The sequence below is a fragment of the Calypte anna genome, chromosome 1 (assembly GCF_003957555.1).
Source record: "Calypte anna isolate BGI_N300 chromosome 1, bCalAnn1_v1.p, whole genome shotgun sequence".
Classification (NCBI taxonomy): Eukaryota; Metazoa; Chordata; class Aves; order Apodiformes; family Trochilidae; genus Calypte; species Calypte anna.
Window position 1 is genome coordinate 120,525,917 of NC_044244.1, and position 288,358 is coordinate 120,814,274.

The 288,358-nt window shown below is 39.1% G+C and overlaps 2 protein-coding genes across 5 annotated transcripts; one reads left to right on the top strand and one right to left on the bottom strand.

The window, feature by feature from the left end:
* Positions 1-17,573: 17,573 nt before the first annotated feature.
* KLHL34 (kelch like family member 34) lies at positions 17,574-21,059 on the top strand. Its single transcript, XM_008505950.2, has 2 exons — positions 17,574-18,186; positions 18,336-21,059. Exon 2 carries the CDS (start codon positions 18,447-18,449, stop codon positions 20,232-20,234), a length of 1,788 nt encoding a protein of 595 aa, XP_008504172.1. The 5' UTR covers positions 17,574-18,186; positions 18,336-18,446; the 3' UTR covers positions 20,235-21,059.
* Positions 21,060-22,516: 1,457 nt separating this feature from the next.
* On the bottom strand, positions 22,517-240,644 carry CNKSR2 (connector enhancer of kinase suppressor of Ras 2). Of its 4 annotated transcripts, XM_030448654.1 has the most exons (22): positions 240,534-240,644; positions 202,330-202,493; positions 190,502-190,704; positions 179,145-179,232; positions 162,517-162,558; positions 153,969-154,088; positions 147,230-147,289; positions 142,439-142,507; positions 123,609-123,755; positions 113,766-113,899; positions 109,960-110,171; positions 106,680-106,769; positions 104,926-105,140; positions 83,558-83,606; positions 82,617-82,789; positions 80,352-80,425; positions 75,655-75,726; positions 69,752-69,819; positions 64,916-65,016; positions 63,170-63,713; positions 27,386-27,582; positions 22,517-24,310 (listed from the first exon to the last, which is right to left on the bottom strand). In XM_030448654.1, exons 1-22 carry the CDS (start codon positions 240,595-240,597, stop codon positions 24,095-24,097), a joined length of 3,102 nt encoding a protein of 1,033 aa, XP_030304514.1. In that variant the 5' UTR covers positions 240,598-240,644; the 3' UTR covers positions 22,517-24,094. The 4 variants fall into 4 exon arrangements, with proteins under 4 accessions (XP_030304514.1, XP_030304531.1, XP_030304523.1 ...); XM_030448671.1 differs by lacking the exon at positions 123,609-123,755; XM_030448663.1 differs by lacking the exon at positions 106,680-106,769.
* Between the last annotated feature and the right edge of the window lie 47,714 nt (positions 240,645-288,358).

Sequence of the window (288,358 nt, forward strand, 5' to 3'; positions counted from 1 at the left end):
TTTTATTTTACTCACTTCAAAAATACTCAGTTCAGAGAACTGTGGAAAGTTAAAGTCACATTTTATTCCTCTCCTCTCACGGTTAGGAAAGTTCACACTGGAAATTCTAGGGGATGGGGAGAACTGAGACCAGAGCCCAATCATCATGTCTGAATGTGAACTCGAAGGAAAAAAACCAAAACAAACCAACATTCCTGGCACAGAAGAACACTGCTTTTGTCAGTTTTCAGCTCCTTGCTCCCAAATGGACTGGTACCACCAGTAGCCACTGAAGCATCTTCATGGTTGTGAGGGACTCAACAGGGGCAAAGAATATGTTCACTCAGCTTCATTTTTATTTCAAATGACATTTCAAGATACATATAATTCCAAGGCTGCCAGCTATGGGGCATGGGCATCATGGCCCCGAGTTAGCACATAGCACTGCAAAGAATCTTTTCTAAAGCATAAAATTAAAAACTGTATGCTAGAAAAAAAGGAGGCTGTGAAGTGTCTCTATGTCTCAGGAGGAAACTGTAAACAACTGGTCTGAACCAGCATGTGGGAGTGATGCTACTTTTCATTCCAGTCTTATGAAAGTATCTGACTGTGGGGCATACACAGACCAGTGAGAGATGTCCCAAGCACCTCTGAAGTCTATTACTTGTGGGGTGGAAAATTTTGTTCTCTAAATATGACATTTTGGCACAAATTTAGGGAAAGACTGAGGTCTCACAATGAAAGATGAACACAGACATACTGTATATATATTTTATCATGCTAAAATCATGCCTATTTCATGTGGTTAAAAGCTAGCCTCTGTCAGTAGGAGACAAACTTACTAATTGCTGTATATTGACACCTCACTAATGATATGATACATGGATACTTGGCAGTGAAGCCAAAGGAGAAAACCAGAAATAGGTATTGCGCTGTGCCCACAGCAAAGGTTTTAGTCTAAAGAAACACCAAGACCCTGCACATCTGCAGAGAGACTTTTTATCATTCACCACTGAACAAAAACATGCTCTAATGATTTCTCTGGTCATCTTCACAGAAAAATGAAAACACATTTAACTTGAAGGTAAAGATAAAGGTAAAGATAAAATGGTAATTAGTGGAAAACTTCTGTTGAATTTGAATGTATTTCAGTTGATGACTCTGGTTTAAAAATTTTGATTTAAAAGATTATAATGCTTCTGCATTTCTAAGACAAATAGTGCCACATGTCTTAAAACCCTGTAGGCTAGGCTTTATGCATAACTCAAATTATAGAATTAAACTGGCAGTTTTGCATTTTACACAATCTAATTGTGTAAGTTATTATCTTTTTATATTAGGCCCCACTGTACTAGTTGGCCTACCAAACCAGCAAAAAAGATCTGTTCATGGATGTGAACTCCCAAAATCAAAGTCTTGAGGTGCAGTTCATTGAGGTCAGTGGCACCTTACAAGGGCTGTGCTCAGTGCAGTCACAAGGGTGATAAAAATGGCCCTTTTATTTATCTCTTGCTCCATGCTGTCTGTAAATTATTTATGGGAAGATGTAATAAAAATCCGACACTTGTGCCATTTTGTATTATAAAAAATTTATGTAGAGAGAAGAGAATTGGAGAAGGCTATCTAAGGAAAGCAGTTGTGTTTTTTGTGGTAATAGCTTCAGGGCCAAAATGTTGAAACAATTTTCTTTTGCTATTGTGACTAAGTCCTGGTTTCCCTAATATGTACACATTTAATTTGAACAAGTTTTTGCTTTATAAATCAAGCAGATTAAGTAGTGTGCTTGGCAAAAAAAAAAATAAAAATTACAGCTTTGGCACATGAGCTGCCTGGTACTACTGGTGCCTGAATAATTACAAAATAACTCCCTCTAATGACAGTTTTTCAGCCTTTAAATGTACTGCAGCTTTGCTATTTGCTTTATACCCCTAGATAAAACAATGCTCTGGAGACAAAAAATTCAGGGTTGGATATAAGATCAGTCAGACCTGGTAAAATCCAGTTTTCCTGAGTCTTTGGAAGCAGTCTGAAGCCACTTATAAAATAAACATGGCTTTTTATATGTTATACTCCCCACTACTTTGCTTTCCAGTAACTGTGAAGTACATGTTTTCAAAGATAACCTACAGAAAGCTGGTGGCTGACTGCAAGTGCAAGAGCAAAGTGCAATAAAAAAGTAAAAGTGTTCTGGCCCTGATACCAACCTTAGGTTTCATATGCAACAGTGGCTGAAAAATCTTGCCTTTTAAAATTAAATCTGATTTTGTCTGGATGCCATACTGTGAAAAGTGACCCAATCCTTTGCTGTATTTTCAGTGAAACTGGAATTTAATTTGTCTTTATCACTCTTAGTAAATGTTTTTATAGGTACTGCATTAGTTTCTGTTGAGAATATGCTTCATCTAATGCAGTGGTTGTTCATCTAATACTTATGGCTTCCCTCGCTGATCATTTACAGGGTCAGAATAGGACTTAACAGATTTCCCTTGTATCAGGATATTGATAGTGAAAGCACTGACCTGACCAGAAACTCAGAAATCAACATATGGCTGAACTTGACTTTGTAATGATGCAACACACCATATTTTCTCTCCACTGTGGGTGGAAATTATTCACTTTCTCTTTGCACCTAGGTGTTGATTGTGCTGTTCCTCCATGCTCAGCCCTGGTGAGCCCACAGCTCGAGTCCTGTCTTCAGTTTTGGGCTCCTTATTACAAGAAGGACACTATGATGCTGGAGCAAGACCAAAGAGGGGCAGCAAAGTTGGCAAAGAGTATGGAGAACACATCTGCTGAGTGGCTGAGGAAGCTGGGGTTGTTTAGCCTGGAGAAAAGGAGGCTGAGGGAGACCTTGTCACTCTCTACAACTGCCTGGAAGGAGGGTGTAGTGAAGTGCGCATTGGTCTCTTCTCCCAAGTAACAAGCAACAGGACAAGAGTAATTGGTCACAAGTTGTGCCAGGGAAGGTTTACATTTGATATTAGGAAAAATTTCTTCACTGAAAGGTTTGTCAGGCACTGGAATAGACTGCCCAGGAAAGTGGTAGAAGTAACCACCCCTGGAGGTATTTGAAAGATGTGTAGATGTAGTACTTCAGGACATAGCAGTGTTAGGTTAATGGTTGGACTTGATCTTAAAGGTCTTTTGCAACCTAAATGATTCTTTGATTAAGTTCAGACACAAGGGGAAGTATTCACACTCCTGTTTGGGTGCCAAGAGGATCCATAGGAGTATATGGACTCATCCAGAGCAGTGGGAGAACACAAAAGGTGTCAAATCATAGAGAGTGAGAAAGGGAAGGAAAGAGTGAGAGGCAGAATATGGCATAAACATAGGTTTCTGTTTTGAGAAACAATCCAGGGAGCAAGAGTGACTCACATTTTTTATCATGAAGCCCAGAAGTCACACAGGAGCAGGTCCAGAAGGCTGGAAAATGGTGTGTGCTGGACTGACACATGACAGGTGAATGTTTAGAGGAAGGTCAAAGACTTGCAGAGACATCTCAGTGTCCTTTGGTTCCTTACTGTTTCTGACCTCAAGAAATCTACCTTGACCCTCACCAACAGTCCTGTTGTGTGCTGAGGTGCTCTTTTTGAGATGCAGTGTGAGTGATGGAAGAAGCTCATGGGGCTGAAAAATTAGGGCTTCGTGTTGCTGGTTGTCCTCACAGCTGTTGCCAATGATGGCCCTGGGCTGGAGGCCATATCCAGAATTGGGAAGGTCAGGGGACTAAGCAGATGTATGCTTTTCTACAGAAACCAGGAAAAGAGCACAAATTCTTAACTTTTGCTGCACAGTCAAGAAGCAAACGCACACAGACAATCTAACAAAGCACTCTGCACTGTGAACATATGGTGTTCTTCTCCTTCTCCTCCCTTTTTCCATGACAGCCACATGTCACAGGAGACAGGGTATCGTTTGCCAGCCCTCCGGCTTTCAAAATGTTCTCAGCACTTCTCACATACTTCCTGCGTGGACATCCATGCACTCATCCTCCATTTTTATTGCTCAAGGTTAGTGAGGATAAATGAAAGTCTCCAACACCACTTTCTATGGCCAGTTAAGTTCTCTCAGATAATCTCCCATGAGGTCACCCAGCTCTCTGAAATGTCATGCACGCATGTGATCTGAAAGCCTTCACAGGCTGTCCTCATGCCTGAATGACATCCCGGTGACTCAGGCACCAATGCCTCTGAATAAGGCCACCTCTTAATTCTCTGCTCTGACTTTTTCTCCTGTAAAACACCGTTGACCATCCTCATGCTGAGAGCTATCAAGTTGCTCAGGGCAAGGGGGGAGAGCTTTGTGGAGAAGGGGAAAGTTACACTGGACTGTGATGCACGGTTGGGCAAATTCAGTCAAGACCAAATTTGTATAGTTGTTGTGACACAAATAGGACATTTGGGCTCCATCCTGGCCCTTAGAAGAGAAGAACGTGCTCTGCCTACACTGCCTGTCTGGCAAGGCAAGCAAAAGCTGAGCTGTGCTGCAGTCATGTCTTTGACCTAAAACCAAGGGCCAGGTCATCTGCTGGTGCAGTGTGACACTGGGCCACCCATGTCACTGAAGTTCTGACCGGCAGTCGTTTTTGCTTGCAGCCTCAGAGTTTTAGGGAGAGAAAGAGACACTCAGAAGACTGTAGCCTGAAAGGATGGAAAAAAAGATGAACAGCATCCTTCACCCAGTGGGAGGATGAACTTAATTTCCTGGGTTGCTATTTCATGTATGATGCCTGTGGCTCACCAGCACAGAGCTGGAAAAGGGCCTCAGCAGATCATGGGCTCCAGAGGAGCCTGGGGAAGAGCACGATTCAGAAAGGTGGGACCACTGCCTCCCAAATTCCATCCCACTAGGGTGCTGGCAAGCCCAGGTGGCAGGAAGGGAGGACCTACAGCCTCCCCTTCCATCTCCTTCCCTCCAGTGATCTTCAGGTCCTGCCATCCTGGCCTCTCCCATGGTTGGTCCCATCCAAGCTGCTCAGTTTGGGCTTCCTGCCCTGCTCTCCTGCAGGGAGCTCCTCACATCCTTTAGTTTTCCATTGCAAAGTCATTCTGATCTGCTTGAGCAAGACATGAACCTGCACTTTGGGATGTGGTTTTCCATGACAGGTGGGCAGGATTATGTCAGGAAATGCACATATATGTCAATGAAGAGTCATTCTTCTTCCAAAATTTGTCTGGCATCCCAGAATTCACATTGGTGTTGCATTGCCCATGAAATCTCTCCTAAGTGCAGCTTCCAACTCTGCAAGGGGGTCTTTCTTCTGCACCTGCATCAACTTGGTGCAGGACAGGATGAAGCCAACAGAAGAATGTGGCAATTGTTACAGTCTCTCTTCTTGATTTTCTTGGCTAAGTGATATTTCATATGTTTTGTTTCTTCTCTTCAAGAAAAAACAACATAAGAAAGGCATATCCAGAAATTCAAATTCCTAGTACCCAGAATAAGAGCTTTTCTACTCTTCAATTTTCAAATAGATAGAAAACTACCCACGTTATTTATCTTAATGTGAGGTAGGGGAGAAAAAGAAAAAACAACTCTGACATCAGTAGTGGTGGCGGAGCTCATTTTGGTACTACTCCAGTCAGTTGTCTGAAATAGTTTCTCTACAGATTGATCTCAGCAGAAGAGCTCAAGTCGAGACATCCCCAGGAAGCAGCTTTTTAACCAGCAGTGATGTTGGACAATGACTTTCTAATGGATCCTCCTATGAAGAGAGGCAGCACTTTTAGGCAGGCACTTTGCAGCCCTTTGTCCTATACACTTCCAGCTTACTGACATGCTCAGTATATTTTCCAAACAGGGCAATTATGGTGTCTCTAGACCATCACACTGCAGCATGCATCCCAAGTTTATTCCTTTTTAAGGCTTTTGTTTTTCAGCAAAGCTTCTCTATTTAAAAAATGGCTTGTATGAATCACCAAGGCCTGATAAGACACAGACCTCATAGTTAAGAGGATTTGGTGACAGGAAGCTTATCATGAACAGAAGATCTAAGAGTAGAGTCCTCAGAAGAATTCAAAAGACCACCTAATCCATCTCCTTGCTTCCCATGTGGAGCATCTACACCTGCCTGATTCCATGCAGATCTGTAGGGACTATATTCTTTAAAGGGCACTTTAAAAATCCATCCATGATAGCAACTCTACTACCTCCCTAGGAAACCTACCCTACCATTTTGTTATCCTTACTCTTAGAAAGTGTTTCCTAATTTAAACCTTATATTATTGACCTGCATAAAAGCAACATTTACGGGTGATATTTAAATGTGATGCTTGTGCAGGAAACATACAACACTGAGTAGAGCAAACTACAAAATTATGTCAGTCCTATAAGTTTATATCCAAAGGGTTGGTAGAAACCTTTCATTTCCCAAGGCATCATTAACCTGCATGCAGGGGGCTCTTAAGTGGGAAACTTATTTTCTTGTGATTCTTCTAAATCAGATGACAAAAATAATGAGTTTTTTAAAAAAAATTGAGCTGGTTCTAGCTGAACCCAAGAAACAGCTAGAAGATCACAGTCTGAAGAAGAGTAGTTATGAGAAGCTTCACCTTCTCTAATGCCCATACAGACCAAAAGCAAAACAAGGCAGAAAAGGGGGAGAAGAAATGACTGAATATCTAAAAATCAAACCACAAACCACTGCACCAGACAGACAGTGTAGCTCTGCACACAGTTTATTGCCCTCATAGGAAAATAGCTCAGATGAGTATGCAGATGATTGACATTAACAGAAATTAAGTAATTCAAATGAAAAGAGTCAGAATGAAAAGAGTCAGCATGAAAAGATTCAGGGCACAAAATGTGCTAAAAGCTTCCCCAGCAATTCTCCTGGTTGGGAATATTGGTCATGATGAAATGAAAGGTAGGTATAAGAAATAACTGTGAGAAAACATTTCTTGCCTGAATAGCCTTAGGAAGTTCAGATGAGGCCAATAGCTAAGATGAGATGAAGCTTTTCTGGAGCTGCAGGCTACTACCTAGAGTGATGTAAGGGACACTGAAGGGTTAAAAGAATTCACCACTCACAACAATCTCAAGAAAATCCTTTTCTTTCCCTCCATCCAGATTTATTATATGAGAAAGTAATTCTAACTTCCCAGCAGGCCATTATCATCCAACACATTAACCCCATCTAAAAGCTCAAGAATAACAAAGGTGACCATTTCCATCACTAAATGCATGAGCTTTTAAAAATAACATTCTGAAACAGACCAAGAGGAGAACTTCACTCCTCCATCCTTACACCCATCTCATAGTGATGTCTGCTTTCATGGCAGTGCAGGATTGCATGGCAAGGCAATATTAAATAGTTTGAGGCTGAATAGCTTGGCTCCCCTTGCAGCTAGCATCTGTGACCTTTAGAAGACTGTAAACCAGAAGCTGGTAAATATTTGTTTCTCAGGGAAACCCAAACAATTAAGAGCAACATGACTTATTGACAGCAGTGACTTAAAGCAGTTGCCAGCACTTGACTGTTTTTATGATGCCCATCACACACAACAGTGCCCTGAACTGACTTAGACAGTTTGGTGTCACCTTGATAACAGAATCACTGCATTTTAGTAAGTAGGAAGGACATTGTCACAAGTGGCCATAACCATTAGGATTTCTGCCTTTGAAAGGGCCCTGAACACTTGCTCCTGATATCTGAGCAATGCCTATTTATTGTCTTACTTGTTCATCTTTTTAGTTGAGAATGTAGGGAAAACCCCAAACGGCCTACAGGAAGTCTTGTTCTCTGCAGTACCTCTTTTTCTGGAGTTTGTGGCAATGTGTTGTAATTCTGAAGGCTGTGGAAATGGAAGAAATTTTTTTGAAAATATGAGGAAGATAAGGCAGGCCCTACCTTCCTAGCTGAAACAAACAAAAAAAACCCAACAAAAAACCCCTCAAAACAACCAATCAAACCAAAAACCCACACAAAACCAAACAAAAAACCCCACCCAAACCAAACAAAAAAACTCCAACAGACAAAGAAAAAAAATCAACCTTTTAATCATTTAATGAAAACATTTCCAGAAATGAAAACATTGCACAGAGGGTGAGGCAGTAAGAAAGAAGCCAACGTGCTTTTGAAGGAACTGAAGTGAGTTCATCCAGGAGAGATGTGCAGGGCTGGTGGCTGGAGACTGTTCCCTAATGCATCAGGGAAGGCTGCAGCATGGGAGCCTCTGAGCAAATCTTGCTGCACTATTTCTCTAGCCTTGCCCATACAGACTGCTGAGGTGATGTGTACACAGCAAGAGCTAACACATTAAAAATAACATGATGTCTGTAGAAACTCATCAGGCTCTCTTCCATAGGAGCTGAGGGGCTCACTGGTAAAGGGTCTGATCTTTAGTACAGCCCTTATTCCAATAGAATCATTGGGAGCTGAATATACCCTACATACCAGTAAGAAAGCTAGTGTATAAAGCTGAAGAAATAAGCCAAGACAGATGCTTTGACTCCCCAAACCTTCCCTATGCTAAGAACATTGCACTTCTGCTGGTACCTGAGCTGATGGCAGAATTCTTATTGAATGCAAAGGAATCAAAACCAGGCCCTATGTTCGTACAGCTCTGTAAATTTTGAACTGGAAAATACTTATTAGATCACAAAACTCATTTGAAAAGCTTACAAAATATAACCCCCTACAGAAGATCTGTCAGGCTTTTAATAGCTGTTTTGTTTTGTCAAAGTCAAATAAACATGCTTGGGGAAAAATGGACAGGTGTTTTGTATGGTGATTGCTTTAATTTTCTTTTTATTATTGCTGCTTACAGCCTCTTAACCATAGTCAGTAATGCTGTGAAATATCAGGGTGTGCAGTTTGTTTGCACAGATTACTTGTTATTTTACACATAGAGCTGGTGGGTGTCAGAAGTTAGTGGATATGGCTATTTCAAAGCATCTCCTGAACATGAGTGTTTTCAAGGGACTGTAATCATCCAGCCCTAGAAATGATGTTAAGGGGCTAATGTAGGGAAGCATGGGAGACTAGACTTAATGGGATCTATCTTTTTAAAAGCTTTGGCTTTGTTAATGTAATGGAAGTGCTGTACTAGCAGTGCACAATAGCTGCCTGCATAGAAATGGACTGGAAGTCTGCTTTCAGACTAGTTTGTGAAGTTAATATATTAAATTATTTTTTTTTTACCAAGGCCATAGGCACATTAATATATTACTGTCAGCTAACTGAAGGTATAGGCAAAGACATTATCTACTTCTCAACATAGATATGTCTACTTACCTTTATTAATCAGGTTTTGTCTGACCGTATTTGGCATTTCCATAGTACAAATGAAGGAAATTTCTTTGCTTGTTGTACCATAGTTCAGTGATGAGGAAGAGTAGATGAAGCCAAAAGGCAGGAAAGCTATGGCTGTAACCTGTCCAGATGGCCAATGTTGGCCTAAACTACTGTAGTGCTGTTATTGCATGACCTCCAAAAAGTAGTCGTAATATCACTACTTGTAATTTTAAAGAATTTGAAGCATGTACATTTCTTTTTATCTCCTTCCTTTCAATAGTAAGACATGAAATTTACACTATTATATGGTGGCTCCATTTAAAGACATTTTTCACTTCACTCCAGCTCTCATTTGCATCCTCCTCTTTGACATTACCACTGTGAGGATCAGAGGATGTTGCTAGACACCAGTGTTACCTCCACGAAAAGGGAGGAGGATGCAACTGGACTAGTTTTGCCTGTGTGACGAGTCTGGATTTTCTGTGAGGAGCATTTGGCTCTACTGAAGAATATCCCCCATCCTCACCCCCCAAAAAAGCACTGTCTCTTTGCTGCAGGAGTTTTGCCAGTCCACATAAGAGGGCATCTCAGGTTGACCAGCAGCCCTCAGGAGGATGTGTGCTTACCCCAGGTGCATGGCTTGGTACCTCAACAAGGCTGTAGTGGTCCATCCGAGGTCTGCTGACTTCTAATGTCAGATAAGCTCCATGGTTCTGCTGAGAGACACAGAGTGCCCTTGGGAGATGTGCCACACCTGAGACCCATGGACAGATGTCTTTGCAGTATTGAGAAGGTGGTTTGCTCTCAGGCATTTCAAACCTTGCTTCCCTCCAAAGATTGTCACAGGTGTCAGGTCCATCTGTCCTATGCTTTTCTCTTTATCTGCCTTCAAATTCATTTATTTGGTATGACAGAGGAGCTAATGTACAGCCTTGACTTTTCTACTTCAGGTAAAATGCAAAGGTCCCCTGAAAACTCTGCCACTGTACCAAGAAAAGAATGCTGCACTGTCATTCCAAGTGCATGCTTCTGGGGCTCAGAGAATGGACTATCTGTGTTCAGTCCCTTCAAGAATCACTTTTGTCAGATAAGACCAAAATATTTCTTTTTCCTTCTAAGAAAAAGCTGGTTTAAGTAGAATACGTGATTTTTTTCTGGGCAGGCAAGCTCTTGCACTTCCACAGGGAAGTCAATATTTGCATTGCTGCTGGCACAAGAACTCTAAAGCAAAAAATAATATAAGTGAGTTTATAGGACATTAGTTATTGGAGAGTGCTTTGGGGATGAAGGGTTTGGCACACAGCTATCCACAGTTAGTATGCTTGCCCAGCATGGATCCAGCTTGTATCAGGGTAACAGAGGGATGACTGAAGCCATGGCCTGCTAGGACTCTGGCCTGGAGAAGAAAACTTGACATAAGCAGCCCAATTCCTGTGACTACTCTGGAAATGTCTTCCAGGAGTGGAATTTAGAGACTGTGTCTACTGTGGAAGGAGATGTCTGTCTACAGTACTGGTGGTACTTTGTGCCACTATGGACTGTCTCTGAGCTCAGCTGGACAAATGACTGGTGAGGCTTGGTGTCACACACCATTCAGTAACCAACGCAGATTAGGAGGGTGAATAAAATACATCCCATCAATGCCTTTGCCACAGTCCAGGGTGGCATTATGTAGTTAGAGGTCATTAAGACAAAAAGACTGCTATAAACTGGTTGGTTTGCCATCCACACTCCACCCCTCAGCACATGCAATTCATTTCAGATGCACTTCACCTGGTGAGAGGGCTTGGATGCTCTCCCTTAGCTGTCTCTCCCACTCTCAAACCTGGGTGCTTGTGGAAAAAATGAAATAAGAGTATCAAGTGCAGGTGCAATGTCTCAGTCCCAAGGCTGATGATGGAGGGACTGAGTTCAAGTTAGTAGGTAACATCCTGCTACTGATAACAATGATGGTAGAGATGATGCCATAGTTTAGAGATTCTAGGAACACTTTGAGTGATCAGTTGAGTGTGAACATCAGACTCATTATCATGAGTGTGCTGATTATAAGAGCAGCTGATTACATTATAACATTTACTTTGCTAAGCAACAGCCTGTATCTTACAGAGCATTTGCTTGAACGTGAATTAGGGCATGGGAGAGGGTGGAAGGAATGTATCCTAACCCTCTTATGTGAAAAGCACCTTGGTTTCAGAGACATTTCTGCAGTTTTCTCCTCTGCGGTCCCAGGGCACTGGTTGTTCCTTACATTTAAGTCCCTGTGAAAATGAATCCTAATTCTAACTAAAAGTAAATCCATTAAGAGACCACTGCAACATGGGGAGCCAGTTCCCACTTCATTTTCATTTTCTTAGACTTGAGGTGTGGATCCCACTGGTTTTGTTCTTGGACCATGTATCAGTAAGGCCATGGAAACCATGTCTGGGTACAGCAGGGGCAGAGCTGGGAGCAGCTGGGTGTATCCAACCACAGACTGAAGGGAAAGACCAAGCTCTCCTGCCATGAGTGTTTGTATAGCCCAAATCTGCAGTTTTTTTCATTTAGATGTACCCAGGAATATGAAGTTTGGGAACCCAGTTTAACCAGCCATGAGGTCTTGGGGGAGGCAGGAATGTTTCATGGGCATCAGAGATGTCCCTTATACAGCAAGAGGGCCTCCACATATTCAGAAGTGACTGATGAGCAGAGCAGCTTCAGCTAGGGCTGTACATGTCCTCGCTGTGAAAAGTCAGCAGCTACCACAGTTTCTGAGCAGCCCTGAGCTCGGAGCAGAGTGAAGGCTGCCCTGGGCAGCTGCAGCATGGGCAGCGCATCTCCAGTGCCATCAGACCAGAAAAGGAGCAAACAGACCCCAGTCAGCCCTCTGTCCTCCACTGTGAAGACCATTAATACCTCTGCTCTGAAATGATCTCATTAAAATTCACATTCACCTTTGTTAATCTGTAGCTGCATTGCCTGACTCATCCCACTGCAGTCACTCTGAAATGGGAATCCAAGTACAAAAATTTCCCAACTTGTTTTTTATTCACTAGGGATGCTCACATCTAACCCACTGAGACAGCAATAGAAGCCATAATACCTGTCATTATGGGAGCTGAATGAAAGCGAACCTGAAAAAGGGAAAGGAAACAAATGAGGCACTGGATGATTTGAAGCTCTGTTATTCAATGTTGCCTTCCACAGTATGACACAGGATTCTTTCTTGCATCCTTGTAGTTAGTTCTTATGTTGTCTTGGGATAGTGCACTGGTGTTTTGGAAACAGGGGGGCCACAGAGGTGGCTCCTCTGAGAATGTTCTGGAAGCTCCTCCAGTTCCAATACTGGTTCTGCCTCTGGCAAAAGTCTGAGCAGATATGGGAAGCTAGATGTGCCTCTGTGAGTAACATATTCAAGAAAGGGAAAATGAAACTGCAAAAAATAATAAAGAAAGACCAGCAGAGCAGAGGAGAGAACGTGGTGAGAGCAATGCCAGAGCACAGACCCCAAGGTCAGTGAGGAAGGAGGGGGAGGAGAGATTTCCCTGCAGTCCAAGGTGAGGTGGCAGCTGTGCCCTTGCAACCTATGGAGGAACATGGTGGAGCAGTCCCTGATGGTCCCATGGTGGATCAGCCCCTGGAGGATCACGGAGGGCAGATATGGGGCTACTGCCAGGGCACGTCACAGGTGAACAGATGTGCAGCTGCAGTCTGTTGCAGGAGCATGGAGAGGGGCAGACATGGCAGCAGACGATGGTGTTGATCCATCAACTGATGGGCGATGGGCCCAGGATAGTATTACAGGCAGTGGCATGAGGCACTGGCTATGTTTCCAGCCACCCGGTGCTTGCTTCTAACATCGTAAACACATAGCATGTACCCCGGTGAGTTTGAGGGAGGGTGATAAAATAAATCTGCCAGGCTTCTCCGAATTTGTGTTTAAGACAGTGTTCCTCATATCACAAATGTTTTAATCGTCTAGCCTGCTTAACAGCAGCACAAATATTAACACTTGTGGATAACCTGAGTGATAACATCCATTGTGAAATCTGTAGCCCCTGAAGGATCATGGTGGGGAAACGTGGAACTGGTGCTGGGGAGTGTCACGGGTGGGCAGACATGGAGCTGCAGCCGTGTAGGAGCCCGTGTGTGAGAGAGGAGGTGACTGCTCCCGCAGCAGCCGTGACTCTGTGTGCAGCCCAGGCGGGAGCAGTCTGTGCCTGAGGGACTGCACCTGTGGGAGGGACTCGTGTCCCAGGGGTTCCTGAAGGACTCTCCCGGGAGTGGGACCCCGCCTTGGAGCGGGGGAAGAAAGAATGTGAGGAGGAAGGAGCGGCAGAAACAGCGTTTGGGGAACTGACACTAAAACCCCCCTGCCCCTCCCTGTGCCCTGAGGGGGAGGCAGCAGGGAAGGGATCCGGGAGCGGGGAGAAGGGAGGGATGGGGGGGGGGGAAGGTATTCAGATCTGGACGTGTTTTATCTTTTCCCTGGTAGATTAAATTAATTTCTTCTTCTTCCCAAATTGAACCTTTCTAGGTCTTGCCCGTTACTGTAACTGTGGAATGCAAATCTCCCTGTCCTTGTGTGGATTACTGAGCCTTTGGGTTCCTGTCACAGCCTAAGTCCACCTCATCCAAGCTGGTAACTTTCTCCTTTGATTTTATACACAGACGTGATCTCACCAGACATTGCTTTTAGCTTTAAAAAAATTTCTCTCTCTTACTGTTTTGTTCTTCAGGACTGCTTTCCTGGGCTAAACTTCCTCTGCTTTAGATAGATGAGTTGACCCAAATACTATTGTGAATGATTACTCAAGGATGAAGTACAGACACTAGCCCAATGTTTTTTAGCAGACAACTGAAATACATATGATATTTCTCATTAGTAGTTTCTAGAAAAGCTGTATACTACAGCATCACTATCATATTCATCATTTGGATCACTTTGCTGTTTTTGCTATATTTATGTGCTACACTGTCAAACATCTGAAGCCTTTGCTCTGTTGTCCTCTGGACTGCACAGATTTCTGCTGGAACAAAGTGAAGCTTAAAAATCTTCTGCTCTGGATTTCTGTAATGAATATTTTTCAGCAAGCCACTTGTTACTAATGAGCCTAACTTTACTTGTGGAACTCTTTTTATAACCTTTACTCTTAAAAAATAATTGGGAAAATTTACAATCGTAATTGATGCATTTATTAACTGGTGGCCTGGTTGCAAGATTAGGCTGAATATGACATTGGAATTCAGGCCATTTTTTCAGCTTTATACAGGAAAGAAAAATAACTGCTAATGTGGATGCCAACTTTTTCCTCAGCACACCTCTGAACATTCTCCTTTATTGCAGATTTTTTACCGTAGTACAGCAATAAATTAAACAGAAAAAATACTAAAAGTGTAAACTCTACATCTAATTTAAAGTCTAAATTATGCACATTATTAAAAATACACTATTTACTCTCAGCAAATCATATATCCTTGAAACACTAACGTTTCCCTAATTTTAAGTACCATCTAGTGAGTCAAACATTAGATCTGACTTACAAATTACAGCTGAGAAAAATAAGATCATGGTTTGACTGCATCCCACCTAATGCTAGGTCTGTTTCTGAAGTTCATAAGTTTGCTGTTTAGTCACTGTCTGCTCTTATGCTAATGGACATTAAATATTCTTCCAAAGGTGCCAAAGACCAGAGCTGCTGACTGGAGATAATTTGTCTGTTGACAAAGCAGGGTACTGGCTGAGAGGACTCCCTAGTTAGACGATGTTAACTGCTTAAAAATGGAGCAGAGAGGAACCTCATTTCAATAATATTTTTTTTTTTTCTGTCACTCCAGAGCAAGGGACTGGAAAGCGTTTGGCTTTATTTCAATTTTAAGTGAAAGAGAAATAAAATCTCTTGGAAATAAACAGCTTTATAAGGGCAGTGATTCTTGCTATTTTTATTAGTCAGCTTGCCATGAAAATGAAATAGGTGTGAGAGGGAATCACACAGCAAATCTGCATACAATTATAGTACTTGCTTATCTGGCACTGGCATTAAATCAGTTCAGTTAAATCAGCACTGGCTTCTGTGGCAACTCACTGCAATCAGCTGGCAAGGAGCTATATAAACTGCAGCTCATGCACAGAATTTGTTTGGAGAGCAAGTGATGCACAGCCCGTCTGGTTAACATGTCACCACTCCGGGCACAGGTTGAGCCTGAGACTCATTTGGCCTCTCTGAAGTTACAAGGTTTGCAGTCCATGCTCTGCTTGTACTTTACAAGGCAAAACTTGTGCAAGCCTGGGCAGTGTCTGGCTTGGGAAGGATAGGAAAAGGCAAGCTGCCTTTACCTGTGAGTGCATCACTTTGTGGGGGGAGCAAGCATATTTTGGCTGCTGCTGGCAATACACACAGTTGCCCAAGCCACACCTCTGGCCCCTTTCTGGTACCTCTGGATCCAGAAGAAGTAGGATTTAATTAAGTATCTTCAGGACAAGCTTCTGCGACTTACCATCATGCTATGGCTTACCTGATGGAACAGGCTGCCTAAGGGAAACTGTGGCTGCTCCTTCCCTGGAAATGTTCAAGGCAAGGTTGGACTTTGAGCGACCTGGTCTAGTGGGAGGTGTCCCTGCCCATGCAGGGGGCTGGTGATCTTTAGAGTTTCTTCCAGCCCAAACCATTCTAGTATTCTATGCACGAAGCACTTCACCAGTGCTGGGAGATGTTGGCCACGGCTTAATGGCAGAAAACCAGTCCAGTTTCTGTGCACTGGGTGGGTTCACATGGCAAGTTTGTCTGCTGGTGGTGGGTCCCCAGATGCCTGCTCAGCTGTGCTCTGGGTTGGGACACTACATCTGCCTGGGAGGCCACACAGTGAAGGAGACTGAGGACCTGATCTGGGCTGAAGAGTTTACTTTGCTAGAGTATTTTTGGGCAGTCTCCCACTCCTCTTGAAGCATCATTTCTTAGTTGTGTCACCTCCCAGCCTACTGCCTCAGAGCCATCATGTCAAAACAGGTGAAGGGCTGATGGAAGACAAGGACTGTTGGTGTCAGGACTTTCTTATGACACAACAGCTGCAGAAATGTTCCTCCAATTCAATCCTGTGCTGAAGGCATATTCCACCTGCTCCCCTGTGCTCACCCCTCACTCTCCTAGGGAAAGTGTGACAGTGCAGTGCCAGCTTGCTGCTTTGAAAGAGTGGAGCTTCACATGCACCTCATGTTAGTGAAGTCTGGTGCCTTATGGGGCAGAGCTGGCGAAAGCAGTATCTGTGGGAATGAGAGCATTTGAGGCCTGATCTCCCATCACCAGCATGCATGACTACTGTGGAGCAACAGAGGTACCTGCTTTATCCAAAAAAGTAAAAGCACCAACCTAGAAGCTTGGACTCAACTGCACAGCTTTGTTAACAGCCTCTGAAATACTTTAAAGTTGCCTCAACATAGACATAGGCAACTCCACTGGGTAAGAAGAACAAGGCAACCCTTCTTCATCCCCACTGCCTGTAGGTGTAATTTTGCTAACAAGGGGGAAGATCTTTTGGCTGGATCCAAATTTATGGACTATAATGTCATGTTTTCCATACAGAAATGAAGAAGGATGTTTTGGGAGTCCTTCTACACAAACAGGGCAGAGCATGCATAGGTGTCAGTGTGCTTAGCAAGACAGCTGAGGGTCTTGTGCCTGGAACAGGCGCATGGCATGCATGATCCACATTAGAATCCAGGCAGATCCCAAACACCCCTCTATTACAGGGGTGAGCCAGAATTTCATGATAACACATATGTAAATATAAACAAAAACAGTAAAAAAGCTTTACCTCTGGCTTCAGCAGAAGGTGAAATTTTTCAGTCCTGTGGGATCCTCCTCTGCCTCCAAGTCTGCTGGCTCATGGTGCAGAAAAATGGTCTGGCATTTATCAACCCTGTCAACGTCTGCAAGTCCTGAGTGTGTTTAACTTAGAAAGAAAGGTGTCAGGAGGAGATTCCTGAACACCCCAACCCACAGTGGGGAAAAAACAAAAAACAAAAAAACAGGTTTTAAGAGGTTACAACGTGTAGCCCACCCAGAACTACTATTTCTGGTAGAAACAAGACCCTGAAGAGCCCAGGTGAAAATCAGTGATAATCCTCATATATGTGCTTCTAATTGGGTCACACTGAAAGTGAGAAAGCTGAGAAAGTCAGCCCTGGCCCATCCCTGGAGGCTCTGTGTTTGCTCCCAGCTGGTAACCGAGAGCACAATTATGCAAAGCCTCCTCTATAAAACAGAGTCAGTCCCAACTGGTGGTGTCTATTTTTGTCACCACTTTGTGTGAATGTGTTACCCTTGTGATTTCCAGCCAGGTTATTCCAAGTCAGCTGCTTTAGCTGCGGCTGTCGGTGGAAGGGTGTCCGTCCGCACGGTCCCTTGGCCCCCCTGTGCACCCAACCAGGGTCGGGTCCTGGGCAGGGTGGATGAGGGGATGTGCCCGTGGCTATTCTGGTAGCTGTGAGTTATGGCAGCGTCATGTGAAGAAAAGAGCCCAGAAATGCATGTCAAATCGAACCAGTGACTAATCATGATATTTTGGTTGTCTTAATGCCTGCTGGGCAAAGATTACGGGCTTAGAAAATCTTCATGTTATAATCCCCGGGTGCTGGTTTGATCTTCAGCAGAGGCTTCGTAAGAGAGTGTGAAAAGAGGATGAAAAGGGGGCTGCTGCCCCAGAGGCAACAAGGTCTAACCTTATCCGAGCTTGCAATACAAACAAGAGAGGAGAAAATCCAGTGCTTCCTTCTCATCTGTGCCTGCTCAGAGCTATGCACTGGCAGCCAGAGAGGATCTATTTGATCTGCCTGCAGAGCAAGAAGGATCGAGGGCGGCGGCTGAGCAGACACAAAGTTTCCCTTGTTGGGATTGTCATCTAGCTCCCTCATCTGTCACCTGATGGCCAGCCAAGCAAGTGCTCAGCACAACCAGGGACCATTCATCCTTGCACAAGCAACCGAGACGAGAAAAGTAAGCATCCTACAGCTGTTATGCCATTCAGCTGTTTTTTCTATAAAGGAATGCGTTGAACTCACTACCAATCTACTAACTCTTCCTTCATGCCAAGCCAGAGACTGATTTTTGTTTTGTTTTGGTTTTGTTGGGCTTCTCTCTAACAGTTGGAGATCTGCTGGGCATTCAAGCAATGACCATTGAGGAAGGCAGGTGTTTCAATATCTAATTGCATTTTAGCTTTAATAACTCAAGGGGAAAACGTTGCATTGCCTACCATGAGCTATTTCCTCTCCTACTGCAAAGCACACTGCACTGCTGTTCTCGCCCAATACCAGAGCCTGAGATCTGAGGGCTTTCTGTGTGATATTTTGCTGAAAGTGAAGGAAAACGAGTTTCCTGCACACAAGTCCTTGTTGGCATGCTCCAGTGACTATTTCCGAGCCATGTTCAAAAATTATACACAAGAATCTAAAGCCAGTGTAATTCACCTGCAAGTTGTGTCACCCACCGGTCTCCAGCACATCCTGGATTTCATTTACACATCTTTGTTGCCCCTTTCCTTTGAAAGCCTGGAAGATACCTTGGAAGCTGCAAGCTACTTGCAAGTGACTGATGCCATTGGCTTGTGCGATCAGTATTTAGTTAACAATCTTGCTCTGGAAAACTGCTGCTTCTCTGCTAACGTGTCCAGGAAGTTCTACCTGCCAGACACCTTAGCAGCAACAGAAAAATACATTGTCAATAATCTCTGGAAGCTGCTGGACTTGGATTTGTCAGGACTGCTCGATCTGAATTTCAGTTCTTTGCTAGAAGTTGTTAAATCACCAGATCTCCCTATGGTGAAAGAACCTTGCCTGCTGAATCTTGTGTTGCTGTGGCTGAAGCAGGATAAATCCAGGCTGGCTCACACAAGCAGCCTTTTAGAGCACATAAGGTACGGCCTCATCCCAGTGGAAGATCTGAGAAAAACCTACACACAGTCAGAAGTGCCCCTCTCAGCAAGTATTAAGTGCTTGATCATTAAAGCAATTAATTACCATACATCTCTTTTCAAACAGCCCGTCCTGCAGGATAAATCCACCACTCTGAGGAACCAGAAAACCCGGATCATTCTGCTTGGGGGAGGGACAGCAAGTGAGGGGCTTACTACTGATGTGGTGGCCTTTGATGTTTACAATCACAAGTGGCGAGCTCTCACGCAGATGCAGGACAGGGTGCAGAACCACAGTGTGTGCGTGGTGGGGAATTTCCTCTATGTCTTGGGGGGGGAAATAGAAAGCAGTGCCCTGGGTGACACTAAAACCAGGAAGATCTTATCGGTTACGAACAAGGTCCATCGGTATGACCCACGATTTAACACGTGGACCCAGATCACGGGCATGCTGGAAAAGAGATGCCAGTTTTCCTGCTGTGTCCTGGGCAAGGATATCTTTGCCATTGGTGGAAAGGGTGAGGATGGGTTGCTGCATTCGTCTGTGGAAGTCTACAACATCAGCAGAGACAGATGGACGAAGGCTAGGGAATTGCCATGCAAGATACATGGGCATGCCAGTGCCATTTGCAAGAATACTATATACATCTCGGGTGGGAAGTACTCAGACCCAGCCAACACGAGCAAGGACTTATATTCTCTGAGCTCACCTGAAGGGCAGTGGAAGGAACAAGCCCCCATGAGCATTGCTCGGTTTGGGCATCAGATGGCAACTATCAGAGATGCCATATTCACCTTTTTAGGATTATATGAACCGTTCTCTGAAATAGAAAGATATGACCCTGATCAAAACCAATGGACTCGGCTGAGGCCATTGATCTATGATCGATTTTGCTATGGCCTGGCAGTGATAGAGGAAACAGCTCTTCTGATCGGAGGAAAGAAATGGCAAAACTCACAGGAAGTCCCCACACAAGATGTGGTTGGCTATGACATTGACAACGATGGCTGGGAACAGATCTGCAAAGCCCCCTTGCCTTGGTGTGGGCTGCAGTGTGCAGTGCTGGAGCTCTCTGAACTGGCTGATGAGCAGGATGGCGACAGTCAGCAGAAAAGACCCCCAAACTGCTGAGCTCACACGCCATGGAATCAGCATCCCAGGAGATGAGCCAGCCAGGGTGCTTCTGGAGAAGAAGAAGAAAATTGCAATGGCACTGAACGTGACAGGGTGGAGGCTTTGCTTCGATGGGCCACATGCTTGGGAGAAACAAGCAAGAAAGTCTGTCGCCAGCATGGGAAAAGGTGCTGGGATCTATAAAGCTGGAAGCTGATCTCACCAAGGGAAGATCTAGCAAGCAAGCACCACGTTTAGAGGTGACAAGCAAGAGTCATAATCCCTGACTTTTGAAGAATAACACCTGGATAGCAATTAAGAGGTGTTGCAAGCCAAATTTTTCAAAGGTTAAAAAATATAAACCATCTTTTCTGTTTCCTTAATCAGAAGTAATTTTCCCAGCTGTTAAGTGCTATTGAATTTTTACGCTATGGCTTAGAAAAATGAAAGTGACCTGTATAAAGACTAGAAAATTGATGCCTATGAGAACTAATAACAAGTACTGCCAAGGAAAAGGTATTATTTGATATCCTGCATACTGGGCAGGAATGCCTTAGCTAACCAGCATGAAATTACTGGACAGAAAGCATGGATTTTTTTGATATGAAGACTCAGTCATGGCCAGAAATTAAAACAGTGACTGTTTGATAGGAGCCATTTCTCTCTGAGAGACCTTTGTTGTAGCATGCCTTTCAAAAGCTTGTTTTGCATTATTTTAAATGCACACACTAAGGTACAGTACGTTTCTTCTTCATCCAAACCTTGTGTTAGTTTAGACATCCAGAGCTGAAGGGGTATATTTCTTATTTGATTCTAGGAAATAAATTACAGGAGTTATTGTAACTAATGCCTTGGTATTTACCTCGGTAGCATATGCTGCTTTATTGTACCTGCTCCTAATGGTAAAATTGTTCACTGCTGTTGAACTCCTACATGACAGAATCCTGCAGGCAAAAAAGGTTTACTTTCATTAAAAAGTATGAAGGGGAGAGAGGGATCTGAAGGTTTTCAGAAGTCTTTATTCAGTGTCTGCCTACATCAGAAGCAGCAAATGTCATCATTCTTTTTGGCCATGTTTTTGGCTGTGTTCAAAGGCAGAGATGATGGGGCTACTTTAAGGTATGTGAATCTGTGAAATGCAGGCAGAATGGTCAGATGCTGCAGAATCCCTTTGGTATGGAGCAATTGAATCTCGAGACAGAAATGTTCATTTAAAAGCTCAATTTATTGTACTTCATTTTACAGTGTTCCCTTTCTAGGCTGAGAGTTAATACAATAAAAATATATATATAGAAGAACATTTAATAGTCTTAAAAGAAGGCAGCACAATGGAGAGGACACATGTTCTTTGTCACTAGACTAGCTTAAAAAACCGTAATGTTTAATTTTCACCTTTAAAGCAATCAAGCTGACTTTACTAATGTAAAGTGCAGGCAGAATAGCTGTTGCATAGCAACAGATCTAAGTCTTCTGAACTGCCTTGGCTTTGACAAGGAATCAACTACACAATGTGCATATACATCCATCAGATATAAAGAGTTTCTTATATGGATATATTTCCTTTTGGTCCAGTAAAACAGTAGCAAGAGAACCTAAATGCTTGGAACAATAGCACAATCCATTTCCAGTCAAGCATTTTTTAAGAGAAATTTACAAAAAACCTCACAAATTTAATATACAAGTCAGTACCCATGCAGTAAATAAATGTCCAGTTTATACAAACAATATTCTAATGGTACAAATATTACACTGGATCCAGAATTCTATACAAACATTAGTACATGATTTGTCATCCACATTGACTTGAATATAGGATTACTGAAAATGGGCTACAGAAAGGCCACTCTTCTGTACAATTGTGCAAAATCTGCAAAACATTTGCAATCCAAATGCAATAAGAAAGAGAGGGAGAAAGAAAGAGGGGGAGAAGGAGAGAAAGGAGAGAAAAGGGAAGGGAAGGGAAGGGAAGGGAAGGGAAGGGAAGGGAAGGGAAGGGAAGGGAAGGGAAGGGAAGGGAAGGGAAGGGAAGGGAAGGGAAGGGAAGGGAAGGGAAGGGAAGGGAAGGGAAGGGAAGGGAAGGGAAGGGAAGGGAAGGGAAGGGAAGGGAAGGGAAGGGAAGGGAAGGGAAGGGAAGGAAAGGAAAGGAAAGGAAAGGAAAGGAAAAGAAAGGAAAGGAAAGGAAAGGAAAGGAAAGGAAAGGAAAGGAAAGGAAAGGAAAGGAAAGGAAAGGAAAGGAAAGGAAAGGAAAGGAAAGGAAAGGAAAGGAGAGGAAAGGAAAGGAAAGGGAGAAGGGAGAAGGGAGAAGAAGGGAGAAGAAGGGAGAAGAAGGGAGAAGAAGGGAGAAGAAGGGAGAAGAAGGGAGAAGAGAAAATTAATCTGTCCTTCTATCCTTTATTCCCTCATGGATATAACTGCCAGGAAATATCAGAGTTCATAAAGTTTAAAGTACATTCAGTGAGCTGTACAGGCAACGGTCTAAAGTTGGTTAAGAGTACAACTCTCTGTAAAAACTATAAAGGAGGCTTTTTCCTTTCACATGAGCATTATTAAATCACATTGTGAGTCCTAACTTATGCAGCAAATACTGGAAAGCAGCAGAAATATTTTGTCAAGCTCTGATCACTTTTTGAAAACAAGTCCATAAAAAGTAAATATGTGATTTAAGATTTCCCTCCCACTTTCCTACTCTAGGCATATGCCTAACTCTTAGAGAGCTATTTCTACTGGGTTTTCTCCAGCACATTTCAAATCTTGGGGAAGCTTAAAACATTTTAATAGGCTTGTGAACTCAGCTGGACCCAGAAACATCCTCTCCTCTTCAAAAGCAACTCAGAGGCTTCCTTACTCCTCAATTATTTTTCAGGTTCTGTTCTCAGCTCTACTCCCATCACACATTATCCCTGCATACGATACAGGCAAATATCACAGCTCAGGAAATACATGGGAGATTCCTTGAAAAATCACATTCATTCCTTTTCTGTTGTGGAAATTTTCAAAGGCTCTCAGGTTTGACACATTTTTGTTGGGAACCTTTTCCCTGCTGCTTTGCTGGGCAAAAGGAATGATGATATCAAGAATGTTCAAAGTCTATATCTTCTCTTTTGCAAAAGCTCTACAATATAGTGATACCTTCAGTAAAAAAGCAGCATAAATTACAGTACCATGACTAATTTGTTAAAAAATCAACCAAATGTGATTCAGAGACAAATAACACATAATTTGGTCTTAATTAGAATATAAACCAGCATTCCTTTGCACTGACAGTAAACCTTAGCAACGAGCTTTAAAAAAGCACAAGGAAATAAGACCAAACATTTGGATACTTGAATTCACATTGGTCATTTCTGTCTGCTGACCTTCACCCTTTTGTGTGTTTGACAACACTGAAACACAACCATGGCATTATACTTTTCCCCTGTTATTTAAGAAATCTTCTTGAGTTTCTCATGAAATACAAAAATTAGTTTTCTTCCACCACCAAAATAGTACCTGCACTCCAAAAATGCAATGCAATACTGGAACTATAGAATACAAAATATTATTGTAAAAGTGACCTTCAATAGCAAAACCTTTATTTTGTGGAACTTCCTCCATGAAGGCCACAGTCTCCCAAAAATGTTTTAAAATAATTTTCTTTAATATAAGCTAAAGATTTTGTTCATTATTTCACAGGAGGTAAACACAAGCGGAGCATGGGCAGCATATAAAATATACAAATCCTCGTTAGAGATGCGGTATCATTGACCATTGAAGGTTTACTTCACACAGCTGAGTAACAATAAAATAGAATTTATTACAGCTCCCACATATTGATATAAAAACTACTTTATGCTCTTAAGTAAAGGGCTAGAGTACAGCAAATGGACAAAAAGAGACCTTTATACATGTGTTTCAATGTAAGAGTGAGTGTGCGCTAAGGAGCCTATAAGTGCATCAACCTCAGATGAACCATTAACAGAATCCCTTGGGGTGCTGCTTTGATAGGTGTCCACGAAGAGATCAAGGTACATTTGTTTCCATTCTTGAAAGTCTCTAGATGTCAAAGTTGTATTATCCAGAACTTTATCTATAGTGGCTACTTCTCCTTCCCTGGCCTGTGAGAGAAAAGGAACAAGCAAAGAGTCAACGTGAGTGATGAGCTACTGGCAAAATCGCATGGGTGAAAGGAGAGAACAGGGGGAGCAACCACAATCTACAGAGCCCCCAAAAGCAGGGTAACTATCTGACTGCCATACAACCACTCTCAGACAGGAACCCTTCCTACAGAGCATCACACATCACCCTCCAGAGCTAAGGCTTCCCTCACCTTGTCCAGCATCCTTAGAAATAGACCCTATTCCTCCTCCTCACCCCTTGCTCAGCTTAAGAAAAAGCCATCCCTCTACTGTTTACTATTGTCTGCTTGCAGTTCTTAAGATGGGTTTCACCTGACAAAGTGCCATCTGTTTGCTCTCCTTGATCAGCATAAGAAACACTGGGTGTGTGGGATGCAGAAGGATGGCCTCACCTGCCAGCAGAACCAAGCCTTTCTCACCAGCCTTGTCATGGGGACATCTGAGTGTTACATTGGAAAGGCGTGGGCAAGGACCTCCATGTTAATGATAGGTCACCATCATTAAAGATCCAGTGTGTAAGATGGGCTGGTTGGCTGCAACATCCTCCAGCCACTTCTGTGGCAAGGAGAAGGCAGAAATGGTAAAATCTAACACAGCTGCTGGTACCTCCTTATTGAGGCAGGAGGTGTGGCTGTATCATAATCACTGGCCAGTAATTAATTTATTAAGAGGTGACAGGCAGCTGCTATGGGTCAGAGTAAGCCTCGGGAATACTCACAGCCACTCATGGTTGCTCCAAGCAGTGGAAGCTGTATGTAACAGATTTAAGCCTTAGAAACACAACTAAGATGGAGGTTTCCAGCACTGCTCCTGTGGGTCGGTATCATATGGCCACCAGTAACCTCCCCTCTATTCTCCTGGCCAGACAGGTTTCATGCTTCTCATTGCTAACTCACATTTTCCATGTCCATACTATGAATATGTTAAATCTTTCTGGGGAAAATGTTAAAAAGAAATACTAATCTGTGTCAGCTCAGATTGCTGGGAGATCAGAAGGGTCAGAGTTGTCCCCAGGAAGCAGTAGGCTGAAAAGTATTTCTCAGGGTTTGCAAACAGCAGCTAATGAGTGCTATCTGCTAGATTACTCCTTTTCAGAAATGGAAGTGCAAGCTGAGAATCACCAATGGGAATGAAATCATAGGAACTCCTGATAAACATATCTCTGCATGAGCTACCATAACCTGCTTCTTGCAGACTGTGGCTGGTACCCACACCTTGGCCATACCAGGCAGGTAGCTCACAAAACCAGGAGAATGGTTTTGTGGTTGTATCACAGGAAAGAGAGCAAAAGGGTTTTTCATTAAGGACTTAGATGATGGGACTGAGAGGTCTCTGGACAACAAGAACTAGAAGCAATTTGGAGTGCTATCTCAGACTCCTAATAATTTGGATAAGTGAAAGAAGAGTTCAGAACACCAACTTCAACCGGCCAGCAAAAATGGCTGCATTCAGGAAGGAGAAATCAGAGGCGCTGATAAAAGCAAAAATAACTGATTAAGTGAGAGCAGCAGCTACTGGTACTTACAATTACCAGTGGTATGGCAGAAGTGGAGCTTTAGGACAGAAAGTAGCCAGAAACTCATCAGTGATGCCATTGTGAAACAGGCACGTGCTGCACTAGACTGTTGCCCTGCACATGAAATGGCAGCTACCTGCCCTTGACACGTGCTGCCATTATGTTTTCACTTACTGGTGTCATGTACTTTAAAAATTACATGTCAGGGTTCAAGCAAGAATGATGAAAGGTTTAGAAAGTATGGCTCATGGACAGAGAATAAATTGTGTTTTCTTCAGCCAAAAGAAAGAGGTCCCAGAGAACCAAGATCAAGGGGATGTACTGTTTTGGAATTCCCTGGAGGAAAGCAATTCCATTTGTAGGAAGCCATTGGCATAATGTAGCCCAGGTATCAATAAATGACAACAAGAAAGGAAGCTAAGCAAGGCAGAAAGCTGCTGATATTGAAGCACTGTTTTGGTTCAAGTGACACTTCTGTAGTGCAAAAGCTCAGATACAGTGTGGATCTCCTGCTGCCCAAACATGTCTGAGTACTGTGATTTTTTTTCAGTTTCTCAAGCTTGTAGGAGTCACGTGGAAAGCCTGTGTATCTTGACTTTTTCTGCCAGCCTCCAATTCTGTAAAGACTCCCATAGCAGAAAATGCTACAAGGAGTAGTTTCCTTCATTGAGAGGATACATTGCAGAGAGTTAAGCATGAGTAAGATTTTTTTCAGGATGGGAGCCCCAGAGCATGAAAATAATATTGCTTAAATTCTTCTCTAGGTGATGGGAAACTAAATTAATTAATGTTGATAAAGCCCTCTTTGATGAAAGCTGTTACAAAATCCACCGAACAATTACCTAGTGACTTAAAATGTAGTAATTTAATACAGTTAACAGGGTGCTTGGGGAAATCCAGCATATTGTTTGCTGAAATCTCTATCAGAAAGAATTGAAACTGCTGTAACAAACAAAGAAACTGATGGGGAGACTAAATGAGCTGTGGTACACTTACAACAACCATTAAAATCTTAAAATCTATGACTACCACTATCTCTTCATTTAATCAATCCTACTGATTAAACACAATAATCTGCTTATGCAGAGAGCAAGCACACAGTTTCTTCCTGGACAAGTTCAGCAAACAGCAAGTAATCAAGTGTTGTGAAAGGTCCAGGTCCTTTCCAAAAGGCAGCCTTTGCTTAACTTTAGACTTCAGCAATTACAGAGGGAATGCATTTTGGTAAATGAAAATGTTCAGGGACAAAAAAAGGGATTAAAGTCTCCCCTGGTAATTTGGTGTCAAGTTCTGTTAAACTGGCTGGAGGAGCAGCTGACTGATATCTTATCAGTGAAGAAATGAAAACTGATCCCCTCACTTCAACTGCTCTCCCAAGGGACATTTTTCTTCTGCTTTGCAAACTGTTTCCCCAAGTCTCCCTTGCTTGTTTGCACACTAGGTTCAGCCTGGACTCCAGCTGCACACAATTAATCTCCAAACACAATACAGCCTGATCCAACCCTGGGGCAGGATTTTTCCTCCCTCTTTTATCTCACCTTTAAAGTGCTTTTCAGAATTCGCAGCTGGTGGAGTTTTTCATTGACTTCTGGATTGCTACATCTCTTTATAAAAGATTTCTTATACTCCAGCTTAGTGGAAATCCGATGTTCTCCTAAAGGAGACAGGCTGGCCTGCTCCAAGGCTCTGTACAAATCTTGCAAGGAGTCTGCTGTTTTTTCCTCTATAGTTTCAACTGTAATGAGAACAAGGAAAAAAAAAATAAAAAAAAAAAAAAAAAAAAAAGAGAAGTGGAAAAAGCAGAAAAAGGAACAATGTATCATTAATATGATTTTAGGAAGATCTATCAACAACTTTTGCAAAATATTTAACAGGTTTAAATAGACCCTAAGGAGAACATTTCACACCTGCTTAGTTCCAGGAAAAAAAAAAAAAAAAAAAAAAAGTGATGCAGTGTAACTGCTCCTCCTTACTATTGTCAATTGCCTTTCAGAGAAAGGGAGAGAAACTTTCAAGAATGTAAAATCTTAGCCACAAAGAAAGAAGTTAAAAAGGAGAAATAGAGCGAGGTGCAATTTTTCAGTGACATACTGTCAGAAATCACACCTCTAGTACTGCAGTTAAATATGCTTCTTTATTAAATATGGCTTCTTTATTACAAGGAAAGGAAGCCCTGGAAGCATCCTGCTGAGCAAGGTGATAAGGGATCAAGCATTCAAGACTATGTTTATGATGGTAGCCTTGGACTGACATGTTTCTCCACTTCCTTTTTGTCTCTTATCTTTGATACTCAAGAGTGTTGTTCAGTAGTCAGTAACACCCCAATTAGGGGTGTTTTTTTACTCTAATAGTATCTGAAGATTCAGCAGCAGACTACAGACTGGACATAAGAGCACATTCATGACATCCTACCCAGCAATGTGGCAAACCAAAGTAGAGCTGTTTGCTTTATAGGTTTGTTTGTTTATTTGTTTATTTGTTTATGGTAGGTTTTAAAACAACTTAGTTCCAACTAGTGCCAGGAACATTTAAAATAGTAAAAAAGAAAGATTTAGCTTTTCTAAAAACAAAATCAAGCAAAGGCTGGATACGAAGTGTTACTGTGATACAAGCATTTGAAATGCTTCATTTAGAAATCATCAAAACACTTTAACTTCTCGCACACTGTTTCCCCCAGAAGAAACTGTGTGATGACTCTGTACAAATTTGGGAAGGGCCAGTGAAGTGCCAGGACTAGCTGAGTGGTGACCAAGAGAAGCCACGGCAGCCCCTGGGGAGCAGCCACAGCTCCATCCCCACTGCCCCTCACACACCAACCCAACGGTACAGACAGCAGCTTGCAGCCCCCCACTTCTCTCCAGAGACCTCAGGACACTCCATCCACTCTTGGTTTTCCCAGCAGTGCATGTTTTCCTGGCCCAATGTGCCTGTGTCTTCAGGATGCTTTCATGAAAACTCTTGTAGGAATGCTACAGCTGTTTGGTTTCAAGCATTACTTTTATCCCTGCACCAAGACATGGTTATCTCCACTGGCTGAAAGTTCAACACATGGTGAAGTACCCATAAACAGTGGACTTCACCCTCAGGGTTTTAGAGGGGTTTTTATTGAGCACCAACAGTAAGGACAGATAGTGTTTAGAAGTGGCATTCCTAGCCCACCAGGAGCTACCCCAGCCAACCTCCCATTCAAGCCATACCAAGCAGCAGGCAAATACTCATCTCAGGCTCAAGCAAGAACTCCAGAGACCAAAATCTCCACAGGCCATCACAAAATGTGATTGCATTCAGCAACTCATTAGTATGACTATTAGATACAATAGGGTTGGACTCGATGATCTCTGAGGTCCCTTCCAACCCAGCCAATTCTATGATTCTATGATATGTAGTTATATGTGATATATAACTATTGGTATAACATATTAACTATTCTCATATCTCTCATTAGTTTATTCCTTCGCCCTTTTCATGAGGTGGCTGTTTTTAAAGAGCTCATTTAAAAAAAAAAAAAAAAAAAGAGATATGGAAGTGAAGACTATTTTTATAGTCTTTTTCTTGATGGAGGTGGGTCTGTACAGAGCTCCCAGAATCCTCCCATGATGTGCTAGCCTACTTGGAGATGTGAATTCATCACTGTATGGGCAGCCAGGAATTGAAGAAAAATAGAAATGGGATGCTCTTCTGTTTCCTGTTGAATTCTTTCTTATTAAAACATCTAATGTGTTAAAGAGAAAAACATTCAGTAGCTGAATACTTATAGATTGATTAAAACACCCTGTGGTCTTGGCTTTTACACTTTCTTAAAAAGTCCATGTGGCAACAAGATCAGACATTTGGGATCTCTCTCTGAGTTAATATCACTGAACACTGAAGCCCACCAGCCTGACAGCTGGGAAATGGGAGTGATTTGCTAAAGGACAAAAGGAAAAAAAAAAACACTTCATCTGACAAGGGGGTATGTTACACCTCTCTCTTTCTCTTATTCCTTGTTATGCAAAGGAAAAAAAAAGATCTTTCCTCAGGTCTCTTCTCCACAGCAGCATTGCCATGTTGTACCCTCTTGGGATTAGTTCAGGCAGAGTCTGTTGAAGAAGGGACCCAGTTCTTTGACTCCATGCCAGCTGAATTTATGCTGCTGAGGTGATCTAGAGTCTGGACCAGAAACCAGCCACCACCTGGTGACTGAAAACTCATGGCTACCAGAAACACCAAAAGTTCCCACCATGGAGAACAACAACATTTTGGTTCAATCCCAAGCTTCTGACCTGAATAACAAGTTCCTTTAATGAGCCTGGAAGGCAGCACAGTTCATATGGGTTCAAACATTGGAATGGTGGCTTCTGCTGCCCCCCCCCTCAGGCTGTCAGCAGAGGCTCCTCAGGGCTCACCCCATCATAGGGACTGCAGGAAGGGGATTTTTGCCCTTACCCCAAGTCAGAACAGCTCTGAGGCTGTATGGGAAGAGGTGTGGGATTGCAGGGGGCACGATGCAGGCAGGGTTGGCAGCAGAACGCTGACAGCAAATCTTGGAAATGCATCAGCACATCACCTCCAGCCAGCTGGGGCTGCCTCCCCCAGGCTCTGTCACCACCTTGGTGCTGTAGCGGTGAGTGGCATGGAGAAAAAGGGATGGGTTTTGCTATAAAGAAAAAAACAGGGAAGAAAACCAGCAGGTACCTTCCCTTAAACAGCTTGTTGCTGCTGAGGCTGGGGAAGAACAAAGAGGGCAAAATGCCTGCTGCCTTGTTCCACCCACAGTAGGGGAGAGGATGGTGGGCGTCACGCTAGCACATCCCAAGCCCTTAATATTTTCCAGAGGAACGCTGAAGGTGGTGGTACTGTTGCTCTCAGTGGCTCTCAGGAGGCGGGAATGAGATTATAAACGAATCTCCCCTCCCTCGTCCTTCTGCTGAAGGCTTTGATTGATGCTCTGTAGGTGTTGGTGAAAACCTTGGCACCAAAAAGCATCTGAGGCACTTGATTAGATACACAGCTGAGCTTAAAACATATTTTCTTATTTAAAACTGGTGGATCTGAATGCAATCCATGCTGCTACTTAGGCTACTTAGGGCTGTCTCCTTAAGGGAGAATAAGGTCTCCGGTATTTAAGAAAATGTGGCCTAATGGGATTTGCAGGTGACCTCAGAAGAGCAGCCAGTGCAGCAGGTTGTTTATCTTTCTCACTGGACTGTAAGGGGTTGTATTTCCCCTGTTTCTCTGAACACACTCTTAGGTAATTGTTTGCACATACTGCTAAAAAGGAGGGTCTCTTCTATGAAACAATAATTTTGTCCCCTGTTCCACTCAAGCCTGAGCAAGTCAGTAACTTTGGAGCAGGAATAAAGCTGCATAAACTCTGCATTAACTGGATAGAAATTCATAAACATATCTTCCAAATACAAGAATACACAGCTACTAAATTTTGAAACAGGAAAGCTCCAAGTAAAAGCAAATACATTTGCATTAAATTCAGAAGGTAAAGAATATATCAGTCTAGTAAATGGCATATCATTTTTCATTATTCTGCTTTCCACACAGAAGAGTTTTTGAACTTCACCCTCGCTTCTGAAAATGCAGTAAATGCTTGCATCTACTTTTATATCTTCTCTGAATAGAGAGAGATGGAGATTGTGGCTGGGTGGGTGAAAGGCTGAGAGGCCAGGAATAGTTTTGGTTGTTGGTATTCAGGAAAAACACTGAATGTGCAGTCATTTGCTGTTGCAAAGTGCATACCGTGAGCTTCACAATGTACAAAGTGCAACCACTATGCTCTTCATCTTTCCATTATTTCCTCCTTATAAACTAAGATCCTAAGAGCCATAACAACATCAGGCACTTGAGAGAAAAATGACTAGAGAGAAACAGCTAACACTATTTACATGGACCAAGAGCTGATTGTTCCCTGCAAACTGATGATTCAGGAAGATGGTACTGAATTAGGGCCATGAAGAAGGTTGCATCCCAGCTGACTAACACATTGCTCTCTGCAGAATCTCTAGACACCCATTTCTTGCAAATCTGCTCTAAATATATGGTACAGCCTCTAGGAATTTTCAGTGGAGGTTTTTGTGCTTCTGTTACTCACTTTCCCTGTAAAAGTTCAAGTCTTCAGAAGCTTGCACTGTTTCCCCCTTTCAGTGAGATACCAGAGGATGCAATGATTGCACCCTGTGCTGTGAGTGCACAGAACAGTCTATGCAAACATAGCACAACAGCCAACCATAAATTCTGTCACCTGCTGTGCTGACACCCTTTTTGAGGGCTGAAGGTCTCCTTTGAGGCCCCTTTTGGACTTTGTCAGTGCCTCCTAATGCCACACAGGCTTATCCCATTTTCTCCAGACTCCTCACCCTGATTGCTGGACACTGTTGCCACCCTGACAGCATTCTCTGATTTTCCACCGTCCTTTTTGCTGCTTGAAGCTTTGCAGCTTAGTGACGCACTTTCCTTTGCTGTGCAACTCTTCTCATGCACACCCACTCCCCTGTTTGCAATGAGCTCTGCATTTGAACCAAATTGCTGCCTTCTGCAAATCCTGAGAAAGCTGAGCTGCTGCAAAGTCTGTGACAGGGAGCAAACAAGGCACAGTCAGACTGAAATCCTCTGGCTTCACTGAAATTTAAACTCCCATTTTCATTCCTGTTGGTGAGCTTGCTTTCTCTGGCGGAGGAACCAGCTCAGCTCAGCTTCCTTAGAATCTTAAGGAGGCGATTTTGTGGGAATACATCACTAATTATGTTACTAAGCAGCTGCTATATATTATTTCTCTCCCTACAAGTCCCAGAGATTTGCTTCCAATTTGAGAGTTACACCTTTCTGCTTCACCTTTTGTACAGGTGAGGCATCTGCCTGAAGCCTGCCAGAGACTTTCTGGGTGTGCCAGTAAATGTTCCACCAAAACAGAGAGTATCCCTGGCTTCTGGGAAATGGTTTCAAGCTAGATAAAATAGACCAGATGCATAAATCTCTGGGTTTGTTTGTTTTGGTTTTTCTTTTTTTTTTTTTTTCCTCTGTGTTTCATAATCTTCTATGCCACTGCATGTTGGCTCTGCCATCTCTTAACAAGCAGGTCTACCAAAACCCTCCTAGTCCTGCAATGGTTTCACTGGTTTGCAACACAGCAGAGAGATGCTTTCTGATCCCCTGGCAACATTCTGAGGCCTCTGGCAACAAGCTCAGGCTATCCAGTGGCCCAAGTGTGCTAATGGGCAGGAGATGTCAGTAGCCACAGGGTACAACAGCCTGGCTGGCTTGTAAACCCTGGGGAGCAGTTAGGAGAAAGGCAGAAGGAATCTTATATTTAAAGTGAGAAAGTGAAAGGATGGAAGGAGAGTGGATCTGGGTTATAGCTGAGTTAGAAGGGAGAGGACAGAAGAAATCCTTCAAAGAGGTAGTTGTTCTTGGTGTAAGATTTAAATCCATCTTTGCTGCTGTTCAGGGTTAATTATTAGGGTCCAAACTGCATAAGATGCATACACAAATGCTTATGATGCAAAAGAACAGGAATTACAGTAATTTTTTAATGCTATTTAGGTGGATGGTGGGCAAACCAAGCTTGGTATTTCCTGTCTTCCCCAGACTATAAGCTAAAAGGAATGAAGTGGTGAAACCAATGGAAAGGTTTTACTATGAGATGGTGTCTGCTGTGTATGAGGTCACCCCTGCACAGGTATGAGGGGAGTGATGTGAAAAATCAACTCCCAGCAGGAGAACACTCCAAGTCTCATCTCTAATTACTGAGAAAAGGAAGAAGCAACACAATGTTTACATCTGGCATGGTACAGGGGGTGCAGTAAGATACAGCTCCCGTCTACATGAAAGCTCTGGGCCATAAAAAGTAGCTCTCCTTGTTAAACCACAAATAGAAACCTGTGTCATCTCCTACTACATGTTATGACAAAATCAAGATCTGACTGGGCATGCAAGTATGCCTGTGCAGCTATATCAAGAATCATGGAAAGTTAGAGGTTGGAAGGGACCTTGAAATATCATCTGGCCCAATCCCCTTTGCCAGAGCAGGGCCACTTAGAGCGGGCAATACATATATATATACACATACACAAATACTTAGTAATGAGAAGTTTCCATGGGTGAAGGAAAGCTTAGGAAAAGATGAGGGAATTCCTGTGCAGCTCCTGGCGTTTGCAACCCTTCTCTCTGTTATTCATTCCCTTTGCCTAACCTTTTCTGATTTGTGTAATCCTCCATCCTCTCTGGCCCCATGTTCCTAAAAGTGCAGGATTTCCCCTGGGGTTTTGAGTCAAGGAAGGGAAGAGCAGTACTTAAAAGCAACCTTTGGTACATTTGTTTAATGAAACATTAGTGGCTGGAGGATCAGAGAGCAAGTATTAAATCTGCATTTTATACCATTCTTTCCTCTAAGGAGGAAGTATTTTTGAGTTACCAGGATAATGTGTACATGGTTTATATTCTCTCCGATGATGTAAACCTGCTGGCAAAAATGATATTCCCTAGAAAGTGCATTCACTGAAAGCACCAATGCAAAGGAGTTCTGCAATGCACTGGAGTTTTCTGCCTGATGGTACGAGGCTGCCTCTCCTTTCATGTGTATGGGCATAAATCGGTTTCTAGAAATAAACTGAACTGTGCAGGCAAGTGGAGAACTCATCTCCCATGGGACAGATTTCTAAAGGTATTTCAGGCATTTTCCACTACAACCAAGTTCAAACAGAAGCAGCTGGTTACCATAACTGCTTTTCAAAGCTCTGATCCCAGCCTTTGCAAGGCCTGAGAAATGCTAAACCTTTGCTGTGGCACCAGAGGTCTAATTATTTTTTGTGAACTACTTGTGGCACGAGTGGTTTTCTAGCTGGATCAGTAGATGCCTGCGAATCTCTTTTCCTCTGAGCTCACCTTTCTGGAGATATAAACTGCCTATAAACTGCCTGTACCTTGTCAGGGCCTTGTGAGCCAGCACTGCCCTGCAGACTGCAGTTTGTGAGCTGGCAGGCTGAAGGAGTTTCCACCTCCAAGGGACACTTGAGCTGGTCCTACTAGAAGGCTCACATCCACATTGATCACCTCTCTGCAGCTTTCCACATAACTGGAATTTCTTATTAAAACCAGCTGACACTCAACTTAACATTAGGAAAAAAAACAAAACCAAAAAAACATCCTCAAGGTTTCTCCTTGGAGGTTTGCATTGTGCTGGCAGAAACATTTAGGCATTTTCAACATCCACTTAGCAATGCAGTACAGGTGCCAGCAAAAGGGTTAATATGTTAGTGAGAAGGGAAGACCCAGACAGAGGGAATAAATAGCTGCCTGTTGACAACTCTTGCACACCTTGAATGAGCATATGGAGATGCTCCCCATTTGCTCCCAGCCCTGCTGTTTCATGAGGTTACATCAGTGGGCTGTGATTTCAGGGAGGTTATAAAAAAGAAGATAAAATAACTTCAAAGCTTCTCAAAGTAATTGGGAATTCTGGTCAGTGGCAAAACTTTTTGGCAGCAGTGTTATAACTGCATCCTTTGGTATTTGGACACAGTGCTCTACTTATTAAGTTGCCTATGGAGAGATCAGTTTAACCTTCATCTGCTGAGCAGATTTTAGTGGGAGAATTTTACCAGGATGAAATAAGATATCCTGACATTTTTCTGTGCCATACATTGAAAATTGTTTAATTTTACCACAAGCTACCAATGTTGGAGTGAAGTAAACAGTGCAATTACAGTTTGATGGTACACTTCCCCTCAGTTCCTGCAGCTCAGAAACAATGGAAAACTTCTTGTATTTATGAGGCAAGTCAGCAGCTGAAACAAACTGAGTAAGCTGCTATTTGTCTGGGGATGCTGTGACTTTTAAAAACAGGTTGAGGAGATCCCTACAGATACATCTCACAAGCAATATGTGAAAGCAATTACTCCTGCAGGAAAATATTTTTTCACAAACCTAAGCTGTTGCAGCACATGAAGTTGCGAAAGGTTAAGTGACAAATGATATGGACTCAGTGACATTACTCACCAGTCAGAATCAAGCCACAGTCACGCCTGCCCAACAGCTAAGCCTGTTAAGGTTGAAGGGCTTGATACCCAACAGGAAGCCTGAAGCGAAGGGGTATGTGTTCCTGGTGAGCAACACCCACTGAGAAAATGAACTCTACTTCAGGCTACGTCCCAGGTTTCCTTTTTATATGAAAAGGCAGCACCGAGAGTGAAAGTTTCAAAAGCACTTGAATCACTTGGGAACTGCAGTCATACTTGAAAGTATGTCTACATGAAAGACACATGGCAAGTAAGTGTGGGCAGGGGCCAGATTAATTTAATAGCCATCTCAGTTACCTCTAGTAATGCACTGTGGGCTGCTGGGGAAGTGTCTGCCAAGGCATTTATGACGGGGGCCTGAAATGCTTCTGAAAACGTTATCCCAGAAGATATCACATTTATTCAGATTTATTATTTGATTTATAGCTGTACATGTTATGATAGCTGCACTGATTAGATTCCAAACTAATTAGTATGCACATGGATTTGCATGCTACTTACGGAGGGCACAACACTGCCAAGTATCAGAAGCCCCCCTCTCAGCTGCTGAATGCCCATCCCACCACCATCAGCAACACACAGAGTTCAAAGTACCTTTGAGAGTAAAAGCTATTACTGTGATGAGAGAAATGCAATACCACAGAGTTTTTCTAGGCATTACTCAAGCCATCAGATGTCATAATGAACTGTAGATCACATATGCAGCTCAACATTAAGCTCCCTCTCAAAAGAGCCATGAGAGTTGTCACAGAAGAAAGATGCATTCCCCGTCCTCTGGGCAGAGTGTGTTTGCACACAAAAAGCAAGAAGAGCCATGAAAGAAACAAGAAACATCAGCTCTGACAGAGAGTGGTTACGCAAAGGCAAAACTGAAAAATTGCTGGCTTATTTCCTTTATTAAGCCGAAAATAACACCTTCAAAAAATCCTGACTTCATGAATAAATCAAATGCCTTAATTGAAGAAACATTTACTGCCATTTTCTATACTTTATTTTAAGGCATACAGAAAAATATTTAACAAATGTGTATGCAATTAAATGCTGGGGACTGCTAATTACAGCCCTTCTGAATGCCTCTGCAAAACAAAGATACTCAGTACAACATGTTAGAAAGGGTGGGGAAAAGAAAGAGAGGAAGCTGAAGACAATCTAATTCATTGTAGCCCAGATATATGCTGGCCCTGGGCTATGAGCAGCAAATAAGCCATCAGCATTACCCCAAATGGCAGCCAAAGGACATTTTACAGTCACATCTTTGCTTCTGCTTCTCCAATTCATTTCCAAAACATTTCACCTCCAACTAATTATGGAATTTAATGACAGAATGTAACGGACTGTCTGGGGTTGCAGGCCATTCCAACAAGGCTTTAATGACATATAATCCTTCAGGTTGCAGAATCTTTATGTATTTAGCAGTGATTCATCAGCCCTGGCAGAGGCAGGCACTTCAAAGGCAACCTTATATAAAAAATAAATCCTGCCTTTGCCAAGTGTTGGAAAGAGCACTAAATTAAATTTAAAAATCAATTCTTACAGACAAGAGAGTCATAAAACTCAGTGGGTTTGTCTATTTGGCCAACAGGCAAAAATTTATGACAGTACAGTTTTGTAATCAATAATAGCAATAGAGTGTATGTTTTTGATTGGAAAAAACTAAAGATGCCAAAACAACATCGCTAAATATTTAGGCTGATTTGTGACAGACCCATTGAGCAGAAACACAAAACATGCATATTGATGAATTTCCAACTAGTTTATGTCATACTCTACTTTTTATTTTTCAAAAAGAATATTAAAACTATTATAAGCTTTGTCACCTGCTGTAAGGCAGAATGATGCAATTTTATTCACTGAACATTTCCTGTTTGTGAGGCAAAAAAGCATAATTTACTTCTTTATAAAAGGGAAGTATATATATCTATATATATATAATTTTATTGGTATTAACATAATGCAATACCATACATTGAGCAAACAGAAAGAAAACATTTCAAAATACATTTTTTAAAAGTATCTCCCCGTAAGATAGTATGAAATATCAAGGAATTAGCATTAACATTATTACAATACACCCTTAGCCAAATATATTAAGGAAAATCCACAATCTAACCACAGAGATAGAGGCAAACATCAACCCGTAGGGGACCCAGAATATAATGGTAAATACAATATCTGAATCTGCTTTGAGTGACATCCAGACAAATACTGGCCCCAAAACAGCCCTCTGGAGTCTGGGTGTTAATACAGAGAATACTTCATGCCTGCTTGGCCAGGCAGCATCACTCACATGTTTAAGTCCTAGAAGATAAAGATGAACTGAAGAGTTTATCTGCAGAGTCTAATAAATCTCAGCGTGAGGTATCTTCTCCGTCATCATCCAAACCAGTGTCAGTGTACCCTCTGGTAATTCATTACAAAGCATTAGATAAATGGAAGTCTCCAGAAGGTCTGTACGTACCTCCACTCGACAGAACACACTGAGTTTAGCGTGACACAGTAAGGTGACTTCCTTCACTATTGTGAAGTGTGTTTAAATGACACAACACTGTCTGGTTGGCCTGAACAAGTTCGCTCAAGTTCAGTGAAAGCAACAGGATTTTACAGTTACCATGGCTGAATACCTCTTTAATTCCTTGAGGTCTGCAGAACACAACTGAGTGACATCAAAGCCCTTCCCCTGCCAAGACCCTCTTCCCCTTCCGTTCTCCCGGGCGGGGGGCAGTATTTTCTGCAAATGTGCTCCATGTAGGCTGGATCTGACTTTGTGCCTAGTCCCATTGTGGAAAGGGTGCATTCTTCAAAAGACTGGCCATGCCCTTTTGACACCTTCCTGGAGGCCTCATATGCAGGCATGTGGTTGTCTATGCTTTAAAACGTCTGTTCTCTGTTATAAACATCAAAGTTATTCAAGAAGAACTGACTTTCTGAACGGAGGCCATTAGGTTGCTTGCAAGAGGCTGAAGTTGAGTCTCCGCCGGGCCAATTCTCTAATGATAAGTTTATCAACCTTTGAGTCCAATCGGTTCAGTGCCAAGAGAAGTGGATCCCATTTGACATGGAGAGGTGCTATCAACTCTCGCAGTGTATTAGCCTAATACGATAAAGCAGTGATACAATATGTTGAAAGAACTGTGATGTGCCATAATTTCCATATCATATTAGTATATTAGAAATACTATCATGCAAACAAGAGCAAATAGCGAATCTGGCAGACAGTAGCAGCACTACAGAGCTTGTCTAATCTGCATGCAGCTATGCTCATGAGGACAGAGACATGGTGCTGTTCTGCTGTTACACCTTGCTCCATTAGAATATCCATCCCTGATGCAAAAGATGTAATTAGGACAGAAAGCTAAATATCCTCCCTTTGTGGGTATGCTTTAAAAAAAAAAAAAAAAAAAAAAGAAAAAAGAGAATAACAGAACAAATTCCAGTTACAAAACAAAACAAAACAAACAAAACAAACCCAACCACTATAAAAATAAAACAAGAGAACAATACACATCCTACCAAACTTTGGTTGGTCTCCTCTATGCTTAAAAGACGTTAGCTCATTTGGAAGCATTGGAAAAGGGTCACATGGATGAGGAGAAAGGAAGCAAAGAATGTGCCCTAAATCCACCAAACGTGCTACAAACACAGAAAAATATCCTGCTGGCAACTTCTGCATGAACTAGAAAAAGAGGTGGCACAACACAATCTGACTTCTTTTGTTATCCTAGCTGGCAATCCAGCATTGTGCAATGCTGGGCGAAAGATACAATACGGAGCTAGGAAATCATGTGATTTTGAAACACACTGACATTACATACATCCAAAAGCTAGGGCTTGAGAACTCAAAAATCTTTGTGGACCTGTGTTAGCAAAGAAAAGAGAAAGAGAGAGAATAAACAGCATATAGCTAAGTTGCTTTCTTAGAATTTCTGTGTGGAGATGCAGTCCCTGCACACAGGGCAGTTTCAAAAGCCTGGATGCTCTCATTGCACACTCTTCTCTGTTGTCTACTACACTTAGTTGTAATAAAAAATGAAACTTTGCATGGATCTTGAAATCCATTGTGGTTTTAGATCCACGATATGAAAAGCTGGGGGATATCTTGTTGTTAAAAAACCCCAATACTTTGGGAAAGACTTAACTGTGCAGAGAGATTTAACTGTGCAGAGTATAAAATCCAAAGAGTACAAATTCAATCCAATTTAATTGGTGAGACTTGTTTATTTCTCATTAAAGAGAATTGTTGGGGGTTGCTTGTTTGGTTTTTTCCAAAAGACAGAATGAAAAGGGGAGGAAAATATCAAGCACTGCCATTTTTACTTTCGAGCATATCACAAAAGGCCTGGGAATCAGAAAAGAAATGTTGTCTCAGTGACAGAAGGCACAAGGTGGAAAGAATCCCAGATGGAAACATTGGTGCCATTTACTCCACCCACAGAAGCAATTGGAAAATGGGTTTCCAGAGAGGCGGAGGGCAAGCGATGTTATATGCAACTTAAACAGAGTTCAGCATCTCCTCCACTGCTGAGATTTCCTGGAGACCCTATGCATCAGCAGGGAGAGGAGGAAGAAGAAGGGGAAAGCAGTTTATATAACTATGTCCTAAGTATAGCAGTTGAGAGAGATTTTTACATAACTTATTGTTTAATTTAAGGAACGTTTGATTCTACAACCAAAATGAAATAACCAAACCAATCCCCAAACCCCAAGCTCCTGACAAACAAAAGGCCAAATCAGCCCATGTCAGGACTCATGGGATTGAGGGCAGGGAGACTTTTGCAAAAGGGAAATGTTTTTCACATTTCATAATGTCTTATACTGTAAACAGACTCAGCACTAAAAGAATCCTGTGTTTGTTTGGAAAAAGGCACTAAGGGAAAGAGGTATTGCCACTGCCTCTTAAATATCACTTTTGCAGCTTCAGCAGACCCTGTCATCTCACAGAAGTTCATATAACTTTGTCTTTAAGAATGCAGGAAGTTTTGTTTCAAAGGTCAGGTACTGATGACAGAAACTTTCCTTTTCAGAAAAAAAAGGTGGGTATGAAATTGGGGATGTTTACTGAAGTTACCTAGTGGGTGTCCATACCCTACTCGTCCACACTCCCTGCTCAGCCTGGCTGGGACACGTCCTCTCTGTTGTGCTGCCTTCAATAGCTGACGGGACAGGGCTAAACTCCTAAAATCCAACTCAATTTTGCATTATAAGATAACTGTTTCTGAAAAAAACCCCCTGCTTATAAGACCCACTTTGGAAAGGGTTATTCAGTCATATTGCCAAGACCATTATTAGCCTGTCATCAAACACTGGTAATTCTTTGCTGTCTCAACTGGTAATTCTCCAATGTCCCAGTCTGAATCAGTCACAATGTACATAAACAGCCTTTCATTAGGATCTCTTAATGTTAACTCTGTGCATACACTGCCCTATTTACTTACAGGTATACATAATTAACTGGTATACTTGAGGGGCTTTTCGAAATAGATTTTCTAGTTATTTTACTGTATTGCTCCTACTGATGGTACCCAACGGTAAAATATTTCTTATTCCTTTCAGAGGCACATTAAAAGTATAAAACCTCTGCTTTTTGGTAGTAAAATTGTTTTTCCTTATTTTAAAAACTACATTTTTCTTTCTGTATCACTAGCATTAGCAAAATGATTCATGTAAAAAATCTCCACCATATTGTTCCCTTTCTAGATAATGGATTTTAAAATTTGCTTTAAAGGATAACAAATACAAATAACAAAGAACAAGCAACATGCTTTTAGATGGATATTTATTGACACAACAACTTACAAAACTCATAAGACTTGCAAACATTTTGGTAAAGAAACCAACTGCCATTCACATACAAAAATGAATGCAACCCTATGAAAATAATTAAGTGAACCTACTCCATCTATTAATCAAATTATGTTTGCATTATGAGAAGTGCTTTATGGCAAACAGCTCCCCCAGACAGGTTACAGAAACAAAACTTCTTACTGTAAATCTTATTTCTTAATAATTTCTTATTTCTTTCTTTATTTTCCACTTATTTCTTCACCTTATGCGGTCATATAAGATGTGAGGAACCTTATGTCCAAGCAAACCTGTAGCAGTGGGAGGTACTTTGCTCATCTAATGTGGAAGTGACAGAAGGCATCAGAACAGGGACCAACCCACAGCAAAGGGATGTTCTTCAGGCCTTTCTGAACACAACAACACATCTCAAAAAAAAACCCAATAAAGGGGAGGACAAAGTTCTCACCTGAGATAAATGTTTGAGAGTCACGATCAATAAGGTCTCAAAATGGCTCTAACCCAAGAAGTCTTATGTAAGGAAATGAGCATGGAAGGTGAATCAATTATTTCTTTTTCTCTTTCTCTTTGAGACCTATTTATAAATAATGAAGGCACACCAGCAGACACTAATGAGAGGTTCTTTAAGTTAAGGTTTTTACTTTGATGTGTTTTTCAATAAAATGCATAACATTTTACTGCTGCCACTTGAGAGTACACTTTCTTATGAGTGTTCACTTTATATATTTTGCCTAAACAGACTACAAGATGCCTAATTACTTAATGGTATGTTTATGGCAAATTTGCTTTTTAGAGAAGGGGTAGGATGAATAATAGCAGGTTAACAAGCTTCCTTTTGGAATAAGTACTTAAGTTTTTGAGAAAGAAATTTCAGACTTGCCATCTATTATAATAATGAGAAATGTAACCATGTTTTGAACCTATCCTTTCCTTCATTTGTATGCTACTTCTTGTACAAATTCTGTCTATAAGAGATACAGGAGGACTTTGACTAGAAGCTCTTACCTATTATGTCATCCAATAACAAATCATGTCTAGTTATGTATATTCCTCTGAAGGTAAGTACTACGGGTGAGGAATCAGGCTCTGAGTAAGACTGAATCCAAACACTAGGAAAAAGTAATCCCTCCTCCTGTACCACAAATTGCTGCTGGGCAATTTGGAAGGAATGCATCTTCCTTCCTTGTTAGGGAAATAGCTCTCAGCATTATTTAACACAGTCTCCTTGTGAAGAATTCTGGCAGATCTACAAACCATCCCCTGCTCAACTGTGAGTAGCTCCTATCACCTGCAGCACTGCTGAGGCCTAAGACAGGTGCCCTGCAGAGATGAAAAGGAGCTGGTACAGGGGCTGGGAATGAGAGTGCCTGAGGAAAGAGGGTTTCAATGACACATCCAGTGCAGCCCCCTGACACTCCACTCCACAGCAGTGTCTCTGTAAGTGACCTTGTAAGAAGCCAGTGAGGTGCGGAAGCAGTAGCAGGAGTCACTCAGCACTCCTCTGGAGACTGAGTTACTACAGCAAAGGGTGCTAATTCAAATAATGATGACACAGGAATATGCTATCTACAAATATCAAGTTTTTCCAACATTACAGTGTATGCTTTAGTGTCCTTTGTGTCCTCACTGAGCTGAAAGTGACAACAAAGGAACACAAAGAGCACAAATGTTATATAAGAAAGCACCATAATGAAGAAAGGGGGCAGGAAGACAGGTGGTGGTCTCAGACCGTGTATAAACTCCAGTATCTGCTCCTGCACAAGAGCTGCACTTGGCTCTGTGAGAAAAATGAGGCATGGGGAAATTACAGGGCTCTGTTCTGCAGGGATTTTCCCTCCCACTTACCACAGTACTTCTAAATGCACAAATGTATCCAGGCTCTCCTAGTATGCCCTTTACATCCTGCAGTTATTACTAAATAACCCTCTATCAACTTGGTACTAAAAAACTAAATAAATAAACTTGCTCAAACACACAAGTAAGCAAGAAACTCACTGGAGTTACTAGAAGAAGTGCATCTGGACAACTGAAAATTACCAGTTCAGGTTGGCTTATATCCTTTGGTATCACAGCACTGACATAGTTATTTAGTACACTGAATAACTTTATTCTGTGTGACTCTGTATTAAGCTGTGCACGTGTATGCTGAATGGTATCTCTAGCTCACCTCATGTGCAGGGAATACTCATAAGCCCCATAAACTCTTCTGCTTTTCCCCAGACTCTTGCTTAGCCCTGCAGAGGCAGTGCCTGACACTGCTCTCCGCCTGGGTGCAAAGGCAGACATCCCTCTGGCAGTGTGTGCTGCAACAACCTTCATTCAAAGCCCTCTCACCTCTCCATCAAAGCCCCAGGACAGAAACAGCCACGGACTTGGAAGTTTGTGAGGACAGACAGACGTTGCAAGTATTTCTGACCCTTCCTTCTGCACTACCTTCTGCTAAAGTAATACTTCAGACAGAGATGTCAAGGAAAAAGTTTACATAGAGAACATGCATTTGCTTCACCAAAACTGTTCCTCTAAATGACAAGAAGCTTTTTGACAATAGAGCTTCTGTATTATTTGCTGTTGTTTCTGGAAGTTTTATTAAGTGATGAACTTCCAGCCTGCTCAAGAAATAAGGATGATCCTGGCAGTAATAATTAAACATCTAATGAAGGAGGACCACCCACCCTTAAGGACCCCATTTTTACCTCCTCTCTGGTACATAATTTTTTTTTAAAAAGCAGCACATTCCATTGTCAAATTATATATTACTATTTGATATTCTTCCTAATTCTTACTGGTTCTGTCTATATTACATCCCCCCATATTAGTCATATCTCATGAATATTCTTGTGCTGTACAAGTCTCTCTCCAATATCTGTGAAACTCTCCCCTGCAGCTTGTTACTGGGGTCTTGCTGGTGGGATGGTTCATAACTACAAGATGGAACAGTTTGAATTGTGGTTCTGTCAGAAATGTGCAGTTATTTTACCAGTTTGTTTTGTAACTATTGTGAACTAGTACAAAGAGTTGCTCCCAGACAGAGGAGGCTCTCTAATTTGGGACAGAGAGCGAGACAGTTGAATAACCATGGTCAATTAAAAAAAAAGCAAACAGAGGGTGCAAGATGTAATAAAGACTTTAGTGTCCCACTGGGCAGTTAATGAATTCTGAGAATGTTACTCAAATTTCTGCCTATTGGCACTCTAATTGCTGGATTACATTGAAACTAAGTTACACAGACCTATGGGACAAGCCTCATGCAGAAGTCCATGTTACATTTGAAAGACAAGGGCATGAGGCATACATCTAATGGAAGATTCCTTACAGTCCAATTTTTAGTCTTGTTGCAAACTTAAGTTAGCAAAGTTATGATTGTAATGGCATCTAAATCTCAATTTAATCTACCAAATGTCCTTCCTGGTTCATACCGAAATATGTATGAAAAGACTTGTCTTTATTTCCTGGTCACAAAGTAGGAACTGTAGTTTCAGTTTGTTGCTCCATGAAACAGCTACTATACAGCAATATAATGGGAGTTGTGTTTACTTTGGACTTCATCTCTGAAAAAAAAAAAAAGGTATTGCACTAATTTTTTGCACTTCTATCACCAAACTATTTCCTAAGGAATATTTAAGGACAGTTGGCCCTATTATCATAACAGACTATCCTCTCTTTCACTTTCAGAAGCAGCATATTCCTGCAAATTTTTATAAATTAACTCACTTAGTACTTTAAAAACAAACAGAAAGGTATGGAATTGATTATGAAGTGCTAAATTTAAAATGACACAAACGAGTTTTTAACTTCAACTAGTAGAAACCACTTGAGATACAAAGGACTTTACTAGCCCATCAGCAAGTAACATAATTGCCTTTCCCCACGGTGCCTTCCAAAATACCAATACACTGACAACATCACTCCAGTGACTCAAGAATGCACGGTCAGACTTTCATCTCCTGGCTGCCTACACCCAAGGACAAAGAGCTCAGATGCTTCTCCTGCCACAGCTGTTGGCAGCTGCAGCAACTTTCCGTTCTGGCTGAGGATCCCTTCTCCAACTGTGGGTCAATGAGACAGCTCACATAAACATGAAGTTATTAACTCAGACTGCACTTTAAAATAAAATGAGCAGACTGAGAAAAAAAATGTCATATTCTTCCTCATGTCCATTTCTGCTGAGGCTCTTGAGCAGCTTTTGCTAAAATACCCAATGTGAATGTGTGAAAATGCACCCAGTTAGGGAAAGGTGGGAGGGCGTATTATAATTATGATAATTATTATTATTACTACTACTATTATTATTATTTTGATGCTCATGCTGAGATATTTTAATGGAATCTGGAGTTCATTGGAGAAGCACACACACAAAACGTGGGCTATGCTATTGCTCATCTGGGAAGACCATCAAGTCAAATGCTGACAACTTCTCTAGCTGGCTGTGCTTCCATAGAGCAAAGGTATCCCCTTCTCTCTCCTCATGTACTAGCACTTGTTCGATCTGTTAATCCAACTTGCCCTGGCTGTTAACAGATAAATTATATCATTCTGCTCTACTGTATCTTTGATTTACTTAGATCTCTTCCAGGCTTGAGGAGAACCATATTTAGGAATACACATTCTATCAGATCTGAAATCCCTCCTTCGGATCATCGGACTGGAATACACACATATGCACAAAGCATATAAAGAAACTAGTTTTAGAAACCTTGTTTCTAATTAGTTTTATTTCCATAAAAACAAGGTATAAATAGCCTTTCCCATTTCAAATCAATGATTCAGCTACTTTCTCAGGTGTCTACATTGTCCTGAAAGCTGATCAGACAAATACAGCAGTGAGTTCCCTGTTTTGCTGCAGCGAATTCATTACCTACTTGGGAATACAAAATGAAGAATTAATGATAAAATGTTCTACATCTGGTAGATAGTGAAAGCATATTTTTTCATCTGGTGAATTTAACTTTTATTTATTTATGAAAATAATTATCTCTACATAAAAAGCTAGCTCAAGAAAAGTTTTATGTAAGGTATCCTTCTGGCAAGCCAAACATCGCTACATTTTTGCTTATAATTGCTTGTATATTTTTAACATGCAATAGCTTTTTTCAGAGGTGCTCCAGATTTTCCACAAAAGGTATATCCTAAACAATACCGTGACCACTGAAAAAGGAGAAAATTGGTTGGACTGGGATTTCATTAGGCTAAAGGCTCCCGCTTACAGGAGTCAAATGCTGAAAATGTCAGAAGTTCCCCAGTGTGTTTCAACTAAAGGCAGCAACAAACAGCAAATAATTTTCAATTATTTCAAATCCCTGAACATGCTAGACTGAATATGATCTCTTTAATTGGATAGCATCTCCTTAACCCTGCTAAGAAAGTACTTCTGTACACATTTTAGGCAGGGAAAACCCAGCAAACTAATCAAAGGAACATTTTGTCTTATCCCCCTATGTATTCAAGTTCCTGGTTAAATAACCAGGAAAACCACAAGTCAGCTGTCTGTGGGATGGGAAGGTACTTCTCAAAACCTTCTGAGATGTCAAAAATGTTCTTTTTTTCAGAATAAACATAAGAACTCGGTGGCTTTCAACTGGAAATGAGAGAGCATGTCTGGCTTTGTTATCTCTTGCTATCTTATCTGGGGTTTCAGATCATAAAAAGGAAAAAGTCTTACTAGTTTCTTAAAAGTTACCAAGGAAATACCATAGGAAGGAAAACAGAAGACAGAGGAAAGCAAAAGGAGCCCCAGCTCTGGGAGCAGAACTACTGCTGGCATGAGATGGCAGCTGGGCAGTCTGAGCCCAGGCCTTCAGTGAGGAAGAGGAGTGGGAAGAAGTCCAGCACTAGGTGGGAGGGAGCTGAGTCTAGCAGGAAAAGCAGAGCTCTAACAGCAGCTCCACCACTGCCCCTTTCCTCAGCCTTTCCATAGCAGCCTGCTGGGGACTGAGGGGCCCCTTCCAGGCACAATTGTTATTAAAAGACTCCTTTGATCCAGGTATTGCTCTTGGGGCTCAGTCTGCCCCTCCAGCAGCCTCCAGGCAAGCTGGTAGTGCTGCCAGGCTTTTGGCCCTTGGTCCTGCCAAGGGTTGTGGAAGGGTATCCAGAGGTTCAAAAAGGGTGTCCTATAATGTCACCAAAACTGGTGCAGGGAATCCTGCTCAACTCAATCCTCCCCCAGCTGGAGAGAATGGACTGAAACACCCTCTGATACTGGAGGAATTTTACCTATAAAAGCAGACACCCTTGGAAAATGCCAGGTAAGAGTGTTCTCTGCTCCCCAAGAGGATGGTCAGCCAAACGAGGTTTGTCTTGAGGGGTTTCTGCTGTCCGAGTGTCTTCTGCCTGACCAGTTAATGTGCACAGCCACTCCTCCCCTGGGCAAACTCTAGCATGACCCAGAGCTGCTCTGCAGTGGAAATATTTGCAGCCATTTGCTATTCCCTCTCACTTCAGTTTGCATTTCATTAAAATATCATAACTAAACAAAGAAAATATTAGTAACTCCAATGCCTGAAAAAAAAAAGTGTGATGCAACTGGGCACTGTCCTCAACCATCACATCAATCTGCCTCCTTCTTAAGTGACACCTTCAGCTGCTCAGTTAGCTGTGTCCTCCACTGATTCCTTTGGGTAAGTAAATAATCTTTTTTAGCTTCCTTCTCTGCATGTGAACAAGCATTACACACTCTTTTCATGCATCACTGACATCAAAACTATGCCTTTCTTTTTTTTTTTTTCCTGTAAGGCAGAATCATTTTACACAAACAGTCCCCATTACTTCTCTTTTTTGGATTGCAAAGCCATGATTGCAAAGCATTTGCTGAAAAAAAATAGAAAAATAAAGCAAATCTTCTCCCAAAAAACCAGAAGTCTTAGGAGGTTTGGCTTCTACTTTTGAATAAATAAAGAAGATAAAGCAGAAAAAATTAGTGTCAATAGCTGCAGTGTCACATACTGAAAGCTGTATACTGCTTGGACATTCTAGCCTCAAAAAGCACTAGTGGAAAAGGAAGAGATATGAGTAGCTAGGATTTCTGGTGGTGTGAAAGATTTTTCTTGCAAGTCCTAACTGTATGGTTTAGGATCATTTGAGACTTAATCACCCCTATAAACAAGGGAGATGTAACAGAGTATAACTGTATAACTAGGAGCACATATATGCACTAATAAAGAGAGAAGAGATGGATCATTGCCTTTTCCAGTAACAGGAACATCTGAAAGTTTGGGTGGCAGGTTCAAAACTAACAACAACTAAAAAAAAGCTTTCCTGAAGTTAAAAAGCGAAACTACTCATTGCCATATGATTCACCTAAAAGAATATCTGAGTTCAAAAGCAATAAAACTATTTTGTGGAAGAATGATCCATCAAGAGCTACAGGGAAGACACCTTTAACTATTCCCTAGAAATGTTTTTAGGCACTGTTCAAGGCAAGCCTACTGAATTAGAGGAAGGGGGGCTCGAAGCACTTCAGTACAATCTATTGTGCTTTCAGGGTTTTTTGTTTTTTTTGTTTTTTGTTTGTTTTAATGCAAATAGCTCAAGGTCTAAGATTTGATATAGATTTACACAAACTAATGTTTTGGCCAATTTTATCAAGCCTACATCTGCTGTGCAGAATGCAAGAGTTAGATTGCAAGATGAAGTAGCAAAACCTACAAGCTTAGGGAGTTTTTAATTTTGGAAGGATTTATTTTTTCAGAAGAAAGTAAACAACTGTCTTAAAGAAACTGTGTATGTCATTGCAGTAAGCTCACTAATTTTCTTGTATAACATTGGGTCATGCTAACCTGTACAACTGGATATTCCAGAGAGGTTTTACAACAGAGTTGTCACTGATGCTTTCGTAATTTGCAGTGACTTGACTTTATGTTCACCTGCCTAACAGTTTTTTATTCCAGAAATACAGGCAGAGAGGTTTTGGAGAAATTATCCTGGTGCAATAACATGGAATTAGGAAAAATGTATCTTTGATTTATACCATATCTTTCATAACTAGGGTAAAAGAAGCACAGAAAACAAGATTGCTTCTGGAAAAGAGACCCTGGAAAAATAATTTTGAAATACACAGAGGCCATACTGCCTTTTATAGTGCCCTTGCTTTTATCTGATATATTAAAGATTTTATTGTGGTTACAGCATGACCACGAAGTTCGTTGTATATTATAACGTACATCTGTGAAACAAGCTGTATCTTATAATATACACTGATGATACAATTCTGTGGAAAAATAAGAGTTTTCTTGGTATAAGTTTCTATGAGAAAGTGCACAAGAAGACAGGAACAGGCAAGAATTTATCTGTTCTTCTTACATTATGGTGCAATAGGCACCTTATCAGTAAAACAACTGGTGATGAAAAAGATGCTGGTAACTGTATTTTACACACTTCTCTGTGAACTATGAAATAAGCAAGTATAAGGTCTGCTTAATAGGAAGGTGTTTAAAACAAACCCTTAACAGGTGTGTGCATAAACCTTGGCAGGATTCCAGAAGGGGAAATCAAGTTACACACTTAAGTGCAGATGATAAACTCCTCCTGGAACTACTACAACAACTGTATTTCCCTTGAAAAGAGAAGACAGACTTTAACGAAACTGAGAAGGAACAAGGATGAAGATCTGGCTATGTACTTCTGATGATTAATAACAGTATGAGCTATGGAAATGCTAAAGACAGGCAACAGCAGACTGAAGAGGTGCAAAACATGTAAGGGTAAAGTAGAGAAACAGGCTTATGACTTTGTCCTTTAAAACACCTTCTTGTTTTCAATCAGGTACAAACAAGGAAGTTATCTGAAGAAAAAGTCTCACTAGGGGTCTCTATTAACACTTTTGGAAACTGGCAGGTAAGAGTGATAGATAATCAGCCAAGGGGATACTATGAGAAGATTTGTTTTGTCCTAAGCTGCCATCCAAGCTAATTATGGACAGAAATATTACAGGGTTTCCAACATAATCATGAGGATATGCCAGATTCTCTTCCCTGGAGGACAACTTGGGCTGAGGAAACACTTCCGTGCACTGGCACGGTCTACCAGAATGTGGCTCCAGTATAAAATATATCTACCTGGCTCACCTGTGTTCATGCTAAATTATTTAAGCCTGTGAAACAAAGGCAAAGGTAGCATGGGCCATTTTTAAGACAAAGTGCTTTTAAAAGAGTTTTTCCAACTGAAGGAAAGATTTATAACACCATCATGCATGTGGCACAGAGCACTATGGCTGATGGGATTTTCATTTGAAAAACCAATCACAACACAAGGAAACTTATTCTATAGCTTATCCTCACCATTACAGATTTATGTCCTATTTCTAGTCATCTACCTTTTCTTCCATCTCATCCCACTAGATTTTCCCATGTCTTCTCTGATGTTTTCTGTTCCCTAAAGGATGATAGATCATGGCTTGTAGAAAACCATGCTTGTTTCTTTATATGCAGGTAAATTAAGCCTCCACCACCTTGGTAGGATCTGCTTTCCTTTTTTTATTGAGTTACTCTCAAAGATCAGGAATAATGAAATCCATCAAGTACACAAGTGCTATTTTAAAAACTGATTGAAGAGCCTAATTTTTTACTTCCAGTGACTTTTGTACTCTTGCTATACATCTGATAATCTTGTCTATCCACAACATGTACAAGCTTATGAAACTGGCCTTTTGGGAAGGAGAGCAAGAAGAAGGTGGCTGACATTTTTGAGTTTCATTAACTGTAAAAGTCATTTCCAAACTGTGAGTCTCCAAGGCAATAATTTTTTCACATCATGAAAACCTGAAACTTCCTTCTACCAATAGTTCAAAATTAATTGAACCAAAAACTTTAGCCATCCTTTAAACAGATATTCCTGGGAAAGCTGACACACATCCTCTTTTCCTTTTCTTTTACTATGGAGACATTTTACACATGTGAAATCTGAACCAGATTTTGCTATTTTTACTACAGGAAGATACTCCTTTAATTCTCTAGGTTACATGTTCATTGTTCTCAAGTATTCTATAATGACTGCTTGGCATGTATAGGAAACACAGTATTAGCTGCAAGGAGACCCATGAATCTGGCATCACTTAGCCCAGTGATTCCAGGAGCCACACCAGGAAGAGCCTCCCAAGCCATCTCACCATACTCAAAAACTGAGTTTCGTTTAATCAAGAACTAAATACACAATGATCCCCAGTTACATCTTATTATTTATTTTCATTAGTCTTGCTGTGTAAAGTGATCAAGGTAAACTTCTTCCCCATTCATACCCTACACTTGGGCTCTGTTTTGTCCCTGTCTGGTATCGGTCTATCCCTGAATTTACAACCAGGAGAAATCTCCCAAGTGAAGTTTACTTAATTTCACCATTTCCTTGATGCCTGTAAATTTTCACATGATCAAATCAACATTGCAAAAACTGGCTGAAAAGTGGTTTAAAATTGAAGCTTTTTGGCAGCCTCTTTCCTCACTCTCTAACAGTGATAACAGCTCAAATGTTTTTAAACAAATCAGTGGTGTTATTTTATAGTCCTGAAGGCCAAAGCTGATCCCTTTGGAACCAAGAGGAGAAGAAATAATTAGCTGCTGCTATTTCATGCCAGCAGTACTCAAAAACCAAAGCCAGAAAACAACCATCCTACTGAAAATGCAGCCATTTTCTTCATGTAAATACAATAAAATCCCACAGAGAACTTGTTTCACTCTTTGTCCATGAAATCGTGCAATTTAATTGCACCACACTAGGTACAACAATGTGGGAGTGCTAACTATCACCAACACACAAATTCGAGCCACACAAGGAGACAAAAAATACTTATCTTCAAGCTTTTTAATTATGATTTTCAAAAACAAAGCTTGAAGCATATTTTTTAATTTTTAGTGAGAACTCAGAACCTTACAAAACTGCCTGATTACAAAATTTACTTAAAATATATTTTAAATAAAGCCCCACATTTGCTTGATATTGAAATCAGCAGTAGAGCTTACAAATAAAACTCATGTGGTTCGTATAAGGCCTGAGCATTAAGACCTTTTGAGAGACAATAAAATCCCAAAAGACAAAAGGATCATCCTTCAGTTCCCCAGCTATTTTAAGGTAAAACCTTCCCTGGCTCTTTAGATGCAGAATGGATCTAAGACAGGGCACAATCATTTTCTTCTTGAAGCTCAGCTCCCAGGAGTGATATTCCCACCTCTGATATCCAAGGTGTTCCCTGATAGCAAAAGCCAATCATAGGTGGAGGAGACACCAGAGGTTTGCTGCTAACAGGGAAGGCTGCACTATGTGGGGTACCTTTGAGGTTGCCCCGTGTCCAGAAACAACCCCAGACTGCACTAATAAGCTGGCTGATGGAAAAAAAAACACATAGCAATTATTAAAATCCACAAGCACAAAAGCAGGAGGAAACAACTCCTAGACTGCTGGAGGATGTTCTCAGAAATTGGAATAATTTTGGGAGATTAAATCCCTTGCCAAGTTTGACAGAACAATATGGAAAACACTACTCAAACAGTCACAGAGTTGGCAAACACCAGGTTAGACTGCAAGGTGGTGGTTTTTTTTTTTTTTGTTTTTTCTTTTTTTTTTTTTTTTTTTTGTCCAGTCAGGCTGTTAGTTTCACAAAATATCCTATGTCTTTCTTGGTTGGTTGGTTTCAGCCCAATAATTAGACCTTTTAAATCACCCAGAGTTTTATTAACACAAGCTACTTAACATGGGTATGTGAGAGGTGCAGGAGTGATCAGCTGAAGGTTATTAGAGAAAGAACCATAAAGCAGAAAAATGTCTGGGATCCTGTACAGCATGAAGTGAAATGTGAACTACAGGATGGTTGCAAACCATGTACTTATCATGGTGCAGTGTATAAAATGCAGAGCAAAGCCATCTTCCTGGCCTCAGCCAGGTGTGTTGCACCCAGCCTGGATGCTGCCATCCTAGATCAGGTGGGAGGCTGCTAGATAACCCAGAAAACTCAGCAAGAGGGGTCAGAAGCTTAGGTGTGAGAAAAAACTAAATCAACCTTTGTAACAACCTTTCATCTTGAAAAAGAGCTGCTGTAATGGTGCAGTTTTGTTTTCTGTGCCATAATGGAAAGGAAATGCTAGGCTTAAATTGCAGAGGGAACCATTCAATATCCATTAGGAGGGAGAAAAAAAAATTCCTTTCAATATAGAAAAGAGGAAAAGCACTGTCTGGAGGCAATGAGGAATGACCACTGCAGGGGGTGTTTAAGGACAGATTCAACAGGTATAGTGGCTTCAGATTTAGAGGGCAGAGCTACACTGGATAAACTTTAAATCCACTTCCAGCTCACTGACTCCAAGACATGCACAACACACAGCTTCATGAGACCCTTTGAAGGAGCCAAGATTTTAGCCTACATATGCTGCCTTCCTGCAATGGAAAGGTTTAGGAAACAAGTAAGAAGATTAAGCTGCCAAAACATAAGCATCTAGTGGCATCTTAGTTGTCAAAGAGTATCCAAACAAACTGCATCGGGCTGGCAGGTTATGTAAAAGATTTATGTGAGATTTGTGACCCTCTGGAGAAGCAGCTAGTAGCTAGAAATGAGCCAAAGGCCAGGCTGGTATGACAGGAAAATTCACAAAAAATTGTTCTGCAACATTTATTTCATAGGTGTCCATGACCTGTGCCTTCCATCTGGAATTCTGCAAGGGCTTTGACATGGTCCCTCACAACATCCTTCTCTCTAAGTTGGGAAGCTACAGATCTGACAGGTGGACTGCTCAGTGGATAAGAAATCAGCTGGTTGGCCACAACCAGAGGGTAGTTGTGAATGGCTTGATGTCCAGATGAATAAGGGTGACAACTGGTGCCCCTCACGTGTCATTACTGGAACCAGTGCAGTTTAATATCTTCATCAATGCTATAGACAGTGGAACCAAGGCAGCAAGTCTGCAGATGACACCAAGCTGACTGGTGCAGTCAGCATGCCAGAGGGATGGGATGTCATCCAGAGGGACTAGAAGAAGCTGGAAAACTGGGCCCATGTAAACCTCATGAGGTCTGACAAGTCTAAGAGCAAGGTTCTGCACTTGGAGAGGGGCAATCCCCATTATCAGTACAGGCTGGAGGATGATGTGATGGAGAGCAGCCCTGGAGAAAGGGACTTCAGGGTAGGTACTGCTGGATGAAAAGCTGGACATGAGCCAACTGTGTGCGCTTGCAGCCCAGAAGGCCAAGGACATTTTGGGCTGCATCAAAGAAGTGTGGTCAGCAGATCAAGACAGGAGAGTCTTCCCCTCACCTCTGTTCTGGTGAGACCTCACCTGAGGTACTGTGTCCAGGTCTGGGGCCCTCGACACAAGAAGGACATGGAGCTGCTGGAGAGAGTGCAGAGGAAGGCTACAAAAATGGTCAGAGGGCTGAAGCACCTCTCCTGCAAAGATAGGCTGAGAGGGTTGGGGTTGTTCAGCCTGAAGAGAAGGTTCCAGGGACACCTTATAGCAGCCTTCCTGTACCTGAAGAGGGACTACAAGAAAGCTGGAGAGGGAATTCTTTCAGGGTTATGTAGTGATAGGGGCAATGGTCTTAAACTAGAGCAAGGGAGATTTAGATCAGACATAAGGAAGAAGTTCTTCACTATGAGGGTGGTGAAATAACTGGAATAGGTTGCCCAGAGAGATGGAGACTCCATTGCTAGAAGTGTTTAGGACCAGGCTGGGTGGGGCTTTGAGCAACCTGGTCTAATGAGAGGTGTTCCTGCCAAGTCAGGAGGGTTGGAACTAGATGATCTTTAAGGTTCCTTCCAAACCATTCTGTGATTCTATGATTCTGTTACAATCTCAATCTTAAATCTGAGAACTCTGATGATTTTTTTTTTTAAAAAAACAAAACAGTTACACAGCAAAATTGCTTGGTAACAAATTTTGCTTTTCTAGAGTCTCCTGTCCAACAAGAACAATAAAAATCTAGCAGGCCACTGTTCACACTAAAGTCTTTCATATCTCATCCTGCTTCTAATGATGAACAGGAATTAAACAACAATGCATGTTCACACAGAGACATGTATTTCAGCATGGTAGTAGTTTAATAAAACTACATCCCTCCCATGTCCTTCTAAGCACTTCTGACTCATGTTCATCCCAACTTATGTTTTAACAGTTGCCATCAAAGAACCTGAGGGCCACAGACAGCAGGCAGTACCACCTGGAGATGTAACAAATATAACTTGAAAAGATTTTAGTCATCCTCTATTGTCCTAGTCCTACTGGTTCTGTGTCAGGTTTTTCTGATTTCATGATAATGGATAATAAAAAGGGTTGAGGTTTTTTAGCTTTGAAAAAAGCTGAAAATGTTCAAAATTATACTTTTTAAAAGAACATTGTCATGCACACAATAGCTGGTTAATGTTTTCTTATTGCAGGTGCCTATCTCCTTTCCACTTAGATACTTTCAGATTAGGCTAAAACCCTGGCACATTTCAAAGAGGAATTACCCCAGTTCTGCAAATATCTCCGTGAAAAATGTTTTCCTCATGTATTGTGCCGTGGCAAAATCTCAGTGTCTTTAAGACAATTGTGAGTTTCAGTGGGAGGATTTATGTTAATTATTAGAAACAATCGAAGTTTTTCAGGTTTAAAATCAAAATGAATATGAGTATAAGTTTTGTGACAGGAAAAAAATGTTATTAGTGGAAAACTAAATGCTAATAATAATAAAAAAAGTCTGACTTTCCTTTCTGTATCCAAAATAACTTAAAATAAACCACAGAACCTCATTTAAGAATAGTGCCTTCAGAATGAAAATACATTTGGAATCGAGGGGGTGGAATCTGCAAGTACAAAAAAGGCTTTCTAATATTGCTGTTGAGAGATATCAGGGCAAAAACCAGGGAAGCAATGACATAGCCTCCAGTAAGGTAAACAGGGAGCCTTAGAGAGCTTGGAACATCTCTGAATGGCTTGTGGTCAGCATCTCTGCAGCCAGACTCAAACAGGGCAGAGGTAAGGGCAGACTTGGCTTAGACCAAGAAATGGAAGACCTAAAGGCTACCCAGATTTTCTACCTAACACCTAGCAAGAAAATTACAGCAGAACATAGAAAATAACAGAAATATATACTCACATCCATAGATTCCTTGCTCCCCCAGCCTAACCCAAAGGTGTCTCTGGTAGGAGAGCTCCACTGATAGCTACCAGCTTAGTAACAGAGTTGAAGAAACTTTGGAAGAAAAATAATTCTATAAGAATGGCCATGTAAGAAATTCTCTTGTGTGGTTCTTATGCTTTTAAAAAGACCATTCAATACATATATTTCAGGCAAAAGCAGATGACCTTTATGGCAATGACACCCAAAGATATTAAAACCAAAATAAGAGTAGGAATTCACCACGCCTTTGCATTTTTAGCAGCATGGGCAATGGAAAACTATTAAAATTTAAAATGTGGCAACAAACAAGCATATTTATGGGTAAGATGTACATGTAAAAACACTAACAGGCATAAAAACAAACTACTTTTTTTATTGCTTTCTGAATTTCCACTCAGTAAGTGATTAAATATTTGGCTTTCAAACATTGCAGGTAATTTTTTCCCCTCAAACTGAAATTTAAAAATCAGAATACAGAGGTTTTGTAGCCCTTTGTTTTTTTTAGACTGCAAACCCACTTGTGTAATGGAGTTTCTTTTGCATATGAGAACTGGAAAAGCTTTGTAAAATAAAGTTTAAACTTTGATTTAAAGAACATGCTCAGGAAGAAATAAACCTACTCCCAGTACTTGTTTATCCAAGTTAGCCTCCATATCAGTATTTAAAAAAAATGTAATAAACAGTCTAAATGACATTAGACTGCATACTGGCAGCTGAATATACACATGTGGCAGCTAGAAGATAATTAGGCAGCTTTTATTTGGGATGACAATTTTCCCAAATATGAAGTTGCTTCTGGAAGCTGATAGAAACTTCTATTCAGATAAACATGTATCTTAAAATTTCACAAGGATAAGAAAAGTTTAGCCTGACATATAACTTAGATTATCAGTGATGCCATCCTCCTACCCGTTAATTTTCAAACATAATGGCTCTCACAGGATCTGACTGGATCTTCTGACAAATTAAATACTAAATAGTTTATTAAAAAAAAAAAAAAAAAAAAAGACTATGTGAAGATGTGCCATTCCATTAGATATTTTGAATACAAAACATTTGTACTGACAAGCAGGCAGGTGATACAGCAGCCAATGTCTTGTCTGGCTTTTGCATAGTTCCTTTCTCCCTGAAACTGTGACTCACTGATGACAACTTTCTTTTATATACGTAAGCTGTCCATCCCAAAAGCAGTGTGGGTGAATCATTTACCCTATAAACCAACAAGCTTAAGATCACACTTTTGAATGAACATGACTAGGCAGTTTTTTGGGGCAAGTCTATTCTGAATTAATGGCAAAGCCAAAGCCCCCGAGGCACTGGGGAGGAGGCCTCTGCCTAGCAGACAAGACAAGAAACTCTGATGGTCCTCAGCCCACAGGAATGCAAATGCTTGGTCAGTTGCCACATGGAGGCTTAAATGGAAATTAGGAGTAAAAAATCAGATCAGAAAAAAGGAAGCTGGGAAAAAGCAGCCATGTCATTAGTCTTGCATCAGCACCTAAGCAGGCATGGGAATAACATCCTCTGCAGTGCCCCAGAGGGTGCTGCACTTCATGATATTTGCCAGGCTCACAAGGAATATTTCTAATGTGGAACACTACCTGCCATTCCTCATAGCTCTGCTTATTTAAAGCACTACCAGGCACGCACATCTTTACTAACCTGAAAAATTCCAGAGGGGAAGATATTCTCTCTTAATGGTCTTTCCTTCACCTCATGGTTTGGATAAAACTAACTAGATGGTCAGATGACAGGACACCACTAATGGTATTCTGTCTAAAATGGAAAGAGGCTGTCACTTCTCTTAGTTTCTCTTATTATTCTCCTTCCAGTTCCCAATTTTTTTATTGGGAAAAACAAAAAACAAACAAACACAAAAAACCCAAACAAAAAATGCCACCAAAACCCAAACCAAACAAACAAAAAAATCCCAACAGAAAAAAAGTCTCAGGCTTGGTACCTCAACACAAGCAGATATTTGATGTATCTTTTAGTGAACAGCTCTCACTGACATTAGAAGGAGTTTCCTAAAATCCTTTGAAGGCACTAGACATCTACTTGAACTGCAAAACACCAGCTTCTGCTCCAGCCTTCTGTAAGTACCTACAGTGGTTTAAGGTAAAAGGCCAAGTTTCACAGACTGGAGCATGAGGCTATGATGCTCCTCTGGGACAGTCCTCACTTGACTGTGAGGGACTAAGCATAGGATGCAGGGGGATATTGCCAGCCCTGAACAGGGCTTACAGTGATGGAGCAAAATGCCAAGGTATACATATAAGTGTGGCCAGGCTTAGGAAACATTGCAAAATCTTTTCAAGTCAATGCAAATCACAAACAGAAGATGGTTGTATCTTATAAACACTTGGGCAGGAAGGAACCCAATCCCATGAAAAAAAATAGCTCACACCCCTGAATTGCCATGAAAGGACAGCCACTGATCTATGGAAATCTACTTAAGACTTTGCTATAGTTGTCTAGTATAGACACTCAGAAAAAATTATGATGATGTAAAAACATTTCAGCAGAAATTACAGTACTTAGAGTACAGGAAAAGAACAGAAAACCTGAAGAAGCAGAAGAAGGAAGAGGGGAGGAATGATGAAGAAGGAAATAGGGGTGAAGAATGGGGAGTCAGTCTAAGTGATTTCTTCCTGCTCGGAATACCTTTCCAAACTTTAACACAGACATCAGTGGTTTTTTATCCATATTCAAGAAGAAAATTTATGGAGCCTGTACAGTGCAAAAGCAACCTTGCACACTGCTGAAGGTCCCAGGTCTGAGTTCCCTGGAAGGGGTGTCAGTACCACACTGGGCAGGCCCTCAGCACATAGAACCAGCAGCAGAGCTCCTGCCCCAACACTGTCTGGGCAGGTGACAGCACCAGAGACTCCTCTGGATGCTACTGCTATCCAAAGATTTTCTCAGGGAATCTGGAAAAAAGGTGCAGGGTCTTTTTGTGGCTAAATCAGGGGAATCTATAGCCAGTTACACTCTGTAGAGAGCTAGTGTCATCTTCTCTTAAATGCTCAACCCTTAGTAATTCCTGTTAATTTCCCACAAATCAAAGTCTTTGAAAATGAAAGAACCATCATCAAAAAGACTTTCAAATGTAAAAGTGAAAAATGAAGGAAGCTTTCCTGGGACAAACTCTTGAAAGAGTCTCCTAAGAAGATTCTAGAAGTGTTCTTCATCAATCTCTTGAAAACACTGAAAGCGCAGACAGCGGTGGGGCCGGAGGGGGCGGGGGTGACTGTGCAAAGTTGCACGGCTCTCTCCTTCTATCACCTCTTACTAGCAGAAGACAAACCTGAGAAGGCCCAACTTGTCCTTCACAACTGAGTCACAGAAACACAACACCCTGTGCCACAGGCAGTGACCTGCTCTCCGTGTGCAGGCAGCCTCTGAACAGCACAGCAAGAGAGGTTTGGTGCCACAGGTCTGAACGTCTGCCATTTTCATAGCCTCAGGAGCAAACACACAGACAAACATAAATCCTACAAGAGAATCCGCTTCAATTACAAAGCTAGAGACCATTACATGATGGTTTAATATGGAACATCTAAATGAATTACATTTTAATTAGGGAAGTAAAACAATCCATTAAAGAGTAGCAGCGCAATGTTAATGTGATATAATGAGACAAAAAGAAGCAACAAAACACGCAACAAAGTTAGGTCCTAGAGGATAAACATAGGCAAGGACAACCCATATTTTAATTTACCATGACATGCTAGGCATTACAGCAGAGTTGATACACAGAACTATATGCAGTGTCAGTAAAATCTTGCAGCATCTATTGAAGGCATAAAGGCGTGATTAACAAAGAGCTGATTCTGAATTGTTGTAAATAAGTGTTTCAGTTGAAAGGCAACAGCACTATGTTAAATTGTAGCAGCTGAGGACAGCCTCTGAAAAAAAACATGGAGCTCTTAATTGTGGTGTGGTTATTTAAAAACAAGTCTGCAAAAGAAGTTGGAAGAAACAGGACTGCATTTTATGATTTGATTGAAACTCAAGAGGTTTTAGAAGTGGGAATGTAAAAACAAAACGCTGAGAAAAACTTTTGACAATGACACTTGTACAGCAACAGCTTCATAGGAACTGCATTCCTTGTCCCCCACAAAAAGCAATAGGAATGATTAAGCTTTAAAACACATACACATACACACAAGAACACATATAATCATCCAAGAGCTCAGACCTATGTCAGGATCACGATTGTGTAAGGCAAATAAACACATTTAAAAGGTAGATCTGATACCACATCAGGGAAGGTTCAAGGTAAGGTTAAAACATTTATGAAAGGGAGACATTTCGCCTTCTCCATCCAGTTGTGATGTTTTGCTTTCCCACAGCAACAGAAGTGAGGGGGGTAACGATGTAGCATACACAAAGGCACCCATCCTGCTAGCAGACTTAACATTTATGAGCAAGTCTCTTGGCTCAGAAACTGGGATTTTGTACTTAAGAACACCACTTGCATGAAATCCCTCCTGCCTATAGCTGGTAAGGGCACTGGAAAAAGCCAGCACTGCAAACAACACGGCAGCCATAGCAACAAGCAATTCAACATTTAAACTCTTCAACAGACTAAACAGTGTTTTCTTTCTGGTTTTATAATTTCATGGTCAATAATTCACTATGAGTACTTTACTAGTCTAGCTGGTTGTTAATGTCTCAAAACCAATCTCCTGTCAAAGCTTCAAGCAAGAAAACCTCCTCACCCAAAGAAAAATAAAAGTATGTGTATATAGAGAGACTGTTTCAGAAATTTTTTCTCCCTGTTTGGAAAATGGTATAAAAAGGTGGAGAAAAGCCCAAGTTCTGGCCTGTCAAATCAAGCACTAGACCTTTATTAGTACTGTATGCTACAAATGTTACCACCAGGAACCCAAAACCCTTAAAACTGAGATCTAAACCAGAACAACTTAGGCCATCCAACAGTATCTGAATAATGCCCACACAGCACAGGCACTCCAGTGGGAAGTCTCCTTGAGCCTTTTTGTTGACTGTGAGGAGTTTTTTAAACAATATTTTTTTTACTGGTATCAGTAAAAACCCATTTGAAAACCAAAATTGAAGGCTAGAAGTAGGATAAAAGATTCTGCATGGTCGATGAAATTTAACCCTGTTATTAAGACAGCTTCATTTCACAGTCAGTAAGAGTCTAATATCCTAATAATTGCATGGGTTTTTTGGAAAGTGTCATGCATGAAATGCAACTAAAATCACAACCTCTTAACTTTTATTGGCATCAAATTTAGTATCTGCAAAAGAAATCACTTTTCTCAAAGGCAGGAATTTGAGATGTTTAGAACCTATTGATTAAAACATCAGGCCAATGGAAAACTGTCAGTCTCTCCCAAGTAGACTAAATAATGTCTGCATGAATATTAATGCTCAACAAAGGTGCTAATCTTAATGAATTAACTTAGGTAGGTAGTTAATTATCCAAAGCTTTCACTATCCTTTCCTTTCCTTCTAATACTTCATTACCACAGTTCAAAAAAAAAAGGAATTTGAAGAAAGGAGATAGCACAGACCCTTTGAAAGCTTCAGGGGTCATCCTGGCTTACTCGACAGGTACCATAACCCCACAATTTATGGATGCAGGCTTTGTTGACTGACTCTAGGACTTGGTTGTGAACAGACATTTGCTAGCAACACATGCTAAGAAGCTCCGTAAATGACAGTGAAAGACAAAGCATGAAACAAACATGGAAATGGGTTTACATGTTCAGGAAGAGCAGGGACCTTCTCCAATCCCTGTCTATTTGGACTCTTTTTGACAAGTTGCACTAATAACTATGAAGTTAATGTACCATGTAAGAGACAGCTACTCAGTGTTATGGTTTTTATTAAGCCCCGCTGGTCACATACTGCTCTCTATTAAATCTTTTGTTGGTTTCAAATGTTTGTTTTGTTTTTTTAAAAAATTTCTGTCTCTACAGATCACAAGGTGAGGAACTGGGGAAAATGCACTTTTTTTCCAACTCCTTACAGCTTTTGGGCTATCTTGTGACTGCCCACCTATATACTACACAATTATAGCCTGACCTTGCACTCCAGGGCTCATTGAATGTTTTTTACAATCCAGAGGGGTTTGGCTATAAATCTTCCTCAGTTTGTTCAGAGACATACATGTCTTCTCTGGGGAAGAATACCATGCCAGTGGAAGTGTGAAGAAAGCATGGAAGTAAAATTAATTTATAACTAAGAATTACTAGTAGTAGGTGATTGGTGACCAGCCTATGGGGAAGTGTTCGGTGATTGTGAGAGGTCATGCAGCGTTCTCACTGATCAAAGAGGTATGTGACAAGGGGGACCTGGTAAAACACAGGGGATGTCGAAAGACTGTCGGGGTATTTTGACAGGAAAAGGAAAAAAACAACCTTTACATTAGACAAACAGGACTCTTGAAAAGCCACAGAAATATCCCATACTTACTTTTATCTTCCTGGTTTTCTTCTGCCGCTTTGCTTTCCTCCTCCTCCTCCTCCTCTTCTTCCACCTCCTTCTGTTGCGCTTCTTCACGGTGATCGGCTGCGCCGACGGAAAGGCTCTGGCAGCAGTGGTTGAAGCCGCTATCCCGAGGCAGGGTGAAACTCCGGGGCTTTCCCCCATTCCCATTCAACACTTGCATCCGTTCACCCTCCACCAGGGGGAAGGGGCCGTAGTGGTCTTGCAGGTGGCACTTCTGGGTGGGCAAGGTCGATTGCCGCCGGTGCTCGGGGGAGACCACGGCCGCCTCGGAGAACACGGAGTCCTCCAGGGGCAGCGTCTGCAGGTAGTGGAGTCCCGAGCTGGTCAGGGGTGTCTCTATCAGGTCCTGCCAGGAGCGCCGCTGGCTCGCGGGCTTGCGCACCGGAGAGTCGCCGGCACTCCCCGCAACCTCCGGGCGAAATTCCTCGTGTGACGACTGGGACTGGGAGGTCTCCGTGGATGAGAGCCGGCTGTGTTTCGGCTCCACGTAAGGGCTCGTGCAGCTCATCTGCAACATCAGAAACAGAGCTATGTTCAGACAAACCTAGACCGACACCAACCTAGACCGAGACCTCCTTCTACTAGCAATAATCATGGACTTGGCAGTGTCACTGGTGGCACTCAGTTCACTAATAAAGGCACACACTTAGCTGATTAACCTGCCCTGATCTTGTCCTTAAGGCACGCACACATCTACAGATGCCACACCTGTAGGTCAAGCACTGGTACTTATTCTTAGTGTCTTTATTATGTCCCTCAGTCTGTAAAATGAGCCAACACAATTATCTGCAGAAAACTTTGAACTATGTAACACATAGAAAAGATCTGCCTGGTCCATTAAAAATCTTGAAAATGACATCTAAATGTCTTTTGTCAACCTATCTTGCTAAAAATTTATTTGGAACCCTGTTCGTAGTGCCTCAGTGCAGTTCAAAGACTATGATTTCAGAAGATGAAGTATTGTACTCATATTAAATATTAGCATTCTTTTTCTCAGACTTTCTCAATTTTTCAGTTCAAATTTTTGCATTTTAATAACTATATGGAATTAGCATGAATTAGGTAACACCCCCTGGGTATAGAGACATGAAAATTAAATTTACCAGCACAGAATACGTTAGATGTCCAGTCATAGCAGCAACTGCTTCAAGAAGCAAATAAAAAACAAATTGCCCTTTGTTCTACTTTATAGGGAAATCTACTTCTTTCATAAAAACAGAACAACTGATATCACTGTTTGGGATATACAAGAGAACATTTTTATGTTAGTGTTTCTGTGGAAAGTTAAGTGTAACTTGTTACTGCAAAGCTTCACAGCACAATTAGTGTGCCTTAGAGAAGAGTCTGTGTAGTCACTGAGATAATGAGATTTTATCAGAAAAGAGAAGGGGGTGGTGAGGGATTACATGGGTTGAGTAGGGGTCCATCATGAACAAAGGTGAGGAAGAAAGAATTCTAGAACGTAATCCATTTTGTCCAGCAATTGGGATTTTAAATCCATGTTCTCTATGTGCCAGTGGAATTAGCAACGATTGCTGTTGAAGTTATCAATCTATATAAATGCCTTAATAAATGCCTTAAGTCAAGTACTGACCCCAAAAATATACTGGAGACTGACCTAAAGTTAGCATGCACACACTCTTAAGTGGGAGAGTAGGTAGAAGTGACACTTTATGGGGCCATTCCTGCAGACAGTGACAGGTGACTTACTGAAGGAGGCCGTGGGTAGGTGTCGTAGGGGGGTGGTGGGCTGTCTTGTTTGGGTGTCGATGGAGTGTCCGCTTCCTCCTTATCACTCTCACTCCAGTAATCTAGAAGTTACAGACAGGACAGATGAAAAACTACCAACAGATTATGATTCTCATGGACTCGCTTTCACAAAAGCAACTGGAAACTCCAACCTTAGTATTACTGAGAGTTAAATACCAGTCAGTGCTGACTATAAAAGTCAGCTGCTGCATTACTTTCATCTAAAAAGTAAAAATTCAAAAAGCCTGGGAGTATACTGTCTAATGCCTCAAGGCAGATATACTAAGCAACAACCTGCAAAAAAGCCACAAATTTGACTCTTGTACACACTTTACAGATACAACACACATACAGAATACTCCTAATACATCTATCAGATTTTCAGTATTTATAGAATCAAAATAATTATGACTGGAGATATGTTGATTGGAAAGTACTGAGAGCATTTTTTAAATAGAAAGGATGGAAAATGTAACTTGTGAAAGGTTTGTTAACTGCAAATAACATTAAAAATGAAATTACCACCAACTGGCAAATCAATCAAGTGGTGCTTATTGTACACATGATTAATAAATGATATTTCTCTACCCATTTTTCTTATGTATACTACATGAGTAAAATGTATACTATGTTACCCAAGCTTTTAAGTTCATTTTCTACTAAAAAACAGCACAATTTAAATAACACAGAAAAACTTTATATCAGATATCTCTTTCATAAAACAGCTGCAGCCTTGTTACCCATGCAAGAACATAAAGGTGATATGGTAAGGAAAAATATGACAATGATAATTAAGCAGAGTTCCAAAAGATGAATGAGAAAATAAAAAGGTCTTATGGGCTAAATTTCATAGGAAATGAGGTTTCATTTTGTCAGGAAATTAAGTCTTGGTCAAGCACATTTTGTATCTTTGGTAGCAAAGGGAAAAACACCTGTGAGAATGTACCATGTGGGAATTATTATTTATTCTCTTGCAACTATTTTTGAAACAAAAGAGCATCTAAATAAATGGATACCTGACCTTAATATTCCTTACAAAATAAAACTACTTAGAGCTGACTCAGCTCAAGATGGGTAGCCTTAACATTTCTACATATTGTAAGACATTTCTGTTGTCACTTTTTTTCTGACTGTATTGCTTTCTATTATTTGTACAACATTGTACAACAGGACATTTTAACTCAGACTATCCATAGATTAATCACAGGCAATTTTCACTTTGCCCAGTAAGTGTGTGAACTATGTGACTTACTACTTTCTCTTGAATGGATGAGAAGAAAAAGATTGATTGCTATTTCATGAATGATCTAAACCAAAAATCCAAGTTGGCACAACATGCAGTTCAGGCTTTAATGATTTTTTTGTCCCCATGACAATTATTGTACTGTATGATTAATAATCTACTGTACCTAACATTATTCAAGATTTAAAACAAAAACTTATCTTAAAATGCTACCATCTTGGTTGTCCCTAAAATTCTGTATATTTTTAGATCGTAGTAATGGTGGTGGCATTATTTATCTATTTTTCTTATTCAGTGACAACCCTGTTATAACTCAGCACCTCTTGATTAGATTCCTGCAAGCTTATAGAAGATTCTCTTCAAATGGTATAATAAATATAAGAAATAGTTTTCATGACTATGAAATATAAAATTCCCCATAATTATGTTTCTAGAAATCTGAAAATAATTTTTGATGCATGAAAGACTAAATCAGAGAAAACTCTTTGTTAAGTCACTCCTAGTTTTAAGAAAATTTGTTTCCAGTAACCCAGAACACCTAAAAATATTGTCACACAAGCATGTCTGTTCCTATTACAGCAAAGCCTAATGGCGTGATACATGGTGAGAGGACTGTCAGGACTGCATTACTCAGTTGAGATTTCTGCAGACTTGGAGTTCACCTGTTTATTATAAAAGTAAAATTTAGCAGTCTCTGCAGGTTCCAATTTTGGCTAAAAATATAGAGGTGTTCTTCCTGTCAAACACACACAAAACCTGATTGTATGATCACACTTTTGCACACCTTACCTTAGACAGCAAATTCTGTTGGCAACCTACAAGCTATCTACAAAAATTCTGCAGTCTAAAGGGTCTACATCCAGATGAAATATATGAAAATAGTTTTCCACCAATTTCTAAAAATGTTCTGCTTTTGGCAACTGACTCATTAGAGCCTATCTGAAACGTGTTTAATGCTATTGAACAGTTGCTGTATTTCTCTGCAGTAAAATCTCGGCAGGTTTTGTCCAACTCAGTGATGGACAAGCTCAGTGTATCAGGCTTATCTTGAAAGCTTTGAATGAGCAACAGACTGCATATGTTATACATAAACTAACACTGACCCACCATTTTCTGATTAAATATTTTCTATTTATATAAGCTAGTAAGTTTTTCTCCTATTTCATAGGACTGTAAAGTATATAATTTCTCCCTCCAAGACATTCAAGGAAGTCTCTTGCCATATTGCCAACATTCAATGTATTTAGAATGGAAAGTTGATGGTATTTTTATAAAACTGTTCTGTACAGAATGTGACATTTTATTCAGCAGTACACCCACAATTTGGTGATTCGTGCATCTCTGGAGCACTTGAATTACATTTATGCACTTCAGATTCAGAACCACCCAGCTCTTCACTGAAACAGGTTTGACAACTACTGCTGAATTGTTTCAGAGGCATTATAAAGCTTTGCTGCAAGGGGCTGAACAGAAATAAAAGACCTTTTGTAAAACGAAACATGTAGGTGACAATTGCTACAGTAATTGAGCATAGAAAATTCCAGTTTCACAGTTTTTATAATTGCAAAAATGCTTCAAGTGATAGAGAAGTTTTAGTCCTCTTACCTGATGCCTCTAGCTAACTAGGGACATTATTGGGCTGTTTAATACCCCTTATGCTGGGCATCAGAGGCATAAAACCACTGTACAGCAGAAAGGGGGGATATAATACTGATTACCCCCCTAAACATAACTACACAACACAAAGAGGATATAGTTTTACCTGCCTGGATATGATAAAGCAACTGCAGTGAATGTCATTAGAGCAGTAGTAGAGCTCTGTCAGTGACTGAGATATAACTTCAACAGTAAGTGGGGTCTCACTGCCCATCTTCAATAGGTAGACAACAGGCAATGTGCGACATGAATGCACAGGACCTCATGTCTAGGAGCTTCATCATCTGCTATTTTACTACTCAGCAACTGCTTGGTAGAAAAATATTTCTCCAAATTCATCTGGATTTTGAAAGGAGTCTCATTTCTGCAATTGTGCACTTGGACAGTGTTACCATAACTGTTCATGCACTTTTACTGTCCCGTGTTAGTGTAATTCTAGTGCCAATCTGCTGTCAAGAAAGGTCTGAATTTGAATTTGAATGCTAACATGGAGGACTTCCTAGAAGACTCCAAGATTCAGAGTTTGTTTATGGCTGCTTCAAGCAATGACAGAGGGCAAACAGGTATCTCAAAACCAGCTAGTGTAGTACTGCCTGGGGAGTATTCAGATTGCTAAACTGATTTTGAAGTTCTGCAAGTCACTGAGAACATGACTGGAGGAACAGTGAGCATGGTGCTGCTGTCCTGGGCTTGGTGAACACAGAGAACCTAGTGGTATGAATGATACAGAATCATAGAATGCCAGGTTGGAAGGGACCTCAAGGATCAGCTAGTCAGGGAGGCAAGCAGGACATCAAGTGGCAAATTCTGAAGCCCAGTGATAGCCTTTTCAGCAAAACTCTCCCTGAAAAATGGTTAGAAATATAGTTAAAAAAAATATTTGTTAAAAAAAAAATAAAAAATTACTAGATTAAGTACATTGCTACTGCAGCTCTGAGCTATAAGCTCTTGGGGCCAAAAGGCTGCAGAGTCACAGAATTAAAAAGTGAGGTCTTGACTCAGCGAGCATCAGGCAGACCGGCACCTGGGTAAACTCTGGATCATTGTGACCACTGACAGTTTCTGGTGCCTGCTGCCAGGTACATCTGTGAAAAAGTGGATGGATTCAAAAGCCAGCTGCTTGACAAAACTGCTAGATAGACAGGAACAATTACATGGATCCATGTCACTGGCAAAAAAGCCAGAAGTCAAAAGCCTCCCCAGCACAACTGAGGACTGACTCCTGTCTGCAAACAGATTTTCTATTGCAGAAAACTAAAACAAATTGATTTGTTATTTTATATTTGCTGCTTTTTTTTTTTTTTTTTTAACCCAAGGAATATCAGACATTAAGAATAAACAAATGTAAAATGCTGTAATCCTGCAGCTCCAAATGAAATGCCAATGCATTGAGGCATGCACCTCAACACAGCAAAACCAATGGAATTCACAAAAAATTAAATGGCCTTAAAATAAAAATCTTTAGGGGAAACCCAATTATGTCAGCAGGTTTTAGAAGAACAGTTTTGTTTCCGAGATTTATTTAATGCATTCACACCCCCTGTGAATTCAAACACCAAATTCAATATTTATTTATTTATTTATATTTGCAGTTTCTTAATTTTTTTCTGATAGGGGACCCAGTCTCTTTGGTACCATACATCAGAGCAGTACATGTGCTGCTTTTAGCTACCTTCTGTGGCCTTCTCAGAAGTAGTCCAAGTGTCTGTGGACCAGAATCTGAAGGAGATAATCAAAACCCCTGAGAGAGAAGGAGTTCTCTAAAGCAACAACAGAGATAGCCATATGTGAATTGCTCTCAGATGAAAAGAATGAGGCCTGATACACAGCAGGGAAAAAAGGAACAGATGAGCTTGTGGTAAGAGCTGACAGAAGAAACCAAAATAACAACACCTTACCTTGCTCTTGTTTGATCCTCTCTCTTTCTGCATAGCCAGCAGCAAGCATGTTAATTCTGTTTAGCCATCTGAAATAATATTTTAAAAAGCAGTGATACCAAAACAGCCTCTTAATTTTTTTGTGCATTTCTACAAAAAACAAACATAGGCACATCTGAAGGAGATCTGGGACAATGTTATTTTTCATATTAGACAGCTGCTTTCTTTGATAGTTTTACTCAGGGAGTCTTCAAAGATCTATGGTTTTGCTGTTGAGCAAACTGTTTTCACAGCAGAGATTTTATTTCAAATGGAAAACCATGGATGATGTCAAATACCTGTAAAATAAAGGACTTGTGGATAAATCAAAGAGCTATTAAGTCTGCTGCTCACAGATATGCCATCACACCAGTACTCATGCTGTTCTGACTTCTTAAGAATAAATACCCCTTTTCAGAGATTTAAGCAATATTTTACAGCCTGAATTGGCAACTTAGCAGAGGAACAGAGCAGAAACCAGCAGTCAAAGAACAGGTTCACTCAAACAGACAGTGAGGTTTAATTATGCCATTATGTGGTTTAGAGCTTACCTACAGTGCCAAGTACAAAGAGAAGGAGGCATATCAGAACTCACTTTTGTGTTCATGTCAGAGAAGCAGGGGGAGAAATACAGCTGCCTCAATGCAATTCACATCTAACACTTTAACCCCACCTTAGACTTGAAAAAAATGCTTCCATAAGCTGCACAAATGAAAAAACCCAACAATCTATTTCTATTCTCTTCCAGCAGGGCTGTCATTGCCAAACATACACATAGCAGACTGTTTCAACCTGCCTCTTCCCCCATGGGGCTCTCAGTGTATTCATTATCCAAATGCTTACACTAAATGAGATCCTCCATCAAAAAGGCTTTCAACCAGAATGGCAAGCTCCTGTGGTTGTCCTTTCCATGGTCAATCTGGAATTACTTGCTCCAACCATCCCTCAGTCAGGATGTGATGGGCCTGGTTTGCCAAGCTACTAGCTTGTCATTTTTCTTGCCACAAAAAGGACAGCTGAAGTCAGGCTTGCATTTTTTTCAGGACTGTGAGACTCCTGTTTCAGAAAACTGTGCCTGATGGGTTTAATTTGATTACTGTTTGCATGGAAACAGGATATAGTATCGTCTCAGCAAGGAGATGGACACCTTTGTAATCACTTCTGTAGGCCAAACTTCAAGATATTTCAATGCAGGGTAAGGAGGCATCAGATCATAAAATACAGTTACTCTCCTCAAAACTAACTCTGGTTACTTCCACAAATGCTGACCACATGTATGATCTGTAAATCATGTTAATGGGACATAAATCATTCCACACTGGAATGAAAGCTAGATATTTACTCTTGAAATGATTACAGAATACTTCATATCAGCCAGAAGGACATGGAAGTTGTAGAAGAAGCTCAGAATTTCAGTCATAATTGCTAGGAAATGCCACACACTTTAAAAAATAACTGGCACATGGGAACAGAAACCAAATAAACTGTGTCTCAAACAGCAATTTCACATCTTCCCAGCACAAAGTTGATCTACTATGAAGTTACTTTTTAGGCTCACGTGCCTTATATGTGAAGTCTTTTGGGGAATAAAACTCAGTTATTTTGACAGCTCTGCCAGCTTCAAATCAGATGCACTGTAGCAGGAAACACCCAAACACCCAAACACTCCATCCCCATGCTGCCCAGGGACCAGCAAAGGCCACAGTCCAAGGGGCAAGGAAGCATAAGAAGAAAAGCACCTGCTCTGTCTAATTTCATAGCAGACAGTGGAGCTGGTCCTGCCCTTTGTTTGCCTCTTTCCTAATTTGGATTTCATGCTCCAAATTCAGCTCATGTCTTATCACCAACACAACCAGCAGGGAACAGCCATCTACTGAACCCCTTTGGGTAGAGCTGCTGACCACGAGGTATTATTAGATGATACCTCTTTAAAGGTTCTCCTGTTGGAAAACTGCATTCTGTCCTAAACATGAGACAGCATTTCATGATAAGGGTGCATGAGAGTAAGATAACTCATTAAATTAACAAACACTTGATTGACAGTCAATTGATACTCTTACAGCTATGGTAAATGATTGTTTGGAGAATAATGTGATTTCCTAAAAAGTGTGAGAACCCGGGAAATGTGTATCAGTCGGAGAAAGAGACAATAGATTGACTTCACATTTAATTATTTTCTGTAGGTCATGATTTGTGTCATGTTTTGAACATCACTTAAATGCCTGTGGAGTGAATGAGAAGGTAGTGATGTGGTTGAAAACCCTTTTTGAGCAGCTTGCTATGTTAGAAACTGGAAGTATTGTATTGATTTCTTCTGCACATTTTCTGATATGTGGCTGCTAAAGCTTCTTCAGATATGGTTAGAATGGGTATTGTAAGAGAACTGATATTATTTTGATGAAGATTCAGTATTTACTGAAGCTAGAATGGTAAAAGAAATGCAAGGCATGGGGCTCGTATCACTGGGAAACATAAAGATCTCCTGCAGAATGAAAGAGGATTAAAACAAGTCTGCTTTACAATGCACTGGGGAAAAAGTTCCAAGATACAGTCACATAAATATTCCTTACCATTAATATTAAAATATTAAAAGACATAAAGCCCTAGGACATGGGACAATTTAAATCCTTCTTTCCTGCAGAGCACTGTGTCCTGGTAGCCATTGTAACTTTTAGGGGGCAAGAGGCCAAGAAAATATATATTCCTTCCTTACTGCAAATTCAGCTTTAATTTTCTTGTGACAATTATGAAATGAATTTATTAGGTGTTATGATAAATACAGTAGCACTGGTAGTTACAGCAGTCATCTAGGTTTTCTTTTTCTTTTTTTTTCTTCTTAAGAATAGCACATACATTTCTTGTCAGTATTTAAAAATAAAAAAGACACATGGAACAGAATGAAAAAAAAAAAACCCCGAACAATCTTTTTGTAGACCTGTAGCTTCCATAAAGAAGAATGCAGAGTACTGGCACTCCCACAGAATAGAAGGAAACATTTTTCTATTTTATCTCATGCTCCAGGTAGCTGCAATACCTTTGGTTAAAGCAGGGTGTCAAATTGTCCTTAATCATAAAGCTCGAGGCTATATGATGAACTTGCTATATGGTAATATGGAAACCTTACAGTGTCTCTAAGTATCCAGCTGCAGTTTAACCTGAATAAAAAGACCTGCAAATGATGCAGGGATATTTTTAGAGTCCTTCTTCACTGAAATCTTCCAGAGACATTCTTATGTGCTAATACTATGAGCTGACTTGTCGTCTTCCCTTTTGATCATAAAGCTATACTAAAGAAGAAAACTCATAAAAGTCAATACTCAATGTAACAGAAAGAGAAAGAGATCAGCAGGTCAAGGAACTTCTCAGACAAATATTCCACATGAAGTTACTGACTCCCTGCCAAGAAGATATAATTTTGGCAGCCATATATGTCTATCACTTAAAAAATGGGATATTTTGGAATAAAAAGGACAAATTAAGAGTACGGTGAGTATTTAAACCAGCCAATTCTGAAAAGGATGATTTTGCCTCTGAGCTGATCAAGATTTTTGAGTAAAGAACAAATAGTTAGTCAATAAAGCAACAGGCACAGCTACCACAGAAAAATCCAAGTGATATATAGTATCATCAAATAGAAATATAGATACTGGCTTCAACAGCAGAATATTTTCTTGGAATGGGAGAAATTTCCAAGGAAGATGTTGCTATGGCTATATTTTTACACTCACAACACATTACTTTGCATTAGTAGAGTATATTCTGTCCTTCCTTTCACCAAAACTAAGCAGGTTATGCAGGTAGAAAAAACACTTTTGGTGATCTAACCATGCAGGACCTTCAGATGCCATAAAAATAAAGCTTAGTAATCATAGTTCTCCAGACTCCTGACAAGTATAATGGTGTGGCATAGTCATAAAAGTAGTAAGAAAATTTGAAATGTGACAGTTACCTGAGATTAAAATACCCATTTTAAGTGAGGAAACACACACAAGCAAAAACTTCATATCCTGAATACATTTTAAAAACAAAACAAGTAAATAATTTGATAGAATGAAAGAACTGTACAACTTTGAACTTTTGGTTAGACTGTGTAACAGTGGTTTCCTACTTTGGTTTCTTCTGCTTCAAGTATAAACAGTACTGAAATGACTGCATGACAGATAATTAAAAAGTATGTCAGAAAACCAACGAAAAAAAGAGCAGAACTTGATCAAAACAGCCTTAATTTAATTTAGTCACTTGACTCTGTGTATTACTTCAGCTAGGCAACAAGATGCTTTTATAGACAGCAGTATTATAGATTTATTTACTATTTAGAAATATTTTATAATTTCTGCATTTGAAAGGCTATTGCTCAGTAACCCACTTTTTTCAATAAATTGAGTTAATTCAATATTTGTGGAAATACATATTTTTCTTAAATACATTAAACAAAGAGAAAAGAAAAAAATTAGTTGGTAAGACTCTGATGGGAACTCAAATATCAGAATTACAAGTAATTCCACAGACCTTGACAGAGCTGCTTTAAATTTACATATTTCTAACTCAGTTCAAAATTTGCTAATGCTGAATGAATTAATAAACACTTATTTCAAATGATGATAAAATTACTATTTGTATTGCAAAGTTAACAGTCTTTTAGATTTCAGGTTTTAGACTGTGCAGTATATTTTTTAAGAAATGATCCATATTTGCTGCTGCTTTTTGATTACTGAACAGTTTTAAAAATTTTTATCCTAAGAAACACAGTTCCTTGTCATCCTGCCTGTGGACAAAACGTATTTATCTACTGCTTTAGTTCAGGATATGTTGAACAGAGCAAGCCATTATTCTGTTTGCTGTGCAGCAGAATTTGAGTGACTGGCTTGACAGAATTATCAAGGCAAGCCTAAAATTTTACAAACAAATAAAAAGGCATTTTTTACTCACTGAGGAGAGACTTCTCAAGTGAGCCTTAGTCATGCATGACATTTTGAAAAAATGCTAACAGACAGCTATTTCTAAATGAAAGCAAACATAGTATTGTACTGGTGTACTTTTCCAGTCACAGATCATCAGTAAAGAACTAGCAGTACCCTGAAGGTCCTCTGCCAGGTAGCTGAATCTAATAGATACAAGGACGGACTAAGCCATGATTACAGCATTTACTAACAGATATTTGGATTGAGTCTTATCTCCTTTTTCCTCTCTTTTAAAAGCAATTTCACTCAGAAAAATGTCCACAGAAAAATTCTCAGGTTGCAGTAACAGATTGTTGTTTGTGTCATGCAATGAAAATGGCTTCTTATTGTGAAGTGAGTTAATTTCAGTTTATGTTGTGAAAATAAATGAAGCAAAACACAAATATTTGAATACAAATGTGTTTCATGTTCTTAGTTTACCATTAAATGAATTAAGAGGAACTGTGTTTATTTTGTGCTGAAGTCTCAATCACTTTTCAGAAAATGAAAACAAAGGTGGCCTAAAATAGTTACAGTAAAACTCAACATTCAAACAACAATGACTTAAATCCTTGGTTTTTTTGAGTTGCTGAAATTTTCCGCACTAAATCCAATACAACCAAAATTTCACTTCAATATGTAGGTTAAATTCATGGTAGTAGAGGACCTGCAAAATTAATTCCTTCCAATCTCTACCTTCTTTTTCAAATTTTTTTTGCAAAACTCTTTAAACTTTGTTAAAATAACCCACAACTGCAATTTTTTGCATTAACTGAAGAGTAAGCATAAGCTGTCACTCAGACACAATGCTACTCTGCAATTCTTTCCTCAGCTACTGAACGTAACTTCTTAGATTCTTAGTAGTTTATTATCACTGTGTTATTACGAGTTCAAAAAGTGTTGCACTTAAGGAAAGGTTCTTTGAACTTTGGAAGATTTCCTTACCTGTTCATATCATCTAGATGTTCAGCAGCAAAATAAAAACTTTTGATCTTAGGATGGCAGGCTTTGAATGCACTGTAGAGGAAAAACATAATTACAAAAATGTAATGTAATGGCACAACTCTTTTTTGTCTCTTTTTTGTTTTGTTTTGTTTTGTTTTGTTTTGTTTTTTAGTGTAAGATAGTGTGGCTATTAAGTAATGTGATGAGTTTGGATTTCCTGAATTGTTGGATGCTCCCTCTCCCCACCTCCCAAACAGTATCTAAACATACAGCTTTTTAAGACTGTGCCAGATTTCACCAAGTAAAGTGCTCTTCTGGTACAGTATCTGAATCATCTTGATTTATTTTTGCAGAAATATAATTCAAGAATCACCTGCAGTGTACTATTTGGCTTAAGTAAACATGTTAAGGATATAATTTTATGTAGCAGGTAATTTTGCTGATATACCTATAGCAGTCATTTTTTTCTGAACAGAAAATTTACTGAACAATTTACTCAATACTACAGGAAAAATCTCAGTCCTGGTGATTTCTCACATCCCAATGACCTTGATGTTACATTTAGCTCTAATGACTGCATTTCTAATGTGAAAACATGATGTGCTGATTGACTTCTGAGAAGCTGTTATAAATCAACACTATGTGCTTGGGATCATTCTAAGCAATGGGTGATTACATCTCATCTTTTCTTTCCACCAAAGCAATCAACATGACTGTGCTGAGAGAATTACTGAATTTCACATGTAATACAAAACAAATTGCTAGAAATAATTTTTTTAATGTGTTGGATAAAGATTTATGGCTAAGTACTTGAAGTTCTAGAAAATGCATCTGAAAGTAATTAATAATTTAGAGTACAGGAAAATAATTTTTTACCGTGAAGATTTCACTTAAAATAAGGACAAAAAAATATGTAACAGTCCCAAAGAAAATAAGGAAAATTGCAAAAATGATACATGAAAAACATCATCACTGTTTTTATGTGACAAAATGGATTTTATATATAAAATAAAAGAATCGTTTGGATTGGAAGGGACTTCAAAGATCATCCAGTTCCAACCCCCTGCATGGTCAGGGACACCTCTCAAGAGACCAGGTTGCTCAAAGCCCCATCCAGCCTGGCCTTGAACACTGCCAGGGAGGGGGCAGCCACAGCTTCCCTGGGCAACCTGTGCCAGTGTCTCACAAAAGAATTGCTTCCTAATGTCTAACATAAATCTACTCTCTTCCAAATTCAAACCATTACCCCTTGTCCTGTTGCTACATACCCTCGTAGAAAGTCTCTCCCCAGCTTTCCTGTAGCCCCTTCAGGTACCAGAAGGCTGCTATAAGGTCTCCCTTGAGACTCCTACAGGTTGAATAATTCCACCTGCCTCATCCTGCCCTCATAGGACAGGTGCTCCAGCCCTCTGATCATCGTTGTGGACATCCTTTAGACTCACTCCAAGAGCTCTGTGGCCTTCCTGCTGGACACACTTCTTTTAACACAGACACAGTCTGTGACCTACTGCGATGCTTGGATCCCCACAAGTCTATGGGACCAGATGGGATCCACCCAAGGGTAATGAAGGAGCTGGCAGAAGAGCTCGCCAAGCCTCTCGCTATCATCTATCAACAGTCCTGGCTCACTGGGGACATCCCAGATGATTGGAAATTGGCGAATGTCACGCCAATCCACAAAAAGGGCCGGAAAGAGGACCCAGGAAACTACAGGCCCGTCAGCCTGACCTCAGTGCCTGGCAGGGTCATGGAACAGATCATCCTCAGTGCAATCACACAGCACCTGCAGGATGGGCAAGGGATCAGACCCAGCCAGCACGGTTTTAGGAAGGGCAGGTCATGCCTGACCAACCTGATCTCCTTTTATGATCAGGTGACCCGACTGGTGGATGAGGGGAGGGCTGTGGATGTGGTCTACCTAGACTTCAGCAAAGCCTTTGACACCGTCTCCCACAGCATCCTCCTGAAAAAACTGTCAGCCCGCAGCTTGGACAGGAACACCCTGTGCTGGGTTAAGAACTGGCTGGAGGGCCGGGCCCAGAGAGTGGTGCTGAACGGTGCTGATCCAGTTGGCGGCCGGTCACTAGTGGTGTCCCCCAGGGATCAGTGTTGGGCCCAGTTCTGTTCAACATCTTCATTGATGATTTAGATGAGGGGATTGAGTCCATCATCAGCAAATTCGCAGACGACACTAAGCTGGGGGGGAGTGTCGATCAACTCAAAGGCAGGAGGGCTCTGCAGAGGGACCTGGACAGACTGGAGAGTTGGGCTGATTCCAACGGGATGAGGTTTAACACGGCCAAGTGCCGGGTCCTGCACTTTGGCCACAACAACCCCATGCAGCGCTACAGGCTGGGGACAGAGTGGCTGGAGAGCAGCCAGGCAGAAAAGGACCTGGGAGTCTGGATCGACAAGAAGCTGAACATGAGCCAGCAGTGTGCCCAGGTGGCCAAGAAAGCCAATGGCATCCTGGCCTGTATCCGGAACAGCATTGCCAGCAGGTCCAAGGAAGTGATTCTGCCCCTGTACTCAGCCCTCGTGAGGCCACACCTTGAGTACTGTGTCCAGTTCTGGGCCCCCCAGTTCAGGAAGGATATCGAGGTCCTGGAGCAGGTCCAAAGGAGGGCAACCAGGCTGGTGAAGGGACTCGAGCATAGACCCTACGAGGAGAGGCTGAGAGAACTGGGGTTGTTCAGCCTAAAGAAGAGGCGGCTCAGGGGAGACCTCACCGCTCTCTACAACTACCTGAAAGGAGGGTGTAGCCAGGTGGGGGTTGGGCTCTTTTACCAAACGACTTTCAACAAGACAAGAGGGCATGGACTTAAGTTGTGCCAGGGGAAGTTTAGGTTAGATATTAGAAAGAATTTCTTTACGGAAAGAGTGATCCGTCATTGGAATGGGCTGCCCACTGAAGTGGTGGATTCTCCGTCCCTGGAGATATTTAAAAAAAGACTGGATGTGGCACTCAGTGCCATGGTCTAGCAACCGCAACGGTGGTTCAAGGGTTGGACTCGATGATCTCTGAGGTCCCTTCCAACCCAGCCAATTCTATGATTCTATGATTCTATGATTCTATGATTCTATGATTCTATGATTCTATGATTCTATGATTCTATGATTCTATGATAGTTTATGGGCTGGATGTAATCAAATAGTTGTGCTATCTCTAATCCATTGCGACTCAAAAAATGGTAAAAATGTGTATATTGCTTGCAGTTTTCAAATATATGTGTACATGTATGTAAATATACAAAAATAGTTTTTTAGCAACCAGGGATATGAAAAAAATATTCCTGGTTTAGAAACAAGGAATACCCAAGAAAGCTACCGCTAGTAATGTAAAACTGAGGAAAATGAGAATTACACTAGGGCATTAAAGCATGACAAAGTGTTATGCAAGTGAAAGCAGATGTACAGTGACATCTGCTCAGTTTAGAAAGACATCATCAGATTACTGAGACCCAAAACTTGACTTTGTAAAATTGTTACAGCATCTGCTGTCTGGAACCTTAGAGGTTTTTTTTCTTTATCTGCCACTCAAGCAATGAATTTTAAAAACCACATCTCATGTTCTACTATCCAGTAGATACCAAATCAAGTAAGAAAAACAATCAGGGTGCAACTCTGAAAAATATGTTGACTTTATGCTGTTGCCCCAACAAAAGAAGAATAAATGAAGAATTCAGCAATGTACCTTAAAGACACAGGACTATAAGCCCCAGCTGATGTACCTTTCTTTTTACTTTATTTTTTTTTTCTAAACTGCAGTTTTCATTTTCTGACCTTTGAAACCATCATGAATAATAGAGCTTATCCTAAAGAGATATGTAGACCAACAGATACAAGGTCAGTGTCTTCTTTAAGAATGCTACAAAATCATACCATTTTATATTTGCTATTGCTTCTCTGTACAAATTTCAGTGATTTCACAGTCTTCATAAACTTAAAAGAATGGCAAACCATTAGAAGGTAAAGAAAAATGTTTTCAGCAACACTGACTCTAAAAATATCACTCTGGGAGTGCACCTGTCACTTTGCTACATATGCTGAAATGTGCATCTACATAAGAAATGGATTTATGCAGTGACTGGCACAATTCTGGACAGCAACACACACAGCTAGGTGAAAGAAATGTTATTTGAGGCCTTTAGGTCATACCTCAAATCATTGTCATTCTCTTTTTACTCTGCCCCAGGACCAATACATTGTGTCAGCAAACTTTGACATGATGGTAACTACTTTGTAGTTTAATATTAAAGACTGATGCCCAGCTGAGAACTTGGGGACTTTTTCATTTGGATGGTCACTTTATTATGCTTAAAGCTCTTTATTGAGTTTAAAGGTATCACACACACATTCCAATCCCCAACAAAAACCCAAAAAACTGCTTAAAACAAGAAAAGAAGCAAAAGAAAAAAAGGAAAACTAGAAAAATAAAGGGACAGAAGCAGTCAAGCAGCCTTCCTGCTATTAATTAATTTTGCTCTAGTTAAGCACCCTGACTCAAAATAAAGTAAAAAAAACCTTCTTCAAGAAAGATGGAACAAAGAAACCACACAGTTGCTTCTTCTGTATAAGCTTATTCTGTAATACAAGCAAATAATCATTTTATCAAAGTCTATTATTTCACTATTTTAAGGAGAAACCTTGTTCTATTTTTTACATTGTATCGTTTCATTATTTTTGAGCCTACTCACTATTTCTTGCGGCATTCACTGGCTCTGTCAATTTTAAATTCAGGTAGACTGATGAATCCTTCTGCTTTTTCATCCTGCAAAGGCAGTTTTAGATAGGATTGTTGTCAGAAAAAAAAAGTCATCCCACCACACCAAAAACTTTGTGATATTTTCACTTGCCTGCTTCTTACATAAGGGATCCTAATGTATGCTCAGCTCTGGCAAACTTCCCACAGAAGTCGCTGGGACTTTTGCCAAAGTAATAAGACAGTTCCCTTGGTGTAAAATACAGTTTCAAATACCCAGTTTTCTCAAACAATTTCACAGCTGAACCAGCATTTGAAAACATACAAAATGACCAAATGTGTTCAGGCAATTAGTTATTTTAATTAGCTAATTTCTGGGGAAGATGGACTAATTAGTAAGGAGAAATGCAGTCTACTGTAAGACTTAGGGAAAAAAGAAATTTAAATGCATGCTCTTTACCATCTTTAGATAATATTACAGTGAAGACGTGTGATGCCTCTTTGGCTACTTTCATGTGTCTCCAATATCCAAGAGAGAAGATACCTGACCTTTCTCCTCTGTCCTCTAAAGACTTAAACATAATTTATTTTTATCAGGTATTTGATCTCCTTTGACTTCTCACAGTTTGAAAACATTATTTGTTTTAAGCTACTAATGTATCAATAACTTGGACTTTCTGATTTATCTGCTCATAACTTTGCATGAGAAATTAATACATAATCATAAAAATGAAGCTGCAGAAGACACAAATGCATGTTAAAGAATTCCAGAGCATCACATCTTTTTCTTAGACTCTCCATGGATGTTTATGATATATATATATATATATGCAGTCTGTATGACTGTATGCTGTCTTAAAAATAAATAAATAAAAGACACAAATCAGCATATATGAAACTGGAACTAGACTTCTTCTGTGGAAGCTACAAGATTGTACCAGGTACTGCATTTGCAGGTATGTTAAAATCGAAAGGACACTGCTTAGAATAATCTTGCTATTTCTTTGCATGGTTGCCTAAGGAAACAAAATTTTGGCAGTAGCACTGTTTGCTTGTCTGACCATCTGCCACTGAGGTTTCCCTGACCAGCTTTGGAATATATTGGTGATTGCAGACACTTCAGTGAAGGAGATGAGCACTCAAAAATAACCCAGTCTCTAATTCTGAGGGAAATGTGCAACAAAAAGGAGACAAAGGCACTCAGGCCACTACTCCCTGTCCATGGGAAAGAAAGGCACAACTCAGTGGTCCCACATGCTCCTTGGCCAAGGCTGGTGACCAGCCTGGTTGTATGTCACCAGCCATATCTACTTGCAGATTTGAATTACCACCCCGATGAAGACTTCATAGTAGACCTTGAAGAGGGAGGATGGAGAGGAGGGAGTTAGGGTTACTGATCTGAAGCTGGGATCAAGGCATAAATAGGATGAGACTCTGGGAAAACAGGCTTTGATAATGCTCTTTATGAGGCAATTTGCTTTCTGTCTGCTCCAGGAAAAGTTGCAGGTCATGTTATTTTAAAAAAGCTTTCAAGAAATGTTTGCAGTTATTAAAAGAAAAAGTCCAGGACTGAGTGCATTGATATGTTGGCAATGATTTTATCTCAGGATATTTCCTAGTGAGACTAACAGGCTTTAAAATCAAGGTCTCCTAACTCACTGGCAAAAAGCTTTCTTGCTAAAGCTGATATAAATAAATGTGTACTAATACAGAACATGCTGTACAATCAAAGCAAAGTTGGGCTGCTCCAGTGTTCTTAAGTTCAGCATATATGAGCACCACTGAAATTGTATCCAAACTTCAAAGAAGGAACAACAAGAGAGCACAACTGAGCAGACAAAAGCATCTTCCTTAGTTACCAGAGGTTTTGGTGATTTTACTAGCAGAGATAAACAAAAAACAGCAGGCAGCACATCATTAATGTTTACACCCCTGTGAAGAAACTTGAATGACAGGATTAAATAACTACCTTTTCTCTTTCAAAGGTTTGAAGGTAGATCTGTGATTTATTCTAAACCGATGAGAGCAGGACACAGGAAAGTGTGTTATTTCTCCTTATAGTAAAAGGTGAATTTAAAGGATATCTCTGGACATTTATGGGAATTTAGTGAGGCAATTAATATTAATTTCACTATGCTTCTTTGGGTGAATAACATTATTCACATATATAAGCACTCAAAGCACTGGCTTCCCACTAAATCATGACAAGATCATTACACAGGGTAGGGTATTTGTTGAAACAGTGAGCACAGATGCTTACCTCTTCATTGATATACCAATATAGAGATGTGTCCTTCAGGACAAACCAGTATTTTTTCCATTTCTGAGAGAAATAACTCTTGGCATCTTTCTTTTTCCAAAGCCAGCCTTCACAGTCCCCTCGACCAAGGTCTTTACATGAAATCCGTCTTTTGCTTTTACCAGGAATAGGAGCTGAAAGTGACAATGAGCTGATGTGAAAGATTTTGACTTTCCATTCTACATGACAGCTAGCCAGAAAGGACTATATACTTGATTATGAAAATTAATTAAAATTTTAAACCTCAATTTGCCATTAATAAATTACTACAAACCTTCTATTTCAACCACAAAGTCTGTGCAAGGCACCATAAGTTAAAAACCAAACCCAAACAAACCATATTCATCACCTCACAGAACTCATATTCTATGGGTAAGGAAAAAAAAAGCAACACAGAAAAAGAAGACACAGAGAAGAGAAAGGCAAGATATATTTAAAAGTAGTTATAATTTTCAACAAATAAGTATTTCACATCAGATTAAAGCCCACAGCATATAAATTCATGTACTTTGCTGCCAAATACAACCATGTAAGTACATTAACAGATATTCAAAAACCTCTCTTTGCTGCTCCTTTTGCAACTAAAACAGTTCCTAAGGCCTTTGTACTTCTAAATCAAAGGAGGACAATTTACTATGATATGTTACCTGACAGCTGCTGGAAAAAACAGCCTTGACCCCAAACAGGCTAGAGTTGGGAAAAAAAAGACAGACAACTACAGATATAAGCAGATAGAGAAACATTAGGAAATTATGAGACATCATGAATGGACGAACATGTTCTCAATATGATCAACTGAACTGGTGTTAATAAGTTCTAGTGCCTCAAATACTGCAATACCATAAACATTAAGACTGACAATTCCCTTCCTACCAATACATGAAAACAAATGCAGTATTTACCTTTGTTCTTCTTTTTACTTTTCTGCTGTAGAGAAGACTGCTGAAATGTCTACAAGAAAATCAAAATGGAAGAAGTGAAAAGAGTGGTTTTATCCAACCACATCCTTATCATAACAGAAGGGTAATGTTGCAAACACTTAAGCCATCACCAGGTAACACCAGTCAAAGACTTTTAGGCCTCTGAAAAAACATAATTTTAGTTCATCTCTTCATACAGTTGTAAAGCACACAGTGAAACCACAAATTAGTTTGCCAGAACAACTTTAGTTACTCCCTAAAATTCTTCTCTCATTCTGTTAATAAGGAAGGAATATCTCCCTTTGGTTAGTACGATAGTGAAGTTACACAGCCTGCATACTTCTAATACATCATCTAATTATGGTCTACCCTGACACAAATGTGAAAAAATGCAAATTAAGACTCTGCCTAATGCAGGTGCAAAGGCATTTCTACAATATTCTTTCAAACATCAGATAATATACTCAAAAACAGGCCTAATATTTTTATAGACACCATTAAACTCTGCTAAGTCACAATTTGGAAAATGTCACCAAAATAAATATTATGAAACAGAAAACTCATAATTTTTTACCAGTGAAGCTTTGATTGGAAGTATTTCTCTCCAGCTGAGGGAAATGATCCAACCCACTGCCTTGGCAATGAAATGGGATAGAAATTACTCCTGTACCTAAGATCCTAGCTTATTAAAAACTACAATATTTAGTAACATATTTTGTGGTCAGTTCTGTTAAGAAACTTTAACTCATCACTCATTGTGATAATCTCCATCACTCCAGCTAATTAAAAAATTAATTATGTAATAAATCCCTTCGAAATTTAAAGATGTCATTTTAGTTGTTTTGAATGTTACTTTCCTATAAAGACAGACATATGCATTAGTGCTGAAGCTAAGAAAAGGCCACACTAGACTGTCTGTGTATTAAAACTTCTTATTTCAGCTTACCCTGAATCAATAAAAAAAATCAAAGCTTTTGTGCCACTTGATAAAAAACAAATCTAAGCAAAAGCACTGACAGTCCTGTGAGCCCAAATTCTGTTCCTAGCAGATAAAACAAACCCTCACTGCAGCTTACAAGGCTCCCTTTTCAATTCAAAGAGCTGCTTTTCATTTTCTTCTTCCTGCTTTCTGTACACCTGAGCTTGCGCATAGGAATATTGAGGCTCATCTTACAAGGGATATCTCACCTCACAGCTTAAACATTCTAAAGCAGCAAGTACTAACATGTCTATGGGAATAAATTATCAGCAATACAATGATAATTACATGCAATATAAAAAATCAACTGATTCAGTAAATGTGCTCATCCCCTGTAGATCATATCTGAAGAAAGCTACTTAACCATATTGCCACCTCAAATGGCCAAAAGAGGCCTTAACTGGGAAGAAAAAAGAAGCCCATTTGTTTTCATTCCCTGGCTTATCTTTTTTTCTGCTGCTACTGGTATCAGTTCAATCAGCAGCAGCTTTCAGCAATCTGAGACAGAAACACCATCCCAATCTATGTCACATGAAATGTTTCAGTCTGAATGAGACCAAGAGATATCTTTATGGCCCAAGAATAATAGGGTGACTGGGCAGAACTGTGTAAATAACTCCCTATTAGACAAGTTGAAAATCCTACCTAATTCAAAGAGGCTGAAAAAACACATGCACAAACTCAGCACTTTTCAGTTCACAACTCAGACAATTTCATTCTGCTGCTTGTTTTTTCTACACTAATATTTTCACAGGGCCAAAACAGAAAAGGAAAACCTCTGCTTGGTTTGTCAATAAGTGGCCCTGAAAGCAGAGGAGAACAACATGAAAAGCCTTCTCTTTAAGTGTTTTGTCTGTAAATCAAACCTGCAAAAGTGAGTTTGCACCTCTCAACCTCTCTGTCAGTTTTTGGGAAGATCGGTAATGAAGGAGTATAAGTTTTTAATAGGAAGACAGAAGGTAATTTAGATGACTAGATATTTTTCCATACATTATGTCATATTGCAAAATAGAAAGGCTTTAATATTTTCATTTATTATTCTAAATTATCTCATTAAATTTAATTATAATTAAAGAGAAAATTTATAGCCGAGTGAAGTTACTGGGAACTATTCAAATGACTTCACTGATTTTAGCTTACACTTTAGACTACTTTCCATCGACTTTGGGCTTCCAGTTGGTTTGTTCTTTGCAAAAACAGCACCAGATTTTTAATTTTTTTTTTTTACCCAGAACATGTATAAGCAGTATGCATAAGTTAGTGCCATTCAGTTTCAAACTCACATGTTATCTGAAAAAAACTGCCTGAGGATGAAACCTAAGAATGCTTCTTCTGTTTATTTTTTTTAAGAAAACCATTAATGTAATCTGTAGCCTTGTCCCAGTTATTAGACAATGCCATTTTCTCAGTGCTGTTTAGCACCAGAGAGTGATGAAGGAGATCACGTCCTTCCTCTTGCTCAGAGCAAGGCTTGCTTTGAAGCCAACACTGGATCATGTTCTTCAGGGTCATCTCCAGCCTAGATCCAGCTGTCTCCAAAGAGGGAGGTTCCACAGCCTCCTTAAGTGAACTGACCTAATGTTGGCAATCATAATGTTTCCCATTTCACAGCTTAATTCTGTGATGTGGCAAATATGGAAATAATATAAAGACTTCTTTTTAATGCCACGAACCCTAAAAATATGTATTCACACCAAAGCCAGAAATTTAGTTGGACCAAAGGAAGTTTGCTGCAAGATACTGCTTCATCACCCACCCACAAGAGCAGATTTGAACATATGTTCACTGCATTTCAATTGCAATATATCTTGAGCTTTGAGCAACTGTTTTCAGATACATCTTGTACCAGCTTACAAGAATTCATCTCTCCTACCAATTCTGAGAGCAAGCATGAAATGAAATAGAAAACAGCGTTCTATATTAAAGTTGTTAGCAACTCCAAATAATAATTAAAATGGAAACAATACTGCCAATGAAAAGATGAAACAGATTAATACCTTAACCCAAGTGGAAATTGTCACTTCTGAAGAAAATTTTAGACTGTTTAATTATATTCTGAATTATATGCTTTCCAGTTGCCCAAAATACAATAAGCGCAATTTTCCAAAGGCATGGTGTCATATGATATTTAACAGATTTAACAGAACTCTCCCTTCAATAACTTGGGCCTTAGATTTTTGAATGCAATAATATTCCCCTGTAACATGTGAGGCTTGAAGTTGTATCAAATAATATACTTCAACTAAATGCACATTTATGTAGAATATCCGTCCCTGGAGATATTTAAAAAGAGACTGGATGTGGCACTCAGTGCCATGGTCTAGCAACCGCAACGGTGGTAAAAGGGTTGGACTCGATGATCTCTGAGGTCCCTTCCAACCCAGCCAGTTCTATGATTCCATGATCAAAGAACACATTGATGCATATATATATATATGTCTTTGCTATCAGCAACCACCAAAGCACATATATTTCAGGAGGAACAAAACATAATTTATTAAAGGGATTTTTGCTATGCTTCTTTTTCTTTCTAATAAGGGTGCTAAGCCTACCTCCAGCCCTGCCTGAGGGCTTAGCCACACATCCCATCAGCCAATGGACATTTCATTGGGTATGGAAAAGCCATAATGGTTCCTCTTTTCCTGCAACAGTTCATTACCAAACTTGCTCTGTGGGTTGTATGTACTTTCACACTCTTCAGAATGACTGACAGAGTTCTGAAAGCACATCAGAAGACTGAGATGCAGTAAACAGCAATCTGCATAGAGCAGACCTTTCCATGCTTTTAGGAATATTGTGATGTATTACAGCTACCTAGGTTCACACTGACAAAAGAGGTCCAATGACCTATAACTGTATTTGTTCCTTTTGAAATAAAATAATCACATTTAAATTGTATAATCAATAATATCTGCATGCACACAATCATATGCCAGCACCATTGCAAGAACAGCACGTTTTTCAAGAAATTCAATGATCAGGTTTTTGTCTCATCCTCAGAGTTATTCAGTCTCCTAAAAAGCTTTTGGCTTTTGGAATATAGTATTCATTCTTGGTTAATAACATGCTTTATGATTATTTTCTCAGAAGGGAATCAATATATAAAGTTAGTCATGAACACTGAGAAGCCCGAAAATGTAAGTATTACGAACCATTTCGTAGTAATATATCTCTCTACTTGCAAAAACATACTTGAATAAAAGTGTCAAATAATTTAGTTTTCAATTAATTAATTAATTTCATGTCAAATAGGAAGCCTTATAAACTGATATTACAATACTAATATGAAACCGTAGTGAAGCTGCGATTAGGAGAAATGAATATATGATAAATGCATGTTGTGATGAAAATAATAAAATTTCTGTTCCAGTGGACACTTCAAATGAAAGTAGAAGACAAGTAGACTGGTAATCAAAACTACTGGTTTCAAAGGACAGGCTATTTTGCCAGACTTCAAAAATATGAGGAGGAAGTCCAAAGATTTGGGGTCAAAGTATTCCAATATAAGAGCATTCCTAAGAGCTGATGTATATGTTGTTTGTGACCAACAGGACATCCATGTCCAAAAAGCAGATATAGTCTAGTAATTATATGTATCTCCTCATGGCTACAGAATTTGCAGTTTTACCAGAAGAGACCATAACTGAAGCTTCACTGAAACTCTGGCTTGGCCATACCAATTAGTGCTAAATTTGACAGCTCAAAATATCTTCTTTCAAGTGCTTATTTGTTTCTTCACCTCAGAGATTTTCCACTCATTTTTTTTTTTTTTTGAAAGTTGGAAGAGAAAACCAGGTTATGGAAATAATAATCTCCAACTCTTTCAGCAGAATTTGAGCTCAGACTGACTGGGAAGGAAAATGGCAGGTATCTTTATTGGTTTTTTGAGAGCTCAAGTCAAATCCAATTTTTCTCAAGTTGAGAGTTTAGCCATTAAGGAACGATTTACAGTCAGACAGTTCACCTCTATTACTGTAAGATAACTCCCTAGTTTCAGCAGAGTAGCTTGCAACATTTCAGATTACTTCAACTTTCTACTGCAGATGGAAAAGCCAATATCTGGAAAACAATTAAAGCTGGTGCTTCCAATTATTTGATCAATCTCTCACGTTCAATACTTTGAACACGCTGGGAAAGTTCTGTTTCCACAGTTCTGATGAACTACATATATGTGTTCTTTTGCAGTTGGTATGTTGAGATCCAAAATTAAATGCTAAAAAAAAGTTTAAAAGGGTGAAAATTCAAATCTATTTCCACTATTAGCAACTCATTTTTAAGGGTACACCCAGCACAATATTTTGCCAAAATTTTCTTTGTTTACCACCTTGCTTAGTCTCCAGGAAGAGCTAACAATAGATAGTATTTTAATGAATATTTCTGGCAAATACAGCTTTCAAGGACTACCTTATAAAAGTATGAGAGAAAACCTCAGGCAGTTTGGAAAGTTTGAAACCTGCCAATAAGCAGCAGAATTTAATTGACAATGGATAACAATTTTGTTTACAGCAAGGCCTGGTATTGCAAAGTGAGAAAAAATATTAATGTTTATTGTCAGTTAAGTCTTGAAGCTACCCAAGTCGACACTGGGCATCTGCAGGCAGCTGAAGTTGGGCCACCCAGGACTTTTCTGGCATACAAGAGAAGAGGCAAGACAATACTTGATGCTCTGAAGGAATCAGTTACCAGGACTAAGGATTACATGAAGCATCTGTGGGAGAAATTACACTCCAAAGCCAACGTACTAAAAAGTGGGATAAGGAAAGACTATGCTTAAAGTTATCAACATGTCTAGTTTTGTTGATGTGTGTTGACTGAGGTTCAGAGACTGTGAACAGAATTAAAATCTGTAAAAAATCTCATGCATGGAATAGTTGATTCATCAGGTCATGCAGAGTGTTTTATGAAATACTCCTGTTCCTGTTATTACAAACCCTGAGATTATTTCAAATCTTTCTCTATTATCTTTTTTCCTATTGCATATTTTTTCATTTTTTTTAAAATACATTTCTGGAGCCCAAACTTCTCATCCATTCAGCATTCTCTGATTTATCTGTGGCTACAAATACTCAGTTGCCCCAAATCAGTATCAAGTGACACTAAGTTGTGAATAAAGTAGTTTTAATATGCTGCAAGAGCTCTAGCTTGCACAACCCTTCTAAAAGTGGCTCTTCACTCCAGAGAGGTAAAATGCAAATACAGTAAATGGCATGGTCCATGTCAGACAAAATCTAAGACGAAAGCACAGCAGTGAATTTATGAAGGCAAATCCAGAAAAATTTCCTAGAGGAAAGTCACAGGCTTACAAAACAGTTATCATATGTAAGGAATTCATAAATCCATAGTGAGTTGGAATGAAAAGTGATTTATGGACAAAGGATGCCACAGCTGATTCACAATGCCCTGAATCTTTCAGTCTCACCACCCAAAATCAAAATTTATTGAATCAAGTCTTGATCTTTTGGTGCTTTGGTAATAGATATTTCTGCTCTACCTGCACAGCTTGCTCTGCTCTTGAGCACACTCTTTAATAACAATACGATAGCTGGGTTTAAAAGAACAGCATTCACTAAGGTTCTAGCTACGAGCTTAATGCTAAAACACAGTAGGAACATTATATATGAACAGACTTTTAAAAATGAGCTTTTGTAGTCCAAACAAAAAAATGTCAACAAGTAAGGCAGAATCACTATACTGAATGTCCTGTGGACAATTTGCTTTTAAATGGCAGGTACCTCAGACAGAGAGAAGCATTAATCACTGGGTCTGTCAAATGGGTTGTAAGAGACAGGCATATATTCACGGGAAGAAGGAATTCTAGAATTCATGGTTTGGTATGTCACACCATATATTATATTCCTTTCCCTCCCTTAATTTTTCTTTTCCAGAACTGCAAAAAGGTGTTTCAATGCCTAGGCCAGATGCATGTATAATTGCAAAAGTTGGCAAAGAAACAGTTTTCTTGGCAGCAGCAAAGAAGTCCATTTCAGACGAGACAATTTTCTCCATTTACCTGACAACCGATGGCTCTGTTCCTGTCACTACTCCTCTCCTTCCCCCATAGTAGCTTCATGAAAGGCTTCTAGGAAGTACTGGTACATGGCCATGCTGTCCATCAAGCACAGTTCTAAGTGGCATTCTGGTTTTTTTGAGCTCTGACCATGAAGTCACAAGGCAAGCATTTTGTTAGTGACCACAAGGATAAAACCCCAGCCTGTCCAAGGAGGAATAAACTAAGAGCTTTTTACTGTAAAAAATGTAGCCCGAGACCTTGAAGCTGTCAACTTTCTAGGGGCCTTTGATGTACTTGTGCAGGATTCTCACCTTCTTACAGTCTATAAGGGCTGATAATATCAAAGATGTCTAATCTTTTCATACAGCTGGTTCCTATAGCTGGTTATCCAAGAACAATATGCTAGCTAAGGACAGAACTGTGCTTATCTGGAATATGACAGCAAATACAGCTTTTCTATTCACAGATTGTTAATCATTTTTCCATCCCTAACTCTCTGTTGTAATGTGGGGGGCTCTGTGGCAAATGTCACACTAGCAGGATGCAAAATTCCAATTGCATAAACCAGCACAAATTGTTTGTGCCAAGTTGTTAGCATAATGCCTGCAGAACTCAGAAAAATTAAACTTTTTAAAACATCCTCAAGCCATGCTGAGAAAATAATATATACAGTGGTTCTGCTTTCCACTACTAGGGAAAGATTTTTCGTTTTTAATCTTTAAGCCACAGGACTCTTTAATTAAAATACTGAAGCAGTAAAACTTCTGGACAATATCAAACTTAAATGAGAGTTCTCATATTGTTCCACTGTCTTTTTGACTGACAGAACAAGGACTGCAGCACTGTCATAGCTGCCTGAAGCAAATGAGGATAAAAAGTTAACCTGGACAAGTGCTGTTCATTGGAATAATTTATTCTGAGATCATTCTTCTGCTTTACATCTTTTCTGAAACATGCAATTTTGGCACCTCCCACACTGTTTTTATTGACAGTAAGTAATCTAAGAGAGAAAGGGAGGGTGCAAAAACTGTATATATTCTTTAATGGCAAAAGTCCAAGTTGCATCAGTTCTTCCATCACTGTGTATGTTTCAACTGCCATCATTGAAGAAGGGAAAAGAAACTGAATTACCACAAGTACATAACAGTACCTAAGCCTTTATTTTTATTTCTACCCCAGACCAACTCCTAGTTTTATGTCTTACTGAAGAGAATGGACCAGTCAGAAAACCACAAAATGCCTGAGGTGGGAGAATGCCTCTGGAGGTTGTCTCACCCAGCTGTTGCTCAGAGGAGGGTCAATTAAAGCAGGCTCCTCAGGACTGTGTCCAGTTGGGTTTTTAGTATCTCCAAAGATGGACATGCCATAACTCAAGGGCCTAAGTAAACTGCTCCAGTTAAACCATTTCACAGTAAATGTATTTTTCTCTTATGTTTACATGGAATTTCTTGTATTTCCATTTGTGTCCTTTGCCTGCTGTCCTTTCATGAAGTATTACTGAGATGGTGGCCTCCTGGATTGCTGTGTGTGACAGACAAGACCTGAGGATGTGTATTCTGGGAACCAGTGCGAAACCATCATTGTAAACTCTCTCCCAGCAGACCTTTGTTAGTATTCCAAGGGGACTGCCTGGCACTTAAGGAAATGGCCTGCATAGAGAGACAATGATAGAGACCAGAACTGGCAAGTGAGTGAAGGTCTGCCCCAGATGTTCAATCTGATATGTCTCAATCATGCCCAGTAATTGAAACAGGCCTATAAAAGAAGGAGCTGTGGTGATGGGTTTCAGGAGTTTCAGTGAAACCAACCATCCCCTGTTGGCTGGCTCAGTGCAGGACCCAGGACCAGTGATATTTGTTATCTATCTCTTCTAATTTTTCTCCTCCTACTTTCTCATTTTCTCTTTCCTCAAATCATTAAGTACAACAATGATTACCACTGTTTTTTTTTTCCTCAGGTTGCACAGCCTGAACGCATTGTGACTTTTGTGATCTAAATAATCAGCCTTTATGATTGTGCAGCCTGAGCATACTTAATAATCAAAGTATCAGCTTTTCTGAGTTATTCCTTCTATAATTCTAATTAAATCATATGTTCAAATACAGTCCTTGAGTGTTCTTTCAGCTTAATTTGATCAAGGGGTATCTGATGCTTGAGTATTTTCTCGGACTATAATGTTTTACTCACTCTCCCTGGAAGGGTCATGTCTGATACTAAGGTTGGATCACTAAGTCCATGTCTGACACCTGGGCTCCTCTCTGAGAAGGAGTTTAGAAAGCAAGGGGGTCCAATATCTGTCTAAACAGATATTCAGTGTGTTGCCCGTGCAGCAGATACCAGTCAGTCAAGCAAACCTCTTTCAAAAAATGCAATTTCCTTCAGGAAAAATCCAGTTTTGCTCAGCAAATTTCTGTCTTATGCATGGAAAAGGTAGGACTTCCTTTGTATGTTTACCTAAACATTAAAGAACAAGACTATCCATGCAAATTTAAGAAAATGACTGTGCAAGTGACCTATGTTATATCAGAGAGGTGATCTGTGGCACAGCCACACAAAGACCCTGGATGTGGCACTCGGTGCTATGGTCTGGTAACCACAGTGGTAGTGGATTAAGGGTTGGACTTGATAATCTCAGAGGTCCTTTCCAACCTGGATGATTCTGTGGTTGATCCTGGACCTGGATTCTGAGGAGAAAACATAAACTACTCTAAAACAGCAGAGTCGTCAATCCCAGGGTAGTGGCACAATCTTGTGTCAGGTCCATGATCTTGCTAGATGAAAAATAATCAGCTTAAAATAAAGGTCCCATGTTCCCCCTACTGCATTTAGGTGTTTGCTTATGACGGAAAGAGTACATACTGGGCTCCTCTATAGGAGCAGTTAGCAACACTTCTGATTGTGGCCCTGAATGTGATCTCTTTCAGTGCAGGGGATGTAAATGCTTTATAATGAATGAGGGCAGAGCTGACAAGACAGATTTTTGCTTTAAGGAAGATACACTTCTCTCTTAGAACTTTGGCATATGCTTTCAGTGAAAGGCAGAAAACTCATTCTGATTTTCAAAAATATTAAGTTTTTGGTAAAAAATCAATAAAAAAGACAATTAAACTTTTCAAGAGGTTGAGAGTTTACAAAGGCTATGCTTAAACAGGAAATCAGTGCACAGTTGTGTGTAAAAGAAGCAGTCTTAGCAATCTCAGCAAAGGAGATGCAGAAGATGAATTACAGCCACCAAAGTGCTTTCCTTGCACGCCTCTAGAAAGTAAAACATACAAATAATTTTTTTCTCCTTCTAAGTCATACTTTCAGCAGACACTGCTTATGTCGTTATAACAATTTCCAAGGTATGGAGATTTCTCTGCATTTCTAGCCTTCAGAACTAAAATGACATTTCCAGAACATAGTCCTTTGTGCCTCTATGGTTGTACCATGCTACCAGGAATCACTTGTGACAATAGCAGTGATAATAGTTACATATCAGGACTAAATTCACATAGCTCTTGACTACAAGAAACAATGGGATCTTAAACAAAGGGGAAGTCTCCATGGAGAAATAAGGAAAAGAGTGTTTGCACCTCAGTCATTATACATTCTGTTAAAATTCATACCAAACATTGCCATTGCACCTACAAATTAAGACAGAAAAAGAATTGTTCACTCCAGGATAAAAGCCATATTACTTGCTGGAATTTAGTGAAATTTCCTCTAAGCTGAAGATGCTTAGAGCTCTTCTCAGAAGGTAGGGAAAGATAACATTAGGTCTATTTAATTCTGTGCTGGCTATGGTGACCTTAAGAGTACAAACCAGCTTACAAATTTAGTTTTACGCTTCATTCTAAAATCAGAATTCTGTAGTGTTAGAACTATTATCTGCTTGGGTTAATCTGAAAGCAAAGGGATATACTGGAAAAATGGACAAAAAGCAACTATTGCTATATGAAAAATATGAGGGCTTATTCTCCCTTCACAGTACAGTAGCAGAGAAGATTTGGCTGACTCAGAGATCAGGCGCTAAGCAACAAGCATTTCTTTCCAGTAAAATAGAAACACCTAATAAAACAGCTTCTCTTCTGCAGTCACACTACTGCAAAGAGCCATTTTCCCCCCAGATACAACCATACCATCTCCCACATTCTGTATCAGCTCGAAGCTCAAGAGGCCACTGCTGAGTAAGCAGGAGAGACAAATGGGGCAGAGACTCCTGGGGAGTCCAAATCACCACTGTGAAAAAAATCACTTGTTCAAAAACCATTGTGCTGCTTGTCAAAGCATTTTGATAGAACGGTATTGGGCATCTGTGCTCCTTAATTCAAACAAGACTTTCACCACTCAGAGTATAAATTTTTGAGAATGCCAAATTTCAGGACACATGCCAGCCAGTGCCCCTGGTTCACTGCTTTCATAGCCCCAACACCTCCTTTTTCTTGCAGAAAAAGGAGTGCAGAGAGAAGCCAGCTGAGAAGTCAGGACCTAGATGGAAATTCTCACAGACATGACAGTCCCCAGCAGTAGTGGTTCAAGGGTTGGACTTGATGATCTCTGAGGTCCCTTCCAACCCAGCCAATTCTATGATTCTATGATTCAGTGGGAACTCAAGCTGAGTTGCCTCTGAGCAATGCCTGGCATACACTTTTCAGCTGCAATATGCTATGCTTAATCTTTTCTCTATCAAAGGGGAATAACCGAGAGACTAAGTAACTTAATCTACATTTAAAAACCCCAAAACAACTCAACTGTGCTATTGTGATTGTACCAGCTACAGGTAATGTAGCTTTCTGGTGTACAAACAATGTTAATAGCTACAAGGGCAAAAGTTATCTATCATGTAATAAAAGCAGGATTCAACCTGGAATGATAAATTTAAATAGATAACAGAAAAAATACAGAATGAGGATGTGAAAGGAAATTAGGAAATGTTCTGAGCTGGGAGATTTATTAGTCTATAGATCTACATCTCCTGACAATGTAAAATTACACTTTCAGAGCATTATACCAGATGCAGTAATGAATAAATCTAAACTAGCAGAGCTGCACTAGATGACCTTTACAGTAAATCTCATTTTTAAAGAATTCCCTAGCTTCATAATGGAAAAACTTTTTCCCCCCTCATGGTCAGATGCAAAAGGAGGTAATAGAGAAAGTTTAAAACTAAAACTTTTAAACATATATTTGCAGTTGTGCTTCATGATGGCCCATATATGCATGTTACCTCATCTCCAGAGCATTTTGCTTTGCTGCAATAGCTAATTCTGGATTTTAATAAAAATGATGGTGTATAGAAACAGATGTATAATCTCCCACATTCAATACTTTGAAATTTTATTTTGGCAAACGCTTCTCCAGTAACAGAAAATTCATGGTATTATCTGCTTCTTTGTAAGAGAAGAAATGCAGATGTGAAAATATTCCCTCATGTGTGACAGGAATAATATTCCCCATGAACAATACAGATATTATTCCATATAATTAAAAGAACTTAGCACTCTCTCCTGAGGAGGTGAAATATCTCTATTTCACAAAATGTATGCTTAACCAGAACTCAAGTATAAAAGCTGCATATGCACATCCACTCTCCTCAGTGTTCAGTTCAAAGCACTAAGAATATAGAGTTGGCAAAACACCTGTGAGGTTATTGAGACACTGTCATAAAACAATTTTAGCTAAACAGAAAATGAAACAACAGAAACTGTGCCTTGAATCTGAGCAAGTTGCTATCCTGTCAGCTACTGCTGAAATGTCTGTTTTATCACTCACTTCCAACTTTATTTCCTATGAGGACAGCCAAGCAGTGCCTTGAGCCAAAGCCCATCACACCTCCTAAGGTCCTTCCCAGACTGAATTATCCTATTATCCTACTCACTTCATGATGTTTTTTGAGGTATTTGTTTTGGGATTTTTTCTGTAGCACACTTATTAGGAATGATGCCTTTCTCTTGTTAGCAGGCTAATTATAATTTTGTTCTCTTTCGTCCCCACTCTCCAACATTTTTCTTGGAATTATGATGACTGGCCATCCATTCACCCAGTTTAACACCTTCTACTGGTCCCATAATTAGCAACAGCAATTCATATTATGCTTGAATAGTGGAATTTAATACATATCTGAATTGGATAAAGTAAAGGTGATTAACTGCAATAGCAGAGTACCAGACCCAGGAAGCCTATTTTTCTATGTTGATTGCAATGGTCTAAAAATAATATAATGACATCTTCCATTAGCAAGGAAGTTGCATGCTGTTTCTCTCCTTCCATTTCTCTCAGAAATGTAGATTTATTTCAGAGCCGATTTTTACCAAATCCAAACCCAATATCTACATACCTTTCAGCACAACAATCTTGTATCTATCCTCATCACTTCCAACTGTCACAAGTCAGGCATATTTTGCTTAATGGTTAACTTAGTGGTTTCAGTATTTTGTTTGTTTTATATGCCACATCGTTCACTTATGGCCTAGATGAACTCCCTACATTGATTTTAAGAATGTAAACACTATTTTTATTACTTGATTTGTGCTTCTTACATTTCCAAAGTGTGGCATTCAAAGTAAGGAATACATACAGCAGTCAGATGTTTTCTTTTTGGAGTGAAGGAGCTGGCCAAGGGCTGGAAACACTATTCCAGCTTGAGAATGTGAGAGATGCTGCTCTTCTGTCTGAATCAGATACATAAAACCATGAGTCTTCAACTGAAAGAAATCCAACCTGTGCCAATTCAAAGCTGCCTACAGCAAATGGGATGATTCTGGCTGTGGGACATGATGGTGCTTCAGATTCATGACAGCAGTACAGAAAGAATTTTCCATTGTGTTTCTTCTTCTTCCCTGTCTTCCTCTTGCTGAAATTTTAAATTATTGTTCTTTGCTATTAGTTCTTGGAGAAACTCTTCAGAGATACCTGAACTATACTTGAGGAAGCTGACAAGAGGAATGGATACAAGCTAGGTGCTCATTATGCCTTCATAGCAAAATTGGGTACTCAGCATTATGTTATATAAAATAGGTTAACAGCACTTTTCCTTTGGAATAGACTTTTTGAGTACTTTAAAAGAACTCCAGACTAGATTATTCTGCAATTTCATAAGCCTACTCAGCTCTGGTTTGACATCACAACAGAATGGTAAGCTCTTTCCATTTCCACACACATGGACCTAGACAATGTCACAGCCTTATTTCCTTGTTACAGGCTCATTGATTGGAAAATGAACAAGAAGATGAGTTGTAGAACAGGCCAAAGTGCTCTCCTACATCTCCATAAGCTACAAAAACTAAGGTGAGATATACAGAAGAAAGTCAGAAATGTTCCACTGACCTCCAGAGATGGATATCCCAATGTTTAGTTTTTATCAGAGCCAAGCTATGCTGGACCTTCATAAACATACAAGTAGCTGAGAAGAAAATTAGGGCACCACAGCACTTCAGACTATTCAACTTGTACTAGTGAGGCATCTAGAAGCCTACTTGGGAGCCAGTCTTAAACAGCTATTGATGAAAAGGCTAGCATTTTCCATGTGAAATTGTATTCAACAGTATATGTGCTATTTTCCACTGAGGTTTTTGTTTTCCTGCCTTTACAGTGGCTAGCGTATGCACTGTTATATTTAGATACATTCTTATGGGCTAAATAGCCATAAAGCAGCAGAGAAATCACCTTTTTAATCCTTTTTTACTATGGTATAAGACAGATTGAAATTTTTAACAATTATGAAATATTTCACAAATTGTTCATGATGGTCATTTAATTTCTGGAGTTATTTGAAATATAGTGCAGTTCTTCAGCTGGGAATGTAAATATACTAATACTTTAACTTAACACAAGTATAATTTTTTAAATCAAATACAAGTACATTTTAAAGGAGTTTAAAATTTCCTTTGCTGATGATTATGCCTGTAAGTCTATAATCATTCTGCAAGCTTCAGTATTTAAATGAAGATAAAAAAGGAGCAACACTAATTCACAAATATTAACAAAACCATGGAAATACCGAAAATATTTTTCACTCCATGTGTAGGTTAAATTGGACTTTGATATGAACTGCTAGACTTTTATTCAATAATAATTACAAATCTAACTACAGACATTTGTGAAAATGGAAGACAAAAAAGAAAAGGCAGCCTTGGTATTTAAATGCTGCCATAGTTGGACATCAAACGTTCTGAGGAAGGAAGTGTTCCAATTCCATCTGTTGCAATGGTACAATGACATCCTAGATTTCAGACTCCTACTTAAAATCTGTGCAATCAATCGTCAAGTTTTTTTTCCCCACAAACTTATTTTCATTTAGTTACAAATATCTGTAACAAAAATTCATGAAACAGAAACTTTTAAAATACTGTGATGCTTACAAAGATAACAAACTGCTATGTTTTCTGTGGGATGGTTTTGAGGTTTTATTTGGTTGATGTTTTTGTTGCTTTTTTTTTTTTTGGTTGGTTGGTTTTTTGTTTCTTTTCTTATTTTTTTTTCATTTTTTAAAAATACTTTTCCAATACATCATGTTTATTAGATGCCATCTCTATTCAAAAGTAATTTGTGACAAATTGATAGGCAGCTTGTGCATACACTCTCCACTTTCTTAAATGCAGGATGCTGCGGTCTATAATTTAAAGGTTTCATAAATACATTCCTATTCAATTCATTGATTTTAATTAAAAATGTAGGTACTGTTCAAGAATTTTCTTTGTTTCCTTACTTTCAGTCTTGTTTCAAAGAGGAATAGGATGAGTAAGAGAAAATCAACCACTTAAATAGTGGGAGACTATAAAGTTTTTAGAATCATAAGCTTTTGGTAAATTCTTTTTCTGTATTGAGAACACCTAAACACATCCATTTTGAATTGAACTTTTAAAAAGCATTTTCCTGTATTTTTTTTCTGGATGGGTGGGTGGGTGTCAAGAAATATCTGAAAATATGCACCATTTAAGCAGGAAAGTTATTTTTCTTAAAAGCTGCTGACTTCTTTCCCATTTATCTTATCAGCTAAAAACTGTAATAGGGACATAAGGAAATCCTCTCTTACAGAATGTCCAACAAGATCATTGTTGCAACAAATTGAACTTGTCATGCCCAGATTGATGTGGACCCATGAGCAAACCCACTGAGCTGAACTGGTACAGCAACCTCAGGAGGACTGGCTGAGGGAGAAAACTAAAACTGTAAATTTGGCCAAATCCCTCACTGATGTTACCTCAAGTGTCCTCACTGACAGAGCAGAAAGGATCGTGCTTAGCTCTCTGTAGGTGCTCATTGAAGCAAGTACAGAAATTAATTACGTGAGTTAAGAGGTTCACTCCAACCATGTGGATAGTTACACGTTTCTAAAGAGGGAAAAAAAAGTTTGCTAAACATACAGCAACTTTATTGAGCTTTGTTTTCAAACTGATGGCTCTTATTTTATTCCTCCCTTTTTTAAAGTAAACCTGGAGCATTAAAGATAGTGCATGTGTACATATCTGCACATGTAGACTCAGCAAAATCCCTATGGCACAAATCCTCCGTTTATTTTCTGCATCTGTTCTTAAACCACCTTATCCAGACATATGAACTCTAGTAGTACATCTTGCTACTATACTTACTTTATTTTTAAATGCAATTAAAATAACCATGAAAATTCCTGTAACCAATTAAGCAGTTTTAAACAGGCTGGTTGTTAGCAAAGCAAGAAGCTGTTGCATTTTTGTCACTTCTCCTAAACAAGCAAACCTTTAGGTATTGCTAAATCCATATGAACAAGTGTGCATACACTGAAAAAGGCAAAGGGATAGGAGGCAGGAAGTTAGAAGGAACAAGGTCAATAATATAAGGTTATTGCTGTAAGTTTGGTAACAGTCTGTAAGCAAGTTTACTTCTTCTTATACAACTCCCTACTCTATACAATAGATTGCAACCTTTTCTTACCATAGCAATGTTGTTTTTAGACCAATTTGCACTGACCCAGACAGGACCATATTACTACTAAGCTGGTACGGAACTTCTTTTGACTCACAATGCTATCTCCCTCCTAATAACAACAGTATTTGCCTTCATTGAAAACAAAACACAATGTACCAAGGAAATTCCCCCACACAGTAACATAATGAACTTAAAAAACTATAATAATGTGTCAGAGCTTTTTATCTTTTGGGCCCCAAAGGTCCAAAGTAATTTTAACTGCACCATTTTACATCTAGAGTAATAGATCACGTTCAAGACCTTGAATGCTAGACTAGCAACAGCTCAAACAATTTGCTTTGGCTTAACAAAAACATTAAATTCTGTATAGGTATTTCTTTTGCAATGCAGAGGAAGAAAAATAGAATGCAAAAAGCTACAACTTGGCTAGAAGTCAACACAGATTGGAAAAACCTTCTGGAACAGGAAACAAAACAAAGCAAAGTGGTGAAGAGAGGTGAGGATTTAAAAAAAAAAATCTTCAGTGGGTACAAGAGATCATTACTTCACAGACATAATACAAATTAGTTTTTCTTTTGCTATTTTAACAACTACACCATGAGCAAAACAAGCAAATCCTGTTCATTTTTCAAGGCCATATCTGAAATGCACCCTTGATCACACCATTGTTGATTGTAATGGCAGGTCATAGATATGAACAAAATAGTTAAAAGCAGTGATTTAATGCAAATTAGTATACTGATGGTCAGGAAAACACTAAACTGTCCTATTCTTGTCACCACTTCAGAATATAAGAATTTGAATCTGCTGGCATTTTTCTAAATACTTGTAAGCAAATAAGCAACAACCACGCACTTCTGAATTACCATGGTAATTTTTTAATGTCACCCACTTTGTTTATAGGTCAAAAACATACTATTTATGTTGTGGCAATTTAATTCACTAGTGTAGTTCTTTGATTAAAGACTTTTCTATGGAGACATCTATAAAAGGCATAGAAGTAAGGAATTCAAGTCAGAATAATTGTAAAAGCTGCTTTCCTGCAGAAAACCTTCACACTTAAATGTCATCAATCTGCACACATCACTAGCTGCAAAATTCAAAAGGAAAGAGGCTTGGAATTGTAAGGGGAATTAATCATTAACTAATGGGATGCATTCTTAGACCAAGATTATTTAACATTTATATCAATGGACTAAAAAAAGAATGAAAATGGCACTGAAAAAAGGTAACAGAAAATAAAAGACCGGTGAATGACACAAGAGCTGAATGCTGGGTGAGCAGCATTTACAGTCCAGGGAATTCAGAAAATCAAGAAAAAAAAAGTGTGGTTTGTTTTTGTTTTTTTTTAAAAACTACTCAGAATATGTATAGTAAAAAGATAATTTCCAAACAGAGGGCTTGGTAGTTCTATTATACAGCAGGCTCTGGATTCCTGGAGCTTCAATACTCCATGGACTTAGGAATCTCAGAGACCCATTTCGAGGTGTCAGAGCTCTTTCTGGTATTTCAGCCTTGGCGCTGCTTCAGAGACAGGGATTTCTCAGCAAGCATACCCAACAAGTTACACAAGTTTCAACATGGCCAACCACACACAATGTTATACATTTAAGAACAAACAAGATGTAAGATGTAAATAATAGGATTGAAAATATCAGTCCTGCAAATGCATGATTTGGAAAAGTGACATTACAGAAAAAATAAAACCCAAACCAAGCAATAAACATACTCTCACTACAGGTCTATTGTTAAAATGGGTAAACAAACCTTTAAACAGTTAAATGCTTAGGTATTAAGGTAGAGAGATAGTAAACAGGAATAGAAAAGATGTATTACCTTTATACCAAGCTCCTGGAAATTTATGCCCTGTTCTGGCAATTATACTTTAGGAGGGATGTTTAGGATACTTAGGGTACTTTAGGATTAAATATGAGGAGATGAAAGAATTATGAGAATGATGAAAGGATGTGAAAACACACATTTGGTGACAAACCCAGGTTGCTCATTCTATTTCTTTTAAGCAAGAGAAGGCTAGAAAATGATTTGATTATAATCTCAAAGTTCCTATGCTGGGAGATAAAATTAGGTAACAAAATACCTTTAAACGTAGAGGATAATGGTACATTTATAATTAAGGTTGGACACAGAAGCCATTTAAACACAGGCTAAAAAATGTAAACTTTTAACAACATGAGCAATCAGGGACTGGAACTACTCAGCAAGCCTGTTAGAGTATTCTCTAGTACTGGGATCTGATACAAACCATGGAGGCACTATAGTAAAGTTCAACTACAGCTACCTGGGAGGAACTAAACTTCAAGAAAATTCACTGGTGTGAGGTATGCAGCACAGAGAGTCACAGTATTCTCTCTTCACCTGATACTCTAGTATGAGAAAACACAAAGTTTAAAAAAAACAGCAAACCAAACAGAAATCCAAATCAAAACCCCCAGTCTCTTTTACTAATATTAGTGTAGTTTTGGGAGTTACCACCATTCCTCTGCATTGAACTTGTGCTCATCCAGAGGGTTATGTACAGACAGTGTAAAGTCTTAATGAAAACTAGGTAAAATTTGTAAAAAATATGTAAAAATTATTGGAAAAATTATTTTTTTATTCATCTTTAATATGCAATTAGCAATTTAAGCATCAAGCATGTTTTCATTGTGCTTTTTGTTATAAAAAATATCACTTATCAGATATGAGCTCCTTGATATATCTGTATTCTGTTCTTTCCCTTGTCACTGCACTGTTTATTTAAGATTTTAAGAAAAGTTCTGTCTGATTTATAACAAAGCCTCTAGTTTTGCTATGTAGCCCAATCTGCAGACTAGATTAGGGTTTCATAAGCCAGCACACTCGGGTGCCACCACCTCAAAAAGGGAGACAGCCAGGTGTCTTCCAGCAATAGGATCAGCAATAATCAACTGCAGAGGGCTGCAAATGCTTTGTGAAGGGGCCCTTCCCATTTCCTCAGGGACAAACAAATAGCTTGAGGTTCCCCTTTCTGTTTATTTCATGCATTTTCCTTCGAAGACAGTTACATCAATACCAACTTGCATCCTGAAGAACAAATAGCCTTTATGTACTATTATAAATAAATAAGGTCCCACTAAAGTTCCAAAGAGATGCTTAAGATTCAATGGCATTATAGAGGCATCCTTTAATGATAATGATGCACCAAAAAGATTAGAAGACCACCAGCAAAATTTGTGGTGTTAACAGTTCAGATGTATCCAGAAATTTTCAAATAAATCCCACTGTCAGATTTCCAACTCACAAAAAGAGCATAAAACTAAAGTTAGAAATAATGCAAGGAAAAGAAGTTTATCATCATACCTAAAATACTACAATGAGAAAGAAAGGGAATAGCAGTTCTTGCACCTGGGAACTTGATTTAATTTAAGTGCATCACAAGCACTTACTTTTAATGATAAATGACACCTTGTTTGAAATTAATCAGAGTCACCTCTACACTGCAGAGCACTAAGGAGTTCTAGAAGCCACTGGACCAAGCACTCAAGTAGTGTAAACAGATGTAAAGGCTCAGTTAGTTTCAATTAATCTACACAATTAATCTATAATGTAATAATCCGTAGTGATGTTTTATAAGAGGAAACAGGTTACTTGTCTCTCATGAGTTCAGTGAGGCTCCACCTGCCAGTTTTTCACAGCAGACTGCCTGACAGGCCCCCTGCCATCTCCCTTAGACACTGGCAATCTAAATTACATACTCTTTGTTGGTATACAAAGATAATTTCAATTATTTCTATTGTTAGCTGTACAGTTACTGTGTGTATATTCCTGTATGATGACATCTTTTATTCACATCTAAAATGTAAATACTTTGACGGGGTGAATGTGATATTGTATATAAAATATTCTGTGATCTTCTCACTCCATTTTCTCAGCACATTTAAAACTAGCCAGTTACTGCAATTTTCCTTTTACATCAGCAGAATCCCTTCCCTCACATTTACTTAAATTATTGAGGGCTATTTTTTAACAAGTTTCACTCACTCGGACTCCTCTTGCCTCAAAGGAAAAAAAAAATTCCTTCCACAAGGTTTCCTGCCATTATTAGGTCTTCCAAGTACCTGAAGTAAAAGTGTCATCTGAAAAGACTTAACATACTGGAGTGACATAGATATTGGGAGAAAGGTTTCTAGCCCATCTGGAAACTGCTGCTACTTCTCTTTCCATTAGTAGAAAGTAAATGATACCACACTCCATCTCAAACATCACATCTTCTGAGTTAAAGGAGTTACAACACTGGTGTCCATTCCACATTTGAAACAGCAAAATAAAGAACTCTAAAATATTTCTTTGAGGTCTAGTTATTGTCCCAAGAATAGGAATCAGTGCAACAGCAGCAGCCTGAAAAAGGTTTCAGCACCTCTATAAAAACAATACAGTCTCTCATCACAAGCACAGAACAATAATTTTTGTTGTAAAAATATTATTTTTACTCACGTGGTACAAAGCAGTTTCTGGTCCAGGCGTGCCCATGACATCTTGTCTCAATGAGTCCATTTGTAAACTTGGCAACAGTGAGTAATGGCTTGGACTACTACTCTTATCTCCCTTCTTTTTGGACTTTTTCCCAGTATCCTTTTTGCTATTCCTTTGAAACATGTAGTCTTCTTGACCTATTTTCTCATTGCTCATATAGCGGAGCAATGAATTTTCTGTTGAAAGAAAAGTAAGACAAAATGTAATTGTGAATTGTTGTACATATGTTAATTCTGCTTCCAAAATATATAATATTCTTCCTAAGATCTACTGTCAATTTTTACCTCTTTGAGACTATGTAATTAACAAAGCCCATCTGCTTATTTTGTCTGGATATAATAAGAAGGCAATGTTTTGGAAGGGAAAATTCATGTTTCTTGCAGTTTTCTGGTTTCTTTGACAATAAAAGGAACAGAGTATAGAAGAAGCCTCAAATCAATAAAATTTGCCTTGCAGTTTTCAAAAAGTGAGCAATGATACACTTATGATCATATCTGCAATCTTTTCTTTTGGTTGTGGTGCCATACACTTTAAAATACTTTGCTTTGAATATTCATTTGAGATAATTTACAGCATCATCCATACTTTTCCTGAATACTCTTCCAGCATCTACCAGCTTGTAGCTGAGGGACATCCTGAGCCAGAAGCCATGTTTGTGAATTTACATTTGTCTTTCATGAAATTTCCTGGTCTTCCCTTGCATAAATGTGAACTTTTAGGATTCACAACCTCCTTCAGCAGCAAGAGGTTCCTTAGTTCAAACAGAAACTGTATGTAGAGTCAGATCTTATTTTTAATCAGCACTCAACAAAGACATAGGATGTCTCTCAGGTCCTGTTTCAGAGAAAAACAGTGACAAGCCTGTTTCCTTACTTCATTCCACATGAGTTTATAAACATTTACTATGTTCTGCCCAAAAAATCTGTCAATCTGATAATTTCCAGCCTACTGCATTGACCCGGGTCTGGAAGCCACTCCATACATCTGATAATTTTTTTTGTCTTCTAAACCTTTTTCAATTCTGATGAAGAGACTAGAACTGCACACAACCCCAGCACAAGCAAGAGCTTACAAAGAAGCATAAATTTGTCCTCTATTCTTTTCCTATTAATATGAAAATGCTCCCTTTTTTTGATCCCTACAAAACAGTTAATATTTTTATGGAAATATCTATCGTTACTGTAACATTTTGTTCCTGGGCAATAACAGTCTCAGAGGCTATAATTTGTAATAGAAATTACATATCTGAGCCCCACAAGCAAGGATTTTGAAGAACTTATCCTGGATTGAGGTGAATCTTATGTTACTCTACAATATTTTAATCCAAAAAGAACTACGAAGACAGAAAAATGTGACATACTATTCTCATTTAAGCATAACAATACTTATCAGTAATAATCATACATTTGCCCTCTAGTATTATAAACTAAGGCCAGTTTCAAAATGGACTGGATAATACAGCCAAATCAACAAAATGCCAATATAAAGTTAAGCTAACTTCAGGGTTTGGTAGTCATGATTTTTTTTGCCTGGTTGAGCAACTTCCTCAAACTTAATAATGACTGCAAAAATTTAAGTATACATAATGAAAGAATCCAAAACAGGTTTACAAAAATACATATCTAAGCAAGCAGCAAAATGATGCTGAAATATACATCTTAAAGCATGATAAAACCCATAATGCCTTGCACAAGATATGTGGTAAGATCACTTACCTCTCCTACTCTCTCTTTTTATTTTATTGGGGTCTTCATAATCCCCCACCCAGTTATATTCTACTGGCATAGAAATAGGCCTTAGTTTCCCTGAAAACAGAGGAAAAAATTGAGAACATGCACCATAAGGCAGCATTAAGCTAACATTCTTTAGAAAAAAGAACAAATTATGTGCTAAGCTGCTATTCTACACAGTTGCCTATCAAAGAGGATCCAGCATGGCCTCTGAATAAGAGGTTAAGATTGGAGTTCTATTTGCTTTAACAGAGAAGAAGCAGCTAAGTATTTAATGGATCCATCAGTGACCGAGTAAGAAAAGAAGCAGAAATTCTCTAGATGTAAGTTCCTTTGTAGTGTTTCATCCACCGGAAGCAAAGTACATTACTATTTGTAAATTCACTTTGATTTCAGGCAGCATGAGACAGAAGAGGTGAAGACTATTATACCCTTTAAATTTTCATTTCAAAGCTGCTAGCTGATTTCATAAAATTGTGTGAGCCATGATTTCTGCTTTAAGATTCCACAAATACAGCTGGAGATTCAGTGAAAGCGTGCTATGCAGATTAGTAGGGTCACTTAAAGGGGTCTGAAGTTTTAGCAAGTTTAGTACTATACTGAAACAAAACAGACTAGTTTAGCATATGGCACAGTAACTGGAAGAATGAAAATGAAGTATTTTCACTACAGGGTGAGTCCTTGCTTTTTTTTTAATTGGTTGCAAAACTGAAATGTGGTAAAATAATTTGTTTTTAAAAGTAGCAGAGCTTAAAGTAAAAACTTCAGAAGTCTCATTAATTATTTTAGTAGAAAACTTCTACATAAAAGCAATTCCAAATTTTTGAGGTTAAATTGAAACTGACAAAAAAAAAGATATATATTCTGTACAGACCACAGGATCAGGTCACAAATACATCATTGCTCGGGCAATACAACCTAAATACTTAACATTTTGTTTGTGACATTTTACTATTTATTGACACATATTTAAGTCTGATTGAAGCTGGTGAGATTCAGACCACACAGTTAAGCCATTTCCTGAGCGGGGAGGTATTCAGCTCATGTTTGATGAGAAGTAACTTTCAAATAGTAACATTTTACTATTTATTGACACATATTTAAGTCTGATTGAAGCTGGTGAGATTCAGACCACACAGTTAAGCCATTTCCTGAGCGGGGAGGTATTCAGCTCATGTTTGATGAGAAGTAACTTTCAAATGTTACTTTTTCTACAAATATAACTTTCACTTATTTGTAAGACTAAACTCATAGTACATTACTGAAAGTATCTGCACACTTAAAAAGATACAAAACCCACATAATCAGGTGAAGTTTGATTGTTACCAAAAGCTACAGCCGCAACAAATTTTCTACCAAATCTCTAGCTCTTCAAAGTATGCGCTTTTTGTATCTGGCAGTAAAACTGCAATGACCAAATTTGCTTCTTCCCTTAAAGTCAAGTTTCATTTACCTGCTACCTACACTAATCTTGTTATCCCCCATGGATTCTCTAAATCTCCTTTTCCTGTTGAATACACACAAGAAAATTTTTTCCTTGGGATGTGAACAGAAGCTTTCTGAGGCCAATTAGCAACAATTATGCTACAGCAGGAAGCCAGCAAGAACACAAAAAGGAAATCTCTTTGTTAACATTGTCAAAAAGATTCCAATAAAGAACCATAAGATGGCCTTATTAACCTCTCATGGAGGACTGAGAAATATTATATTAAAAAAATTAACACCACCACTCAATTAATGATGAGTATGTGTTGAAAACAACTATTTCTCTAGGCCTTGGAACTGTGTTTGAACTTCTTCGGTGGGTCAACATAAGCCAGAAAAGTGTTTCACAGATTCCTGTGAAATCCTAAGGACATGGCTAGCCACAAATCTTATGCTAACAAATGCCATGTGGGAAACTTTAGAATTTAATGCTGAACTGGTAATATTTTTTAAAAATACACTTAAATGAAAATGGACCTGACAGTGTGAATTCATTAAAACAGAAGTGAGATCAACAGTGAAAGTCTGTATGAGAAATGTGTTAAATAATGATTGATTTTCAGTGCAGTCTTTGATCCACATATTTACAACCCTTTCGGCTACTATAACGAATAAAAAAACCTGTTTAAAGAGCTATCCTGTAACAAAATAATGGATTCATCAGTCCTTGAAGAAGAAACGTGTTCTATTTCACTGCAGACCAGCAGTATTAAAATCTAATATCTGGATCAAAGAGTATATCTCTGTCAATGGAACTGACTGTATGCACCAATTATAATGGTTGTACACTGTGCGTATGGTTATAAAACACCAGAGAACACTTTGAAATCAAAAGGATTGCCTTTTATGAAAATGTACCCTTTAATGACGTGTAAGCACAATGCTCCAGGTCCTGTGGATACTTCACACAGCTCAAGCTATTTCGGTGTTCCAGTATTTAACAGGTGGCTACAAAGAAGATGGAAACTCCCTATATACAAGGAGTCACATGGATAAGAGACAGGGCAATGGGCACATGATGTTCCTGGGGAGATTCCAATTGAACACAAAAACTCTCACCAGAAATTGTTTTAGCGCTTTCACCTTAAGTGAAAATCCAAGATGTGGAAGTAGCATGAATACACGTGTGTTTTTACATGCCAAGTTCCTCCTTGGACAGCATTTAACCTCAGGTAAAGAGGAACTGGTATACACATGAAGTCATCACTTCTCATACAGGAAGTTATAGGAGGTTAATACAGTGTTACAAAAAATACATAGTGCCATAACTCACACTTCATTTCTGGGACTAAAATAAAAGGATTTTAGAGAGCAATGCACAGGAAAGCACCATGCCACCTCTTGGTAAAACTTAAGTGGGTTTTTTCTTTAAAACTATTACATCTGAGCCATTTTTCCTAATCTGGAATTCTTAAATCCATGCAAGTCTTGCCCTTATACTTGAAGAATAATTCCATCCTCTATATGTAGTAAAAATATACAGGCTTCTGGCACTCTTTTTAATATAAAATGACACTAGAGGTTTATCTGCAAAATTAACAAAATTATAGAACTGATATTCAGAAAAATAATACAAAAAACCTGAACTTGCCCTCCCTATCATAGTAAGTGACTAAGTTTTCTTATACAGAATAAACTCTTGAAACTGAATTAAAGTAGTACAGAATTCTTAGAAAAAACATATGGCCCCTGGAAATATTTTCATGGTTAAAATAAAGCAGATACATGAAAATCTTAAAATCAACAAATTGTGATTATCCGTATTAGATCAATGTCATACCATATGTTGGTGTGCTTTCTCTCCTTCCAGGACCACTTGTTCTTCCTTTCTCATATTCATAGCAGTATAAAACTGCATCTTCTTCAACCACATTAAAGCGTTTCCGATATTCCTGGTCAAGAAATGAGTTTGGAGATTCGGATCCTGTATGAACAGGCTTGCCCACTATATGTCTGCCGACATCGTCACAGGGGAGATTTCCTTTTTCATCCCTTAAGTAAACAAGAGAAGTTTTTAATACATTGGGATAAGATACTGATGGTTTTGTTTAGTTTTGATTTGTTTTTACTGTGAATATTTCAATAAACATGGGAATATGTCAATATTTTATATAAGCACAAAACAGATGCACTCATAGCAACATCAGGATAAGACAACATATGTATAACAGTTACCTCACACATCTCTGCTCATTCAGCTCTTTTACAGACTGTATCCATCTTACTGGTTTCTCTTGAAAAGAATCGTGAAAATAAAGCTGGCAAGCAACTTACTCTTTTTTTTTTTTTTTTACTCATTTTGTGATTTAGTGAAGAGAAAGAATGTTGACCTTACCTCTTTATACTTGAATTTATAAATACATCAGAGAGTTTTAAGACATACCTATGTGGCTAACACAGGGAAATTTAATCTACATCCTTACAAACTAAATCCAGAGCAAGAAGAACTAGGAGCTGATAATGTACAGAGCACAATCAGTTTAGGCCTAGAAGTTGTACAGGTACATCCATGTGTAGGTACATCCCAGGACAGCAATGGATTGCAAGGCACACTTTGTAGCTTGTGTACACACCTCCAAGATGATTTTTTCCTTCCCAGCACAGTTGCCTTCTCTGAAAAAGCAAACTACTCAAAGGCATCAAGCAAGGGAGCAAGCTGTGCCTGGGGTAAGAGCCCTCTTTTTGCACTAGATGAAGCAGAACTCAGCCTCGTGGCAGGAGTGTGGCTGGAGGTGGATTAAAAGACCTAATCAGACAGTAATTTCCGGGCAGGAAAATACATGAGGCAGCCAAGAGAGCAGCTGGAGCCTCATGCCTTCCTTGGAACACTTCTTCCCCGCTGGACTGCCATGTGAGTCCCAAGCTGGCCAGCGTGTTGCTCCATACTTCCCTTGGTAGCTTGAGACTCTACATGAGGATGAACCAAAACCTCCTCATGGGATCCAGCCAGCCAGAGAAAAAAAAGCTCATGCTGTCTGTGGCTATGACAGTGACCACTACACTTGCTTTGCCAGAGCAGGGAGGGTTCAGGTTTTGAGAGGGGGCCAGTGCAGCCCCACTGGGGCTGTGAGCTCATCTCCAGTCATGGAAAGGCAACAGGATGGAGACTTACATCCAAGAGGCAAGGACTGATCGATACTGCAGCTACCATTGGGCTGCCAGAAGAAAACCTTTGTGATATGGAGGGTACCCTGAGCTGGAGGAATCTTTACTGTGAGCAAGGAGAGAAGTGCAGAGCCACCAGGCAAACCTTTCTCAAATGAGGGCTTCACCCCCAAGGTTATTCAACAAACTTGAGCAGGCACTGACTTATGACCAGAACTTCTAATCAAGTGTCACGGGGAAACTCTTAGTTCCTCTCTCTCATGCTGCCCGTGTGCAGTTATATCAGCAACTGTACTATGTCTGGTTATCATCACCAAAGTGACATGGCTTCAGAGTTTTACAATTTACATCAAAATACTGAGGCTTTTATTCTAAATCAGGGTTTCTTTGTTTTTCTCCCCTTGGAATGGCAACAACTGAGAAACAGATGCTGAACAGTTTGATAATACCTCAAGTAAAGATATGCTTCAGTATAGTTAATCATGGAAAAAAAACCCTCATGAAATACCAAAACAGATTATTCAGAAACATTGCACACTATGTGACATGTTTGTGAAATGAAGTATAGTCCATTAGTATTAAACTGATAAAAAATTTTCATAGCTTAACCTCCCTGTAAAATCACAGCTTGTACTAATATGTATTAGAGCATTCAATCACAATTGCTCCAAACTTCTTCATTATCATCATGATTTAAGGAATGTTAAGAATTACTGACCAAAATGCAATCTGAAGATACAGATTCCCAAAGCAGAATTCAATAACTGCTAAGCAGTGGTTATTAATGAAAAATACTTCAAAAAGGAGGATGCATTTCTTATCAAATGGAAGTATTTTTATGGTGGTAAATGTGATCCGTAGCAGACAAAGGCACTACTTTTAAAATTGCACAGTTCCACTTTCAGGAGCAACTGGTCTTTACCATGTAAGTACTGTATTCAGTAAGAAATCTAAGGCTACCTTTTGCTTGGCGTACTTTTTTTTGCAGTTTTTTTACAATAATGTGTTAAAGGATTGATTGTTTCCTGTGGATTTTCTGAAAACCATGTCCTTAAAATATGTACATACACATAACAAAATATCATTATCAGAGAAGTAAAAGAAACATTCAAACCCTATGCACAATTCAAGTGTCATGACTGACATTTTTATTTAATTAGAAGAAAAAAATAGTGAACTAGACTATGTATTCCATTTGTTCCTTTGTCACTCAGAAATACAACAGTAATTTTATGTAAGTCCAATTGTGTTATATGTGTTGCATTTGAAACAAAATGGTATTTTTTTTCTTTTTTCTCCAAGAAATAAAAACAAGCCAGGTAACAGATGAGTCGGGGATGAAGAAGGAACATGGGACTCAGCTTACAGCTTCAAAAAATGCTTGTGATATCATCTAAATCATGAAGTAGAAAGTCATTCTTTTGCCCTAGAAGGTTTTTTCGTATCTCTGAAGAGTTAAGAATTTATCGTAGAATCACAGCTTCCCCCACTAGGCAATTCAATTTGCCATATAACTCACTCTTGGATAACCCCCAGGAAAGTCTTTGTCAGTATCAGGTCATACATCTTATTAATTGGCTAGAAGAATTATTGGTTAGAAAGTCTAAAAAAATCAGCTACAAGAAATTCAGGTACAAGAGAGGACATGTTGCCCTTACAATATTTCCAAGAAAGTTAACTAAAAGAAAAGCAAGAAGTAAATTAAAAATACATTGGCTGGACATATGATAGCCTGTGTCTAAGCATGTAGAACTTTCAGGACTATTCATAGGCCATAATTATGTCAGAATTTTTGAAAAGCAATATCTGTATACATTATGGAATTATGGTCCTGTGAGGGTAGAGTGATGTCTCTGCAAGCAGGACCTGCTACTTTGTCCAAGCAAGCCCAGAGACCTGGGAGAGACAGAAATGACTGTTCCAGGTGGGAGGTCAGAGTAGCAAATATATTTACAGGGAACTGCGGAGTGACCACACTAAACTACACTGAAAATTGCTCAAACACTATCAGATCAAATATACCTAAAGAAAGCACTATAGCAGAACAAACCACGACTCTTGTTGAAGTTTAACCTTTGTCGCTTTTAGCTCAGCTTCCCTTCCTCTGTCATAGTTATTAGGGAAGGGGACAGATACAAACTCTTTTCCTAGTTATAGATTCAGGGTTTCAGAAAACTTCTCTTCTGAAATAGGATGAGACTGTTACAGACAGTTATCTGATGTTATCAGATGACCTGATATTTGAGAAAATAGGGTATTGAACCTTCTTATCTAAAGGCTGTTTATTTTGCAGAGAAGGCTCTGATTCAGATCATTGTTGGTCTGACTGAGCCTATCTACCTTTAGTAACCAGTTCATCTGCAAAATAAAGTATTATCAGCCTAATCCTGCAGGGCAGGATGATAAATGGCTATGAACAGAATGTCCAGATATTTACAAATATTTTTTACATTTGATTGCACCTGAAGTGATCTTTTTTACCTTGGAACATAAGGTTCTGTTGGAGGAGGGGGTATGTAGAGATCCTGAAGGGCAGAGCTGTCTCTTTTTGTTGGTGTGCTGATAGTGCTTGATGGAGTAGCAACACTGCTTGTAGGACTTCTAGGAATAAGAGGCTGGTTCAAAAGAGAGAGAAAAATAATCAAGATTATCCTTATATATCATAAATTTTTAATTGAAAATGTTATAAACATGTTATAGTTCAGAAAGTTAAAGAAACAGTTAACGGTTCTAATGTGTTATGTGCTTTTAAACTGACTGGAAAAAAGGAAGACTTTATTAAATCACTGTAGCTGGAAATTATTGTAAGATTTTCTAGCAATCTACATCTGCAGAAAAATAAAATGAGAAGAAAATGTTGATTGCTTTAGTCTAGTTAATAACGTGTCTACCTAATAACAAAAGCTTTAGGCTACTTGGCTCATTATAGGTAAACTCAAGCAGAATAAAAAGAAAAATGGCAAAACAGGAATTACAACAATATCATCATATAACCTAAAATTAATCTAATATTAAACAAATGCTTAATTTTGAAAGAGTTTTTTCCCTTCCATCTTTTTGGAAGTCAGTCCTTGAAGAAATATTGGGATTAAAGAGAGCTCATAATACCTATCATTTCTGACCTAAATAACTACTGGAGGACACAAACATTTCACATTGAATTGATGGCAGAGCACCTCCAAATTCTGACTCAACAGTTGCATAGAAGGATCACTCTGCTAGCACTATTAAGAATACTTTATGGCAGACCAATAGGGCATTCCTGTGCAGAATAATCAGTTTTCTTTTTTCTACATATTAATCTTGACACTGTAGCATTATGCACACACTGCAGAAAATCCCAAGAATTGAACAGCAGGAACTTTTTCAAAACCTTGGCCTTCCATAAGCTAACAATGAGCCATTTTGCTTACCAAGAAAAAAACCCATCACTGAGCTGGCCTCAAACTGGAACACAGGAGGTTCAATTGAAACATAAGGAAAACCTTCTTTACTCTAAGAGTAACAGAGCACTGGAAAAGGCTGCCCAGGGAGGTGGCAAAGTCTCTGTCTCTGGAAATATTCAAAACCCACTTGTTCACCATCTTGTGCAACCTTCTCTAGGTGAACCTACCCTGGCACTGGGGTTGCATTAGGTGATCTCCATGTGTTTTCCAACCCCTAACATTCTGTGAGTTCCTTTTTTTCAATCTAAATGTAAGAATAATGTATTGTACCTAGGAATGCATCTACCTCTTCCTTTAGCCAGTTACTTCTTTGTTTTAGGCACAGAGTTGTGTTACATGTTATTAATCTCAAATATAATAAAATGTATGTCTAAAATTTTCTTGTTAAAACTTCACAAGTCCTTTACAGCAATGAACTGTCACAAGATTTTGCTATTTGAATGTTAGAAAATCATCTTCTGTAAACAGCAATACTACTAAATTCCTTGCACATTAGGGTTAAGGTGAGCATATTGTAGTCAGGCTAATGAAAGACTGACTGTATTTACAGGAAGAGAGGGAGACACACACACAAAACCAGACAGGTAAAAGACTTTACAGCCAGTAAAAACAAGAAGACAGAAGTCTGCAAAATTAAGAATAACGTTGGTGGAAAAATTGGGTAAAAAGCAAAAAAAAACCCCAAACCGAAACAAAACTGAAAAAGAAATAAAACACACCTCATTTCGAAAAACAAAAATCTTATCTCTTAAAGTAGCCACAGATGTTTTTGACCCACTTGCTAATACAATACTTGTAACTTCCTTTCTGATACTTTGCACTTCCATGACAAGAAGCTTGCTGAGTAGATTGTAGAGTTAATTTGCACTGTAAGTCAAAATAACTTTGTGACCTAGGCCTTGTTTAGACTTATTAAGCCCAAGCTGTTGTTCATTGCTCATACTGGTAAGAGTACTGAGAGGAAGACAAGCTGGGTAGAAGGATTTGCTCTTCTCTTTAAAGGAAGAAGACAGCCCTATACTCCACCTGCATGAAGAGGCAGGTAGAAGGAAAGGGGGCCCTGGAGACTAGACTGGTGGCAATTAATAGGAGTGTATTGTTTATGTCACATAAGGAAAATCATTCTAAACATAACAGCGATCTGGACTTACAACAGGTTGATGAACCTCTGGCAATTCTGACTGGTGCTGTAGGGTTAGAGGTATAGAACTTTCCTTGTGTTACAGCCTAAAAGATCAGGGCTTAACTAGTTAAATGGTGATGATCTAACCTTAATTTCTGAAGAAAAAGCAAAACAACAAAAAAAACCCAACTAAAAAAAAAAAACCCAACAAAAACCTGCCCCGAAACAATTTGCTGAAGTCTGTGGATCCTATCAACAAACTTGAGTGGTCCCTGTTAATACATAGACCAGACCCACAAGTGGGACCAGACCAGATTGCTGGAAGATGCTGAAAATCACTATAGCTTTTATCCATCTTTGACATATGCCTATTTTGGTTCATCTTTTGGCTTGGCAAGGTAGCTAAAACAGTGAGGGCAATAGGAAAAAACATGGTTCAGTCTACAACAGAAAACCACAAGCTAGTCAGCTATCTGAAGGTAAAAGGTCTTCCTTAAACTGTTCCCTTGTCAGAGATAAAGTTTCAGAATAACTAATGAGAGTCTGAATGACCTTGGTATCTCAAAGCATGTCAATGTCTGTACAACTTCCCAGGGCACCCAGAGCTCCCAAGAAGATAGACACTGTAATACTACCTAGTACAGGTGGAAGCACAATACTGTGGGATTCTGTCAGAAGATACTGAGATGTCTCATATTTTTTCTATATTTGGGTCATATTGCCAGAGTCAACTCTTCAGTATATTTCCACAAAATCAGAAAGTTGTGCAACTGGATAAGGAGAAAATCCAAATAGATAACTTTTGTGTTTTGTTTTTTTTAAAAAAAAACCCTAAATATTTACCAGCACTTCACTCAGTAAGGACTGCTGTATGGCAAAAACATTCAAGTGATCTTTCCTGATAGTAGCTCAGCACACTGAGAGGCATTGCTATAACTACCAACTTGTGCTGTAGTTCAGCTTTCATTTTATAAAGAATAAAAAATCTTGCCCTCCTGGTTGAACAGAGAGCCTTTAGAACACAGCCTATAAGTATGGTACATCTAAGTGGCATTTTGCATTTAAATTTAGAGAGACCTCAACCTCTCAGTTGAAGTCAATCTGTGCACCTGTGAATAAATCAGCTCGTGTAGTTCTCCAGCTCAATGGCAGCCATTCAGTGATCACAGGAAGCCACACTGAACAGAAAACACATGGAACTCCATTCAAGTATTTCTGAATTGGATGCCTTGGAGATCAGGGTTACCACTGAATTAATTCTCTTCCAAGGACTACAGATTTTTCCTGATGCAGTCGCTTTTGGCAGCTTGGCCAAGGCAAGTGAGATTGCTGAAACAGCAATAAAATGAAAAAGTTTTCAGGTCCAAAGAGTTAAAATACTTGACCCAGGGGAGTAGTCTGACAAAGTTTAGAAGTTGCATACTGAAACTGGAACACCCTCAAAAATATCCCACATAAGACCCTGCATCAATCTTAACCCATGGCATGGGTTAAGACCTGATGACAGACACAAACTCTGTATTTCAATACATTTTGGAGCACTATTTCTCAAACATTTTGGATGCACCATCCTCCTTCAGGATTATCAGTCTTTATGGATCATTTCCCAAATTGTCATTTGGTCAGGGAACAGACAGCCAACTGTCTCCACTTACTGCAGTTCTGTTTCTCTAACACAGGAAAATAAGAAGCCCCTGTAAGTACTCACTGACAACACACAGACATGTAACTCCCCTCTCCTCCAGAGGCTGTTCCATTCCCAATTAGCTGTGCCCTGCAATCCCTACATCCCTCTTGCTACCAGACCTTAACTGCTGCTTTTCCATGAACCAGTCCTGAAGGAACTGAGAGGGTACCCCAAGGAAGTCAGCATTTTTGCTTTTTTCCTCTCTAAACAATAAATGTAATTGATATTTAATATATTCTATCTAAAATTCTTTTAAATGTTTTTGTGAACCTTTCATGAACTCCCTTAGAAGCTGCAATATATAGTTTGAGAAATATTGCTCCAGAAAAAAATATACAATTTTAAAAAATATTAGCAAAACTGATACAAAACTTCATTACACAGTATTTGCATCAATAAACAGATTTTACTGCTAATATATTTTTCATGTTGGACCAACGTTACGACAATTTATTGAACAGAATGTTTCCAATAAAATAAACTTTTTATAAGACAAGTTATGATGTGAAGTAATGACATACTTTAACTAATTCATATCCTGTAGGAAAGCTCAGTCAGAATCCAGTTTAACAGTTTTGCAAAGAATGTCCCATCCCCATATAGTTAAAAGACAACTAAGCAACTGAAGACTAAACAAGTTAGTATTTTATTCAAAATCAATGATCAAAAAATTTAAGTCATTATTTCTAATCATGAAGGATGAAAACAAGATTTGGAATTGTCTCTAGATGAATGAAGGAGGCAATATAATCAGGTAAGAGAAACTAAATAAAAACAACAAGAGTTCTTTCAAATCAAGGATTCTGCTGTTAGAGTTCCTGTTGCTTCTTAGGAGGCTAAAAAGCTGAATATGCGATAGAAGAGGGATGATACATACCTAATCCAAAAGAAAGTCTGTTAAAAATAACTGCAGATATTGAACTGTTGGTGATTTTATAATGGTAAGGTTTAATTGCATACAAAACCATCGAGTGAAATATTTTAAATATACAAAAGTTGACATTTCAATAAGCTCGGTGAAGAATATGTCAGTATATTTAAAACAGGTCAGAAGGTTTTTTTCCAAGGCAACACACAAGATGTGGCTGGCAGCTGGATCTGCCCCCAACCTCACTGACATAATTAAAAGCCTTTTCAGTGATATTGGCAAGACGTAGTCCAAATTAGCTGAAGCATGGCAGTATGGTGCTTTACCACTCCTTTCCTGTATTATAAAGAAACTGGGTTAAGTCTTCCACACTGTAGTCAAAAGTCCAGTTTCTTTTGCCTAATAAAGCATTCTCCAGAAATTAAAGGAGGACTCTGCAGCCAGCTTCTTGCTGGTATGATGATAGCAGCTTACATAAGATTTCATACACTCCAAGGATCTTCTCTATTAAACCTTCCACCCTTGTTCAAATAGCACTTCAGGAAGCCTGCCTTTGAGACCTCCCCAAAATAACACAAAGAGGAAAGGAGAAATGAGAGAGACAGTCTGGAGTAGAGTATGTTTATTTAAGTTAGTTTTTCAAGCAGACAAAAATTAGAGAGTTCAAAGATAATTAATTGACCTCAATGTCAAGTCAGAAAAACAAAAAAATTAAAGGTTAAACTTATTTGGTTTGTTCACCAATTTCAGTAGCAGTCAGAAGTACAAACATTGCAATCTGAAATATCATTATTGGCTTTCACAAAATGGATCAGAGTATCAGAATAAGTAGCTGAAAGGCAAATTTAGTAAGATTTGTCTTGCAGGCATAACATCTTAATATTTATGTTACAATACCATGTTAATTAATACCTTCAATTGCAAAGGCAACCACAAAATTCCCCAAGGCCACAGCTGCCTAATTCAAATCCTATAAAAGCAGCAATGAAAAACACAGGCTGAAAAATCCCTTGACTTCACAAATTCTGACATGATTCCAGAAGTCATCAAGGGAGAACTCTGATTATCTGCAAGAAGTTGTATACTAATAGATACTGAAACAGACAATCATCAAATGATGGAAAAGAAACAAGAAAAGCCACCAGAACTTCCTTTAATCAGGTCACATGAGGAAAAAAAGGATGCTCATCTTTTTCTACTGATTGACCTTAGCATTGGAATTAATGCACTTGTAAATACCAACTCATTATGTAATGGTGCATAGTACCATTTCCTATGGCTTTGCCATAGGAAAATTGCATTATTTTACTGTATATCAAGCCATTTAATATCAGTTTAAGACTGCTATATGGGATGCATAATTCCTCTTCTTTCTTGAGTCTTTTGTGAAAAGAATGAAGAATATACCAAAAGGAAAAAAACGCCTCCAAGAATTAATCAATATTTATGTAGAGTGCATTTAACTTGTAATTCCTGGCAGGACTGTTGTGAAGTCAGAGCTGTTCTAAACAAACCACTCAACATTCTAAGAAGTATTCATGCCAATTAGTGACCAGTTAATAAATATCCAAATCAACTAAATGCTTTTTCTATACTCAAAGACCACAAATGTTTGGCTGGCATTTGGCTAATCCAGATCACTAACAGTGGACAGCAAGCTCTTAAAAATTTCATTACCAGAATGTATAATTCAGTCCCCAAGATGCCTTGTCACTCACACCAAATTAATACACTGGTAGTACCTGCATACTGCCTTAACTGGAAGACTTGGCTAGCATTTCCCAACTTAACTGGCATACTTAGTATCTCCCCATTAATTCTAGTTTTTCATGTAGGTGCAAATGGCAGTCTTCATATTCTTAAATGTAATTATTAACAAAACAAGCAGAATGCAATTTACCAATAATGCCTGAACACTATTCACTTACAGCTGAAATTAAATTTTGAAGGTTAACAATAAAAATATCCTAATTTAAATCTCAGGGTGAATGTATCTCAATTAAATCCACTGAAATATTTCCTTCCTATATTTGCTGCAACAGATGCTAACCATATTAATTGGTAAGGTGTATACAAAAGCTCAGCTTTTGTTTCAGCCTCCTTACTTCCACATTCCCACCTCAGTCATCGTGACACCACATTTTTACTCTGTTCACTCCATTTGCAGAAAAAAGAAAGAAAACAAAGAAACCACAGCAGCCAGTTTGCAGATCCTAATTCCCAGCTCATCAGAATTTCATTGCCATGCTTTATTCGAGATACTTTTGAATAATTTGCTCTTATTTTGTATTTTAACAGAATTATTACTGAGTCATAATTTTTTTATTGCTCACGTCTGTTGAATAATACATATAGTTCAATTAAATTAGCTCTGTGATGACAACACAGTTATAACATTCTCAATTATTTTATGGCATCCTGATGTAGGAAAAGAAGCTACCATAATTTCCCCTGCTTTTAAAGTTGATGGAAGAACTGCTTTTCCTTATGTTTTTATTTTCTATTTGCTATTATTTTCCATCTCTCCTCTCAAACAACCTTCCAAACTCCTACTAAAGAAAGGCATCCTAACATGAACCAGGAACATGAGAAATTTCAAAGCAGCCATGGGGCAAATGGCAATTACCAAAGATAAAGCTTTTCTGAAGATTTCTTCAGAAATTTTAGAAGTAAATTCTGTTAAGTAAATGTAGTTTCTTCATTTTTTAAATAGTTACACTGCATTCTGACTGCTTTTGCTGCTTTTTATTAATGAAATGTACAGTACCTATTTCCCACTTAAACTACATTTAAAGTTTAAGATCAGCTGACTTTAATATCTGCTCACTTCTGATCTGCATAAATTATTAACAGAAATTTCTACAATATGCAGCTTCTGAAGTTTGTCTCTGCTTCACCCTGGAGCTTTTTTCACTCAGTCTACTTAAAACTGTTGTTTCTCACATTAAAATCACAAATTACAGCAGGCACACATATATACACTTCACATATAAGTGTTCAGTGAGGTTCTGACCTTTTCCTGATGTCATGTTTGATAAAATCAGAACAATATCATCATGACACCAGAACTGTATCTCTGATGTTTAACAGTATCTCTATTAGTACTCATATAACCCTTAAAAACACTCATATTTGCTATGTTATCAGCAAAAAACCCCACACCAAAACCAATGCTCTCTTTACCCTGCTGATCTCTCCAAACCTGTAAGATTACAGAAAACCTCTATGTAAGATGAGACTCATCTAATACAGAAAATCTACATTTGAGCTAGCTGTCCAGACTCTCCTTATCATGAAATGGAGATAAAGAGGTATGTGCCAATTCAGCTCATCCTAGAGCAGATCAGACTAAAATAGGCCAGGATGAACAAACCAGTAAATGTTGTGTGTGAGCCCTGGCTAAAGGGAGTAAAAAAGAGAAACTTGACTGATGTGCAGGTTTGTACAGAACAGATACCCAAAACCATATCACTTGAATTACACCCCTGTATCTGCATTGAACTAAGCATGCTGACATGTAAATCAGAGCCAAATAAAACATTCTAAAAGATCACAGGATTTTTGCATCTAGAAATGAGTGGGGAGTTTCAAACAGGGCCACAACTTCAGCTCGTGACCACATTGACCTCAAAAGGACAACAGGGATCCTCGTTTTCCTACTGGACTTAGTTTAAATGGTGGAAATAGTTTTCTATTGAATTTCTTGCCACCCTTTCGGAGTAGCCCATCTTGATTTAATTGCTTCTTTGCTATTGTCTGGGTCAATGGCCCATGTCAGAAACTTCTATTCTGGGGTCTTCAGTGTAATTATTCTAATGGCAAATGATAAAGTGAAACAAAAAGAAATATCTAGGGGAATAACACAATTCACCCAAAGAAATACCAAACTCACCCAAAGATGTTTTAGACTGAAAGCATGTGACTTCATTTAAAAGCAGTGATAAAAAAGCAGTATATTTTTCATTTGTATTTATATTCTCACTAAGGCTATGATAAAAGTTCAGCCTTTAAGTATGGACATTCATACACTCATATCATGCACACAGATTTGCAATTTTATGTTCAGATACAAATAAGGTATTTTTGGTTGAAAGCTTTTTGTCACATGCCTAGTCAGTACTTTGTATCTGAAAGACCAAGACATCTCATCATTTAAAAACTTAGGCAGTTTCAAAGACAATGATGCATTTAACCATTATAAGATAATTATATTTATATATATATATATGCACATATTTGAAAAAAGTTCTTCATAGCATTAGTTCTTTTTATGAATCTCTTAATAATTTAAATGGCAAAGACCACAGCTACTGGAAGTGGCATTTCCATATCTCATTTTTCTTTTGCCCAAACTTTGCAGAAGTCTCTCTCTCAAACTTACTTAATTTCAAATTAGACTTTTTATTGTGGTGATAAAAATGAATGTCCTTTTATGCAAATAAACTAAATTTCTAAACTTTGAGCTTTCTGAACTGAATGAAAAAGGGGATTATTTGTCAGTTCCATCTGTTAGTTACAGGCTATCATCACTCTGGACATAACTTTTATTTCCTAGAGCAGTCCATCACAGTGACATTTTATCCCAGAGCAAAACATTAAAGCTTTAATGAAACCATTCTTTGTTTTTTTAGCCCATTGCAGACTTAGTCAAATTAAAGGCCCAGTAGACATCCAGTGCTACACCTTGTTATATGCAAGGGATCAATCTCAAGGACAACTCCGATATGGATAGGAATATGACTTTATTTACAGGAGGAAATTCTAATAGTCGAGTGGTTTATTGAATAAAATCACCTTATATTTTTTTCTGTAAGTCCATGATTGATCAAACTGAGAACTCAAGATACTTTCCTCCCCTCTTTGATGTTATACTGCACTGAGAGCTTAAAAAGAAGGCAAACTAAAATTTACCAGTTTCTATAGCATGCTTGTATCCCCTTAGTGAGAAAAATTATCTGGGGCTACTTTCCTGCATTGTAAAACAGTGGGACAATTACTCCTTAGCTTTAAAAAGTTCTAACAACAGGTTTAATTTCAATTGAGCCTATGAGAGCAAACTGCAGAGAAATAATTTCAGAAACAATTTTTCAAAGTATGCAAGAGTAAATCCATATGCTGCTGAGATGAAGCACAAGAAAGCATAATTGAGATAATCTATAGTTAAAATGATGGTGTATGACTTATGATTAAGCTTCATTACCTGCAGAGCAAGGGGCTTCCATCTCATATTTTTCAGTAAAGCTGGTGCTGAGGTAAGCATGCTCTGAGGTCGCTTTTTCAAAGTTAAGATAACACCACTCGGATCCTCTCGCAGTGCATTCACCAAATTTTTCAACTGCCACCCCACCTGGTAACCAGTAAAATCATTACAATAAAATTGAGGTACAGTATTCAGTATTTAATGTTCCCTTTTTAAATAAGACTAGTAAAATAACATAATAGGAGTGTGTATATATATATTAAAGGACATTAACTCTAGAACTGTCAAAATAAGTTACTGCATAAAAATCCTGTCAACTAAAATAATTACTATAATGCATTAAGATGGATATCCATCATTTCAGATTTCAGAATTAATAGACTACTGTTACTCCACTGTAAATGTACAATTAAATCTCAAAGGGTTTTTAAAATAGCTCTGGTGCATAAACCTTAAGAGACTAGAAGGTTAAAAAAAGCCCTGGCTTCTGCATGAACAGTTCAATTCAAACCCGAGCATTCTATATTCTATTACTATTTAAAGTAAACTAACCACATGTAGTCATGATACTTCTACTCCTATGCAAGCACAAACCAGTTCAGGAAAATCTTATACTCTTCACACTGCTATAAAAACAAAATTAAAATCACAAGGACTTTTTTTTTTTTTAAACCAATATTTCTTTCATTATTATTTCAGAAACAAATATGGTAAATTAACAAGAGAAATGTAGTCTAGCCATTACTTTAGTATTAGCCCAAAGTAAAATTTTCCTAACTGAATTACAGTATTTTGAAATATTCTAAAATTAAGAACTTGACTAACATGGAAAGCAACAAGCCTTTATTTAGGAACACAGGATAGAACTTTCTGAATACTTTGCCTTTTTGAAAAAAGCAATTCATACATCAAAACATGTACATGTAAAACTCAAGACAATGTCTTCAGTCTAAGTAATACCTGATTTTGGATAACTAGCTTGAAATATTTTAAGATATTCAATCCCTGCATTTTCAAGTTTGGCACCTAGAGTGGCAATACACAGAACCATACATCCCTTGAAAATCTTTGCCTGTAGACTTAGAAAGTTACTGTTTCTGTAAACCTGACAGCTTTTCTACCTTTTTGTCTCTCTCCACTTGTAAAAAAAGGGTGTTTTTTTCTAATATTTAAAGGATCACAATTACAGATATTTTCCTTCTTTCATAACTTGTACAAGATCAGTGTTAAGAAGAAAAATATCTAACTCAGATGTGTAATTACTGAAAAAACATCTAGAATTCTGAAATTATAAGGTAACACAACAATAAAAAGGTAACTCTGTATCCTGACAATACATTAAAAAAAAAAAAAAAAAGGCAATGTGAATAAAGAGAATGCAGATTTTCTTTATCATTGGTATAGTGCAATAGAACACAAACACATAATTGTTACCTGTGCTTAGGCAAGGTAAAGTCATAAAACTCATGGAGCTTGTTTCAAGTTATTTTTTTCCCTATTACACTGAAAGGTAATACCCCTTATTTTAAGAGCTGATACTCCCCCATGAGCATGCCACTTGAGTCAACACTAATGCTCACCAACAATCCTGGATTACAGACGTGGTTAAAACTTCACCACTCTTCCTTAGCTACTATGAACCCACCTGTCCTGTTTTACACCCAGGACGCACTTCTGCAGTCATATGCAGTAACAGTAAATGAAGAAACAGAGAGATGACAACATGCATCTTTATGATATGTTTCTCAGCTTCCACAGAAGATGCCCAAGCATGCTGGAATTCTTATTTTCAGTCTAATGCACTCAGCACCCTGCTATTACACTTTGAACAAAATGGAACATTGATAAAATCAACTTCAGCTCAACTCCCTTTGAAGTCTCCCTTTTGTTTCAACAGTATCTTAACCAAGTCTCTGTTAAGTCCAAGCTATGGCTGTTAAGAGTATGATTTTATTTAAAAAAAAAAAAAAAAAAAAAAAAAGAAAAAGCCTTGCTATTTATAATAGTGTTTTCCTACTCAGAGAGACTTCCACCACTGTTTAGAAAAAATATATTCTCTGCAGTTCCGTAACATTACCTTGGGCATATGCAAGGTTTCATCTGCTACTCTAAAGAAGGAATTAAAGGCCTATGGTTCATGTAAAATATCTCTGTATGTAAGCTACTGTACCCTTTAATTCACTAACATAAAAATCTGCAGACAGATTTCAGAAGAGGAATCCTGCTGAATAAAGTAGCATAGGGAGCCTTGAAGAGAACATGATGTGGCCCCAGTTACAGGGTCAGGATGCAAAATTCTTGCCATTTAAGTTGCTAGGATGCAGCATGTGAAAGCTGTGCTTTAAAGCCATCTGTTTCTCACTGAAATAGCCAGAGGAATATAAATAAAATTAGGTTTTTTTTTGTTATGTTAGCAGTTTTAAAATTCTTTCAAATGCACTTTCACACTTTGCAGAGATAAACTTTATCATGTATTTCAACTGTGCATTACATTGCAATAAAAGGGAGATTATCTAGTATCTTTTTGAGAGTTAGGGGAATTAAAGGAAAAAAATCACTTCAAAGCACAGAATCTGCTGTATTTAATTTAGAAGCTCATTAATATAAACAATTTAACTTAATTTTTCACAGGAAAATTCTGAGTTTACTATAAATGTCAAATGAAGTTCATCCTTAGCTTTTACGTCATTCTCTGACGTTTTCTGGCTGGTTCAATCCTTGGTTGCTTCTCATCTTTTGAATACAAATGACTACATTGGTCTAAGAGGAGCAAGTCACATAAAAGGCTGTCAACAATAAATTGAAGGATATCGATGTCCATGTAGGATGTACGCTCTTCAGTTCCCACAAAGTTTAGAACCCATCAAAATTCATATTAACACAGACTAAGCAGAAGGAATCTTATCTGAGAAAGTCAGGTTAGAAAGGGGAAAGGTACTGAATATATCTAGAAATGAAAACTGTTTTCTAGAAATCCATTTTGGTGACATGGAGTCTATGCTTTCTTTTAAGTGTGATTTGAATTTATTTTTTTCTAATCTCTCCTCAGGATCTGGTGTACACTTGCGGCCCAGAAAGCCAACTGTATCCTTGGCTGCATGAAGAGAAGCGTGGCGAGCAGGTTGAGGGAGCTGATTCTCCCCATCTCCTCTCATGAGACCCCACCTGGGGTACTGAGTCCAGTTCTGGAGCAACTATGATAAGAAAGACATGGACATGCTGGAGCGTGTCCAGAGAAGGGACACAAAGATGATCAGAGGGCTGGAGCTCCTCTCCTGTGCAGACAGAGTGAGAGAGTTGGGGTTATTCAGTCTGGAGAGGAGAAGGCTCTGAGATGACCTTATTGTAGCCTCCCAGTATCTGAAGGGGGCTACAATAAAGCTGGTGAGGGACTTTTTAGGATGTCAGGTAGTGATAGGACTAAGGGGAAGGGATTCAAATTAGAGGAGGGCAGATTTAGATTGGATGTTAGATAGAAGTTCTTCACCATGAGGGTGGTGAGGCACTGGCACAGGTTGCCAGCAGAGGTGGTGGAAGCCCCATTTCTGGAAATTTTTAAGGCCAGGATGGACAGGGCTAGGAGCAACCTGATCTAGTGGGAGACTATGTCAGGGGAGTTGGGACTAGATGATCTTAAAGGTCTTTGCCAACCCTGAAAGTTCTATGATTCTATGATCTACCCCGTTCTCATTAACAACACAGTTATCAGTTCTCAACTTCTAATCAAGTTTTTGGGTAGAGATTTCAATGTCCCTAACATATCCTTTACCTTGCTCACATAGTGCAGAAGCAGATGGTAATAGGAAAGTTTCATTATTAGTTTGAAAGTTCAATGATAAAAGGACTACATTAGCAGTCAATTCTACTTACATTAAAATGATGGAAACAATATATTTTTAAATTAGTGCTCTGTAATGATTTTTAAGCACCAAGCAAGATACTGTCACTTGCATTAAAATAAATCTACATTGCTAAAGCAAGTGCCATCAACAAGCTGTAGTCAGGAGAAGTCTCTTTAGCAGCAGCCCAAGCCCAGTGCTGGGTTTTGTGCAGCACCTGAATTGCTCCCATTTGCCAGTACAGCTCATGGCCAAGCACAGAGGAAAGCAGCCTGGATGTTGGGAACTGTGCACAGGCACATCCAGTCCCTGGGTTACACTGGGAGCCCCTGGACAGGGAGAGGAAGAGCACCCACTTCGTGCTTGCAGGCCTGGGTGCCCCTGAGAGCACAGCACATCTTGTGGTAAGTGGGAGCTTGGGGCAGGATGGTCCACAGAGTTTTTTTGGAAGGAAGGAGGACAAGGTCTATGGGCTCAAGGTGCAGCAAGGGAAGGTGAAGGTGGCACACAAAGATATGGGAACTAGAGGGAGAGGAAAGTGGGACAGCACCACAGGGGTGCCCTGAGGGGTTCTCCTGAGGAATTCCTGCTGAGGAAATTACAGCACCTTTGCTGGAGGAGTCTACTGCCAAGGCAAGGGAAGGATACAAAGGGCAGCCCATGCCACCTGAGGAGCAATACCCCAAGGCCAGGTGAACAGTGCTGCTGGGGGAAGGACCAAAGAGTAGGGCAATGATTTGAACTCAGAGAAGCAAGCCTTCAGGCAGGGTACCTGCAGCATAAGCATCAATTTCTCCAATCCAATTTCTCATCTCATTCCACCACCACACAGTTGCAGCCAAGCTGGAAAGCCTCACCAGCATGCTCCAGAGACACTTGGAGCCATACAGGTTGTTTCTGTGGGGCAAGACAGGCATGTGGGAGCATTGTGCATCTTCACCCAACTCTGAAATCCCTCCTTGACTACTCTGCCTCTCCCTCTTGCCTTCCACTGGCTTCTCCACCACTTGGGATATCGCAGCATCCTCTACCTCAAATAGCAGAAAGTTTGATCAGGGGACGCTGTTACAGAGGTCTACTGCAGACACTATCTGGAAAAAGATGTTGCTGAGCAAGATGAGACATATTTTAAAAGACCCCAAATATTCTTTGGCTTGCAGCAAGAACATCTGGATGACAATATTACAATGTCCTGACATGAAACTTTCATTTTGAATTCCAGTTCTAAATTGCCAAGAATTTCAACATTTTAATCTAATAAAAGTTACTCTGAAAGTAGCGACCTTTTTCTTAGATGAATCTATTGCCCTGTTTATGACAAGATTGGAAAATTGGTAGCAATCTTCCCATTTTCTGAAAGTAAGCTAGACTGTCCATTGAAAAGTAAGCAAGACCATTCATTGATTCCTGTGAGCACTGCTGTTATGAGCCAGAGAGGAGGTCTGTAAAATATTAGCATGCAGGCAGCTCAAATAGAATTTTCATGGACCTAACCCAAGTATTTTTAGTATTCTACAAGACCCAGTCTGAAAAATCTAGCATATGAAACCAAGGAGCAGCTGCATCATTTAAAAGCAACGTGCAAATCTAATGAACATTGAAACTCTGTAATCCAGAAGGTGGAATTATAATCAAATGATAAATAGATCAGAGTCCATATTTTTACAGGTGTGTTCCTTCTCAAAATGTCACCAGAGTCCCATGAAAGTTGGTGAAAGCTTTCTGCTTCCATGAAGAGAATTTTTTTTTCCAGTTACAGTAATTGATTCCTTACTTGCAGATTTGTAAAAGGGAAAAGTAGTAATATCTCTACACCTCTGAAAAGTATACTAAACATAAACTGTAAAGCTGTTTGCTACTTTCTTGTGAAGCAAACATGTAAAACCCACTCTAGTGTTAATCTTTTAAAAGTTGTTGAAATTGGTAAATACAAAAAAATTCTTGTTTTTTCAATGTTGCCTTTTTAAGTGGAATGCAGCCAGAGCTCTTTGGTTTAATCTAACATTCAAAGCCTTAAGCTTTTACTCCTGTTTGATCTAAAGAACACCAGAATTTCTAGGAGGAAAGTGTATTTACCTAAGATATGTGTGTTTTTTAAAGATCTCCCATATCTATCACCCATCTTGCATTTTATTAAAAAAAAAAAAAATAAAAAATTAGTGCATAAGAAAAAAACCACCACACAACACAGCACTTGAAATCACTGTCTATCAAACTTAGCACGCTGTTAAGAAAGTCAGAATCTGACAAGAAACTATCTGGCATCATGCTGTTAAATTAACAGATTGATTTCCATGAACACTGGTCAGAAACAAGAATGGTCAGCTGGCAGCCCTGTGAAACAAATATGTTAGCAACAAACATCTCCTTCCTTCCCCAGCTGCAGCTGCCAGAAAAGACTGAAAAATAATGAAAAGCCATAGGTCTTCTGCCTCCAGAAAATACTGTTGGGTGAGGAAACCAAAGAAGGATGTTTACAACATGGACTACCGCAGAGATGAAAGCTGCATCTGTATGCAGTAGGAGAAGCAGTGTCAGGAGAGTAGCAGATGCCTTTCAGGGATTTATCCAGCTTCTTAGGTGGCCATGATAATGAACGCCCATGCTTACATAACAGCTTTCTCCCAAAGAGAAGAGGTTAATAACATTGCAATTGCATATGCTGCAATTCTAATTAAAGAGTATTTTGACTAAAGAGTATTCTAATTAAAGACTATTTAAATAAATGCAACTTTTATACAGTGTTAAAGAAGTCAGTTCTGTTCATCCATAGAGTGTCACTGATCATACTGCACTGTATTGTTGTGCAGTCACAACAACATAGTTTGTATATCACAGAATCATAGAATTGGCTGGGTTGGAAGGGACCTCAGAGATCATCAAGTCCAACCCCTGATCCACTACCTCTGCGGTTACCAGACCATGGCACTGAGTGCCACATCCAGTCTCTTCTTAAATATCTCCAGGGACGGAGAATCCACTGCTTCCCTGGGCAGCCCATTCCAATGCTTGATCACCCTCTTCATAAAGAAATTCTTTCCAATATCTAACCTAAACCTCCCCCGGCACAACTTGAGACCGTGCCCTCTTGTCTTGCTGAGAGTTGCTTGAGAGAAGAGACCAACCCCCACCTGGCTACACCCTCCTTTCAGGGAGTTGTAGAGAGTGATGAAGTTTCCTCTGAGCCTCCTCTTCTCCAGGCTAAACACCCCCAGCTTCCTCAGCCCCACCTCATAGGATCTGTGCTGGAGTCCCTTCACCAGCCTGGTTGCCCTCCTTTGGACCTGCTCCAGGACCTTGATATCCTTCCTAAACTGAGGGGCCCAGAACTGGACACAGTACTCAAGGTGTGGCCTCACCAGCGCTGAGTACAGGGGCAGAATCCCTTCCCTGGACCTGCTGGCCACGCTGTTCCTGATACAGGCCTGGATGCCTTTGGCCTTCTTGGCCACCTGGGCACACTGCTGGCTCATGTTCAGCTTCCTGTCAATCCAGACTCCCAGGTCCCTCTCTGCCTGGCTGCTCTCCAGCCACTCTGTCCCCAGCCTGGAGCTCCCCATGGGGTTGTTGTGGCCAAAGTGGAGGACCCGGCACTTGGCCGTGTTGAACCTCATCCCGTTGGAATCAGCCCAACTCTCCAGTCTGTCCAGGTCCCTCTGCAGAGCCCTCCTGCCTTCCAGCTGATCAACACTCCCCCCCAGCTTAGTGTCGTCTGCGAATTTGCTGATGATGGACTCAATCCCCTCATCTAAATCATCAGTAAAGATATTAAACAGAACTGGGCCCAACACTGATCCCTGGGGGACACCACTAGTGACCGGCTGCCAACTGGATGCAGCCCCGTTCAGCACCACTCTCTGGGCCCGGCCCTCCAGCCAGTTCCTAACCCAGCACAGAGTGCCCCTGTGTGATTGCTGTGTGACCCTGTGTGATTGCTGCTAGGATGATCTGCTCCATAACCCTGCCAGGCACTGAGGTCAGGCTGACAGGCCTGTAGTTTTCCAGGTTCTCCTTCCAGCCCTTTTTGTGGATTGGCTGTGACATTGCCCAGCTTCCAATCATCTGGGATGTCCCCAGTGAGCCAGGAATGAAGTCTATTGAAGAAAATTGCATCCTTTACTTGAGCAGATCCTAATGTTTCTTTAAAAGTTTTGCTTGCTACCACTAAACTGTAAAATAAGTAATTTTTATATTTATATTTGGCCCAGTAAACTAAAGCTCACACTGAAAAGATAGTCCCAAGAATAAACTAAATTAGCACCCAAATTGACAGCTGAATACAGATGTCACTGCTCTAATTAAGCTTCTCTAATGACCTTTCTTCATCAGAAAACTTATCTGATCCAGAGCATAAGTTCTGACTTTGCTCCCTTGCTTTTATAATTCATCAAAATTCAACAGTCATCACAAATGTTAGTAACAAATATTAGTAACATGACTACAGAGCACCATGGTAATGGAGACAAGCATCTGTTTTACCCCTGTGGGAACTGAAACTTGAATTATCCAGGGACACAGAATCAGTTCTGCATTGAAGCTTGGACATTGTCTTATAAGAACAGTTACTTTTCACTGATATAATTAACCTTCACTTTAGAGCTACCTCACTGTTTTGCTTTTGAGTCATTGCTAGCAACATCCTATTACAAATAAATGAGTATATTTGTTTGGAACAGCGAAGACTCCAATTAAATGGGTTTGATTATAATGTATATATCTGATGTAAAGTCATGCACTTATTTCAGGCTATGGCTCAAAAAATGGGGTTGATTTCAGTTCACTGCTTTGGTGTACATCTGAAATCTGAAGCATACTCCCTTGCTTGGGTACCTGCTCTTGCCCACAGTGCTTGGCTGCTGCCAGCACAATGACTGTGAGGCATCTGTCTCTTCAACCATGAGTATAGATAACCAGAAGAGACAGGTAGTGCCAATTTGTTGGGTTTCCAACCACTTGCTGAACATAGAACTCAGCATTATTTAGCCTCAGAGACTAAATTCAGCCTGTTAAACCCTGGAGGGTTGTCTCAAGTACCAAGATGTGCACAATTTTAGGTTTAAGGCCTTCCCTGAAGGTAAAGCACTCTGGTGAAGGGAATACATGAGTACAAAGGCAAATCATACAACAGACAAGAAACCATCACGTCCCTGCATTGGGAGGAAGCAAACAAGAGTTTTGGTCCCTATTCCTAGTGACCACTTTTTTGTGTAGTATAAATGCAATACAAACTACACATACACTGCAGGAAACAGGGTCTGAAAGCCACATTGCTATGAGCAGGACTTACACATTCTTCAGCAAGGGAACAGACATTAAATTACTATGAATAAGGTGCTCTCACCATAGTTCTTACTTGGCTTCACTTTCAGGAGCTCCCATGGAACATATGGAGAGCTCAGGGGCCCACCTCCATTGAAATGGGGCTCCTGGCACAGGAAAGACCTCTATTGCCTGAGAGGAGACATTTCAGCACCCTTCATGCTGTGCCACAGTGCTAAAGAAACATTAAGGCTGAGTAGGAAAGTGCTGCTTAATGCCTACAAGTTGGCAGTACAAGCTGAAGGCTCAAGGCAAGATTTAGGCAAACTGGATTACACCCCATGTTCCCTACAGATTAAGCTGCAGTTGGGGTGTTGGTGACCTCATCCTTCCTGGAAGAAGGGAATGGACAAGTTCTGCACATTTCATGCAATATAAGGAACACAGTCCTCCAGAATGACCCTGCATATTAACCCACCACAGCCAGGCTCACCTTACAGTAACTCATTTGTGCCTTAGTGTGCTTCCATCTCACACGGGGAATTTGAGGCGTGTGTGTGAGTGTGTGTGTACATTGTATATTCTCACATTAAATTCTCAAAATGGTTGTCCTGGTATTTAACCAATAAATATATATAAGTGTCCTGGTTTGGGCCAGGATAAAGGTGATTTTCTGTCTTGTACTTTTGCTTTCAGCTAAGTCTCTTGTAAGTAGTTGCACTTGCTGAAATTAACAGCAAGTTTCTCAGAAAGTGTCTGCTTCTGGGACTGATAACACTCGATGTTTATAGTTACAGCCAGAGACTGGTGTGCAGAGCCAAGGACACTGCTCAGTTCTGAGGAAAATTTTGCCCTTCGGAAGATGAAAAGGAGTAAAGAGGTCACACCTGCAGCCCTCCCTTAGGGAGGAATGGACAATATAGATGCCAAAATTGACCAAACAGAGTATTCCATCCCATACATGTCATACTCGGTATAAATTTGAAGGATCATGAGGGTCAAACCCCTTTCCTTCTTTCTGCTTCCCCTTCTTTGCCTGTCCCTGTTTGCTTCAGCATCCTGGGAGGATTCTGCCCATTCCTCTGCCTGTGGTCCTGATCCGTGCCAGCCCATATCTGTGTGTTCCTGCCTCCAGCTCCCAACTGCTGCTGATTCCAGGAGTCCAGCCTGGACTTTCCCAGGGCTGCCCTGCAGCCTTGGTGGTGATGTGAGAGTTACTGGGGGAGAGGGGAAGGAACATGATATCAATTTTCCTGTATATTAGAATATATTTAGTAATTTTTCCTATTAATCATTACTGTTTCATTAAAGCTGTGTAGTTTAGTTTCCAACCCATAAGTCTCTCTCCCTTGCTCCCTCTCCTTTCTTTATCAGGGAGGGGAGGGGGGTTAATAGAGAGCATCTGATATTTGGTTTAATTGCCAGGCCAGTGTTAAACCATGACAATAAGCATGCATGCATACACAAGTATATAAATATCTTTGTTTCAGATTAAATTTACATTATCACACCCTAGTAATTTAAGATTATTCCAGTTCATCAGTAATTCCAACAGTCTTTGACTGCCCCCTTCTCAACATATATAGTACCTGAGATTCCTACCTGCCCTGCAGCTACTAACTGCTGTCTTTGAAACAGATATTTCTTGAAACTGAATTCATACAGTGAAAATAAACTAACATGTACAAAGAAATTGTAAAAAAAATAATCCTTAAAGATTACTAATAATCAAGCAAACTCAAAAAACCCCCAACAAAACAAAACAAAAACAAACAAACAAAAAAACAACCTGCAAAAAAACAAAGCAAAAAGCCTTTTATTCAAATGAAAACATACGTAGCAACAATTAACTAACTGGAAGACAGGCATATGGAGTTAAAGGAAATTGTCACAATTAAGCAGCAATTATTTAACCATCAGTCCTTTTTTTACTCCATTTTACTTCTGTTAAAATAATCAGCCATAGAATATGGCGAGATGGAGAGTGTTCTAGCAGCTGGGGTTTTCTAAGCCAGTACTGAGGGTTTTTTAATTTTAATAAAAAATTACATATCCAGAGTACATCTACTCTAATCAGGCATAGAATTTCCCTGCTTATTTTTTCCTCCCTCATGATACAGCATTAACTTGTTTTTCTTACTCTTTTGATCTACTTTTACAACAGGCATCACCATCTTACACTTCCTCACAATTACCTCCTAACTTCATCGGAGTAAGCCAATGAATTATGCAACAGAAGACCAGGCTGGAACCTGAAGATCAGCTGTGCAATTTACACAGCTGCTACCCACACAAAGCACAGAGATATCCTCTGAATATCTCTGCTGAACCCTAACTCATACATTTTCTAGGCTATGCAGCACTGTAATATCAGCCAATTAATCTGCACAACTTTGAAGAGACCTCTCCTTGCCTTTTATCTCCTCTACACTGTACTTGAATTTTCAGCAATTCCAGCAGTAGTAATTTTATTACCTGCAGAATAATACTTCTCTTCCTTGCCCAATCCACATCCCTGAACTTACAGTAAGCCTTTTAACCTGTTCTTATGGGACAAAAGGAGAGTAATGTAACCTGTATTCTGTTCAAAGGCCATCAACACAGCTAACAATAGAGAACTCCAGCTCTACATGTTATATGCTATCTGTGCATAAAACATATGCTCCAGTCATATATACCACACATCAGAGACTATGAAATTTTGGAAGAAATTGCAGAATTTACAGTATTCTCACTATTGAGAACATACTGTTAGCATTGTAATTAAAAATGTCAGCAACTGAAAAATGTACCAAGATTATTGTCAGTAGCAATTACACTATGAGAGTATGAAAATAATTCTTATCAGAAACATATATATAGAGAGAGCTGTTCGCAGCACATTTTCTTTCAGTATTTTTGCTGGAAATATGAATGCTATTTACAGCACCTCTTGGAGGATTGTATTTTTTGTGGTTTGTTTGTTTTTGTTTTTTTACAGAAACACTACCAATAGGGAAAAAAAGCCAGTCATAACCACTATAATAAATAAATAAATTAAAATGCATAATTTCCCAGTATGTTCTGTGCAGAAAGATGAATTAACAATTAGAACACTGAATACTCAACAGAATACTGCAGCAGATCTTAGCGGGTACACTCTCAAGAGTGTGGCCACAAATATAACTTGTATAAAAATATTTTACTTGTTTATGGCCTCAGTAACTTGGCTATCCCCTGTGATGAAACTCTGAAGGCCAAATGACCACATTCACAGAAAAAGCCAACTAGAATTGCAGCAAAATGCTTACTACAGTGTCTCTTCTAAAAGAGACATTGGTGCCTTCAAAGTCAGCTCAGCTGTGTATTCCCAAACAGTAGTCAGGGCCATACAGAGAAGTCTATGTCATCAATTACTAAAGACTAATTTTTTTCATGTAAAAAATAATGAAAGAAGTCAGCAGTCTGCTGAATGATTATTTGGATGTGTTCATCCAATCACATGAGTAAAGCACCAGGGCTCAGTGATGATAGAGTTGTCCATTCTAGGGTGAAACCAAGAAAAAAGTCTGGATTTGAGTGAGCTGTGGGACACAGCAAATGGCAACAGGTGACCAAGACCACAACCAGCTGGCAGGAAATACTCTTAAAATACAGTGGATGGCCACTGAACCCATGTCCCAGTCATAGGGGAAGACTGGCATCTCATGCTGCACTGGTTTCTTCTATCACTTCCTGAAAGGATTTGTATAGTAATTTGAAGTTCACATTGCTTGACTGTCACACAGCTACATCAATAGGGTACCAGTCCCACAGATGAGGTTTAACATGGCATATTCTTCAAGTACTGTAGTGCACCATAACTGCAGAAGATGGACAGGAGCAGATCTAAGAGCACACTCAAAGTGAGATGTTTGTGCCTGGGTCACAGGACCTGATGCCTCTCACGAAGCCTGAGGCAGTAAGGAGCAGTTTCCCCAACTTGTGACTTAGAAGTGACCCTGTCACTGCTTCTTTTCCATTTTGGGATGTAATCAACCACTTTAACACTTTCAGCTAAGCTGAACAGGTTGACTTTAAGGCAGAAGAGCTCACACAGTTAAGCTCTGCTATCATCAGGTAGCTGAAAGGCAGCCCAGCAGGGCTTTTGGTTGCACCTGAGCTAATTGGACTGGCTGGTGATACAGGTGTGTAGCTAAGTGTGAAAATTTCATGTGGAATGAAAAAAGGGAAATAGTTTAAAGTCTGGAAGAAACACGAAGCAGTGTGGGCTGGCCAGGCTTCTGATGCTCTAAAACAGATGTGACAATGACATCAGTTTGTCAGCTGATTTGTGGTGCCAGAGTGAGAAGTACAAGTGGATGCCCTCACTGATGCAGAACACTGTTTCTGTAAAAATGAGTCTGTGCTCATCAAAGCAGTGTGTGTTCCACACAACAACTCCAAACAAGCCCCAGGGATCAATGGAGGACAGATTCCATGGAAAAGAGCATCCAGCATTTGTGCTGCATAAATGGCAAGAAAGTCCTTTCCCATTCAAACTCCAAATTCCAAGTCTGAGAGAGAGGGGCAGTTCTCAAAGCAGAGATACTTCATTGGTGGAGTTGCTGCCTATGACCTCCATTAATTTTATTTTCCCACATATTTATTTCATTTGGAAAATATTTGTGAAAAGCTAGAACGAAATCTCTCTACATAAACACACATGCATATTTTTTAGCACCTTAGAAGACAAATTCCAACTATCTTTTCAGAATACCTTAGAATCCCTTCTCTCTGGAGAGTATTTTTTGGGAAGGACAATGTAAGGCACCTGCAAACCTGTGAAATTTGTCAAGTTGCTTCTCTTTTTCATTTATACTCCTGTAAAAACATCAGCACCCAGCATGGGGAAACAAAAGATAATCTTCCCTCACACATTTCCTTTCTGCAATATCACACTTCACGAACATGGGATATAACTTGTATTTCTGTGTGTATTTGCACAGCTATGTAGAAATGAGATCATAAGTAACACCACATCATCTTGACAGAAATTCCACGTTAAAGTGAACTGCAAATTCACAAAAAATTACTCCTTTTGAGTATATCATGACAATTTAGTTCCTTTGTCAGTATTATACAATACTTACGGAGAATGTAAAGGAAGAATTAAGAATTTGAGTGAAAATTTGAGGTAATTTAGAAGATGGACTAAATTTGGCAAAATCAATGTATTATTTCCTGACAAAATATAGAGCGTTCAGAACAGAGCCTTACAGGGAACTGGGCTATTTTCATAAAAACTTCCATTAACACTTCTAAATAGGCTTAAAAAGCTTTTAGGTGTAAATCTCACCTACCTTTAAAATTAAGTATTCATGTTAACATTTATCAAACCATTATAAACAGAGGAAGCCCAAGGATTTGGAAAGAATTAAAAATGATGATTTGGGAGCTACTACTCTACCTCCTCCTTTATAAAAACACATGCAAGACAGTGACAGAAAGCAGGTCAGCACAAAGCATATTTTTTTTGAACTTTCATGACCTGGCTGCACTGTTTCATTGTTGAAATCAAACTTCATATGAGAATAAAATTTTAAATGAAAGGTGTTACTAGTGGAAGTTATTGTATAAGGTGTTCAATATCTAATACCAAAATCTTGGACTGTCAGTGTTGTCTCCTCCCCTATACTCTCCCAGCCCACATCCCCATAAGCATCTCTACAAAACAATTTCCTTCAAAGCCAAGTTAGTAAGGTCTTAAATGAAATATGTGTGTTAAAAAACCCTAGCTTGGATCTCAAACAGATCCTGCTAAACAGTACAGAAAATCTGAATAACAGAAATACTTGCAGTAGATTTTTTTCTACTTACAGATGTTTTGGGTTGTTTTTTTCCAAAATAAGATGACATCCACTGCAAACTCCATTTTGGATGCATATACTCCAAAGATTCATGTGCATCCAAATTTCAGCATTCCCTATCAGCTGGAATTTGCCAGGTCTCCACAAACCCTGAGAGGTTCTGTGGAGGATGGACTGTCTGCACAAACTGTACATTGAAATGTAAAACTTGTTCCTTACTTTTTCTAAGCAAAGATTGTCAGGGTAAGGATCTGGAGAAGTCTCATACCCTTCTTAAAGTATTCACACTTGCAGAAAAGCAAGGTATGTTCTTGTAAATGATAAAAAATATCTCCTCAAAGTTTTTGAAATGCAAATATAATTCCAGCAAGTTACTAATTACCAGACTTGGCTTGACCATGAGAGCTCACAGGAGTTTGCAAAGTAAGAAACAAGCCATATGAAAATTAGGTGTTATCTACATATTGAACTATTACAAAAGATCCTATTTCAGATATAACTAATAGGTGTTAAAGACATTAAACATACCAGGTTCTACATGAAACATATAGATAAATTACCATATTTGCTTATTTTGCCAAATTTAACCTGTTTTTTCCACCATCTATATTTGCACACTCTGGTGAGTTTTAGCAAGCCTACACAAATTTTGGGACTCCACACATCTACCACATTATATCACAATTTCATTAGAAGTAAATGCAATGTGCCAAAAAATGCTTCCAAAATAAAGAAACCAGGCACAGAAGATTACACAAGACCACTCTGCTACTCAAGAATTCTATCCTAAGTCTATACCCCCTGGTTTTCTGCTTGAAGTATTTTCTGTACAGCCTTATCAGTGATGCAGCCAGGAGGAGTACTGTGAATAGTAATAATTCATGTAAGCAATAGTATCATTTCCTGCACTTTCAGTTGGTTAAAAGGAGGACTGTCTTGAGGCAAAATACACTCTTAAATTATATATGGGCAGAAACATGAGCACTGAAATACAGTGCAAATTCTGAACTGCCTGAATAACTTTTTTTTTGTTTACACTGGAAATACTTCAGAGAGACAGGCTTTTAGAGGAGACTAAGGATGGAATTTACAGGGAAGTTTAAGGGAAGACAGTGCCTAAATCCTTTCAATTTTAATTGGGGCAGTCATGCCTCTTAGTTACAGAGCTATGGAAAAAAATTCCACTCTGTAAGGCAAAACTGACACAAAATTCACATAGGTATCTAACCTCAACGAACCACAATTTAAAGGACAATTTTCTGGACATTAATTTTTTCCTGACTTTAGCCTTAATTTCATTGTCTTGTTATTTTAAAAATTCAGAAGATATTTACATTCCAGACATCCTGCCAGCAACAAGTGGAATAGATTTCACTATGCAATTTTTCTATCAACATAGCAAAAGATCAGGGCAATGACTTAAAATCCTTTGATTTCATTGCCAAATGAAATACTATGAAGACTTAAGCATCATGACAGGCAAACTGAGAATGTCTGTTTCTCTAATAACAGCCTTTTCATAACTATTAAAATATGATTCTTGTAAAAAATGTTAGAAAACAAGTTAATTTTTTAAAATAAGTTGCATGGAATTTCTCTTCCTCATATTTGTATTCATTCTTTGAAAGGTATAGTACTGAAAGACAGTTATTAACTTCACTGTGACAAAGAGAATACACTCAAAATACAGGAAAAAGTTTTAACCCCCAAAGTAAAACAAAATTTAGTTTTGGTTGTTTTTTTTTTAGATTTTGATTCTCAAGTTACAAGACAGCACCTAAAGAATAGTTACATGTGAACAATATCTCCCTATAGTTTTAGAATTAAATCTTTAAAGATAGTTATTTTTACAGTCAATATTAGTGATAATGCATGATAAGTTACAAGGAGCAAGTTGAAAACTGGAGCCTGGGTTTTCAAATGCTGAGCAGTATATGTAGCTTGAAAAAAAAATTAAGAAACAGAAAAGACAAGATATAATATCTTCAGAATTCTTCATGTCCTAAGTAAGAATCACTGCAAGTAAGAATACCTCTTCTACCCAGAAAAACAAATGTCTACAACTGGCAGTAAATTCCTTATGACAGGGGCCAGTGTACAAAAGGACTGACTTAGATTCCTGCCAAAAAATATAAACATATTTTTATAAAGGATCAAATATTTGGGCTCTACAGACTGGAAAGCAAACAAAATGCCCCTTTGTAAATGCTATGTGGGAGATGCTATCACATTTCCAAAGGAATGGTCAGTGACACTTGGTGTGGAACGGAAGAATTAATGTACAGGGAAATTACTTGTGTACAACATCAAAGATACCAATTATTATAATTATATTGTTTATACAACAAAGCAAGAGCATGTGTAAATGCATGATTTAGTCTATTACTATACATATGCTCTGCACTAAATGTTACTGCTGAAAAATGGAATTTAAATGGATTGCTTTACCTCCCTATGGTCCTTTTATCCTAGAACTAACATCAACTCTTTCTGTACACCACAGAATACCTAGATTCACTGATGCAACAGCCAAAACACCCAAAAAAGTGCACCCAGCTAGGTAAGAAAACTCAACGTTTGTCAAAATGCTTTTATTATTAGTGTTAGGAGTAGAGAGCCTGGTCCTTCCATCTAATAAATGCAGAATAGATGTGCCAAGAAAATTACCTAGTTCATTGGAAATTTTCATGTGACATGGCAATCTTGCTATATATCACCACTGGAATTTTTGACAACACTAGCTAGCATAAGGGCTGAATGCTTGTTAATATACTTCTTCAGATGCATATACATATTAGTAGCCAAAGTAAAAATCTTCTAAAATGTTTTTCGTATTATATTGTTGTCATAAGCTTTCATAGTGCAGAAAACCAAGGAAATCAGCCATCATTTGTACATGTTAAGTAATAATAATCATAAGATACACTGTATATGCAATTATACTGCATAGCTGAGAAGATAAATTCTCATCAGTTAAGTTCCACATATGTACAGTATGTTTGATAACAGACTTAGCTGGAGGGGATACTGAAATATTACACTAATATATGCAGAGGAGTTGACATGATGTACAGTGGCCTAAAGCTAGAAGTGGAACCCCAGAAGGAATCACAAACACACTTCTAAAAATAGGCTGCTCTCTTAATAATGGTGATCTAAGATTATTTTTGTTGTCATGTAACTAATACCTTATACTGATTTTCACTGTTCCTAAGAAACATTATACTTTAAAAAAAATGAATAATTGGTTTCTATACTGACAGTCTGTTCTTTTGTTACCAAACTTCACCTTAAAAAAGGTAATTTTAACAGCTGACCAATCCTAAATAAAATCACTGGAAACTAACATGCATCTGTTCACACAAAGAGCAATTTGCATGGTAAAAGTTTTCTTTCCTATCATATCTGTAATCTGCTTTTAAATTAAACTAAACACCCTAGACACACTATGGGAATGTTACATGCCTTGCTTCTCAAAACCCATGTTCTACACATTCCTGTAAGTTTGGAACATAATAAGATTTCCAGCTTCCAGGAAGTAATCAAACCTTAAGGAACCTTAAACCCACAAAGTCACAACAGTTCCAGCTCCCTGCAGCCCTTCAAGCCAAACCTTCTACGGCAGTAAAACCAACTATTAATAGAGCACGAGAAAGCAGAAAACACCCTAACATATATCCCAAGCCACAGCTATTTAGCCTAAATGGATATCTCCAGTGATGCTCAGAGGACTGGAGCTTGAGAACTTAAAAACTATACAGTTTCAGAAGAGAAAAGAAAAACTTAGATGTTAGAATAAATAATAATCTATAAACACACATTTCTCTACACATTTTTTCTCTACTCATGCTGATGTGCCATGACACCTCTATCTCCAATGGACACAGAACATAGGCATACATACCACAGTTTGGTGGTTAACTTGAATCACTTCATCCCCAGCATGGATTTTCTTGCACCGATCTGCAGGTGACTGAATTTAAAATAAAAGAGATGATAAAGAATACAGTTCTTACTGGTCATCATCTCTCTTTCAGCAGTATGATTCCTAAGCTATGTAAATCAGGTTAGATTGATAATGACATTCTAGATAAAGAATTAAAGAAATATTCAATAAATAAATTCATTGTTGGAGAAATATAACAAGTAGTATTGTACAGAATACAATCAAATGTTAAGAAGGGAGTTGGTTTGGTTTTTTTTATTACAGGGTAACTGAGTCCTAAGGATTTCTTTTTCATTTCATTCTGCCAAAAGAGTGCATGACATCTCTTAAGTCCTGCTTTAAGCCAAATTTTGGCTTTTGAATTTTGAATCTTTTATGACTAATTGGCAATTCCTCATAGACAAATTCTCCAACATTGCCTTGTAGTTTTGTAATGTTTCAATACGTTGCAGAGAAATTCAGTAAATTAGTATTCTTCCAAGAGTACACAAGGAGAGAGGATTAGGATAGGTAACAATTTGGAAGTTAATATGAGTTACATAGTAACTTAGTTTCCCAGTCACTATTAGAGTGAAAGAAATGCACTGAATTCCTACAGAGATCACACTTTCAAAAACCAAAAGTAGTTATCTTCTTTGCTTTTGCCTCAAAAAATACTCCAGGAGAACAAAACAAAATCCAAAGTAAAAACCTCTCAACAAATAAACTCTGACCCACCGCCATAACACAATAGCCCCCCGCCAAACTTTCCTTTCTTCTGCCTTCTGTATTTACAGTAGACCAACTGTTTTCTGATGGAAAATAACCCTAATTTTGAGGAAAATAAGTTCCTTCACAGGTCTTAGTAGGGTAACAACACTTTGCTGTTTCTCCCAAGGCTGTGACTGCCAGGCTGCAAAGGCACTAAATCAACTTAATCAAATCCGTAGGCAGTGAGATGGACGTTTTGAAAAAACTCAAGTTGATCAGGAGAAGGTTTCCAAAAAGCTACTAGGAATTTTACAGAAAGGAATTAAATTCAATTCAATTTTAAATGAGATAGCATCTAGAGACTATGCTCCAGGCCTTGACATATGGACTGTTTGTAAAAACCTATGTACCACATTTTCATTCAAAATATATGTCCCATAGGTATGCCATGACTTTCTAGTACAATTCTATGTGATTCATGGCCTAAGTTAAAGACAGTGTTTAAATTGAAGATATATAAGAAAAACATGAGGCTGAAAGAAGGGTCACTGATGACTCAGTGCTAGGAGACATTTCTCAGAACATCCTAAATCAAGCTTGTTCTTCATTAACATAAAGAACAGAAGATTTGACTTGTTGTGTGTCATTTCAGCACTAAAGGTGTTAGCTATGTGAAAAATTTTAACACTGGTGACGATGTTCTATTGATCTACCTACTTTCACTACTCAGACTTACTCATTCATACCTCTAAAAATCTTTATCTTTCTGCTATGTAATACTGCTGGTTTTTAGCTCAGATGTGCATAGACCTAAGACTCTCAGAATATCAGTGCAACTGCATCTTGTGTCATTGGCCTTGAACTCTACAGACTTATGTTTGTATTATGATACAAACTTGCTCTTGTATTGAGTTCAGCACTCGCAGCTTCAATCTTGACCAAACACATATTTGTTTGCCAGCCAATAAATATGGTCTGAGACCCTTCAAACTAGAGAAATCTACTTTAAAAATAAGGCATTGCAATTATGCTTTGAGCACACTGAAAAGCATGGTAAAAATAATTTATAGAGGAGTCTCAAGGCTGTGGTCTTATGAAGAAGTTGCAACTCTTGTTCCTTACCACTTTTTTCTCCCAAGAAGACAGACCTTGCTGTAAAGAAACAGTATCTTTTATCATCACTATTTATCATCACTATTAATTGAAAAATTGATAAGTTCTTTCTTTTTTTCAGATGTATACACTGGTCATTTAGCAAAGCATCCATTGAAGAAACCCTAGTAAGTGGAATGAATTGTGTCACATCACAGCTTTATGTTCAATAGCTGGTAATCTGGTTCAGCAAGGAGTTGAACAACAGATGGAAATTACTTGTCACTGAGGTTCACACACTGATACTATACAAGGTATTCAGAATCTGCTTGGAATTTAATCTTCGGAATCAATTTAGTTTTGTCCTTTAGGCTAAATCTTGTCTTTGTCCCATTCCTCCAGCATACTCATAATTTCTGAAAGACTAGTTTAGACCTCCTGGAGCACACTTGTTTGCTGTGTGTTCAGCATGGAGACCTTTGTGCTATTTTTTCCAAAAGGCCTCTCTTCCCTGAGATCTAAGGGAAACATACAAACTCAACCAGTGCACAGTGCATCAGGATACTGGGAACATCCCCTTCAAAGTTACACTGCTGCTGGAAATGCACTGCATGCTATTACTGATGAAAAACTATTTTTCTATTGGAAAACCAAATTATAGAATGTCCATGTTTGAAGAATACATTTGTTCTGTGAATTAAAAAAATCTCTCCAACATGCTCTAAAAGGGCTCTCTACTCAACAAGACAGCTGTAATCTCTTGCTGGACCAATACACCCTTTAGATTTCTTATTCCCAAACAAAGGAGAGAAGATAACAACCAGAAAGCTCAGCTTGCTCTAATGCTACAGGACCACCAGTGAGAAGCTCTTGCAGGGCAGTGACCTGTGAGGAACTCTGCTCTCTCACAGTTCACATTTCAGAGCTCAGCTGCTTTGAACTGCAGGGCTGATATGTTCAGAGAAATGAATCCTAACACTGAGCCAGCAAGATCCAAGCTCTAATGGGCTTTGTAGCTGGACAAACACCTTGAATGGCCAACAGAAAAAGCAGAACTGTGGTTAAAAAGCCAACATTACCTTAATGTGGCTAGCACTGCCATGCTACTGTGTTAACTGAAAAAGACAAGTGCTTCTCTATGATTTTTAAGAAAAGTCTCAGACAAAAAGTTGTGCCAATGTGTCAACTGCAAGGGCAGAATTCAAAAGAAGGAAGCCACAACATTTTGTTCCAAGAGAAGAGAATTAAACATGTCAACATCAACAGGTCAAATCGCATCTGCACCACCATGATTCTCTGGCCACGTCACTTAGATGTTTCTCCTCCCATCTATTAGATTCATCCCTTTTTTGTTTGTTTGGGTTCTGTTTTGTTTGTTTGAGTGTTTGCTTTCTTAAAGGAAGCAGCTAGCTTTAGTGTTTTTAGAAGCAGAATACATCTTATTTTATCTAAGGCATTACTCTTTTTCCACAAAGGCTTTACACACAACAGGTTTTTCCCCTAGATAACAGACTGCAGTTTCTCAGTTCACTGTGAGCACCTCCAGGGTTTTAAAGTGAGTGAAAGTCAGTAACGAAAGCAGAAAAGTCATCACGACTGAAGCTTCCTGATGTGGCTTTAAATTACACTCATGAATCACAAAAGATAAGAGTTTTGAGGGAATGCATTAAGATTTTATTTTTATCTTTGCCCCTGGGAAATTAAATTCAATATTAGTAAGTCATGGAGAGAAATGGTTCTTTTTTTAAATCTGAGAGAAATACAACTGTAAAAACCACCCTCTTTCTTTCATATGTTTCCTAAATTAAGCTCAACTATGGTTCTATTGTTTTTGTTTAGTTTTGCTCTTTCACCAATGGTATCTGTAGCTGTAGGTCTGACTCCCTAGAATTTTGATTTCAAAACTGCAATTCTTTATATGTTCCTTGTTCTCAGACAGGTGTCATTCATGGAAGCTGAACCACAGGTATTATCTATCAGGTATAGGAAACCCTGCCTCATATCAGAAGAAAAAAGAAAGAGGAAAGGCTATCGGTTTGCAGTTCCTATGGAGGAATGAAAATAATCCTCCTGTTTTACTGAGACAATAACAGAACCTCACAACGAGTCAGGGGCAGCATTTGTAAATCCAGTGCAGGCAGCTCACATTTTCAATTGCATGCCACAGTATTGGCATAGAACAAACATTTCTAACAGCTTCATTTTAAGAAAATGCCATCAGTATCTCTGAAAGGAACCGCCTACACCATTATGGAACAGTGTTGTTTAGTGGCTTACTCCATGTTTAGTGAAGATTATGGATAGAAGCCTTTCCATCCAAAATGGCAATTTTCTCACTTCCTAATGGACAGCTTGTTCTCTAAATATGGTGTACAAGGAATGGAGGTTGTATTTTAAAGTTAGTCTATAAGTAGTCTATTATATTTTGCTTGCTGTTTAATACCTGCAGTGAGAATTAGTACACCAGCAATGTGTTCCTTTCTACAGGCATTACACAGAAGTTCATGCAGAAATAGATGGTTATTTGTCAATGTGAAGGGATGTCCTCATTTCCATGCATTTATTTATTACAAAATAAAGCTTGATTGATGGAAAATATAAAAGCTGTTTGTCTGATACTGCAGCAAACTTCAGCATATCAGCCTATACATAATAAAGACATTTATCTCTTATTCACAGAGTGAGGTAACTCCAAGACAGCTGCTTCCTATCTTGATCAACTGCAGCATTTTAGGTGTCTTGCAAGAACAAATCAAACCAGATTCCCCTGGTTGTCAGCTGAGAAAAACTTTTAATTCTGAGATAAAGAAGCACAAGCATTTCTGACGTCCAACATGCTACTGGTCCTCAACAGCCAACTAGCACACTTTTGCAAGCAAAATGTAGTCTACAGCAAAGGGAAAGCATAACCACAGGTAAGGTCGAAAAGGCTCCCAGGTCTGAACATACAGTATTAACAATACTTACATTTTCTGTTGTTCCAGTAATTACATGGAGACCATCATATGTTGATTTAATGTACATACCCTAAGAAAAAGACATCATGGGAAAGAATTTTAAAGTGTTTCACAAACCATCACCATCCAAACATAACTTGCATATGTCTAAAAGAAAAGCCTTTTCTTTTTTCTTTTCCTTAAAAAGAAAAAAAAAATGGACTTTTAATATATGCCAAGAGGAATTTCTTGCTGGACAAGTAAGTGCTTTCTGATGCACTTTCAGAACAGATAAAATGATTCTGGTCCTAATTAGCAAGAGCAAAATAAAACTTTTACCACAGTCGTCTCCATAAATACTACCCAGTTTTTCTAATAGACTTCTTCAACTACAAATACAACACCGCTTAAGTGCAAAAATCCCAGAGATAAAAATTGCCTTAGGATGATAAATACTTCCCTTTGTCTTTGAAAGCTACAGATGACTTCACAAGATCTAGAGTTCCTGGGATGCATGTGCTGCAAACATAAGTTTCAAAATGATAACCAATACTCTGAAGTGTTAGCATAGCTTCACTCATCTCAGTGAACCAGACAGCTATAAAACTCTAAAATGTGAATATAAAACTTAAATGTGACCTTTTTTTGTTATCCCACTGCTTTCAAAAATATATGGAAAAAGAGAGATAGTATATAAACAGACAGAAGTTCCTGCATGGCTTTTCATCAAGTCTAAATTAAAACATTTCAACAGCATTCACTAAGAAAATGAGAAAAGGAAAAGGGAGAGAAAACTGGCATACACTGAGCATTCAGCAACTGCTAAGCACTCTCCCCCAAGATGGTTCATAGAAAGTAGGTAAATTTTGAGTATGTGAGTAAACATTATCTCCAAAACCTACTTTTCCCCCTTTTATTCAGACTGACACAAAGCTCTCTGTTCCGAGCTGAGGAGCAGGGTGCACTCATTGCTTATTAACTATGGTAAAGAGGCAAAGAAGACTCTTGGTTGGACTAATCTAATTTGGCATGGGAACTCACAGACATTTTGGTAGTGGGGCAAGGAAGTATCATGTAAAAAAGTATATGATCATCCCAGTGAAAAATAGGGACTTTATGAGGTTTTCTTTTGGGGGGCTTTAGGGGGACAAAGGAGGAGAGGGCAGACACCTCAAAACCAAACTTCTATTTGGCTCTGCACAATACATAGCAGTAATGGCATAAAATCCAGTTGTCACATTTGGCTGTCACAGCTAGAAGAGAACAAAGCAAGAATATGCTCATTACTACAGAGATATAAAACCTCAAGCATCAATCTTCCACCTTCCAGTTCCTCCATGCACCTTCAGCAATTTTTCTATCCCTTGGCTCCTTGCTTAACTATGTTATCTCAAATACAGAATGGCAATTTCTTATAAGTTTATCCTCACAACACCCCTGTGAGGTAGGGAAATGCTGATATACATACATTTTACAACAGGTAAATGAGCCACAACAAGAGATGGATATATTGGAATCTGTCATTTGGTACTCATACCTACCCAAAACCACCAATAGACAGGACTTAAATCCCTCTAAGGATCTCAATCTAAGTGACATGATCCTACAGCCTGAGACATGGAAAATGCTGAAATCATGGTGACTTCACGGCGACAGGAACTATGAGTCAGTTCCCCATAGAGAGAGATTTCTGAAGAAAGTCACGTCTACGTTTTTTTTTTGACAGTGAGTTACTGCTTTCAGCTTAAAACATCAGGGTGAAAGCTGAGGATAAGTCTCACAGTTAATGATTACACAGTGCTTAGATTTGTGCAAAGCATTATTCTGAAGGATAGCGAAGTCATCCAAGTATGCTGTCCTGGAGAAGTGCAATTCACATCTAATCCAGTCTTCTCTAGAAATTTAAAAGATTTTGAAGAAGCAAAAGAGGAGGAAGATTTTTTTTATAGAATTTTCTTTAAAGGCTAAGACAAAGATTTGAACACATTGGGAAAGAGAAGGAAGACAGTAGCTGCAAAAAAAAGACATTATTTATATTCAACACATGGAAAATTAATAAAGGTTACACTATGCCACATTAATTTTACAAGAGCAAACATTAGTCTGTTTACAAACCAGCTATTAAATGGGGACAGGTAACATTTTGCAACTGAAAGATGGGCTAAAGTTTCACCCATATTCCTCCACACCTTGTTTTAAGTGAACAAAACATGGGTTAGCATACAGAGGAGAGAATGTTTCTGGCTCATGGTTTGATCCTGAATGGAAATAAGAATACCGTAGACATTTACAAGTTTTCCCCTCTCTGCCTCCTTGTGGCTGCACAATATCAGCACTACTTCTTGTGATCAAGAATTCAGGGCAGATTACTGTGTGTGCTCTTCATTGGTATAAAAAAAAATTAGCAGATACACATCCTAGGTATCCAAAGATAACACCACTGCCCCTATGAATTTACAAGAATCTGTTAGATCAAATAAAAGGAAAGATAATTCAGTTAACATAATTTAAAAAGCTTTAAGGCAACCACCTTAGGAATTAAGAACCAATGTATAACTAGATTGAAAACTGGGTAACTCATACTTAATTACATCACAGATTGTCCTTCCTGATCAGTTAGGGGCAGAAGTATAAATTCAAACCATACATTTTATCTTGGTGCAAATAATTATTCAGTTAAGGGTTAGAAAAGAAACCTTGTACACTTTTATCTTTTTTTTCTTTTTCCTATTTCCAATTCTTAAAGATTGAAAAGAGAATCCAATAGTCTTTTAAGATATTTTACACAAAGCTAGATGGAAAAGAAAAGAACATAGTTCAATTTTATCACACACATAACTGAATTTTTCCTCTTTCTCTGTGATATTATCTTAATGGAGTCCTCCAAAATTGCATGTGCCTCTTTAACCCTAAACAGTTCTCAGAATCCCGTTCACTATTTTTTCCCAGTTCCTCCAATGTTTCAAGCCAAATAATTCAGGAGAAATATTAGGAACAGTGGTACATTGGATTCCTGGAAAATACTTTCTGGCTAGGCACCTTTAACCAGCTGTAACATTCTGCTGTATCTTCAACTTGTATTTTGTGATTGCTTTTACACATGAGAGGCTCATTTCATGTTTGCTTCAGCAGGCAAAGAGGAACTCAGAACAATCAGTCTCACATCCTGGTGGAGAGAGTAGAAGTACACAAAGGTAGAAACCTTTGTGTTTCTAGCAAGCTAGGTGAATATTTGCTACTTGAAATCATATTATAATTCCTGAACTGACCAGAATCAAAATGATAATACAAAGATGAAAGAGAAAAAAAAAAATTCAGGCTTAAACTTTGACACAGTTCTTTGATATTCTGTTCTGTATTATAAACAAGCAAATAAATAAAAAAAGAAACAGTTGAAGAAAAAGTTCCCAAGGAAAAGGTAGCTAAAACTTTGTTACCTGCTTTTTGTCTCACAGGAGGCATACAGAGGTGTGCTTCTTTCCTAAATTCACTAATTGTTCTCAGTCTAGCACTAATATTTTAAACTCTATTTCATGGCAAAATATAATACCTAAGATAGTCAGTTTTGTATCTTTCTAGAACATCAATAGTGCAAAAACATACAAAATTAAATTCTGCATAATGATACTGATAAAACAACTTCCAAATCCTCCAAGAAAAATGAAACAACAACCAACCAACCAACCAACCAACCAAAAAAACAAAAACAAAAACAAACAAAAAAAACCCCCCCCAAAAAACCAAAAGACCAAACTGATTACTTGTGAGAGCATATTAGTGACTGTAAAGCTGGCCACATTAATCTATTTCAGAGCTTTTTAGAAGGTTTGTCTATACTAACAAGTCCCTTTTCACCCTTACTTTCCAAGCACTGCAGACCATATCTCTTCCTGCAGCAACACTGGAGAACATGTGGATGCAGCCTGTCACATCACACCTAAGCAGACCAGAATAGAGGAAAGAAAAATAAAGGAGGAAACCCCCTAAAACCAATACCAAACCCGACCCATCCATAATGTTGCCTTACTTGGTATACAAAAGTTTCCCCATATCACAGTGAAAACATTTTCTGCTTGCCAGGTTAGTTAATTGTTTTTCTGATAGGTGTTAATTATTTTAGTATCTGTAAGATGCTGTAAGCACTGCAACACAATTACCTTTCCTTCTGCATTAAGGATTTTGTCTGGTAATTTATATTTCTCTGACTGGAACTTAAGTTTCCAAAAAAAAAAAAAAAAAAAAAAAGGTCAAACGTAAGTGAAAGAATTATTTGTGTCAATTAAATCTTGTGGTTAAACTTGCAAAAACTCCAACCATTTCCTCAGTTCTGTTGTGCATTTACCATATGAGTTTAAGGAAATCTCACTGTTTTCCAAATGTTTTATTTTCTTCTCTTCTCCTTTGCTTTTTCATTCATTGATCTGCTTTAGCTTCTCAGATATTAAATGTGAGACATGTTAGAAATTCTGCTTATTCTAGGTGACAAAAAAACTTCCCAATCAGCAGTCATCCTTGTCCATTTCCTTCTTGAAGTCTTTTTATCTTTATAGATCTTATTTAGTGATTGGTAGAGTTAGCACAGAACTATCATGTGGGTCAAAATTCTGAAAGAAAGTTGACAGTAATCCATTTTTCCATCTCTGTTGTTGCACAAATCCTGGAAGAAGGTCCAGAAGTTATCAAGCTTCACACTTATCCAAGTGCTCCTGATATGCAGAGGATATGCCCAACACCAAGCTGCATCATTATTTCTTAAACTGACACGCTTTGCATTCAGCAGGGCAGTGCTGATATGTATTTGCTGTATCATAATTGAAAGATTTAGTTTAAAAACCAAACAAACAGCCCAGCAAACCAAAGATAAAGCTTTCATACAGAGAACCAAGAGCAATCTGACAAAGATGATCTGTTAGTAAGACTGGCACTGCAAGAAACTGAAAGCCATGGTATTTCTCCTCCAGGTGCAAATTTAGCATCCTTAGTTCCTGCTCTGGAGAGCTCACACTCTAGAGGACAGCTTAATACAGAGGCAACAGAATACTGGGGAACAGGGAAGATGAAGGGGGGGCAGGGAAAAGACCATATCAAAATAGCATTGTATCCTTCTGAGGCTTGTACAGTTGGTATTTTCCATTTTTGAAAAATACAGATAGTAATTTTATGACAATGCCATAGTAGCCCTCAGTCAGCATGAGGACTGTGTTCAGCTGGCTCACAAATAGTATGAAAAAACAAACCCTGCCTTAGGAGTTTCCAGTTTAAACAGACAAAACAGACAGAGGGTATAAAACAGAGGCACAGAGGGAGAAGAGATTCTCTGTCTGATCAGCTACCTAGCAGGAACAGACCCACAAAACACCTTCTTATTTACAAAACTACTGCTCAACATTTTTCAGTCACTGGAGACTGACACCATCTACAGAAAGACTTAGATAAGAACAAAATAAACCAAAAGCAACAAAAGGGTCACAAGATAAAAAGGAAAATACAGATGAGCTCAGACAAAAATGGACAGAACTCCCAAAAAAAAGGTGTTTGAGAGAAAGGGTAAAACAATTTATTTATTACAGAAGAACATAGGATTCTGAAAGGTTGACTAGAATGAACTGGAAGAAGAGAGACAATTACAGAAGAAAGAGGGAGGAAAGATTCTAAAAAAAGCTGAAATCCTGGAAGACTAATTTGAAATGGATTCAGAGATAAAAAAGAAAGCCAGTGGAGAAAGGAAAGCAAATACCAGACTAAAACTAAGGATGAGGCAATATTTGCTCATCCAAATATCTGTTTGTGGCTTTGTTGGGTTTTTTTTTCTCATATTTTAATCATCATTTGCCAAAAAAAAAAGAGCAAAAATATTTATTTAGTGTACAACTGATCTAAAAGCCTTGGCATATGAAATCTGTCAAAAATATGAGCCCAACCAAAATCCAACAATCCCAAAACCAAAATGTTCTCCAAAACTACACCATCCAAACAACTTCCAAAACTGCTGCAAAGTGCACAGCAGCAGTCCTTTTTATTCAAGCAAATGTAATGAGAATAAATTTGGTAAAAAGTTGCAAGAGCTCTTTCATTACACAAAAAATGGTCAACTGTCTTCTGACCACCTTCCCACCTCCAAGGGTTGTGAGAAGAGATACTATTAATGCTGTAAATTTGTAGAGCTGTAACTGTTATGATTGTTGGCTTTCTCCATGCACTGGGTGGCAGATGTTTGAGGAAACAAAAGATCAATGGTCAACTATTGAATAACACGGGGTGGCTGCACTGAGTCTTTAGAAGAACCTAATTAAGCATGCAGAGTTCTTACAATCAAATTCAATACACTACTTCTTAGCAGTACTGTAGAGCCCTTGAATAACTTATGAAATAGCTTTGTATCTCAGAGATACTATGAAGCATATTCCAGAATTTGACAGGCTCTGTACATATGCCCACGCAAACTTCTTGGTTAAACTGATCTTAGTAATTTAAATCCCTTCAGACTTCAAGATCCTAGAACAATCTGAACCATTTTTCAGAAACTGGTACGAACAGCAAGAACTTCTCACACAGTTCTTCCTGTTAGCTCAACTCTTTGCATACATCCGTCAGCCTCACAAAACACCTCCCTGTTGGCCCAGCTGCAGGAGAAACCAAACTACCATGAGCAATCAAGCTACTTTCAGACTTTAAAATAAAGTCTCTTATTCCTTTCCATATAGATAACTTATTTTCAATTTCACTTTCTCATCCTGGGTGATGGTTTCTATTAACTGCGTACTTCTTACCAGCCCTTCACTTGGCTTGATGTTTGTAAGCTGGATCACTTCAAGGTGAGCAGACTGGGAAACCAGTGGATCAGAAGAGAGGGAGATAATGTGATCGCAGACCCCGGACAGAGTTTTACACTAGCAAGGAAAAAAAGAAAATTAAATGTCACAATAAGCATCTGACTGCTAAGTGTTTGCTTATCAACTTACAATCTAAAGCACTACATTTTAAAGTACATATTAAATCACATTGCTGAATCTACAAGAGAGAGGCAGTGAAGGAACAGCTTGCAGTAGCTCAGAACAAAATCCATTTTCCTGGGAGAGCAAGAGGCAAATCCTTTTGCATCTGAATAGAGAGAAAATGGGGCTTTGTGAACTGTTCCCACACCCCCTCAGTGCTAAGTGCCCAGGCTCTAGGCTGTGTTCAGGCAGGCAGAGAGCTTGTGGTGAGCTCCAGTCCCCTTCTCTGCCCACACCTTCTGCGAAGACATCAAGTGCCCCAAAAATCCCACTAATTTCCATTATACATGCAGATGTTAAGCACAGATTAAAATCTTAACTATTACAGGTAACTCCCGTTAACTCTTTAATTTATTCTATTCTAATAAAACGTGCTAATTGACTTTGGACTGAGTTTCTTATGTTCTGCTGCTGCCAAACCCGGTTTACTACTGCAGGCATGAAGATTACAATAGATGATGGGATAATTCTTAAATCTGTTACCCTTGGCAGCCTCTTCGTGGTAAGACAGAAATAAAGAAGTTACTAATAAGGCTGGGACTGTCAAATGAGTACCAGGTATCTCATCTTTCACTCTTTTCCCAGAAGCAGGCAAGCTGGGATTTTTTCCCTTGCATTCTTTCAAATTTCTGTAAGCAAGCGATTTCCAAGAGTTTCCATGTATTCCGTGAAGTCCCCTTTTAGTAACTAAAACCGATTTCTCGGCTCAGGTTTCCAAATGTGCGTTTTGTCAGCACATTCAAGGATTAGGACATTCTTCTGGTCCCAAAACTGTGAGTACCTCCAAAACCAATTAGGAAGAAGTTTAACTGCTCTCAGATTCATAAGATGAAAGCTAACAAGTCTCCTCAACTGATTGAAACACAACTGCACACGACTCCTGCACCAACTGGTCTTCCTGCATTGCAAAACATTTTAAAAGTAAAAACTATCTACAACAATGCTATGGAAAAATAATACAAAACTGGATATAAGCTCCTTGCCAAATTATGATTTTAATTCCAAATGCCAAACTACAAGTATCTTCTGTATAAAGGAAAGTGAAAAAAACAACTTACAAAAGCACAGAAAGCCAGTGATAGTGAAATCCTAATCCTGTTACAGACATATTGGGATTTTCTCCTCTTTAACATATTTACAAACATTGGAAGTTTATGTTTTTATAGTTTTGAGGGTTTTTTTGTTTTGATTAGTTTAGTTTGGGGTTTGTTTGGGTTTTTTTTGTTTGTTTTGTTTTTTTGCTTATTTAATAGAACAGTAAGGTTTCAGAATTAATAAATTAATCACAATAAAATGGAAAATGTAACAAAATCTATATTATCAATGTGACCTTCTTCCAACGATATTACCTTCAACAAGCATAGAAAAAGGCACACAAACACACCCCTTCTACTTTATTTGTATTTCATGATTCAGAATCATTACTGGAAAAAGTCAAGAAAATGCTTTGTGCTTTACCTGAATTAGGTGGAAAAGGGAACTTTATTGCAAAATATTTTTATGGATTTTTGGATACATAAAAATTGATTTGAGCTGACATTTTAAAGAGGTAAAAATTAGAGAAATTTACATATTAAAAATGAAAGCTTAGATTTTCTGTTTGGTCTTTTTAATGCAATGCTGGCAAGCTATTTATATTTTCATCTTGCTTGTAACTGCAGGCAATTATTCAAAAATTACTTCTAGAAAATAACAGAACATTCAGGTCTCCATATACAAAGTAAAGAGACCCAGGTCATAAATCATTCTCTGGTGATGAAAACTGATTTTTTCAAATATCTTTAGACTTGTATTTGCCACCATATTCTTCCTGTTACTCTCTTTTAAAATTACTAAATTTATGTTGCCCTCCACAGTTTCAGAGAAACTTCTTTTTGTGATGAATTAATGTATGATTGTTTTTCTCTTATTCCCAACTGTTGCATCCCAGGGAGATGCCAAAATGCACAGAAAAGGAATGTTCCTACCACTTAACACAAGGATGTTGTTTCAAATTCATGGACATGGCTCCTCATTCAAAAAAACAATCATTGGCTGCACTGACAGATGATGGGGAAGGGAGTAAGGCAAGTCCAGGATGTGGCAGGGAACAGAAGGCTAAAGCTGAGATGCATTAAATAACTCCCTGGAGCAGCTGCTCTCCCTCTGCCTACAGACAATCTGTACAAAAAGCCTAGGGAGATCAGCATTCCAGCAGGGATATATTGGTTGCAATCCTAAAACAAGTCAATGTGAATGTTTCCCATGAAGAGCTCTGGGAATATTGTGTGTGTGTGTTTCTGTGTAGGATGGAACAAGGAAGAAGAGAGAAATTTAGCCCCAGCAACAAATAGGAGCTTGGATGGCCCTGGGATACATTCATAGGGTCCAGCTCTATCATTTTTCAACAGAGTTTAATCAGTGGCTCTGAATGTAGTTACTGTCCAGTTCCTAACCAGTTTACTGCTGTTGACCAAAACTTTATAACACATCAGACAGCATAAACCAGTATACAGACAAAATAGCCTTGTCACCAGAAACATGCTTCCTCTGCATTAGGCCTCTTCATGAAAAAAAGATCTTTGACCTCCTCAGTGGATCAGGAAGGACTTTCCATGGCAAAGATGCTGACACATGGCACAGGAACAATACTAATTTAATGGAGTCAACATGCTATTGCATTTAGAAATTTTCCATGACAAATGCCTCTGACTTCTCTGTGCTCCTCTTCCTGAACAGTTCAGGTTGTGGTTCATCAGGTTCATTTGATATTCTTTCAAGTAACCTTCCTGCCTACATCTAAAATTTTCTTTGACGTTGCTTTATTTCTAGCTTGACTAAATTTTCCCTAAGTTCTCCAGGCTACACTGGAGCTTTTACCCTTGCAGATGCAAAGGTAATTCGACTAATTATGTGGGTGCAAGGAACACAGGGAGGTTTGTTATTATTTTATTATTAGTTAATAAAAGTTTCTAAATTTTTATTTTATTTGATGGAAATCAATGTACTGGCATATTTTGTATATAGGCTACTCAGTTGAGTGGAAGAAAAGCACACAAATAGTGCACTTTTGCTATTCCTCTTCTTCCATACAATTAACATATAAACACTTTTTTTTCATCATAACAATTCAGCACACTCTGTACCATAGATATGTATTTTAGTTCCACTAAAAACAGATGACAGTACAACTTACCTTTCCTCTCAAATGGTAGTTACCTTTCATTACTTTTTAAAACTACATTTCTCTTTCTGAAAATCTTGTTAATGGGATCAGGAAGAATCCTTTACCTTTTGTAAGGACTGATTCCTTACTGCAATGCAGTACTAACTACAGTATGACATACAGGAAGATGAGCATCCAATTGCTCCTATGAAAATCAGCAGGCATTAAAATGGGCAGTCTTTCCTAAACTACACTCATTTTCCAGAGTGCAAGGTATCTGAGTGAGGGAAAAGGATATGGCCAGGCCAAAAAAAAAAAAAAAAAAAGGCAAATTACAAAAGATTAACTGAAAGAAATCAACAGATTATTATGTTTTTTCCTTTTGTCTGTGGTCCCCGTTCTCCCTATAAACCTTACAGCCATGATTTCAATTTTTTTGCAGTAATTAATCACTGCACTCAATAATAAATTCTCCTCTTTGTTCAGTGACAACCTTATACTCTGCAGTCTTTATGTGAAAGGCTAAATGATTAAAAGGAGAATTAAAAATATCACTACACAACACCTAGTTGTTTGGTAGAAATTCAAGGGGAAACATTCTTTTTCACTCAGTAGTTAACCAGTTTACATCCTAGAGAATGAAGAATGAAGGATAATACTTAGCTTCTAACTGTATTTTTGTATTGTTGCATACCTGTGGAGATTTCCCACAACTACTCCTTCTGTCAGGCAGGGGAATTTGGACTTAAAGGTGACTAAATCAGATCTGCATCTGTTTCGATTCCCTGTGGCTGCTTCAATTTGTGCTGGGAAAACTTCCAGCAGAGTGGAGGGACTCAGGGACAGAGCTATCTTCAGAGGCCTTCACAAGCTGTGGCCTTTCCTCAAACTGCTCATTTGTTATCTGTTCAATCCAGGCAGCATTAAGGTCACAAAACATTTCTGGTCTGTGTTTGTTCCTGTCCTTAATTTTACCCAGGCTAGTGACCGAACTTAAATTTATCTTGTCAATTATTTGTGATACTGAATCATCCTGGTTTAACCATATTCTCAGGGCTGAGGACATGAAAAGCAACAGCCTCCCCCATCAACAGGAAAAGCAGCATAATATTAAGAAAGTTTTGTTTGTTTGTTTGTTTTTGTTTTAACAGAAATAACCTAACAAGAAAATTCAGTTAAAGCTTATTAATTTGACTGGAACCCAGCTTCTGCTTTCTATAATTAGTCCTTTTTGCTTTGCTCTCACTTTAATATTTTACTGCTTCACATGGATTAATCTAAACTAGATATTTCCATTATACACAGCCCTGAACAGCTGGAGTGAATCAATAAATTAGTCTTGAAAGATTTTAAAGCTCCATCTGACTTTGACAACAATTAACTTCTAACTCCCCAAATAAGCAGAAATGATATCTTTTTAAGCTGAGTAATTTTCTATATATTCTATCATCTCAAGTTAAATCAATATGAAAACTCTAAATATAAACTAAATACAAACTTGCAACAGTGTGCTCATTTCCAATTTTGAAGCAAACACTGGCTTATCTTTTCAAATTTAGGCTGTTATTTTAAAACTTGTTCTTAAGTTAATATGTTCTATTGGACTCTACTTCTGTTGGTATTATTTTCTACTGATATTTACCTTCCATTTATGTTAATAAATTATTGCAGCTTTAATTATAATTACATCGCCTACTGAGCAAAATGTGACCTGGAGAAAATACAAAAAGAAATGAAGTGGCAGAAATATCAAGCAGTTCTCTTTATTCATGAATACTTCCGAAGCATCAACATTTTAATGAGCAAAGACCAACACATTATTCTTGTGTGGTTTTATGGTTCTGATTCCACAGAAGCCAATATTTTCTGTGAACAAACTCACAGCAAAAGAAAATTTTATAAAATCTTATTGGATTTAAAAGAATTGACTCAATACACCTGTAATTCTTGGACAGAAAAGATTTTTTTCCCAGACAAACTTTGCAACTCCATTTAGATGTAGTACATAATTTCATATTAAAAGCTCATCAATTTTCCACAAGACTGTTTTCCTTTAGGAAACACTTGATGTGTTTGGTTGAATAACACAGATGAGTTTACTACTTAACCTAGTATCATGAATGATAATCAAAATGCTTTCATATAGCGTTTGAAACTTGAATTGTTTGCAGTAAGCAAAATATTTCTTTCTTGAATATAAGGTGAAGCTATAAAGTTGTGTCTCCACAGGATACAATTTCTTAAATGTACAACTGACATCTAAAAAGCTAACATCAGAATAATTTTATTGACATTATGTTTATCCTAGCTATGGGCCTGGGTGATCAGCAGTGTTCCCACATGAACACCCACAAAGCTATCTCTGAAAGAAAGAGGGCATTCATTTGCTTTTCAAAAGAAATTACTTGCCATCAGAATAGGAGGCACATTAACTATTTTTTGGCCCTTCCTAATTAAAGCAAACCAATCAACTCATTCAATTGAGGAGCTTGCCTTTGTTTGAGGGATGTTGACCACTCCAGATCACTTTTAGAGAAAAACTTGGAGACTCAGTGTTGGGTTCACTTCAGAGGCATTGATGTGACCTTCTATAGCAGCAGAGTGGTCTCATATTTCCCACCCGTGCCCACATACCCCCTTGCCTCCCAATCTGGCACAAAACAAGCTTGCTCCAGGGCTAATGGGGCAGCATCCCCACAGCAGACGGTTGTTTACAGAGATCCAGACCCTGAACAGCACACAGTTCAAAATAACACTTTGAGCCATGTGAGATGATCAACCCAGAACACAGGTTCAATCTGAAGTAAACCACTAGATCACCAATAGGTAATGCAGATAAAAATCAGCTACTCTGATCCAATGGTCTGTGCTCCTAAGGCAGTAAATTTATTGATGCCCTAAAGAATAACAATAAATAAGTGTAATTTAATTTATTTGTATTTCCGTAGCTGTAATTATTTTTTTCCTTATGTAAGAAGGATCTCTTAAATTTTGACTTCAATCCTCAGTGGGGATAATTGCCTCACAACATTAGGATTTCCCCAGGCTAGTTTTCATAAATTCATAGAATCACAGAATGGTTTGGTTTGGAAGGGACCTTTAAAAGTCATATAGTTCAAAATCCCCTGCAATGAGAAGGGGACATCTTCAACTACACAAGGTTATTCAGAGCCCTATCCAAGCTGACCTTGAAAGTTTCCAGGAATGGGGCTTCTACCACCCTCGTAATAAAGAACTTTCTTCCTAATGTCTAAACTAAACTACCCAGCTTGAGCTTAAGACTATTGCCTATTTTATCCCTTGGCCTTGTTACAAAACTCTGTCCCATCTTTCTTTTATGCCTCCTTTAGGTATTGAAAGTGCAAATACAGTTTTCCCTAGAGCCTTCCCTTCTCCAAGCTGAACAACCTCAATTCTCTCAGCCTTTCCACAAGGAGAGGTGCTCCAGCCCTCTGATCATCCTCATGGCCTTCTCTGGACCCCATTCCAACAGTTCCATGTCCTTGTGTTGGAGGATCCAGAACTGGACATAGTACTCCCATTTGGGGTCTTCAAAAGAGCAATGCAAAGGGGCAGAATCATCTCCCTCAACCTGCTGGCACCCTTCTTTTGATGGAACCCAGGATATTGTTGGTATCTGGGCTGCAAGCCCAGAAATCCTATTAAATCCCATCCATTCAGTTGAAATGCAACATGGTCAGAAATGACACAAGTTAATACTTATAGTCATTTTTAATTTTAGCCTTCAGTAAACATGAGCACTCTGTTTCAGACTCCCTGAAGCTTTGAGCACTAATCATGGAAGCTTAATTAAGCTCTTCACAATAAAACATATGTACACCTTTCATCACAGTGAATTACTGTGAATTAAAGAAATAAGCCTATATGAGTCCGAATAATGCAGGATAAAACTTTTGAAACCTGTCTCAAATTTGTGCATTCATGTATTTTAAATTACTCCCTCTCAGTTTCCTCAAAATTTTCTGTTGAAGAGTATATTAAGTTTCACCAGCTCTAAAACACTGCCACCTGCCTTTACAATCCTTTTTTAATTTGGAAATAATGTATTCTAATAGGCAGATGTCATAACTCTCAGCTCTTGCATAGATAGCAAGCATGCATTGAGAACCAGGTTATATATGCAATTATTTCAAACTTATAGGACTCCAACTTTTGCAAAAGATCATGGAATTAAAAACTTCAATACTTAAATATTTGCAGAAATCAGCCTAGCAAATATGGACCATGCTAGCCTCACTGAAATTGCCAACATTTTTGTGTCCCATGGGGGAAAATCATCAGTGAAACTTAGAAGTACAAGGAGTGTTTTATTCCCACCACCACTGTGAAATAAGCATCACCAGAGCTTATAGAATTCAGCTGGTCAAGCTCTAGTAATAAAAGAAGTAAGAATACCACAACCTAACCTAAATGTGAAATACAGTGGAATTAAAACTAATTCATTATTCAGTCTTAGGAAGGACATCAAGCTCTGGCGTTAACTTAATACAAAACTACAAGCACAAAACATGAACACAATTTAAGTATCTAAACTCCGTGCAGTTTTCAGACAAAGTTTACTTGAGCTTTTGGCTCTCCATCCAATAAAGCATCAGCCTTTCAACTCATCTTGCGTTCTAATGATCTGATGACTTCCACCTGCTTTACTTATTATTAATAGCTCTACAAAATCTGGGAACACACCATTACATTCATTACTGAGAATTCAGAAGGAAAGAAATTGCATTTATTTTCCTGTCATTAGGGCATAGACCTAACCTATGAGGAATAATGCTGTATAAATTAAGCTATCTCACCAACATAAATATATGTATGATTTCATACAAGTCTAGCAAACTATGCCATTTGGGCAAAATCATTATTCTGACCATATTTTATCAATAAGAGATTGGCCAGACAAACACAAGGTCTTGCAAAGTTCCTGGCTTTCTTCATCTGCCAAATTCAGCTTCTGTAAATCATTACCTATTCACAAGTATTTTCATACATTTCATTCAGTCATACCCAAACTACTTCATTTATCACACTGGCACTGAACAGAAAAAGCACAACACATGTAGACTACATAGACATTTAGAATTAGATATTTCAATTTCTACATAGATTTTCTAGAAGAGTAAAATTCTATTTAAAAATAAGAATTCAACCACAACTCACCACATGAAGAATTTTATTTTCTGTTTCATATACTGTGCAATCCTGAAAAAGGAAAGCAGAAAAGGCAGGTTAAATTGATCCAGTCATCCACCGCTCCTAGATTTATCCTTAAAAAAATAAACTGAACCAAAAAGCCTTTAGGATGAAACAAAATATTTCAAAGTTTCAAACAGTGGAAAGATTCATATAACCAACGCGTGAACATACCCCAGAATTGAAATATTGGTAAATGTTTATATCTATTCACTGGTTCTTGTTGCTTCCTTCCTTGAGACAGATAATGATCTTCCTCCACTTTACATCTTTTTTGTAATCACATGTTTGCCAGACTCCTGGTTTCAACCAGCAGTTCCTGAGCATGGACAAAAATTGCCTCCTGCAGGAGGTAACACTTAAACAGAGGTACCAGCATAGTCTTAAGTAACTAGGAAAGAAAACTGAGCTAACCAATTCCTGCTGAGCTGATCTGAACTGATATGTTTGCACACCCGACCAAAGGACAGAAGGAAAACCTGAGAGGAGGAAGAGGAGTAAAGGGAATCACTTGTTGTTTATAACACTCCATGGAATGGGAGGGAAGACAAGTGCAGAATACAAAATGCACAGGAACCATCTTAGTACCTTCAGCCTGTGAGAAATGAAGCTATTTAGGCAAGGAGCACACGAAGTACAATCAACTCATTGAAAGAACAGCTCCTTCAAAGCTCATCAGATGCTTTATGGTAATTAGTACAAGCTCTGCTCAGAATAGATGCTTTTTATCCATCCTACTTCATAATGCACATGGAGAATGTGACTAAGTTTTCATGTTTGAAGTCCCATTTTCTAAACCAGTTATCCTGTTAGAAAACAACTTTTTTTATATGCAGACTTTTTTTTTTATTAAAACAAAGTGAACTTACAATCCATGAAATGCTCCTAGTGTTACTTATACAAAACAAAACAAAAAACCAAAACAAACCCCCCCAAAGCCCCTAATGTGTTTATAAAAAGCAACCTACCCAGAAGCAGCAGGTTGATCAGGGAATATTTTTCTAATAGCAGCTGTTGGCACTCAAGAAACATTTGCCAGTCAGTACAGCCAGCAAAAAAATCTAACAGGTTTAAATATATGCAGACATCAATGAAGTCTTTGCAATCTTAGTAGCAAAACATGCATTTCTTGTTACATGTGGTAGGGCATGTAACATTTCAGTCTCCATGCATCTGTGTTCTGCATGTTTCTTGTGGATCATTTTGCAAAAATAGAAGAAAGGGATTGCAAAATTTATATTTTGAAGGAAAAAAATTGCTTCTAAACAGACATGATTATTTCATTTGCAATAGGAAGATTTTACTGTAAGTTTAGACATTCAGCCTAAAGAGTATACTGTTTGAGATGTCTCACTACTAAATGAAGGATTCCAAGCTCCTAAATGCTGCTCTTTATTAAAACCAAGAAGCCAGTAACAGAAACACTGCTGCACTGCTTGAAATGAAATTCTTCCACAGAATCATAAAGCAAGCTAAGGAAATACGCTTATTTTTGACAAACCATGAGCACATATAAAGCAATACAATATTTCTGAATCTACAGAAGACAGTAAAGCAAGTGGAAAACTTCTCAGGCATCTAGTCTATGTAGGAGCAGGTGGCCTCACCCATAAATTCTGTCATCACACAGAATGCCCTACAAATTCCAGGGTCTGGGAAGAGGAACTGTTAAATGAGTTCATCACATAGCAGACAGCTGATTGTTGATGCTACATCTTCATATTCAGGCAAAAGAAAAATACACCTAACATAACATAAGAAACAGAAAAACAGGAGGAGAGCGTAGGTAAAAAAAAACAGATCCAGAATATACGTCTCCCTTACATGGATGACATCCAACTAAACATAATTCAAGCATAAACTCAGGAAAAAGTGCAGGAATGCAAAGGCCCATGCTAGCATAGCCCTAAGCAGCCCAGAAGTCTAGGATTCAAAGAGACTTAGAAAAGGTCACCAAGCTGATCCTCACATTGTAGCAAGATTGTCTGACTTCCTGAAGACATCCCTAGGGATGAGGCTGCTTCTGAATAATCCCAAGAGCAAAACCTACATGTCACATTCATTTCTTTTCCCTTAGATTTTTTAAGTCACTTGGCTGCTTTGTGCTTTAACTTTAAGCAAGTGATAAGGATTACTATCCCACCAGCTTTAAACATCCCTTAGGTAGAATGACAACATGCATACTTATTACTGGGACTTTTACCATTTTCAATTATTGCTTTTTCATACCCATTTCATTTCAACTTAAAGCACTTGAGAACTATAAAAAGAGTCACTAACTATGCAATTAGAAATAAATTTGTATTCTTAATAACATACCACCCACAGCTGGAGAACACTCTTTCTTCCATACCTAACCATGAGCCTATATCTTACTCCTGAAAGATCTTCTTAAATATCTGTTTAACAACAGTATCAAAGCATTGCAATTAGTAAGAAACAGATCATATGAAGCTTAATATAAACTGTTTTCTACTTCAGAAAAGCAGAAATGCACAAAAAATCTGCAAGCAAGCTTTACTCCTACACAAGCTAAGAATTTGCTATCCACTTACTGAAACAAAAGTGTGATTACCCCTGAATTGAAATACACAGGTACAGGAAGGAGGAGAAATTTTACGTTTACTTGTTTATTCTCTGAACTTCACCCACACATTCCCTGACAAACTATAACTAAAGTTAGGCTATATGAACTTCATCTAATCCACCAGTTAAAACTTCAGCTGAAACATCATTTTCTAAAATATTAATAACACAGGTTACTAATAATGCAACCAGGGTGGTTCTCTGTGTTGGAAGGGACCTTAAAGATTCTCTAGGTCCAGCCCCCCTGGACAGACAGGAACACTTCCCAGAAGACCAAGTTACTCAAACTGGTAACCTGGCCATCCAACCTGTCCTTGACCATGTTAATTTATACTTTCTGAAGATGTAGTCAAATACTGGCAATTAGCAGTTTCAGAGAGGAAAGTGGAACAGTATCATCCACAAGAAAAAGAAATAAAGGGCAAATGTGATGGAACAACTTAATTACTAATACCAGATTTTCACAGTCGCTCTTTCCAGCTCTGCCTCATGCATCAAAAATGGTAAAAGTGACCTTTGTGGAGGCAGCTGGAACTAGGCTAAGTCCTACAAACAGGGAATACTGAAGTCCAAAACTGGAAGAAAAAGAAAAAAAATTCAGTAAGAGAGGAAGATGAAGAGCAAGAACAAACCACAACTATCAGGGAGAGGGTTCTTTGGCAATTTTGGTCCTTTCAGTATATTTATAAGACCTATTTTTAAGATTAGCAAGACCTATGCTGCACTGACACTGAAAGGCATCGGTTATGTTTCTTTCAGAACTTCTCACCTTCATAACCACAATTCTGCATTATCTCTGCAAATAATTAAAAGTTTTATCTGCAAAGATCCAATGGTAATGCCATAAGAAATAATTACTAAATACATTTATATCAAACTCACTGAATTAGAAAATGCTGTAAAATGTACACAACTCACCCATCCCATCCCACCCCTGGCATTGCTAGAACAACTCATATGTAAGGCAACAAGTATAAAATACAAATATTTGTGTATTTTATTTTTCAAAAGCAATCTTTATGATGCTTCATTTTGCTCTCTTCTCCCAACACTACATTGCCTTCTTTTCAAAATTTTGTCCTAGTATGTTACAGAAGTGGGGAATGAGGTCAGCTAATTACTCCAGCACTTCTCCTTTTCTTTGCACCTGACTTAATTAAATCTCAACTCAAAGTGTGAAGTACTGAGATCTAGAAGACTTGCCAACTTGTCCTGTTGCTTTTATATCCCACACGGGAAAAATGTTTGTGCAGTTCTCCAGTACTGTAACTGTGGGATACTATTCTATTTTTGTGTATGTATGATCTGGTTTACAAGTCCAAGTCTGCAACCTGTCAAATTACCTACTGCAATTACCTGTCAAATGCTTCTCCTACTAGGATACTAGTAGGCTAAAGTCTTTAAATATACCGTTGTTGCTGCTGTTGTTGTTGTTATTGTTATTATTATTATTGTTGTTGTTATTTATTTTTATTATTCATGGGTTTACCACATATTCTAGGCAGCTGTTGCACTGCAATCTTGGCAGTTTAAAGTTCCTGTCAACTCCATAACTTTACTTCAGAATAAAGTTATGCTAGTTCAGAGAATAAAGTATATATATACAAATGGTTAAGGGACACAAAAAGGGAGAATTTCAGAAATATGTTTATTAGTTAATGTGTCAAAAATTGGCAAAATTTCAACCTCTCCACTAGCCATTAGACCAGAGTGCTGAAGAGAGGGCATGGGCTTCTTTCACTGCATTTTCTTGTTCAGCAAACGCCTTATTTTCTGATGTGTGCTTAGTCACTCTCATTTATATTTTCCTCCAAGGCAAGGAAATTTCCTATCTAGAACTGATACAGAAGCAGGTTAGACAACTGTCAAAACCAAAAACCACATTATCCCAAAAATGTTCCTTGTGCTACAACCGTAGCATTGCTCAAAGATGGCTAAGAGGTGGTACAGAGGTAATCAACTGCAGCAACTAGTGAAGAACAAGAGCTTGTCATGAGAGTATTTATTCTCCAGGCAGCTTTCAAGCAGCTTCTGATGATGGTTCTTCGCTAGTTTTTCCATTTGTTTTCCTCTGCAGTCCAACTGAGTTTACATAAGGAACATTTACGTTTGTGAGTTTGTGTATGTTGCACAGCTTTCAGCTGAGTGTTGCTGATAAGATGTGAGCAAGGTTTGGAACATAATTTTAAAAGTGGTAGTGAAATTGCCTGGGAAATGCATCTTTCATGAGGAATCCCACACACCTTCCATGTCTAGATTTAAGAGGGTAACAGCTAGATTTTATGTACTGCTTAAAAACATATGTCTAATAGATTTGCTGTCGCTATTATTTTGAAGTCAGACAAAATGTTCTAAACTATATAACTTTAGTTCTCCATTTGTAGCAAAAATAATGCATTACATGATTGCCAAAAGAAGGTTCAGACTCTCATGTATTGCCAAACCCCTGGCATAAAATCTCTCTTGAGCAATGTAGCCACTGGTTGGAATTAAGCCAAGCCATCCCTTAAATCCCTTTGCTTCTCAAATTGATTAAACCTGTAACTGAATCCTTAAATACCAGTATATGTCAAATGGACGGTCTGTTGGTCTTGCTACTTAGCAACAATAAAAAATAATTGACTTGAGAATGCTCAGATCATAACACCCCATCATATCATTTCCCAGGCCTTTCAGCCTCAGCACCACACTATCAAAAATAAGGCTTCAAGGCATCCTCTCTGAGTCTGTGCAAGTGTCACTGGCTCAAGGGAATTTATGCAATTGGCTCTTGAAGTTATGAAAATTGGTTTGAATCCTGTCCAATTCTGCCATGGCAGGAGAGCTTCAAGACTGAGGTTTGGTGGAGTTGTCACAGAAGGTTCTCACAAAAGTTCTCACCAACAATGACAGCAAAATCTAAAGCTTTGCCAACACATAAAGAAGGCAAAAGTTTTATAGCTTGCATAGGAACTTCATTTATAGTCCTTCGTTGCTTTACTCTGACCCAGACAGTGGTACATAATTTCCAAGCAGGTGCAAGGGTAAGATAGATTGAATTAATTTAACATTTCATCACTACTTGGAAAATTCACGGAAAATACATTTAATACAGCTGATGGCAAGGTTAAACAATGATAGCTTTGAAACAATAAACCTGATCATAACGTAACACAGGCTATGGCAAAATGCTGTGTTCTATAGACCATGAAAATTAGAAAAGTAAAGAATATTAGGTAACTCTGCTCAGACTGATTTACAGGTGTCTCTGGGTAGCTACTGGAATAATAAAACCCCACAAATTGACAGACAGACAGACCTGTTCAACCCCCTTCCCTCCAGCCCCCCTCCACAAAAACAAGAAAAAAATTTCTTGAATATTCCCAAAGTTACAGAAGCTGTCATGCAGATAACATTATCTTCTAGCAATAGGCAAAGAATTAAGAGCATGACACAGGTAGAGGTTTCCTCAAGTGCTTTATCACACCTTCAGTCCTTCTAGCAGGACTTCAGACACAAAAGTGGCCTTAGGGCCACTGACAACTACAAATGTTTGGGAAAAAAGAGAGGAAGAGGAAATACTTTTTCCCTGTCTCATTACCTAGCAAGTTACCCATAATCTATGCAACAGCCCTATGCTTGCCTATGCTTGCATGGGTAATCCTTGGATGCTAACATACAAAAGGAATGTTTAAAATTACACACCCATTGTTAAAAACCTATATTGTAGTTTCAAGTAGATGTCCCAAAATATGTGCTTTCCCTGAATTTCTTCCCACTGAGCTGCTCCAAAAGTCTCCCATCGTGGCTGTTCCTCCTCTTTCCGACTGCCACAGTATCAGGGAGCTCTATCCTCAACTCTCCCCTTTTCTGCAACCTCTTCCCTATTGCTCAGCAGCCTCCTAAAATCATGCTGCTTTAATTATCATCTCTGTGTGGATGAGTCACAGATCTCTCGTCCCTTCTGTTCACATTTGCAGTTCAGAATCTCCTTCTGGATATTTGCCACCAGCCCTAACACAGTATGCTCAAAAGCTGAAATCACATTTCTTCCCTAACCCTCTCTGCTCCCCTCTCCTTTCCCTCTCTCTGTCAACAACTCCACCACCTTATGTCCCACAAGCTCACAACCTGGGTGCCATTTTCAACTCCTCTTCGCTTCCCACACAAATCCTGTCGATTTTCTTCCTGCTGCCCCTCAGAAATATTTGCTTCCTTTCCTACTTACACTACAATTATTCAATCCCTGCAGTTTCTTGCCACTGGGTCTATGGCATCCTCACTCTATCATTAATCCCTGCCCCTTCACACTGAAGCCAGAGCTCATCTGGATCTGCAGCAGCCCACGCTGTCCTCCCCCATCAGAAACATGCGTAAGAACCAAGAGAGATGGGAGAAAACAGAACACTGAGCACACACCATTTAAGATATTAAAGGAAGGGGGAAAAAATCTCTATTGTGAAAAATATGATGCAGGCTATTAAATAAATGAAGAACATTTCCTATGAAACCTACACAAATGCTTCTAAAAGTCTAGAGCCTTTCCCTGAGTATTTACTGAACTTGCAGTTCTCTAGGTTCGTAACCCATGTGTACAAACTAACAGCAATTATCTGGCTGAGTACAAAGAATTGCCTTAATTTTATTTAAACAATCCATGTGGAGTGGTACCTATCACCATAGTAACAGAATACTTCATGCAAAAATTTAACAAAACTTACATAAATCACCCACAGATAAGCAACGACTTGGGAAAATTGCCTACTGGATTAAGAGAGATGCAATGTGCACACTAAGCTCTTTTCTTCTACCTTTCTGAAGTCATTTTCCATTTCCAATTATTTCTAACCTCCTTTCTGTAAAAGGCACAGTCTTTCTTTCCTTTGGAATCTGGTCACATATTTGTTCTTAATTTGCACATAAAGAGTAACACTTCTTCCTGCTATGCTGTTTCTAAAAGCGAGCTGGTACACCATTAGGTCAGAAACAATAATAAGCATTTTAGCACTGACTAAAATCACACTGATACTTGCTCGTATATCCTGCCAGAATCTAAGTGCTTACGTTTTCTAAATTCAATTTCAGCTCATAGGGTGATTTCTTTACACAACAACATTCTCAGATGTAAAAATAAAATTCACTGAAACTATCAGGAAACAAGAGGTAGGAAATGAGGCAAAAATGTTCCATTTGAAGGAGAAAATACACTCTTTTCCCCACACTTCTAATTAAGACAAATAAGCACCGTGCATTCAGAACTATATCTTTTAATACTGACATGCAAAATAGAGTTTATAGCACAAAGTGGTTGCTGTTCTTAAGTTTTCAGTGTTGTTTCCAAGGCCGTTTAGAGGTAAATAACTTAATTTCTCATTTCTGCTTCTACTCTTGTACTGTCACTAAAAAGAACTCTGGTTTATAAAACATAACTGAGACAAAATACTTAATACTTTTCTGACAACACGTGAAATAAAATTAATCAGACTTGAGAAAAAAGTAATTATATTTAGGCAGATGGCACTTCAGGCTCAGCTACAACTTGAACGTTTGACATTGGATCATCCAAAATTCTTAATGTATTTTTAACAGATTTAAGCAAACACTTACATACTGCCCTGAAATAAAGATTGACCCTAGAGTTTTTCATGCTCAAGGCTTCTTCTAGCTACCAAGCAACATATAGTTCCTCTAACTCCCTATACCTTAGTGAAATCTTGCTCTTCTGCACCTTGTTAGACTGTCTCTAAAAAAAAGAGTTATAGCAGTTTCCAAATTAAAATAAATGCAGTTCCAATCTTCACTTCTACTGAGCTGACCAACATCATCTTAATCCATCATCATCAATGATTAAATTTAACATTTTTATAAATTACACAGGTAGCAATTTTCCCCTGTGTCTACAGTTCATCTCAGTTTCCACCAACTTTCTGCTACCTTCGGCAAGTACTTCTAGTAGTGCATGAATTAACCTAAGAGTCCTTGACTCTTTCACTGTCACCTTGACCCTCTCAGGCTCCTTTTTTTGGGGAAAATTTAATAGATTCATTGATCTACCAGCTTAAGTCACATCAAACAAGCTACTCTTTTTTCTACAGATTTTTCTGATTTGTGGTTAAATTTTGCCCCATGTTCAGAGGCTGTCAATCATTAATGTGGAAGAAAAACAAACAATAATAAAAATTACAAATTACAAACCCCGCCCCCCCCCCAAAAAAAAACCAAACAAAAACCCACAAAAAACCCAAAACAAACAAACAAACAAACAAAAAAAAACCAAAAACCCAAACAAGCCAACACCAATCTATTTTTGCTTTCTTGGTCATTAAGCTTCTTATATACTCAGTAATCTTTCCGGAGTTTGTGGGAGTTTCTTTCTTCTTCTATCAATGAGGAAAAGAAACTATTTTCTCTAAAAATGGAAAAAAACCCCACAGCTAATAATCTCACAGGACTTTCCAGAGTGTTTTTTCTTAAAGCATGTAATGGTTTCATAAGTTACTTTGAAACTGTCACATCATAGGCTACATAAATTTAGGGGAAAAATCCTCTTTGCAGTATATTTCTCAGTGATGACTAATGAGGCATCAAATTATTTCTTGGAGTGGTTCATATGCCTATCAATTATTACTGGTATTTTAACCTTTGAACTATTCCATGCTGAATTCCATTTCAAAAAACACTCCAAAACTTAAATGAAAAGACAGCATTATATCTACAAGTAAGCCATTTCAAGGGAAAAAAAAAAGTATAATAAAATGGAAGTAAATTATCATAATCAGAAAAAGGCACCAATTTTAAGCACCTTAGGCACTTTTTACATTACATTAAATTACATCTGAAATTTTCCACAGAAGTGAACTATAGAGAAATAAGCTACTCTACTAAGAAAATGAGAAAAACATTACTAAAGAGCATAAATTTAAACTACTTTGTAAACAAGAAACAGTTTCACATTTACAACAATCCTTTAAATTCTATTTTACCTTATACATTATACATTGACTTCCAAATGTGAAGAAAACAACTTCTCAGCATAATAACTATCCTGAAACACCACTACTTCTGAGCATGGCTTTGAACCTTATGCAACAGAAAATCTTGCATATGAGCAGAAGTTGGAGGATACAAGGTCAATCTAAATTTCTATCAGTGTTACTTGCAATTTCATATGAATACCATTTGGATTCCATGTACAATAGGCAGATATCACTTGGCTAATCTCTTCAAGGGGGTGCTTTTTATTTAGTTTTTAACTTCTAATTTGTACGCTAATCCCCCTACTTGTAAAGTTATCAGATATGGGGTACTGTATAAACAGTGTACTATGCATAATTTTTTTTTTTTTAATTCCAGGAATGTGTGCTCCTCATGATGAAGTCTTTTTTATTTAAACAGGGAGAAGAGATAGGATTATTACCATGGCAGACTAACAAAGATTTTTCTCCAACAGCTGGTAATAATGGTGGGGTGTAAGGAATAATGTTGGAAATTTAAATTAAAAACTTGAAAATTTGATACATAACTGTTTCCATTAAACACATGTTGCTTTGGAAATCCCAACAAGCTGGAAGTACAAAGCAGCTTTAATGAGGAAACAATCAAACATTCACCCCACTGAAGTATTAAAGGCAATTTATGAGCTAAAGATTCCTCAGGTAATTAGCTACTTGGTATGACCTAAAATTCAAAATTTTAAAGCTATATTTAGCAAGTCCTTAAAGTCCTTAATAAACTAGGACTTTAAAAAAAAGTGAGGAATTGTGATAGAAAAGATTAAATGATACTTTATAACAACAATATGAAGGATATTAATTGTTCTTCTCCATTCATGCACTTCATTATTTCCTAAAAAAATTAATTGAACCATTTTATATTATTGCCTTTGGATTCTGAATCAGAGGGGCAGAGGCTAAAAAAGTAAATTCCCTTTTTACCTTTTAAAAGTGGGAAACAATCCAGCATTTCAAAAATTTTGTATTTGAAATATTTATCAGATAAGTTACAGACATTGATTATAAAAAAACCTCTTTGTCATAGAAAGGTAATTTTCCTTACCTTTTATCTGAAAGGTAACAGTGGATAGAAGTGCAACACAGATTACCACCCTAGCATGGGATGTGAGTCCATGAAGGCATGGAGTATATTTTTTTGAATCTCATCTTTAAATGGGGAGTAAGCTCCAAATCACTCAGCCAAGGCAATGCACAGGGTAATGCTTCATGTACTCCGTATTAGGGCTTTTAGTTCAAAATCCTAGCTAACTCTATGTCCAGACAAGAGATTTTCTGGATGGTTGTCCTTCTCTTTCCTAGCTATCTTCAATCCTGGCAGCCACTTCACAAATTGCATCACCCAGGTTCTCACCCTGTGTCATCCAGAACCTGGGTCTGCCTTCAAAAGCTGCTGAGACAGATGTCAGAAGGATGTTCTGGGAGAACAGTGCAAGTCAGGCCCATGTGAGCCAAATAACTGTCCTTCTCAACCCCTGTTACATGGACAGACTGGAGAGTTGGGCTGATTCCAAAAGGATGAGGTTCAACACGGCCAAGTGCCGGGTCCTGCACTTTGGCCACAACAACCCCATGGGGAGCTCTAGGCTGGGCAGGGTGGCTGAGAGCAGCCAGACAGAAAGGGACCTGGGAGTTTGGATTGACAGGAAGCTGAACATGAGCCAGCAGTGTGCCCAGGTGGCCAAGAAGGCCAATGGCATCCTGGCCTGGATCAAGAACAGTGTGGCCAGCAGGTCCAGGGAAGGAAAGTCCCTGTACTCAGCCCTGGTGAGGCCACAGCTCGAGTCCTGTGTCCAGTTCTGGGCCCCTCAGTTCAGGAAGGAGATTGAGGTGCTGGAGCAGGTCCGAAGGAGGGCAACCAGGCTGGTGAAGGGACTCGAGAACAGATCCTATAAGGAGAGGCTGAGGGAGCTGGGGCTGTTCAGCCTGGAGAAGAGGAGGCTCAGAGGAGACCTCATCACTCTCTACAACTCCCTGAAAGGAGGGTGTAGCCAGGTGGGGGTTGGTCTCTTCTCCCAGGCAACTCTCAGCAAGACAAGAGGGCAGGGTCTCAAGTTGTGCTGGGGGACGTTTAGGTTGGATATTAGAAAGAATTTCTTTACCGAGAGGGTGATCAGACATTGGAATGGGCTGCCCAGGGAAGTAGTGGATTCTCCATCCCTGGAGGTATTTAAAAAGAGACTGGATGTGGCACTCAGTGCCATGGTCTGGTAACTGCAGCAGTAGTGGATCAAGGGTTGGACTTGATGATCTCTGAGGTCCCTTCCAACCCAGCTGATTCTGTGATTCTGTGATTCTATGAGTTGCTTCCATTGCATAGTCCCTCTCTAAAAAGGTGTTTAGGCAGAGAAGTAATAGCAGTGAAGCTTTATAAAGGAGTATTTACAGGCCTAGAGCTATGCTTCTGCTGAAGCATCTTGCCCAGTAAATCCCACCAGACATTAAAGCTATTAGATAAACACCAATGGTTTTAAAACTAAATAAACACAGCAAATCATTGTGAAAGCTGATTAAGGAAAGTAAAAAACACGTGACAAGAGTGCTACTAATGATCACTACTAAACAGCAATGAAAAGAACTATGGTGTCCAGCAGGAAAGTTTTGTTTAAATGTCTGATAACTTACAGAGTCAATATAAAATTAGAGTTTTCAGATGTAGTCTGTTAGTTGGGATGTGGACAATGTGAAAACAGAAAATTTAATGGTTGAAACAAGTATGTGTCATTATGCATTTTATTCTGAAGTCTGTCTGTAAGTAGGTATTACAACTCCAACTTTTCTAATTATTTAAAGGTTAAAGAAGAGACAGATTTTCTCAGACTTCATACTTACAAGAAATAGAATTCTGCAATTTTTGTTTTCTTAATTATTCATTTAGCACTGATAACGTGGTGGGGGATCACCCAAAACCACTCAGTTCTATGGAGAAACACTGAGATTATAATTAACCTCAAAATGTGCAAAGTAATTCAAGCAAGCCAGATAAATTTTAGATTTTTTTTCCCTCATCTTGACTAACAAATTGTACTTGGTTAATAAATCTGAGGGCTGGCTGTAACTTAAATGACACAAAAATTTCTAGTTTTCAGTCCTTCTAGAGTCCTTCTATTTACTGAGGTGAATTCTGGCACCCTCCATTGTATGAATGTCTTAAAAAGGAAAAAAAAAAAGCTATAAGAAAATGTAGATTGTGTATTTTTTTTCATAAGCTAGTAAGCTTCATAAAAAACTGTAGTTAGCTAATGTTACAAGAACAACCATAATATTGCCTTCTCTAGGTCTTCACAGACAAAATATATATTTTTAAATTAAATTCTAAGTTATTGTAAGTTAGAGAACTACTTTAAAGTACTTCCCATACAAAAGAAAATTCGTTTTGAGACAGAGAAAACACCTGATAAGGTGATACTGAAACATTTAATTTAATTTAATTTAATTTAAGAAAGCAGAGTGAGGATTTCCAGTGTGTTCAGTGATAATATAAAAGAAAAGCTCACTTAAGACATTTTGAAATGCTATGTTGGAATGAATTTATTTAAAGTACAGATCAAACTACATGTGTTTGAGACTATTAATGGAATTTTTCATTATCTTTCTTCTGACTACAGCCCAATTCAATTTCAGAGCATGCTTAAACTTGGGCACATAAATGCTCTTTTTGTCTTCCGACTACTGGATACACGTACTGAACTGTTTCCTCATTGGGAAATCATGTCAAGTTTTGGCAAAGACAAACTGCTTTTCTCCAAAGCTATTCAATAGTAATATTTGCTCTCATTCACACTGAAAAAGACACATAGAGAAATATTTACCAAGCAAATTAGCAGTATCATGGATAGGAATTAATTTGTATGAAAATCAACTGATACAGAGCTAATTCCTGAGAAACATTGCAGTGGTTGATACTTTTACCCACTTCCTCACTAAAGATGGACCCATGAAAACGGATCAGGTAGCTTCCCCTGGATTAAAAAACTAGATGGTGATGGACAGCTGCTTCTATGGAAAATGTATTGTTTGGCCAAGGGGCCACCGTGCCTCCTTTTCCCAGAAAACCAACACTTTCTTACAGCTGAACAAGGACACAACAAACCACAGAGTAACAGATAAAAGGTCATGGAAAATTATCCAAGAAAAAGAAGGCATAGGCTCTTTTTTTCAGAGCTGCCATACCACCAGCTGGCACCTCTGTCCCAGTTGGAGGCAGGGTGACAGTGAAAAACCCACTGGGGAATGTGTGGTGGCTGAAGGACAGGACCAGTGGCACACCCCTTGGCCCTTAGGCCTGGGAAGTAAATTTGAACACACTGGACTAGCAATGCCACTTTCTCTAATTCAGGTGGGACATAAACTCCAACTAACCATCAGTGTTGCAAACATTTATGAAAGGGTCAGAGAAAAATGCATTCTTTTAGAGAATGTCATACAAAGTCACGCCAAAAGGCCATGGGAGAAGTTTAGCTTTGCTCAGTTTGGAGGGATTCTTCTGAAAACCAGGCAAAGACTCCTCAGTGCTTGTATCTAGCTCACTTTCTCCCTTTTCACCCATTACACCTTCTCAAGGGCAAAGACTCCCCCCCAGACTTCTGCTTGGCTTTCTGAACCACCAGGAGAGGCATCCCTCTCTGGATCCTTTTCCCTCCACATGATGGACACTGCTGCCCTGCCTGGGCAGCTGCTGACGTAAGATGGTGCTGAGGTCCTTCACAGTCATCTGCAGCAGAGTGGCCTCAGAAATGCATGCATCAGGATAAAAGATGAAGCTTAACTGAGCAGGACTACTTTCAATTTCCTAGGTTGTTTCTACACAATTTGGTATCAACATTCGTTTGAATTTGTAGTAAAAAAAGAGACTTTTCTGTTTCAGTCAAACAATAGGCAGAGGTGGATACAAACCTAAACCACAGAGAGGGGAGCAACGAAAGAGTAAGGGAGGATCTCTTCATTGTGGTGAAGCTTCCAAATTGCAATGAAACTGGATTGCAAATGAAGCCTGTTAAGCAAGTGCTTCAGTATCTACTTCTGGATTTCTTGAGGCAAGGTAATAAAGTGTATATTTTGTATACAAAATATTATAGCCTCATGGGGTACATTTGTTATCTTAGCAGGTGCCTAGATTATATTAACTGCATGAAGGAGCAGATGGCTAAAGCAATACCTACAGACCTTTTGAACCAGACAGTTAATTAAAAATTAAAGACAAAATATGAGAAAGTAAATATGCAAATTATCAAATAGATCTGGAAAATGTATAGTGATGATATTAGACTAAAGAATCACAGAATCATAGAATGGTTTGGATTGGGAGGGACCTTAAAGATCATCTAGTTCTAACCTTCATGCACAGGAAGGGACACCTACCACTACATCAGGTTCCTCAAGGCCCCATCCAACCTGGCCACGAACATTTCCAGGGATATGGCATCCACAACTTCCTTGGGCAACCTGTTCCAGTGTCTCACCACTCTCACAGTGAAGAATTTCTTCCTAATGTCTAACCTAAATCTACATGCTTCCAGTTTTAAGCCATTACCTTTTGTCCTTAGAAAAAGTCAGAATCAGAAATCAGAATCACAGAATTATCACTGCTGGAAAAAACTTCTAAGATCATTGAGTCCAATCATCAACCCAGAAAAAAACCACCATGCCTACTAAAACATGTCCTGAAGTGCCACACCTACATAGTTTTCAAATACAGTCAGAGATGGCAACTCTACTGCCTCTGTAGGCAGCCCATTCCAGAGCCTGACTACTCCTTACTGAAAGAAATTATTTCTAATATCTAGTCTAAATGTCCCCTGGTGCAACTTCGGGCTATCTCCCTTAGTCCTATCATTTTTTAATTGGGAGAGGAAGCCAACATCCACATCACTACAACCAAAGTTGCCCCCTTCAGGGACTGTAAGGCCACTATAAGGTCTCTCTGTAACCTTCTCTTCTCCAGGCTGAACAACCCCAACTCTCTCAGCCTCTCTTCATCAGAGTGGTGCTCCAGCCCTCTGATCATTTTTATCACTCTGCTCTGGACTCACTCCAACAGCTCCCTATCCATCTTATTTTGGAGACTCCAGACCTGGACATAGCATTACAGGTGAGGCCTCACCAGAGCAGAGCAGAGAGGGAGAAACACCTCCCTTGACCTGCAGGCTCTGCTTTTTTTGATGTAGTCCTGGATAAGGTTGGCTTTCTGGGCTGTGAGAGCACATTATTGGCTCATGTTGAGCTTTTCATCAACCAATACATCGTAAGTCCTTCTCTGCAGGACTGCTCTCAGTCTATTCTCCATCCAGCCTTCATTTGTGCTTGGGATTGCCATGTCCCAGATGCAAGCTTGGCTTTGTTGAAATTCATGCTGTTTACACAGGCCCACTTCTCAAGCCCATCAAGTTCCCTCTGGATGGCTTCCCTTCCCTCCAGTGTGTCAACCACACCACACAGCTTCATAAATTTACTGAGAGTATATTCAATTCCACTGTCCCTATTGCTGACAAAGATGTTAAACAGCACCAGTCCCAGTACTGGTCCCCAAAGAATACCACTTGTCACTAGTCTACACTTGGACTTTGAGCTACTAATCAAAACTCAGTTGAATGTGACCATCCAGCTAATTCCTTATTTACTGAGTGGTCTATCCATCAGGTCCATGTCTCTCCAAGGGTGTCATGTGGGAAAGTGTCAAATGCTTTGCTCGGGTCTATTAGATGACATCAGTTGCTCTTCCCTTATCCACCAACGCTGTAGCCCCATCATAGAAGGTCAACAAATTCATCAGGGATGATTTTCTTGGGGTGAAGTAAGATGAATCTTACTACTGAGATATTAAGAGGCATATACACATTACAACCTCAGCTAGTATTATAAAATCAGGAAGCAGAACTTTTATAAAGCACTTAGTAAGTACTAATATTCCCTTATTTTTGCTAGACAATGATATACACAGAGTAACACAAAACTGTGTGAAAAGGTAATGGCCATTTACATTTCAGGAAAAAATAAAATGCTAAGCAGATGGTCTCATACCTGTTGTACTATTGTTGTTAGTTCCAGACAGAGCTGTATGACATTATTTCTTGTTACGGAGTAATCTGTGACAGCAGCAAAAGGTGATCTAAAAAAAAAAAAGGAAAAAAATTGTTGAATAGCACTAGCATTTATCCACTTGCTTCACTGGTGTGCAATGTGCATAATATTCTAGATATAATCACATAAACCACACAAAATGTGTTACTAAAATTGTAAAATACAAGATATATATCCATGGAAAATGTCCATTTCTCCTTGATTTTGCAGTTTTAAAGTTCCTCTTTAAGACATTCCATTTATAAAAGCATAGTTTCTCACAGCCTTCTATTTTACCTCTGGACTGGCCCAGTACTTCCCCCATAAACACCCACCTTGCTTTCTGCATCTATTTGGGAGTACCCTCATCAAGGCAGGCAGAAGCACAGCCTCCACCTGTGGTATCAATGGTGTCCAGATGTGAATGAGATGAGAAAAGTATTTGTCTGAATCAGCAGAAATCTTGGGACCTGATCCAATATCTGGTAAAAGCACTGGAGACACTTAAAAGTAAAATCTCTCTCCAGAGGGGAGAATAGCATTTAGAGCCAGAGATGCAGAAACATTCAGAAACAGCTCCAAAGGCTAAACTGGAGACAACCTAACATCTACACATGCTATGCTACAATCAGAAGTGCTCAGTGAAATGAAAAGCTAATTCAGTATTTAGAGATGTCACCTATATCCTTCTATATCTTAAAATTTCATATTGAAATGTTTAAAATTCTTGTCTACCTAGAAGCTTACTTGTTTTCTAGAGACTCTGATAAAATGTATTTGGTTAGATGGGCTGGCAGTCCTGCTTTCTGTACTATAAGTAATCTATTAGCTTAACTTGGTCTATTTTCTTTATGCAAGACATAATCAAATACTAGGTAGGACTGGTATTTTCTCCAAGAGATTTTTATTTCAACAGTGTTGCAAATGAGGGCTTTATGGGCACTAGTAGCATTGCAAGAAGGGTATTTGTCCATAATATACCTGCTTCACAAATTTGAATAAAAAAAAGGTGACAAAGAACCACAAGGGTTGTAATGTCTGAATAAACTAACAACAAGATCATGAAGTGTGTCAAGATTTCTAAACAATTATTTAAGTGTGGCTGCCTTAAATTAAACTGGATGTCCCTTCCCCAGCTGAGAGAAGGGTGTCCCTTCTCTCAAGACATCTTAAAACATACATATTTGTATATGCCTTTATGTTTTAGAATGCTCTTTGATACTATGCCTTCCTCATTTAAGCCATTCATGCCAAGTTTCCAGTACAAAGAACTCTGTTATAAGCATGTAACTCTGCTATAAGCTACAAATATAGTTCTACTAGTTCTTAACAGGTTTCTAAACTTCTTTTCCATATGCAGACTTACTGAAATTTTACTGCAGGCAGTTTTGGAACTATCCATTAATAAACCCATGTGAACTCCTCTATCCCTGTCTACTTCTTCCAATGTATTTTCCTCTTCAGGGCTCCCAATTCAACCCTGACGGTTCATAAGACAGAATGAACTTCGAGATGCACAATTAAGTCTAGCAGCTTTAATTTGATGCAGCACCTCATACAGCAACTTTACAACAATATACTTTCTCCCCATATTTTCTAAGGAGAAAACCAGTACAGTTTTTTAAAAAGAAAATCACAGAAATCGAAAGCTAGGCAGAATTTAAGAAACATGAAAGCAACAGAAGAGGAAGATTTAGTAGACAGCACATAGTTAAGTTGCAAAAGGTGCCTTACAAAAAGCTCTATGAGACAGATGTATATCCACAATTCAAAATCAAATTTTTTTCAGCAAAGGGCATCCCTACAGAAGCTGTACACTACAGCAGGCCTATCCACAGATATGCACACAGAGTAATATTGATGTTCAGGACACCTGAAAATGTGTTAAAGAAAAAGTGGTAACTGAACTGCTTGGTTACAAACCATAATTGTGTTCAAAAAAGCCTACATTAGTCAAGATGTACAATAGCATGGATATTTTTCCTTTCAAAAATGTAACTGTGAGGTTCTGAAATCTACATGAAACCTTGATTTAGAAAGTTCATTTTCATTTATGAACTCACTTTTATTGAAGATTATTGGAATCAAGCCAGCAAAAGGTATTATTTTACTTTAAGTATGAATGCTAATACAATTTGATCCTCAAATTACACAACTAGAAGCCATTTGACATTTCAAAGCCTCCAGCGTTTCTCTAAACAAAACTGCATGGTAGGCTTTGGCTTCTAATTATGCATCATCTTCCCCCAAACTTCTATAATTTCTTTTAGCGTCACAGTTCATGAGGAAAATAATGACATTTTTACCATCATCACTTTTAGTGAACATTTACATATTCCCCAGATAAACTTTGTTGACACTAAGCAGGCAAAAGGACTGAGATTATTACTAGTTTTTGTTATGTGGATGTTTACATAGTTAAGATTTACTGAAAACAGCCTGTGAAGTAGGCAGCAAGCATTCTAGCAGGAGGGAGAATACTAAAAATCAATAACTAATATGTAATGTTTTGCAAAGTGCTTCACAACCTGAAAAGATGATACAGGTCCACATTATCTGGACTTTGCTCCTGCAGAAAATGAAACAGGTCCTTGAGCTGCCTCCTCTGTCAGTCTCTGTAGCTTTTGACTTGACTCCCTCACAATGTCTCTCTGGGGTACTGCTGCAAATTGGAGCAGTAAAACTGAAATTCCCTTTCCTCCCTTCCCTGGTTCAGACCACCTCCCTGGAGGCAGTCTGGGAGCACAACCATACAGCCAGTACTGCATAAACAGCTGGGGAAATGGGGAGGACAAAAAAGCCTCTTTAAATATTTACTACCAAAAGAAGCGTACTTTATTTTTACATCCCAAGCCTCGGTTTCAGCAGTGAAAGTCCACCAAGACTTTGTATAAGAATATGCCAGCAGTTTTCATCAAAATATCAGCAGAAACATCATTGTAGGATCACTGACTGGATTTCATGAAAGACACAGTGTGAAACACCAGTTTGATTTAAAAAACCCTCAGCAATGATATATCCACTGACTGCAATTTTAATACAGCACAGTAGTATTTACTCGCAACAGGTGAAACAGTATGTACAAATTCAAATAAACTATACAACCAACTATAACACTTTCCTTCTCAAGGCATCAGAAACATACCAGGTAAAACAAATTCCATGTTTAATTCGGTATTAATTAGATATGTTTACTTTAAAAATTATTTCCTTAGCTTGGCTGAACCATTTCTATCAACTATCAACTATCAACTCCTTCTAGTCTTTTCCTTCAAAAGCACATCTTCTGCAGCCCCTGGTACCTTCAAGTCTCAGGTACCTCCTATGGCTCCGGTGCAGCAAAGTCCCTGAGCACAACTACAGTTTTCAATGTGTGCTGTTCAGTTCAGTGCTCTTTATGTTAAACAAGAACTAAAGAACTGCCATGGACTGAGGCCTTATGTTAACCCTTTTCTTGCTGTGACACTGACCCCAGAATCCCACTGCCTCATTTGTCAGTCATTTCCAAGACCTTTTTCCACATACATTTCCCTATTTGTGAAACCTTTTACACTCAATTTCTCTTGTAATTAACTTGTTCTTTCTTTAAACCCGCCTGTGATTCTCTTCCTTTACAAAACCCATATTAAACCACTTTTGTATCTCCACACTGCACCTGCGTGACGACACACCTACTACTACCCCTGTCCATTCATTTCCTCTTTCAGACCTCTGCTGGTTTCTCCTTTCCATTCTTTTTCTATCCCTTCCACATTTGATATCTGAAGGAAAGGAGATTTATACAATCACATCAGTGCACCTGCATACACATGCAGGGTGGTTTTGTCCCTGCTCTCAACTTTTCTCTTGCCTTCTCCTTCCCAACATTTGAAGCCATTAGCGGTTTTTAAACTGATTTCACAAATGAGGAAGGTAATAGAATTCAACAATAATTAAGTTCGTACATGTTTATGATCATGCATGCAGATGGAAAAGTGGGAGCATCTTAATTTTTCTGCTGTGCAAACCCACATTGTGAGCCTGCATCTTATTTGACACCAGAGATTCCAGCAAGATGAAGTTTCCAACTACCTCGTTCACTGGAAAAAATTCACAAGTGGCACTAACTTTTAAATTTTTTTATCATTAAAGTCAACTAACTTCAAAACCCTAATCTATAAGAAATAAGGTTCCCCTAGTATCGGGTGTGACCTAGCTACTAGTTCTCTTCATATTTTTTAAACCAGTGTTTGAGAGAAATAATAAGCCACCTCTGAAACATGAATTTGTTTATACAAGTATTAAGCAGGTTGTAACACACATGCATGTATGTAGTATTTAATTTCAGGAACCGAGACCTAATTGAAATCTTTAGCAGTATCAGTATCTTTCACAATGAAAAATATATTATCTAATCTTAATTAATTAAGCCACCCTGAAGGACTGGTAGAAAAGCCAGCTACATCAATATAGCATGGCTAATTCCCTCACAGAACTAATATGATTCAACAGCTATTAGTACTCACAATTGCTGACTGCACATGAAGGAAAATCCTTCTCAAGAAATTAAAAGAAAAAAGATGTATGTTGTGAAGGAGATGCATACCTTCAGTGTTTGTATATTACCAAAGTTTTCAGCCTCATATGCTGTAGCCTCCTCATCTCTCTTTTTCATACCACATTTGGTTAGGGGTAATTGATATCCAGACATAACTATTCAGTTTTAAAAGTTGTAATTTGAACAAATACAGACCATTGTTAGTAAAAGCACTGCCCCAAAATAAGTCAGTCTTATTTCACCACTAGTTGTACTACTGAGCTATTTTATAGCAATAGACTTTGTGAGGGGTTTAAAACCTTATCATACTTATTTTAGCATCCTAACAAGAGAAAACATCCTCAGAATAGCTTCATTAAACATGAGTTAAAAATCTTTCAAAGAGAGAGGTAACCAAATCATAACTGACTTTTCAAAGGTGGAACACTACACTCAAATAAAAAAATGTACAATATTGTTGCATATATATTTTTGACAAATCTAAGATTCATTTTTCTAGACTTTCATGAAACAAATATTTTATTTGTATTTCTAATGGAACTGCTTCATGTAGAATGAGGAAGGAAGGCACTAAAATTCACACTGAGTAAAGTAATTCTTTAAATGAGCGCTCTGTTAAACATCTACAGCTGTTCCAGTTCCAATATGGGCAAGCACCATAGCACCACTGCGTAGGAAGACGCAGCACTTACAGACAGCTTTGACATACCATTCAAATAGGCATTAAGGGAAATACATAAAGGAAACAAGATTCAAAGGTTTATGGCTAAAAACCATTTGACAGAAAGTGGATTGTCTGGTGAGTAAAGAACTGCTGAACCCTCTGGATTCCTTTTGTTTGGGTTTTCATTTGTGTTGTCCTACCATCTTGTGATCAAACCAGATCTACCCTGTCAGAACAAGCAATAACCAAGCACAACTAATAGGACTGAATGAATTTTCTTATAAAGGAGACTTCAGAACAGTAGCACTTTCTTTGTAAGTCAGAAGTTATGGGCTCGCAAACACTCAAGAATAAGTTTCCCATTGAATGTTCCTCTTTACTTAAAGCTACAAAGTAGTCACACCATAAACATCACTAAAGCTCATTCACCAAAAGCAGTGAGACAAAGAAATCCAGCTGAAGAATCCACATTATAGGTGGAAGAATAATGTGTTGTGTATGTCACCATGGTGAAAAGAGGGAGATCCATTTTTGACCGGGGAACACATTCTGCTATCACAGGTGCTTTCATATAAAGCAGGGTTAAAGGGTGTGCTAAAGCTGAACACCTAGAACTGTTCATAGACAACAGGGCATCACAAAAAAAAAAAAAAAAAAAAAGGTTACAAGGTCCACAGAGAGACATGAATGTCCTGTTCTCCTGTCCAGACTTTACCAACAAATCATTCACATGTCCACAACTTTAGGCACAGATTTTAGCCATACTTAAGGGAACTTTTGTATTAAGGACTTTTGTATACATAAAAGTGCTTTGCTCAGTACTAGCACATTAAACCTCTGCTGAAATAACTTGCCCATCACAGGTTATAACCCAAAGGATTACACTCCACCACCCTATGAATATCTCTAAAAGAAGAGCCAGACCTTCCAGGAAGTCCTTTTCCTCAGAAACTTTACATTTTGCTACTACTGTCAGCATTTGTACCCATATCTTTTACATGATCAACAATTTTTATTTACAGTTGGGCTTTTTCTTCATCTTGTTCCATTTTGTCCATGTATCATGTATCCAGACAGCAGTGGTAAATTCATTATTCTGGCACACATTTGTCAGCCTGCTATCTTTTCTCTGGCCACAGCACTGAAAGTCTGGAACACAAAATCTATCTCCACAAGATCTCTTTGTTCCTATTACTTAGACTTCAGTATAATCAGCCGTAGCAGTTTAAGTTTTTTCTTTCCAAAAATGGAATAGCACTAGGGTGAAAAACAAGGGATACAGGAGAGCTGCTGTGAAAGACATATTGAATCCCAGCCCACACAGATGGCTGAGTCAAACAGTACACTAAAAAAACCAGTGTTCCCTGACAAATCCCAATTCAAGACCACTGAAATCTGTGACACAACAGATGCAAAATGTTGTAGCTAACTAATGGAAAGTTGATTATATTTTCCTAAAAACTTAATTGAAAAATAAAATACCATGTTATCTTAGCTGTGTCTTTAATGAAGACTCAATTAAAGCCCTAAGAATAACCATCCCCTTCTCACTCCTAGTTGCTAAGCATTATATATATCATATAGTATACAGCATAATATATAGTATATAGTATAAAGCATTTACACTTTATACAGATACACCTTACTAGTTGCAAAGACCTGAAACATTGTCCTTCATGTTGCACAAGATAAAGGGTATGAGGAGTCCTTACCCTCATTAACATGGCCCAAGCACTACAGAGTAGACAGGAGCAGGAAGCCCAGAAGCATAACTAAAGAATTTTTCTTGCCTAGTGCAGTCAGCAGAAAATACAGATTTCCAGGGTGTTTTCTTGGCAAAGTAGATGGAAGTGCAGTGAAGGTGAATGAAGACAACATATCAAACCAAGAGCAACATGGAAGATGGCACCAGTAGAAGCAAGGGATGCAAACAAGCTGTACACTGGCAGAGCAAGGAGACATAATGAGGAGAGACAGAGCTCACACAGCTGCCACCAAATGTCACCCCAGTTCAGGTTCCCTCAGGATCCTTCCTCTTCCACAAAAATCATTACAGTGCTTCCCAGGTAAGATTATAGTAATGAGCTCTCCATGTTAAATTCAGCTGTCCCATGAAAGAAAACCATAGGATGTACAGTGGAACTTGGAGGGGAGAAATGAGGTGCTTAAAGGATGTGTAAAAAGAGAGGGTTTTGCTCCAAGACTGCCTTCATTTTGCAGTAGTCTCTGACTCAACACACCACACTGTGCCAACTTCTGACAAAAATACAGCCTTCTGTCTGTCTGGTTTGGTAAGTTCTAGGACAAAATGTATTAGATGAATCTGAGCACCCTTCATGCACGACTCATCACAATTTCAGAAGTACAAGCAATAGGTACCAGCAAATTAGTAGAAAAGGAATGAGATACACGTACAGTATAAGAGCTGGTCTTGGCTAGAGAGAAAGTTAGTTACAGGAATTGCTCAATGCATCAAACTTGGAGCTTGGAAGAATTTTCTGGGATCCCATTGCTTTTCAGTTCATATTTGCCTCTGGACAAAAACTAATAAGTTTTCACTGGTGTTACTTAAGAAAGTAACATGGTAAAATCCTAACATAATTTTGTTAAAGATGGAAAAAGTTTGATTCTCAGATCATCTGTAAATTCATGGCGCTGTTAGAGCAAGAAAGATGGCTATTTAACTCAGAAGACTCAGAGGGGCAATGAACAGTGACACATCCACAGACAAAGCAACATCTTTACAAAGTGGTTTTCCAGTGGACTATAAATATATGCTGTAAGAACAAAATGTCATCTGGGATTAACATAAATAAATGTGTCTAATTTCAGTCTCAATTAAATGTGCAGGTAATATTGGACATACTACTGTAAAGAAAAAATAATTTTATGAGTTTAGAGATAGCTTTATGCCACAAAGTTGCAATACAGTCATGTTGTGGATCCACACTACTGAACTCAAAATAGTAATCCTATTTTAATCATACAGTTTAGAAAAGTCTCTGTTACACCTTATGTTTAGCTTTTTTTACTCAATTTTTATTTTTAGATTGCCTGCAGACGTTCTTCAATTGTACTCATTTGCCACTTAGCTTCCAGACTGTAGCATACTTTGTGGTCAGCAGTATAAAGCAAAGAGTTTTCCTTGCTGGACCAGACTCCAGCTTTGATATTAAACAATAAATTTACATTAAATGAGTTAGTTGGCCAAACTGTGAAGGCAATGTTGTTTGGGTTTTCACTCTAATTCAAAAGAAACATTGAAAAACACATTTATCAGAAGAGCTATACATAATCTTAGCACAGGAAACACAGTGTACAGAAAGCACTGAGGTTTCCTCCCTAGGGTGGAGTGCATCAGCCCTATAAAAGAGAGGAGAATTTCCAAGAACTTGACACATCAGGGAAGAAGGAGGATTCAGAAAGATGGCCAAATAATAAAATTTCCATGAATTACAGGAGTAAAGACTAAAAAAAAACACCAATGATGTAACTGGAAGCCTAGAACACCTGCATGATTGTATATATTACTTTTTAACTGTTGAGAAGTATCGCTGGAGACATTTCAATGTCAAGTTCCTTTGAATATCAGACAAGTTGTTACTGGTAATAGTCTAAAATGTGGTTTTCCATCAGCCTAAGAGTTAATTGTCAAGTGCAAAATACTTAAAAAAAATAAATCAGTTTTTCAAGACTGCACCAATCTCATCAGCAAACTGGGTTGGAAAAAATTGAAAATTAGAGAGAGTATAAAATAAAACACTAAGCTAAAAGATTTTTAATGTCTTCTGGAAAAGAAGATAGATTTCGTCAGCTGACGAAGTAAGAGGAAGTTAAAATTAAGTCTAAAAAGCTTAAGGACATAATCTGTTAGTGTGATGACAGTTTCTTTACAGGACATTATTGGAGAGCTAATTCATGCTCCTTTAAATCATCAGCCAATCCCTTTTAAAAATAGCTAGAAGTCTACTACGTTTTCCAGTTCCTAAATGAAAAAAACACCAGGAGACTTTTAAAGCCTGGCAATAAAAGCTACCCTAATTTTCACTAAAACCCAGTCTCTGACATACATCTGGAAGTAGGACTGCCCCAGGCAGAGACCTAGAACAAGGAACGTCCTTGTATCGACCCTGCACACTGGCACTGCAAGTGCCACAGCAAAAGTAACTCAGCAAATCCCAGCTTTTACACTCCTTTTGAAAACTGTGCCTGGCCTAAGGTGGTCCTAATAGATTGTAAATGTCCTACAGAATCACTGTAAAAGGAGACCTACCTAGAGTAGCAAGAGAAGACATACCCTACACATAAAAAAACATCACTGCACTTCTACACGAGTAGGAATGGGTTGCTAGCTGCTTTTTCCAGATGTGACCTGAAAAACACTGCATGGGGGCAGAGTAGAATGGATCTTACAGTAGGGTGAATAACTCTAATAGCCCTTCTCTCTTTCACACCCTGGAGATTGAAGTGGTGTTAGAAGCCGACCAAAAAAGTAAACTTTGAGTCTCAGATTTAATAGTAACAGCTCTGCACAATAAAATTAAATCCATGTTCCTGACTCCAAATACTTTATTTTAAAAATCTTCCTATCTCCCCCTAGTGGCCCCAATATCTTCTAAAAAGGAATATAATAAGCAGAATCCTACTGATCTCCAGATGTTCCCACTTCTTAAGAAAAATGCAGTCATTGGTCTGCCTTAATCCTAATTTGGGGGCTTCACAAAGAAGGAAAACCAAACTTAACCACAATACTCACCTGTTCATAAATCAGAAAGGTCCTACATGCATGTTTTAAACAATTATTTTAGAAATATTCCCTCTCTGACACTAAAACCTGCTAACAGACTTATCTCTGACAAATAAAATATAGTCACCTTGATAAACATAATTTTATGAAGAGGTGATTCTCAACACACTTCTGAGCTACTACCAAATTTTACAGACGGGATTTGTCCTTTAATACTTAAAGTGAATAATTTGGGCACTTTGCTGCAGTTATACATTACTGCTCAGATGCAATTGTTTCCTTGCATCAATAACTACATTTTTCCTGAAATTTAATAGCTAAATTCTTATTAAGATAACAAAACCACATTGGTTTTCAATGTGTTAAATGTACATACATTTTAAAGGTTACTTTTTAATACCAGACTACTTTATGCAAAAAAAAAAACAAAACAAAACAAAGCAATTTCAACTTTGTAACTCATAGTCTTTATCCATTAGCCACAATTCCAATTAGAAAAAAATCAAGGTTATTTCTAAATAGAAAGAAGTAGCAAAAACTGATCAGCCTATGCTAATGAACACGAGTTTCCACTGTTCCTTCTGTTTCAAAGCCCAGAATGATTTGCTATTCTCAGCCAAAAGATATTTGCAGTGAGAAAAAGTGAAGCCTATAGGTCTTCCAAGTAACAACAGGCTGGAGGCAGAGCTAAAAATACATTCCTGATTTTTAAGTCTCTATACTAAACTCTCTCCATGAGATTTTATTGCTTCTATAAGCAACTGATGTTAAACATCTAAATGGAAATTTAGAAGCCCAGCTTTATATAGTCTCATTTTTCAACTTGGAGAAAGCCTAGAAATGGGAGAGAAAAGAAGCAACAATGGTAGCTGCAGACTATGGACCAAAAGAAAGAGTTTGCAGTTCAGCTTAAGAAATGGAAAAGCCATTTTATGTCCCACCTAAATCTTTCATATGGAAATAATTTATGGGACATAGGCCAGTTTTCCTCAGGAAAATGTAACACAACAAAACCCACAGAAGTTAATCCAAATAATTCTGTTGGATTTTAAGAATTACACAAAGATCATACTTCAAACAAAACTTCAACTGCTGGATGCAAAGTAAGATACATCTTTAAATCAGGATAAGGATTTTATTTTTGTTAATAAAAATGCACAGTGATTCATTTTATGAAGACATACAGATAGTCTAATTTTAACTACTTCAAGATTTTCCATAATCATCTTAAATACCTGCTACCAACATCCTCTCAGAATCTGTAAAAGAGTTCTGATTTCATTTCAGTGTCTACATTACATTTTGTAAAGAAGTTGGGGTTTGTGCATGTATATCATCTGGTTACCTGTGAAACATTTGGAAGATTTTACCTGTCCAACCAAGCCAGCAGACTCTTAGCTGCTCCTATCAGATCCACTACCGACGTCAGGAAATCATTCGGTAATTTGCGGCTGGTCCTTCCGTCATAGTGACCACTCCTTCTCCTCCCAGTAATGAAGTTCTGTAGGTTTTTGGCAGATGCATTGAGTTTGTGAGAAAGGGTTTTTAGATTTTCTGTTTCCAAACCATAGTTCTGCATTGAAAAAAAATGACAAGGAAAAAAAGTTAGCTTTGCAGCTGAACATGAAGTACCGAGAACAGCAAGACTGCTCTTCTGCTTCAGAAGTTAACCATTCCTAATAATTAAGGTAGAATACACCCACTCATTAGTTTTTGAATGTATGGCATGTTCTGTTTCTAATGTGCATAAAAATAGAACAAAAGAAGAGCAAAATTATGAGTGATCTTTTAGATGGTTTTAAGTGCACTGAGAAAAACATCTCAACACGAAGAAAAAAACTAGTCTGAGAGATTGACTGTAAAAGCAGTGCATTGGTCTCAAGCTGATCAGAAATGTCTCTCAGTAGAACTGATGGTTAGGGGTCAGTCCCTCATGTCCGGATTAACACCAGTTCCTAAAATCACATTAGGCAAGAGGGCTTGCAACTAGCAGAAATATGCATTATGGACACAGTATGACATGAAATTGCTTTGGCTGGTTGCAGTGAAGGAAGCATATTAATTATCTTCTTTTTATTCCTGTTAGCAATAAAGGACCATCATAATCACAGACTAGAGAACACAGGGCTACTCTGCTCGATAGCTGTGTTGCCCTTTCAAAGTCAAATTGTAAACTTTGCTTCCATTTAATAGTCAATCCCTTAAAATTAAATTATGTTCCTCAGCTGTGCAGCAGAGACAGAAATAAGTATGCAGAGATATTAACAAATAATTCTTGAAAATCCTTCAAATATACAAATGTTGATGAAACAGCTCTAGAGAATGCCCTAATTTAATCATCAATTACAATATATTTTAGTATCATGAGCGATTTGATACTTCTGTAACATTTGTTTTCCTCAGATGCAAAGAACAGAGTGATTTCAAAATAGATCTTCTGCCTTTGTAAATGAGTAAAGAACTGCACAGACTTGAGTTTATTACTCCTGTAAAAGAAAGGTGGGACTTCTGAGGGTGTTCGTCATCTTAACCACATCACAGGGCTATAGCATTGGGTGCACAAAACTTGTTCAGTTGACGATGGAAAGGGCTACTTACTACTGATGGTGGACCACTTCCTACCACAAATGATGATGGAATAGGATGCAGAAGCACCTCAGCTGCCCACAGAAAAATCTGCTTCCTAACCACACCCTCTGTCCTCACCAACTCTCCTCTCAGTCCCCCAGTTTGGTCTCCATGCTGATCACGAAGAGATAGAAGTGATGTATTTGCCAATGCTAATGTAAAAATGCTGAATCTGGTTTGCCTTAGTCCTTTTTTTTATAGGAAATGTAGGCTGATTATTTTTATTATTTACAGAAGTTGTCATGCTCCTAATCCGAACCATCTACTAAATTTCCTCTTTAATTACACAGGGACTTGAGGAACATAGCAGTGCAGGTAAGACCCAGTGAACCTCCAGCCCTCCCATAATGTCCATTCCCAAGCAAATGGGAGACAATAATGAAAAGGCAAGATTTCAGCACACAGCTTGTCTGCCATCTCTCAGCCAGCTCCTCTTTGTGCCTATAAACCAAAACCACTCTGTGAGGGAGAGCTAAAACAACAGCCATCTCTCCTCAGCAGAGGATACACTTTGGGAATTCACTTAAGGACAAAGTGAGCATATGCTAAGACTGCACTTTGGAAAAATACTACTGCAACTTTTGTCAACAGCCATATTTTGGGCAAGGAAGCCTTTGTGGGCACATTTCTCAACTACACAGTTTGTGCACAGGCACCCCTCTCTGACACCATATTCAGGTCCCAATTAGACAAACCGTATGTTTGGGCAGTGACTTTTCCACCATGAAAATATTTGATTGCAGTTTTACAACAGATAGGGCTGGGTTATGAATAAAAAATTACAAGACAAAACCGATAAATTGGGATGGGAAAGTAAAAAGTGCTTCATTATGCAGCTAAACACCTAGTAATTAATAATTTATTAAATCAGTCCAAATTAAAGAGATAAACCTCAGATAAAAAGAAATTTGTTTCTGTTGTTGTGGCTGAGAAAGAACAATGGAGACTTAGGACTGGGTAGGAGTAAAATGGAAAAAAACAAAACAAAACAAAAAACCAAACAGGTTTATTCTTATTTCATTCTGTTTCTTGATCATCCAGCTCATTTTGGCAAAACAAATTAAAGACATTCTGGGTGCAAGATACATCACATTAAATTCTCATAGATCAGCTGAACAAAAACCCCCCCAAAAAGTGAGCTCTGTGACACCCGTGCAACACAGCTCTCACCTTCCCCAAACATAGAGAGCACACGGGGAAAACCTGCAAACCACAGGCCGGCCACAGGGCTTCTCACAGTGTTTCCTTCTTCCTGACACAGCAAAGTGTTGAATTTCTTAATACAGGGGGCTGTTACTAAGAAACTGAGTGTGATTATCTGAACTTGCCTTCAAACTAAGGCGGGGTCCCTCGCGTCCCCAGCCCAGCCGTGAGCAGCACCCATGGCTGCAGGCCTCACACTGAGGCCCAAGTTGGATTCCAACACTTCTCCTCCACAACTTCAAATTATTTCAACTCCTTCTCTTTCTCCATCCCCCACTTAGTCACCTGGTCTGTACCTCATCTGCTGAATGAGGGAGGTGTTGGGTACCAGCCTGTGCCAGAATGCCGTGCTCATCACGGCAGAAAACCTGATGGGCAACATGAAAGCCTCCAGTCCCATCCAAAAACAGAGCACCAGCTAAAAGAAAAACTGCAATATTGAACACTGCAGACCAAGCAACACAATACTCAAAAATTTATCCTTTGACAAGCCAAATAGGGTGCATTTATGCACATGCTACTGTAGAAAATCAGCTCCTATAAAAGCTTAGTAGCCTGTCTTTAATATCTCAAATGACAGCTGCCTACAGACACGCTCTTTTTCAGATGTCTTTTTTCACCATAAGATACATGGAAAGGAAGAGGCAATGTCATCAAAGTCCATTTTCACAAATATCCATTGAATGTGTGCATGTTCTTTAACATAAAAATTGAGGGACAAATGTAATGCCTAAGCTACATATAAAATCCAGTATTACATGACAAATGGCACTGGTTTTGGCAAAGCCTCCACCTGTAGACAGAACAGTCCAGGGATGAACAATACAGAGATTATTTTCAAGCAGAAAATATTTTTGGGCATCTGTGTTTAATTGAAGCCTTCAAGTAGAAGGATCATAAAACAGCAACCAACCTAACAAAATCCCCACTTTGTTTATCACTAAAATTTGTGGCCTGCATTAAAAACTAAGAGTTGCATGTTCTAATGTAGGAAAAAGGCTTACTAAAATAATAGGTGCCAAGTGTAATCATGCTTTATATGCCATACTATATTATTAACAATACAGTTTTCTTAGAAATGCACTGCATTTATTTTCAAGCAATATAAGAAGATAATTGCAGGCCAGGGAGACAATTCTGTTTTACCCTCCTCTGAATTTAGCCAGCACTAACACAAGTTAGGCTTTCATCAGCCAAAATAAATTTACAGTCACTGAAAGAATCACAAAGAAATCTCTGCATGCTTGTAGGGATTATGAGAAGTGAAGCAAGGCTATGGATCTGCTTCCTCAATGAGAAGCCGTGCAGCAAGGATCTCTTCAGAGACACCCCACCTCAACAGAAACAGCTTTAATGGAGTCTCTTCTGGCAATCAGAAAACAAGAACTTGATGAAGCCAAGCAACAGAGTAATAGCTTGTCAGCAGGTGTTTGATCTAAAGGTGGTAGGAGCTATTAATAGACATTTTACCTGCTAATTACTTTTCTATAGCTTCACATGACAGTGTGAGTGATGAATTGTAGCTCTTTTCTTCACATGCTGGCAGGCAGCAGCTCTCATCACCACTGATGAGTTTTGCTTCTTTTTATGGTGAAAGGAAGCAGCCTAGTTCCCCAACCTTGCACCAGCACCACAGGGTAGGAAGAGAGCTCAGTAACCAAACTTTGGAAGTGAAGTGAACTATTTTTTGATTGGTTTAATCAGTGCTCCTTAGTTGTTCACTCCTCCCCGCAATTAACAACAAAAAAATAAACATAAAATCAGAACTCATTTCATCTTTTTCCTGCGTTACATTCACTTAACTCTCACTAGCAGGGAAGTGCACCTCACTCTGTGAGCACAGGCTATAAAGTGTTCCAGACTCATACGGTTCTAACTATATCTGCTGGCTCAGATTGGGTGTCAAGAAAGTGCTGAGACCTTTAGTTTAAGGTATTTTTAAGCTTAGCATTGCAAGTGCAAAGACACCTCAGCTCCCTAAAAAAGCCAAAATCGTACCAAAAGAAGTCCGGATCTAAACACATCACCACAATATGTAATAAAGACATAGCCACAGTCCCATTAACAAGTCCAAAAATCCCCCAGAACAGATGTCCTGATCACAATTTTTATGCAACCACAAATGCCCTAACATCTCCAAGCACAATGGCCAGGACATTGTGGATAATGTTTAATGTGGATAATGGATAATGTTTAAGGACATTATCGGACTCCTACAAATAATTCAAGATGGAGAAATGAGCATGTGGCCTCTTTGCCTGCCTCCCTAAATAATTGTTTCTTCTCTTTCAGGCCAGAAAGCTGATGGAAACAATGTGGAGCAAAAGGCACAGAGTGACCAGTGCTAACTCTTACTGAAGAGACATGAAATTGAAAATGAAAATACTACTGGACCACTGGAGCTTGGGGGCAAAAGTAAAATAAAAAGAGTTTCTCCAGGCTTGCAGAGCAGATATCAGTGCTTACATCGGTTAATTTCTGCAGCCCTTCTGGAGAAGGCAACACAACTGCATAAAGGACAGAAGGTAATGGTTTGTTTTTCTTTGGCAAATATTCAATGCCACACACACAAATAAAGAAGGAAAAAATGGCAGCCTTTTGAAAAGACAAATATAATAGTTTACATAACTATACTGTGTAATAAATTAAGTGGCAGAGTGTAATAAACTAGATGAGAAAAAATGCAACTTCTCAGTTATGCCTCTCAGAAATACGGATAACAACCACAAGGACAAAATCCTACATTTTATCTCTAATGTAGCATTTTAAAAAGTCTTATTCACAGTTTCAGGTAAGAATAGCACATAAGTTAAGAAATTAACTTAAGATAACATCAGCTGAGCTTAATTTTGGTCCTCGCTATTTTTCAGGTTTTCATCTTTCATACTTTATTCTTCAGCAACATTTCTGTATTGCTTTTAAACAAGCAACCTGGAAACAGAAAAGTTTAAAGAGTCCTCAGCTCTCCAGAGTCCTGAGTAAGTTTTCAAATGAATAATCAAAACAGCACCACATGGACACCACTGCACATGGCAGCCAATTCAAAACCATGACTCAAAATCTGGGGCAGGCAAAAATTCATGAAGAAAAATTCCAACACTTGTCTCCAAAGTAGTTTTTAAAAACTAAAAAAAAATGCACCTGAACCTCATTCCTCAGAACAGTTGGCTAAACACATCCCACAAAGTACAAGGCAGATAGCTTACCAGACCAAAGGTGCAATCAACTGAGAACACAGCTTGTCATATGGAAGATGCTTTATGTAACTTTATACCTCATCAGATCTGCCTACAACATGTATTTCTAACAGCCCTTTTTCCGGTGTCACAAAATGCCAACACTCAGGTTATCTCTCCTTCAAGTAGCACTGACATATGGGGTAATTTAGAAGTGCACAACACATGATCCTTACACATGTTTCATAAACACAGTACGTAAGAAGAAAAAGCCAGACAGCTCAAATGACACTGATAATTTGCTGCAATCATTCAACATACACTGATTTAAAGGCAAATGGTTTCAAAGAATATAAATATTTGTCCTAAATGTTTGTAGTTGGGAAAAACTCAAACCTGGGGAAGATTGATAATCATCATCATCTTGCCTGAGAAAAGCCCTTCTTCTTCCACAGCACAATCAAGTAACACATCAAAAAGCCAAGCCCTGGTTATGCTTTGTAGCACTAATAGAGCAATTATATAACTATTCTTCTTACTCATATTCAATCAGCAGACACTGCAAGACCAAGTGCTCATTATTTCTTTGTTTTTCTACTTTCTCATGTAATTTTGTCCCTAGCCAGCCAAGTGCTCTTGTTTCTCCAGAATTCAAAATACCTCTCGCGTATTCAGTTACATGCCTTTCACAAAATCTCAAAACAGTTAATCAACACTTTTGTGAGGAAAAAAATTAGATTGCTATGAACACACTACCTCTTTAAAACATTTTACACTGTAACAGCCCTTTTTATCCAGTCTGCTTTTAACGAAGGGGTTGGATTTTAAAAGGCTTCTTCAAACCTAGACCATGCTACATTTCTATGACAAAAAGCAGCTAAGAAAAATATCCAGGATCCCTAAGTGATTCTTAAGGCAGGTGGGAAGGACATTCATCCTTTGTATACAGACATACTTACAGATACATTGCTCTGGCACACAAGAGGGTTTACTGCAGTTCTGTATAGAAGATCTACTAACAAGAACAGCAAACATTTCCAATGTGATCTACATGAGCTATAAGCAACCCTTGAACTCTGTAGCTTTATTGATCTGGCGATGGACTTTGGGATATTCTCTGCAGTTAAGGTACCTCAGGCTGAAGACAGGAAGGGAAATGATATATAGGCAGAACTTTAACTTGCAAAGGGCAAAGCAAAAAGGGCCAGGCATTTTTCTGCTATGTGCATGCAGAATTTCAGCTATAAATCCCAACTTCACTACATACAAATCTCTATTCTGAAATGAATTCTTCCTCATTTAGCACTGCAGTGATTAAGTCTAATATTCACTGCTACTGACAAAAGTCATTTTAAGATCTGACTAGTGATAAGGGCAAAGGAAAGGATTTCTGTGTGAGAAATGGCAAGAAGATAAAACTAAGATAAAACACATAATTCTTAAGAGGAATCCAATCATTCATGAGTAAAGTAGGTCTATTTTTTACAGTCATTTGCATATAAATGTTTTGTGTTACTGGTAAATGGTAACTAATTTCATGCTGTTAGTGCACACCAATGTTTTCTCTGCCAAACAATAGTGCTATTTCATCTGCTGCAATCTTCTAGCTTTACAGATTTAAATACACAGTGTATAATAAGTTCCTGTGCAGCCATAGATGATTTAAGAAAATAGGTACTGAAACCAATACTGAAATCAGTATGTTGTACCAAGCAAAAACTGTTTTGTTTTTTAACCAAATTTTACTCTGCACAAATGCAGATTCTCTGAAGAAGGATTTTGCAAATTCACAGGAACTCTACGAGGTTCTTTGTTTAAAGAAAACTAAAGCACTCAAAAGTAATTTGTGAAGATTTCTAAATATTCTTATCTTCTTACAAGAAAATATTTCCCCTTTAAAAGTATATTTGAAAATGTTTTAAATCAAACAAATCTAATTTAATGTTAATTGAAGCAAAATATAAATGATATTTCTGAGAAGAAGAACAAGCAAAAATTCCTCATGTATCAAGGCATTGGGATGATTCAAAAATATCTTTGGCTGTGTGGCCTTTAGTCTTTGTATTCTCCAGACTGAGAGAAAAAGGCTAGAATTTTCTGGGAAAAATATGATTCCAAGGAGATATAAAATTGAGTCCATGGACAGTGAGGAAAATATGGTGATACTCAGTTTTGATAAATGAAACACCACCTCTTGACAAACAGATGATGGAAAAAGCATTATGGTCATTTCATTGCTTTCTGCAGCCCAGGTAGGTATTTCAGGAGCTGCAAGACTTCCAGAGGTATTCCAAGACTGAAGACAGTAAAATGATCTGATGACATTATCTAAGTAATCTGCTCTTCTGTATGTATTCCTTTTTTATAAGCATCACCTTAGCTTTTCCTCAATTTATTTTCTCTTGGCTTTGTTTGTTTACCTCCAGGTCTTAAAGCAACCATGAGAGAAACATGGCTCATTGCATTTTATGTGTTGATGAAGGTCTGCTACACTGCCATTTGTCTACTGATTAAATGTAACTGTAGACCAGATTCACTATCACACATACATTGGAAAAGATCATATTGAAGCTGGAGCTAGATGATAATTTCATAACTGGTGAACAAATGTACCTTTTATATACTGAATATACTGCTATCCTCTTTTTCTTGTATCTCTAGAGCTAGACATGCAGTTTCTTAGTTTAACATTTTTCAAGCTGTTTTGAGGTGTCAATTATTTTTTGAGCTTTTGTCAGTATGAATAAACACATCCACATCAAGCATGAATCTACCCCTTTGTGCACCTAGTGTGTTCTTGGATTCATGTCTTGGTTTTAACAGAAAGAGACAAGAGACATGCTTTGCCAGAATCAGAGCAACTCTGCAGGCTTAACTACATCATGGTTTTTCCTCAAGGACTGATCAAAAGCCATGCAACAACGAAATACCATCACAGACCTCACTTCTTCTTACTTTTAAGCACAGATATTATATCATCTATCTTGTACTTTTTGACATATGGATTTTATGAAAGACAAAACCACACTGAAACAAGATAATCACAGATTGAAGGAGAAAGTGAAGAAACAAACCACATTTGTTACATTGCCTGCTCTCTCCTGGAGCACGTTCAGCTTCAGTGCTGGTATGTGATATACATGCCCCCATCATTATCAGCAAATGTGACCTGTAACAGTAGTAGTAGCTGGGCAAAACCTTTATTCTTCCTTCTTTGAAGCACCATAGGAAAAGAAAAACTGTGAATCTCACCCCCAGGATTCTTGCTGTCTTGTCAAGAGCATGACATGGCAGCCTAGCAGCCATGAGAGACTCATACTAAGATGGATAACACAGGTACTGTTTGTTTTCTCACCAGCTAATGAACACTGGGAGAAGGATCTATTTGTTACAAATGCTTATGACAGGAAGAAAATACCGAGAAAGACCAAAGCCACCCACCCCCCTACTGTCAAAAATCAATAAAGAACATCCTGTAAATAGTGCTATCAATCTTAATTGGTTCCCAACTATTTTTACAACAAGCAGTTCGTCTATTTAGCACTGTTCAATAGCTTCTGTCTGAGTTAAGGTGGTCCCATGCTCTCTTCATACCATCCAAATATGCTTTTTCAGGTTCTCCACTTTCCTTCACGTAGAAAATGTTGCCCTGTGAATGGCAGGCATGCAACACAAACAGCTGGTTTGCCACTACCCACAGCTGAATGGGCAGAAACCGCAGGTAGTAATTTACCCCCAAAATTTGCTGGGAAGCAGGGTAGGAGGAAAGAGGATCCTAAAACACATCACCTATCAACATTTCAGAAGTTTTCTTCACTGACAATAACTCTATCTTGCAAACTCCCCTGCAGAGTGGAAGCAGGAATAAACAGCAGAAAGTGGTTCTGTCTGCCTCCATTTTGATGCCAAAAACTGTTTAAGTGATCATTCGTGAACATGGACAGAATGGGAAGAAGAATCAGAAATTACAGTCCTTTTGGTTTATAATGATTATTTTAAAAACAAAAATTACACTTGCAAGGCAAAATTAGCATTACTATGCCACCCATTATCTCCATCATCCAAATAGATACTCAGTTGGATGGTACCCTTGAAACTCACACCAAATTCTACCATGAAACTTCTGTGAAAATTCTGTGAAACAGAAGAAAAAAATATATAACTTTTAGTAATAACTTTTATTTTAAAAATCTTTGCACAGTGACTACCTGCACTAGCAACTACCCTACACTGGAGAGTCATAGGTCTAAAGATTTCTTAAACAATCCAGTTAGAGGCTAATCAGGAGAACAGAAGAGCACTAAACAGGACAGATACTGATGCAATAAAAAGGGAAAGCCTGCAAGTATAGGACCACCATAGCCAAAGGGATTGGCTCTGAATTAAATTTCCTAGGAGGTTTATCTTATCGGTGAACAATAAATTCAAATTAAATCCACTAAAATCAATACAACAATCACATTTTGTATCCCTAAGCAGCCATCAGGAGCCAATTGTGAGACTGCAGAAACCTCAGTTTAAATGAGAAACTGTGATCTGAACCCATGCTACTGTGTTTCAGTGCTGAAGTTTCCTTTAAGATGAACTCAGAAAAGCAGACAGTGCTGTATGTGCAACAAAGACCAGGAAAGTAGAAATTGCTGCATGAATTAAGGTTGCAGTGTTGGACTTTGTCAAAATTCCTTATTTTATATTCAACTGAGTTTCATACACTTTTGCCTAAGATAAAGTAACTACAAAGACAAGTTGTGCTTCTTTGTCTAAAGATAACATCTGCAATTACATATCCAGGGGAAAAAATATCAGCTAATAAACAAGTTCTTTTTCTGTGAAAACAGATTATTTTTGAAAGAGCCACAATCTGTCTCCATGTGAGCCTGAGAAGAATGGTCATCAATGTTTACCCTAAATTAGATTCAGTTCAGCTAATTAAAACATTCAGTTTCTTGTTTCCTTTTGCACTGATGAGAAAAGTTTCCTTCCATATCAGTAGTGCATTTTTTTAGGACTACATCCTTTGCACTACTTAAAAAACAAAGAAATGAGTTAACTTACTGCATTAAGCCACTTTGGAACATCATTAGAAACATGACTCTGAAGAAGAGAAACTAACACATATTAAAAACCAAATGTCCTCCCGTATGGAAAAGCTTTTCTTCCTTTTTTTACTTTTGCATTTTTTTTCTTTTGCATTTTTTATTTATCTTTTCACTCTTTTCATTACCCCTCACATCTATCTCCCAAAGATGCAACAACAGGATATTCAGAAAAGCTGCTGCATACTGAGAATCCACAAGCCCTTCTGAAGAGCCTTTCAGCTTACCATCTTTGATTGCCTCTACTGGGATTCAGCTTTCTTAAAGCTGCTTCTGAGGCTTGGAAAAGTAGCACACATTTTAAAAAAAAAACAAACACAAAACACCACTTAGGCAGTCAAGTACATCTTGGAGGAGCTGTTCACAATCCTTCCTACATGGAGAAGGCAGACAGTGTGCCTAACCCATCACTAATCTTTACAGACAGACACAGAAAGTTGTAAGAAGGGTGAAGTCAGCACCACACCCGTCACCAAGGGGATAATGCCAGTTTTGCCTAACGTGACCTGACTGAAAAGAACATTACCAAAATCCCTCTATATGCTCTATCGAAGATGTATGTATTATTTGCACCTAAGATAATTATTTCAGCGTTTAATCCTTTCTACTGTGAAATAAAAGCAGTTATGTTTCAGCAAGATTGAACAGGCATCTAAGACACAATTTGCGTGAAAAGATCACTGAAAAAAGACACAGTTGACATCAGGACATTTTGTCTGTAAAGGGCAACCAGCACTCAATTACTGTGTTCACATATATAATTGTTTTACATCCCAAAACAAACCTAGTCTAGTCCTTTTGTGATTTCAGATAAGCATTCCTTCTGCAAAGACAGATATGCAAGCCTCCAGGCTCTGATACCAATTTATTTAACAAGCAGCATCTTATCAGTAGATATTGCTCTTTATCTTGGCTCTGGTTTAAAATTGTTCATACATTGTTCAACCATGTTCTGGTTTAAAGTATTCATATATTACATGCCAGGACTTTCTCAAAAGACTTAGTCTTTAGGAATAGAAACCTGAATGCACAGACTGTGGATATGCAAACACTGCTCAGTCCCCCACACCCTGGCTTTTGTCCCAAGAAGTTTACCAGTGCGCAGAGCAAGTCTACTGCTTCCAAGATCAGCTCCTGATGGCCAATTCGTGTGACTCCAAGATCCTCCAGTTCTTGATGAGTAATGCGTAGTAACTGGTCACCACTAATCTTCTCTCTCTCAAAGTTCTTAATATACTGCTGCAGGCAATCATCAAGACCTGCAGAAACACAACAGAAGAAAGGAAGACAAAGCTGAGCAACATTTTGTACTGGCAAAGGAGATCAAAATGGGCTGGGGAAAAAAAAAAAAAAAAAAAAAAAAAAAAAAAAAAAAAAAAAGAGACAATGGAAGATATTTGCCCTGTCTTTGAGAGAAATATTTCAACACTACACAAAATTTTATGCTATCCAGATATCAAGAGGTTTGAATAGCTATAGCAACCATGGCTTTTCCACTTATGGATGATACCATCCACTCCTGAGCCCTGAACAGCGCCCTCAGATCTTGTGCTATTAATACATATCTGTAGTTCTTGTATTATCCTGTGCTATTAGTGCATATCTGTCAGCTCCTAATAAAAAGGTAACTTAGTAATACCTCCATTACATCAGGGAGGGGAGAGGATGTGAGGAAACACGGGAAGGGATATGTCAACAGATGGTGTTAATTCTAACAGCACTGTAAGAGACTGGAAATAAGGGAAAACACTTGTATCAGAGACACAGTCAAAGGTTATAACGGGAGTGTTAATACACTTAGTGCCACACAGCCAGGAGTAAATAGCTTCCAGTGCCTCTAAACCTCCCACCCAGCATATCTCTGCTGTGGGATGTCACATAGTGTGGAGCAGCTGCTGTAGATGCCCTCCAGCTAGAAACCCATCTCTTCATTAGACTCTTGACTACAGTGCCCCATGCAGTGCCACACAGAATGGCAGTGCCACCTCATAGCAACTCTCCTACTCAAAGACCCTTCATACCCTGCTGTGCTACCTGATGGCCCACAGAGCCTGCCAGCCATCAGAACAGGCTGCAAAGGGCTCTAGAGAAAAAGAAAAGCAGTAGCATTGCAAATGCATAAACTGCACCCCAGCTGCAGCAGCAAACCCAGCTTAATGTAGCTCTGTTGAGAATCTGTATGGGGTCACACAGCACACAAATGCTTACAGAGCATGAAAAGCCACTCCAATCAAGACCTGGGTGCACTCTCCAGAACAGGATAATTGGGAAGCAGAAACACACCCACTGTGCCAAATTAGATCCCAGAAGTGCATGCAACACGTTTGCTTGTGGCACAGATGAGTGTAGGGTTGTACAGGACCTGCTTTGGGGCCTTCCCTATCCTAGTTGTTCTGTTTGAATGTCAAGTCTAAAGACATGAAACTGATGAAATATTTTCAGTTGAAGCAAAGATGGCTGTTGAACATGATATAATCCCATGTGTCCCTTCCCCATCAATCTTTGCCTAAGAGGACGAGGCAAGTAGGTGGAAGCTCTGCAGTGTGTCCATCCCTGTGCCAAGACAATAAAAAAGACTCTTGGGTATTTCATAGTCCATCTAAAATTTCTGTCTTAATACCTTCCAACATGATTGATACCAAGGAGCAATATGTGACAAAAACCTGAATGCATTAATTGAGCAGCTTCTTGTGAGATACCACCTTTCTTATCTCCAAACAATCCCAGCCAGCACATATGTCTCTCCCTAATGTTGAAAAAATGTCTGGTCATTAGGTTGCAATGAAGTGAGAACATTTTTACTTGCTAATCAAAATGTCTGAAAAACCTGGAGAAAAGATTGATCTGACTGATGAGCCCCAGCTGACTCACAAGAGCCCCAGCTAATAGCGTAAGTATTCTTTGAAACTGGTTCGGTAGCATTTTTGGTTCTCATTCACCCTTTTTAGGGTGTAACCACACCTCCAAAGATATACACATGAGAAACATGTTGGTACTGCAGACAGGGATGCCCCAGTGCAAGGCCAGCCTGTGGCTCTTGGTTCAGCCCTTAGGCAAGCATCACCCACACTCTGCCCTTGCTACAACACACCAGCACAATCTTCCCATGGCTTTACCTTCCGGAATTCACATACCAAAACTAAACCACATGCAATCAGAATGTAAATCAAATATACAAGGCTTAAGACTCAAGAAATTCTCCTTAGCAGCTGTCCATTTCCAGCAGCCTCTGACCACGTCCTTCCGGAGCCTGACACCTGCTTTTCTACCTCTGAAACACAGCCACTTAATGGTCTAGTTTAATCAAGCATTTGGAGCCATGTCTTTCATTAATTTCCCATTCTAATCAACTAAAATTGCTCAAATCAGATATATACACTATTACAACGTATTAGCAGAGAACAAAAATGGTGATCCAGGATTGATCATGTATCTTTGTATGCAGCCTGGCTCTTAGATATGCTTGACTGGCTTGTAAGGAGCTAAAAATTTCTCCCTAATCCTTCAACAAAGAAAATACAAATTGTTATACTTTCAGTAAGAGCAATGATCTACTAAAACTTTAATTCTAAGTTACATTCCCCCAGCACAGGGGAAACTGAATTATCAGAACCACCAAGCCTGATACATAAAATTACTTGGTTGCCACACATGGGCACAAAAAAAAAAAGACAAAAAATCTCTTTAAGGTCAAACACTACTCATTTAGATGTCAAATTTAAGCAGTAAAAGGAAAAAAAATTCCTCAGATTTTTTTGAATCCACTTTACTTGTTCAAACATACATACATGATGGCATTATCTTGAATTATCTGATCTGAACCTTCTTGATTTATCCATACTTGTATGTATTTTCTCCAAAAGCCCTTCTTGGCCCCAGTTTTCCATGTGATATATTAACTGTATGAACTGTTTTACAAGCACAGTCCCATGTCTAATGGCATTTCTTTTTTGGGAGAAATTGAATACTCTTGACAATACATAAAACACTTCATCTAAAAATGTATTAAGAATACGCCATAGATGTGCTTTTGCTAAATGACTAAGAAGGAAGGCAGTAAGCACTTCAGATATCCCTGAACTTAAGTACCACACTGCTTACCTAGACTGATGAATGAGAATAATAACATTAAAATACTCAACGTCATCAGGTATCAAAAAAATTCATTCCCAGCTAAGAGACTAGCAACACAAAGCCAGAATAAGACATGACAGATGTACTTAATAACACTTACTGACAGCTAATTCTAAATAAAACCATTACTCTTCCTCCTCCTGTTATCTATGTATTTTTGTAATTCAGATATATTAATAGATGGGTGCATATAGTTCATAGAGGGTAAGAAAAAACTTTAAGACAACAAAAATATTGTGGGTAATTGTTTGACTCACATATTTTTTAAAAGGCACAGCCAGTAAAGAACAAAATAATTTAACCACAGATTGTGTGCCATTTTCAGTTTACCTTGCCACAATTACTTCCTCTCTTTCTTAAACAGAATATCCAGTTAAATTTATTTCTTTCTGTCATTCTATTTTAAAAATAATAATATTAATACTAAAACAAAAAGGCTGCCAGCATTTCTCACACACACCTTTTGTCCTCAGAGCCATGGTGGCCAAAAACAGCCCTATTTGCCAGCAGCCCATCAGCCACTGCTGTGTTCAGATCAACAGGAGGGGAACAGGAAGGAACAGGCATTCCTGGCTGATAATGCCAGGGACCAGATAAGATGTACCAAAAAATATCAGATTCCTGGGGTCCATAGAGACACCCTAGAACTAACAAGAGAAGCACAGCTTTCTTAAGAGTGCTCTGTCTGTTACAATATCCATCCAAGTCTGGTGTCTACCCAACCTCAGTGTAGGAAGAAATTTTTCTAACGAGTGGTCTGCTCTTCTTCTACCCCAAATACCCTCATCTCACAGCATGTCACACAACCCACACACCACGGGAATCCCAGAAAATAACTCAGTTTGATGTACTACTCCTTGTTTCTGTCCATGGGTGCAATTAAGGTTGCCAAGCACCTAGCAGTCCTGGATATTTGAGGAACAGTGGCCTCTGTATAAAAATCAGGTTTGTTATTATATTTTGGAAGTGTAATGCTCCATATTATATCAAACAGGTTTGGTGATGTCAATACACACAGAACAGTCTCATATTGAGCAGCTCTAGTCCTCACACAAAGTAACTCCAAGGTTTTTTGAGTATGTGTAAAGATACAGACATTCCAGTAAAAAGAGAGTGTAAGGTAAAATCCTGTGAGGGTACTCTTCTTCCTTTTAGACCTACTCTTTAAAGGAAACACTATATAACATAACCTAACATAGCCTGCTTTTTATCTTGACAGGTTCCTCAAGTCTTGTGCTCCAAAAATAACACAGGCATTGAAGGATGCTACCTACCCAAGTAATCCCCTACCCTGCATGCCTTCCACCTAAGCTTACCAGCCACAGAGCCTAGCAATGCTGCCCAGATCCCACTTATTACCTGATGGTTCAATTGGGACCTAGAAGAGCATTTGAGAAGTTAACACATTTGCATACCTTTGCCAGCTGGTAGACCCTTGAAGTGTTATGTACACAGATGGACTATCCTGTGCATTAACAGAAAAGGAGCAACTCTTTTAATTAAGTTTCAAGCAAGCTCTACCTCTCTGTGGGACTAAAGAAATAAAAAACGAAGCAAAAGTCAAGAAAGCTCCTCCGAAAGAACTGTTCGGAACAGTCAGTGCTTTTAACATTAAAAAAAAAAATAAAATCCTCCTCTAGACAAGTTTCTCTGGCAATCAGAGCACATTAGACTTAGTTTGTTTCCCTCTACTTTGCCATTCAGTTCTACCTTATGTGTGCCAAGTGAGAGTTCATCCATCACAAACAATTTTTTAATGCCTCATTGATGCAAAATCGGAGAGATTTCTATGCAAATAAATGCCTTTTATTAGAAATGCACAGTAGAAACTGATCAAGAAATGTTTCATTTCATTTTTTGACTCGTATGATTCTCTGGAATATGACTGCAAGAGGCAGTGATATCCTCCAGGGAAATCTTCCATTCTTGTAATCTCCTAACTAGTAACACAACTGCACACCTCATGACCTCTCTTAGGTACTGTATCACTTTGATATGTCTAACAGGTTAGCTTTGGAAACAAGCAAACCAACAAACTGCCTTGTCATTCAGTGTCAGAACAGGTTATGCACATCTGTGGTAATTCTAAGGCAAATTACCTTCTCCAAGAAATATATCCTCAGGTTCTGATTGCACAGCCTGCTCCTTCTCTGCAAACAGTCCAGCATTTCCTCTCACTTCTAAGAGACTAAAAAGTATTTAAATAGGCTTTTTCTGTGGCTCGATCTGAAGTAAAATTTGTAATCAGCTGCTCAGATATACACGACAAGATACAGTTCTAAAAAAAGTGGCAACCAAGTAGAATATTCTTCCCCAAATTTGTGACAAAAGAATTTTTCCTTAAGATTTGAAAGTTACAGTGAAAATAACAGATCTTGTGATCTTATTAGCTTTCTGTTCAGATTGGGGTTAATGGAAAGATGATGAACATTGCATCTTTACATAGGAGTATATTTTTATGCTGTCCTGGTAAACCAGAATGCAGATGCCAACTGACAACTTCCCTTTGCAAGTCCTTTTTCTGTAAACCCAGCATTTACTGAAAAGAAGTAACATAGAAGCAATACATGGAATAATTTTGCACAGGAGGGGATATGGACTGTAGCACAGAACTTAACAAGTCATTAAAAAAAAAAACAAACAAACCAAAGTTTAATATAAATTGAGCATTTATATAGCCCTATCTAATGTCTTCATATTATGCACTGTTATTTGCAAAATTTTTACTTAATCTAACATGATGGAAGGGACCACTAAAACATGAAATGCTCCTGAAAAAAATCATAGTTGTTTTCTCATTGTTCACCATTAAATATGCCTAAAGCCAATTATTCTTAAGGAATAACCTTTGAAACTGCACACATCTATGTATGTTTCCAATTTTAATTTTTTAACTGAGTTCCTGATAAGTTAAAACATTTTGCTATGTCTTACACATTTGCACCTAGACTTTATTAATCCAGAGCTGGTAGGCTTCTACCCTTTTCACTTTAATTACACAAAAAGACAAGCCTCGCTTATGTCAAAGAGCAAGATGACCAACCATAAAACTTCTCCCTCTCTTCCATCTCAACCAGACAGCTGCTCCTGGGCAAAGGCTCTGCAGGCAACCCAGAGTGGGCAATTCTCCCTGCTTGCTTCTATTTTGGGTATGGGCTCATGTTTCCTCCCTAGAAGACCCAGAGGATCAGAGGGAAGACTAGGAAAGGCTAGGTTTCCCCACAATCTGTTCATGGGAGATGGGCATTTGGAAACTCCCCATGTCTCTCCATGTCTCTCAACCTGAATGTCACCACAGAAACCGGGCACAAGCCAAGCCAGCTGCTTCCCCACCTGAGAGGCAAAGATAATTCTCTCCTGCCCACGTAAGGGATGCTCATGGAAGGGATGTTCACTGTTTCGGGGTCTTCAGCACCTCCTGGGCTTCATATGTGACAAACAGATGTCGCAGTTATCAGTGCCAAAAGATGGAGCAAAGAGCATGTTTTAAGTGCTGTAGATGGCAAATGCCTACTGTGGGCAGGATGGCTGAAAAAAAGTAATGCCCTACCCCAGAGGCACACTGCAGGTAGGATGGCAGAAGAAACACCGGAAGCAGATTTAATTCTGGATTGGGAATACTAAAATATATTTAAAACAGGAGCAAACAAAATAATGAATTGAAGGCCCTAGATTTATGAATCAGTACAGGATTAATGAAGAAAAAGAATTGCAAAATAGCAACACAATCATTTCGTGAACTGGTTCCCTGTGATTTCAGGCAAATGCCCTCTAACTGCAAAATGTATTTGTCCTTCACTCTAAAGAATTATTAAATTCTATCGTCTCTCACACTCCTCACTGTGTCTCTGTAAATATGAGTCAAAGATAATTCCAAAAGCATTAAAAGCAAACATTAACAATGACAGAGAAGACTAAAATAATTGTTTGTCCAAACATAACACATTCATTGAATACAATATAAGATTACATTTTTCCATGTGCATTTCAGGGTAGATGTATTTTTCTCTAGGGATCTTTAACAGTTCATAGTAAAAAAAAACAGCTGAAAAGCACTGCTAACTAAAAACTAAATTTTTAGACAGAGAAACACAATACATTAAAAAACCCAGTTTGTATCCCCTAGGTATGTACTGCTACATCCAGAAAAGCACATTAAATTTATTAATGAAGAACTCAAAAGACAGAAGATGCAAACATGAGAAGCAGCATTATAATCTAAACTCAGCATCTTCCTGAAAGTAATATAAATGCCAAGATCCTGGCTACTAAGAGCAGAAGTAAATTTATTTATTTAGGTAAATTTAGGTAAATAATGTGTATCATACTGAGCTCCTCAAGAGATGCACAAAACAACAAAAAGAACACTTTTTAAACCTTGCATGTTTCTCTGCTCTTTTCAAGGTCCTAGCCAGGAATAGGTTGGTCAAAGGAAAAGCAACTGGTGAATGAGGGGAGAGCATTATCCTAGGAGAGAACCTGGGAGTCAGGGAGTGTATTAGCGACAGCACTGCCTTGAAAATGGAAGTTTGAGATACAAATGCTGTCCCGAGTCACTATGAATTCTGTAACTAAAAATCAAATTTTGTTCTGAAGTGTCTGCTGTCACTTGACCACAGATGCACTTTTTTTTCATGATCATGGATTCTTACACGTCCTGGATATATTAACTGTATGACCACACTGGCAATAAAGGGCGATGGTATTAATCAGAAAACTGCAGAAACATCAAGACTGAGTGGATCATACATGGCTCATCACCAGCTCTATTTTAAAACTTTAAAAAAAATTTTACACTGACCAATTTTTTAAAGGTTTTTTTGGAAAAAGGAATGAATCTTAAAAAAAAAAAAAAAGAGATCCAGAAAATGTAGACTAACAACAAGCATGGTTTAAAGAAAAAACTGGGTCTAGTGTCAAATAGGAGGTATTTTCAACAAAATTGTTCCTTGTGGTTAGACTACTTATAATCAGAGATCATTATGGCAAGTAAGACTTGTTAATTACAAGAAGAATATCCAAAGTTTTCTGTTTAGCTGCTGATAACTGTAATCATTTATATTTATCTGGGTGATTTTTGTTTCCATCACACCCATCTGTATAGTAAAGCTCAAACACATACAAGTTTTGCAAAGTATTTGAAGTCTTAAAACATGGATAAGACTGTAACAACCACTATTGAGCTCTATTTCTATGAAATTCAAGGACTAGTATCCCTGATTATCAATATTGTTCTCAATGTAAGAGGTTATAATTATTGTTATATTTAGGACTCTTGTTATTGGATTACAACAACCTCATTGTTCAACTACAGCTGTGGCCTTTGCACAGAAGAAATGCTGAAGTGTGCTGAAAAGTTCGTGTGGCTGATAATGGCAGAAGAAATCTCTTTGCTAGTGGAAAGGAGAGGAGCTTGCTAAACAACCCACAGCATAATTAAATATCAGGAATCCCTCAAATTAATCTAATCAAAGGAGTGCATCAATTTATTTCTGAATTACACAACACCCAACTGCAGGGGCCTAGAGCAGCTACAATGGGTATGGGATGTGAATATGTGCATTCACTCTCATAATTGAACGGGAAAAATAATTTTTTTAGCTCAGGGTTGGAAGTTCAGCACACTTGGCGGGGGGCACCTAGAGATAAATTGGAAATATCTGAACTGTAATGTGGGTTTCTTGTGGTTTTTCTTTTCTTTCCATCCCCATACTCGCCCTCCCAAGGAATCCAACTTGTATTCTGAACAAAAAAACAGATTGGCTAATAGGGTGTGGGAAGGAAGTGTTTGTTTAAATATCATCTTTTAACAAAAACATCAGTTTTCCAATAAGTTGTCCAAGCATTATAAAGATTGTAAGCTTATAAACACTGATTGAAATACTCCCCTGAAAATTCATAGAGGAAATTTTCTCAATTATTATCCTGTTTAAGTCATGCCCTTATGTTTTTTAAAGCAGCTTTGAGGACATGGAATGGACCATCAAAGCTTTGGAAAAAGCAAGAAGAGAAAGTGGCATTGTCATTTTGCACTCAATGATATATTTCATGATACACAAGGACCCAGCCAGTCTAGTCCTATTCAGGGCCCCATGATGCTAGAGAGTTTGTACAAAGTAATATACAAGGAGACATGGCCTTAACCCAAGATGCTTGCAACTTCTCTTTCTCCATGAAATTCAAACTGGATAACTAATAAAGGTGGATCCCTCAACAGCTGCTTTTATTTCTACAGCTTCACTTTGCAGTTTTCACACTCTCACAGTCACTCTCCTCATTTTTCACTTGCTCAAGTTTGCAGGGTACCTCAGGAAAGGGAAGGTTTCTTAGATTCAGACAATGTGTAATTTTGTCCTCAAAGCACTACATTTATGCTCCAATTGTCATATATAAACTAAAATACACTGCAATTATCTTAGCATATAAGCATTTCTCAATTAACATTATAAAATGAGGGTTTTAAATAGCATTAACTACTATCTTTTTTGATTTGTGTTTCAGTGGATATTTTTTAAAATCTCAAATGCTAACATTTTTCTCCCCCAAAATGGTCCCTTGTACAACATCTGTCTGCATCACTACCACTGTAGGAATTTGAAGTTTTATAAAAACTTGCTACCAAGCATCTGACTGTAAGGACTAACTTTATTACTAGTAGGTTTTCCTCAAAATATAAAGCAATTTATGAACAAGCACAACAAAAAGTTTTTCTCAGTGGTGTTCTTCTGTCTTTAAAGCTTCTATAGGTTTATATTGTACTAGCAAAAAGCAACTTTACAGGATTAAAACAGAGCCTATTGCCAAACACACAGGATTAAAACTCATTGCCAAATGTGTATTATGGTGCCTACAAACATAAAGGCTACACCACTCATTTACACAAGGAGAGCAACTGCCCATCTAATAACAGTGTTCATTTTTAATATTTCTTCAACACATCTGTCAAGAAAGCAGTGAGCACTAACGATATTAAATTTCACTGAAGTGAGAACCACCAGGTTTTAGACTGGATATTAGGAAAAATGTCTTCAGTGAATGGGTTGTCAGGCACTGGAACAGGGAGGTGGTTGAGTCACCATCCTTGGAGGCATTTAAAAGCCATGTAGATGTGGGGCTTGGGGAAATGGTTTAGTGGTAAACTTGGCAGTGCTGGGTTAAGACTTGATGATCTAAAAGGTCTTCTCCAACCAAGATGGTTCTATGGTTCTATAAGCTCATGACCAACAGAACAGTGCCACAGCTGGAAAAGGGTAGCGAGGGCATAATGCACCCAAGCCAAACCATCCCTCCACCTGTCCCAGCCCTGGGGCCACTGCTGGATGCCACAGTTCCACTAATGCACAGCACCTGCCCTCTGAACAAGCAGCAATGACAAACTACCAGACTCCTAAATATGACTGTAAGCATTGAAATGCAACCATTACATCCCCTCGGATAGGAGGCTTTGTCTAAATAGGTGTGGTATTGGCTTCTTCAACAGTTCAGGAGGGTCTATAAAGCTGAAACACCCCCTCAGGACTTGAGACACAAAAGTCTTCATTTTCCACAGCTTTTCACTGTCACCAATGATTATTTGCAGCTGTGCTTCACACTAGCTCATAAAGGAAGTATAAAGTCACCAAGTGTCCAAGCCTACAGCAGGCAGACAGGAGGGAAAGTTACATCAAACTCCAAGAGAGCTCCCTCCCATTCATTCTTCCTTGTTGGAACGCCCATGCAATTCCCAGGCCTGGAGCTCTCTTTAGCATCAGCTTGCACAATTCTCACAGTGTGAGATTTGGGTCAGTTTTAGAGTTGTGGGCAGAAAAAGTTGTACATCCCCCAACACATGACAAAGAGACATCTGTAACTTAAAATCACTGGTCAAATACTTTGATATGTGTAGGAGTGTCTTGAAGAAGAAGGGAAAAACCATCCTCCCAATAGTCAGCACTTCCATCACTTCACATATAACAGGTCAGGAAACATTCCACCCCACTGCAAAATATGAATGACTTATATATTAAAAGGAAAAAACAAGTATAATTTGTAAGACAGACAGAAGATATTTATGTAAGGCAAGCACACCCTTGACATTAAACTAGTAATTAAATAAGTACTGGTTGTTCTTTCAAATGCCTTCCTGTGTTTGCATTTTTACAGTGCACTTCGGAGCAGCCACATTAAACACACTGTTGTTGTCACAAGAAGGGCTTTCCTTTTCTCCCTCCCTCACGCAGGCTAATATATGCTATTATGCAAAGCAGTAAAATAAGCTCTGTCACAGTCTTTAATAGCATTCTTCACCACGAAAACCAGCTGTGATGCCAAGAATTTATTATGTCAGAAGGCATCCTTTAGGAGCAAGCTGGAACACAGTGACCCCAAAGAAATAAAACAGCAGTTATTAAAGATTTCCTTTACCTCAGTACTTTACGCTGTCTCCCACCACTGGAGAAATTTACTAATGGTTCAGATAAGGCTTCAAGATTTATTTGGTGATGCCAACATGCAGGGTCTGCAGATTTCACACAGAGCAGCAGCATGTTAAAAAGCAATCCAATTCATTTTGCAACATGAGCAATTCCTCAGCTTTGCTGTGTTTTAACTGAACCTCTCTCTGGAGCAATAGCGGACAAGATACGAGGCTTGATTAGGAGTGCTCATACTGTGACTTCCATCTCTGCTCCAAATTATTCTTCCTCCCTCTGCATTTGATTTTCCTTCTAATATGAGCAAAATCATTCAGCATTCACCTTCTCCATCTGCCTTAAACCAGGAAGGATTTCAGAATTAAGGCCAGAATCCTAATGGCATCATCTGTGATTGAATAGAATATGTTGAAATAACTTTAAAAACAGTCCTACAGCTTTATTACATTCTGATACGGACAGGCTCACTGTGCGTCAAGAAGTTGAGAACATTTCAGTTTTAGGCTTCATGGCTAAGACAATCTGCTTCAAACTATACTCAAAGTAGAGAGCTTTACATGCAAGGATAACTTTACACGCCTGCTCTTCCCCACTCTCCCTCTTGCTAATTAAAACAGAACACGATCCATAATGGAAAACTTACAGTACGAACCCTAAACCTGTAAAACAACACACAACTGGATCATGGCAAAACATGTCTGTTAGTTTTTTTATTTGCTTTGGCAATATACTTTTAAAAATAATGTTGTCAGCTTTGCAGAAGTTGTAAATACATTAAAAAATTAAAAGAAACAAAACAAAACCAAACAAAAAAATCAAAGCAACTGTTGCAGTGACAACTTAAGCTGCTCTTAGTTTCTCATTTTGCATAATCACTTGCTGATACAATTTAGCCATATGAGCAAAGGCAGTAAGTAAGAATTAGAATGAATTCAAAAGTGAATTAATCTACAGTGACATATTAGTCTTTTTCAAGACGTGTCAATGTTATATCCCGGGGAAAGAAAAATGAACATTCACATGGAAAGTAATGTATGCATGTGTCACACAAATTTAATAGCAATTTATTTTTAACTATTAACTGCATAGCACTAAATTCATGGTATGAAACCTGTCCCTGACACTCTTTCCCAAAGAGAGGATGATGTATTTCATTAAACAGAAGTATTTCACACTACATATATTTGTGCAAAATGATGTAGTTTACTGCTACTAATGTTTTATAAGGTACGCATATTTACACATTTACTTTACCAATTCAGAACCCTAATGCTGGGAAGCTCAAAGGAAAACCTGAAAGCCCCATGTGTCCTGGTATGAAAGAACCATGATAAAAATTCCCTGGGGCCACACTGCCCTGATCCCCCCCAGACCCCCCAGCAAATGCTGGGTTGCAGCTCTGGCAGTGACAGTGGGGGGGTCATTGCTTCTTCTGCTGCTGCTGCTCCTGCATTCTGGTTTCTTGTTAGAGAAGAACATTTTTCATCAAAACAGGTCACTTTCTCCTGCCTCCCCAGAAGGGACAAGCTTGGCTACCACAGACTGTCACTGGGACCCTGGACTCGGGCACTCCCATCTGCTGCTGAGTCCAGTGTGGGACTTTTCTAGTCAGCAAGTAATTATCAGCCGAGGTGTGTGGGTCCCATATTTGTATGTACTTGTAAATCATCATCATTAAACATATCCTTTTTTTTCTTTTCCCAACCTTAAAGTCTCTCTCTCTCTCTCTCTCTTAGTCCCCTTTTCATTTTCCCCTGGGAAGGTAGCAGGGGAATAACAGAGCACCTGTCACCTAGTTACTGGTTAAGATCATGACAGATTTATTGGTGCCCAGTGTGGGGCATGGATAATTTCATAGGTCTATACTTTAACATTGCCATGGCAAGGTTGGAATATAAAACAGTGATTAACATATCATTCATTAGTACTCCACACTTTACCCTTACAAATACTGGCTTACCGTCAGTGTTGCCCAACTTACCATCTATGATTCTGTATTTTTTAAGCATCTTAAATCTGTGTTTATTGCTTCCTGGTTGGGAGCACTAGGCAAAAGGCATAGATATTTTGTCATGTCTGACACCACTGATCTATTCTGCAATACGCTGGGCAGTGGCTTTATCTGGTTATCTTAGACAATACCTGCTACACTGTACTACAGATTCTATTTTTGATCTTTTAATGGGAAATTCCACTTTGCCACAGTTGCAGGCAACATTAAGAACCATCCATGGGAAGGTGGAAGATGCACACCATGCTTGGCCTCTCAAGCAGTTAATGGAAACATCACCGAAAAACACATCATCAGCAAGAACTCTTAGACCTCTCTTCATACAGAGTCCTCCAGAAGGCAGCACAAAGTAAAGTAACGCTCTCAAATGTTTGCTGAACCCTGCTTACAAACAGCTTTGTCCCAAGCCATGGGGAAGGCACAGTGAACTAAACCTGGTTTGAGACTTAACAAAGCAGCAATTCCACAAGCTCCATAAGCTATTGTTGCCATAGCTTATCAAATAAAAGGAAAAGAAATACAAATAAAGTTTTTTCACTGAATTAATTTTGAGGCTGGATTTCCCTTTGTGTCATCTTCATCCTTTATCCTTCAATACCACTGGCTGATAGAACTAAATACATGTATAAGTCAGTGTAGGATAAAGAGTCCCAATTATGGATATTCCTGCCCATTTCTAAAACGCATTAAAAGGAGGTAAATGCAGAATGAACACTTCTTGTGATACCTATGTATAGCCAACTGTTCCATACTGCTTGGTCTTGTTCCAGATCTGTCCATTTAAGCATTGTTTACTTTACATTAAAAAGTAATCAAGAAGGTGTATCAGTTTAAAAATACTAAGTATTTCTGTTACATATCACCAGACCAAATCAAAAGCTTGAAAAAAAATTAAACAAAACCTGAACTTTCACTCTGCAAAGTTTAACACTACTTGATATATATACTCATTTTGTTACTGTACAAGTGATTTCTTATTCTGTATTTATTCTTAAAAGGGTACCTAAACATAAGGTTAGGGGTTATTTCAAGTCATCATAAAAGCTGAATGCATTAATAGAATTTTGGTTACAGTAATTCTGACTGACTTTGCATGCCTTCCTCCTTGTCACTAGAGGCCAAAGGAAAAGACTGCCCTTGTTATCTGATGTAGGATTTTTCTGGTCTCTTTGAAAATAAACTTTCAGAATCTGAGTGAGATTTAAAGGGTTGATTTTCTCTAAAGACAAAGGAAATATTAATTTCAAGTACCTGTTCTCAAGTATCAAATTTCATCATTTCCACATGTCAACCAGTCTTTTAAACATATATTAGATGTATTCTGATTTTGCACTGCATCATATAGTGATATTGTGATCACACAGCTAATTACAAGCACATAGTGCTTATGTATTAATTCAGCCTCCTATTAAGAAACAGTAGTACCTTAACATTCTTCAGTTGTTTTCAAGTCTCTTCGCTATCTTGAACTATTTCAGAAATAACACAGCTTTTAATAATAAAGCATGCATGAAGTTAAGCAATGGTGGATAGGGAATGGCAATGCTAATACCTGTAAGGATGAGATGCTATTCCTCTTCTTTTGACAGGTTCTGCTGAGGTCCCCTTTGGAACTAGTTCTCTGCCTAATGGCCAGTTCCACAACTTTAACAGGGACAAAAGTGGGGAATGGAAAGCTGAAGCTTTAATATTAATCTTTTAATTTAAAAGGCAGATAGTTTTTTGGTATATTTTTGAAAAGAAAAGTAACAGTATAGCAAATTAGGACATGCAGATTTCTAGGACTGTACTTTTTAACACAGAAATTAACACCAAATTTTAAGGTGAAAATCCTATGAACATTCTGGGTAGAAGAAGGTCTCTCAGGTGGAGTGGTTTTGCACTGTCCCAGTGCCTCTGTCAGCTTGCCCTGCAGGCAGACAACAGTATTGCTCCTTGAAGACCACTGCCTTCTGCCCAGCTGTCCTGGGCTCCTTCAGCTGAAAGTGCAGCATTCCCATCTGTAGCCCACTCCCACAGAACAGAAGTACTCTGGGTTTTGCAAAGCAGATAAAATATTTAGTAGGCAACAACTGAGTACCAGAAATGCAATCCCTAATAAATGAAAACCTGTAACATGGCTTAAAATATCCTACCATGATATTGGACTAGTAAGACTATGTGGTCTACTTGTGGTTACAGTTAGGTAAGAAAAAATTAACCACAGTTGTGGGAGGAACCGTAACCACTACCTTCACCAGAGGGGAAGCATAATCTTGTCAGGATTCCCACTTGGAGAATCCATCTTACTGCCAAGATAGAGGCTGCATAAAGACCAGGTAAGCTTTACCTATATCAAGGTCACTCTCACTCCATTCCCAGCACCACCAGCAGCAAAAATCTTACTCAGCACATACATTACTCTAATGGTCCAACCTACTCAGTCTCTATCTCTTCCTTATTCTCTTTGCACATAAGCAGGAAGAGGAAAACCATTTTATTCTATCATCCAATATTTCATCCTCCTCTCTGTCCCTGCACAGCTCCAAGGTCAGCATCTCCTGCAACATGCAGCTTTCCTAAGTGTCAGGAGCCATACAGCAGACTGACAAGAGTCTCAGCGATTTAGCTTCTGCATGAGAGCTGATGCGTCAGTGAAGCCACCCAGAAAGACCAGGCTGCTGTTTCACCAGGCTGCTGTTACTTGGAAAATCTGTGGCTAGCAATAGAGGTGTCAAAGTCATCCTCCAAATACCTGGCTGGCAATATTATGGTGTGCCAGAACAAGGAAGAAAATTACATTTCTTCTACATAAAAATTCAAACTCTGAGCAGCCTGCAAGGATCAGGACAACTGCATCTCTACCACTTACAGAGAGAATTTCATTATTACTTATTCACATTAGAAGTCAGCCTTTGGCAAACAGAACAGTGCTTTGACTTCCAAGCATTCAACAGGAGATCTTATTAACAAATACCTTTAACCCCCATCATTCAGGTAGGGAGCGTTTCACTAACATGTGTCTCACGACATCTGAGCACCACATTAGTTTTGGTCCCATCTTCTCTGACACAACTTGACACTTCAGTCATATGTTAAGCTCTGAAGCATCTGTTCCATAATAAACTGTTCTGTGCTTGCCAAGAACCTAAGCGCTGCCTTTTGGAGGAGTATTGCTAAGCTGCAATTCATAATTTAATACTCATCTGACATTGATGGTGACCCAACATTTAATGGAGCTTAATGCTCTTCTGATGCCACTGATCAAATTATTGCTCAGTCGTCCAGTTTCATAATCTACAATTTGCAAGGAAGCAAGACAGATATACAGACACTGTCTCCTCTGACATCAGTGAATCAGTTCACTGGCAGGGAAAGGTTCCCTAATTGAAGTTATAGGTCAGTACACTACAGCACACCATTCATCAATACAGAATTTTGTTGAGATGCTTTAATCCAATTACATTATTACAAAAAAAAAAAACCAAAAAAACCAAAAAAACCAAAAAAAAAAAAAAAAAAACCAAAAAAAACCAAAAACAAAGCATGAATTATTCCCAAGTGCAAGAGGAGAATATGGGTAAATGCCTTGACCCAGCATGTGCAATGACTTCATAACGTCCTGAGCACTGTCCAGGAAACTCAGTCCCCTGGCCAACAGGAGTTTCTATTCATTTTTCCCCCACTAGGTTGTTTAACAGTTTGGTCACTGCTTAGACACAGCTGTGCAAACAATCTTTCAATGTTTGGCCTGATGCTATTGAACTCCACCCCAAAATATCTCTCCCCTCCTTTTTGCACATAGGATGAGGAAGGCTAATTTGGACACAAAGGACTTTGGTTTTAGTTTGGGCTTTCACAGCCCAACTAAAACCATGAAATCCTAACATTCTTGAGTTTTGAAAATATTTTCTATGTAAATTAGTGACTTTAAATTTATAACTAAGACAGCTGGTAGCAACAATACTACATTATCTTGAGAAGGCCTCTTCCCATCCTGACGAAAAAAACGCCCAGTGAATGACCAACCATTTTTTTTTTTTTTAATTAAAAGCAATTAAATAAAACCAATGAGAAAGTAATGTTTTAAAAATGCCTTGGATGAGAATAACGGGAAAAAATTTCTGATGGTACAGACAACTACTCTTTTCAGCTTCCCAGAAAGTAAACATTTCATCCCAGATACAGTGGAGAAACAGATTCAGTGCACAAGTACTTCTTCAGAACTATTCATTATTACATCATTTTCAAAGCTATTGGCACCCAAAAAGATACCATCCTCAATAAAGTAACTAAAGGACAAACTACGTGCAAACTGAATGCTAGATGCTAGCACAAATACAGTACTAATAGTGCAGAAAAATAAAGTCAGAATCACAAAATCCCCAGAGTAAGGTTTGTGAGGTGTACGTACCTCAGCTACACTATATTTCTCAAATATGGGCCTCATTTCTGAGGTCATCCACACTTTTAACTTCAAGCACTTGAATGCTCCTACTGAAACTAGAGCAGTCACCCTAATGCTTCATGAAATTCTGAGCTTGTGCATCTTGCGGGGCAATGAAGCTTTAGTTCTAAGAGAAAGCTGCAGTTACTCATGTCCTTCAGCTGTTAGCAGGCAGAGGCTAAGCAATATAACTAATATTATGGAAGGTATAAATAACCTAAGTTTGCCCTTTACAGTCTCTCTCAGAGCTTAATGTTATTACCTTAGAATATTGTGAAAATCTCAAAAACATCAGCATTTGGAGATATTTGTTAAAAAGCTTTCCCATTAAATAAACTTTATTACCCAATGTTAATATACCAGATATGTTTTGAAATCAATTCTAATACAGTTTTAAAGAACCATAAGGCGTATTGACATATTCCTTAATTTTTGGTCTTTAACAAAAAATGCTTTGATAAAATAACTCTATTCCCCTTTTTTCTGAATTTGGTCTTGTGTTACTTGTTATAAAAAATCCCACAACAAATCATCAAGTGTTTTAAACATGCAGTAGCTGATAATTAAATTTCAGGGGGTTAATCTCTGTGTAGAACCTCAAAACCTAATGTATTGCCCCCTGTCTAGCTTAAGCCCTGAGCTGAAATCTGAAGAGGCAAGGTCCCAGGTGTCTCCTTGTGAGGTGCTTGTAACAGCTTATGGTTTCTGAGACCTTAAGGCATTTTGCCAAGAATAAATATTGTATTCTACAAGTTGTGAAATATATGCAACTGTTCTTCCCTTTGTTTTAATAAATATTTTCTGTATTGCCAAGCCCACAAAAATATATTTGGTGTTAGTAATAACTGACCTTCTGTTTGCATCTTACTCTTCAGTCTCAGACTCTGCACAACGTACCACCAAGGTTACACTTCAGACAGGCCTGCAGAGAGATTGGTTTTTTCCATTGCTTTATGAAAGAAGCTAAGCTCTGGAGAAAAGATTTTCTTCTGCAAACTCAGTCCTCATCACTCAGTGTCATCTAAATGCCAATAGGAAAATTTACCCCATTTGTATGAAGGAAAAACATAACAAGGTATTGTTTTTCTTGGTCCTGTTTTCACAGTTCTGAAAGAAATTTTTAGCCATCCTGCATTTATAGGAAACAAAAGTCTATTTTCCTCCACCTCAGTCCTTCCCAAGACCTTTTACTCCAGCAGCCATCACCTGCAGTCCACTGACTTTCTCCACGAGTGGCTGAGGTAAGCAGAAAGAAGACTGTCTCAGGCTGGTTCCAATTCATAACCAAATGTGGAAACAACGAGCACCAATGAACCCCAGAAATCAACTCTTTTTTATCCCTAATTCCCACAGACAAACTCTCTGCTATTCCTCCCCACCCATGTCTCATAGTGCAGGTACCTTATTGCATCCAATCCAGCTGGGGAAGACTTTGGTGCTAACAACCTTTATCTCAACACAAACCCCACCTGACCTCTGACCTAACCAGCCACCCCCAACAAAGCAGGGGGAGAAGCTGCAAGAAGCCACAACTTCCTCCTTCTGCATTTTGCTCAGTATTTCAGCTTGTGTCCTCCCAACCCATGGCATGGGATGCCATGCCATGTGCTACCTCGCCTCACAGCCCTGAGGCATCGCTGCCACTACTGAGTGCCCATATGCTCAGCAAAGCTGATGGAAATCCTCATTGTGAAGACCTCTCCCTTGGGTCTGGGACAGGTCATGGACATTTAGAACAGCGAGGGAAAGACAGGGGTTGGGCAGAGTCTCCTTGGTATTTTCCATGGCATTCCCTTCAGAGTTCCCCAGAATAATATTAAAAATGGGTGCTCACTTTTGATCTTTCACAAATTCTGTATTTTTAGAATACAGTGACTTGAAAATTATTTTGATCAAATGCCATTTTTGCGCAGATCTCGATTTAAGAAAAAGATCCTACAATTACGTACTTCTGAAGAATTAGCTATTTTATTTTACTGTTATTTAGACCCTTTAAAATACCAGGCTGAAAACATGAAAATAGATTGTGCTCCAGTATGTTGAGGTTTTCTGAAGCTTTTAGATTTTCCTTTTATTTATGATTGACAAAGCTCCTTTTTAAAGTTAGTCACAAGTTCATTCCAAACAGCTTTTTAAACAGCTAACTAGTGCTAGGGAAAAAAATACAGTGAATGTGTCACTGTTACAGAATGAATGTTTTAACACACTTGTATTTCATTAAATAGCAGACCTTTAGAAGATGAGAAATCGTTAGTTTCAATTGTGAGTAAAAAGTATTCACCTTTGCACCAAACACTAAAAATGCCCAAACATTTAGAGGCAGTAAAAGAGGATCCTCTAGGCTTCTTCGTGACATTTAGAATTATTTTATTACTGTTTTAAGATTTCAAGACTTAAAAAAACATTATTTCAGGGAGAAGAAAATGTAGTTTTCTTAGTAATTTCAACAGTTGAAATTGCTGCATCCCAAGTTGTTAGGGTACAATTTTCTTTCACTTAATTACTTTTTTTTTAAAAAAAAGCACTGCACTAGTGACTACTGCTAATAAGAAAAGACATGGTGATTAAACGTTTCATGTCCTTTAATAGCTAATCTGAAGTGCTAATGAATGCTCAAAACATGACAAAAATGTCAATTGTTACAAAGCTTCTCACTACACTGTAGAGTGATGAATAAACTTGACTTTATTTTTTTCTTTTTCTATTTTTTTTTTTGATTGAGTCAGAATCAGGACATCACAAACCTGGTAGCCTAAGCATCGATTACTGGTTACTCTTTACAGGACTTCCTTAGATTTCCCAGGTGTTTCAGCTCAAAACTACCTACTGAGGAAGCTTTCTCATTGCCCTCTGCTCCACACAGTCCACTCTTTTGAACAAGGGCAGCCACCAATATCAGAAACCTAGATCTAATTAAAAACACAATATTAAAAATGCCTTGCCTTCTACAGATTAACCAACCTGAAAGAGGTTTCTTTGTTAATCTTGAGAGTTTACCACATGATTTCTTTGGGCACAGGCCTGTCTCACATGCCAGGTAATTTCACCCCCGGTGAGCACATTAATCCATGGTTGCTGAACGGAGCCACAGGTCTATGGTTGGAGATCCCTCCCCCCACCAGCACAGGGTTACAGAATCACAGAATGGTTTGGGTTGGAAGGGACACCTCAAAGGTCATCTAGTTCTAATCCCCTGCATGGAGAGGGACACCAGCAACTAGTTCAGGTTGGTCAAAGACCCATCCAACCTGGCCTTGACCACTGCCAGGGAGAGGGTAGCCATAAGTTCCCAGGGCAACCTGCTCCAAAAGATTCCTCCCCCCTCTCACCAGCAGCTCAGCATCAGCACTGCACCAGAATGGCCTCGGAGCCACCACCAGCAGTGACCCTGCTGCACGTGCCATGCCTATGCTTCCACACCAGGAGCTCAGTGCCCATCCCAGTAACTGCATGACCATGGGTCAAAGTAAGAGCCAGGACAGACTTTGTTTTAGTTCCTATAGCAAAAGCATAAAACATCCCCACCTGCTCTTCTCTGTGACTCACCTTGGCATATGACAAATGCCATAAGCATTTTTCAGAATACGTTGTTGTTATGAAAGACACATTACGCCAGGCACTTCAGGTTTTTATGTTAGCATGAGTTTGTTCCTTTTCCTACCAGTCTTGACATTTTAGTATCATCAATTCTCTTATGCAAACTCCAAAACAGAAAAGGCTGAGTCTCAAATTGTAGGATGACGTCATTTCAAATATTCCTTTAGAAAGTCCATAAATATCCTTGAAAACATCCTTTCAAAGCCATCACAAATACTGGTGCAAATAAAAGCTAGAGCTTACAAGAACATCAACACTTACTGTGACTTCATTAATGATGAATATTCTTGAAGACCCCTACTTGTACTCTGAGTTCATTTTAATACATGAACATGCTATGCAGATTCATTAAATGAACTATTAATCTTAGCACTTTTAAAAATCTTTAAAGTGGTTTGACTTGCAATTGGTAACATAATGAGCAGGATGTACCAACACTCCCCCTACAACATTTGTTACAGCTCCCCTGTAACAAATGGGATGCAGATGCAGCTCACATCCACAGCAATGCCATACAGCAGTATTTTCTCAAAGCTCTGGTATTTCTCATTCAGCTTCATGGAGCTTCTGAAATAGAGCTTGATGGTATTTCTGTTTATTTTTCATCAGCACAAATTTGTTTTGTACCATCTCGCTTATCACTGTAACAATTATAAGGACTGAGCAAGATCAAAGCAGATCTAGAGTTTATAGCAGGCAGGAATTTCACACCAAAGGGTTTCCCATTGCTCAAAATCATGTAGTCAGTTAATACATATAAGACAAAAAAACTTGTAGTTCTCTTGTTTCTCCTTCTGTTCACATACTGCATCTCTCCTTTCACATATGACAAATTAAGTTATACAGGGCCTATATTTTACAGACCCTAAGACAAGAAGCACCCACCTGATTGGTTTCCAACACCAAGCCTCTCCCAAAAAACTGCATTGGGAATTACAAACACTGTCTCCCCTCTGACACTCGGTCAGCATAATGGCTTAACCAGATGGTAAATTGTGATGGCTTCTACTCCTCAGCCAGAAATGTGCACAATTATCATTCAGTTACCAGTCCAAATAATCTGCACAGTAATTCACCTTTTCTATTGTGCAGTTTAGGCTGTAATGTCCTTGGGTGTATCACTCTCTGCTTAAAGATGAAGAAAGGTGTCTATTCAAGCCCTTCTGCATCCCTTCCTTTTGGAGAGGTTAGGTTGGCTGGTCCTCATTTTTAAGACTCCTGTATTTGCAAAAAGAACCCTTCTTGTTTGCTTAACAGGCTCAGCAACAGCACACTGAACAGAAACCTCATTTGTGTAATTTCAAGCTACTAATAACTATTTTTTCCTTTTTTAATAGGCTATAAAATCTGCACCAACATGACCACTTAAGAATTTTTCAAGGGACTGCTTGACAGCTGGGACAAAAGTTAATGGGGTTGTTAATCCTCAATCCACCCCACAGCTTTTGGCATGAGAAAAAGATATGATGAAAAACTGGGTATGCATGATTTGCTTAGAAGGTGGCTCCATCTCAACAGCAATCCGGCTTCCCAGCTGGGTGAAGTTCCTCAGACCTCCAGGTCTCAAATCAGGACTGACAGGTGGCATGGCAGTCTTCAAATCCCACCTGTGCACACTGAGATCCATATGGAAGAAATCAAAGTGCTGCAATGAGGAGAGCACTGGAAAAATGCAGAGGGCCTCAAATAATGTGAAGGGCATCAGCCAACGCTGAGTGTCTAGGAAAGTAAAGACAACCTTGCCTCTTCACTTAAAAAAAGCATCTTTCCTGCTTGACAGCTTTTTAACATGTCGCTAGCAGAGGCACAGTGTGTGTAATGATTTCTTTATTTAAAACACATAAGCCAAGCTTTACGTATCAAACTTAATGTCCCTCAACTTAGTTTTGCCAAAAAGGTGAGGCATTTACACATGCAGAATAAGCTGTACCTCATGATACTAAGCAAGACTCAAAATGCTTTCTGTATTGATGAATAACAAACCTTTGTATTTTCCAATATATAAAATGCTTTCATGCCTTAAGTTATACAAGTCCAATACAGACACTTCCTGAAAAAACAAAATCAACAAGAACTGATTCTGTCAAAAAGCAAACAGTTTCTGTCTACCAAACAGGATATACAGAGAGTAACATAATGGAGAGGTTTTAATTAGCTGGGCATATAAAGCTGTTGCAAGACAAATTTCTTTCATTAAAAAAAGCAACCAGTCAATTAGAAATGCTTCAGTGCACTTAAAGCAGAGATGACAAAAAGCATTTAACCTTCTTCCTCCCCCGTAATGAGGAGGAGCCGAAGGACTTGCGAAGTGGGTGACAAGCAGCCTCTTCACCTGCTGCTGAAATAAACTGAACAGTACAGAAGGTCCAGCAGCACGTTGGAAAAAAAATATCAGTGCTATAAAGAACCATTTTCTGTAATTTTGTCCAGCCACAGAATAAAGATTTCTGAAAAAATGAAATCTAGGATTTTCAAGGCCTTCCAGTATTGTATATGAAAGATTTGTGTTAGCCAAAAATGTGCCTCTAGCTGAGTGGTACCACTGCTGCTTTAGACAATGGCTACTTAATTTCAACACCAGATACTACAGGTTTGGGCTACTTGGTAAGCATCCCTGTGTGATTAAATACTGCGAATTTTCTTCATTGTATGTTTGATTGGTTTTGTTTTGTTTTATTAATCGTAGTGAAAGATTTGCTCATTAGAAAAGGCAGTTTCTCTTTCCCAGGGTTACATCTCATACCACATGGCTCCTGAGTCAAGCACTTACTTTATACATGTGATGCAAAAACAACATGCAATTGAAAAAAAAAAAAAAAGTGACAAATATAACTTTGGAAAATGAAAAACGAAACTAATGAAAAAAAAAAAAAAAAGAGAGAGAGATTATGTGTGTATGCATATTATGCCTGTTTTCTTCTCTCTACTTAAATTACTCTCACATGTGATTTCCACATCACACATTTGTATCCCAACATATCCCACTTTCCCCCTTGCTTCAGGCTAGAGATGCACCCTGTAGAAGGGCTACTCCAGCTCCTCATCCTACAGGAACCAGGGCATACACATTAGAAACTTTGATGAAAAACCCACTCTACATATTATTTAGCAGAGGAATTACTCTTCCCAGGCTCATGAAGAGACTCATACACTTAAAGACAGAAATTAGATGCCTGAATTCAAGACCAGTCATCAAAAGCCACTCTTAATCTTTCAGGGCATGATTGCAGAGAGTTTTGTCTGATCAAATTAGGATGGAGACAGACTCATTCTTGTCTCCAAATCCTATTGTCACCCTAGGCATCCCAGCATAGACACATATGAATGCACACACACCAGTCAGGATGCTCAAGGTGGCACAAGGACTTACACACCAAGCCCTGTTGCCAGGAGTGTTAAAAGATTCTGCATAAAATGAAGAACAAAATACAGACAGTCCCCACAGCAAAGCTGCTTATCCAAGATTCTCCCTGGCAGCTGAATGGGGATTCACTGGACAGCAGTTTCTTATTTGTAACATGGTTTTGGGGACCGAGATTACAAGATATTGTATGAATGTCAGATGGTTCCCTTTCAGTTCAAAACAAGTCATTGTTCTGGGATGGGAAACTGTGGTTTCTCAAAATACAAACACCCCTTTTTTCTTCTTTCATTAAATTGGCAAAAGAAAATTTAATTCAAATTAGGAAAACATATTCAAGTGGATCCACTGGAGAAAAGTATTTGATATTTAAGTGCTGCGGCTACTTTCCACTCATTACAGGGGCTAATGTTTTCCAAGACACATCTTTTAAACCTTACTAAGCTTATTATTTACTATCTCTTGACAAGCATGACTTCATCTCAAGAGCTGGCACACAGCCCATTGTGAGAATCTAATCTGCAATAACATATCCTAATTAAATATGCACATTTAATGCTAAAAACAAAAGCTTAAATTCAAAATAAAACCACAAAACATTTATCTGACTAAAGAAAGCATCTGGATTAGGGTGCACATAGCAAACTCAAAGTCACATATGCCACTGCAAAAAGTCATTAAAGGCAAGGGGTAAAAACAGGTTAAAAAAAACCCCAAACAAATGCAGCCAGATGACTCTTTGTAGTTGACCTTATCCAGCCTCTCTGAACTCCTAGCTACTTTACTTCCCATCTGTCATATGATAATAAGTTTAAAGGGAAATAAATTTAATAACTCATCAAAAGTTCATTCAAGTCAATTGCTTTTAAGGTGCTTGATTACACACCAGAAGGATGCATTCTTCTAGAGAAGTTATGCAGATCTGTTTTTCTCAACACTGATGGCTGATTTTTACCACTAAACCATTTACAATTTCCCATTTAGTGCTGTTCCAAAGTGACACAAAAATCCTACATTAGTGAGAAGTAAACAAAAACAAATGACCTCTTGAGATTTAAATACCTAATCATGCCACTGAAAAGCTATTTGTAACTGGTTGCTCATTTTGAAATTACTGTAAACTGGAATACATTTTCTTTTTAGGGAGTACACTCATAACATTTGACATTACTGAGATGCTTTGAAACAAAAAACTTTGAGCTACAACTTTGTGAACTGCCACAACACTTTCAATGATTCTATCAAAAGAAATGAGATAGGTTTGTAATTCTAGAAACAATTTTATCAACAATTGAAACCAAAGCCTGATAAGCATCAATCTTTTCCTTCAGAGATCTCATTTTAATTCTTTCTTGAGGTGAATTTTGATTTGGTAAGATTTATCAAAACATTATTCTCCAGAAAACTCCTTCCAGTAATTGAGATCATTAAATGAAAGGGTAAAGGGTTAAGATTTACAGTTTAAATTCTTAGGATAAATACAAGTTATTTCCTTGTAAGAGGAAGACTATATACTGATGACTATACTAAACATTTACAAAGTGAGGCAATCTAATGAAATGACAAGACAACATTACAGTTTATAGATGTTATTTAATTTTGCCTGTTAGTCAAATTAACTTCATACACATGCAACTGAAGAATTACAAGCACTTTCATTTTTCCCTAATATCTAAAATGTCATAATTGTCACCATCACCTGAAATATTTTCTCAACTGGTAAACATATGTTACCTAAAGTAAGATACCTCTAATTTTTGTTCTTTTTTATCAAAAGAATGGACATCAAAGTCTTTATCCTGCTTTACTTTCTTCACAATAAGAAGACAAATTCTGGGTTATTTTGGGGTTGTTTTTTTGTTTTGTTTTGTTTTTGAAAGGATGTGTTACATTGCAAAGTTATCAAAGTTTTATTTTCAGTTATTCTGTCCGATGAACACTCAATCCCATAGACAGGATTTGGGACACATTTGCTGAGATGAAAAAACATTCAGGACACACTATCCTGCAAACTCAAGTCCCTGTTCTGCAAGCCCTGGCATTCACAGATGCCCAAGCAGCCACCTACATCACCCCATTGCACCCTGAGCTGGAAAGCACCTTCTGAAGGAGAGGACTAAAACCCCATGATCTGATAACACCACCAGGGGCAGTCACTAATTGCCCAGTCTGTTCGGCTTTACTCATTCATATCTCATTAGCACTAGTTACTTCCAGCTCATTATTGAATAGCTCAGTGTGGCTTGTAGAGAGCTGAGGACCTTTGGATACAACGGGAGAGAGAAAAGAGATGATGTCCAAGGAAGTAACAGAAAAGGATTTTATTGACAAAAACAGAACAAAGAAAGAATCAGTAAGCTTCTCGTAAACTAACATTGTAAACTTTTACTAACTCAAGTTACCTTAAGCCTTCTTCAACAAATTTAATATTTTTTGCCTTCTTCAACAAATTTAATATTTTTTGCATCTCTATTTTTTGCAAATACTACATAGCACATGGGGTATATTTTCAGATTTTTTTTTTGTCTTGTACCTTGTTTTGCTTTTCCAAGACCTTGGTTTGGCAAGCTGGTAAAAAAACATTTTAAAATATTGAATTTCTATCAGGGAGATGGCTAGCACTCCTTTATTGGCTTTGCCAAAACTCTTCAGCTGTCTTAATGGAAACAAGGTAATTATCAGGAACACCAAATCCTCTATTTAGAAGAAAAAAGAAAAAACAAGAACAACAACAACAAAACCCAAACAAAACCAAAAAAACCCAAAACCCACCAAACATGGAAACATGTTAATCTTAGGAACACAGAAGTTTCGTGTTTGCATATGCATCATTTAACTTTCTATAGCTGCTAAGAGTAGCTTCATCATAATTCATGGAAACATACAAATGCTATGCCAGTAATGTCATTTGCTAAAGCAGAGATTTACAACAACCCTTCAAAGGCTATGAAATATCCAGTTCTTTTTAAAAATTAGTTTATTTGCTCTCAGGGAGTCCTGCTGTATACATAACTTTCTAATTTTTCTAATTATAAACTCTCTTTCTTTCTTCAAATGGTCAAGTTGACATTTCTATGGAAATTTCTTCTGTGCAATGATTACACTTCTAGGATGAACATTGCTCAAATCCACACGCAGAGCATGACAAATGATTCACACTATGCTGTGCTCTTGGACTCAGTTATCAGGGCTCCAGAAATAGGCTTTTAACCACAGACTGCATTAAGCAGCTAAGATCCATATGGTTTAAAACAGACTATGAAATGACAGCTAAAGTAATGAAAACTACCATCTTATTTTGAAGTCCAGCAGCCATCAGTGAAATTACTGATCACAGGTATTTTCAAGAGTACTTGTGGGGCACAACGCTCACAACTACACTAAAAAAACATGAAGAGAAATTTAAGAAACAATGAGTCTCCACGTTCTAGGTTAAACTTGTTTAATTTAGAAGCATTTGAAGACCGCAATATTTGAAAAAGGCAATAAACACCTTTCTGAAAAGCAATAATGACCACTTCATCATTGTGTCCTTACAGAAAGAAGCAGAAGCAGGCTACCAAAATAAAAATGCACTAACAGATTTGTATTTTTTTTTATCACATTAGCTCTAATAAAACAAAGTCTACCAAAAAGAGCCACACTTGACCTCTGAAATCAAAGGGCCTATGGCTGTGTCCACAACCATAAAGAAACAATAAAAAAGTCAGCTAGAAATCAACCAGTGCTGGGCACTCATAAAGGTATGTTTTGGGTATTTCACCTCATACTGCAGTCATGCTTTGATCAGAAAAGGACAAGAAGAAAATGGTTATTAGTTTGGTATTAAAAAGATGTGTACAAAGCAAGGCAAGTGAAGATCTGCAACAGTTAATGGTACACAATGTAAGTCATTTTTTTAGAGAACAACTTTTCTTTTGCATTCAATAGGTCCCTCCATCACCACTTTTTGAAAATCTGAAACAAAGTAAGGACAAGAGTGATATTTCACATTGAAAGTTAAAATACCAACTGTGTGAAAGCAAATAATAAAACTACAAAGGGAAGGAAGGAAGGAAGGAAGGAAGGAAGGAAGGAAGGAAGGAAGGAAGGAAGGAAGGAAGGAAGGAAGGAAGGAAGGAAGGAAGGAAGGAAGGAAGGAAGGAAGGAAGGAAGGAAGGAAGGAAGGAAGGAAGGAAGGAAGGAAGGAAGGAAGGAAGGAAGGAAGGAAGGAAGGAAGGAAGGAAGGAAGGAAGGAAGGAAGGAAGGAAGGAAGGAAGGAAGGAAGGAAGGAAGGAAGGAAGGAAGGAAGGAAGGAAGGAAGGAAGGAAGGAAGGAAGGAAGGAAGACATGGATATAAATAAGGGATTACAAGGATTTTAATTATTAACATGGAATTTAATTGGGGCACTAGAAATAACTTTTCCACTACTATGAAGAATGCCAATTAAACTTCAGCAACCACACCTGGACTTCTGGTTCTCATCTCACTGAAAACACAAACATCTCTTGTCATTTCCATGAACAGTTTCGGTGATGACTCTGAGAGAAGAATGCCATCCAGTGAATTATTAAGACAGCACTGGCATGTCCCACCTATATTTACTTGGCCTCATTATGCAGACGAAGGTTTCTTCACCTTCCTACTAACATGAAGATTATCAGGAGAGAAGGGAAAGAGAAAAGGAAGGGAGGCCAGGGAAGAAAAATCTATTTTAAAATAGGTCATCCATAGCTGTAGCTATTGGCAACTAGTAGATGTGGCCAAACTAAAAATAAATTCAACACTTAAACAAAAATCAGTAATATTATAAACTTCCATACAGTCAACAATCATCCTCTGCAGGAGGCAAGAGCCCTTTAGAGATGATCTAACCAGCTGCTCTGCAGTATCCATGGGTATGTCCATCCTTCCAAGAGGAACAAGGAGGTCCCAGCATCACCTACTCATGCACATCTTTAGCTCTCACCCCAACACTTCTCCAGCCCATATTGTCCAGCTTGCACAGGAAGAATTCATTCCAGCAGTGGTACTAGACCAAGTGGCACAGTCATAGCTCCATGAGCAGTATCAGAAGTTACATGAAAATGGTTTATCTGCTTGAGTAGCTCAGATGAACATTCACTGAGCTCTCACACTGGACACTGGTAAAATCCTAGCAGAGGATTCTCCAGCATTCACAATCAAAAATCCAGGATTACCACACAAAGACCCCATTCCACTTAAATCAGTGGATGTTTGATGCTGCTGAGAGTCTTAAGCCATTTTTAAAAAAAAAAGCTACTTGAACCTTTCATTTAAAGCTCAATTAATTCTCATCAACTTTTGCCCTCTCCTTCACACATCAGAAAAGGTATAATCCAAAAGCACTGCAATTTGCATCCCACTATATTAAAATAATACACTTCAGTTGAATATAGTTTAATTATGGCATACTTTGGTGCACTCATATATTAATTAACAGTTTACTTGAAAATTCCCACCATATGTTACTGTAGCAGATGTTAATCACGTAAGGCCAAACACTTTGAAATTACTGTTCTAGGCACTTCATCTGAGGTACCAAGTGCTCTAAATTTCTACTTTAAGGATAAACTGGAAACGGTAAGCACCCTAAAAGATCTCACTCACAGCTATTTTCTCAAACATATTAGTTGGCAGATAAGCAGAACAAAAAGGGCTAGATTTTCTAGGCTCCAGTGCTTTAAAATGACTTGATATACAGAATTCCTTCTTCATAAGAGAAATGCCTGCTCTGGAAAACTCAAGGAAAAATTATTTTCATCTGCCAGACATCAGCTAACTCCCATAATATGATGAAGGCAAAACCTGTGTACGAGTGGACGCTTGTGTAGCACTCCTGATCTTGGGTGCACTAGACCAATGGACCTGTGTCTTCCAGCCCTTCACTCTCCAATTGCAAGAAAGGAGCATAACAAGGAACAGCAGATGCTTGCTCTGAGACATTTAGCTTTTACGAATTTAAGAGCAAATGTCCTGCTAAATTCAAGTGTCTCTAAAGAAGAAATTCAACTCTTGGCACAGTGGTGCAAGTAGGTTCAGGTGGAAAAAGTAAAATGCTTTCATCTGCATTTTTACTATAGTACTGGCCTAATATTGGGTCCAATGTTTATTCTTGAAAAAAGAATTCACCTCCCTCTCCCTACTTCATCTTTTTAGAAAAAAAAAAGTGGATTTGTTAGAAAAGCTGGAAGCAATGAATGAAGAAAATGGGACATTTTACAGTTTCATGACACAATCCTTCCAGATTTGGCTTGTTTGTTTTTTGGGGTTTGTTGTTTTGTTTTGTTTTGTTCTTTTTGTAAGGTATTTGGGAGCTTTTATCCTACAGCATTTGTCTTGAAAACTATTCAGATTCAGATTCTAAACTGAAGGTTTGAAGGTTGCATTAAGTAAATCATTTAAGCAGTAAGTGTGACAGTTTTGAGGTTTTTTTGATCTAGAAATAGAAAGCTTAGATTTCACTGCTAAAGGTAAATGCTTGCTAAAGGTGATCATTAATGCATTTATCCTATTAATAAATGAGGAAATGGTAACTTCTTAGAAAAAAAAACCAAACAAAAACCACAGCATCTACATAGCAAGGAAGCCTGAAGAATGATCTTTCTCTTTCTCCTGGTTGCATACCTTTGAATGCAAGCTTATATATGAAGAATTTCTCAGAAAACAGCTTTTCTGTATTCCTCTGGAAATCAGTTACAGGTATCACAACTGAGCTCTGAAAAACAGAGTACAGTTGAATATTGCAATAACTTTACTGACATTAAATGGTTACCTATACTTCAGAGGATCAGTCAGCAAGACCAGACCATTTGCCAGTTTGGGTTTTAGAAGACAACACTGCCTGTTTTACCCAAAGTGCACCAAACTGCTAAAAGACAACTCCTTGCAAATATTCTGTAAATACACTTGTGTATATGTATTTCAAAACTCTCATCTGAAAAGTGACCTGGCTTTTATCTCTGCCTTGCAAAATTCTTGACACTCATTGACCAGAAAAAGCATTTGTAAATTGCTATGTTTAATACTGCAGCATGCAAGTAAATCAGAATAAGATTAAAATATAAGGCTTAGCTGAACTGTTGCAAAAAAAAAAAAAAAAACAAACCAAAAAAAAAAAAACCACTTGAGAAAACATATTGTGAGGCCATATTTAAACTAACAGATGTTTCAGAAACAGAACAATATGTTCAAACAAAATAAAGGTGTAAACAGGCAGATCTTCACAACCAGCACATTAATTTCGGTAGTGAGTGAGACCACCTAAACTAGAAGAGCTCCCTCCTGACAAGATCATTAATTTAGAAATTAATTCTCAGGTTATGTTTAAAATTTGGCTGCATGAATTATTTCCAGAGTGTCTGCTTACGTAACATTGCCTTTGCTATGGCAACACCCGGGCTGTTGGGCTTTGTCACATCCCTCTCTCAATTGCGGTTTCATTTTCTGCTGATAAATAATGGCAGGAGAGGTTTTCTAATCACAAACCAAGAGGCTTTAAAACACATCAATGTGACCAGTAGGGTGGCCATTGATACTGCTAGAACTCCTATTGTCAGAAGGGCAAGGAAGAAGTGAGACATTCACAGGAAGAATAAACAAACTAAAGAGAGAAATCTTCCAGCACTGCTTCCACTACAGCTCTAACACCAGAGTCCTTAAAACTCAAGTTTGGAATAGAGCCTTTGGAATATCAGCCTTTGTACAGACCACCCTCTCCAAAAAGACCACCAATTGGTCTTACTAAAATCCTCATTGCTTTGTTAGAAATGGGGTAACTTCCTTTAGATTAACAAGTTCAGGAGTTCACTGTAATTGTGCTCCAACTATGGCATTGTTTCAAATTTTTTTACCGCTTTTCTTGCTAGGCAATACAGTGGAAGTCATAACATATCATCACTTCAAAGGTAATGGAATACTACATGTAACCTCTGATACTGAAAAAATTCAGTTTGCTTTTCTTGGGAGAAAGAGTTTTAATGCTGACAAATTGTAAAACACCTGATCTACTCCACATATGGCACTTGGCAAAGACTATACAAGTTGATGACTATTCTACAGTTCAGTCATCTACACAAACTTTGCAAGAAATTAAAGTTTCAGAATCCAGGTGTACTCTTAAACATCCAACTTCTGTCTACCTGAGACAACCCAGCCTTTTTTATTTATTTCTAATAGTCACATTTTTAAGGGCCCTACCAAAAGCAATATGAAGGGAAGTAGCATAAGAAACCACCTTCAACTCACTAAACCATTCAAAAAAATGATCAGATAGACAAAATTAAAAGCAAAAATAAGGTGCATACATATGGGCAAGCACACCACCTCTCTACTGTAGCACCCTACTCCAGCCTACACTCCAGAAAAAGCTCTCTCCTTTAGAGACCTCTATACCATAACGCAGTCTTCTGCAGAGAAAGCCAAAGCAAAAAATTAGGTAGGTCTGATATTGACCCTGAGTACAGTAGTCATTCTTGATGGATTTAAGACCTAAACTACTTTTCTAGATCCCAATGTTGTGAGAAGGTTTGTGCCTTCACTGATGAGCTTCCCTGATGCTACCTAATGTTTCAGGAACTGTGCAGAATCCAGGTGTTGTCACAGAAGTCTTTGGGACATTCAGGAACAGGAGTAAAAGGTGTAGAGAAACAGGATAAACCAGGTGCCTCGAGTTGCCAAGGGGTGGGTGTGAGTCCACCTGTGCCTGGTTAGGGCAGGCCCCCTCTTACCAGGGGGCCAATAAAGGTGGGACACACACCCACAGGGAGAAGCTCACTCTGGTGTGAGGCATGGAGAGGCCAGCAGCTCGTCGAGCCTCAGGAGCAATAAAGGCTCCTCCCGCTACACTTCTACCCTGGAAGTGCCGTGTGGTGGCTGGAGTCCTGGAAGAGACCAGCAGCTCATCGAGCTTCAGGAGCAAGAATGGCTCCTCCCGCTACAAAAAGGATCCCCATGGCAACATTTTTAAAAAATCATTACTAAATATTTGAATATTTTGTTTCAGAGCATCCCCCAAAACTCTTGCATTTTCTTGATGAGTAGCACATAATTCCAGTTACACCACATGGAGCACAGCTGTCAGCAGCCCATGACAACTCCATGCAAACACACACACTACTGAAAATGGACATTAGCTTCTGCACGTGATGAGCAGACAGAAACTCTGTTCATTAAATACGTGTAATATTTAACCATCCAAATGGGGAATTTTCACACTCCACTTTCACTTCGCTACCACATTTGTGCTTCTCCTCTTCTTCCCACAATTCCTTCTAAATATTTGTGTCTTCTAAACAGTGCTAGAGTAGACTTTATAGAGGTAAAAAGCCCCCATTCCTTAGCATTAGAAGCCTTTAGACCAACTCCATGTCAGCTGCTTCAGTTTGACTACCATTACAGCAGTTTAACCTGCATAATACAAGATTTATAAGATGTAATTCAGCAAACAAAAAATAAATCTGTAATCTCTATTAGATAAAGTTATATCAATTTTTCCAGGTGGATTGCCTGTCTAAACAGTTTCTGCCATTGACCAAATGGTACTGAATTATAACTAGAGTATTGTTACAAGCAATAAGTCCTTACCAAACTACAGCCATAATAAATAATTTCAGACAAAAGAAGTTAAACTACAGGACTCAGTTAAAAATACCCCGATGTTTGGGAAGTACTTGCTTGTCTTTAAGTTGCCTCAGTGCCTCAGAAATTTGAAATACACCTGATAAGTTCCTTTCCTGAGTCAGTGAAAGCCATGACATTCAATGGCACTTGCCTATGCAATGGCAACGTCTTGCAACGTAGCAGTGGAATCCACACGTCCTCCAAAGGGGAGGCAGAGGAGGTGATTGACACAGTTTCAGCTCACTGAACCATGCAGGGCCTTTAAAATTAGTCCTAAATATATCAGAAGCAAAATAATACATACTTGGAACCAATTTAAATATTCATTTTATCCTCCACATAGAATATGCCATCCTGTGGGAGAGATGAGATAATCCATCTGCTTTTTTCCAGCTCCATGACAGTTAATCTTCTGTTGGTGGGTTCGTTTTAAGCCATACAAAGACTCATACATTGACACAGGCCCCACTTGTTTTCTCCTTTCTCTTTACGAAGTTGTAGCTAGTACTTTGGTCTACAGTTTCTTCTGTACACATTTTCATAGGTCAATCTTTAGGTAGTCACTTACTTGCATGAACAATTCCAGCTACAATTTTCTTTTTCAGCAGCATTAGAATCCCCAGGCTACTAAAGGATCCATAGACCAACCAGGTATACCAAGGAATTAAAAAATGAGAACACATCAGAGACTACTGTTTTCCATTTAATCCATGAATACCCATCATATTGAGTCTGCTCTGCACTTTTATTTAACATTGTGGAGCAAGATACTTTCCCTGCCATGTTTTCTCACATCTTTTAATATTAGGTCCAATGCTTTATCATTGCCCTGAACAAAATGCCACTGAAGTAATGTCTCTTTTGCCTAAATAAAGAACTCCAGACAGAGCCTTTTATTGCAAACTTTAAGGTCATACCAGCAAGACCATCACAAAAACACTAAGAGCAATAAAATCTAAAGTGTTTCATTTCCCCTTACTTTCAGGTAACTGTAAACAATGTTAAACAGTAGGGTTTTCCTTTTTCAGGAAAGCTTTTTCTTTGAACATTGAAATCCATTTTGAAGAATACTCTTTACAAAAGAGCTGCTCTGAGCAGGTATATTACACAGCAGGGCACTTACTTCAAGAAAGAGGTTAAAACTGAGTTATACATCTCTAATTCTGCAAAATAACCCCAGTAAATCAGCAAAATATTCTTGCATCATGAAGTTCAATTTATTTGATGCAAACCAGACTTGAGTGCCGCTAATTCGAAGACCACTAATGCACTCTTATCATGATAAAAACACCTTCATGTTATACTCATTGAACTGTCTTAGAGACCTCTTAAAAGACAAATAAGTTATTTTTGAGACTTCCAGGAATGTAATTTGGCAACAATGTGTTTAAAGCAGCAACAGAACAATTTTTCACCCTGCTTTCAGTAACAATGTATGCTACACTACCATGCTAAGTGAGGAAAACAAAATTGTTGCAGCCAAGACCCCTTGTCTTTATCCACTATCATCCTTCCTTCAAACTTGGCCAGGGGTGATAAAACACAATCCGTGAGACAGGAACAGATCTGTTCACAGATGGTGGTCAGACTCATTTCCAGGCTTCACTTCTGAAACTGTGTCTATATAGGTGTTTTCCTCAAACAGTGCTAGTCAAAGGCAGGTGCTTTATCACTTTGCACCTCACTCTAAACGAAGGTTCATCTGTAATTCCGAGGACAAAAGGAAGAAATGAAAGCTTGAAACAACATATATGTGTTTGCTCAGTAAAAATGAAAGTACTCCGGAGAAGCAGTGGAGTATTCGCAACAAAATAAACAGATTTAACTCTAAAAAGCAAGATTCACCAAGAAAAAAGGAGGCACAATTACAGTAACTGCTTGAAAAAAAAAAAAAAAAATCACACAATTATTCTCAAAAACAGATTTGCAGCTGTGTGATGTTGGTGCTGTCACAGGTTTCTAACCACAAACCTTTAAAGAGCCTCACAGTTGTTAAGCTTATAATTTAGTTTAGCCTGGTATTCTAAACAACTGATTCTGTATTGATGCAATATAAGTGCACACTGCAATGTACTTCACCTAGCATTAATGAAGTGCTTGATGTATTACATTTCTGAAGTGCTTTAAAAATAAGGTATCTGCATGTTTATTATTTTTTCTGCAATCCCAAAATATGGGGGAGTTATGTCAGACATTGATTTGGAAAAAACCTCCTACATATCTTTTTTTAAGAAGTAAAATTGCTGGAAGCTAAATAGCTGTAATAAAATGTTCTAAAGTAGAAAAGGCTTTGCTTTTACTTCTGATCATCTGTCGCCCCTCCAAGTTTTTTTATTAGTATTTACAAATTTCTTAGGATATGAGGTATCATATCCTTTTTTATTATTATTCTATGGATTGGGAATGCTTCAGTATATATAACTCTACAGCTTTAAATGACAGGATTGTATAACTGAAAACATATGCCATATGCTTGAAATTTTAAGGATGATGAAACTGTCACATTAGTAGCATGCAGCATGTTACAAAGAACTCCCACAATGTAGCAGTTGTTCAAAAGTTGTACCCATCCGGTCATTCTATCTTTATAAAAAGATATATAATACTAGATGGTGAATTATTCAAAACACAGCTGCAGCCTAACTTAAAGGTAATAACAATAAATAAATAAATAAATAAATAAATCCACCAAAGAAAAAGCCCACCACCCCACCAGCACAACCCCCCAAAAAAAAAAAAAAAAAAAAAAAAAATTCAAGTACCGTCCCAAAAAGACACGTTTAAATTAGAACGTTAAAGCCATGTCGGTGAAAGCAGAGTAACAGAAAAGCATTTCCAGAAAGTCCAAATTTTATTCTCATTAGACTTTATTTTGGGGGACGACAGGTGAGGCAGCGGACGAAGCAGAGCAGCAGCACAAACACTCGGCAGCCCAGCGGACTGTTCCAGGCTACTGTAAATCATGGACCTTTAAATGCTGTCGCCCCTGGGGAGGGGGATCGTGACCCCCCTACACGTGTAAATGCCCTCACCCCGCCCGGAGGAGCGGACTGGGCTCCCGACGAGGCGGTTTCACGGCACCGGGAACAAGGGGGGGAGGAGGGGTGGCTCCCGAGGGGGCGGACAGACCCACCAACCTCGCCGCCTACGGAAGCCCCCACCGCCCCGCCTCCCCTATCCCCTGCGGTTCAGCCGAGCCCCCCGGACGGCCGAGCTCCCATCGTTTGGTTAAACTTTTAATTCTCGAGTCATTTCGTTCCTCATCTGCCGGGTGAAGCTCAGCCACGCTCCTCGCATCCCCTCGCTGTTGGGGGTGGGGTAGAACGGGACACAGCCCCATCGCCACACCGCGGCCGCCACCCGGGAGCATCCCCCGGGCACAGCCTTCCCATGTCCCTTCCCCCTCCTACCCACCTCGGCTCTATGGGCAGCCGGGGGTCGCCTGCTGCCCCCCCCCCCCCCCTTGAGCCCGGGGGTGGTGCGGGGAGCGCGGCCCCGGGGCAGCCCGGAGCCTCAGCCCCCGCGCTGCTCCCTCGCCCCGGCAGCGGGGCCCCGACGGCCAACCCCTCCTCCCTTCCCAGCCTCCAGCCAAAACGTGGCGGGGGGGCAGCCGGCGGTGCCGGGAAGGGGAACCCCGGGCCGGGGGATTCGCAGATCCCTCCGCACCTGCGGGGATGCAGTGGGGGTCGGAGGTGATGGGAGATGGGACACCGCGCAGCCCCGGCGCCGCTCCTCACCTTTCATCCAGTCGACGACTTGGCTCGGCGACCACTTACTGACGGGCTCCATGATGAGGGCCATGGGGGGCTCGGGGGGCGTGGGGCTTGGGCGGCCGCCGCTTTCCGTGCGAGGGGCGAGGCTGCGCGGGTCGGTGGGACCACGCTGCCCGGATTCCGAGCGGCGGCGGCGGGAGGAGGAGGAGGAGGAGAGAGCCGCTAAAATCCCCGCTTGCCTCCGCTCTGCTCGCTCGCTCGCCGCCTCTGTGCCTCTCTAGGGATTTCAGTTCATGTTGCCGGCTCGGCGGGGAGGGGGAGGAGGAGGAGGAGGAAGGGGGAGGAGGCGGTGGCACGCTCCGACGCCTCCCGCCCCCGCGGAGCCGCGGGCAACGGCGGCGGCTCCCGTCCCCGCCGAGAGGTCGGTCCCCGGGCGGCGGAGCGGCGAGGGGATGAGGAGGGGGGGCGGGGGAGGGCCGGTTTAGCTATGCCCGGCTGTGCCCGCCCGGCTTCCGCGGCTCTCCGCGGCCGCGGCTGCCGCGCTGGTGTCTTTTTCTCCTGGCGGAAATGACGAGGAGGCTCCTGCCACCCGAAAATATCTCCAAGTGAAATGGGAAGAGACATCCGAGGGCCGCCCGGGGCGGGGGAGCGGGGGGGGGGGGCCGGGATGACTCGCAAGGTGCCGGCAGGAGGAGGGGTGGGGGTGCGGCGGCAGCTCTGGGCACCTGCTCCCGCCTTGGCGGGGGCAGCGGAGGGAGGGGTGCTGTGGGGGAGCGGTGTCAGCGGCACCAAACTGGGGGTTGGGTTTGTTTTTTGCTTTTGGGGGAATGTTTTGTTTGGTGGGTTGTTGGTTTTTTGTTTTTTTTTTCCTTAAGCATCGCTGCGTGGGCGGGAAAGGTAATTTTTTTTTGTTGTTTTTTTTTTTAAAATTCTGTGTGAAGCCCTACTGTAAAAGGGCTGTGGTGGACGGTGTTGCCGAATGCCTTGGAGGGAGCCGTGGTGGCAGGCAGCGCAGAAAGGGTGTCGGCTTACGGCTGGGGTTTGCTCTGATGGCCCGGAGAGGAGCAGCACCTTGTTTCGGTGCAGTTACGGGGCAAACTGGAGTGAGGCGAACCAGCAGAATCGGGATAGGAATTAGGCAGGTACCGCGGGGGGCTCTTCTGCCCGCGCTGTCACCCAAGGTAAGGTGTGAAAGAAAATCCATCATACCGGCAGTGGGCCATCAGCAGCTGGAGCTGCTCATCTCGTCGTGTCCTCTGAGACTGCGTGGTCCTGGAGAACAGCCCGAGGGGGCAATTCCCACAGCCTCTGTGCCACAGTCTCTGTGTGTCGGAGTCCCTCCCCAGCACAGAGCAATTCCTAGGAAGGCCATGGTTGCTTTTCAGGCACCCTTCCGAGGAGCCTCAGCTCGGAGGAGGAGGTGGCATCCCCGGTGCTCCAGGTGGAGGGTGAATGCTGCTAAAGGGTGTTTTTCTGCTAGGGAGCTGGCGGCTGCACAGCTTTGCCTGCATTTGCATTCACCCTGCTTCTCCTGCCAAGGCTGAGGCGACGGACATCGAGATGTTCCCTCTGACAGTGTCTGCTGCTGAACATCAGCTGCTGACACTGACATTTAATATCTATACATGAGGAAAAAGGAGGATTCCCTCAGCTCTGAAGTGGCAACAGTGAAGGAATCCCTTTGCATGCATGGGCAGCAGCTCTCCCATTTTGGTATGTGGGGCTAAAGTACTACATGTGAGTGCCAATAAGGCACTCCTGGGGTTGGTAACAACCTCTCTCCGTGGACACCCAGGAAGAATCTCCCCAGAAGCGTTGGTTAGACTTAAAAGTTGTGCATATCCTTGAGAAGATTTTATTTTTTTTGTAGAAAACTGGGGTTCACACACTGTAACTTTCCTTAGAATTTGGCTCTAGACATGTGTCTCCTGTGTCACGTTCCTGCCAGCACACTCACTGGGAAGTCTGCTTCTAAAGGTTGTGTTACCTAAAGCCACTGAAACAATAAACCTCACTTGCAAATTAAGGCTCGCTTTTTTCCTTATGAAAGGTTTGAAAGGTATGCAGGATCCTTACACACAGGGTTATTGTTGCTGAAAGAGCGTGTCATAATTCTAATTAGAAACAAGCAGTTTGAAAGGCTTAGAAGTAAATACCCAAGATCAGACTGAAACCTGGCATATAATTTATGGCACCATTGTGTAATTCTCATTTTGCTGAAAAGTTCTTCATGGGTGAAGAGAGGGGAAGTAAGTTCTCAGTACATATGTATGAAGTCCTATAGTTCATAATTATGGCATGCACTAGGCTCCCTGTAGCTCACCAGGGTGATTTGTAGCTAAAGAGTTTTTCAGTAAAGCATCTGTGACCTGGTACTGTCCTAGTGGTCAGTATCTATTACTTTTAAAGCCCTTTTACAGTAGTTCTGGTGAATTATGCAACAGTAAAAAGGAGCTTACTCCCCCACTTCAGTAAACAGATGATGTGTTAAGCATGGGATCTAATTACCTTTGTTGTTCTTCTCATAGTTCATAGCCACTTCATAAATACTGGGGTAACTGCTTTATTCTGGGGTAAATGCTTTATCCCACTGCTTTATTCAAGTCTTGTTTCAGGCTCACTGAAGGGTGGCTATGGTGGTGAGGATATTGGCTCATTGTGAGTGATGATAAAATTATCCAGCCATGGTATTTAGCTCAATGACCTATTACAGCAATGAATTCTATAGTCAGGACATGTGCTACATAGAACTATTTTTTTTTTTTTAATTTGCTCTAAATTTATTGCTGCCTGATTTTATTATTGTTCTCTCTTTCTAGGGTAGGAAGTCAAAAGGAGAGCTGAATGACTTTTCATGCTGACCTTCTTAAACTAAAGTGTCTCAGACAAAATGCTGTAACCAAAGCCTTTTGACAGTTTTTATCTTTCAGTTTAGTGGCCCTCATCTTGCTGTCACACCTGCATGAGTCAGGCCTTTTATGTAAAACATGGGACAGGCTTCTTCTGAGATGCTGAACTGCAGAATTATGTCCTAACTCATCCCTAATAATTACTATGATCCATATAGAGCATTAAAAATTACTGTGTTAAAAATACATATCTGGACATACATGTCCTTTGGTAGGTAGTTAATGTAAAAGTACATTAAAATTCCATATTGAAAGAAAAATAAAAAGAAGAGGTATGAGTTTACAAATAAAGTACAAGCCTGAACCCAGCAGTATAGACTGTATATCTGCTTAAATATCCATTCTCTGAACAACTGTTGACATATATGGCTAGCCCCAGCAGAAAAGTTTGGGCACACACAGTTCCTGGATCAGCACCTCAGCCTGCAGTGTCACAGAAGATGTTGCCTTTCTGTCATGGTACATCATCAAAAATAAAATTTTCCGGAGTTCAACTGTCAATTGTAGCTGCTATAGCAATACAAACTATAAATGATAGTAGTACATAGTTGAAGCATGTCTAATAATATGCTTTTTGTGCCTGTTTAATCAATAGGCCAACTCTTGAAGTAGAGCACTTCTCAGCCTGAGTAATGGTAACAGAATTAGATCAAAGTTCTAACAGTGGTATATTGAGTGAGCAATTGTGTTCTATATGTGAAGCCAGAAACTTCATGGACTTTCTTCTAGGGTCTCTACAAAACATACAAGATGCTCAGGAATGACAAGTGTAAATCTTGCCATGAAGTTAGGGGAAGGACTTTAGCTCTCAAAATAAGTTTCTAGTGCTGAATATTAAAGCAGATCCTTCGATAGGAAGGAAGATGTTAAAAATGGAAGTAAACTGACAGTAACTAAAGCTGAGGTCTAATAAAGCTGGTTGGATTTTTAAAAAAATATATCAACAAACAGACAAAGTGAAAAAGCCTAATACTTCCAAGTTAAGGAAGCTTGTTTGTGTTTTGATAAGAAATAAATTCCTGGATTTCACAAGGGAGGCTTTATTTGATAAGAATTGAGCTCTTCTGTGGGTATTAGCTCATGCTACAAATAACTGCTTTGGATGCTATACCCGCATTACAAGAGACTATTTTATTCCACAGCTTGGGACAGCATGTGAAGCAAGTTGCTGCTCTCCTTGCATAGAGACACTGGGTTCTTTCCTTGCCTGGTAGGGCTGCCATCTGTCCCCCGTTCCCCAGAGTCTTTTTGCCTTCTGAGTGCTGTCTAAGCGGATGCCTTGTCAATGCCAGGATTGCTGTCCTTGCCTGGGCTGGCCTCCTCTGAGGGATGATAGGGGTGAGAGGGAAGTGATGAGCAACGTTGGTGCCAGGGGGCCATGGGCAGGCAAAGGAAGAGGAGGAAAGTCCATGGCAGAGCAGAGGTGCAGTGAGGTATTAAGCCTCTGAGGAGGGCAGAGGCAGGGAGTATCAGGAAAGCTTAGAGGAGCAAAGGGATTTAGATGGAGACTGAAGCTGATTCAGAAGGACACACCAATACTGAGCAGCTGTCCCTGTCACTGAAGCAGTGAGGAGGAGTCCACAGGGTAGGGAGGAGTTCTGTCCCAGCTGAGAAGAGCAGCTTTACCGCTTGGGTCTTAGACAGATGTGTGTCCCACTACCCTGCTGGCAGCCAGGTATCGCCCCACAACCGTGGGCATCCTCTACCCATATAAAAAAGAGGCCAAGAAGACAACGACACCTAATTAATTGTGTACCTTCAATAGGATCTTGCTGTTTCCTCCTTTCTCACTGCTCATCTCCTTCAACCTGCCTGAAAGCGCAAGGCCTTTAAAATAGTATTTCAAAAGCAAATATCTCATCTTTAAAGTATATGCCTGATGGTTTCATTTGACATAAATATGGGAGGGTTTTATTTCAATTGATTTTGTTTTGCATAATCAGAAATAGAAATCATAATTCCCCAAAGATGTTTAATAATTTAGAGTATTCAGAAGTCAATTAAGGCTATTAAGAGATTAGAAATTAGATTAAAGGTGGCTAAAGGGTAAAAATTCAAGGACTTCAAACACCTTTTGTAATACAAACGCTCTTAAAAAATGAACAAGCTGAGAATTTCCCCAGGAAATTCCTATCATTTTAATTAGGTTTCTTCATTTAAAATAAAAAAAAGAAACTTCTCTGTACACAATTTGAGTCCCACTGTCTATCTTAAACAGTGGACTCAAGTAACTGCCTTCTGAGACCTCCTTCCCCAGGCCTGGGGAGATGTGCAAAGGCTTAATAGGTTTTGAAGATCAGGAGGAACCACTCTGACCATCTGACGTGCCCTCGTGCATTGCCACCTGCCAAAGAATTTCTCCCAGCCTTTCCTATGATGAGGGGAGTTACCTTTCTTCTGACGTTATCTCTTCTCTGTACCAAATTATATCCATTTCTCATTTCCCCCCATACGGAGGCGAGGAGCCAGTTCATTTTGTCACTGAAAAGCACAGGAAAACCTGGCAATGTGGCAGGCTCTTCTTCCTCTGCATCTTATGGCTGCTCCCCACCAAGTCTCTTGGTGGATGTGATGCTGCCATAGGGGAAGATGCTGCCAGGGGAGCTGGAAGCCGAGGGACAGTGGCTGTGCCCCTCCAGATTTCAGGAGCATTAGCCACCGGGTTAGAGTTGTGTGGGGAGCTGCCATCTCGAAAGAACAGTTTTCTGTTCCTTCATGAAAATAAATACACATAGGTGGCATTCTGTGGGCCCTCCTAGCTTGCTTTTTTTAGGCATGAGCTCGAGGAGGCTGTTTGTTTGCTCAGCTACTGTGCTAAGCTAAGGCTGCATTTATGCTGCTGCCACACAAATGCCCTGCTTCAAACAATAAGAAACAACAGGGAAGTGTGCTTCTGGGCTAAAATTATTAGAAAAAGATTATAAAGGAAAACAGCTACTAATTATTAACATCAGGTTCCCACTCAATATTAGCATCACGAATGTAAAATGGCTGCCAACAAGAGTCAGCTCAAAAATCTCATTAGAAAGAAATGCCACAGTTTATTCCTGGTTATAAATGCTGTTTTATTACCTTTGGAATGGTCGGGTGGCTTGGCTAAATGCAATGGGTGGCTCCCCTTGAGGTATGTATTTTTACTGATGAATTCATGTTAGCGAAAGAATAATAAATTTTTGATCATTTTCTAAGCAATCCTGAAAATAAAACAACATTTAGAGTTGCTGAAGAATATATTCATCTAAATTACACATTGGAGTACAAAAGAAAAAGAATAATGATATGGTAATATAAAAAGGGCAAAACCATAATGAGAAGGGACATTTGTCAGTATACTCAGAAAAGCACAATCTGTCTCCCTGGTAATTTGGTGGAGTACAGAAAGTATTACATGCCATATTACAAGTATTACATTTTATTTCTGACTTCAGGAAGCATTGCCATATGTCTTCAAAGTCAGACATGGCCTCTAAAATGTAGCGTGTACTTTGTGAGCTGTGCGGGCTCCATCCTGCTTCAGCAGTATTTTTTCTGAATAAATTAAAGAGAGCATAAATCTTCCAGTGCCACAAGATTTTGCATTAGACAGCTTTTGTGGTTGAAGTGGGAAGAAGCAATTTGGTTCCTAATGACCAGGGAAACTTGACAGGTTTGTTTTATTTCTCAGATCTGACAACTTCCTCTAAAACCTATTGTTATGGAAATAGTCCCGAATTTCCCAGTCTTAAGAAGCATTTACTAATTTCAAGTGTATCTCATAGGAAATGGAAAAAGAAGACAAATATTTTCAAATATTTCTGGTGTAAAGCAGTGTATCTGTCTGTGCTACTATTAAATACTCCCTGATGTGCCCTGATATTGCTATGATTGGAATTTACTGGAGATTTCATACATTTTACATGAAGCTTCATGGTTACAGCTTGAGAAATTTGTGACCTAAGGTCCTAACTCCTGTGAGCTGTCCCTCCTGGTCTGCACATTCTCCCTGGAACTGTGTAGGAACTGAAGAACCATTCATCTTCTTTTGATTTCTTCATTGAAATCAAAGGGAGTTTAGGGAGGTTGATGATCAGATGAAAAGGAAACCAGGAGGCCAATATTAACCAGAGCACATTTTAGACTTACATAAATATACAAGTGTTCAGACATCACAGCAGTGCCATAGTTTGGACTTCTGTACCACCATGTCATAAATTTTTTTTCTACTATTGTTTATAGTGGGACCTGGATAAAGTGTAAGAAAAAAGGATAAAACAAAGGAATATTGGTTTATGAAAGGTAAGTATGAGGGATATTTTTGCAAGGGAATAAACTTCTTTAGTGTCAAAGAATGGCAATAATGAGGGAAAAATATCAGTATAGCAAGATATTATGGATCAAGGTGAAAAGGTGGCATTATAAAAGGAGTGCAGCAGAGTGACAGGAAATATAATAGGTGATGGAATATAATAATCAGAAGAAAACATTACAAGGAAATGGAAAAAACAAGGAGCATGAGAGGAGATGAAAGCAAATGTATGTAGGTAAAGTTAGAATTAAGGGTGAAAGAAATGAAGAAAGAAGACATGGGAGAGCATTGATATTCAGTGGAGTCAGAGAAAATATATGATCATCAAAACTGAGAGATCCAAAACATGGATAAGTTTGAGAAGAAAAATATTTTTAAGAAGGCAGGTAGATTGACAAGGTGGATTTAAAATACTCGAAGTGACTTAGCAGGAGTTAAGCCATGAAGAAAAAGTCAAAATGACAAATCAATCAGAGAAGCTAGAAAGCTCCCCAAAACACACCCAGATCAAGTGCTAAACAAAAACTTTCTTTGTTTTTGTTTTTGGTTTGGTTGTGTTTCTTCATGGACTAGAGCTAATGAATTGAACTTTGCTGAATTAAGTGTTCCTGGCTTATTCTCTACCACTGACTACAGAAGGGCTCCTGTCCATAGCATTAAATAGCCTTTACCTGCAAGACCAAGTGACTGTATGCAGCTATATATTTTTAATAGTTCCTGGCCATTTTTACACCCAAAGAGCATTTGGGACTTGTTTGAGTGGTGTCAGCTGGCATAGCCCAAAGCTGTACAGAGAATGTTTGAGAAGTTTGGTAGCACAGGCTTTCCTGTGCCTGGAAATATTCCAAGACCTTGATAGATTTACTGCTGAGTACGTAAGGGTGGAGCTTACATTCATACCACAGGCTCTAACATTGCTTTTCAGGTCTAGGTTCATGCTCTTCTGTACTCTGATTTTGGTGTCACCATCAAACTAGAGAAGGCAGCATCTGTTCCCCCAGCAGTTAAGACAGGGGCGGACAGAGGCCTAGACAATCTCTAGCTGGCCACTAAATCTCTATACTTCATCCACCAGCTATCAAGGATGTCCTGGAGGTACCATAAATCACAAAGGAGAACCCCAGGGTGGCTTGGAAGTGACCTGAGGAGGTGATCTGAGATACGGTCTCAAGGAAACAGTTTATCATCAACTGGAAGTATCACAACAGCTTGCTTTCCCACAGGATACCCATACACATCTATTCTGGACAAAGGAGAATGAGAAGAAATATTCAATACCACACTGCAGATAAAACAATTTTCTCTCATTTGCTAGGTTCCTCCAGCTTCATGCCTCAAAGTCCCATCTGAAAGTTGACCATTCTCCTACCCAGTCAGGCTAACGTTAACCATGGGTCTTGATGCACCCTTGCTTTATCCTGAAGTTTTTGTTTCTCTAGTTGTCAAAGATGAGCACTGGGAGGTCAGGAAGTAGGTGGCACAAATTGGAAATTCTTGCAAAGCTTTCAATCACTTTTTGAATAATAGCTCGGCAAAAATGCAAACCATGGACTCATTCCAGGTTCCTCTCACCATTCCTATTAAAAAAACTCTCTGACAGCCAGGTATCACATTAATCCTAATCTAATCTAATCTAATCTAATCTAATCTAATCTAATCTAATCTAAATTCATGTTCTGAGCCATTTCCATTGTGCTCTTCTCTGGAGTATCTTGAGAATTTCAGAGAATTAAATGAGTGCGCTACATAATCTAATTAATATCGATTTTTTGTTCTCTTCTTGCTCAACATGGGCAGGAGGAGAAGGCACTTAATTCACCTGGTTTAATTGTTATTATTAAATTTATTACAGTGGGAAGGCAATGATGGAGAGGAGTACGGCATTTTAGCCAGAGGGCATCAGTATCTGTGGCTCTTCCAGTCTCTCAAAGAAGGGAGTTCAAGAGAGAACTTTCCTCTCACAATATTGAACAACACTGGAGAACTTTGCACCATCATATCCAGATTTGTTCAAACAGCTCTTCAATTGCGGGTATTAGCACAGGTACATATTTATTTTTTCACTGCTCAGAGTACACGGCTGCATAGCCAAAATGGAACTGTGTCAAATTTAAGACTTGCTTTGCACCTGTGCACAGGTTTGGATCAGACTTTGCATAATGCATTACGCTGATGTGAATTCCTATTGTGCAAATGTGTTCATATGGGTTTTTTAGAAATAATTCATCTTGCAAATAGTCTTTAATGATTCTATTGGGATTGCTGAAGGTCAGATCAGAGTCTGGAGGCACCACAATGATTTATTTGCACATTTTCTATCTCTTTGCAGGTCAGCATCTGTCTCTTGAAGCAGTCTGACCTGTATATTTTTCTCTCCATAGTTCCAGTGACATCTAAGCTGACTGGGTTGCATCTCTCCACTCTGGAACTCAACAGTACACAGAAACAAGTGAGCATATGGCAGCCATGGGCTGGATGTCCTACCATCCCCAGATGAAAAATATTTATCTATCCATCTTGAGTACTGGTATACTCACTAGCAATGAAAAGTACATGATGATTCCAGAGTTTAAAACCCTCCCTGAAAGCATTATCTGAAGGTTACATTACAGGACCATGTGCAGTCTACCTGAAGAAACTCCACAGCCACCTGACTGGATGTGATCATTTGATTTGATATGGGTGACATACTGTGCCAATTTGTGATGCCATGAGAGGCAAAAAACTTGGTAGCCCATGCTTGCCCACTAAAACCCCATTTATTTTTTATCCACCCACAATGTGTCACCTTCACACTGCAAGTATTTAGACCCAGCCTGGAGCTGAAGTACATTTCTTTCCATAGAGGAGGACCAGAGTTCACCACTTAGCTGAACTGGATGTCCATAAATACATGGGCCCTGATTGCATGCATGCATGAGTTCTGAGAGAGCTGGCAGATATCACTCCAGTCTTTGAAAAAGGCAATAAGGAGGACCCAGGGAACGGGGCAGTTAATCTCAACTCTGTCCCTGATAAGGTGCTGGAAAAAATAATTCTAGATGTCATCATAGAACACGTGAAAGCAAATAATGTTATTGGGAGATGTCAACATGGATTTACTTATGCTTGACCAACCTGATTGTCTTTTATGACATCCTCACTGGCTGGCTAGATGAGGGGAGAGCAGTGGATGTTTTCTACCTTGACTTCAGCAACACTTTCTCATTAGAAAACTCAAGAAGTGAGGGCTAGAGGAGTGGACAGTGAGATTGAGAGCTGTCTGTGTGACAGAACTCAGAGGGTGGTGATAAATGGAACAGGGTCGAGTTGGAGGACTCCAGCCATTGCTGTCCCCCAGGTGCCAATACTTGGTCTGGTCTTGTCCAACATGTTTATCAATGACCTGGATGAGGGGACAGAGTATATCCTCAGCAACTTTGGTGATGATAAAAAGCTGGGAGGCCTGTGCTACCATCCAGTGTTACCCAGACACCCTGGAGAGCTGTGCAGAGAAGAACCTATGAGGTTCAATGAAGCAAGTGTAGAGTCCTGCACCTTAGGAGGAAGAACCCCAAGCACCAATATAGGTTAGGGTGGAGCTGCTAGAAAGCATCCTGGTAAATAGTAAATTATCCATGAGCCATCAGTGTGCCCTTGCTGCCATGAAGTCCAATGGAATGCTTGGTTGCATACAGAAGAGTGTGGCCAGTAGGTTGAGGGAGGTCATTCTTCCCCTCTACTTTGCCCTGGTGAGGCCACAGCTGGAATACTGCATCCAGTTCTGGGCTTCCCCGTTGAAGAGAGAGAGAGGTAACTACTGGAGAAAGTCCAGTGGAAGGCAACAAAGATGACTGGGGGTTTGGGGCATCTCTCTGAAAAGGGAAGTGTGAAAGAGCTTGGACTCTTCACCCTGGAGAAGAGAAGAAGAGAAAACTGAGGGCAGACCTTATCAGTATCTGATTGATAGGATAGATGGAGCCAGACTCTTCTCTGTAGTTCCCAGTGATAGGATGAGGGGTCACAGGCACAAGCTGGAATATAGGACATTCCATTTAAACATAACAAAAAAATTCTTTAATATGAGGGTAACAAGGCACTGGAACAGGCTGCCCAGGGGGGTTGTGTAATCCCCTTCTCTGCATATATTCAAACCCCATCTGGTTAATATTTTTAGGATTATCTGAATGGTCATCATGGGCTGAATGACCGTGGTACATCTTTGTTTGAATGAAAAAACTTTGACAGTCAGCAGCAGTATTTGCTAAGCAGGAGAGTTCAATATGCATTAGACAACCAAATGTATGGCCTTTGTCCATAGTTCCTATCAAGAGGAAATGTGCTCCCTACTGGCAATGCTAGCAATTAAGCTAAGATGAACTAAATGTGATGCATCTGAAAAATTACCAGTCATCCATTTTTTTCTCTTTCAGTCCAGGACAGAAAAGGTAACATCTCAATAAGGAAAAATATTCATCAGCTTTTACATCTGACACATTCTTCTGCACTCTGCAGAAAATTACCATCGCCCTCTCCAGTAATTACAAGCTAAATTTTTCACATATTTAAAAAGCAATATGAGTGTATCCTGATTTCATGGCACCTGTCTTGTTGTTAGTGCAAGAAATCTTTCTTATAGCTGCCAATAATCATGGAGAAACTCAGTGGGTTACACAATGATCATTTACTGAAAAAGGAAATGAGTCACTATGTGAAAGATAAAACCTTGCTGGTTAATATGCATGTATTTGAAGGACATAAAAATCTTAGGGATAAATTTTATTTGGGACACTACATATGGGTTTGCATATTGTACTGTGAATGATGCAATTACTATGCAAATGCACATAGTAACCATGGAAGGAATTTAGGGTATAGCTAGTAGCATCATTCTTGGTTTGAGATCATAAAAGTTATTTTGACCAACTAATGCAATGTTACTCTGAGAAGCTGAAACTGATGTCATCTTTTAACTTGGAAAGATATTTTTAAACAACGTGTAATAAAAGGTATTTTATAGATTTTTTTTTTATGTAGTTGCATGTATAAATTCAAGACATCAGGTATGACTACCTAATTCTAATTCTGTAACCATTATTTCCCATCTGCTAGAACCATGCTAACCACTTAGCTAGTGCTCTTTGCTTCATCCTACCTCATACACATCACTTTTGTGATGAAGAACCAAAGAGAGACCCAGGTGGAGAGTGTTGCTGAGTGCTTCCGGATCAGTGTGTGATACAGCTGCCAATTCAAAGGTGTGGACTAGTTGCCTCTGTACCATCCTCCTGTTCTTTCTTTTTAAGGGGTCCTTTTCCTCTGCTATTAATCACTCTGACCATCACTGTGGGCCTGCTTCCAAAGGCTTTTGTGTGTTGCTCATTCTAGTGGGTCCAATTTTCCTCTGACTTAAACCCAGTTAGCTCCAGAACAACTCCATTAACTTCAAAGCACTGAGCAAGTGAGTGTTAAGTGTACAGAAGGTGGAATTCAACTTCGGTAGCTCTGCTCTCCTCAGACCACAGCAGATGAGAGGAGAACAGGAACCTTGTTGTTCATCACTGCCTATTAATATTCAGCATCTGGAGGTTTCTTTTAGTCTCACCTCTGTCACAAGCTTGTCAAAGAGAAGAGCAACGGAGTTTTTTCATATTTTTGAAAGTTGTATCATTTTTCAATTTTGTTACTTTGTCATCATGACCTTTCTGCCCAGAAAAAGATATATAGTACTAGGATAAATTGTTCTGCTCTTTTTCTCCTAAAAGTCAATTAGTGCATGTTGTCATAATGCCTCAGAAGACTCTTTCAGTTCCATTGGCTCTTTCTAAAGTAACAACTGGAAGAGAGAAACACACACTGAAACTCGATGCAAATACAGTGGTATAGCCCTAATGTTACATATTATTATCTTACTTGGCTTTCACAGGGTAAAAAGATGAAAGAGAACATCTATGAGAAGAAAACACTGGATTTTTTTCCTAAGATTAGTTTTGCACTGATATTAATGCAAAGTATGCACTGATCACACTTTGAATAAAGCTTAAAAATATCTCAAGCTATTTAGACTTTATATATGAAAAGTCAAGTGTGTTATAAATGTAGTCAAGTGGCTACTTAGAGGAACTCAAAGAGAGAGACAATTATGTCAGAATGTAAAAAAAGGTATGCACATTTGCCCCCAGTTCAAGGCACTCACAGTAGTTTAAAAGACTTTAGAATGTCACAAATTTGGTGTTTGTCTATCACATATTCTGTGGGAAGTTGGTACTGGGGGAGGGTTAATATTTATTTAATGTTATATTGAGGAAGGATTGACCAGTGAATTAACATTCCTGTACTCCAGAATTACTTTTCCACAACTATATATCCAGATTTATGCACTGAATCTTTTAACGTGACATTTGAATGCAGAGAGTGTGTAGTTTATGTTTCTGCCACGGAATGGAGCAGGCAGATTCATTTAACTGTTTCCAGTCTTTATGGCTTCATGATATTCATAAGGACAACTCCACTAATTCCCAGCAGGTCTTGAAAATCACAGCAATATCTTGAGCAAGTTGAGTGTTTTTTCTTCCATGTGCACATACGTGTGCATATTTGGGATTAGTCTTTAAAAGGCTTTCTACTCTCCTTGTCCTGGTGCTTGACATAACCACCTGTCACTGCCTTCATATTTATATAGCAACTCTCAGGGGTCTCAGGCTGTACAAGTATTAATAAGAAAATGTATGATGCTCCTCTGAAATATTTATAATCCTCATCTTCTGGAAAAATATAGCACACAAAGGCTAAACAACCTGTATGGCATGCACAGCTGGCAGCTTGAAGTCCTGGCTCCCAGCCTCATAAGTACAGGGCTTGTTTCCCTCCTAGATACTTCAGAAAGAAAATCTCTAACCCCCAGAGACATTCCAAAAAGGCTGTCCCACAACCCACAAAGTTTTGGTATCCCCAGAAGAATTCCTGTATTTAGCAGAGGATGCAGAGGGCAAGCAATGTGGGGAGGATGCTGCACGCAGCATGCTCAGGGCAGAAAGCCCCCGTGGCGTGGGATGCAGGAGCAAGGCTCTGCTGGGCAGCCCCCTCTGCTGCCTTTTTCTTTGAAGCTTGACCCCATGAGGCATCCAGGCATCCTGCTCAGCTCACATCAGTGGGGGGTACCACACAGGAGCACTCGGCCCTCCACTCCTCTCATGAAAGAGGCCTTTGCACGGCCCCCCTCCTGTGCTTGGGTCTGGAGGGGAGATCTCAGCTGTAAATTATTCAGCCCTACCACTGCCTCTCTGTTCTCTGCAGCTACTGGGATCTCTCCACAGCCTGACTGCTTCATGCTCCCACAGATCTGCTGCCCCATCAGTGTGCTGCAAGGGTGCCAGGAGTCAGGGGGGAGATGCATGAAGTTGCCTCTACTCAGGATGAAATCCAGATGTAGTCACTTAGGTGTTGGGGAAACAGTTCAGAAATATACAGGTTGTGAGCAATCCTGACTTACTTCAATTTAGGCCACATTGGGTTAATGGTTATTGAGGCCTAGTTAGAGGCCTGAGAATAAGCTAATGGGAAAGAGATAACTAATTGGCAACAGAAGAGGAAAATAATTATGTGAGAAGATAGTTCCGTGAGAATGGTATGTGTGGTTGGAGTACAAAGCCACCTGCATGATAAGATGGTGTAAACAAGGCTTCTCTATATAAAGTGAGTGCAAGTTGCTAATAAACGATTTTCCTGCAATCATATTGATGCGTACATGGAATCCTTAAGCCTCCGCAGACTGTTTTCCCACACTTAGGGTACCCCTAAAATTTTGTTTCTATCACAAATTGAGTGTGTGCATTTGACCAGTCTATCAGTAAGACTACGCAGCAGGTGCACATAAAGTGTGTACTTAAGATAGTAAGTATATTTTCAAGCAGTCTTTAGCTTTTATAAAAGTTTTTCAGATCCTCAAAAGCGTAAAGAAATTTAAAAATCAAGAAGTAAGATATGCAACACTTCTAAACTCCCACAAATCTTTACTTTTTCCAGATATTTGATATTATGGCAAATATTCTAAAGCTTTCATGTTCTGTCTCAATTCCCCCCTCTTTTTCAAATTTTTGCCTCCTCTCCCAGTTTCTGAATTATAAAATGTTTAGAAAGCAGGTCCTTGCTTTCTTGCAAGAGTTTCAAGCATATTTGCTTTTCCTTAGAAGCTGAATTTGAGGTCACCCACAGTACCTTAGCACACTTTCAGATGTTTTATATGTTCATACTAAATAATCTAAACTTACTATGAGATACAAGGTTTATAATGAAATCTAGGCAATTATTTAGCAAAAGTGAAGCCACTCTCTACTGTTCTTGATAAAACTCTAATATTTATAACTCTTGATAGAATTATACTATACTATAAGTTTCTTGATAGAATTCTAGAGTTTCCAAAAAAGTCATATTTTCTTATCAAAGGTCTGCTTTCATAGGGAACCTAGAGTCCAATTACAGAATTATGAAGATGTATTATAGCAACAGTATCCATGTAGCTTAGACTTTTCTGTCCAGAGGAGACATGTTTGGTTTTTTTCCCTTCTAGGTTACACAGCAAATGTAAAGCTTTCTTGAAGACAATGAAAACATGGAGCTGTGTGGCAACCAGAGCCATATAGAGCTATAGATTTTATCATAAACCACTAAATCATCACTGAAAAGCACTGTGAAATCATTGCTGTATATTAGGGCTGTTCACTTCCAGACTGGACAGGCATCACTGATGCTGATGCAGCACATTGGCTCTACTCCTGCTCTCCATACCTTCTTGTACCCCATACTCTCACACTGGGGCATCAGCCTCAAGGCCCATCTTTCTACCACCTCCATCTCTCAAAGCTTGGGTATCTGCAAATAGAGACAGCAGTGGCAGTGGCTGGGATCAGTCAGGGCAGGCAGACAGTAATGTCCTGAGCTGAGCCATGGGATGGATGCCTGCATAAACAGGTATAGTTAACATCTTTTGAACAGGCATTTCCTGGGCAAAGTAAATTAGCATCCATATAGGAAGAGGGAGGCTGCTTGGCTATGGCCTTGGATGTGGTTTGTGTGATGCCAACTGTGCTCCTGCCTCAGGTGGGGAACCACAGCTGATGTCAGTCTGCACCAGAATAGATCAAGGCGTGTTTTTCCCTGGACTGAGACCTGTAATGAGTGGATTATTTAGTGGTGATGCACATCCTCTGAACATATTTGCCCTATTTAGGAGCTTACAAATGAAATAGCTGTTATGAGATGTTTCTCATCATGAAGTACATCAAACGCGTGCCAGGCAGTTTGGGCTATAGGCTGCTACCTCAGCTATGAATCAGTTTGTGTTTATTGCTTTTCCCTTCTGGGTTTTTTCCTTCCCATTTTTTTTAAATCGCAAAAAATATGATACAATGTTAAACATAAAAATCGAATCAGAAGCAGTGTATCAAGTATTTCTCTGAATATTAAAGAGAATTTTGTAGGCAAGTTGAAATAGAAAAAACTTGTAACTTCCTGAGGAATTTGGTATAGGTGAGGGCCAAAAAGCAGCCCTCTTACTAAAGCTTGACATCAGTTTCAGTCTGCCATGGTCCTTTTTTGATGTACATTGCCATTCTTGCATCTTTTTTATGTAAGAGAAGGAAGTGGCTCCAGTACCCTTGGGACTAATTCAGAAAAGGTGCACAGAAAGGGGCCAGATTTCTTTGAACTCCTTCAGTTAGTTCCCTTTCTGTCTTTGAGGGTTTAACTTCCTAAAACACGAGAAAGTTGAGGAAAGTGCCCATCAGAAGAGCTCCACATGGCTGGTGTGCAGCTGGCATGGAGCACACTGCTATGCTTGCTCAGACATTTTTCAAGTAAGTAGGAGCAATAACTTGTTTTAATGGCAAGTTTGGGTGGAAACTTGTTTTAATGGCAAGTTTGGGTGGAGAGACTTGGGAAAGTTATGGATAATCAAGTGGTGAAGTTAACAGGCATGAAGTTCAATCATGTTAAACTCCTCGGACATGTGTTTCCACTCAGAATAAAGAGGCCGAAGTTTGCAGCAATTTAAACAGAATTAAGCTACAGAAAACGAAAAGACATTCTATTCCTGCATAAGAGCACCCATATGGTGTTTATCAACCTGGAACTTAGGCATACTTACATTCCACCTTTGTTTGATTAACTTTGCTGCATGCCTTTGTAATAGGCATGGTCTATGATTTTTCAGCTAGCTCAGGGAGCCTAAGGTGTGCTACTTTTACAAATACCATTCCTTGTTTATAAACTTTTAATATCAAATATGGAATCCATTGCTAACTCTAATTGCAATAAGGTTGCTGTAACAGTTGCTTAATAAATACATAAAATTAAACACTACTTTCAAAGTTGAAAAAAAAATATATATACTATAGTAGGACTAGCTCTCCAACAGAAATTATCTTTTCTATGTAGGTGAATAAGTAATTATTTTTTTTTCCTAAACAGTACTAGCTCCATCAGGTACACGTCAAATGACTCTCCAGTTCACTTCTAGGTTCTGTCCTTTAATCATCCATATTAACCCAGTCTTGGACTCATTTGGTGAGAACCTACTAGAACTCTCCAAAACATAATGTGTGTATACTTCTGAGGATGCTTTGCTCCAGGGTCCCCTTGGGGAAGGCAGCGTGGGTGAGACTGGGCCACGTTTGGCTGCCTCTGCCTTATACAGGGTACACCTGTTAGCAGGTAGTGACAGTGACCAGTGTTCCCGTGTTCACTGTGGAGAGAGTCCTTTGAGGACAACCACACACCCTGTACATATTTCAGGTTCTCTTTGGACTAACTCTAGCTTTAGGAACGCATTAAACGTGCTCCTATGTGCCAAATCCCATGCTCTCTCTCTCTCTCTTTTTTTTTTTTTTTTCTTTTTTTTTTTTTTTCTTTTTTTTTTTTTTTCTTTTTTAAAATCAGAGGCTTTCTTCTGTTTCCATTTAATCTGATTGAAGGTACCATGTTTCTGTCCATAGCAAGAGTGCACTGTTGAAGTGAGTTTCTTGTCTGTCCTGATTTACCATACTTTGACTCTTATTGGAAACAGATCTTTGAGCAAAAAAAAAAAAAATTGTACAAAATTACACCAGAAGAGAGGCTCCAGTGGTGCAACTAGTCCTCAGGCTGCAGGTGCATATGTAACCCAGGGATCAGATCAGAGATGCTTTGAGCCAATGAAACCCCAAAACACTTGTGTCCACTTCCATATTTAAACTTTGGGCTTGGTACCAGGTATTTCACCTTTTAAAATCCTTAACTTTCCACTACTGTCAAGTCATTTTGTAGACATTCAAGAGATACTGTGTGGCCACAAGATAGCTCTTGGAGTTGCGGTGTCTGTGTTTGGTCCCATCTATCCTTGGTAAGAAGTACAGGGAGGATTGGAGTCCAAGAGCCATCCTTGGCTACATTGGTTTGGAAAGGCATCAGCAACAGAAAGGAAGGGGAAAATGCAGGTTTTTTACATGTAAAAGCAGAATTTTTTAAAAAAGAGAAAATAATAATAAAAAAATGAATAACAAAAAAGGTAAGAACTTCTTCACCATCCTTACTCTACTGTATGTGCCTCTATTATCCCAACATCTCCCTGCTTAGTGAAGCAGGTTTTGTGCCACAGCACCAGTGCTTCCTGCTGCTTTGGGGACTTGTTCCCAGTGGTTTCATTTATCTGGAATTAATTTGGCATGTTTTTGTTGGCTTATGTGATTAAAAGCTTGTCTCCCCACACACGAAGGAGCACAGAGCCACACTGGCAGGTGGAATGGACAGTAAATTTACTGAAGAAAGGTGCTCCAGTCCCCACCCCTCCCCAGGCTGTCACAGAAGATGACCAATTCATGGTCTGGGCACTATCCATCACTATGGGGCCAGGGAAGGGCTCTCCAGAGGTATGCACTGCCTGTGGTGTGATGGCTCTCAGAGGGTTCAGGGAAAGAACATCTGGGGGTTGTGCAGGATTTGATATTGGATGTTCAGGGGACGAACCAAAAGGCAGGAAAGGGAGGGGTCATTGTCTGGGGATGAACAAAAACAGGAAAGTGGAGAGAAAAGGAATAAATGGTGCCAACTGGAGGACAGCGGTGGCTGGTGAGAGCAGTCGATCCTTTCTCCTTATTAAACTTGATTTCTGACTATTTTCCTGAGTGAGGTGCTTGCTATTCTGTGTGTTAGTACGTAAATGGGGCAGTCTGAGTCCCAGTAATTGGAGCAGGACCATGGGTCAGAGGAATATATGTCTCTTCTGCTGTAAGTAGAGCATATGAGGCTGTGTGTCTCACTGTGTGATTGCTGGCAAACATCAGCTAGCCAGTGGGACAGATAAAGACCTGGGAATCAAGAGCATCCATGGGTCTGAGTTGGCTACTGGAGACACCAGAGGGTCTCTGCCTTGGCTACTGGAAGGATCATGGGGGCCCAAGGTGGTGGCTGGAGAGACAGTGGTGTCTGGGAGTTGGCTACTGCTAAGTGCTAAATCTGGAACATCTACCAGAAAGATCACTTTGCATGTGTGTGTTAGGGCATGAGGAAATGGGGTAGCCAGGGGGAGCCAGGGATCTGATGCTGGGTGCATGGGGTATCTAAGACCCCTTCTGGAGCCATCCATAGTGTATATTTGTGTATCTTCTTGTGCTTGTGTGTTCATGTATGTCTGAGTACTGGAGGGATCCCTAAATATATAAATTTTCCCCTGATGGGCTTTATTGTCGTCAACCAGAGAGGGGAAGAGGATGAGGTCATTAGTGCTCTGTTTGCTCGAGTGTTTCAGCCCATGCTGCTCTGACTCGAGCACAGACCCTATGAGGAGAGGCTGAGGGAGCTGGGGCTGTTCAGCCTGAAGAAGAGGCGGCTCAGGGGAGACCTCATCACTCTCTACAACTCCCTGAAAGGAGTCTGGAGCCAAGTGGGGGTTGGTCTCTTTTCCCAGACGACTTTCAACAAGACAAGAGGGCATGGTCTTAAGTTGTGCCAGGGGAAGTTTAGGTTAGATATGAGAAAGAATTTCTTTACGGAGAGGGTGATCAGGCATTGGAATGGGCTGCCCAGGGAAGTAGTGGATTCTCCTTCCCTGGAGATATTTAAAAAGAGACTGGATGTGGCACTCAGTGCCATGGTCTGGTAACTGCAACGGTGGTTCAAGGGTTGGACTCGATGATCTCGGAGGTCCCTTCCAACCCAGCCGATTCTATGTTTGTCTGTCAGTGTTTCCATGTCTCTGTGTGCTGTATATCTGTGTATTCCTCTGCCCACTGACACCATCCACTCCACCTGGCTGCTGGCTGGGAGCGAGCTGGGGCAGCTTCACGTCTGTCAGGCTGATGCCTGCAGCATCTCCTGACATCCTCTCGTTGCCTTCCCACTGTGCACAGACACTGCCCTGAAACCTCTCCCTCCAGTTATTGCTGCAATCAACTTTCCCCCCGGCGGGAGGACAGGAGCTGTAATCTCCTTCAAAGCTATTGGTGTGAATGGGCTGTCAAATGAGCTGGCATCTGCCCCCCCGGGGACCAAACTTGTCACCCTTGGGGTTTTCCATCTGGCAAGGAAGCAGCAGTCCCAAGGTTATTCCTGAGCTCGACTCCCCTGTCCTGAGTTGCTCTGTAGATTGAGTTTCCCAATCAGAGATTACGATGTTTTTCTACTATGTTAAACTCGCTGTTGCATTTCAAGATGGTTTTATAGCGTGCATCTTAGAGATGGCAATCATCCTGTGGCTGATACAATGTCATAACAGCCTTCACAGTAAACTTGTCAAAAATGAATGTGTTAAAAACATGCTGATAAAATATTATTAGAGTGACCATTTCACAAAGGTTTGAGTCTCTTCTATGCTTTTCACAGCACAGCTAACTAGCTATTTTTTTAACTACTATTAAATATTCATATGTTAATTAAAAAATTAAAGGCATTTAAAACTATCAATCAAAGTTTTTGATTGATCACAGAAATCTATTTTCTCTATTGATAACAGGAATCTCTATGCCACTGAAAGGTTCAGGTATTGTCACTTTTTTTGATATTACTGTTAATATACTACTATATGATACTAATATTATTCCTTGTTCTATTTTCTTTTAATTACCACACGAATATTTTTCAATATGTTTATAATATTTTCCAATAAATTTAAAAACCTATCACAGAAAATTTGAAGTTTTGTCATGAAAAATCATTCAAAATTAATCTTGGGGGTGTGTGTGGGGGAAGTTTTAGTTTCCAAAATCATGATCTGACTTCAAAAATCAAAACTTTATAGATACAGAACGACAAACAGTCCAACTCACAGCAATCTTTACAGTTGTGCACAACACATGGTATTGTTTTATGACCTTCTGATTAGTTACAGGCAAAAACTGGCAAACAAACATTGTGTGCCTCCACTACAGGGTGAAAGGGATTCATCTTGCTTAGGCTTAAGTAAGCAAACTTTCAGATGTCTCAGGCTGAGCTGGTCACCTTCAAAGCCCAGTTCAGAGAACCAGGAATAATTTGTCTTAAAGATCTCTCTTAGAGGAAGAGGAATTGCCCTCTGGAAATAACTGTGTCTTTCGACAGACTGCAAAATGATCTCCTAGTGAATAATTCAGACCCAGGCATTTAATTTCTCAGAAAATCTAAGGCTGGGTAGGTGGAGTCCATACTCTGTGTGCATTAGCACCCAAACCCAGAGGCTAATGTGTCAAAAAGTAACACTGGGCATATGTGTGCTTGAGCAGAATCCTATGGAGCTGCATACTTTGGACATCCAAAATCACCAGTTATCCATAGAACAGGAAATCTTTCCTGCCTGTATAAAGTGAACCTAGTTTGAGGTCATTCATATTCCCTTCATTCTGGTTCATAGGCTAGGTTACATCTTTACATGATGTAACTTGACTGAAGTAGGCCAAAACCATTACCCATATATTTTGTATGGGAAGTAAAATATTATGTTAATGATCAACAATTATGAAGTGTACTCATTTATATGTACTATATGTGTACATGTACATGTATATGTACTAACTTGTACCTGTTTTAACCTGAAGATTAATTAAATCAAAGTTACAGGCCCTAGATATCACACAGTCTAAAGGACATTAATGAAATCTACAGGTGTAGAGGTGGCTTGTGGATTTTTTTCTGCTGTGGTACAGCTATTTACACTTTTATTTCCAGGCATTCCAGGTAGTTATCACCCTAACAATGTTATTTCAGAACATCAAAACTAATTTTCTTTAATCACAGCTGAATGTCATATATCCCTTTTGGTTTGGTAGATTTTTTTGGTTTTCTGGTTGGTTGGTTGGCTGGGATTTTTGATTATTTGGTGTTTTGCTTTTTTATTTATAATGTGTTTTATGGCATCAGCTTATCTAATGTATCCATATATGTCTCCATACTGCATCTGGAAAATCCCACAGCAACAGCTCCAACTTAATATATGTTGCCATCATACTTTTTGTGGACTGTGTCCAAACTTTCTCTTCCACCAGTGCACAGGGGACAGCAATGATGCTCAGTCCCAACAGTGGGCTCACGCTTGAGCAGATGGCTGTGACCCATCCTTATCTCCTCCAAGTCTTCCTTGGGTGAAGGGTTTGTTTTGGATAATATTTCCTTGGGTGAGCGAGTGAGAGAGTGAGTGAAAAAATCTCCATCAATTTCAGAAGTAGAAAGAGTTTACCCTTAGAGGAAGTGCTATTACCCTGCCAGACCTTGGGATTTCAAGGAAGCCACATGTCCCAGCACCAGAGCCTGAAATCAGAGCTTCAGTTTTTCCACACAGCTGAAAAGCAAAGCTTGCTTATGCCACCTGGAAATCAGATCTCTCAATTGCTTTTCAGTTTTGTGAGGTGCAAATGAAACTCCAGCTTATGCCAGTTTTAGGTTAGAAGTTCTAAGAGTCTTTTATATTAAACTAACAAGGAAGAGATACTGTTTCAGGATTGTTAACAATATTTTAATGGCTTAACTTAGTGAAGCTAGTTGATACGCTCAAAATCTTTTTTATGGGCAAAGAGGCACTAATTTATATAAAAAGACAGAAATTTATTGTTAATGTGACTGAAACCTTAACAGTCTAATCAAAGAGTCATTATTATTCCGGATATAATTATTACAGGAAAAGAAAGAATGTGTCTATGCAGAAAACATTTCAATCATAGTAGTAATTTTAACACAGCTAAAGCTGAGACATGCACAGCTCTTTGTTTCTGCCCCTTCTCCCAGTGTAACGCTCCCCATTTCCTATCTCCTTGGGGTGCCAGGGCTGGGGGGCTGTGTGGAGTTGTTGGCATCTGTAGTCCTTCACTGGGAAGGATTTAATGTTTACATTGATGCCTTCTTCTTCCTTACTCTGAGTTCATTTTTACATGTTAGCTAACATGGTTTTATATCTTTGCTCTTTTGTAATTAGTCTGAGTTCCACATCAGGTCTGGATTTGCTTAGTCCTTTTTGCATATACTAGACGTTCTTTCTTCATTCATTTTGTTCTCCCTAAAACCTGTTTTGTCCAGCTCCAGGTCTCCATTTCTCTAGCTGGCACTGATGAGTTGTTTATAGTTGTGAGGTCTCCAGTGCCAAACCTCTGCCCCATCCCCTGTCACCCAGTGCTGAGCCTCCCCTATGCTATACCCTACCTCTGCTGTCCCAAAAAGGGTGATACTTCTCCTACTGCATTACTGCTATGCAGGTACAAAACTATGGTTGTACCAAAGAACTGTAAGCCAAGTAAGCCAAATTAGCCACAGGCAACTGGTGAGAAGAAAATCTGCGTTTACAGCTAAAGCAAGTTAAAGTGGGGCTGTGGACAGATCAGGCAGCACAAACTGGACAGGCTTCAGCATCAAGGTCTGGCAAACTCAGCACAAAGACAGATACAAGCAACAGTGATGCCACGTTGTGGGACTGTGTGGGTGCATTGTTTAAGTCCTGCCACTGAAGAACATTGGTATATCAGATGCAGCAGGTGAAAAAGCTGACGTGATTTGATGTTGGTCTTATTTGCTTGCTTTGAAGCTCAGGTGAAAGAAAGGGCTTTCTAGTGTGAATGTTTCAGCACCCACCTGACTTTCTCTTGGGTGCGAGCCCAGTTTAAATCCCCCCATAAATGACTTCAAATCCCAAGGGTACACCTGATTTCAGAACACTTTTTTTTTTTTTTTTTTTTTTTTTTTTTTCCCCACCAGAAATACAGGGTGGTATGGACCTCCCTGCAAGCAGGAGCCGTGAAGTAAGCCAACCTGAATTGGTCTGAGCCTGAGGATGTCCTTGATGTGCAGGACCTGCCAGCAAAGCTGCTCTGCAGGTGCAGACCCGGGGGTGCCCCCCTCAGCAAAAGGTTACAGGGGAAAAGGTCCAGCTGTGGGTGCCAGCCAGGCTGGGCAGTGTTCATCCAGGAGCTTTGGGACTATGCTACTTCTCTTAGGTGTTTAACTTGAATCATAATCTCATTTCAACTCCCTTAAGTCTTCAGTGGAGTGTGGTAATTCAGCAAATGTTATTCATGGAAGTTAACACCTTTAAACGCGTTAAAAGTGTTAGCTGAAAGGTCTAGCATCTTGAATGAGAATCTTTCAAAAGGGCTGTGATATCAGTGTTCTGTGAGGAAATATCACTTCTATAAAAATCAAGAAAATATTTTTATAATGTTTGACATGTCTGTGTTCAAATAATGGCAAATACTTATGATTCCTCATTCACCCCAGCTCCCCTCCCCAGCTGGAAATGTGAACAAAAAGTAGAACTCTTTGCACAAATAAAAGCAATAGTTTAAATCTTCAAATATATTACTTTTCTATCCCTAACAAGAAGAATATGCTAAAAACCCAAAATGGAAGTTAACATTTTTTTTCCAGAAGGAAGTAAGGAAGTCATCCTCCTCTTTTAATTTTGCTTTCTTCACTTACTCCAGTGACAGGGAGGCCAAAGAGCATGACACACAGAAAAAAATGAGATCTTGTGGAATGAAGAAGTGACTGTAAATGTCTATTAGTTTTGAAATGTTGCTTAAATCTAATATATAGAATTTAAAATATTTTATTTCCTCAGACTCTCAAATTGTTATTCTTTCTACCAAACAAACTGTTTAGTGCCTTTGTATTTAAGTGTTCATCTCAGGAAAGTTTTTTTTGTAGAAATGGCCAAGTTTGAGACTATCCACATTTCCCAGTGTTTCCAGAAGAGGTAGTGTGTATTGTTTCCACTTTCTGAATACTGACCTTTTTGAAAACTTTCTCAGACTAAATATCCACAACATTGGGATATGTTTTTTGATGTCATATACATTAAACATTAAAGCAAACATTTCAATAAAAGAAAGAATGTCTGAGAGTGTGTCTTACAGGGGCAAAGCATATAACAGGTTTATGATAGCAGGCAGCAGATTATTATAGACTTTTAGCAGTTAAGTAATATTTCTAAGTAATATATAATGTAGAAATAACCCTAAATGTTAACATTTGGAAAAGTTTTTCTTAGATTACTATGAACATGGAGAAACTCATGAGAATATCAAGTTTCACTAGGTTTACATGTTTGTCATATCACCCCAAGCTATATATTTCTCTTTGCCTGTCTCCTGCTTCTCTTCTCTCCACAGTCTTCCTGCCTCCATGCATTAGACCTCAGAATATCAGAGATAATTTATGGGAAAGTAAATTTACTGATGGCTAGTACAAGGCACGCTACTATCTTTTGGTGGGATTTACCCACATGAGAAAAGAAAAAACAACCCAGAATGATTTAAATATGGAAGACCTGGGAACTTTGTGGTTACCTGTGTTATTCATATTCTTGTGGAAGAAGAAATAGTCAAAGTAGTAGAGTCTTTTTTTTTTAATGTGGTTTTGCTTGTTGAATGGTATAATTTTTCACACGTTTATTTTCCTTCAGTGGATTTTGAGAGAAATGAGCTCTCATAAGATTTTTAAATGAGCATTTTGTAACCTGTTGAGGTGAACATTTACCTTCCTGTCTTCTTAAAAATAATTCTCGTGTTCATGTATTAATTCATGTTACATATAGGCTAACCACATAGTCTTTGTTTAGCCTTTTTATCTTTCACAGGTTAACTGAATAATTAAGAAGTTCACTGAAGTGAATAGTGTAGAATAGGAAGGTCAAAAAGCCCCTCATCAGAGCCATGCTGGTCAGTTGGCCTAATGACTAGCATGGAACATAGTCCAAAAAATATTTTATCTTACACAGTGATTTGATTCTCATGAAAATGCATAATTACAAAAATGGCCCAGACTGTTTATCCCAGAGAGCATCTGTTCTGGTTTTCTGGAGTTGTTTAGTTTGGCAAGTTTTTATCAAAAGCAATTTGTAGCTGGTATATTGAGCTGACTGGTCTAATAATTACACTGGGCATTCTGAATAAAGTATTTTACCCCTTATTAAAAAGTTTGCACCACATGTACCTTGAACATTCCACATTAAATATTCAGTCATATAGTTAGATTTTTGAAAGAGAATAAGTAAGGGATTAATAAATTTATTTTAAAAAATCCCTTTTTTTTACCTATTATGCACATTTCAGCTCACTGCATATTATGATAATATATATCATATTTGATCTCTGTCAGTAAATATGTATTTACCTTATTGCTGTCCTGTTTTGCTGCTTCTGCACTCAGAACATTTTGCTTCTGCCTTAGCCTGCTTAACATCAAGTTCCTTTTTACTGATTTCTTCAGTAGTTTTTTATAAGCTCATTTATTTGGAATAGGAAACCTAGTAAATTTGAGAAAGGTTTTAGTATTATTTTGACATATTATTGGCACTTTTCTTCCAAGTAAAGTAATTTTGCATCCTCTGTGTTATATAAAACAATAAAGAAACCTGCTTACTAAAGATGCTGGCATTTAACACAGTCTTTTCCTTAGCTACACTGAAATATTACCGACTCATCCTAAATACGATCACATTTCCTTATCCTACATTAAGCAGCATGACCTTTTCAGTACTACTTTACATGCCTTAGATTTGCTACAGAAGACTTCCACGATATGATTAATGAACTAGCCAAAGACATTCTGTAGCTGTCGCCCTCCCAGATGCCCCAAAGAATCCAAAGGGAATTTACTACTGGTAAGTTTGGGAATAATGCAATACAGCATTTCCATTTTGTTAGTCTGGTGTGGTCCCTTTCCAACACAGAGCTTCACTTTAATATCCTTCCTGAGAGGAGACAACCAGAGGAAATAGAATCCTGAAAAACAAACCCTAGGCTGGTGTAGCAAGAGCCGAACATCCAGGGGTTCATCCACGTATGTGTCTACCTAAAGGACAAAAGAAGCTCCTTTAGGGTCACCTCAGCCAGGGATTCATCCATTTATGTGCCTATCAAGGGGACAAAAGAAGCTCATTTAGGGTGGTCTCACCAAGGAGAGGCTCTTCTGCACTGAAGGTGGGGTTGCCAGTGGGTAACAGTGCATTCCTAGCCACATGGACCTGCTCCACACCCCTGGCTGCTCAGTGGGTTCAGGGACTGCCTCCCAGCTATACTGTTGGCCTTCAAATGTAGCATAAAATACAAGGATATGTTTTGGCCCAGAGAAAGTTGGCCCAGCCAAAAGGTCTGTTTTCAATAGAAGCTAAATTTTATACCAAGTTTTTATGTTTCCAAAGATGTCGTGTTATTTTACATGAACTGTTACATCAAACTATTTTGTCATGGCCAGATTCCAATTCTAAAATGTCCAGTTTTCATCAATTAAATATGAAAGGAACTTCAGGATTATTTGTGATGAAAAGTTATGAATTTTTTGCTACTGTTCAGTACATGCCTGTCTAAATAATTTCACCCTTTCCAAGTGAATTCTCTATTCTCATATCACAGAGGTCTTTCATTGCTAGGTAACATACCACACACCTGTTTTCTCTTATCTCCTCTTGCTGCTTCCTATTTAAACTTACATTTAATTTCCAAAGTGCAGCCACATTGTCTGTCAGATTCAAATAACAATTTTCTCTCCTTCCTATCTGACTTAATTTGCACAATTTAATTTTGGTTAACCTCTAGTCTTCAGAACTTGAAAGACATGAGTGCACAACACCTGGCACAAATTCTTGCATGGAAGCACAGGACAGGGAGTGATAGCAACACTCTTGCAATAGAAATGAGCAGAGGTTGTGGCCTCAGTCTGGAAAAACACCTAAATGTACACTTGTAAATCACAAGAAATACTCACATATAAAACTTTGAACACATATATAGCTGTACTGCTGGATTGCTGCCACTGCTTTGAAGAATAGGCCACATGCTTTATGTTCTGATACTTATTCATAGTGTAAGACACTAATACATCATCATACAGTATTTTTTCATTGTGTAACCCAAGAGATAATTCAGAAGCTATAGGTGTGTTTGCAATTTGTTTTGCTGTCACTGAGTGCTATGCAGAAGAAGAACACACTGAGTGCTTTCCCCCAAACATCACAGACTAGTTTCCATTTCTTAAACATCCATAGGTATACTCTCTCATAAGCAAAAATAATACATTTTTGAAAAAATGGAACAAGAACTTGCATTTTTAAGATGTTTCAGGTACTGATTTTTTTTTTAGATGTGGCCATACACTACTGCTGTATACTTTATGAATTAAAAAAAAGATAAACATTTGCTTTTAATATATCTATCCTGAAACTACATTTGACAAGCTGTATTCTTATCTAAAGAAAATGTGGAAAACAACCCCCTTAATAAATGTTTCTCTTCCTTATTAAAACAGCAAGCAAACCTCTGCAGTCTTTTTCTTTTACATGCTGGAACAGAGTGTTCTATTCTCCCACTCCTTAAAGAAAAATAAAGCAGTCTATGAAATAGTGGAAAATAATCTTCCTGAAGAATATGCAGGCTTTTCTTTGAAGTGTGATGACCAGTGAGAATTATATTTGCTTGTTGAAATAGTTTACAAGGTACAGAGGACTCTGCAGGAGAGTGTTCAAAAACTGTGTTCAAAAGTGGGAAGAAGATCAGTGGTGATTTGAAAAAGATTAACAGGGCACATTTTTCAGCAGTTTTTTTTTTTTTTTTTCTAGTCAGGACACAGGGAGCATCTGTGATTCCTCAGATGTACATGTGTGGTACTGTTAAAATGTGTGTGTCAGAGTTTAATCAGGGAATCTTTGGAGGAGGTGTATGCTCTTATTAAGGTGTTCTTTTTGAAACACTTAAGATGAATAATTCCAGCTCTGGAAAACAAAGAAAACCCTACCACTGAAGTATTATGGTCAGCAACATTGCTTTCTAAGGTCCCATTCATCAAAACTGTGTGCTGTGAGCTCATTTTTTATTTATTTATTCAGACAAAAATGTTATGTCCTGATTTTTTAAATGTAAATACAATGAGTATGCTTTTGTTCAGTGCAGAATATGATATGGGTCTAATGGGGCAGGTTATCAAGGTAATGTCTGCAAGCTACCAGGAAACCAAAGGATTTGAACAAAATTAAGACAACCCCAATTCCACACAGATCCATTTATATCTCTCAGCAGGTTTCAGTTAAAACAAGATCTCTTTATGTAATTAGCATATGAAAAATTACATTATGATAATGTTTCTACAGTGTCAAATATGGCCTTGTAACATTACAAAATGCTATCTTTCAGCCCCTCTCCTGCAATCTTACTATGGTTTATTGAAGGGTCCAAAAGCTGTTGGCTGAATATAGGCTCTGACGTCATGTGGGAATTGAGTTTGTAAAACCTCAGCTTAATTCAAATTAAGATATCTAGTTATTTTGTTTACAAACAGACCTTTCTTTGATGGTCTGCAGGTTTCTTTAGTCTCTCTAATGGCACAGAAGGTGCTTATATAGCCTCACAGGCTTCTCCTGTGGTCAGCAGGGAAATAAATGGTCCTTTGGATAATCACATATCAGCTGGAAATACATTTAAGAAATATTATTTAAGTCAAATTGATCTCCAAATGTCCCTCTTTCTTCACTGACCTCATCAAGACAGGCCTGGGATGGGTGTCTGTCTGACATAGCCAGAGAGCCTTGGGTGAGATGGATCCTACCCAATGGTGGGATGTAAAGTAAGGTGGGGTGCAATGCAATGTAATACGTGGTCAATGTAAGGTGCTCTGCAACCAGAAGGTGACTCAGCACCAGCAGGTAGATCCTTCTCACAGGCTTCTGCCTGCTCCTGGAAGAGACAGAGAGACACAGGTCCCCCTGTTCAGTGACTGGGCTCTTGGAACAACTGTACATTTATATATAAAGCACTGTTCTTCAATTGCCATTTAAGTGCAAGTAATTAAGAACAGCAACAATAATGCAGGAATCAGTAAAAATGTAAATCTGAGTTTCTAGCTAGTTCTGGTCAGCACAAATCTCAAGAGATTTTGAACAGTCAGATATTTGAAATATCATACACTTCACAATTAGGCTAAGTTTTCTGGCCTAATTTTTGAGTAAGTAATTACTTTTACCTGACAAAGTTTCACCAGTAGGATATAATACTTTCCCCTTCCTGGCTCATACTATTGCAGTGGACAGACCACAGAAACACAGAATGGTTTGGGTTGGAAGGGACCTTAAAGATCCCCTAGTTCTACCCCCTCTGCCATGGGCAGGGACACCTCGCACCAGACCAGGTTGTTCAAAGTCCCATCCAACCTGGCCTTGAGCACTTCCACAGAGGGGGCAGCCACAGCTTCCCTGCGCAACGTGTGCCAGCGTCTCACCACCCCCACACCAAAGAATTTCTTCACCTTTATTTCTAGATTATTATATAATGCAGAAGTTGCCCTACCCCCAGCCCATGGGGTCTCTCCCACAGGGCTGCAGGTAGGCAGAAGGCACAGCCATGACCCCCTACCTGGGTATGCCTGCACCCCTTCTGCAAGTCAGTCTGCTCCTGGAGACCTTGTCAGGACAGCTATGGTGAGATCAGTGTGCAAAGGACTGGTGTAATTAAGGTAAGGATTTCCTCCATTTAAAGTCTCTTTGAGGTAAATTATTTTTATAAGGCTCTGCTCTTTTGGAAGGCTCTCTCTTTTGGTATATGCTCACCACTTCCACTGTCCATCACACTGGCCAAGCTTCATTCTAAACCAAGATGGTTTTTAGAGGAAATGTTACATGGAATAAGATGCTAAGCTTTAGCTCCCTGTTCATACACTTCTGGAGCAATACCCTGTATTCCCATCAGTCCTAAATCTCAGCTGCCTGCCCAGACTGCCTTGCTCAGGCCTGACATGTACGAGCATTAGAAGAGGGTCTTGGGAGCATTTTTGTAATTTAAATACCCTGAGTTCCTGGGCCACTGCATTTGTCTGATCTGCACTATATTAAATAGAGTTGCTTCAGTATTTCACATACAGTCTGATTCACAGCATTTATTTTGCTGTATAGATGTATCCTTTTCATGATGGTGCCCTTCTCTCTTTACTTTTCCTTTTTGTCTTATTATGGTGGTCTTAAGCCATTGTAAAACCAGTTTATAGGGTTAAGGATCACATACATGCTCCACATTTGGAATTTGTATCCTAGCACAGAACACACAATTTATAATGTAAAATAAAATTACAGTATATTAATGAGTATAGTGTTGATGTATGGATGTTTACTTTGGTGTTATTTATCATAAATTTGGAGTAGGACGGACGTAAGGTAACCACACAACCAGGAGCACAGCATCTTGGAAAGGAACTTCCCTAAAAGTCCTCAGACCTAGATTGGAGCTGTGCAGAATCTACACCTCATACTCAGGTTCTGTGAGGAGCTGTTTATCCAAGCTGGAGATCAAAAGGCAGCAGTGAGCCAAAAGATTTGCCCTGCAGAAAGTGGGGCAGGGATGAAGTTCCCAGAAGCTGCAGGCTGCCACAGGCTGGTGGAACTCCAGCATGCACAGCCCTCATGCCCTGACTTGTTTCCTCAAAATGGTGAAAGAAGTTGTAACTACTGAGGGGCTTCAGGAGGATGACAAGCATAGGCAAGGCTGCATGAATACTTGTGTTCACTGTAGTTCATTGATTTCAAACCAGCCAAACCATGAGCAGGCATTTGGATCATTCAGTGTCACGACAGGCATTGATACATGAAAGAGTAAGTGGATGGCAAGTGCAAAACACCATGAGAACATCAACTTCTTGCTTGAAATAGGCTCATGCTGGAACTCCTGCGAAAAGACTGTGGCATATAGAATGACATAAAAGGCTAACATTTCTGGTTTGAAACAAATATGGAGAAAATTCAAGCCTGTTTTCATGAAAATACTGATTTAGATTCTATTTTCTCATTAGGTGGACGTGGGTGTTGGGCATCTTTGAGTATTCCTTACTGATTCCCTGTTAGATATGCTGGGTTTTTACATCTACTACAACTAGAAGAAATTATAGTCATATAGACTAAAGCTAGTATTCTCATATATTTTGGCCTTAACACAAGATGAAAAATAAAAATAAAAATAGTTAAAAATATAGTCCACTGAAGGCATAAACTTGCTAGAAAGCAGTCACTATATTCCCAAAGCATGTTGTGGTAAAGTCCAGTTAGTTTGGTTTTCCAGATGTCTTGAGAAAAGTGTTTGGATTCATCCTGACATATCGATGACAATTTCAGTATACCACAAGGAGCTAGAAATTGGTACTTTCATGGTATTATCCTTTTTTTAAACTGCAAGTTGTTCAACACAGAAAAATAATTGTTTGATGTCTTTTGAAATCTGTAAACAGCAGTTTGTATAAATATTATTCCTTTGTCCAGAACTCTATCTTGTATTATAGAGAAGATCATCCCATGGTTGAAATTCTGTTCAATCAGGTTATTTGGCTGAATCAGTACAAAATGTCATTTGCAGGAGACCTCCATCTTTTGCAGCACAGAATGTTAAGGTCTCCTTGCAGAAACTCTGTCATGAGAGGCACAGACAGGCCTAGGAATTTCTCATTTATGTTCATCTGCTTGCACAGCAGCTCAAGCATCTGTCAGAATGGCAACCTGGAAAATTCAAACCGCTGGAAGGAAAGGGGAATAGTGATGATTGGGATATGACCTTCCACTGCTGCTGTCTGCATCTGTGAGATGGTGATGACACTGGCTTTATCTGAGATACTACTGCTCCTCAACTCTTGGCTGATGATGATCATCCCCCACTTTGAAAGGATATTGTAAAAGAGTCACATTTCCAAGAAAATGTCAGCCTGTGCAAGCTTGTTGATAAATTATTGTTAAAATTAACCTAATATGGAGGGAGTGAGAACGGAATCTCTTTGCTTTAATTTTATTTTGTGCCACACTGACTCTTTCTGAGACTGCTTCTAGCACACCTGCAAAACTCTGAGAAAAACATTTCAGCTACGCCCTCTGGAACAGTTTTCTCTAGGGCAAAAAAGGCAGTGAAAAACAGCTATACTCAGAGCTAAAGCCTTAAAATATTCATGTTGTCCTGTCTTCTCATCAAAAGCTACAAGAACCCCCTAGGAAATGACAACATACTGCAGTGCTTTGGTATGATGGTGATGATATATATGTGTCTGTGTGTATATATATATATATTAAAAAAACCTGGTGATTACATAGATATATAGACATATAGGCATAGAGCATATAGCAATACAGAGATGCCCCAGCCTGGATCCTATTGAAGTTGGCATCCAGCAACAAGAAGATGCCTGTGCTTCAGTTTTCAAATCAGTTAATGAATGTATCAGTCTTGAGCTATGCCAAAATTTGTGATGACAGCTCTAACTTTAGAGAATGGTGAGGGTGAGAAGGACAGATAGGTAATGCAGGAGAAGTCCCAGTCTTATAGAAGAGCATTTGCCTCCAGAGCAACATCTCAGTGCTGGGAGATGAGCCTGATGTTAGGAAGTTGTCCTCTAAGGGAAAACTTCTGCTCCAGTTGTGGAGCTAACAAACAAAATTGCCCATCTAGTCCTCAGCTCCTTTCACTTCCCTATGGATGAAAGAGAGTAAAGTCACCAATCAAAATATCTTTCTCAGGCAGATATCTGGCTTTCTAACATGCATGAGAATCCCTGAACTCCAAGAGGGAATTCACAGTTGATATTAGTTTTGCATGAAGCACCTTCATATGTTATAGAGGTGACAGAAAAAAAGCTCGGAGAGAAGAGAAATTAATAACTATCTTTAAAGGACAATAAAGTGAAAAAGACTGATTTAAGGGTAGTTGAGTTGTAAGCTAAATAAGATAAATTTTCTTCAGGTCTGACTTAGGTACACTTCATTTTCAATAGCAGTAAGCATTGAGTCTTAACACGAACATATTGAGGGATAACCTACTGCATTGGTTTGGGCACATGCAGATCCATTCCACCCCTCTCCCACAGGGATATTAGGGAATACCTGATAATGTTACTTGCTGCATTTTTTGAAATTAATTCAGAAAATATATTGAGAGACACATCCCCTTTCCTAGGAACCTTCTAAGCTATTGATTTCCTGAAAATGGAAGGCAGTCCTATAGGAAACAACTCAGGGTTACAGTAGATGAATCTGCACTCTCCATCCCTGACACAGCACCATGTAGCTGAGGCCTGGAACTGTTCCCAGAGCCAACACTGAGATAAATTGTCAGCATTTCCTTCAACCCACATTTCTGGCTCTGCTCTGGCTCTGATTGTTTTCTTCCCAGTTGACCCATCTGACATTTCTTCCAATGGCAGATGGGTCAACTTGGAAAGACAAGAAAGAGAAAGAGAAAGAGAAAGAGAAAGAGAAAGAGAAAGAGAAAGAGAAAGAGAAAGAGAAAGAGAAAGAGAAAGAGAAAGAGAAAGAGAAAGAGAAAGAGAAAGAGAAAGAGAAAGAGAAAGAGAAAGAGAAAGAGAAAGAGAAAGAGAAAGCCAAAGCGAAAGAGAAAGAGAAAGAGAAAGAAAGAGAAAGAGAGAAAGAGAAGAAAGAGAAAGAGGCGAGGAGAGGAAAGAACATGAGATGAGATTGAAGCTGAGATACAGGAATTAGTATGCATTACCAAAATAAATTCTACACTCAGCCATACCTCTGCCCTATAGTACTGCCAGTCCCATACTTCAAGTCCAGATTTCCCTATGTCAGGACAGTTATTTCCCTTCCAAAATTGCTTCTCAACCTAAAATTCATTTAGAATGGGACCATCCTCCTGTCAGGTAATACAGACAGTGTAAAGGTTGCTTCAGCATATTTCCCTGACAGCCAGTCAGAGCCCCAGAAGCCTTCATGTGCACAAAGCTAATGGATAGATTCAGGGCAAAGTGAGAGCAGCCTCAGTTCACCAATGCTTTTGCAGGGATTTGCAGCACTGTTCTTCCCAGGGGCTCATGTGTTCATCTCCATCACAAGCCACACTGGAAGGTACTCCAGTGTGTAAAAAGGAGTAAAGAGGGTCCTTTGGGCTGCCAGCAAGGTGGCCACAGCTCAAGTGCCCATGCTTTCATGTGCATAAGAACCAAGGTTATCTAGTAATACCAGATCACATCAAGTGAAAAACACTCCTTCAGCTCAATATCCACCTAGCAGAACCAGCATAGCATAGCCCACCTTATCTTGGGGGTCACTGATTTCCTAAAGTCAAGAGCTGTGAAAAAATAACAGTCTGGTTCCTGCTAGTGCCATGATTCCACATTTTCAACCATTTGGATTCATTTTGCTCCCATGCCAATAGCTTTTTATTTTCCACTATCATTGACCTGAAATAACAAGGACCTGCCTGTACAGTGGGCTTCCTTGGTCTTAAGCTGATAACTTGAGAATTAAAGAACACCCAGTTTAGACATGGAGAGAAGTAGGCTGGAGCTGCAGACTACAAAAAGTGTTATTGTATGACAAAATATCCTTTCAGTTCAAGTGGTTCTGATGGTGTCCAACCATCTGGGAGCTCAACCCTGCCCATATCCTCTGATGTGACTCAAAAGGACCTCCACTCTGCTCCATTCCAGCAGGGAGGGGAAGGATGCTCCAGGAGCCTTTGAGCTGTCCTGCCATGTGCCATCAGGACACTTGTCCTGCTAGAGTTGTCAGCCCTTAATAAACCCACTACAAGGACACTTGAAGGTGGTCTGAAAGTGAAATGTGGATAGCAGAGAAACTTACGCCACTCCGAACAATGTTCTTGGAGAAAATGCCCAGGACTTCTTCCTGTGAGGCAGGATTCATCAAATCCATATTTTTCAAAAAGACAGAGCATACAGAACCCCATACACCAATTTAGAAGGGTCTGACAAAGTATTCTTTCCTTTTTGTTATTCATGACCACTGATAACACTACCAATACTGTTATACCTTCTTAGCAAATAACTTTGCCTGGTTTCAGTTGGTTGCTAGGTTTAACTCATCCTACCTGTCATATTGCTACAGTGTTTTGCTTGTTGCTAGTGTTGTGGTAATCCAGGTAGCACTACCTGATTTGTACATCAGAGGTTAACATTCCTGTTGAGGTTTAATTTGCTTTGCAGAGACATATTCAAGGAAGCTGGTTTCCATGTCTTGATAGAGGAAATGAGTGATAGAAAATATAACAAATTGTCAAATTGCACTAGTGAATATTAAGGATCAAAAGTAAAAGATGTGTAAGAAGCAATATTATGGTAATTTCAATGACTAGAGTGCTACCTTCTAGGCTGCAGTTGTCATGTAAAGCAGCCAAAGGCTTTGTGTGGGTGCATTCTAGCTGTACAGCATGTTCAGGGTGCAGTAATAATTCTATTCTCTAAGCATCCTAGTCTGCCATAGCACTGCTTTTTAAAACATACTCCAAACAGGGAGGATTTCACAAACACTTCAGGAGATTCAAAATGGAGATTCATAAATGCCTGATTAGGGCATAAGAAACGAGATACTTTGAGACCCAGTTGCTTTGGTTCTGTTATTTGCACATCGTGTCACGATGTAATTTTCGCTTTTTCATGAAGGAAGAAACAGCGTGATTGTTTTCTTTATCTTTCCTTCAGCAGTGCTGGATGTTGTCACAGGAAGGATGAGTTTCATCCTTAGACTCTGCAGTGATTAATTCACTGAGGTTTCAGTGTGGCTCTACACAGTGAAGACAGGACTAGTTGCATCAAATACACAAAGCCAAAATATTGATAATATTTAAATATTAATAATAATTAATCCTAATTTTTATTCAGTGTGACTATTAATGTATGGAGTGTCTTAAATCCCACAGCTCAGCTCATTACTGCCTCCCTGTATCTGGACTTTTGCATCTATTATGTAACAGTTTAAAGGTATCCTCTCTCTTGAACATAGAGCCATGACAAGCATCACACAAATGCCTACATTACAACAGTAACATAACTTGTCTTTATACTCCACATGTGGATGTCAGAAAACACCAATCACTTAAATGACTACAATGTTTCCATAGAAACTAATGTACTTCAGGCAGAAAAATATAATGAGATTTGTAAAATTTAATTAAAAAAAAAGGGCAAAGCATTAAAAAATAATAAGGAAGGACACCAAATCTTTGCACATTTTTGCCAAAATTCTGAAAAATATTCTGAAAAATATTCTCTATAAACTCTATATAAAGTGTTTTTTAAAAATCATAATTGGTTGATTGCAACAACGCTGTTCTGGACAACTAGACTATTAGCTTACATATTTTACTCTGTATCTCTCTCTCCAATAATGTAATCCAGTCAATGTTTGCTTCCTGTCATCTCTAGAGATGGTACCAAGCACAGTGCAGAGGTGCCTCTGGGATGCCCAAGTGTCCTTTCAGGACATGGCACAACTCCCTTCCAGGGGCTAAACCTCATTTTTCAGTTTATGGGTGGTTTGTTGCTCAAAAGAAAAGCAGAACCACTGGAGGAGGAGGCACTGCCACAGCCTTTCTTTCATGAATTTTGCAGGAAAACCAGGAGAGGCAGAGCAGAGAGCGCCTCATTGCTCTCCCAGAGCAATTCCTGTGCTCAGAGCTGCAAACACTGGACCCCACAGGGAGATTTTTTAACTGAGCTCTGTCAGCTCCAGAGCTGGGATCCCTGAAGCCACAGAGTTCCTGAAACTCACAGAATATCCTATAAGTTCCCATGCTCACCAGCCACTGCTTCAGCTCAGAGACTTTGGTGCTTGCCCTAGGTCAAAAATATTTCCCAGTGGCAGGAGAGCAGCTTTCCCCTTTTCAGCACCAGGCTGCCTGCTCCTTGGCAACTAGGAGCTGGTTGCCTCAGCTCCCTGTCCAGCTGAATCAGCGCTGCTGCTGGGGCTGCTGCTGCCTCCTCTGAATTTGTAAGACCTGCAAAAAAAACCCAAAAAAAACCCCATAAGCAAGTTTGAAAAGAAATGCCTTTAAGACAGAACAGTGAGTGAGTGACGATTTTCCATATTTATTTTCTTTAAGGGACAGGGAAAGGTTTCGTTTCACCTGGCAGATCATCAAAGCAGGTCTCCTAGCTCTGCCTTAAGTCAGATACAGACACAAGCCAGATGTTGCTATACATTTTTCAGTAATTTTCCTACCCAAGTCTCTTGGTCTTCCCTCTGTGACTCCTGCATAATTCAGGTTGTTTACAGTGGTTTGATGTTTCTGTTTGAATTTCTTCTTGATTGTTTGCCCTCTCCTTTGCCAGTGACTAAAACCATAATACTTTACCCCAATGTGGAGACTGCTAGACTCATGCATCGGCAGCACATTCCTAGGGTTTCTGTGCAGTCCCAGCTCTAGTGAGGAAGCTCTAACTCCTCTGTGTCTTCAGTGAGGCATGCCAGGCTCCCCAAACAGCAGCTTTCATACTAGAAACTAAAGAAAGGTCTCACTTTACTGTTATCACTAAGGTTGTTGTTTTTTTTTCTAGACTATCACCCATGGTGGAGAGTTTGCATTATTTAATAAGTGATACCACTAGTTATAAGTGTATATCTGAGCTGTTTTGGGAAAGAAAAAGTAATTAACTACATAGTTACAAGGTGATTGAGCATCAGAGAGAATGGGGCAATAGAGAGAGAGTGGGCAGTAGAATCTCTCATTAATTAGTCATTGCTTTAACCTAAGTCAGGTTCACCAAAACCAAAAGTGTTTTTAACCTGTCAGCCCACAAGTGCAGCTCTGTTTCTAGCAAAGCACAGACTACAAAAATCACAGCTGCCACCCAGTCTTGGTGGGCTCAGCAGGAAAGATTTGACACAGAGATTGCATTAGTGCCTTGTTTTGGCAGTGAACATTCCAGGTGAAGATTGCAACACACATGAGGATTCGTAGCAAAAAGCCAACAACCAGTTCCAGTAGTGCTGGATCTATTCATAAAGGATTCAGGCACTGTGACATGTAATTTTAGAGACTCTCATGTCTCCATTGCCTTCCAAACCCTATTTGAGGTGCTGAGATCTTCAGCATCTTGCCAGGGAGCCCTCTGGATGCAGTTACTCTGCCCCATGGAGGGAACAAAGGTGCCACAGAAGGATTCCTGCCTTCAGGCCAAGGCATTATGGCAGCAGCAGTCCTGAGGTATCTTATCCCTCCTGTGGTATCAACCTAAAGTGTAAACAAACCTGAGTTTCAGTATATTAAAGCTAAACATCTTTAAGTGTATTTGATCTTCCAAGCCAGTTTGCACATTGACACAATGCTTTTGTTGCCTTAATTCCTGATGCTTAATCTCCATGTAGAGAGAACTGCTCCAGGAACAGCAGTTCCAGCTGCACCTTCCTGCTGCACAGACAGTGGCAAGATGTGCCTGAGCAAAATTAGCCACCTCCTAGCCAATATCATTAGCAGCCCTTGTGAGGCCTAGACAGGCTAGGTGCTATTCCTCCTTCACTTTAACAGAATTGCTTATATGTTCACAGGTATACACAAGGTAAAGCACTTTGTTAGATTTCTTTTTGAAAATGATGGAATCTATTAAATAAAACAGAGTAGGGAATGCTTGCTCCAGCCTATTTAACAATGGGAGCCAGAAAAGTCTCAAAGAGTGTTTAACAGATAATAACAAGGTAGTGTATATAGCTTGAACTGACAGAGGAGACTTCAGTGCTTCCTTCTAGTCATTTAGACCCACTTTGAACATCTTGGTAAGTGTGGATCCTCAGAAACTGAAAGTCAATAACCCTTAAGAAACTGCTTTGTTTCAAGACCTTCAGATGAAGTACCTTGAATTCAGAAGACAATTCTGAAAATTTTCGTATCTCCTTCTTGAAGACTACTGCAGACCTGTCTGCTTTGGGCCCTGAAACACTATTAAACATGCACTTGAATGAAAGTTCTTGACTCATTTATTAGCTGCTTGTGTCCTTGTGGAAGCTCTCTTGCTATACAAGGTGACATCAGAATATACTACATGCACTAACAACCACTGTTGCGAAGTCCTCGTATGCAACTAAACATGCACACACCAAAGAGAAGTGGCAGGATTAACAGTGAGGGCAGAACAGTGATTCTCTAGGAAGAGCATCTGCAAAGCTGACAAAATAAAATGCCTGCATTATATCTAATTAAATCTCACAGTTCCTAATAAACACACAAAAATACACAATAATGTGTTACAGTGGTGAAGCTTACAATTTTGTTAGAATGCACCATTACTGCAACCGAAGAGCAGCTCATGTTATCCATAGATAGCAGCTGACTGTGAAATTGGCTGATCAGGCTCTACCCATTGGCAAACAGACTAATTCTACCATTTTTCTTAGAGTGCATAGTTAGGAGCCCTCAAAAATATTCTATTCCATAGCAGAGGCTACAGAGCCAAGTTTTGGAGCTAAGAAGTTGACACTATTTATGCTGGGCTGGCAATTAACCGAATGGCCGATGCTCTCTATTAATCACCCTCCCTGAAAAAGAAAGGAGAGACAATAAGGGAGAGACTTAACAGGTTGGAAGCTAAACTACACAGCTGTAATGAAACAGTAATGATAAAAAGGAAATATAATTATATATATACAAATATACAGCAAAATGATACCACGTTCCTCCCCCCCAGTAATGCTCACGTCACCACCGAGGCTGCAGGGCAGCCCTGGGAAAGGCCAGGCTGGACTCCTGGAGCCAACAGCACTTGGGAGCTGGAGGCAGGAACACATAGATTCAGGCTAGGGATTGGGACAACAGGAAGACAAACACAGGGAATCCTCCTAGGATGCCAAAGAAGGCAGGAAGAAGTGAAGAAGGGCCAAAAGGGTTTGACCCTTGTGATCCCTCAAATTTATACCAAATGTGATGTGTATGGAATGGAACACTCTGCTTGGTCAATTTTGGTCACCTCCCTAACGGAGGGTTGCAGGTGTGACTCCTTTACTCCCTTTCTCTTTTTGAAGCATAAGATGTTCCTCAGAGCTGAGCAGTGGCCTTGGCTCTGCACACCAGTCTCTGGCTGTAACTATAAACATTGAGTGTTATCAGTCCTAGAAGCAGATATTGACTGAGAAACTTGCTGTTAATTTCAGCAAGTGCAGCTACTTAGAAGAGACATAGCTGAAGGTAAAATTACAGGACAGAAAATTAATTCTATCCTGGTCCAAACCAGGGCAAAAGTTTCAGGCATTTTCTGCTGGGTTTGAGGAAGATTTTGATGGCTATGTTCATGCTGAGTAGTAGCATCGAGCTTCATATGGTTTCAGAAAGAATAATAAACCAACTCAGGCAGCAGTGTGTCTGACTTCAGCCTCTTCTTGTGACACGACGTGGTGTTGTCCACAGAACATGAACCTTCTTTCACAAACAGCAGTGGATGTCTATTGGTGATTCACACAATAAAATCCTCCTCTTCTGTTGCTGCGGTCTTAATTCTAATTCCCTGTTTGTATGCAGTCATGTTATAATTATACCTCTCCACAGCAGTCTAGAAACTTGTTAACAGCTGTCTACACCCTTCAGTTGTGATGAGCTCCCTTTCTGTGACTACTCCATAAGCATTCATCTTTCTCTGGTTTTTTGGCTGGTCCCAAATTATCCTCTGGCACTCTGATGTTACACAGGGATGACACAACTTTTGAAAGAACTGTGAATATTCCCAGTGCTTGCTGGACAAAATGTTTTAATCTGGGCACCTACATTTAAGTTCCTTTATTTCTTTTAGGTAAGTAAAAGTGACCAGAAGTCCCAAGTCCACTGATATAAATGGGCTGTCTTTTCTTTTAAAAACATCACTACTTTTCACTGCTTACCTTCACCTTCCCATTGATTAATTCTTCTGAATTTTTCTTGTAATTTAATAGTGAAGAAATCCAATTTATCCACTAGACATGACCGGAAAGAAAGGCTTTTCACAAAGGATCAAATGCAGAGCTGTTTAAAGACTTAAAAAAAAAAAAAAAAGGAAAAAACCCATAACACAGCCCCCTCCCACTGACACACTGCCCATCTGCCCATCTGCTAACATGGCAGGATGCTGCTTCCAGATTGGACTCATCTTCAGCAGAGGTCCTGGGAGAAGTTAAGGGGTCCTGGGAGAAGTTAAGGTTATGTGAGCTGCCTGTATAACACTGATTCACAAGTGAGAAGGTCTTCCCCTGTGCCATCTCCAAGGAATTCACAACCTGTCTCTTCTTATGCTCTCTTCATATTGCAAAGCCATTGTGCTCTTCCTCCAACAGCCAGGGTTGTGTGGCCCAGATGGGCCTCTTTGTTACTCAGCTGGGAAAGAACTGAGGTGACTCCTATAAACAGCCTGGAAATCCCAAATTCGGCAGTAAAGAATGCAGGAGTTCAAGTCTTTCCTGTGGGCAGTGTGTACAAAGCTGTTGCTTCCGTATTGCTGTACCTGCTGAAAGGTCAGCAGAATAGCTTTAGGGTACTTGTTGTTTGTTGTTTTGAAAACTTTATGTCTGAGTTAACACACTATTAATTTAACTTCCAAGGTAACAACCTGAAAGAGAATTGCATTTAGCAGACTTTTTTCCAGGAAGGTGACTTTTCCTGCATAAAACATAGGCAGTTCATAACTAGAAGAACAGATTTATTAGTAGAAAGGAAGGCAAAAATGAGTGAGGTTAAAAGGCTTCTGGTGACTAATATCTTGTTACTCATTGGACCATAAAAATCACTTAAGCTGGATGAGGGTTTGCACTCCTACTGTGTAAATATCATGCCAGGGATGGTTGGTAATACTTTGGGATCAAACTAAACAGCAGAACTAGAAGTGTTTCCTTACTGTAAGAAAGTAAATATTTTAAGTTGTACAACTTGCCTTAAAATTAGCAATGTGCTACAGGGCTTGCTCTCATGACACTACAGAAAAGTATTCACACCTGCAGTTCTTCATTTTGATGATTCCTCAAAGTATAAGATGTAGGCAAAACAAGAAGGATCATCTACAGAAAGGTCATAAAATATCAGTGCTTTGAGTGAGTGGAACGTAGAACTTTTTTTTTTATTAATTTAATTTTTTTTAAACAAAATGGCAAAAATAGAATAACAGCTACAATTCTTGCTAGCTGCCAAAAGACCAACTGTCCTTGCTAAAACCCATTGGCAAACAAAGAATCTCAGATGGGTTTAGGTTGGAAGGGATCTTAAAAGACCATGGAAATGAATGGGACTCTTTGATATGTGAACAGTATTTGATTATGACCTCTTTATTTTTTTCTATTAACAGTAATGAAAGAAGCACTAGACCCTCACGTAGATTCAGAAGGAATAAAAAGGAAACAAATCTATAGGAAAGAAACTGGAGAGTTGCAGCCTGTTTCTTCATTAGGGCTCCCATGAATGACTACATAGAAATTTCCTCCTATTTCTCAGTTCAGAATAGGTTGAACAACTTGAAATCCCTCCCCAGATGGGGAACACCATACAAAAGAGATGTGATCAGAACCCCTGAAGTTACCCAATATGCTAGGGAGTGACACAGAGGAATCCACTGAGTGCTTAAGTTTCCTTTCTTGTGAGCAGAGAGTTTTCTTTCACTGTAGACCCCATGAGTGGCCACATTCAGGAATGTTTGATGGGATGAAAGAGGAGTTACTATCCTGCCAAAGGAAAGGAGGAGGAAAGGAGAGGTTAACTGGAAGAGGGGAACGTATTGATGTAAATGTTTAGGTGAGTTCCTGGGAATGCTTGGAATCTTTATTGCTGGTGAATAAATCTCCCCAGAGCTGACAGCTGCAAGGAAGCTTGGAGAGTTGGTCTAAGCTATGAAATGAGGCATAAAAAAGGAGAGTTCCCCAAATTGTCATCTCTATGCTGCTGCTTTATCATCAGCTCTGACACAAATATCATTGAGGAAAGATGTATGGTACACACTCAGTTCTTTGGATAATTGGATTCTGAATACACACAGAGCTCATCTTCCAGATATTTGAAGTCGTTCCAAATTAGGTAATAGCTTTTTTAGAACTAAAGATTTCACTAGCCTGCCCAAACATGCACCCTTTCCCCTTTAATGGTGGACCTTGGATACTTAGGCTTTGGTACACCTTTGAACTGCTCCTAGACAAAGTGCAGGTGTTCATTTAATATTATTGGGGTAGTTTATTACCTTTTTTTTTAGCCTTAACATGAAGATCAAAGTTGAATCCACATAACAAAAATTATTAGCATCTATTGCAGACAGCCAATTGGTTTGGTTAAACCTGTCCTGCCTGAAATACAATCACCCACAAAATCATCACCAGCACTGTCCAGATCAACATTGTATTGGACTGGATGGAGTCTTGAACCGTGAGGATCTTTCTGTGTCTCCAGCAACCAAAATTCCCCCTCAGGAAGCAAGATTCCATCCACATCAGGGGATGCTGCCCTGCACAGGGGTGGGTGGTGGAGGTGGGAGAAATGAGGGAAATAAGACCATGGCAAACTATGAAACAGGCAGACTGAAGCAAACCTTGAGATTTAAAAAAAAAGGGAAGAAAAGCTCAAAAGGGAATGGGAAAAGATAAAGACCTTGTTAGCAGGCCTAAATGAGATCACACAGTGTCATCCTGGGGAGCAAGCAAGGGGAATGGCAAAGCGAGCCAATACCGATGAGGGGGCTGATATGAGTGGAAGTAAAGAGCAGCTCTACTGATGACCACCTGAAAAGGTCAGCAGAAAGTTTTGGCCTCATTGAGCCTTTGAGGAGAACATGACTTAAAGAGCTCAATCCAAAGTGATGCTCTGTGCTCCAGAGCCAGCCTTTCATGGCATCCTTCCCTGGGTGCTTCCCCTCCCTGAGCTTAGTACTGACTCAGTTTTTTCTGACCAGCAAACGAGAGCTGGAGCTCCTCTCTGCCTTTTGTCCTGCAGTGCTGGTGTAGGCACACCCACTCCAAGGGGAGCATTTTAGAAATTCAGCATATAATGGCTATGTATAATCACCCAATCAGCTCTAAGCCAAGCAGGGGACCCAGGGTGGAGAGGATGCTTTGCAAGCAGATGTCTTATCTAAATCCCAGCTACTTGGATCAGGTGGTCATATTGTCTCCATGGGAAAGCCGTGATTGCTTTGACAAAATGTGGATTCAGAGAGGAGATGGAAAATAATCACCCTCCTCTCATTATCGGTGATATTTCTTTCATCTTTTTCCACATTTGCTTATTGAGTCATTTCAAATGTGCCCTTGTTTCTTTGCCCCTGGCAATGAAAATTCTGTCTCCAAATCATCTTTCAGGCATTTAAAAGCTTTCCCTCCTCCTCTCTTATTTTATCACCAATTAGATTTTTTTTTCTCTGAGAAATCTGAGGCTGAGAGCCCCAGCAGGAGTCAGTTGGCACAGGTTTATTGGTGGCATTGGAGCTCTGTTGAGTCCTTCTAGACAAGGGTCTGGCTCAAAGATTTCAGAAGTGTCTGCCTTGCTGATGCTGCCACTTTACAGGTCCCTTGCTGGGCAAAAGATATTTTCAGGGGCCTCTGCAGATGCTGGTTCATACTGGAGGTACTAACAACCCAAAGACGAAAGGCAAGAGGGTTTTTAATACCACAAGATGACAAAGCTGTAGGTGTACACAGGTTTCTGGACAAGTAAAAGGAGGAGAGTGAATTCCTTAGCTCTCATCCTGCTGAATCTTAAGCTTCCTCAACCTGTCCTCTGGTGCCTATGAGACATTTGCACTCTACCTTCAGCTGCAGACTGGAATTCAATAGCATTGCACATGTTGCTGCACAGTGGGTGAAGATTCTTGACCCACATATTAATCATCTGAATCAATATATGAAGTCACTGTCAGAGGCAAGTGAGTAATCTACAAGGAACAAAGTAAATATATGGAATGAAGTCTGTCTACTTTTCTGCTAGCTCGTTGTCCTCCTTGTAGTCCTCTGGGAGACAGGAGATTTCTCAAATGTATTAATTTCACTTTTTTTTTTTTCACTTTTTTTTTTTTTTTTTTTCCTTTAGAGATGATCTAGAGAAATATCTTTGGGAATATGAACAGTTTGTTACTCATAAGTCATGCTCTGTTGCTTAGTCATATCACTGCTTCTCCCTTCCTGGATGGAAGCATTATGTAACATCTGTGCTCTACATAAGGTTGGTAGCAGGATGGTTGTCACATATACAAGTTCTTATACATCTATACATATACACACATGTATGTGTTTGTATTTTCAAATATTTATAGAGCTTTATCAGTCTTAATCACAGAACTACTCACAGAAGTTCTGCTCACACTTCTCAAATAAAAAAAAGACTACAGCAGACCAAAAGCTCTGGAAGTGTGACCCTGTACAAGTTGCGGCAAAAGAGAATCCCTCATGCTGCTACTCCAAATATTCTGGCATTATTCTTATTCTGCTCTCAGAATAAGCAGAGAAAACAGAACCCAGTGCTGAGACTCAAGAATGATGTGGTGCCAGAAACAGCTGCCTTGGAACAGCTTAGTAGCCTCTTGTCCACTTCACAGCTCCAGCCAGGGGGACACAATGGTTTCTGAAACCCATCTTGGCAGGCTAGAGACAGATGAGACTGAAAGTGCCTCAAGGAGTTACTGCAGTTTTAAGAGAGCCATAGAACTACCTGGACAGGACAAAAAGAGGCAACTAGAGATAACACAGCATCTGGCTACAGCTCACAGCTCAAACTGCAGAATGCTTTTTCCCTTTTAAAATAAAAGATATGACAAGGCCCACATGTTCTTATATGCCAGACATGTTGCTTACCCAGACAATTAAGCCGTAATATGGTTCATTAAAAGGCAGAATTGCTTCCCTCTTCTATGGCTGAGTGCATACATCCTGGTGAAAACACTGCAGTTTCCCATGCACAAGGTGAAAAATAAATACACTTGAGAAAAAAACCTAAGAATAGAAATAAATAATCTAGAAAATAGAGCTTCTGCCCTGCAAGTCAGATCCTGTGCTTTTTAACACCCCTGCTCATATACGTGCAGCAACACAGTGCCCCCTACACCTCAGCACAGATTTCCTTCATACTTAGCAGTGCTCAAGTGACACCAAAGCAGCACCATCATTTGCCAGAGCACCTGGTCTTCCCCCAGAGATTTCAGATCCACAAGCTGAGATCTGACAGGTTTTTCATGGTGTAATTGCAGACGTGTAAATTGGAGGCAGCCAATTTCATTTCGCTCACGAGCTTAAGAAATGTAAATCCAGGGCTCTGAAATATTCTAATTACTTCCCTGGATGGATCTTTGTGTCTTGAATAGCTCCAAAATTGCATGACATTCCACCCCCAGAAAATAAATAATTCATATCTGCAACCCAGCATCTGTATAAGGTCTGTTCAACTTCAGGGAGAACATTAATTTCAGAATGAGGGAATCCCTTATTTCTTTATTGGGATAAAAATTTCTGTGTCGACTGCAATTTTCCTGTTATTCATCCTCAAGCAAGGAAGGACTGTGCT

What these genes read in the sequence shown, in the direction of transcription:
- KLHL34 (XM_008505950.2), top strand. Translation starts at nt 18,447, where the DNA reads ATGAGCTATTTCCTCTCCTACTGCAAAGCACACTGCACTGCTGTTCTC.
- CNKSR2 (XM_030448654.1), bottom strand. Translation starts at nt 240,597, where the DNA reads ATGGCCCTCATCATGGAGCCCGTCAGTAAGTGGTCGCCGAGCCAAGTC. An exon ending in ACAGAACCTTATGTTCCAAG is followed by an intron (nt 110,172 to 113,765) that starts GTAAAAAAGATC and finishes TGTTTACTTAAG; the next exon opens with GGATGAAAAAGGAAATCTCC. An exon ending in AGAAAACCAGGAAGATAAAA is followed by an intron (nt 27,583 to 63,169) that starts GTAAGTATGGGA and finishes TTCTCATTACAG; the next exon opens with TTGAAACTATAGAGGAAAAA.